At 45.5% G+C, this 256,303-nt stretch overlaps 1 protein-coding gene across 1 annotated transcript; it reads left to right on the forward strand.

Moving 5' to 3' along the window:
• Positions 1-118,254: 118,254 nt before the first annotated feature.
• Positions 118,255-243,239, forward strand: LOC147659527 (CD5 antigen-like). Its single transcript, XM_086951672.1, has 4 exons — positions 118,255-118,309; positions 122,365-122,685; positions 170,278-170,592; positions 242,845-243,239. The coding sequence occupies exons 1-4, from the start codon at positions 118,255-118,257 to the stop codon at positions 243,237-243,239; spliced, it is 1,086 nt and encodes a 361-aa protein (XP_086807798.1).
• The last annotated feature ends 13,064 nt before the right edge of the window (positions 243,240-256,303 follow it).

Consider the following 256,303-nt stretch of genomic DNA (forward strand, 5'->3'; position numbering starts at 1 on the left):
CCCAATACCATTTTTAATACCCACTTAATTGATCACCAGTTCCATCCCAGTGCCATCGCTATTGCCCACTTTATTGATCACAGGTTATATCTCATTGCTAATGCACACTTAATTGATCACCGGTAACATCCCAGTACCATTGCTATTACCCACTTAATTGATCAGAGGTTACATCCCAGTGCCATTGTTATGCCAATTATTAATCACCGGTTACATCCCAGAGCCTTTGCTAATGCCCGCTTTATTGATCACCGGTTACATTGCAGTGCCATTGCTAATGCAACTTTATTGATCACCGGTTACTTCCCAGTGCCAATGCTAATGTCATTTTATTTATCACTGGATACATCCGAGTGCCATTGCTAATGCCCACTTTATTGATCACCAGTTACAACCCAGTTCCATTGCTAATGCCACTTTATCGATAACCGGGTACATCCCAGTGCCATTGCTAAAAAACACTTTATTGATTGCCAGTTAACTTCCTGTGCCATTGCTAATGTCACTTTATTGATCACCGGTTACATCCCAGTGCCATTGCTAATACCCACTTTATTGCTCAACGGTTACTTTCCAGTGCCATTGCTAATGCCCATTTTATTGATAAAACCCACTTTATTGATCACCGGTTACATCCCAGTGCCACTGCTAATGTCAGTTTATCAATCACCGGTTTCATGCCATTTGATTGGCATTGCTAATGCCCACTTTATTGATCACTGGTTACATCCCAGTACCATTGCTAATGCCAATTTATTGATCACTGGTTGCATCCCTGTGCCATTGTGTATACCTACTTTATTGACCATCGGTTACATCCCAATGCCATTGCTAATACCAACTTTATTGATCCCTGGTTACTTTCCAGTGTCATTGCTGATGCCCACTCAATTGATAAACGGTTACATCCTAATGCCATTGCTAATGCCATTTTATTGATCACTGGTTACATCCTAATGCCATTGCTAATGCCCCTTTATTGATCACCAGTTACATCCCAGTGCCATTGCTAATGCCAACTTTATTGATCACCGGTTACATACAAGTGCCATTGCTGATACCCACTATTTATCACCTATTACATTCCATTGACATTGATAATACCCACTTTATTGATCACTGGTTAAATCCCAGTGCTATTGTTAATGCCCTCTTTATTGATCACCGGTTACATTTGAAAGGCATTGCTAATGCCAATTTATCGATAATCAGGTTCATCCCAGTGCCATTGCTAAAACCCACTTCAATGATCACCGGTTAAATTCCAGTGCCATTGCTAATGCCCACTTTATTGAAAACCTGGCACATCCCAGTGCCATTGCTAATGCCATTTTATTGATCACCTGTTACATCCCAGTGCCATTGCTAATGCCAATTTTTTGATCACCGGTTAAATCCCAGAGCGATTTCTAATGCCCAATTTATTGATCACTGGTTACATCTCTTTGCCATTGCTAGTGCCATGTTATTGATCAAAGGTTAAATTCCAGTGCCATTGGTAATGCCACTTTATTGAAAACCTGGCACATCCCAGTGCCATTGTTAATGCCATTTTATTGATCACCAGTTACATCCCAGTGCCATTGCTAATGCCAATTTTTTGATCACCGGTTAAATCCCAGAGCCATTGCTAATGCCCAATTTATTGATCACTGGTTACATCCCTTTGCCATTGCTAGTGCCATGTTATTGATCAAAGGTTACATTCCAGTGCCATTGCTAATGCCACTTTCTCGATAACAGGGTACATCCCAGTGCCATCTCTAATACCCATGGTATTGATCACCGGTTATAACCCAGTTTCATGGCTAATACACAGTTTATTGATCATCGGTTACATCCCAGTGCCATTGCTAATTCCCACTTTATTGATCACTTGTTACATAACATTGCTAATACCCACTTTATTCATCACTAGTTGCGTCCCTGTGCTATTGTGTATACCCACTTTATTGATCACCGGTTACATCCCATTGCCATTTCTAATGCCACTTTATTGATCACTGGTTACATCCCAATGCCATTGCTAATACCCACTTTATTATTATTATTATTATTATTATTATTGGGACATTTGTAGAGCGCTGCGTTACGCACACCGGCGTGTCCACGCGCTGAAAGTGGGAGAGGCAGTTAGCAGGGGACACAGAAACTGAGCGGACAGTTATTTGGTGTAGAGGAGTGTTTTAAGTTTTGCTCGGAACCTTGCCTCCTCCGGTTCCAGGCGCAAGTCCGCTGGCAGTTTATTCCAGTTAGTTGCCGCTTTGCATCTAAAGGACCTACCTCCCATGCGGGCTTTCTTGATTCTCGGGATCCTCAGTAAGCCGCCCCCTGTGGATCTAAGCGCACGTGTTGGTTTGTACACTTCGATCAATTTAGTCAGAGGGTCAGGTGCCCTGCCATTCAAGATGCAATGACAGGTGCAGAGGGCTTTGTATTCCACTCTTCTCCTCACCGGGAGCCAATGTAGCTGCTGGAGGGCCGCCCTAGAAGGCGCCCTTTTAGGCAGTCTGAGAATCAAACGCGCTGCCGCATTCTGCAGCACTTGCAGGCGAGCCATGCTTTTTTCTGGAGCCCCCAAGTACAGCAGGTTCCCATAGTCCGACCTAGCTGTCACCAGAGCATTAACCAGGGTTTGACGGGCTTCAATCGGGAGTAAGTCAAGGACTTTCCTCAACTTCTTCAGAATCCCTAAGCAGACTCCCACCACCCGATTTATCTGGGGGCCAAAAGTAAGACCCGCATCAAACCACACCCCCAGATTGCGTGCCTCTTGGCAGGGGGTTGGGGTTGGTCCAAGGCAGGGTGGCCACCATGCCGACGACCAAGCAGACTGGGCTGGGCTCTCCCCACCACCAGCACCTCTGTCTTGCTGCCGTTCAGCTTCAAACAATTGATGGCCATCCATTCGGCAAGATCTTTCATGCACGAGCGGAAGCCATCGGCAGCAAGACAGGGCGCGTGCGATAGGGAGATCACCAGCTGCGTATCGTCGGCGTAAGAGACCAGTTGGAGGCCATGGCTCTCCACAATCGAGGCAACCGGCGCGACATACATATTAAAGAGGGTTGGGCTCAATGACGAGCCCTGCGGCACGCCTTGGCCCAAAGACACCCCCCTTGAATAGCAGTCTCCTTGCCTGACTCGAAAGCTTCTCCCCTTGAGGAAATCTTGGATCCATCTCAGTGCGGTGCCAGAGATGCCACCTCTGTTCAGACACTGTAGCAAGATGTTATGCGCTACAGTGTCTAACGCCGCGCTGAGGTCCAACAGGATCAAAGCCATAGTTTGGCCTGCATCCACCCCCTCTCTCAGATGTTCCGTGGCCATAAGAAGGGCGGACTCGGTAGAATGTCGTGGCCTAAAGCCAAACTGCGTCGCATGGAGCAGTCCCCTCTCTTCCACATGCTTCATAATTTGGGTGTTGACCACCTTTTCCGCCACTTTGATCACCAGTTCCATCCCAGTGCCATCGCTAATGCCCACTTTATTGATCACCGTTTATATCTCAGTGCCATTGCTAATGCACACTTAATTGATCACCGGTAACATCCCAATACCATTGCTAATACCCACTTTATTGATCACCAGTTCCATCCCAGTGCCATTGATAATGCACACTTAATTTATCACCGGTTACATCCCAGTGCCATTGCTAATGCTGTTTTATTTATCACCGGTTACATCTGAGTGCCATTGCTAATGCCCACTTTATTGATCACCGGTTACATCCCAGTTCCATTGCTAATGCCACTTTATCGATAACCGGTTACATCCCAGTGCCATTGCTAATGCCAGTTTATTGATCACCGGTTGCATTCCATTGCCATTGCTAATGCCACTTTATTTATCACCGGTTACATCCCAGTGCAATTGCTAATGCCACTTTATTGATCACCGGTTACAACCTAGAGCCATTGCTAATGCCACTTTATTGATTACTGGTTACTTTCCAGTGCCATTTCTAATGCCCACTTTATTGATAACCAGTTACATCCCAGTTGCATTGCTTTAGCCAGTTTATTAATCACTGGTTACATTCCAGTGCCATTGCTAATACCCACTTTATTCATCACCGGTTACATCCCAGTGCCATTGCTAATAGCCACTTTATTGATCACTGGCTACATCCCATTGCTATTGCTAATGCCCCTTTATTGATCACCGGTTACATCCCAGGGATATTTCTAATGCCCCATTATTGATCACTGGTTGCATCCCAGTGCCATTGCTAATGCTACTTTTTTGATCAACGTTTACATCCCAGAGCCATTGCTAGTGCCATCTTACTGATCAAAGGTTACATTCCAGTGCCATTGCTAATGCCACTTTATCAAAAACCTGGCACATCCCAGTGCCATTGCTAATGCGAGTTTATTGATCTTCGGTTACATCCCAGTGCCAATGCTAATGCCACTTTATTGATCACAGGTTACACCCAATTGCCATTGCTTATACTCACTTTATTGACCACTGTTTACATCCCAGTCAATTGCTAATACCAACTTTATTGATAACCGGTTACATCCCTTTGACATTGCTAATAACCACTTCATAGATCACTGGTTACATCCCTTTGACATTGCTAATGCTCACTTTATTGATCACTGGTTACATTTGAGTGGCATTGCCAATCAATGCCCACTTTATTGATCACTGGTTACATCCCAGTGCCATTGCTAATGCCAATTTATTGATCACCGGTGGCATCCCTGTGCCACTGCTTATACCAACTTTATTGATAACTGGTTTCATCCCAGTACCATTGCTAATGCCCCTTTATTGATCACCGGTTATATCCCAATGCCATTGCTAATGCCACAATATTGATCACTGGTTACATCCCAATGACATTGCTAATACCCACATTATTGATCACCAGTTACATCCCAGTGCGATTGCTAATGCCACATTATTGATCACCGGTTACATCCCAGTGCCATTGCTAACAACCACTTTATACATCACCGGTTACATCTCAGTGCCATTGCTAATGTCCACTTTATTGATCACCGGTTACATCCTATTGCGATAGACAATGCCACTTTATTGATCACTGGTTACATCCCAGGGCCATTGCTAATGTCCACTTTATTGATCACTGGTTACATCCCAGTGCCATTGCTAATGACACTTTTTTGATCAACGTTTACATCCCAGAGCCATTGCTAATGCCCACTTTATTGATCACCGGTTACATCCCTTTGCCATTGCTAGTGCCACTTTATTGATCAAATGTTACATTCCAGTGCCATTGGTAATGCCGCTTTATCGAAAACCTGGCACATCCCAGTGCCATTGCTAATGCCATTTAATTGATCACCGGTTACATCCCAGAGCCATTGCTAATGCCACTTTTTTGATCACTGGTTACATCCCAGTGCCATTGCTAATGCCACTTTATCGATAACAGGGTACATCACAGTGCCATCTCTAATACCCATTTTATTGATCACCGGTTACATGCCAGTTCCATTGCTAATACCCAGTTTATTGATCATCTGTTACATCCCAGCGCAATTGCTAATGTCATTTTATTGATCATCGGTTACATCCCAGTGCCATTGCTAATTCCCATTTTATTGATCTCTGGTTACATCCCAGTGCAATTACTAATGCCACTTTATTGACCTCTGGTTACATACCATTGCTAATACCCACTTTATTGATCACCGGTTACATTTCAGTGACATTGCTAATGACATCTTTTTTGATCACCGGTTACATCCCAGTGGCATTGCTAATACCAACTTTATTGATCACTGGTTACTTTCCAGTGTCATTGCTGATGCCCACTCATTTGATAAACGGTTACATCCTAATGCCATTGCTAATGCCACTTTATTGATCACTGGTTACATACCAATACCATTTTTAATACCCACTTAATTGATCACCAGTTCCATCCCTGTGCCATCGCTATTGCCCACTTTATTGACCACCGGTTATATCTCAGTGCCATTGCTAATGCACACTTAATTGATCACCGGTAACATCCCAGTACCATTGCTATTACCCACTTAATTGATCAGAGGTTACATCCCAGTGCCATTGTTATGCCACTTATTAATCACCGGTTACATCCCAGAGCCTTTGCTAATGCCCACTTTATTGATCACCGGTTACATTGCAGTGCCATTGCTAATGCAACTTTATTGATCACCGGTTACTTCCCAGTGCCAATGCTAATGTCATTTTATTTATCACTGGATACATCCCAGTGCCATTGCTAATGCACACTTTATTGATCACCAGTTACAACCCAGTTCCATTGCTAATGCCACTTTATCGATAACCGGGTACATCCCAGAGCCATTGCTAAAAAACACTTCATTGATTACCAGTTACATCCCAGTGCCATTGCTAATGTCACTTTATTGATGACCGGTTACATCCCAGTGCCATTGCTAATACCCACTTTATTGCTCAACGGTTACTTTCCAGTGCCCTTGCTAATGCCCATTTTATTGATAACCGGTTACATCCCAGTGCCATTGCTAATGCCAGTTTATTGATCACCGGTTACATCCCAGTGCCATTGCTAATGCCACTTTATTGATCACCGGTTACGTGCCATTGCTAATACCCACTTTATTCATCACCGGTTACATCCCAGTGCAATTGCTAAAGCCCACTTTATTGATCACCGGTTACATCCTATTGCAATTGCCAATGCCACTTTATTGATCACCGGTTACAACCCAGGGACATTGCTAATGCCACTTTATTGATCACCGGTTACATCCCAGTGCCATTGCTAAAAGCCACTTTATTGATCACTCGTTACTTCCCATTGCCATTGCTAATGCCCACTTTATTGATCACTGGTTACATCCCAGTGCCATTGCTAATGCCACTTTTTTGATCAACGTTTACATCCCAGAGCCATTCCTAGTGCCACTTTATTGATCAAAGGTTACATTCCAGTGCCACTGCTATTGCCACTGTATCGAAAACCTGGCACATCCCAGTGCCATTGCTAATGCCAGTTTATTGATCTTCAGCTACATCCCAGTGCCAATGCTAATGCCACTTTATTGATCACTGGTTACACCCAATTGTCATTGCTTATACTCACTTTATTGATCACCGGTTACATCACAGTCAATTGCTAATACTCACTTTATTGATAACCGGTTGCATCCCTTTGACATTGCTAATAACCCCTTCATTGATCACTGGTTACATCCCTTTGACATTGCTAATGGCACTTTATTGATCACCGGTTAAATTTGAGTGGCATTGCTAATGCCCACTCTATTGATCACTGGTTACATTCCAGTGCCATTGATATTGCCAATTTATTGATCACCGGAGGCATCCCTGTGCCATTGCTTATACCCACTTTATTGATAACCGGTTTCATCCAAGTACCAATGCTAATGCCACTTTATTGATCACCAGTTACATCCCAATGCCATTGCTAAAGCCTACTTTATTGATCACCGGTTACATCACAGAGGCATTGCTAATACCCACTAAATTGATAAACGGTTACATCCCAGTGCGATTGCTAATGCCACTTTATTGATCACCGGTTACATCCCAGTGCCATTGCTAATAACCACTTTATACATCACCGGTTATATCCCAGTGCCATTGCTAATGCCCACTTTATTGATTACTGGTTACATCCTATTGCAATAGACAATGCCACTTTATTGATCACCGGTTACATCTCAGGGCCTTTGCTAATGCTCACTTTATTGATGACCGTTTACATCCCAGAGCCATTATTATTATTATTATTATTCCGAGTTTTGTATAGCGCCTGGTTACCAATAGGCATCCCCGCGCTTATCAGAAAATAACACAGCTACAAGAATGCAAGGGTTAAACAGAGAACAAAAAAGTTTTTAAAAGTTTACGAAACCTGAAGAGACTGGCTTCGGAGCGCAGTTGTAAGGGCAGTGAGTTCCACAAGGAGGCCACATTTATTGAAAACCTTCTGCCCCCAGTTCTTGCCTTTTTCACCCTGCCAACCTGAAGGAGATGTTGGTGGTCAGAGCGGAGGGAACGAGAGGCCTTATAGGGCTGGACCATCTCCTCAAGAATAGGTGGACCCACCCCGTGCAGGACTTTGTGGGCGATGCAGAGTGACTTGAATTTCACCCGGTCCTTCACAGGGAGCCAGTGCAGTGCCCTCAACGCCGGGCGGGCAGATTGCCGCCTAGGGAGACCCGTCAAAAGCCTGGCAGCCGCGTTCTGCACTTGCTGCAGTCTGTTCAGGGTAGATTCAGGTGCGCCCAGGAAAAGCGCATTGCTGAAATCCAGCCGCGAGATGATAAGTCCCTGGATGAGAAGCCTTCGAGTGGCCACTGGGAGCAGTTGCAGAATCTTCTGGGCTGAACGGAGCAGGCCAAAAAACACGCCAGCAGTCTTTTTGGCATGGGTTTTAAATGATAGGTCCTGCTCCAGCCATACCCCCAAGCTCTTGATCTCCTGCTTGGGGGGGGGGGGCATCGGTCCCAAACAGTCTGGCCAGCTGCTGGGGGGCAAAGATGGAGAGGAGTTCCCCAGCAGCATCAGTTCCGTTTTGGAGCCATTTAACTTTAGGGCTGAGCTGCACATCCACGTGTAGATCTTTTCAAGACACGTGTGCAGCCGGTCGGGATGGTACGCCGACTGGGAGAGGCCTACCACCAGCTGAGTATCATCAGCGTAACTGATGATTTTGATACCCAGCGGCCGTACCACATTCTCCAGGGGGGCCATGTAAACGTTGAATAGGGTAGGGCTCAATGAAGAGCCCTGTGGCACACCACACTGGAGAGGGGTAGAAGATGATTTTTCCTGGCCTTCCCACACCTCAAATGTGCGACCTTCCAGGAAGGAGGCGAACCATTTGAGGGCCAAACCCGTGACCCCCACCCCTGACAGCCGTTGGAGAAGCACCTGATGGTCCACGGTGTCAAAAGCAGCGCTGAGGTCCAGGAGGATCACTGCCACTGATCCCCCCGAATCCAGCATGCTCCTCGCATTCTCCACGACCGCCAGCAGGGCGGTGTCGGTCCCCTGACCGGGCCGAAAACCCGTTTGGGAGTCGCCCAGGAGGGAATTGGCTTCCAAGAAGTTGGAGAGGCGGCTATTCACCAACTTCTCAGCCACCTTACTGATACCCGGCAGCAAAGAGATAGGCCGAAAGTTGGCGAGATCGGCGGGATCGAGGTTAGGCTTTTTCAAAAGAGCCTTAACCACCGCCCCTTTCCAACTGGGGGGGACCACCCCATGGGCGAGAGACAGGTTTATCAAGTCTGTAGCAGGGCCAACGATAGTAGATGACACCTGTTTAAGATATTTAATAGGTGCTGGGTCTTTCGGGGAGCCACTCTTCATAGATCTCAGCACCGACAGGACTTCCTCCTTAGTAACTGGACCAAGGGAAGCCAACTCCGCCAATGGTGACTCAGGTTGGGAGCTGGGATTGTCCTCCAAAGAGGAGATCTCACCTAGCCGGGGAAGGGAAGCCAGTATGTTGTCGATTTTACTTTTAAAATACGAGGCCAGTTCTGTGCATTTTTTGCGAGGGTCCTCGTGGAAAATCTGAGGGTCGGGGGCATTGAGTAGCTCCTTAATGACCCTAAATGACTCTTTGGAAGAGTTGGCCGCAGAGCCAATGCGCTCTTCGAAGAATCCTGATTTTGCCACCCGAATAGCGGATTTGTACCTGCTTAGGGCCGCACGATATTCTTTACGATTCGCCTCACTCCAGTCTCTCCTCCAGGACCGCTCTAGCCTCTTACATCCTTTCCTCAGAGTTCTTAATTCTGATGAATACCAAGGTGCCGAGCCCACTCTCTTCCCCCTCGTAAGTTGTTTCTTTTTGGGTAGGAGAGTGTCTAGAGAATCCACGAGCCAGGTGTGGAAGTTCGCGTCAGCGACTATCGGGTTTGCTCCCTGAGAGGGCTGCGTGGCCTCCAAGTGTGCCGCCCAGGTGTCAACTGGGAGCCTCGACCAGGCTCTCTCCAGGGTGTGAACCCGTGGGACCTCCGCAGCTCGGCTGTTGAATTGCCATAACGCGGACACCAAATAATGGTCTGTCCAAGGTAGGGCAAGAGCCGGAGATGGAGTAAGATGGTCCAGGTTAGAAAATAAGGGATCAAGCAGGTGGCCCTTCTCGTGGGTCGCGCCCGAATTGGCCAAATTGAGTCCAAAAGATCTGAGATCGTCGAGCAGATCGACTCCTGTGGCATTGGCTGGGTCCTCAAGATGGATATTAAAATCGCCGAGAACAACAAAGTTGGCAGTAGAAGAGGCAAGAAGTGCAGTAATTTCCAAGAGAGAGTTAGGGAAACTACCCAAAGGTCCGGGAGGGCGATAGATCAACAAGCCCACCAGAGACACTGTAGGTGACAACCGAAGGGAGAACTGTAAGCTCTCACAATCAGCCACCCCTCCATTCTGGATCTTACAGGCGAGCGTGTCTCTATAGAGAACTGCAGTTCCTCCTCCCCTCCCTTTAGGTCTATCAAGGTGGAGTATATGAAAGCCTGGGGGGAGTGCTCTGACCATGTCAGGGCCAGAGCTGGGGGAGAGCCAGGTCTCCGTGAGAAATAACACATCGAGCTCGTGGTCTAGGATAAGTGAATTGATTTCAATGGCATGGCTCGGCAAGGACCGGCAGTTTAGTAAAGCCATGGAGAGAACGGATTTCACAGCCACTGAATTGTGGCCGGAGGAACACGCTCTGCACGGTAATAATGGGATAATCCCCATCTGTGCAAAGCTACAATTAGTAGGGTGGGGCGGACGCAAGGCGATAAGGGCGTCTCTTCCGTATTGTAACCTGGAGGTGACAGGCGTCACTGTGTGAGGCATGGTGTCAGGCCCTGGGCCCGCCTGGGCGCAGACGGGCAGGACTCTGGCACGACTCCGGCGAAGGTCCGGCGCGTCCACTGGTCGCGTCCGCTGCGCGGAGCCGTAAGTGCCTGTTTTTATAGTCCTTGTCTATGGCCTCCCCAACCCAGCCCAAACCAAGATGGCCGCCAAAACCGGCGCCCAGCCCTCTGCATCAACACTCAGCCGAGGGTGGGACCGGAGCTGCAGGGAGGGGGGAAAAAAGAGTTTTTAAGCGCTGCTGAGCGCTGGGGGGTCTCTACACACTGCAGCAGGCTAGAAAATACCATTAGCAAGCACAGGTGAAAAAACGAGTAAAATCACGAAAATTAGTTTAAAATTGAAAGAAAAGCAGGAGACCTCCCGGCTTCCGCCTCAGGAGGGGAAAGGTGTGTGCAAAGTCTGATATTACCGCTTTCCAAGTCTCAGATGCCTTTTATAGTCCTTGTCTATGGCCTCCCCAACCCAGCCCAAACCAAGATGGCCGCCAAAACCGGCGCCCAGCCCTCGGCATCAACACTCAGCCGAGGGTGGGACCGGAGCTGCAGGGAGGGGGAAAAAATAGTTTTTAAGCGCTGCTGAGCGCTGGGGGGTCTCTACACACTGCAGCAGGCTAGAAAATACAATTAGCAAGCACAGGTGAAAAAACGAGTAAAATCACGAAAATTAGTTTAAAATTGAAAGAAAAGCAGGAGACCTCCCGGCTTCCGCCTCAGGAGGGGAAAGGTGTGTGCAAAGTCTGATATTACTAAAGCCCACTTAATTGATCACCTGTTAAATCTCAGTGCCATTGCTAATGACACTTTATTGATTACCAGTTATATCCCAGTGCCATTGCTAATGCCACTTTATTTATCACAGGTTACATCCCACTGTCATTGCTAAAACCCACTTTATTGATCACCGGTTACATCCCAGTGCCACTGCTAATGTCAGTTTATCAATCACCGGTTTCATGCCAATGCCATATCTAAAGCCAGTTTATTGATCACCGGTTACATCCCAGTGCCATTGCTAATACCACTTTATAGATCAACTGTTACATCCCTGTGCCACATCGAATGCCACTTTATTGATCACTTGTTAAATCCCAGCGCAATTGCTAATACCCTCTTTATTGATCAGCGGTTACATCCCAGTCAATTACTAATACCCACTTTATTGTTAACCGGTTACATCCCTTTGACATTGCTAATACCCACTTTATTGACCACTGGTTGCATCCCAGTGCCATTGCTTATTCAAATTTATTGATCACCAGTTGTGTTGTAAATTGGCAGAAATGGGTTAGCGTTAGCAGAAGCCATCTTGCATTTAGAAGTTATCTTATCTGCTGTTTAGAAGCCATTTTGTCTTCCTAGCAGCCATCTTGCTGCCATGTGCTCACTATGTGCTTTGTCCTACCTTCCTTTTAGCTGCGCCTGAAGTCTGCCTAGTAACAGGATATATTTAGCCTCCTCCACTTTCACGCATGCTCAGAAATGCCTGGTAGAGTCTGCAGCTGTTACTGATTAGTTTTACATAGAAATGTGTTCACTACGTTCTGAAACTGTTAGCTCCTCCCACTTAGTCAAACAAAAGGAACTTATACGTCCATATTAGGTATTCTTTGTGTGCTCACAGGAGCCAGGACTGCCCCTTTCATGTATGCTTACTGTGTAAGTCTGAAATGTATTTAAGGCGCCAGCCTTATGAATTCCTCAGACTGCCTCATTCATTTGCCATGGCTTTTGGGCGACGCAGCCTCACCTCATATGAGTGTAATAAACTGTCCTTTGATATTTCAGAGTTCTGTGTCAGTCTCTTACTGCTTTTAAAGGACTCCATGAGAATCAGGTTTTTGAATACCACAGTTGCATCCCTGTGCCATTGCTTATACCCACTTATAGATAACCAGTTTTATCCCAGTGCCATTTATTGTGCCATCGCTGTGTTGCCTTGACTGACTTCATATTTTGTGTCCTTTTTGCACACTTGGCATTACTTTGCCTGCTTGCTCCGTCCGCCGGCCATTTTGTTGTTGTTGTTATTATTGTGGTCGCCCTGCACGAGTCTCCACCCGCTCCCGCCTTCCCAGCTGACCCGCCCTCGCCCCTCCCCTTCTACCATCCACATATGACAGATGCATTTGCACGCAGCGGTTACGCGCAGCGGTCGCGCCGAAGGTGCGCCAAAGGTAAGCCCGTCTACGCCCGTCCGCGCCTGGACCGCGCCCAGTGCCAGACCCCCTGGTGCACGCAATGCCCATCCCTCCCGCATTACATACGACGCCACCACCCTCATAGTCCTAAACCCCGGCCGTCTCCCCAACTGCGCCCAAGCCGCTCCTGGACTCACCCATGGACCCTTCTCCTGCAACTCCTGCAAGTTTGACGGCACCAAGAACAACTCCTCATCCACGAACACCAAACAGAGATCTGACACCAACCACCTAAAATGCATCCTGCTCAACACCCGCTCTATCCACAGACACGCCATTGACCTCTGGAACCTGCTAGACACCATCAATCCGGACGTCGCCTTCCTAACAGAAACATGGATGAACGCCTCATCAGCCCCAGACATCACCATTGCCATCCCGGAAGGATACAAAATCATTTGTAAGGACCGCACCGACCAAACAGGAGGAGGCATCGCTATCGTCCATAAGAACTCCATCCGCATCTCTACCAGCTCTGACGTCAACCTTACCAGCGCCGAACACCTTCACTTCCAGATCCACACCGATCCCAAGACCACACTCAGAGGCACCCTCCTCTACCGACCTCCAGGATCCCGGGCACAATTCAGCGACAACATCACTGACTTTATCACCCCACACGCCCTCCCCTCTAAAGAATACATTCTTCTGGGAGACCTCAACTTTCACCTGGAAAAGAGCAATGACAGCACCGCCACCACCCTTCTGGACAATCTCGCCAACCTCGGACTCAAACAACTTGTCACTACCTCCACCCACATCGCAGGTCACACACTCGACCCTATCTTCTCCTCCAGCAAACATGTCTCCTTCAGTCACACCACAAATCTACATTGGACGGACCACAGCTGCGTTCACTTCACCTACAATAAGACCACAACTCACAACCATCCTCAACCTACTCTACGAAGAAACTGGAACAAAATCACCACCGTCCAGATCTCCTCATCGCTGCTTCAAAACCCCATTGTCCACTCCTCAAACCCCGGCCAAGCAGCTACTAACTTCACCCAATGGCTGTCCAACAGCGCCGACCTCCTAGCACCGTTGAAAAAACGTCAAATGAAACTAGGCAGCAAAAACGCCTCCTGGTTCAACGATGATCTTAAGAAATCGAAGAAACTCTGTCGCTCCCTCGAGAAGGCCTGGAAAAAAGACCCTAACAACAGTACCAAGGACGCCTTCAAAAACGCCACCCGCATACACCACCAACTGATCCGGACTGCAAAGAAAGCTGCATTCAAAGACCGACTAGACAACAACGCCCACAACAGCAAGGAATTATTCAACATCGTCAAAGAGTTTACCAACCCCTCAGCCAACTCTAACGACATCACCCCCTCTCAAGCCCTCTGCGACTCTCTAGCTTCGTTCTTCCACAACAAAATCGCAGACATCCACAACAGCTTCGACAACCAAGCCGGAGACCAACCCACTCTACCTTCTGCCGCACCTGCACCCCTCTTGAACATCCTTAACCACTGGAACCCAATCTCCACTGAGGACACCATCCACCTGATGAACTCCATCCACTCAGGATCCCCCACTGACCCATGCCCTCACCACATCTTCAACAAGGCAGATTCCATCATAGCACCACACCTCCGAGACGTCATCAACTGCTCCCTCAACTCCGCCACCTTCCCGGAAAGCTGGAAACACGCAGAACTCAGCGCCCTTCTGAAAAAACCCACAGCTGACCCCACCGAACTCAAAAACTACCGCCCCATCTCGCTCCTTCCATTCCCGGCCAAAGTCATCGAGAAAGCTGTCAACAACCAGCTCTCCGCCTTCCTCGAAACCAACAAATCCCTCGACTCCTCACAGTCCGGCTTCCGGGCCAAACACAGCACGGAGACCGCCCTCATCGCAGCAACAGACGACATTCGAACTCTACTGGACAACGGAGAAACAGTGGCCCTCATTCTACTCGACCTCTCCGCCGCCTTCGACACTGTCTGTCACAGCACCCTCATACAACCCCTCAGCAACATCGGAATCCAAGGAAAAGCTCTGGAATGGATCACCTCGTTCCTCACCGGAAGAACCCAGAGAGTCCGCCTCCCACCATTCAAGTCAGAGGCCTCTGAAGTCATCTGCGGCGTACCACAAGGATCCTCACTCAGCCCCACCCTTTTCAACGTATACATGAGCCCCCTCGCGGCCATCGCACGCCAACACAACCTCAACATCATCTCCTACGCTGATGACACCCAACTGATCCTCTTACTCACCAAAGACCCTAACACCGCCAAAACCAACCTACATGAAGGAATGAAAGAAGTAGCCGAGTGGATGAATCATAGCCGTCTGAAACTGAACTCAGACAAAACAGAAGTCCTTATCTTAGGATCCTCCCCCTCCGCCTGGGACGAATCTTGGTGGCCTGAAGCCCTTGGAAAAGCACCCATCCCGACGGACCACGCACGGAACCTGGGCGTCATCCTAGACTCCTCACTCTCGATGACCAGACAAGTCAACGCCGTTTCATCATCTTGCTTCAACATTCTTCGCATGCTCAAAAAAACATTTTGCTGGATCCCCACTGAAACCAGAAAAACAGTCACCCATGCACTGGTTACAAGCCGCCTGGACTACGGAAACACCCTATATGCCGGTACCACCGCAAAACTCCAGAAAAAACTCCAACGCATCCAGAATGCATCAGCCAGACTCATACTAGACATCTCGCGTAAAGACCACATCTCCAGCCACCTGAAAAAACTCCACTGGCTCCCCGTCAATAAGAGGATTACTTTCTGCCTCCTAACCCACGCACACAAAGCACTTTACGAACTTGGACCCGAATGCCTCAACACACGACTTTCCTTCTACACCCCCCCCGCCAGCTACGATCCTCCAACCAAGCCCTTGCTACCGTACCTCGCATCAATAAAACCACCATGGGAGGTAGATCCTTCTCCTACCTGGCAGCTAAAACCTGGAACTCACTCCCCACTCACCTTCGTCTCACTCAGAACCACCAAGCATTCAGAAAGCAACTTAAAACTTGGATATTCGACAAGTAATTCCCCACCCTTCCTCAAGCGCCTTGAGACCCTCTGGGTATGTAGTGCGCTATATAAATCAACTTGACTTGACTTGACTTGATTCCAGTGCCATTGATATTGCCAATTTATTGATCACCAGTGGCATCCCTGTGCCATTGCTTATACCCACTTTATTGATAACCGGTTTAATCCCAGTACCATTGCTAATGCCACTTTATTGATCACCAGTTACATCCCAATGCCATTGCTTAAGCCTACTTTATTGATCCCCGGTTACATCACAGAGGCATTGGTAATACCCACTAAATTGATAAACGGTTACATCCCGATGCCATTGCTAATGCCACATTATTGATCACTGGTTACATCCAATTGACATTGCTAATGCCACATTATTGATCACTGGTTACATCCCAATGACATTGCTAATACCCACATTATTGATCACCAGTTACATCCCAGTGCGATTGCTAATGTCACTTTATTGATCACCGGTTACATCCCAGTGCTATTGCTAATAACCACATTATACATCACCGGTTACATCCCAGTGCCATTGCTAATGCCCACTTTATTGATCACTGGTTACATCCTATTGCAATAGACAATGCCACTTTATTGATCACCGGTTACATCCCAGGGCCTTTGCTAATGCCCACTTTATTGATAACCGGTTACATCCCAGAGCCATTGCTAAAGCCCACTTAATTGATCACCTGTTAAATCTCAGTGCCATTGCTAATGACACTTTATTGATTACCAGTTATATCCCAGTGCCATTGCTAATGCCACTTTATTTATCACAGGTTACATCCCACTACCATTGCTAAAACCCACTTTATTGATCACCGGTTACATCCCAGTGCCACTGCTAATGTCAGTTTATCAATCACTGGTTTCATGCCAATGCCATATCTAAAGCCAGTTTATTGATCACCGGTTACATCCCAGTGCCATTGCTAATACCACTTTATAGATCAACTGTTACATCCCTGTGCCACATCTAATGCCACTTTATTGATCACTTGTTAAATCCCAGTGCCATTGCTGATACCCTCTTTATTGATCAGCGGTTACATCCCAGTCAATTACTAATACCCACTTTATTGTTAACCGGTTACATCCCTTTGACATTGCTAATACCCACTTTATTGACCACTGGTTGCATCCCAGTGCCATTGCTAATGCGCACTTTATTGATCACTGGTTACATTTGAGTGGCATTGCTAATGCCCACTTTATTGATCAGTGGTTACATCCCAGTGCCATTGCTAATGCCAATTTATTGATCACCGGTTGCATCCCTGTGCCATTGCTTATACCCACTTTATTAAAAACCAGTTTTATCCCAGTGCCTTTTCCAAGGCCACTTTATTGACCACTGGTTACTTCCCAATGCCATTGCTGATACCCACTTTATTGATCACCAGTTACTTTCCAGGGCCATTGCAAACGCTCAGTTTGAGTGATCACCAGTTACATCCTAGTGCCATTGCTAATACCCAATTTATTGAACACCGGTTACACCCCAGTGCCATCGCTAATGCCCACTTAATTGATCAAGGTAATATCTCAGTGCCATTGCTAATACACACTTAATTGATCACCGGTTACATCCCATTTCGATTGCTAATACCCACTTTATTGATCACCGGTTACATCTCAGTGCCATTGCTTAAGCCAATTTATTGGTCACCGGTTACATGCCAGTGCCATTGGTAAAGCCACAATATTGATCATCGGTTACATCCCAGTGCCATTGCTAATACCCACTTTATTCATCACCGGTTAAAACCCAGTGCCATTGCTAATGCACACTTTATTAATCACAGGTTACATCCCAGGGCCATTGCTAATACCCACATTATTGATCACCGGGTACATTCCAGTGCCATTGCTAATGCCCACTTTATGTATCACAGGTTACATCCCAGTGCCATTGCTAATGCCCACTTTATTGATCACCGGTTACATCCCAGTGCCATTGTTAATGCGACTTTTTTGATCACCAGTTATATCTCAGAGCCAAAGCTAATGCCCACTTTATTGATCACCGGTTACATCCCATTGCCGTTGCTAGTGCCCACTTCATTGATCACTGGTTACATCCCAGTGCCATTGCTAATGCCACTTTTTGATCAACGTTTACATCCCAGAGCCATTTCTAGTGCCACTTTATTGATCAAAGGTTACATCCCAGTGCCAATGCTAATACCCACTTTATTGATCTCCGGTTACACCCCAGTGCCATCGCTAATGCCCACTTCATTGATCACAGTAATATCTCAGTGCCATTGCTAATACACACTTAATTGATCACCGGTTACATCCCATTTTTATTGCTAATACCCACTTTATTGATCACCAGTTACATCCCAGTGCCATTGCTAATAGCCACTTTATTGATCACTTGTTACTTCCCATTGCCATTGCTAATGCCCCTTTATTGATCACCGGTTACATCCCAGGAATATTGCTAATGCCCACTTTATTGATCACTGGTTACATCCCAGTGCCATTGCTAATGCCACTTTTTTGATCAACGTTTACATCCCAGAGCCATTGCTAGTGCCACTTTATTGATCAAAGGTTACATTCCAGTGGCATTGCTAATGCCACTTTATTGAAAACCTGGCACATCCCAGTGCCATTGCTAATGGCAGTTTATTGATCTTCGGTTACATCTCAGTGCCAATGCTAATGCCACTTTATCGATCACTAGTTACCCCCAATTACCATTGCTTATACTCACTTTATTGATCACCGGTTACATCCCAGTCAATTGCTGATACCAACTTTATTGATAACCGGTTACATCCCCTATGACATTGCTAATAACCACTTCATTGATCAATGGTTACATCCCTTTGACATTGCTAATGGCACTTTATTGATCACCCATTAAATTTTAGTGACATTGCTAATGCCCACTTTATTGATCACTGGTTACATTCCAGTGCCATCGATATTGCCAATTTATTGATCACCGGTGGCATCCCTGTGCCATTGCTTATACCCACTTGATTGATAACCGGTTTCATACCAGTACCATTGCTAATGCCACTTTATTGATCACCAGTTACATTCCAATGCCATTGCTAAAGCCTACTTTATTGATCCCCGGTTACATCACAGAGGCATTGCTAATTCCCACTAAATTGATAAACGGTTACATCCCAATGCCATTGCTAATGCCACACTATTTATCACTGGTTACATCCCAATGACATTGCTAATACCCACATTATTGATCACCAGTTACATCCCAGTGCGATTGCTAATGTCACTTTATTGATCACCGGTTACATCCCAGTGCCATTGCTAATTACCACTTTATACATCAGCGGTTACATCCCAGTGCCATTGCTAATGCCCACTTTATTGATCACTGGTTACATCCTATTGCAATAGACAATGCCACTTTATTGATCAACGGTTACATCCCAGGGCCTTTGCTAATGCCCACTTTATTGATAACCGGTTACATCCCAGAGCCATTGCTAAAGCCCACTTAATTGATCACCTGTTAAATCTCAGTGCCATTGCTAATGACACTTTATTGATTACCAGTTATATCCCAGTGCCATTGCTAATGCCACTTTATTTATCACAGGTTACATCCCACTGCCATTGCTAAAACCCACTTTATTGATCACCGGTTACATCCCAGTGCCACTGCTAATGTCAGTTTATCAATCACTGGTTTCATGCCAATGCCATATCTAAAGCCAGTTTATTCATCACCGGTTACATCCCAGTGCCATTGCTAATACCACTTTATAGATCAACTGTTACTTCCCTGTGCCACATCTAATGCCACTTTATTGATCACTTGTTAAATCCCAGCGCCATTGCTAATACCCTCTTTATTGATCAGCGGTTACATCCCAGTCAATTACTAATACCCACTTTATTGTTAACCGGTTACATCCCTTTGACATTGCTAATACCCACTTTATTGACCACTGGTTGCATCCCAGTGCCATTGCTAATGCTCACCTTATTGATCACTGGTTACATTTGAGTGGCATTGTTAATGCCCACTTTATTGATCAGTGGTTACATCCCAGTGCCATTGATAATGCCAATTTATTGTCACCGGTTGCATCCCTGTGCCATTGCTTATACCCACTTTATTGATAACCGGTTTTATCCCAGTGCCATTTCCAATGCCACTTTATTGATCACTGGTTACATCCCAATGCCATTGCTGATACCCACTTTATTGATCACCAGTTACTTTCCAGTGCCATTGCAAACGCTCAGTTCAAGTGATCACCAGTTACACCCCAGTGCCATCCCTAATGCCCACTTCATTGATCACGGTAATATCTCAGTGCCATTGCTAATACACACTTAATTGATCACCGGTTACATCCCATTTCGATTGCTAATACCCACTTTATTGATCACCGGTTACATCTCAGTGCCATTGCTTAAGCCAATTTATTGGTCACCGGTTACATCCCAGTGCCATTGGTAAAGCCACTATATTGATCATCGGTTACATCCCAGTGCCTTTGCTAATACCCACTTTATTCATCGCCGGTTACAACCCAGTGCCATTGCTAATGCCCACTTTATTGATCACAGGTTACATTCCAGTGCCATTGCTAATACCCACATTATTGATCACCGGGTACATTCCAGTGCCATTGCTAATGCCCACTTTATTGATCACAGGTTACATACCAGTGCCATTGCTAATACCCACATTATTGATCACTGGGTACATTCCAGTGCTATTGCTAATGCCACTTTATTGATCACTGGTTACATCCCAGTGCCATTGCTAATGCCCACTTTATTCATCACTGGTTACATCCCAGTGCCATTGCTAATGCCACTTTATTGATCACCGGTTACATCCCATTGCCATTGTTAATGCGACTTTTTTGATCACCGGTTATATCTCAGAGCCAAAGCTAATGCCCACTTTATTGATCACCGGTTACATCCCATTGCCGGTGCTAGTGCCCCTTTATTGATCCAAGGTTACATCCCAGTGCCATTGCTAATTCCACTTTATTTTTCACCAGTTACATCCCAGTGCCATTGGTACTGACACTTTATTGATCACCGGTTACATCCCAGTGCCATTGCTAATGCCCAATTTATTCATCACCGGTTACATGCCTATGCAATAGCCATGCCACTTTATTGATCACCAGTTACATCCCAGGGCCATTGCTAATGCCCAATTTTTTGATCACCGGTTACATCCCAGAGCCATTGCTAATGCCCACTTTATTGAACCTCTTAAATCCCAGTGCCATTGTTAATGCCACTTTATTGATTACCGGTTACATCCCAGTGCCATTGCTAATGCCACTTTATTGATCACTGGTTACATCCCAGTGCCATTGCTAATACCCACATCATTGATCACCGGTTACATCCCAGTGCCATTGCTAATTCCCACTTTATTGATCACCGGTTACATCCCAGTGCCATTGCTAATGCCACTTTTTTGATCTCCGGTTACATCCCCTTGCCATTGCTAATGCCACTTTATTGATCAAAGGTTACGTCCCACTACCATTGCTAATTCCCACTTTATTGTTCACCAGTTACATCCCAGTGCCATTGGTACTGCCACTTTATTGATCACCAGTTACATCCCAGTGCCATTGCTAATACCCACTTTATTCATCACCGGTTACATCCCAGTGCTATTGCTGATGCCCACTTTATTCATCACTGGTTACGTACCAGTGCCATTGCTAATGCCACTTTATTGATCACCGGTTACATCCCAGTGCCATTGCTAATACCCATTCTATTGATCACCCATTACATCCCATGACATTACAAAACCCACTTTATTGATCACCTGTTACATCCCACTGCCACTGCTAATGCCATTTTATCGATCACCAGTTTCATGCCAATGCCATATCTAAATCCAGTTTATTGATCACCGGTTACATCCTAGTACCATTGCTAATGCCACTTTATAGATCAACTGTTACATCCCTGTGCCATTTCTAATGGCACTTTATTGATCACTTGTTAAATCCCAGTGCCATTGCTAATGCCACTTTATTGATCAGAGGTTACATCCCAATGCCATTGCTAATGCCGCTATTGTCATCAACGGTTACATCCCAGCGCCATTGCTAATACCCTCTTTTTTGATCACCGGTTACATCCCGGTCAATTGCTAATACCCACTTTATTTATAACTGGTTACATCCTTTTGACATTGCTAACACCCACTTTATTGACCACTTGTTACATCACAGTGCCATTGATAATGCTCACTTTATTGATCACTGGTTACATCACAGTGGCATTGCTAATATCCACTTTATTGATCACCGGTTACTTTCCAGTGTCATTGTTGATGCCCACTCAATTGATAAATGGTTACATCCCAATACCATAGCTAATGCCACTTTATTGATTACTGGTTAAATCCCAATGCCATTGCTGATACCCACTTCATTGATCACAAGTTACTTTCTTGTGCCATTGCTAATGCCCACTTTATTGATCACTGGTTACATCCCAGTTCCATTGCGAATGCCACTTTATCGATAACCGGGTACATCCCAGTGCCATTGCTAAAACCCACTTCATTGATTAGCAGTTACATCTGAGTGCCATTGCTAATGTCCAATTTATTGATCACCGGTTACATCAAAGTTCCATTGCTAATGCCACTTTATCGATAACCGGGTACATCCCAGTGCCATTGCTAAAACCCACTTCATTGATTACCAGTAACATCCCAGGTGCCATTGCTAATACCCACTTTATTGCTCAAAGGTTACTTTCCAGTACCATTGCTAATGCCCATTGTATTGATAACCGGTTACATCCCAGTGCCACTGCTAATGTCAGTTTATCAATCACTGGTTTCATGCCAATGCCATATCTAAAGCCAGTTTATTGATCACCGGTTACATCCCAGTGCCATTGCTAATACCACTTTATAGATCAACTGTTACATCCCTGTGCCACATCTAATGCCACTTTATTGATCACTTGTTAAATCCCAGCGCCATTGCTGATACCCTCTTTATTGATCAGCGGTTACATCCCAGTCAATTACTAATACCCACTTTATTGTTAACCGGTTACATCCCTTTGACATTGCTAATACCCACTTTATTGACCACTGGTTGCATCCCAGTGCCATTGCTAATGCGCACTTTATTGATCACTGGTTACATTTGAGTGGCATTGCTAATGCCCACTTTATTGATCATTGGTTACATCCCAGTGCCTTTGCTAATGCCAATTTATTGATCACCGGTTGCATCCCTGTGCCATTGCTTATACCCACTTTATTAAAAACCAGTTTTATCCCAGTGCCTTTTCCAATGCCACTTTATTGATCACTGGTTACTTCCCAATGCCATTGCTGATACCCACTTTATTGATCACCAGTTACTTTCCAGTGCCATTGCAAACGCTCAGTTTAAGTGATCACCAGTTACATCCTAGTGCCATTGCTAATACCCAATTTATTGATCACCGGTTACACCCCAGTGCCATCGCTAATGCCCACTTAATTGATCACGGTAATATCTCAGTGCCATTGCTAATACACACTTAATTGATCACCGGTTACATCCCATTGCCGGTGATAGTGCCCCTTTATTGATCAAAGGTTACATCCCAGTGCCATTGCTAATTCCACTTTATTTTTCACCAGTTACATCCCAGTGCCATTGGTACTGACACTTTATTGATCACCGGTTACATCCCAGTGCCATTGCTAATGCCCAATTTATTCATCACCGGTTACATGCCTATGCAATAGCCATGCCACTTTATTGATCACCAGTTACATCCCAGGGCCATTGCTAATGCCCAATTTTTTGATCACCGGTTACATCCCAGAGCCATTGCTAATGCCCACTTTATTGAACCTCTTAAATCCCAGTGCCATTGTTAATGCCACTTTATTGATTACCGGTTACATCCCAGTGCCATTGCTAATGCCACTTTATTGAACACTGGTTACATCCCAGTGCCATTGCTAATACCCACATCATTGATCACCGGTTACATCCCAGTGCCATTGCTAATGCCACTTTTTTGATCTCCGGTTACATCCCCTTGCCATTGCTAATGCCACTTTATTGATCAAAGGTTACGTCCCACTACCATTGCTAATTCCACTTTATTGTTCACCAGTTACATCCCAGTGCCATTGGTACTGCCACTTTATTGATCACCAGTTACATCCCAGTGCCATTGCTAATACCCACTTTATTCATCACCGGTTACATCCCAGTGCTATTGCTGATGCCCAGTTTATTGATTACTGGTTACGTACCAGTGCCATTGCTAATGCCACTTTATTGATCACCGGTTACATCCTAGTGCCATTGCTAATACCCATTCTATTGATCACCCATGGATCACTGAAATAATATCGAGGGACAAAATATCGACTTGCCAAAATATCGTGGACAAAATATCGACAGTCAAAATATCGAGTTTGTATCTACAAACAGGTAAGTACAAAAATATCGAGTACAAAATATCGTTAACAATAATATAGATGTAAAAAATATCGACTTTATTAAAAACAGTGTTAAATTAAATTAATATTAAATTTTAATTACTAAAATATACTTAAAAATACTTAAATTAAATTATAATAATTAAATAATAAATGAAAATAATAAAAATAATTTTTTACAATCTTATTTGTTGACCCTGAACCCTAAAATATACCCCTTTACCCAAAAACCCAAAACTGACCCTGAACCCTAAAAATACCCCTTTAGCCAAAAACTAAAAACTGACCCTGAACCCTAAAAATGCCCCTTTACCCAAAAACTGAAAACTGACCCTGAACCCTAAAAATGCCCCTTTACCCAAAAACTAAAAACTGACACTGAACCCTAAAAATGCCCCTTTACCCAAAAACTGAAAACTGACCCTGAACCCTAAAAATGCCCCTTTACCCAAAAACTGAAAACTGACCCTGAACCCTAAAAATGTCCCTTTACCCAAAAACTGAAAACTGACCCTGAACCCTAAAAATGCCCCTTTACCCAAAAACTGAAAACTGACCCTGAACCCTAAAAATGTCCCTTTACCCAAAAACTGAAAACTGACCCTGAACCCTAAAAATGCCCCTTTACCCAAAAACTGAAAACTGACCCTGAACCCTAAAAATGCCCCTTTACCCAAAAACTGAAAACTGACCCTGAACCCAAAAAATGTCCCTTTACCCAAAAACTGAAAACTGACCCTGAACCCTAAAAATGCCCCTTTACCCAAAAACTGAAAACTGACCCTGAACCCTAAAAATACTCCTTTACCCAAAATGTATCAATATGATTTAATTACCAAATAATTATTAATTAACAATAATAATAAAGTAAATATATTAGCACATTAGCTGTAATTATTTTAATAATTAATATTATTTTTTCCAAATTAATTACTTAACAATAACAAAAAATAATATATATTAAAATGTAGTCTAATTAATGTAATTAACTAATTATAATTAATTAATTACCAATTAATTACTAATACAAAATATGTACAAAATTATATAAATTAATTAACTAATTATTATTAATTAATTATCAATTAATTATTCATTATAAATATTTACAAACATATATTAATTAATTAATTATTATTAAATTACTTCCCACCCTATTCCCCTATAAACCCACAACCCGCTACAGAATTACATTACGCAATTATTAAAAAAACAAAATTCATTTAATAAAATATTTTATAAGATTAATACACACTTTTCACACATATTATTACATTAAAATACACTATAAAATATTATATATTCTTAAAAATTCGATATTTTTGCTATCTATATTTTACACAGTCGATATTACTTCACTTACCTGAAAAACGATATTTTTGTAGTCGATATTATGTCCAGTCGATATTTTGTCCAGTCTATATTTAAAACTCGATATTATGTTCAGTCGATATTTTGGAGTCGATATTTTGTCTGTGCACCATCACCCATTACATCCCATGACATTACAAAACCCACTTTATTGATCACCTGTTACATCCCACTGCCACTGCTAATGCCATTTTATCGATCACCAGTTTCATGCCAATGCCATATCTAAATCCAGTTTATTGATCACCGGTTACATCCTAGTACCATTGCTAATGCCACTTTATAGATCAACTGTTACATCCCTGTGCCATTTCTAATGGCACTTTATTGATCACTTGTTAAATCCCAGTGCCATTGCTAATGCCACTTTATTGATCAGAGGTTACATCTCAATGCCATTGCTAATGCCGCTATTGTCATCAACGGTTACATCCCAGCGCCATTGCTAATACCCTCTTTATTGATCACCGGTTACATCCCGGTCAATTGCTAATACCCACTTTATTTATAACTGGTTACATCCTTTTGACATTGCTAACACCCACTTTATTGACCACTTGTTACATCACAGTGCCATTGATAATGCTCACTTTATTGATCACTGGTTACATCACAGTGGCATTGCTAATATCCACTTTATTGATCACCGGTTACTTTCCAGTGTCATTGTTGATGCCCACTCAATTGATAAATGGTTACATCCCGATACCATAGCTAATGCCACTTTATTGATTACTGGTTAAATCCCAATGCCATTGCTGATACCCACTTCATTGATCACCAGTTACTTTCTTGTGCCATTGCTAATGCCCACTTTATTGATCACTGGTTACATCCCAGTTCCATTGCGAATGCCACTTTATCGATAACCGGGTACATCCCAGTGCCATTGCTAAAACCCGCTTCATTGATTTGCAGTTACATCCGAGTGCCATTGCTAATGTCCAATTTATTGATCACCGGTTACATCAAAGTTCCATTGCTAATGCCACTTTATCGATAACCGGGTACATCCCAGTGCCATTGCTAAAACCCACTTTATTGCTCAAAGGTTACTTTCCAGTACCATTGCTAATGCCCATTGTATTGATAACCGGTTACATCCCAGTGCCACTGCTAATGTCAGTTTATCAATCACTGGTTTCATGCCAATGCCATATCTAAAGCCAGTTTATTGATCACCGGTTACATCCCAGTGCCATTGCTAATACCACTTTATAGATCAACTGTTACATCCCTGTGCCACATCTAATGCCACTTTATTGATCACTTGTTAAATCCCAGCGCCATTGCTGATACCCTCTTTATTGACCAGCGGTTACATCCCAGTCAATTACTAATACCCACTTTATTGTTAACCGGTTACATCCCTTTGACATTGCTAATACCCACTTTATTGACCACTGGTTGCATCCCAGTGCCATTGCTAATGCGCACTTTATTGATCACTGGTTACATTTGAGTGGCATTGCTAATGCCCACTTTATTGATCATTGGTTACATCCCAGTGCCATTGCTAATGCCAATTTATTGATCACCGGTTGCATCCCTGTGCCATTGCTTATACCCACTTTATTAAAAACCAGTTTTATCCCAGTGCCTTTTCCAATGCCACTTTATTGATCACTGGTTACTTCCCAATGCCATTGCTGATACCCACTTTATTGATCACCAGTTACTTTCCAGTGCCATTGCAAACGCTCAGTTTAAGTGATCACTAGTTACATCCTAGTTCCATTGCTAATACCCAATTTATTGATCACCGGTTACACCCCAGTGCCATCGCTAATGCCCACTTAATTGATCACGGTAATATCTCAGTGCCATTGCTAATACACACTTAATTGATCACCGGTTACATCCCATTTCGATTGCTAATACCCACTTTATTGATCACCGGTTACATCTCAGTGCCATTGCTTAAGCCAATTTATTGGTCACCGGTTACATCCCAGTGCCATTGGTAAAGCCACTATATTGATCATCGGTTACATCCCAGTGCCATTGCTAATACCCACTTTATTCATCACCGGTTAAAACCCAGTGCCATTGCTAATGCACACTTTATTCATCACCGGTTACAACCCAGTGCCATTGCTAATACCCACATTATTGATCACCGGGTACATTCCAGTGTCATTGCTAATGCCCACTTTATGTATCACAGGTTACATCCCAGTGCCACTTCTAATACCCACATTATTGATCACCGGGTACATTCCAGTGCTATTGCTAATGCCACTTTATTGATCACTGGTTACATCCCAGTGCCATTGCTGATGCCCACTTTATTCATCACTGGTTACATCCCAGTGCCATTGCTAATGCCCACTTCATTGATCACCGGTTACATCCCAGTGCCATTGTTAATGCGACTTTTTTGATCACCAGTTATATCTCAGAGCCAAAGCTAATGCCCACTTTATTGATCACCGGTTACATCCCATTGCCGTTGCTAGTGCCCACTTCATTGATCACTGGTTACATCCCAGTGCCATTGCTAATGCCACTTTTTTGATTAACGTTTACATCCCAGAGCCATTTCTAGTGCCACTTTATTGATCAAAGGTTACATCCCAGTGCCAATGCTAATACCCACTTTATTGATCACCGGTTACACCCCAGTGCCATCGCTAATGCCCACTTCATTGATCACGGTAATATCTCAGTGCCATTGTTAATACACACTTAAATGATCACCGGTTACATCCCATTTTTATTGCTAATACCCACTTTATTGATCATCGGTTACATCCCAGTGCCATTGCTAAAAGCCACTTTATTGATCACTCCTTACTTCCCATTGCCATTGCTAATGCCCCTTTATTGATTACCGGTTACATCCCAGGGATATTGCTAATGCCACTTTTTTGATCAACGTTTACATCCCAGAGCCATTGCTAGTGCCACTTTATTGATCAAAGGTTACATTCCAGTGGCATTGCTAATGCCACTTTATTGAAAACCTGGCACATCCCAGTGCCATTGCTAATGGCAGTTTATTGATCTTCGGTTACATCTCAGTGCCAATGCTAATGCCACTTTATCGATCACTAGTTACCCCCAATTACCATGCTTATACTCACTTTATTGATCACCGGTTACATCCCAGTCAATTGCTGATACCAACTTTATTGATAACCGGTTACATCCCCTTTGACATTGCTAATAACCACTTCATTGATCAATGGTTACATCCCTTTGACATTGCTAATGGCACTTTATTGATCACCCGTTAAATTTTAGTGACATTGCTAATGCCCACTTTATTGATCACTGGTTACATTCCAGTGCCATCGATATTGCCAATTTATTGATCACCGGTGGCATCCCTGTGCCATTGCTTATACCCACTTGATTGATAACCGGTTTCATCCCAGTACCATTGCTAATGCCACTTTATTGATCACCAGTTACATTCCAATGCCATTGCTAAAGCCTACTTTATTGATCCCCCGTTACATCACAGAGGCATTGCTAATACCCACTAAATTGATAAACGGTTACATCCCAATGCCATTGCTAATGCCACGCTATTGATCACTGGTTACATCCCAATGACATTGCTAATACCCAGATTATTGATCACCAGTTACATCCCAGTGCGATTGCTAATGTCACTTTATTGATCACCGGTTACATCCCAGTGCCATTGCTAATTACCACTTTATACATCAGCGGTTACATCCCAGTGCCATTGCTAATGCCCACTTTATTGATCACTGGTTACATCCTATTGCAATAGACAATGCCACTTTATTGATCACCGGTTACATCCCAGGGCCTTTGCTAATGCCCACTTTATTGATAACCGGTTACATCCCAGAGCCATTGCTAAAGCCCACTTAATTGATCACCTGTTAAATCTCAGTGCCATTGCTAATGACACTTTATTGATTACCAGTTATATCCCAGTGCCATTGCTAATGCCACTTTATTTATCACAGGTTACATCCCACTGCCATTGCTAAAACCCACTTTATTGATCACCGGTTACATCCCAGTGCCACTGCTAATGTCAGTTTATCAATCACCGGTTTCATGCCAATGCCATATCTAAAGCCAGTTTATTGATCACCGGTTACATCCCAGTGCCATTGCTAATACCACTTTATAGATCAACTGTTACATCCCTGTGCCACATCTAATGCCACTTTATTGATCACTTGTTAAATCCCAGCGCCATTGCTAATACCCTCTTTATTGATCAGCGGTTACATCCCAGTCAATTACTAATACCCACTTTATTGTTAACCGGTTACATCCCTTTGACATTGCTAATACCCACTTTATTGACCACTGGTTGCATCCCAGTGCCATTGCTAATGCTCACCTTATTGATCACTGGTTACATTTGAGTGGCATTGCTAATGCTCACTTTATTGATCAGTGGTTACATCCCAGTGCCATTGATAATGCCAATTTATTGTCACCGGTTGCATCCCTGTGCCATTGCTTATACCCACTTTAGTGATAACCGGTTTTATCCCAGTGCCATTTCCAATGCCACTTTATTGATCACTGGTTACATCCCAATGCCATTGCTGATACCCACTTTATTGATCACCAGTTACTTTCCAGTGCCGTTGCAAACGCTCAGTTTAAGTGATCACCAGTTACATCCTAGTGCCATTGCTAATACCCAATTTATTGATCAACGGTTACACCCCAGTGCCATCCCTAATGCCCACTTCATTGATCACGGTAATATCTCAGTGCCATTGCTAATACACACTTAATTGATCACCGGTTACATCCCATTTCGATTGCTAATACCCACTTTATTGATCACCGGTTACATCTCAGTGCCATTGGTAAAGCCACTATATTGATCATCGGTTACATCCCAGTGCCATTGCTAATACCCACTTTATTCATCACCGGTTACAACCCAGTGCCATTGCTAATGCCCACTTTATTGATCACAGGTTACATTCCAGTGCCATTGCTAATACCCACATTATTGATCACCGGGTACATTTCAGTGCCATTGCTAATGCCCACTTTATTGATCACAGGTTACATCCCAGTGCCATTGCTAATACCCACATTATTGATCACTGGGTACATTCCAGTGCTATTGCTAATGCCACTTTATTGATCACTGGTTACATCCCAGTGCCATTGCTAATGCCCACTTTATTCATCACTGGTTACATCCCAGTGCCATTGCTAATGCCACTTTATTGATCACCGGTTACATCCCATTGCCATTGTTAATGCGACTTTTTTGATCACCGGTTATATCTCAGAGCCAAAGCTAATGCCCACTTTATTGATCACCGGTTACATCCCATTGCCGGTGCTAGTGCCCCTTTATTGATCAAAGGTTACATCCCAGTGCCATTGCTAATTCCACTTTATTTTTCACCAGTTACATCCCAGTGCCATTGGTAATGACACTTTATTGATCAATGGTTACATCCCAGTGCCATTGCTAATTCCCAATTTATTCATCACCGGTTACATGCCTATGCAATAGCCATGCCAATTTATTGATCACCAGTTACATCCCAGGGCCATTGCTAATGCCCAATTTTTTGATCACCGGTTACATCCCAGAGCCATTGCTAATGCCCACTTTATTGAACCTGTTAAATCCCAGTGCCATTGCTAATGCCGCTTTATTGATTACCGGTTACATCCCAGTGCCATTGCTAATGCCACATTATTGATCACTGGTTACATCCCAGTGCCATTGCTAATACCCACATCATTGATCACCGGTTACATCCCAGTGCCATTGCTAATTCCCACTTTATTGATCACCGGTTACATCCCAGTGCCATTGCTAATGCCACTTTTTTGATCTCCGGTTACATCCCCTTGCCATTGCTAATGCCACTTTATTGATCAAAGGTTACGTTCCACTACCATTGCTAATTCCACTTTATTGTTCACCAGTTACATCCCAGTGCCATTGGTACTGCCACTTTATTGATCACCAGTTACATCCCAGTGCCATTGCTAATACCCACTTTATTCATCACCGGTTACATCCCAGTGCTATTGCTGATGCCCACTTTATTGATTACCGGTTACGTACCAGTGCCATTGCTAATGCCACTTTATTGATCACCGGTTACATCCCAGTGCCATTGCTAATACCCATTCTAATGATCACCCATTACATCCCATGACATTACAAAACCCACTTTATTGATCACCTGTTACATCCCACTGCCACTGCTAATGCCATTTTATCGATCACCAGTTTCATGCCAATGCCATATCTAAATCCAGTTTATTGATCACCGGTTACATCCTAGTACCATTGCTAATGCCACTTTATAGATCAACTGTTACATCCCTGTGCCATTTCTAATGGCACTTTATTGATCACTTGTTAAATCCCAGTGCCATTGCTAATGCCACTTTATTGATCAGAGGTTACATCCCAATGCCATTGCTAATGCCGCTATTGTCATCACCGGTTATATCCCAGCACCATTGCTAATACCCTCTTTATTGATCACCGGTTACATCCCGGTCAATTGCTAATACCCACTTTATTTATAACTGGGTACATCCTTTTGACATTGCTAACACCCACTTTATTGACCACTTGTTACATCACAGTGCCATTGATAATGCTCACTTTATTGATCACTGGTTACATCACAGTGGCATTGCTAATATCCACTTTATTGATCACCGGTTACTTTCCAGTGTCATTGCTGATGCCCACTCAATTGATAAATGGTTACATCCCAATACCATAGCTAATGCCACTTTATTGATTACTGGTTAACTCCCAATGCCATTGCTGATACCCACTTCATTGATCACCAGTTACTTTCTTGTGCCATTGCTAATGCCCACTTTATTGATCACTGGTTACATCCCAGTTCCATTGCGAATGCCACTTTATCGATAACCGGGTACATCCCAGTGCCATTGCTAAAACCCACTTCATTGATTAGCAGTTACATCCGAGTGCCATTGCTAATGTCCAATTTATTGATCACTGGTTACATCAAAGTTCCATTGCTAATGCCACTTTATCGATAACCGGGTACATCCCAGTGCCATTGCTAAAACCCACTTCATTGATTACCAGTTACATCCCAGGTGCCATTGCGAATACCCACTTTTTGCTCAAAGGTTACTTTCCAGTACCATTGCTAATGCCCATTGTATTGATAACCGGTTACATCCCAGTGCCACTGCTAATGTCAGTTTATCAATCACCGGTTTTATGCCAATGCCATTGCTAATACCACTTTATAGATCAACTGTTACATCCCTGTGCCAAATCTAATGCCACTTTATTGATCACTTGTTAAATCCCAGCACCATTGCTAATACCCTCTTTATTGATCAGCGGTTACATCCCAGTCAATTACTAATACCCACTTTATTGTTAACCGGTTACATCCCTTTGACATTGCTAATACCCACTTTATTGACACCTGGTTGCATCCCAGTGCCATTGCTAATGGTCACTTTATTGATCACCGGTTACATTTGAGTGGCATTGCTAATGCCCACTTTATTGATCAGTGGTGCATTCCTGTGCCATTGCTTATACCCACTTTATTGATAACCGGTTTTATCTCAGTGCCATTTCCAATGCCACTTTATTGATCACTGGTTACATCCCAATGCCATTGTTGATACCCACTTTATTGATCACCAGTTACTTTCCAGTGCCATTGCAAACGCTCAGTTTAAGTGATCACCAGTTACATCCTAGTGCCATTGCTAATACCCAATTTATTGATCACCGGTTACACCCCAGTGCCATCCCTAATGCCCACTTCATTGATCACGGTAATATCTCAGTGCCATTGCTAATACACACTTAATTGATCACCGGTTACATCCCATTTCGATTGCTAATACCCACTTTATTGATCACCGGTTACATCTCAGTGCCATTGCTTAAGCCAATTTATTGGTCACCGGTTACATCCCAGTGCCATTGGTAAAGCCACTATATTGATCATCGGTTACATCCCAGTGCCATTGCTAATACCCACTTTATTTATCACCGGTTACAACCCAGTGCCATTGCTAATGCCCACTTTATTGATCACAGGTTACATCTCAGTGCCATTGCTAATACCCACATTATTGATCACCGGGTACATTCCAGTGCCATTGCTAATGCCCACTTTATTGATCACAGGCTACATCCCAGTGCCATTGCTAATGCCCACATTATTGATCACCGGGTACATTCCAGTGCTATTGCTAATGCCACTTTATTGATCACTGGTTACATCCCAGTGCCATTGCTAATGCTCACTTTATTCATCACTGGTTACATCCCAGTGCCATTGCTAATGCCACTTTATTGATCACCGGTTGCATCCCAGTGCCATTGTTAATGCGACTTTTTTGATCACCGATTATATCTCAGAGCCAAAGCTAATGCCCACTTTATTGATCACGGGTTACATCCCATTGCCGGTGCTAGTGCCCCTTTATTGATCAAAGGTTACATCCCAGGGCCATTGCTAATTCCACTTTATTGTTCACCAGTTACACCAGTGCCATTGGTACTGACACTTTATTTATCACCGGTTACATCCCAGTGCCATTGCTAATGCCCAATTTATTCATCACCGGTTACATGCCTATTCAATAGCCATGCCACTTTATTGATCACCGGTTACATCCCAGGGCCATTGCTAATGCCCACTTTTTTGATCACCGGTTACATCCCAGAGCCATTGCTAATGCCCACTTTATTGATCACCTGTTAAATCCCAGTGCCATTGCTAATGCCAGTTTATTGATTACCGGTTACATCCCAGTGCCATTGCTAATGCCACTTTATTGATCACGGGTTACATCCCAGTGCCATTGCTAATACCCACATCATTGATCACCGGTTACATCCCAGTGCCATTGCTAATCCCCACTTTATTGATCACCGGTTACATCCCAGTGCTATTGCTAATGCCACTTTTTTGATCTCCGGTAATATCTCAGAGCCAATGCTAATGCCCACTTTATTGATAACCGGTTACATCCCATTGCCATTGCTAATGCCACTTCATTGATCAAAGGTTACGTCCCAGTACCATTGCTAATTCCACTTTATTGTTCACCAGTTACATCCCAGTGCCATTGGTACTGCCATTTTATTGATCACCGGTTACATCCCAGTGCCATTGCTAATACCCACTTTATTCATTACCGGTTACATCCCAGTGCCATTCCTGATGCCCACTTTATTGATTACCGGTTACATTCCATTGCAATAGCCAATGCCACTTTTTTGATCACCGGTTACATCCCTGAGCCATTGTTAATGCCATTTTATTTATTACTGGTTACATCCCAGTGCCATTGCTTATGCCACTGTATTGATTATTGGTTACTTTCCAGTGCCATTGCTAATGCCCACTCTATTGATAACCAGTTACATCCAAGTTGCATTGTTTTTGCCAGTTTATTGATCACCGGTTACATTCCAGTGCCATTGCTAATACCCACATTATTGATCACAGGTTACATTCCAGTGCCATTGCTAATACCCACTTTATTGATCACCAGTTAAATCCCAGTGCCAATGCTAATAGCCACTTTATTGATCACTGGCTACATCCAATTTCCATTGCTAATGCCCCTTTATTGATCACCAGTTACATCCCAGGGACATTGCTAATGTCCACTTTATTGATCACTGGTTACATCCCAGTGCCATTGCTAAGGCCACTTTTTTGATCAACGTTTACATCCCAGAGCCATTGCTAATGCCGACTTTATTGATCAAAGGCTACATTCCAGTGCCATTGCTAATTCCACTTTATTGTTCACCAGTTACACCAGTGCCATTGGTACTGACACTTTATTTATCACCGGTTACATCCCAGTGCCATTGCTAATGCCCAATTTATTCATCACCGGTTACATGCCTATTCAATAGCCATGCCACTTTATTGATCACTGGTTACATCCCTTTGCCATTGCTAATGCCACTTTATCAATAACAGGGTACATCCCAGTGCCATCTCTAATACCCATTTTATTGATCACCAGTTACATCCAAGTTCCATTTCTAATGTCATTTTATTGATCATCAGTTGCATCCCAGTGCCATTGCTAATTCCCACTTTATTGATGACTGGTTACATTTCAGTGACATTGCTAATGTCCACTTTTTTGATCACTGGTTTCATCCCAGTGCCATTGCTAATGCCAATTTATTGATCACTAGTTGCATCCCTGTGCCATTGTGTTTACCTACTTTATTGATCACCGGTTACATCCACATGCCATTGCTAATGCCCACTTTATTGATCACCAGTTACATCACAGTGGCATTGCTAATACCGACTGTATTGATCACTGGTTACATCCCAGTGTCATTGCTAATGCCCACTTAACTGATAAACAGTCACATCCTAAATGCATTGCTAATGCCACTTTATTGATCACTGGTTACATCCCAATACCATTGCTAATACCCACTTTATTGATCACCAGTTACATCACAGTGGCATTGCTAATACCAACTGTATTGATCACTGGTTACTTTCCAGTGTCATTGCTAATGCCCACTCAATTGATAAACAGTTACATCCTAATTGCATTGCTAATGCCACTTTATTGATCACCAGTTCCATCCCAGTGCCATCGCTAATGCCCACTTTATTGATCACAGGTTATATCTCAGTGCCATTGCTAATGCACACTTAATTGATTACCGGATACATCCCAGCACCATTGCTAATACCCACTTTATTGATCACCGATTACATTCCAGTGCCATTGCTAATGCAACATTATTGATCATCGGTTACATCCCAGTGCCATTGCTAATCACATTTTATTGATCACCAGTTACATCCCAGTTCCATTGCTAATGCCACTTTATCCATAACCGAGTAAATCCCAGTGCCATTGCTAAAACTCACTTTATTGCTCAACGGTTACTTTCCAGTGCCATTGCAAATGCCCATTTTATTATTAACCAGTTACATCCCAGTGCCATTGCTAATGCCAGTTTATTGACCACCGGTTACATCCCAGTGCCATTGCTAATGCCACTTTATTGATCACCGGTTACATCCCAGTGCCATTGCTAATACCCACTTCATTCATCACCGGTTACATCCCATTGCAATTGCCAATGCCACTTTATTTATCACCGGTTACAACCCAGGGCCATTGCTAATCTCATTTTATTGATCACCGGTTACATCCGAGTGCCATTGCTAATGCCCACTTTGTTGATCACCGGTTACATCCCAGTTCCATTGCTAATGCTACTTTATCGATAACCGGGTACATCCCAGTGCCATTGCTAAAACCCACTTTATTGATTACCAGTTAAAATTCAGTGCCATTGCTAATGCCACTTTATTGATCAGTGGTTACATCCCAGTGCCCTTGCTAATACCCACTTTATTGCTCAATGGTTACTTTCCCGTGCCATTGCTAATGCCCATTTTATTGATAACCGGTTACATCCCAGTGCCATTGCTAATGCCACTTTATTGATCACCAGTTACATCTCAGTGCCATTGCTAATACCCACTTTATTAATCACCGGTTACATCCCAGTGCAATTGCTAAAGCCCACTTTATTGATCACCGGTTACATCCCATTGGAATTTCCAATGCCACTTTATTGATCACCGGTTACAACCCAGGGCCATTGCTAATGCCACTTTATTGATCACCGAATACATCCCAGTTGCATTGCTTATGCCAGTTTATTGATCACCGGTTACATCCCAGTGCCATTGCTAATGCCATTTTATTTATTACTGGTTACATCCCAGTGCCATTGCTAATGCCACTTTATTGATTATTGGTTACTTTCCAGTGCCATTGCTAATGCCCACTCTATTGATAACCAGTTACATCCCAGTTGCATTGCTTTTGCCAGTTTATTGATTACCGGTTACATTCCAGTGCCATTGCTAATACCCATTTTATTGATCACAGGTTACATTCCAGTGCCATTGCTAATACCCACTTTATTGATCACCGGTTACATCCCAGTGCCATTGCTAATAGCCACTTTATTGATCACTGGTTACATCCAATTGCCATTGCTAATGCTCCTTTATTGATCACTAGTTACATCCCAGGGACATTGCTAATGTCCACATTATTGATCACTGGTTACATCCCAGTGCTATTGCTAAGGCCACTTTTTTGATCAATGTTTACATCCCAGAGCCACTGCTAATGCCCACTTTATTGATCACTGGTTACATCCCTTTGCCATTGCTAGTGCCATGTTATTGATCAAAGGTTACATCCCAGTGCCATTGCTAATGCCACTTTATCGATAACAGGGTGCATCCCAGTGCCATCTCTAATACTCATTTTATTGATCACCGGTTACATCCCAGTTCCATTTCTAATGTCATTTTATTGATCATCAGTTGCATCCCAGTGCCATTGCTAAAGCCCACTTAATTGATCACCTGTTAAATCTCAATGCCATTGCTAATGACACTTTATTGATTACCAGTTATATCCCAGTGCCATTGCTAATGCCACTTTATTTATCACAGGTTACATCCCACTGTCATTGCTAAAACCCACTTTATTGATCACCGGTTACATCCCAGTGCCACTGCTAATGTCAGTTTATCAATCACCGGTTCCATGCCAATGCCATATCTAAAGCCAGTTTATTGATCACCGGTTACATCCCAGTGCCATTGCTAATACCACTTTATAGATCAACTGTTACATCCCTGTGCCACATCGAATGCCACTTTATTGATCACTTGTTAAATCCCAGCGCCATTGCTAATACCCTCTTTATTGATCAGCGGTTACATCCCAGTCAATTACTAATACCCACTTTATTGTTAACCGGTTACATCCCTTTGACATTGTTAATACCCACTTTATTGACCACTGGTTGCATCCCAGTGCCATTGCTAATGCCAATTTATTGATCACCGGTTGTGTTGTAAATTGGCAGAAATGGGTTAGCGTTAGCAGAAGCCATCTTGCATTTAGAAGTTATCTTATCTGCTGTTTAGAAGCCATTTTGTCTTCGTAGCAGCCATCTTGCTGCCATGTGCTCACTATGTGCTTTGTCCTACCTTCCTTTTAGCTGCGCCTGAAGTCTGCCTAGTAACAGGATATATTTAGCCTCCTCCAGTTTCACGCATGCTCAGAAATGCCTGGTAGAGTCTGCAGCTGTTACTGATTAGTGTTACATAGGAATGTGTTCACTACGTTCTGAAACTGTTAGCTCCTCCCACTTGGTCGAACAAAAGGAACTTATATGTCCATATTAGGTATTCTTTGTGTGCTCACAGGAGCCAGGACTGCCCCTTTCATGTATGCTTACTGTGTAAGTCTGAAATGTATTTAAGGCGCCAGCCTTCTGAATTCCTCAGACTGTCTCATTCATTTGCCATGGCTTTTGGGCGACGCAGCCTCACCTCATATGAGTGAAATAAACTGTCCTTTGATATTTCAGAGTTCTGTGTCAGTCTCTTACTGCTTTTAAAGGACTCCAAGAGAATCAGGTTTTTGAATACCACAAATGGCGAGCCAGCCAGGAGTCATCAGAGAGGTGGCTATCTGAAGGAGTGATCACCTTGTCAGGAGACAGAAAACTACTGAGCAGCATGGGACTGGTTTCCTCAAAGAAGGTATGCTGTGCACGGCGCTTCTGGTGATTCCTTGTGTCTGCAGCTCCGTGTGTTTCTGTCCTTCCTGATTTTTGATCCTCCCCATGATGTCACCCCTGACTGAGAACACTTTTGGCGTGAGTAATAAAATGTAACATAAAAAGATAGACTGTTAGATCATTTAGAACTTGGCAGTTAGAATTTGGACAGCTTATGTTTGGTAAAAGTATTTTTGTGGCGCCTGTTCTAGGTTTTGGATGCCTTTGTATGGTAAGGTAGTCTTAGGAACGCTTACTGTGGCATATTTGCATTTGAGATAGACTTGTCTACTTTGGATTTTGTTTGACCTTTGATGAATATGATATGAATATGATTTGATATGATTTGATATGATTTGATATGATATGTATGTGTTGCAACTCATATAGGCAGGTTACGCGAGGATATTTCCTCCACTTTTGATAGTAGTGTATATTTTGCACTATTTTTGGCATGCCTGTTGTTGTCTTTGGTTAAGCTCACATGTTAAAATGTGTTGCTTTTGTGAAAGGTACCATAATGTGATGTGAAGTAAATGAGCCAGCTTCCCTTAGAAGGGATACCTACATAGGTTTAGGTGTGAAAACATATTTCTTCCTTGGTGATTTTGTATCCCCAGGGAATTAAAATATGGACATAATACACATAAGGATCCTTTGTTCTGTGCACTTTTATGAATGGGGAATGCAGAGCGATTTTTGGTGCTCTGCCAGTCAAAACTTGTGAATTGAAACACCATTGCCAAACGTTCCTTGTAAATATGACGTACAACTAGCATTTACAATTGGTTTGGTTTAAGTTCCGTTTGTGGGTAGTCTTTTGTTTCAGTCCTATGTGTTGATCTGTGGGTTCAATGTGTGTTTAAATGTGGTTTTTTTTCCTGTTAGTGTAACTTCTGTTTGTGAATAGCGTTGTCGCGAATTTATGAAACACATGCCTTAAGCGCTGTATTGTGTGTCCTGCATGTTTGAAATATTTCTGTTTCTGTGTGAAAGGAGCTCAATGCGTGATTGTGGATTTTTTGATGTTTTCAGTCTGTTAGGAAAAATGTTGGATTAATTGATATTAGGTGGAAATTAAATAAGAATGCAGTACTTTGCCATGTTAGCTGCTAAAATCGCTATATGTTGTTTTTTTAATTTATAGACTAAGCAAAGGCACACATGTGCAAAATGTTAAATGCTTAAATTAGATAAAGTTAAAATTTACATTCACTAGGAACATGAAAGGCCTTAAAATTAAATTGTGTGTTCTGTAGGACAACGAATTTGTAGCATTTTTTTTACTTACATGCATTGTCGTACATGTAAAATGCAAACACTTCAGCTAAAGTGAATTTTTGCTACGTTTAAATGCATCTTGTGGCACACGTTTTTCTGGGAATGTCTGTTTTCAGTAAGACTGAAAGTTCTGGGTTTCAGCTTTGTGCAGGCCCTTTCCTGCCTTGAGAACGGCAGCTGTTGTTTTTGAAAGGCCATAAATGACATTGGAATGTTTATTCAGCCAGAGCCTAGCCGTTAGTTCATCACGGTCTGCATTTGGCATTTTAGAATAAGTGCTTTACAGGGTTACAACAGTAAGGTTTATTATTTTGTATCACAGGAAGACATTTCAATTGTGGTTTTCCTCTCTTTTTAAACACAGTAAAAAGAAAAAGGGGTATATTTCTGGTTTTGTTGCTCAATGTCCTTTTAAAATTCGGGCGCGAAAATCTGTCTTGTTTTCAGTGAGGCTTTTGCGCATAGGCTCATACATGACTGCATCTAAACTGATAGGCAAAAGATGCAGTTTGGTTTTTAAATGTGGATTTAGCCATTCAGATTGGGTTTAGAAAAAAAATTAAAATAAATTATTAATCATGAAAAAATTATTTGAAAAAAAATATGTGTTTTTTAAAATCGTTTTTAGATATTCATAAAGCTTAATACTCATACTATGACCTCCTAAAATTAAAATTTGATTTAACTAATGTGTGACTGCATAATTAGGACATTTGCATGTTGGGTTTTCACTTGGCGCAGGCGTAACAGCTCATTTTTCTAAGGCATTACATGCCTATGCCTCATGTTCGCTCTTTGCAACATGTAAAACACATTCTGAGGATGATTAGTATGTAATACAATTGTAGGATTTTCATTTTCAAGTGCCCCAAAGTCAAAAGTCGAAATTGAGTAAAAATGGACTTTTTAACAGCATTCGTGTCATTTACCATAGCTTTGCAGTGTTTCTGGCTTTCAGAAAATGCATATTTGTGTATATTACAAACTTGTGGGTTGTTATTAGTCGAGGTTGTTCTTCATAGCTCAGTGAACAACTGCGCTCGGTGCAGAGGTTTATGTTTAATATCAGAGTTGAAGGTTCTACCTTTTGGCAGGGCCCATTTTGTCTTTCATCTTTGTAGGATTGATAAATGAGTACCATTGCATAGGGTGGTAGCAAACATTTAATATAATGCTGGTATGCTATGTTATTATGTTTTGCAAATTGTTCACAGTAAATGTTTTATAATATAGGACTAAATGAATTTTATCCTTAAAAGAAGTCATTTATATAACATGTATTTTTCAACAGGGTTGATTTTTGTAGCTTAGAATGAGTGGGGAAGGGTTTCTGGCTTTGTCAGTTTGAGTGAGGGAATAGGAAGAAGGGTCTGAAGGAACGCACGGTTCGCCTGGCAGAGTTTGACCTTAAGGTCAGGGAGATGGGGGTTTAGGAGTAAGTGAAAACAGATGGAGCAATGACTGCTTGGTATAAGCTTCTCTGCCTCACAGAAAATAAAGCTTGCACATTAGATGGCTTGCGTGAGGCTTTTGCGTCCACATCTGCAGCTCATTACATTAGGGCTCTGTCTCCGAGAAGTGCATTCCTGACTAGCCTTGGAGAAAGGAAAGAGGAGGAGGGCCTAAAGGCCCCCCAGGCCCTCGAGGGCAAAGGGTCTCGAAGGGTCTCAAGGATGGACTGGTGCACGGGACGCAGTGCATGCCTGTGAAAGTACTTTGTTTTTGGACAGTCAATATTAAAGTGGGTTAGCATGTTTTAAAAGAAGGATGGTTGGTTAACAGTTGAGATTTACTCTGTTATGCGCTGTGTTAGCAGTATGTTGAAAAGAGATGGGTTTTTATTATGACCTTTTTGACAAGAAATGTTTGTGTGTTTTTTTTTCATGATTTTACATTTTTTCCCTTATGAATGGTTCTTGCTGATCCTATGTATCACAAGCGACACTGTAAGTTTTATTTGCCAGTTTGATAACCAGCAACTGGTGATCACCTGTCAAAAGCAGGGTGTGAGTAAGCGTAATTTTGGTGTAATTTTAATTTTTATTTTGATCCTGACAAATTAAGCAGGCTTGGATTTTGGGTTTTGGGTTGCATGAATGCAGGCGTTACTGCTTGATTACATGTATTGTGCTTTGTTTATGCTTTTTGTGCTTACTATACTGCATGTATATTTGATGGCTTGATGATGTTGTTTTGTTTCATGTAGCTGCTTTTTGATATTATTACAAGTTTGCCTGTGTTGTGAAGAGACATGTATGACGGTATGTGTCGCTCTACACCGCGTGGTTAATATTTTCGTTGATACTAAATTTCACAGACATAATGTTATATGAAATACATCACCTCACCAGTGAATGTTAAAATTTGACCCTAATAGTATTGAAGTAAAATAAAAGAGATATACAAGAAGCCACAATACTGCCCTTCTCCCTTAAGGAACAGGCAGGCCTAGATTTATATACATATCTTTGATTGGACCTAAGGATGAAATTATAGATTTGTGGCTCTTGTTAAATGGTGACCTACATTTTTCATTTTTTTTCTTTTGAAGAAGGAACTGGACCATTAGCTGAGATTACCGTATATTGTGTAGCGCTTCTCCCCAGATGTTGCATTGTGCCCAGACTGCAGAGATGTAATAGGAACAACCACATTATGCATAATTCCCTTTTGTATGACCTGACCAGACTGTTTCTTTCTCTTAAGACTTTTTTTAGGCCTATATTTTTGATGCTTTCCAGTCTGACTGTCAGCTTAGTGATAGACTGGTTAACTGATTTAATAGTAGAGTAAGAAAAGTTTTCCATCTCAATGGGAGACACAATGATCATTCTTGAATGTGAAAAAAGTAATGCCCATTCTAATTAGGTTCCCAGTTCTTTTTTCTGCTGTTTTAATATTTGATAGACCACATGTGTTTTAATAATGGAAACATTAGGAGTTTCTACTCTTGTTTTTTCTGTTCTCACATTTTGATAAATAAGCCTTTGTCTGAAATGACCCTGATCATCTGTTTTATGTGATTTCACTTTTGAGGTGTTCTAGATGAGGGATTTAGGAACACTTAGATTTACTCACTGAGGAAAATGTTTAGCCCATTAGATGATGCCACTATGTGTAAGGACATCCATTCAGATAGAATTGAATGATAGTGTATTTTAGGTCATGATGGTCCCATGGCGTATGATTACTCTCTTGAACATTGCAGGCCAACTGTTTGCAGTCCCCTTGTTAAATATTGAATTGTTTTTTTGTGCTAAATTGAAGGAAATTAACAATTGTGTCACATTTCCTACATCACTAGGCTCTGCAAAGGGAGAGTGGACACCCTGCAGAACGAATCACCAACACGAATTCTAACTCCTATCCTTGACAGCCATAGATGAAAGCAGGAAGTTTTGGTTTATAGTCCCAGCACCCAGTAAGGAATCAGAACGCCATCAATGGTATTTCCAAGTTCTTTGTTTGCTCTATTGGCCAGCGTTCCACGACAGAAGAAAAGGAGTCTCTTTGGTTTTGCAACAGAATGAAAAGTTTCAGAAAAGGGCAAAAAGCTACCTGTTATGTACTGGCAACCTCTGACAGTGTACAGCCCCTTGAGCCCTTTTGCCCAAGTTTTGCCTAAGCCTTGGCCTGAGCCTTGGTCTGAGTTGGCCACGCCGTTCCCTTTTTCCCTTTATTCCAATGGAAGTGCAGTGCAATGGAGAATTCGAGATTGGCAAGAGGGACTACATTCTGGTGCCCATGAAAGAGCAGCTTGAGCGTCCTCTGACACTGAATAAGGAGTGTTGGAGTCTGAAAGTGCTGCTGATCTTGCTAAGTTGTTTCTCAATAGTGTTTGGATCTGCACGAGATGCTTTGTGCCCTTGATCAATGAAGAGCACATCATTTGTAGTGTCTGCCGTAGTGTCTGCCCCAGATGAGAGACACTGTTGCACTGCCTTGAGACATTGAGACTTTCGACTGAACTATGAGTGTTAGCCAAAAGGGGCACTCCAACGGATGCTGAGACACATTTCCATGGAAGGCCTGAAATGAAGAGGCCCATGCGGTGATGGAAGAAGAGATTCGATGAACGATAAAAGTCTGCCAGAGAGACTTGTGATTGAACTCTGGGTATAAGTTGTGATTATACAAGCGATTCCTATATAGTTAATTACTGGGTGTTGTGGAATTAATTTTTATTGTCTTGCCTGCAGTATTTTAGAGTAGTATTCTGTTTAGTACAGGTAGAATAGAAGTTCATTCTCTGTGGAAGAGTATCCCTATCCAACTTGAGAGCATTGAAGGATTGCATTGCCACTGTTTCACATGAGTATATAGTGTTTTCTGAAAGATTTTAGGATTTGCTATTGCTTAGGGTTGTGAAAATGCTAATTTTCTCTGTATTAGTGGTCATTACTTTCTCCTACTGTTTGTATGTATGCTTATGACATAATGTCCCATTCTTTAGTATTCCTAGTCATACCCTTGCTGAAATGATTAGAATGGAAAATGCTTATCTAGCAATGAATTAGGAAATTAATGAAATTGTATGAAAATTAATGAGCACCTGTTTTCCATGTTCCTACTTGATCATACGAATGTCTTCAGCAAACGCTAAAATGGGCGACTGTTGTAAATTGGCAGAAATGGTTTAGCGTTAGCAGAAGCCATCTTGCATTTAGAAGTTATCTTATCTGCTGTCTAGAAGCCATTTTGTCTTCCTAGCAGCCATCTTGCTGCCATGTGCTCACTATGTGCTTTGTCCTACCTTCCTTTTAGCTGCGCCTGAAGTCTGCCTAGTAACAGGATATATTTAGCCTCCTCCACTTTCACGCATGCTCAGAAATGCCTGGTAGAGTCTGCAGCAGTTACTGATTAGTTTTACATGAGAATGTGTTCACTACGTTCTGAAACTGTTAGCTCCTCCAACTTGGTCGAACAAAAGGAACTTATATGTCCATATTAGGTATTCTTTGTGTGCTCACAGGAGCCAGGACTACCCCTTTCATGTATGCTTAGTGTGCAAGTCTGAAATGTATTTAAGGGGCCAGCCTTCTGAATTCCTCAGACTGCCTCATTCATTTGCCATGGCTTTTGGGCGACGCAGCCTCACCTCATATGAGTGTAATAAACTGTCCTTTGATATTTCAGAGTTCTGTGTCAGTCTCTTACTGCTTTTAAAGGACTTCAAGAGAATCAGGTTTTTGAATACCACAGTTGCATCCCTGTGCCATTGCTTATACCCACTTTATTGATAACCGGTTTTATCCCAGTGCCATTTCCAATTCCACTTTATTGATCACTGGTTACATTCCAGTGCCATTGATATTGCCAATTTATTGATCACCGGTGGCATCCCTGTGCCATTGCTTATACCCGCTTTATTGATAACCGGTTTCATCCCAGTACCATTGCTAATGCCACTTTATTGATCACCAGTTACATCCCAATGCCATTGCTTAAGCCTACTTTATTGATCCCCGGTTACGTCACAGAGGCATTGCTAATACCCACTAAATTGATAAACGGTTACATCCCAATGCCATTGCTAATGCCACATTATTGATCACTGGTTACATCCCAATGACATTGCTAATGCCACATTATTGATCACTGGTTACATCCCAATGACATTGCTAATACCCACATTATTGATCACCAGTTACATCCCAGTGCGATTGCTAATGTCACTTTATTGATCACCGGTTACATCTCAGTGCTATTGCCAATAACCACTTTATACATCACCGGTTACATCCCAGTGCCATTGCTAATTCCCACCTTATTGATCACTGGTTACATCCTATTGCAATAGACAATGCCACTTTATTGATCACCGGTTACATCCCAGGGCCTTTGCTAATGCCCACTTTATTGATAACCGGTTACATCCTAGAGCCATTGCTAAAGCCCACTTAATTGATCAGTGGTTACATCCCAGTGCCATTGCTAATGCCAATTTATTGATCACCGGTTGCATCCCTGTGCCATTGCTTATACCACTTTATTACAAACCAGTTTTATACCAGTGCCATTTCCAATACCACTTTATTGATCACTGGTTACTTCCCAATGCCATTGCTGATACCCACTTTATTGATCACCAGTTACTTTCCAGTGCCATTGCAAATGCTCAGTTTAAGTGATCACCAGTTACATCCTAGTGCCATTGCTAATACCCAATGTATTGATCACCCGTTACACCCCAATGCCATCGCTAATGCCCACTTCATTGATCACGGTAATATCTCAGTGCCATTGCTAATACACACTTAATTGATCACCGGTTACATCCCATTTCGATTGCTAATTCCCACTTTATTGATCACCGGTTACATCTCAGTGCCATTGCTTAAGCCAATTTATTGGTCACTGGTTACATCCCAGTGCCATTGGTAAAGCCACTATATTGATCATCGGTTACATCCCAGTGCCATTGCTAATACCGACTTTATTCATCACCGGTTACAACCCAGTGCCATTGCTAATACCCACATTATTGATCACCGGGTACATTCCAGTGCCATTGCTAATGCCCACTTTATGTATCACAGGTTACATCCCAGTGCCATTGCTAATACCCACATTATTGATCAACGGGTACATTCCAGTGCTATTGCTAATGCCACTTTATTGATCACTGGTTACATCCCAGTGCCATTGCTGATGCCCACTTTATTCATCACTGGTTACATCCCAGTGCCATTGCTAATGGCCACTTTATCGATCACCGGTTACATCCCAGTGCCATTGTTAATGCGACTTTTTTTTATCACCGGTTATATCTCAGAGCCAAAGCTAATGCCCACTTTATTGATCACCGGTTACATCCCATTGCCGTTGCTAGTGCCCACTTCATTGAGCACTGGTTACATCCCAGTGCCATTGCTAATGCCACTTTTTTGATCAACGTTTACATCCCAGAGCCATTTCAAGTGCCACTTTAATGATCAAAGGTTACATCCCAGTGCCAATGCTAATACCCACTTTATTGATCACCGGTTACACCCCAGTGCCATCGCTAATGCCCACTTCATTGATCACGGTAATATCTCAGTGCCATTGCTAATACACACTTAATTGATCACCGGTTACATCCCATTTTTATTGCTAATACCCACTTTATTGATCACCGGTTACATCCCAGTGCCATTGCTAATAGCCACTTTATTGATCACTCGTTACCTCCCATTGCCATTGCTAATGCCCCTTTATTAATCACCGGTTACATCCGAGGGATATTGCTAATGCCCACTTTATTGATCACTGGTTACATCCCAGTGCCATTGCTAATGCCACTTTTTTGATCAACGTTTACATCCCAGAGCCATTGCTAGTGCCACTTTATTGATCAAAGGTTACATTCCAGTGGCATTGCTAATGCCACTTTATTGAAAACCTGGCACATCCCAGTGCCATTGCTAATGGCAGTTTATTGATCTTCGGTTACATCTCAGTGCCAATGCTAATGCCACTTTATCGATCACTGGTTACCCCCAATTACCATTGCTTATACTCACTTTATTGATCACCGGTTACATCCCAGTCAATTGCTGATACCAACTTTATTGATAACCGGTTACATCCCCTTTGACATTGCTAATAACCACTTCATTGATCACTGGTTACATCCCTTTGACATTGCTAATGGCACTTTATTGATCACCCGTTAAATTTGAGTGACATTGCTAATGCCCACTTTATTGATCACTGGTTACATTCCAGTGCCATCGATATTGCCAATTTATTGATCACCGGTGGCATCCCTGTGCCATTGCTTATACCCACTTGATTGATAACCGGTTTCATCCCAGTACCATTGCTAATGCCACTTTATTGATCACCAGTTACATTCCAATGCCATTGCTAAAGCCTACTTTATTGATCCCTGGTTACATCACAGAGGCATTGCTAATACCCACTAAATTGATAAACGGTTACATCCCAATGCCATTGCTAATGCCACATTATTGATCACTGGTTACATCCCAATGACATTGCTAATACCCACATTATTGATCACCAGTTACATCCCAGTGCGATTGCTAATGTCACTTTATTGATCACCGGTTACATCCCAGTGCCATTGCTAATTACCACTTTATACATCAGCGGTTACATCCCAGGGGCATTGTTAATGCCCACTTTATTGATCACTGGTTACATCCTATTGCAATAGACAATGCCACTTTATTGATCACCGGTTACATCCCAGGGCCTTTGCTAATGCCCACTTTATTGATAACCGGTTACATCCCAGAGCCATTGCTAAAGCCCACTTAATTGATCACCTGTTAAATCTCAGTGCCATTGCTAATGACACTTTATTGATTACCAGTTATATCCCAGTGCCATTGCTAATGCCACTTTATTTATCAAAGGTTACATCCCACTGCCATTGCTAAAACCCACTTTATTGATCACCGGTTACATCCCAGTGCCACTGCTAATGTCAGTTTATCAATCACCGGTTTCATGCCAATGCCATATCTAAAGCCAGTTTATTGATCACCGGTTACATCCCAGTGCCATTGCTAATACCACTTTATAGATCAACTGGTACATCCCTGTGCCACATCTAATGCCACTTTATTGATCACTTGTTAAATCCCAGCGCCATTGCTAATACCCTCTTTATTGATCAGTGGTTACATCCCAGTCAATTACTAATACCCACTTTATTGTTAACCGGTTACATCCCTTTGACATTGCTAATACCCGCTTTATTGACCACTGGTTGCATCCCAGTTCCATTGCTAATGCTCACTTTATTGATCACTGGTTACATTTGAGTGGCATTGCTAATGCCCACTTTATTGATCAGTGGTTACATCCCAGTGCCATTGATAATGCCAATTTATTGATCACCGGTTGCATCCCTGTGCCATTGCTTATACCCACTTTATTGATAACCGGTTTTATCCCAGTGCCATTTCCAATGCCACTTTATTGATCACTGGTTACATCCCAATGCCATTGCTGATACCCACTTTATTGATCACCAGTTACTTTCCAGTGCCATTGCAAACGCTCAGTTTAAGTGATCACCAGTTACATCCTAGTGCCATTGCTAATACCCAATTTATTGATCACCGGTTACACCCCAGTGCCATCCCTAATGCCCACTTCATTGATCACGGTAATATCTCAGTGCCATTGCTAATACACACTTAATTGATCACCGGTTACATCCCATTTCGATTGCTAATACCCACTTTATTGATCACCGGGTACATTCCAGTGCTATTGCTAATGCCACTTTATTGATCACTGGTTACATCCCAGTGCCATTGCTAATGCCACTTTATTGATCACCGGTTACACCCCAGTGCCATTGTTAATGCGACTTTTTTGATCACCGGTTACATCCCAGGGCCATTGTTAATGCCCAATTTTTTGATCACCGGTTACATCCCAGAGCCATTGCTAATGCGCACTTTACTGAACCTGTTAAATCCCAGTGCCATTGCTAATGCCACTTTATTGATTACCGGTTACATCCCAGTGCCATTGCTAATGCCACTTTATTGATCACTGGTTACATCCAAGTGCCATTGCTAATACCCACATCATTGATCACCGGTTACATCCCAGTGCCATTGCTAATTCCCACTTTATTGATCACCGGTTACATCCCAGTGCCATTGCTAATGCCACTTTTTTGGTCTCCGGTAATATCTCAGAGCCAATGCTAATGCCCACTTTATTGATAACCGGTTACATCCCATTGCCGGTGCTAGTGCCCCTTTATTGATCAAAGGTTACATCCCAGTGCCATTGCTAATTCCACTTTATTTTTCACCAGTTACATCCCAGTGCCATTGGTACTGACACTTTATTGATCACCGGTTACATCCCAGTGCCATTGCTAATACCCACTTTATTCATCACCGGTTACATCCCAGTGCTATTGCTGATGCCCACTTTATTGATTACCGGTTACATACCAGTGCCATTGCTAATGCCACTTTATTGATCACCGGTTACATCCCAGGGCCATTGCTAATACCCATTCTATTGATCACCCATTACATCCCATGACATTGCAAAACCCACTTTATTGATCACCTGTTACATCCCACTGCCACTGCTAATGCCATTTTATCGATCACCAGTTTCATGCCAATGCCATATCTAAATCCAGTTTATTGATCACCGGTTACATCCTAGTACCATTGCTAATGCCACTTTATAGATCAACTGTTACATCCCTGTGCCATTTCTAATGCCACTTTATTGATCACTTGTTAAATCCCAGAGCCATTGCTAATGCCACTTTATTGTTCAGAGGTTACATCCCAGTACCATTGCTAATGCCGCTATTGTCATCACCGGTTACATCCCAGCGCCATTGCTAATACCCTCTTTATTGATCACTGGTTACATTCCAGTGCCATTGCTAATACCCACTTTATCGATTATTGGTTATTTCCAGTGCCATTGCTAATGCCCACTTTATTGATAACCAGTTACATCCCAGTTGCATTGCTTTTGCCAGTTTATTGATCACCGGTTACATTCCAATGCCATTGCTAATACCCACTTTATTGATCACTGGTTACATTCCAGTGCCATTGCTAATACCCACTTTATTGATCACTGGTTACATCCCAGTGCCATTGCTAATAGCCACTTTATTGATCACTGGTTACATCCAATTGCCATTGCTAATGCCCCTTTATTGATCACCAGTTACTTCCCAGGGACATTGCTAATGTCCACTTTATTGATCACTGGTTACATCCCAGTGCCATTGGTAATTCCACTTTTTTGATCACCGGTTACATCCCAGAGCCATCGCTAATGCCCACTTTATTGATCACCGGTTGCATCCCTTTGCCATTGCTAGTGCCACTTTATTGATCAAAGGTTACATCCCAGTGCCATTGCTAATGCCATTTTATTGATTACTGGTTACATCCCAGTGCCATTGCAAATGCCACTTTTTTGATCACCAGTTACATCCCAGAGCCATCGCTAATGCCCACTTTATTGATCACTGGTTAGATCCATTTGCCATTGCTAGTGCCATATTATTGATCAAAGGTTACATTCAAGTGCCATTGCTAATGCCACTTTATCTATAACAGGGTACATCCCAGTGCCATTTCTAATGCCCATTTTATTGATCACCGGTTACATCCCAGTTCCATTGTTAATTTCCAGTTTATTGATCATCGGTTACATCCAAGTGCCATTGCTAATGTCATTTTATTGATCGTCGGTTATATCCAAGTGCCATTGCTAATTCCCACTTTATTAATCACTGTTACATCCCAGGGCCATTGATAATGCCAGTTCATTGATCTCCAGTTACATCCCAGTGCAATTGCTAATGCCACTTTATTGATCACTGGTTATAAACCATTGCTAATGCCCACTTTTTTGATCACTGGTTACATCCAGGTGCCATTGCTAATGCCAATTTATTGATCACTAGTTGAATCCCTGTGCCATTGTGTATACCCACTTTATTGATCACCGGTTACATCCCAATTCCATTGCTAATGCCCACTTTATTGATCACCGGTTATATCTCAGTGCCATTGCTAATGCACACTTAATTGATCACCGGTTACATCCCAGCACCATTGCTAATACCCACGTTATTGATCACCGATTACATTCCAGTGCCATTGCTAATGCAACATTATTGATCACCGGTTACATCCCAGTGCCATTGCTAACGCCATTTTATTGATCACCGGTTACATCCCAGTTCCATTGCTAATGCCACTTTATCCTTAACCGGGTACATCCCAGTGCCATTGCTAAAACCCACTTTATTGATTACCAGTTACATCCCAGTGCCATTGCTAATGCCTATTTTATTGATCACCGGTTACATCCCATTGATATTGTCAAATGCCACTTTATTGATCACCGGTTACAACCCAGGGCCATTGCTAATGCCACTTTATTGATCACCGGTTACATCCCAGTTGCATTGCTTATGCCAGTTCATTGATCACCAGTTACATCCCAGTTGGCATTGCTAATGCCATTTTACTTATTACTGGTTACATCCCAGTGCCATTGCTAATGCCACTTTATTGATTATTGGTTATTTCCAGTGCCATTGCTAATGCCCTCTTTATTGATAACCAGTTACATCCCAGTTGCATTGCTTTTGCCAGTTTATTGATCACCGGTTACATTCCAGTGCCATTGCTAATATCCACATTATTGATCACAGGTTACATTCCAGTGCCACTGCTAATACCCACTTTATTGATCACTGGTTACATCCCAGGGCCATTGCTAATAGCCACTTTATTGATCACTGGTTACATCCAATTGCCATTGCTAATGCCCCTTTATTGATCACCAGTTACATCCCAGGGACATTGCTAATGTCCACTTTATTGATCACTGGTTACATCCCAGTGCCATTGCTAATTCCACTTTTTTGATCAACGTTTACATCCCAGAGCCATTGCTAATGCTCACTTTATTGATCACTGGTTGCATCCCTTTGCCATTGCTAGTGCCACTTTATTGATCAAAGGTTACATCCCAGTGCCATTGCTAATGCCACTTTTTGATCACCGGTTACATCCCAGAGCCATCGCTAATGTCCACTTTATTGATCACTGGTTAGATCCCTTTGCCATTGCTAGTGCCATGTTATTGATCAAAGGTTACATTCCAGTGCCATTGCTAATGCCACTTTATCTATAACAGGGTACATCCCAGTGCCATCTCTAATACCCATTGTATTGATCACCGGTTACATCCCAGTTCCATTGCTAATTTCCAGTTTATTGATCATCGGTTACATCCAAGTGCCATTGCTAATGTCATTTTATTGATCATCGGTTACATCCAAGTGCCATTGCTAATGTCATTTTATTGATCATCGGTTACATCCCAGTGCAATTGCTAATGCCACTTCATTGATCACTGGTTACAACCCATTGCTAATACCCACTTTATTGATAACTGGTTACATTTCAGTGACATTGCTAATGCCCACTTTTTTGATCACTGGTTTCATCCCAGTGCCATTGCTAATGCCAACTAATTGATCTCTAGTTGCATCCCTTTGCCATTGTGTATACCCACTTTATTGATCACCGGTTACATCCCAATGCCATTGCTAATGCCCACTTAATTGATCACCGGTTACATCACAGTGGAATTGCTAATACCAACTTTATTGATCACTGGTTACTTTCCAGTGTCATTGCTGATGCCCACTCAATTGATAAACGGTTACATCCTAATGACATTGCTAATTTCACTTTATTGATCACTGGTTACATCCCAATACCATTGCTAATACCCACTTTATTGTTCACCAGTTCCATCCCAGTGCCATCGCTAATGCCCACTTTATTTATCCCCGGTTATATCTCAGAGCCATTGCTAATGCACACTTAATTGATCACTGGTTACATTCCAGCACCATTGCTAATACCCACTTTATTGATCACCAATTACGTTCCAGGGTCATTGCTAAAGCAACTTTATTGATCACCGGTTACATCCCAGTGCCATTGCTAAAGCCATTTTATTGATCACCGGTTACATCCCTGTTCCATTACTAATGCCACTTTATCGATAGCCAGGTACATCCCAGTGCCATTGCTAAAACCCACTTTATTGATTACCAGTTACATCCCGGTGCCATTGCTAATGCCACTTTATTGATCACTGGTTACATCAATCAATCAGGAGTTTGTTAAAGCGCGACTACTCACCCGTAAGGGTCTCAAGGCGCTAGGGGTGGGGGGGGTGCAGGTTCCATTCCATCAAGGAGGGGGTCTGTCGAAGAGCCAGATTTTGAGGTTTCTTGCGAAGATGGGGAGCGTTGTTGTCTGTCTGAGGTGGAGCGTAAGGACGTTCCATGCTTTGGCCGCAAGGAAGGAGAAGGAGCAGCCTCCCGATCTGGTCTTTCTGGTGCTGGGGACCATGGCTTAGGAAAGCTGGGCTGATCGAAGGGTCCTTTGGGGTGCGTGGAATTTGAGTAGGCTGTTCAGGTATGCTGGTCCGGTGCCGTGGAGGGCCTTGTGTGCGTGGGTGAGCATCTTAAAGGCGATTCTCGCCTCGACGGGGAGCCAGTGGAGTGTGCGCAGGTGCTGGGAGATGTGGCAGTGTTTTGGCAGGTTGAGGACCAGTCTTGCGGCGGCGTTCTGGAAGTTCTGTAGATTGCGGATGAGGTTTTTGTTTATTCCGGCGTAGAGTGCGTTGCCATAGTCGAGTCTGCTGGTGACCAGGGCGTGAGTGACTGTCTTTCGGTGTTCGAGGGGGATCCATTTGAAGGTCTTACGAAGGAGGCGGAGGGTGTGGAAGCAGGAAGATGAGACAGAGTTGATCTGGCGGTCCATTTTGAGCTCGGAGTCCAGGATGATTCCCAGGTTGCGTGCGTGGTCTGTGGGGGTTGGCGGGTTTCCGAGGGCGGTGGGCCACCAGGTGTCGCTCCAGGCGTCGGGGTGTGGGCCCATGATGAGTACTTCTGTTTTGTTGGTGTTTAGTTGTAGGCAGCTGTTTTTCATCCATTTGGCGACGGCTTCCATGCCTTCTCGAACGTTGTGTCCGGCGATGTTGGGCTCGTTGGATAGGAAGAGGATGAGCTGGGTGTCATCTGCGTATGACACAATGTTGAGTCCGTAGATTCTGACGATGGGGGCAAGTGGAGCCATGTAATCGGTGAAGAGCATCGGGCGGAGGGAGGAGCCCTGGGGGACTCCGCAGGTGGTAGGTGTGGGGTCCGAGAGGAAAGGGGGGAGACATCCCAGTGCCATTGCTAATACCCACTTTATTGCTCAATTGTTACTTTCCAGTGCCATTGCTAATGCCCATTTTATTGATAACCGGTTACATCCCAGTGCCATTGCTAATGCCAGTTTATTGATCACAGGTTACATCCCAGTGCCATTGCTAATACCGCTTTATTGATCACCGGTTACATCCCAGTGCCATTGCTAATACCCACTTTATTCATCACCGGGTACATCCCATTGCAATTGCCAATGCCACTTTATTGATCACTGGGTACAACCCAGGGCCATTGCTAATGCCACTTTATTGATCGCCTGTTACATCGCAGTTGCATTGCTTATGCCAGTTTATTGATCACCGGTTACATCCAAGTACCATTGCTAATGCCATTTTATTTATTACTGGTTACATCCCAGTACCATTGCTAATGCAACTTTATTGATTATTGGTTACTTTCCAGTGCCATTGCTAATGCCCACTTCATTAATAACCGGTTAGATCCCAGTTGCATTGCTTTTGCCAGTTTATTGATCACCGGTTACATTCCAGTGCCATTGCTAATACCCACATTATTGATCACAGGTCACATTCCAGTGCCATTGCTAATACCCACTTTATTGATCACCGGTTACATTCCAGTCCCATTGCTAATAGCTACTTTATTGATCACTGGTTACATCCAATTGCCATTGCTAATGCCCCTTTATTGATCACCAGTTACATTCCAGGGACATTGCTAATGTCCACTTTATTGATCAGCGGTTACATCCCAGTGCCATTGTTAATGCTGCTTTATTGATCACCGGTTACATCCCAGTGCCATTGCTAAAGCCCACATTATTGATCACCGGGTATATTCCAGTGCTATTGCTAATGCCACTTTATTGATCACTGGTTACATCCCAGTGCCGTTGCTAATGCCATTTTCTTGATCACCGGTTACATCCCCGTTCTATTGCTAATGCCACTTTATTGATAACCGGGTACATCCCAGTGCCATTCCTAAAACCCACTTTATTGATTACCAGTTACATCCCAGTGCCATTGCTAATGCCACTTTATTGTGAAGCGGTTACATCCCAGTGCCATTGCTAATACCCACTTTATTGCTCAACGGTTACTTTCCAGTGCCATTGCTAATGCCCATTTGATTGATAAGCGGTTACATCCCAGTGCCATTGCTAATGCCACTTTACTGATCATCGGTTACATCCCAGTACCATTGCTAATACCCACTTTATTCATCACCGGTTACATCCCAAAGCAATTGCTAAAGCCCACTTTACTGATCACCGGTTACATCCCTTTGCAATTGCCAATGCCACTTTATTGATCACCGGGTACAACCCAGGGCCATTGCTAATGCCACTTTATTGATCGCCTGTTACATCACAGTTGCATTGCTTATGCCAGTTTATTGATCACCGGTTACATCCAAGTGCCATTGCTAATGCCATTTTATTTATTACTGGTTACATCCCAGTACCATTGCTAATGCCACTTTATTGATTATTGGTTACTTTCCAGTGCCATTGCTAATGCCCACTTCATTAATAACCGGTTAGATCCCAGTTGCATTGCTTTTGCCAATTTATTGATCACCGGTTACATTCCAGTGCCATTGCTAATATCCACATTATTGATCACAGGTCACATTCCAGTGCCATTGCTAATACCCACTTTATTGATCACCGGTTACATTCCAGTCCCATTGCTAATAGCCACTTTATTGATCACTGGTTACATCCAATTGCCATTGCTAATGCCCCTTTATTGATCAACAGTTACATCCCAGGGACATTGCTAATGGCCACTTTATTGATCACTGGTTACATCCCAGTGCCTTTGCTAATGCCACTTTTTTGATCAACGTTTACATCCCATTGCAATTGCCAATGCCACTTTATTGATCACCGGTTACAACCCAGGGCCATTGCTAGTTCCACTTTATTGATCAAAGGTTACATTCCAGTGCCATTGCTAATGCCACTTTATCGAAAACCTGGCACATCCCAGTGCCATTGCTAATGCCAGTTTATTGATCACGTGTTACATCCCAGTGCCATTGCTAATGACACTTTATTGATCACCGGTTACATCCCAGTGCCATTGCTAATACCCACTTTATTCATCACCGGTTGCATCCCAGTTCAATTGCTAAAGCCCACTTTATTGATCACCGGTTACATCCCATTGCAATTGCCAATGCCACTTTATTGATCACAGGTTACAACCCAGGGCCATTGCTAATGCCACTTAATTGATCACCGGTTACATCCCAGTTGCATTAGTTATGACAGTTTATTGATTACTGGTTACATCCCAGTACCATTGCTAATGCCACTTTATTGATTACTGGTTACTTTCCAGTGCCATTTTTAATGCCCACTTTATTGATAACCAGTCACATCCCAGTTGCATTGCTTTTTCCAGGTTATTGATCATCGGTTACATTCCAGTGCCATTGCTAATACCCACATTATTGATCACCAGTTACATTCCAGTGCCACTGCTAATACCCACTTTATTGATCACCGGTTACATCCCAGTGCCATTGCTAATAGCCACTTTATTGATCACTCATTACATCCCTGTGCCACATCTAATGCCACTTTATTAATCACTCGTTACATCCCATTGCCATTGCTAATGCCCCTTTATTGATCACCGGTTACATCCCAGGGATATTGCTAATGCCCACTTTATTGATCACTGGTTACATCCCAGTGCCATTGCTGATGCCACATTTTTGATCAATGTTTAGATCCCAGAGCCATTGCTGGTGCCACTTTATTGATCACAGGTTACATTCCAGTGCCATTGCTAATGCCACTTTATCGAAAACCTGGCACATCCTAGTGCCATTGCTGATGCCAGTTTATTGATCTTCGGTTACATCCCAGTGCCAATGCTAATGCCACTTAATTGATCACTGGTTACACCCAATTGCCATTGCTTATACTCACTTTATTGGTCACCGGTTACATCCCAGTGCCATTGCTAATGCCACTTTATTGATCACCAGTAACATCCCAGTGCCATTGCTATTACCCACTTAATTGATCAGAGGTTACATCCCAGTGCCATTGCTAATAGACACTTTATTGATCACCGGTTACATCCCAGGGCCATTTCAAATGCATACTTTATTGATCAACAGTTACATCCTAGTGCCATTGTTATGCCACTTATTGATCACCGGTTAAATCCCAGAGCCTTTGCTAATGCCCACTTTATTGATCACAGGTTAAATCCCATTGCCATTGCTAGTGCCACTTTATTGATCAAAGGTTACATCCCAGTGCCATTGCTAGTGCCACTTTATTGATCAAAGGTTACATCCCGAACCTTTGCTAATGCCCACTTTATTGATCACTGGTTACATCCCAGTGCCATTGCTAGTGCCATGTTATTGATCAGAGGTTACATTCCAGTGCCATTGCTAATGCCACTTTATCGATAACAGGGTACATCCCAGTGTCATCTCTAATACCCATTTTATTGATCATCGGTTACATCCCAGTGCCATTGCTAATGTCATTTTATTGATCATCAGTTGCATCCCAGTGCCATTGCTAATTCCCACTCTATTGATCACGGTTACATCCCAGTGCCATTGCTAATTCCACTTTATTTTTCACCAGTTACATCCCAGTGCCATTGGTACTGACACTTTATTGATCACTGGTTACATCCCAGGGCCATTGCTAATGCCCAATTTTTTGATCACCGGTTACATCCCAGAGCCATTGCTAATGCGCACTTTACTGAACCTGTTAAATCCAAGTGCCATTGCTAATACCCACATCATTGATCACCGGTTACATCCCAGTGCCATTGCTAATTCCAACTTTATTGATCACCGGTTACATCCCAGTGCCATTGCTAATGCCACTTTTTTGATCTCCGGTAATATCTCAGAGCCAATGCTAATGCCCACTTTATTGATAACCGGTTACATCCCATTGCCATTGCTAATGCCACTTTATTGATCAAAGGTTACGTCCCAGTACCATTGCTAATTCCACTTTATTGTTCACCAGTTACATCCCAGTGCCATTGCTAATACCCACTTTATTCATCACCGGTTACATCCCAGTGCTATTGCTGATGCCCACTTTATTGATTACCGGTTACATACCAGTGCCATTGCTAATGCCACTTTATTGATCACCGGTTACATCCCAGGGCCATTGCTAATACCCATTCTATTGATCACCCATTACATCCCATGACATTGCAAAACCCACTTTATTGATCACCTGTTACATCCCACTGCCACTGCTAATGCCATTTTATCGATCACCAGTTTCATGCCAATGCCATATCTAAATATAGTTTATTGATCACCGGTTACATCCTAGTACCATTGCTAATGCCACTTTATAGATCAACTGTTACATCCCTGTGCCATTTCTAATGCCACTTTATTGATCACTTGTTAAATCCCAGAGCCATTGCTAATGCCACTTTATTGATCAGAGGTTACATCCCAGTACCATTGCTAATGCCGCTATTGTCATCACCGGTTACATCCCAGCGCCATTGCTAATACCCTCTTTATTGATCACTGGTTACATTCCAGTGCCATTGCTAATACCCACTTTATCGATTATTGGTTATTTCCAGTGCCATTGCTAATGCCCACTTTATTGATAACCAGTTACATCCCAGTTGCATTGCTTTTGCCAGTTTATTGAGCACCGGTTACATTCCAATGCCATTGCCAATACCCACTTTATTGATCACTGGTTACATTCCAGTGCCATTGCTAATACCCACTTTATTGATCACTGGTTACATCCCAGTGCCATTGCTAATAGCCACTTTATTGATCACTGGTTACATCCAATTGCCATTGCTAATGCCCCTTTATTGATCACCAGTTACTTCTCAGGGACATTGCTGATGTCCACTTTATTGATCACTGGTTACATCCCAGTGCCATTGGTAATTCCATTTTTTTGATCACCGGTTACATCCCAGAGCCATCGCTAATGCCCACTTTATTGATCACCGGTTGCATCCCTTTGCCATTGCTAGTGCCACTTTATTGATCAAAGGTTACATCCCAGTGCCATTGCTAATGCCATTTTATTGATTACTGGTTACATCCCAGTGCCATTGCAAATGCCACTTTTTTGATCACCAGTTACATCCCAGAGCCATCGCTAATGCCCACTTTATTGATCACTGGTTAGATCCCTTTGCCATTGCTAGTGCCATGTTATTGATCAAAGGTTACATTCAAGTGCCATTGCTAATGCCACTTTATCTTTAACAGGGTACATCCCAGTGCCATTTCTAATGCCCATTTTATTGATCACCGGTTACATCCCAGTTCCATTGTTAATTTCCAGTTTATTGATCATCGGTTACATCCAAGTGCCATTGCTAATGTCATTTTATTGATCATCGGTTATATCCAAGTGCCATTGCTAATTCCCACTTTATTAATCACTGTTACATCCCAGTGCCATTGATAATGCCAGTTCATTGATCTCCAGTTACATCCCAGTGCAATTGCTAATGCCACTTTATTGATCACTGGTTATAAACCATTGCTAATGCCCACTTTTTTGATCACTGGTTACATCCAGATGCCATTGCTAATGCCAATTTATTGATCACTAGTTGAATCCCTGTGCCATTGTGTATACCCACTTTATTGATCACCGGTTACATCCCAATTCCATTGCTAATGCCCACTTTATTGATCACCGGTTATATCTCAGTGTCATTGCTAATGCACACTTAATTGATCACCGGTTACATCCCAGCACCATTGCTAATACCCACGTTATTGATCACCGATTACATTCCAGTGCCATTGCTAATGCAACATTATTGATCACCGGTTACATCCCAGTGCCATTGCTAATGCCATTTTATTGATCACCGGTTACATCCCAGTTCCATTGCTAATGCCACTTTATCCTTAACCGGGTACATCCCAGTGCCATTGCTAAAACCCACTTTATTGATTACCAGTTACATCCCAGTGCCATTGCTAATGCCTATTTTATTGATCACCGGTTACATCCCATTGATATTGTCAAATGCCACTTTATTGATCACCGGTTACAACCCAGGGCCATTGCTAATGCCACTTTATTGATCACCGGTTACATCCCAGTTGCATTGCTTATGCCAGTTCATTGATCACCAGTTACATACCAGTTGGCATTGCTAATGCCATTTTACTTATTACTGGTTACATCCCAGTGCCATTGCTAATGCCACTTTATTGATTATTGGTTATTTCCAGTGCCATTGCTAATGCCCTCTTTATTGATAACCAGTTACATCCCAGTTGCATTGCTTTTGCCAGTTTATTGATCACCGGTTACATTCCAGTGCCATTGCTAATATCCACATTATTGATCACAGGTTACATTCCAGTGCCACTGCTAATACCCACTTTATTGATCACTGGTTACATCCCAGGGCCATTGCTAATAGCCACTTTATTGATCACTGGTTACATCCAATTGCCATTGCTAATGCCCCTTTATTGATCACCAGTTACATCCCAGGGACATTGCTAATGTCCACTTTATTGATCACTGGTTACATCCCAGTGCCATTGCTAATTCCACTTTTTTGATCAACGTTTACATCCCAGAGCCATTGCTAATGCTCACTTTATTGATCACTGGTTGCATCCCTTTGCCATTGCTAGTGCCACTTTATTGATCAAAGGTTACATCCCAGTGCCATTGCTAATGCCACTTTTTGATCACCGGTTACATCCCAGAGCCATCGCTAATGTCCACTTTATTGATCACTGGTTAGATCCCTTTGCCATTGCTAGTGCCATGTTATTGATCAAACGTTACATTCCAGTGCCATTGCTAATGCCACTTTATCTATAACAGGGTACATCCCAGTGCCATCTCTAATACCCATTGTATTGATCACCGGTTACATCCCAGTTCCATTGCTAATTTCCAGTTTATTGATCATCGGTTACATCCAAGTGCCATTGCTAATGTCATTTTATTGATCATCGGTTACATCCCAGTGCAATTGCTAATGCCACTTCATTGATCACTGGTTACAACCCATTGCTAATACCCACTTTATTGATAACTGGTTACATTTCAGTGACATTGCTAATGCCCACTTTTTTGATCACTGGTTTCATCCCAGTGCCATTGCTAATGCCAACTAATTGATCTCTAGTTGCATCCCTTTGCCATTGTGTATACCCACTTTATTGATCACCGGTTACATCCCAATGCCATTGCTAATGCCCACTTAATTGATCACCGGTTACATCACAGTGGAATTGCTAATACCAACTTTATTGATCACTGGTTACTTTCCAGTGTCATTGCTGATGCCCACTCAATTGATAAACGGTTACATCCTAATGACATTGCTAATTTCACTTTATTGATCACTGGTCACATCCCAATACCATTGCTAATACCCACTTTATTGTTCACCAGTTCCATCCCAGTGCCATCGCTAATGCCCACTTTATTTATCCCCGGTTATATCTCAGAGCCATTGCTAATGCACACTTAATTGATCACTGGTTACATTCCAGCACCATTGCTAATACCCACTTTATTGATCACCGATTACGTTCCAGGGTCATTGCTAAAGCAACTTTATTGATCACCGGTTACATCCCAGTGCCATTGCTAAAGCCATTTTATTGATCACCGGTTACATCCCTGTTCCATTACTAATGCCACTTTATCGATAACCAGGTACATCCCAGTGCCATTGCTAAAACCCACTTTATTGATTACCAGTTACATCCCAGTGCCATTGCTAATGCCACTTTATTGATCACTGGTTACATCAATCAATCAGGAGTTTGTTAAAGCGCGACTACTCACCCGTAAGGGTCTCAAGGCACTAGGGGTGGGGGGGGTGCAGGTTCCATTCCATCAAGGAGGGGGTCTGTCGAAGAGCCAGGTTTTGAGGTTTCTTGCGAAGATGGGGAGCGTTGTTGTCTGTCTGAGGTGGAGCGGAAGGACGTTCCATGCTTTGGCCGCAAGGAAGGAGAAGGAGTGGCCTCCCGATCTGGTCTTTCTGGTGCTGGGGACCATGGCTTAGGAAAGCTGGGCTGATCGAAGGGTCCTTTGGGGTGCGTGGAATTTGAGTAGGCTGTTCAGGTATGCTGGTCCGGTGCCGTGGAGGGCCTTGTGTGCGTGGGTGAGCATCTTAAAGGCGATTCTCGCCTCGACGGGGAGCCAGTGGAGTGTGCGCAGGTGCTGGGAGATGTGGCAGTGTTTTGGCAGGTTGAGGACTAGTCTTGCGGCGGCGTTCTGGAAGTTCTGTAGATTGCGGATGAGGTTTTTGTTTATTGCGGCGTAGAGTGCGTTGCCATAGTCGAGTCTGCTGGTGACCAGGGCGTGAGTGACTGTCTTTCGGTGTTCGAGGGGGATCCATTTGAAGGTCTTACGAAGGAGGCGGAGGGTGTGGAAGCAGGAAGATGAGACAGAGTTGATCTGGCGGTCCATTTTGAGCTCGGAGTCCAGGATGATTCCCAGGTTGCGTGCGTGGTCTGTGGGGGTTGGCGGGTTTCCGAGGGCGGTGGGCCACCAGGTGTCGCTCCAGGCGTCGGGGTGTGGGCCCATGATGAGTACTTCTGTTTTGTTGGTGTTTAGTTGTAGGCAGCTGTTTTTCATCCATTTGGCGACGGCTTCCATGCCTTCTCGAACGTTGTGTCTGGCGATGTTGGGCTCGTTGGATAGGAAGAGGATGAGCTGGGTGTCGTCTGCGTATGACACAATGTTGAGTCCGTAGATTCTGACGATTGGGGCAAGTGGAGCCATGTAATCGGTGAAGAGCATCGGGCGGAGGGAGGAGCCCTGGGGGACTCCGCAGGTGGTAGGTGTGGGGTCCGAGAGGAAAGGGGGGAGACATCCCAGTGCCATTGCTAATACCCACTTTATTGCTCAATTGTTACTTTCCAGTGCCATTGCTAATGCCCATTTTATTGATAACCGGTTACATCCCAGTGCCATTGCTAATGCCAGTTTATTGATCAAAGGTTACGTCCCAGTACCATTGCTAATTCCACTTTATTGTTCACCAGTTACATCCCAGTGCCATTGCTAATACCCACTTTATTCATCACCGGTTACATCCCAGTGCTATTGCTGATGCCCACTTTATTGATTACCGGTTACATACCAGTGCCATTGCTAATGCCACTTTATTGATCACCGGTTACATCCCAGGGCCATTGCTAATACCCATTCTATTGATCACCCATTACATCCCATGACATTGCAAAACCCACTTTATTGATCACCTGTTACATCCCACTGCCACTGCTAATGCCATTTTATCGATCACCAGTTTCATGCCAATGCCATATCTAAATATAGTTTATTGATCACCGGTTACATCCTAGTACCATTGCTAATGCCACTTTATAGATCAACTGTTACATCCCTGTGCCATTTCTAATGCCACTTTATTGATCACTTGTTAAATCCCAGAGCCATTGCTAATGCCACTTTATTGATCAGAGGTTACATCCCAGTACCATTGCTAATGCCGCTATTGTCATCACCGGTTACATCCCAGCGCCATTGCTAATACCCTCTTTATTGATCACTGGTTACATTCCAGTGCCATTGCTAATACCCACTTTATCGATTATTGGTTATTTCCAGTGCCATTGCTAATGCCCACTTTATTGATAACCAGTTACATCCCAGTTGCATTGCTTTTGCCAGTTTATTGATCACCGGTTACATTCCAATGCCATTGCCAATACCCACTTTATTGATCACTGGTTACATTCCAGTGCCATTGCTAATACCCACTTTATTGATCACTGGTTACATCCCAGTGCCATTGCTAATAGCCACTTTATTGATCACTGGTTACATCCAATTGCCATTGCTAATGCCCCTTTATTGATCACCAGTTACTTCTCAGGGACATTGCTGATGTCCACTTTATTGATCACTGGTTACATCCCAGTGCCATTGGTAATTCCATTTTTTTGATCACCGGTTACATCCCAGAGCCATCGCTAATGCCCACTTTATTGATCACCGGTTGCATCCCTTTGCCATTGCTAGTGCCACTTTATTGATCAAAGGTTACATCCCAGTGCCATTGCTAATGCCATTTTATTGATTACTGGTTACATCCCAGTGCCATTGCAAATGCCACTTTTTTGATCACCAGTTACATCCCAGAGCCATCGCTAATGCCCACTTTATTGATCACTGGTTAGATCCCTTTGTCATTGCTAGTGCCATGTTATTGATCAAAGGTTACATTCAAGTGCCATTGCTAATGCCACTTTATCTTTAACAGGGTACATCCCAGTGCCATTTCTAATGCCCATTTTATTGATCACCGGTTACATCCCAGTTCCATTGTTAATTTCCAGTTTATTGATCATCGGTTACATCCAAGTGCCATTGCTAATGTCATTTTATTGATCATCGGTTATATCCAAGTGCCATTGCTAATTCCCACTTTATTAATCACTGTTACATCCCAGTGCCATTGATAATGCCAGTTCATTGATCTCCAGTTACATCCCAGTGCAATTGCTAATGCCACTTTATTGATCACTGGTTATAAACCATTGCTAATGCCCACTTTTTTGATCACTGGTTACATCCAGATGCCATTGCTAATGCCAATTTATTGATCACTAGTTGAATCCCTGTGCCATTGTGTATACCCACTTTATTGATCACCGGTTACATCCCAATTCCATTGCTAATGCCCACTTTATTGATCACCGGTTATATCTCAGTGTCATTGCTAATGCACACTTAATTGATCACCGGTTACATCCCAGCACCATTGCTAATACCCACGTTATTGATCACCGATTACATTCCAGTGCCATTGCTAATGCAACATTATTGATCACCGGTTACATCCCAGTGCCATTGCTAATGCCATTTTATTGATCACCGGTTACATCCCAGTTCCATTGCTAATGCCACTTTATCCTTAACCGGGTACATCCCAGTGCCATTGCTAAAACCCACTTTATTGATTACCAGTTACATCCCAGTGCCATTGCTAATGCCTATTTTATTGATCACCGGTTACATCCCATTGATATTGTCAAATGCCACTTTATTGATCACCGGTTACAACCCAGGGCCATTGCTAATGCCACTTTATTGATCACCGGTTACATCCCAGTTGCATTGCTTATGCCAGTTCATTGATCACCAGTTACATCCCAGTTGGCATTGCTAATGCCATTTTACTTATTACTGGTTACATCCCAGTGCCATTGCTAATGCCACTTTATTGATTATTGGTTATTTCCAGTGCCATTGCTAATGCCCTCTTTATTGATAACCAGTTACATCCCAGTTGCATTGCTTTTGCCAGTTTATTGATCACCGGTTACATTCCAGTGCCATTGCTAATATCCACATTATTGATCACAGGTTACATTCCAGTGCCACTGCTAATACCCACTTTATTGATCACTGGTTACATCCCAGGGCCATTGCTAATAGCCACTTTATTGATCACTGGTTACATCCAATTGCCATTGCTAATGCCCCTTTATTGATCACCAGTTACATCCCAGGGACATTGCTAATGTCCACTTTATTGATCACTGGTTACATCCCAGTGCCATTGCTAATTCCACTTTTTTGATCAACGTTTACATCCCAGAGCCATTGCTAATGCTCACTTTATTGATCACTGGTTGCATCCCTTTGCCATTGCTGGTGCCACTTTATTGATCAAAGGTTACATCCCAGTGCCATTGCTAATGCCACTTTTTGATCACCGGTTACATCCCAGAGCCATCGCTAATGTCCACTTTATTGATCACTGGTTAGATCCCTTTGCCATTGCTAGTGCCATGTTATTGATCAAACGTTACATTCCAGTGCCATTGCTAATGCCACTTTATCTATAACAGGGTACATCCCAGTGCCATCTCTAATACCCATTGTATTGATCACCGGTTACATCCCAGTTCCATTGCTAATTTCCAGTTTATTGATCATCGGTTACATCCAAGTGCCATTGCTAATGTCATTTTATTGATCATCGGTTACATCCAAGTGCCATTGCTAATGTCATTTTATTGATCATCGGTTACATCCCAGTGCAATTGCTAATGCCACTTCATTGATCACTGGTTACAACCCATTGCTAATACCCACTTTATTGATAACTGGTTACATTTCAGTGACATTGCTAATGCCCACATTTTTGATCACTGGTTTCATCCCAGTGCCATTGCTAATGCCAACTAATTGATCTCTAGTTGCATCCCTTTGCCATTGTGTATACCCACTTTATTGATCACCGGTTACATCCCAATGCCATTGCTAATGCCCACTTAATTGATCACCGGTTACATCACAGTGGAATTGCTAATACCAACTTTATTGATCACTGGTTACTTTCCAGTGTCATTGCTGATGCCCACTCAATTGATAAACGGTTACATCCTAATGACATTGCTAATTTCACTTTATTGATCACTGGTCACATCCCAATACCATTGCTAATACCCACTTTATTGTTCACCAGTTCCATCCCAGTGCCATCGCTAATGCCCACTTTATTTATCCCCGGTTATATCTCAGAGCCATTGCTAATGCACACTTAATTGATCACTGGTTACATTCCAGCACCATTGCTAATACCCACTTTATTGATCACCGATTACGTTCCAGGGTCATTGCTAAAGCAACTTTATTGATCACCGGTTACATCCCAGTGCCATTGCTAAAGCCATTTTATTGATCACCGGTTACATCCCTGTTCCATTACTAATGCCACTTTATCGATAACCAGGTACATCCCAGTGCCATTGCTAAAACCCACTTTATTGATTACCAGTTACATCCCAGTGCCATTGCTAATGCCACTTTATTGATCACTGGTTACATCAATCAATCAGGAGTTTGTTAAAGCGCGACTACTCACCCGTAAGGGTCTCAAGGCACTAGGGGTGGGGGGGGTGCAGGTTCCATTCCATCAAGGAGGGGGTCTGTCGAAGAGCCAGGTTTTGAGGTTTCTTGCGAAGATGGGGAGCGTTGTTGTCTGTCTGAGGTGGAGCGGAAGGACGTTCCATGCTTTGGCCGCAAGGAAGGAGAAGGAGCGGCCTCCCGATCTGGTCTTTCTGGTGCTGCGGACCATGGCTTAGGAAAGCTGGGCTGATCGAAGGGTCCTTTGGGGTGCGTGGAATTTGAGTAGGCTGTTCAGGTATGCTGGTCCGGTGCCGTGGAGGGCCTTGTGTGCGTGGGTGAGCATCTTAAAGGCGATTCTCGCCTCGACGGGGAGCCAGTGGAGTGTGCGCAGGTGCTGGGAGATGTGGCAGTGTTTTGGCAGGTTGAGGACCAGTCTTGCGGCGGCGTTCTGGAAGTTCTGTAGATTGCGGATGAGGTTTTTGTTTATTCCGGCGTAGAGTGCGTTGCCATAGTCGAGTCTGCTGGTGACCAGGGCGTGAGTGACTGTCTTTCGGTGTTCGAGGGGGATCCATTTGAAGGTCTTACGAAGGAGGCGGAGGGTGTGGAAGTAGGAAGATGAGACAGAGTTGATCTGGCGGTCCATTTTGAGCTCGGAGTCCAGGATGATTCCCAGGTTGCGTGCGTGGTCTGTGGGGGTTGGCGGGTTTCCGAGGGCGGTGGGCCACCAGGTGTCGCTCCAGGCGTCGGGGTGTGGGCCCATGATGAGTACTTCTGTTTTGTTGGTGTTTAGTTGTAGGCAGCTGTTTTTCATCCATTTGGCGACGGCTTCCATGCCTTCTCGAACGTTGTGTCTGGCGATGTTGGGCTCGTTGGATAGGAAGAGGATGAGCTGGGTGTCGTCTGCGTATGACACAATGTTGAGTCCGTAGATTCTGACGATGGGGGCAAGTGGAGCCATGTAATCGGTGAAGAGCATCGGGCGGAGGGAGGAGCCCTGGGGGACTCCGCAGGTGGTAGGTGTGGGGTCCGAGAGGAAAGGGGGGAGACATCCCAGTGCCATTGCTAATACCCACTTTATTGCTCAATTGTTACTTTCCAGTGCCATTGCTAATGCCCATTTTATTGATAACCGGTTACATCCCAGTGCCATTGCTAATGCCAGTTTATTGATCACAGGTTACATCCCAGTGCCATTGCTAATACCGCTTTAATGATCACCGGTTACATCCCAGTGCCATTGCTAATACCCACTTTATTCATCACCGGGTACATCCCATTGCAATTGCCAATGCCACTTTATTGATCACTGGGTACAACCCAGGGCCATTGCTAATGCCACTTTATTGATCGCCTGTTACATCACAGTTGCATTGCTTATGCCAGTTTATTGATCACCGGTTACATCCAAGTACCATTGCTAATGCCATTTTATTTATTACTGGTTACATCCCAGTACCATTGCTAATGCAACTTTATTGATTATTGGTTACTTTCCAGTGCCATTGCTAATGCCCACTTCATTAATAACCGGTTAGATCCCAGTTGCATTGCTTTTGCCAGTTTATTGATCACCGGTTACATTCCAGTTCCATTGCTAATACCCACATTATTGATCACAGGTCACATTCCAGTGCCATTGCTAATACCCACTTTATTGATCACCGGTTACATTCCAGTCCCATTGCTAATAGCCACTTTATTGATCACTGGTTACATCCAATTGCCATTGCTAATGCCCCTTTATTGATCACCAGTTACATCCCAGGGACATTGCTAATGTCCACTTTATTGATCACTGGTTACATCCCAGTGCCATTGTTAATGCTGCTTTATTGATCACCGGTTACATCCCAGTGCCATTGCTAAAGCCCACATTATTGATCACCGGGTATATTCCAGTGCTATTGCTAATGCCACTTTATTGATCACTGGTTACATCCCAGTGCCGTTGCTAATGCCATTTTCTTGATCACCGGTTACATCCCCGTTCTATTGCTAATGCCACTTTATCGATAACCGGGTACATCCCAGTGCCATTCCTAAAACCCACTTTATTGATTACCAGTTACATCCCAGTGCCATTGCTAATGCCACTTTATTGTGAAGCGGTTACATCCCAGTGCCATTGCTAATACCCACTTTATTGCTCAACGGTTACTTTCCAGTGCCATTGCTAATGCCCATTTGATTGATAAGCGGTTACATCCCAGTGCCATTGCTAATGCCACTTTACTGATCATCGGTTACATCCCAGTACCATTGCTAATACCCACTTTATTCATCACCGGTTACATCCCAAAGCAATTGCTAAAGCCCACTTTACTGATCACCGGTTACATCCCTTTGCAATTGCCAATGCCACTTTATTGATCACCGGGTACAACCCAGGGCCATTGCTAATGCCACTTTATTGATCGCCTGTTACATCACAGTTGCATTGCTTATGCCAGTTTATTGATCACCGGTTACATCCAAGTGCCATTGCTAATGCCATTTTATTTATTACTGGTTACATCCCAGTACCATTGCTAATGCCACTTTATTGATTATTGGTTACTTTCCAGTGCCATTGCTAATGCCCACTTCATTAATAACCGGTTAGATCCCAGTTGCATTGCTTTTGCCAATTTATTGATCACCGGTTACATTCCAGTGCCATTGCTAATACCCACATTATTGATCACAGGTCACATTCCAGTGCCATTGCTAATACCCACTTTATTGATCACCGGTTATATTCCAGTCCCATTGCTAATAGCCACTTTATTGATCACTGGTTACATCCAATTGCCATTGCTAATGCCCCTTTATTGATCAACAGTTACATCCCAGGGACATTGCTAATGGCCACTTTATTGATCACTGGTTACATCCCAGTGCCTTTGCTAATGCCACTTTTTTGATCAACGTTTACATCCCATTGCAATTGCCAATGCCACTTTATTGATCACCGGTTACAACCCAGGGCCATTGCTAGTTCCACTTTATTGATCAAAGGTTACATTCCAGTGCCATTGCTAATGCCACTTTATCGAAAACCTGGCACATCTCAGTGCCATTGCTAATGCCAGTTTATTGATCACGTGTTACATCCCAGTGCCATTGCTAATGACACTTTATTGATCACCGGTTACATCCCAGTGCCATTGCTAATACCCACTTTATTCATCACCGGTTGCATCCCAGTTCAATTGCTAAAGCCCACTTTATTGATCACCGGTTACATCCCATTGCAATTGCCAATGCCACTTTATTGATCACCGGTTACAACCCAGGGCCATTGCTAATGCCACTTAATTGATCACCGGTTACATCCCAGTTGCATTACTTATGACAGTTTATTGATTACTGGTTACATCCCAGTACCATTGCTAATGCCACTTTATTGATTACTGGTTACTTTCCAGTGCCATTTTTAATGCCCACTTTATTGATAACCAGTCACATCCCAGTTGCATTACTTTTTCCAGGTTATTGATCACCGGTTACATTCCAGTGCCATTGCTAATACCCACATTATTGATCACCAGTTACATTCCAGTGCCATTGCTAATACCCACTTTATTGATCACCGGTTACATCCCAGTGCTATTGCTAATAGCCACTTTATTGATCACTCATTACATCCCTGTGCCACATCTAATGCCACTTTATTAATCACTCGTTACATCCCATTGCCATTGCTAATGCCCCTTTATTGATCACTGGTTACATCCCAGGGATATTGCTAATGCCCACTTTATTGATCACTGGTTAGATCCCAGTGCCATTGCTGATGCCACATTTTTTATCAACGTTTACATCCCAGAGCCATTGCTGGTGCCACTTTATTGATCACAGGTTACATTCCAGTGTCATTGCTAATGCCACTTTATCAAAAACCTGGCACACCCTAGTGCCATTGCTGATGCCAGTTTATTGATCTTCGGTTACATCCCAGTGCCAATGCTAATGCCACTTAATTGATCACTGGTTACACCCAATTGCCATTGCTTATACTCACTTTATTGGTCACCGGTTACATCCCAGTGCCATTGCTAATGCCACTTTATTGATCACCAGTAACATCCCAGTGCCATTGCTATTACCCACTTAATTGATCAGAGGTTACATCCCAGTGCCATTGCTAATAGACACTTTATTGATCACCGGTTACATCCCAGGGCCATTTCAAATGCATACTTTATTGATCAACAGTTACATCCTAGTGCCATTGTTATGCCACTTATTGATCACTGGTTAAATCCCAGAGCCTTTGCTAATGCCCACTTTATTGATCACAGGTTAAATCCCATTGCCATTGCTAGTGCCACTTTATTGATCAAAGGTTACATCCCAGTGCCATTGCTAGTGCCACTTTATTGATCAAAGGTTACATCCCCGAACCTTTGCTAATGCCCACTTTATTGATCACTGGTTACATCCCAGTGCCATTGCTAGTGCCATGTTATTGATCAAAGGTTACATTCCAGTGCCATTGCTAATGCCACTTTATCGATAACAGGGTACATCCCAGTGTCATCTCTAATACCCATTTTATTGATCATCGGTTACATCCCAGTGCCATTGCTAATTCCCACTCTATTGATCACGGTTACATCCCAGTGCCATTGCTAATGCCACTATATTGATCACTGGTTACAAACCATTGCTAATACCCACTTTATTGATAACTGGTTACATTTCAGTGACATTGCTAATGCCCACTTTTTTGATAACTGGTTTCATCCCAGTGCCATTGCTAATGCCAATTTATTGATCACTAGTTGCATCCCTGTGCCATTGTGTTTACCTACTTTATTGATCACCGGTTACATCCCAATGCCATTGCTAATGCCCACTTTATTGATCACCGGTTACATCACAGTGGCATTGCTAATACCAACTTTATTGATCACTGGTTACATCCCAATACCATTGCTAATACCCACTTTATTGATCACTAGTTCCATCTCAGTGCCATCGCTAGTGCCCACTTTTTTGATCACCGGTTATATCTCAGTACCATTGCTAATGCACACTTAATTGATCTCCAGTTACATCCCAGCACCATTGCAATTCCAGTGCCATTGGTAATGCCACTTTATTGAAAACCTGGCTCATCCCAGTGCCATTGCTAATGCCATTTTATTGATCACTGGTTACATCCCAGTGCCATTGCTAATGCCACTTTATTGATCACCGGTAACATCCCAGTGCCATTGCTATTACCCACTTAATTGATCAGAGGTTACATCCCAGTGCCATTGCTAATAGACACTTTATTGATCACCGGTTACATCCCAGAGCCTTTGCTAATGCCCACTTTATTGATCACAGGTTAAATCCCATTGCCATTGCTAGTGCCACTTTATTGATCAAAGGTTACATCCCAGTGCCATTGCTAATGCCCACTTTATTGATCACTGTTTACATCCCTTTGCCATTGCTAGTGCCATGTTATTGATCAAAGGTTACATTCCAGTGCCATTGCTAATGTCACTTTATCGATAACAGGGTACATCCCAGTGCAATCTCTAATTCCCATTTTATTGATCACCGGTTACATCCCAGTTCCATTGCTAATGTCATTTTATGGATCATCGGTAACATCCCAGTGCCATTGTTAATTCCCACCTTATTGAACATGGTTACATCCCAGTGCCATTGCTAATGCCTGTTCCTTGATCTCCGGTTACATCCCAGTGCAATTGCTGATGCCACTTTATTGATCACTGGTTACAAACCATTGCTAATACCCAATTTATTGATGACTGGTTACATTTCAGTGACATTGCTAATGCCCAGTTTTTTGATCACTGGTTTCATCCCAGTGCCATTGCTAATGCCAATTTATTGATCACAAGTTGCATCCTTGTGCCTTTGTGTTTACTCACTTTATTGATCACTTTCCAGTGTCATTGCTGATGTCCACTCAATTGATAAACGGTTACATCCTAATGCCATTGCTAATGCCACTTTATTGATCACTGGTCACATCCCAATACCATTGCTAATACTCACTTTATTGATCATCAGTTCCATCCCAGTGCCATCGCTAATGCCTACTTTATTGATCACCGGTTATATCTCAGTGCCATTGCTAATGCACACTTAATTGATCACTGGTTACATCCCAGTACCATTGCTAATATACACTTTATTGATCACTGATTACATTCCAGTGTCATTGCTAATGCAACTTTATTGATCACCAATTACATCCCAGTGCCATTGCTAATGCCATTTTATTGATCAGCAGTTACATCCGAGTGCCATTGCTAATGCCCACTTTATTGATCACTGGTTACATTCCAGTTCCATTGCTAATGCCACTTTATCGATAACCGGGTGCATCCCAGTGCCATTGCTAAAACCAACTTTATTGATTACCAGTTACATCCCAGTGCCATTGCTAATGCCACTTTATTGATCACCAGTTACATCCCAGTGTCATTGCTAAACCCCACTTTATTGCTCAACGGCTACTTTCCAGTGCCATTGCTAATGCCCATTTTATTGATCACGGGTTAAATCCCAGTGCCATTGCTAATACCCACTTTATTGCTCAACGGTTACTTTCCAGTGCCATTTCTAATGCCCACTTTATTGATAACCAGTTACATCCCAGTCGCATTGCTTTTTGCAAGTTTATTGATCGCCGGTTACATTCCAGCGCCATTGCTAATACCCACATTATTGATCACCAGTTACATTCCAGTTCCATTGCTAATACCCACTTTGTTGATCACCGGTTACATCCCAGTGCCATTGCTAATAGCCACTTTATTGATCACTCGTTACATCCCATTGCCATTGCTAATGCCCCTTTATTGATCACCGGTTACATCCCAGGGATATAGCTAATGCCCACTTTATTGATCACTGGTTACATTCCAGTGCCATTGCTTATGCCACTTTTTTGATCAACGTTTACATCCCAGAGCCATTGCTGGTGCCACTTTATTGATCAAAGAATACATTCCAGTGCCATTGCTAATGCCACTTTATCAAACACCTGGCATTCCCAGTGCCATTGCTAATGCCAGTTTATTGATCTTCGGTTACATCCCAGTGCCAATGCTAATGCCACTTTATTGATCACTGGTTACATCCCAGTGCCAATGCTAATGCCACTTTATTGATCACTGGTTACACCCAATTGCCATTGCTTATACTCACTTCATTGATAACCGGTTACATCCCAGTCAATGCTAATACCCAATTTATTGATAACCGGTTACATCCCTTTGACATTGCTAATAACCACTTCATTGATCACTGGTTACATCCCTTTGACATTGCTAATGCCCACTTTATTGATAACCGGTTTCATCCCAGTACCATTGCTAATTCCACTTTATTGATCACCGGTTACATCACAATGCCATTGCTAAAGCCTACTTTCTTGATCATCGGTTACATCAGACTGGCATTGCTAATACCCACTCAATTGATAAATGGTTACATCCCAATGCCATTGCTAATGCCACATTATTGATCACTGGTTACATCCCAATGACATTGCTGGTACCCAGTTTATTGATCACGGGTTGCTTTCCAGTGCCATTGCAAATGCCCAATTTAAGTGATCACTGGTTACATCCCAATACCATTGCTAATACCCACTTTATTGATCATCAGTTCCATCCCAGTGCCATCGCTAATGCCTACTTTATTGATCACCGGTTATATCTCAGTGCCATTGCTAATACACACATAATTGATAGCCGGTAACATCCCAGTACCATTACTAATACCCACTCTATTGATCACCGGTTACATTCCAGTGCCATTGCTTAAGACAATTTATTGATCACCGGTTACATCCCGGACCATTGCTAATGCCCACTTTATAGATAACCGGTTACATCCCAGTGCCATTGCTAATGACACTTTATTGATTACCGGTTATATCCCAGTGCCATTGCTAGTGCCACTTTATTTATCACATGTTACATCCCACTGCCATTGCTAAAACCCACTTTATTGATCACCGGTTACATCCCAGTGCCACTGCTAATGCCAATTTATTGATCACCGGTTGCATCTCTGTGCCATTGCTTATACCCACTTTATTGATAACCGGTTTTATCCCAGTGCCATTTCTAATGCCACTTTATTGATCACCGGTTACGTCCCAATGCCATTGCTAATGCCACTTTATTGATCACTGGTTACATCCCAATGCCATTGCTGATACCCACTTTATTGATCAACAGTTACATCCCAGTGCCATTGCTAATACCCGCTTTATTGATCACCGGTTACATCCCAGTGCCATCGCTAATGCCCACTTCATTGATCACGGTAATATCTCAGTGCCATTGCTAATACACACTTAATTGATCACCGGTCACATCCCATTACCATTGCTAATACCCAATTTATCGATCACTGGTTATATCTCAGAGCCATTGCTAGTGCCCCTTTATTGATCAAAGGTTACATCCCAGTGCCATTACTAATTCCACTTTATTGTTCACCAGTTACATCCCAGTGCCATTAGTACTGCCACTTTATTGATCACCGGTTATATCCCAGTGCCATTGCTAATACCCACTTTAATCATCACTGGTTACATCCCAGTGCCATTGCTTATGCCCACTTTATTCATCACCGGTTACATGCCTATGCAATAGCCAATGCCACTTTATTGATCACCGGGTACATTCCAGGGCCATTGCTAATGCCCACTTTTTTGATCACCGGTTACATCCCAGTGCCATTGCTAATGCCAATTTATTGATCACCGGTTGCATCCCTGTGCCATTGCTTATGCCCACTGTGAGAAGTTGGCCCGATATGCAACGTTCGCTATTCTAGCGACCGCTATGTATCGTTCCAACGACCCTTACGGTGTTTGGTTGTAAGTCAACCTATAGACCAGCTATCCTAGTAGCGTGGATACGAGCAGTCTAAGGCTAAAGACTCGAGAGGGCGCGTTAAGCCAGCTGTTTACCACACATGTACCCCTTGAACACCCAGTGAAAGGACACCACACAAGTGTTATGAAAATAAACAGGATATTTATTAAGAATCACAACAGCCCTGTACTCTTTATGAGGACAGGGTACTAAGCACAACCCAAATCTCTTGGGAAAATACTTCAAGTGCACAATTAAAACAAGTGTCCGAGGACACGGAAAGTTTAAGGTCTCGGGCGGACCCGATAAGGCAAGTCAGAAGCGAGGGACTCGGGACCCTAGAGTAAAGAGGCTATGCAGGCACCGAAATGCCGAGTTACCTAGCCACGAGGGCTGCGGCTGCACAAGTCTTACAGGCGTCGGGGTCTTCGCTGACGAGCCAGGAGCCGGAAGAAAAGGAGTTGCTGGCCGGCGACCAGTGATGAATAGTTCGTAGAGATCCAAGCCTGGATCAGAGATTGATGATACCTAAAAGCAGAGGGGACCAAGTTCGTACTACTAGCCAGTAGTCAGAGGGTACCAGGAAGGCACCGGTTGGCCGTCACCTCGACCAGGTGAGTGGGCGACGCTAGGCTCGGCAGTCTCACGGACCAGGAGGCGTTGTCGGCGACCACGGTGGAGGTGCGAGCTGTCCCACGAAGGATGATGCTGTCGGCGTCGCTGGGCCCAGGATGGGGCAACAAGCCTTGGCAAATCTCAGGGCCACGTGGTGGGCCTAAGATGGCGTCTTGAGTGGACCAGGAGGGTCCGGGGTGCTTCTCGAAAAGATGGAAGCAAGGGCCGGTCTGGAGCAACCAGACCAGCAGTGTTGATTTCCGGATGTCGTCACAGAAGGGCACAAGCCAGCGGCTAGTGACCAGACAACGTGCTGAGCAGCGAGCAGAAGGGCCCCACGCAGATCGTGGAGATGCTGGGAGACTGCACTTCGATGCTGGAGCGGCTCAGGGTCGGGGCTTCTCGGACCCCAGAGCACTCACCAGAGAGTTACCTCGATGGTCGTGCTGGTTAAGAAAGCGTGCAGGTTTTGATGATGGCCGGTCCCTCGAGGTCTCGTCGCACCCACAGAGCACAGCTAAGCTGATGACGTGGGTAGAGGTCAGAGGTGCCAGGGAAGCCGGTTCTCGTCGAGCTGGGCCGTCGGATTCCTTGAGGAAGGACTTACATTAAACCGCAGGGTTCTTAGGTGGTGCCCGCTGATGCAGGGTGACTACTCCTTAGTCACAAGGGAGAAATCTTGAGAAGAGTCTTGAATGTCCTTTCGTAGAAAGTAGTTCTTGAATCAAAGATGATCTAATTTGGAAGGGTCCCCGCTCCGGCCTTTATTCTAAAGAAAGGGGTGGGTACATGACTAGGTCCTGCCCTAGGGGTGGGACCAGGAAGGGGGGTAGTTACACCCCTCTCCCCTGCCGGACTTTCCCCAGGCCAGGGCTGTCGCCCCTGGAACTGGTTCTAACCGGCAGATGCGTAGTGAGCACCGGGGTGCCACTCCGCAGTCACCTTCTCGCAAAAGCCCTACCTACCCAGAATACACAAACCCTGTCTGGGACGGTGCGAACACCACCCTTGACAGGAAACCTCTTTGTCCAAGCTCTCCTCGCTGGAAGGACTCCCAGCAGCAGGAGGTCAGACTCGTGTCTGTGGTGGCAGCATCCATTTTGTGGAGCTGAGGCTTTAGTTAACTTTAACCGGGGTTCACAGTTACGTACATGTCGTGTCCCTCTAGAAGGGCGGAATGCTAACCTCGTCGCCAGAGTTGGTGAGAGGGCAGCATCCCGATTCGTATGACACCTTACTCGACATGTCTTGATAACGCGACACCGAAGTTACCGATGTGGTACGCGTTATCATGGAACAGCCATTGGGTCTTGATTCCGCAAGCTGCAACCGGGCTCGGCTCGGGCCAGAGCTTAGTTCACACGAGCCCATGCACTCTGCCTTCAGGATTGTCAAGGCCTGCCATAGGAGTGACTGATAGGAACTCGAGTGTCCATTGTATGGTTAGATATAGTGCTACTATATCTAAAGCAAAGTGTGTGTACACGACTTCGCCCCAGCTGTCACGCAGCCAGTTGTGTCAAATTTAGGAGGCCAGCCAGGGGTGGCATAATACATGCTGCAGCCCCTGGCGGCCCTGGGTACACCTATGCCCTGAGTTACAGGGTCTGATAAGGTGGCCCAGTACCAATTGGTAAATGCACCTAGGGTACATGTCGTAATTTTAGAAAGAGAACAGCCAGGCTGTGGGTCTGATTAGCAGGCCCACAGCCAGAGAAAGTCGTTAACCAGTGAAACAAAAGCGAAAAATCTGGGTGATCATGGGATTGCAGACCCTACTCTCCTACATGACCCCCCCCAAACGTCGGAACAATAAGCTAACCTTGACCAGGTGAGTCTTCTTGTTCTAAGTGGAAATATCTGGAGAGCCCATCGGCATTGCCATGATCAGTACCAGGTCTATGTTCCACTGTAAAGTCCATCCCCTGTAGGGAAATGGACCACCTAAGCAGTTTGGGGTTTTCACCCTTCATCTGATTTAGCCACAAGAGGGGCTTATGGTCGGTCTGAATCTTGAAGTGAGTGCCAAACAAGTATGGCCTCAGCTTCTTCAGGGCCCAAACCACAGCAAAGGCCTCCCTCTCAATAGCTGACCAATTCTTCTCTCTAGGGGTCAGCCTTCTGCTTATAAAAGCAATGGGCTGGTCTTGACCATCAAAATTCAGTTGAGAAAGAACAGCTCCCACACCCAACTCAGAAGCATCTGTTTGGACAATGAATGGTTTGGAGTAGTCCGGACTCTTGAGGATAGGCGCCGTGCACATGGCCTGCTTTAGGTCATCGAATGCTTTTTGACAGCTCGCTGTCCACTGAACCTTTTTTGGCATTTTCTTACTTGTCAGTTCATTTAATGGTGTCACAATTGAACCATAGTTCCTGACAAACTTCCTATAGTAACCAGTCAGGCCCAAGAAAGCTCGAACCTGAGTCTGGGTGGTTGGAGGAGCCCAGTCCCTGATTGACTGTATCTTGCTCTCCAGTGGCTGAACCTGGCCTCCACCTACAAGGTGGCCCAGGTATACAACCTGTGTCTGCCCTATCTGGCACTTGGTGGCCTTGATAGTGAGGCCTGCCGCTTGCAGAGCCTCTAACGCTTTCCGCAGGTGGACCAGGTGATCCTCCCAGGTGGAGCTAAAGACAGCAATATCGTCTAGATACGCCGCACAGAAGTCATCCAGCCCGGTAAGGACTTGATTCACCAACCGTTGGAAGGTGGCAGGTGCATTTTTCAGACCAAAGGGCATCACCACAAACTGATAATGCCCACCAGGGGTTGAAAATGCGGTTTTAGGCTTGGCGTCCTCAGCTAACCTGATTTGCCAATACCCAGCTGTCAGGTCAAACGTACTTAAGTAGTTGGCCGAAGCCAATCTATCGATAAGCTCGTCTGCCCTTGGTATTGGGTGGGCGTCAGTCTTAGTGACTGCATTGAGACCCCTGTAGTCTACGCAAAACCTCATCTCTCTCTTACCACCCTGGGTGTGAGGTTTCAGCACTAGAACTACGGGACTAGCCCACGGGCTATCCGAGGGTTCAATGACTCCCAGCTCCAACATTTTCTGCACTTCACTCTTGATGCAGTCTCTAACGTGATCAGGCTGCCGGTAGATTTTACTCTTAACTGGCAAGCTGTCACCAGTGTCAACCTCATGGGTGCACCAATCGGTCTGACTGGGTGTTAGAGAAAACATATGTCTGAACGACTGAAGAACCTGTTTACAGTCGTTCTGTTGATGTTCGGAGAGGCTGCCACAAAAGACAACACCATCTACCGATCCATCGTCAGGATTCTGAGTGAGCAGGTCGGGGAGAGGGTCACTCTCCTCTTCCTGTCCCTCATCTAGGGCCATGAGCAAACTCATGTCCTTCCTGTCGACATATGCTTTTAGCCTGTTGACATGAAGCACCCTGTGGGGGCTCCGGGGAGTTCCCAGGTCGACCAGGTAGGTGACCTCTCCCTTTTTCTCCAGGATGGTGTGGGGCCCGGACCATTTGTCCTTGAGTGCTGCTGGGGCCACTGGCTCCAACACCCACACCTTCTGTCCGGGCTGGTAAACAGTCAAGACAGCCTTTTGGTCATGCCAAGCTTTTTGGAGTTCTTGACTGGCCTTAAGGTTTTCAGATGCCTTCTCCATGTATTCAGCCATCCGCGAGCGGAGGCCAAGCACATAGTCCACTATGTTGGCTGCAGGCTTTTTGAGAGGTCTCTCCCATCCTTCCTTCACCAAACACAGGGGTCCCCTTACAGGATGTCCGTACAAAAGTTCAAAAGGGCTGTAGCCAACCCCCTTCTGTGGGACTTCTCTGTAGGCGAACAAGAGGCAGGGGATCAGGACGTCCCATCTACGCCGAAGCTTTTCTGGTAGTCCATGAATCATCCCTTTTAGGGTCCTGTTGAATCTCTCAACAAGCCCATTGCATTGTGGGTGATAGGGTGTAGTGAACTTGTAGTTGACACCACATTCCTTCCACATAGCAGTTAAATAGCTCGACATAAAGTTTGCACCTCTGTCGGAGACGACCTCCTTAGGGAAGCCCACTCTGGAGAATACTCCAACTAGGGCTCTTGCCACAACAGGTGCTGTAGTGGTCCTAAGGGGAATAGCTTCAGGATACCTGGTGGCATGATCCACTACCACCAGTATAAACTTGTGCCCTGATGCTGTAGGTGGTTCCATGGGACCGACGATGTCGATGCCCACCCGTTCAAAGGGCACCCCCACCACAGGCATTGGTATAAGGGGGGCCTTTGTCGTGCCACCTGACTTACCACTGGCTTGGCAAGTGACACAGGAGCGGCAAAACTCCTTGGTATCTTCGTTCATATGAGGCCAGTGAAAGTGCGAGACGAGCCTGTCCCACGTTTTCGTCTGGCCTAAGTGACCTGCTAAGGGAATCTCGTGGGCCAAGGTAAGTAGGAAACCACGCTGAGACAAGGGTACAACCAGCCTCCTGGTCATGCCAGGCTTGGGGTCTCTTGACTCAGTGTACAGGAGTCCATCTTCCCAGTATACCTTGTGGGTACCTGTGGCGTTCCCAGCAGCCTCAGCAGCAGCCTGCTGTCTGAGGGGTTCAAGAGAAGGGCAGTTTAACTGGTCCTTCCCCAGGTCTTCCCTTGAGGGTCCCCCTGAACCCAAGAATTCAACTTGATCAAGTTCGAACTCCCTAGGCTCAGTTTCCCTCAATTCCTGTAGGTCAGCCTCCTCTGAGACTTGATCCTCGACCTGGGGCAAGGGGGAAGGCGCAGCCTTAACCCTACTGCTCTTTTTCTTGGGAGGTGTCTGGTCCGTTGTTCCAGGATCCAGCACCTGTTCAGTGGGGCATTTCCTGACCTGTGACCTGGTCACAGCGAACACATGTGCTGGCAAACCTAACATTTCCATGTGAGTCCGGTGCTCCACTTCTGACCATTGTGATGACTCCAAATCATTGCCCAACAAACAATCCACTGGGAGGTCTGGACTAACTACAACCTTCTTTTGGCCAGTTACCCCTCCCCAGGAGAAAGCTACAATTGCCATACTGTGATTGGTAGTGACATTGCTTGCATTGGTCACCAGGAATTCTGTACCTGGCATGATCTGTCCAGGGTCCACAAAGTTAGGCGTCACCATGGTGACGCTGGCACAAGTGTCCCTATAGGCCTGAGCCATCTTTCCATTTATGAAAGGCGTCTGGCGGTATTTGCCCAAAGTATTGGGACTTACGTCGGGGGACACGTCCACGTCCCCTGTACTGACAAGGACAGCCTGAGTGAGTGTGCCAACTAAGTTGTCACGCCCCTCAGAACCCAGGGTTAACCCTACTAAACCCTTGGGAGGCGCACTACCACTGCTGACTGTACTAGGGGGCACAGGTGCCTTAGGGGCTGCAGTGGCAGGAGTCTGCCCTCCTCCTTTCTTGGTGCACTCACTAAACCAGTGAGATTTACTTTTACAGTACTGGCACCATCTTTTGGATTGGCCTTCTTTCTTCTTTTGGGGAGCCTGACCCCCACCCTCTTTGGGTTGTTGGGGACCTGTCGAAGACTTCTGGTCATTTTGTTCCCCTTTAGAATCTTTACCCTTCTGGTCTGCTTTCTTCTGACCACCTTGATTCTGGCCCTGGTTCTGTTTAACTCTCGTACGAACCCCTCTGTCTGCCTTCTTTCCCAATTCTTGGGGAGAGGTCAGATCCGAGTCGACAAGATGCTGATGCAACAACTGGTTCTGACAATTGTTTAAAATTTGTTCTCTCATCATCAAATTATACAATCCTTTGTAATCAGTAACCTTACTGCCCAGCAACCAGCCCTCAAAAGCCTTAGTGGCACAATCGACAAAGTCAGACCAATCTTGAGACTGCGTTTTCTGGGTATCCCTGAACAGCACCCTGTACTGCTCAGTGGTTAGGCCGAACCCTTCAACGAGTGTATTTTTCAAGACTTGGTAATCGTTAGCGTCCTCCACCCTTGTGGTGAGGAGCTTGTCTCTTCCTTTTCCTTCAAAGGAGAGCCACAAGATAGCTGCCCACTGACTTTGGGGAACACCCTGCACAGTGCAGGCCCTCTCCAAAGCAGTTATCCATTTGTGGATGTCGTCCCCTTGTTTAAAGGGGGGCACTATCTTACCAAGGTGTTTCGTATCGAAACTCTTTTCCCTATTGCTAGGTACATTGCTGCCACCAGTGGGGACTACCCCACTTAACTGTTGCTCTCTCGCAAAGGCAAGCCTCTCTTTGGCCAGGGCAAGTTCTTCCCTTTCGATCCTCAGATTAGCTGCCCTTTCCTTAGCTTCGTACACTCTCCGCTGAGGGGACGTCATCCCTCTTTGCGAAGAGTTGCGAGAGCCATTGGTTTGAAGGGATCTGCCAGAGTCTCTTGACAGAGATCGGGCTCGTCCATTCCCAATGTTAAGCGGACCTGACAGTAGCGCTGGGGGCGCCCCAGTACCACTATCATGTTTGCTTAAGTTGGACCTGCTTAGTCTAACGACTTCAACCTGTCCCTTATCTGCCTCATACCCAGAGGGATCCTCATCCTCATCGTCCTCCGCATCTTCGTTCTCAGTTGCGAGGTGGATGAGGTCAGGATCGTCTCTGGTTCCCTCAAGGGGAGGCATGTCTCCTTCTGGATTAGAATGGCTAAGAAGCTTCTCAGCCTTTCTGGCATCATAAGTCTCTAGGAGACCAATCAGAAAGGAAGTGGTGGGGTTAGCCCCTTGCTTAATCTTCCTAGAGGTACATACTTGTCGTAACTCATGGAAGTTAAGCGCAGTATATCTTGAGGAGATGACCTGTGGAGGGTCGACTGACACAAGGGGAGACTCAGAGTTTCCTCCTTTGTCCGACATACTGCTTCTAGTGTGGTGTAAGTGATGCACCTACCTACACTACGTGTTTACCTACTGTTCCCTTGCTAAGAGTTGCAGCCAAGGTGTGCTAAGCCTTGAGGAGCTACAACAGCTGGTTCAGTAGAACTCAGAGTATTCTAAGCTTTAGTTATATGTACTAACAGTACTTGTGTGATCTTTCAACAAGATATTCTTAGGATACGTGTGGTAAAACAACAGCAAGCTCAAATCCCAACCGCTGCTCACCAATGTGAGAAGTTGGCCCGATATGCAACGTTCGCTATTCTAGCGACCGCTATGTATCGTTCCAACGACCCTTACGGTGTTTGGTTGTAAGTCAACCTATAGACCAGCTATCCTAGTAGCGTGGATACGAGCAGTCTAAGGCTAAAGACTCGAGAGGGCGCGTTAAGCCAGCTGTTTACCACACATGTACCCCTTGAACACCCAGTGAAAGGACACCACACAAGTGTTATGAAAATAAACAGGATATTTATTAAGAATCACAACAGCCCTGTACTCTTTATGAGGACAGGGTACTAAGCACAACCCAAATCTCTTGGGAAAATACTTCAAGTGCACAATTAAAACAAGTGTCCGAGGACACGGAAAGTTTAAGGTCTCGGGCGGACCCGATAAGGCAAGTCGGAAGCGAGGGACTCGGGACCCTAGAGTAAAGAGGCTATGCAGGCACCGAAATGCCGAGTTACCTAGCCACGAGGGCTGCGGCTGCACAAGTCTTACAGGCGTCGGGGTCTTCGCTGACGAGCCAGGAGCCGGAAGAAAAGGAGTTGCTGGCCGGCGACCAGTGATGAATAGTTCGTAGAGATCCAAGCCTGGATCAGAGATTGATGATACCTAAAAGCAGAGGGGACCAAGTTCGTACTACTAGCCAGTAGTCAGAGGGTACCAGGAAGGCACCGGTTGGCCGTCACCTCGACCAGATGAGTGGGCGACGCTAGGCTCGGCAGTCTCACGGACCAGGAGGCGTTGTCGGCGACCACGGTGGAGGTGCGAGCTGTCCCACGAAGGATGATGCTGTCGGCGTCGCTGGGCCCAGGATGGGGCAACAAGCCTTGGCAAATCTCAGGGCCACGTGGTGGGCCTAAGATGGCGTCTTGAGTGGACCAGGAGGGTCCGGGGTGCTTCTCGAAAAGATGGAAGCAAGGGCCGGTCTGGAGCAACCAGACCAGCAGTGTTGATTTCCGGATGTCGTCACAGAAGGGCACAAGCCAGCGGCTAGTGACCAGACAACGTGCTGAGCAGCGAGCAGAAGGGCCCCACGCAGATCGTGGAGATGCTGGGAGACTGCACTTCGATGCTGGAGCGGCTCAGGGTCGGGGCTTCTCGGACCCCAGAGCACTCACCAGAGAGTTACCTCGATGGTCGTGCTGGTTAAGAAAGCGTGCAGGTTTTGATGATGGCCGGTCCCTCGAGGTCTCGTCGCACCCACAGAGCACAGCTAAGCTGATGACGTGGGTAGAGGTCAGAGGTGCCAGGGAAGCCGGTTCTCGTCGAGCTGGGCCGTCGGATTCCTTGAGGAAGGACTTACAGCAAACCGCAGGGTTCTTAGGTGGTGCCCGCTGATGCAGGGTGACTACTCCTTAGTCACAAGGGAGAAATCTTGAGAAGAGTCTTGAATGTCCTTTCGTAGAAAGTAGTTCTTGAATCAAAGATGATCTAATTTGGAAGGGTCCCCGCTCCGGCCTTTATTCTAAAGAAAGGGGTGGGTACATGACTAGGTCCTGCCCTAGGGGTGGGACCAGGAAGGGGGGTAGTTACACCCCTCTCCCCTGCCGGACTTTCCCCAGGCCAGGGCTGTCGCCCCTGGAACTGGTTCTAACCGGCAGATGCGTAGTGAGCACCGGGGTGCCACTCCGCAGTCACCTTCTCGCAAAAGCCCTACCTACCCAGAATACACAAACCCTGTCTGGGACGGTGCGAACACCGCCCTCGACAGGAAACCCCTTTGTCCAAGCTCTCCTCGCTGGAAGGACTCCCAGCAGCAGGAGGTCAGACTCGTGTCTGTGGTGGCAGCATCCATTTTGTGGAGCTGAGGCTTTAGTTAACTTTAACCGGGGTTCACAGTTACGTACATGTCGTGTCCCTCTAGAAAGGCGGAATGCTAACCTCGTCGCCAGAGTTGGTGAGAGGGCAGCATCCCGATTCGTATGACACCTTACTCGACATGTCTTGATAACGCGACACCGAAGTTACCGATGTGGTACGCGTTATCATGGAACAGCCATTGGGTCTTGATTCCGCAAGCTGCAACCGGGCTCGGCTCGGGCCAGAGCTTAGTTCACACGAGCCCATGCACTCTGCCTTCAGGATTGTCAAGGCCTGCCATAGGAGTGACTGATAGGAACTCGAGTGTCCATTGTATGGTTAGATATAGTGCTACTATATCTAAAGCAAAGTGTGTGTACACGACTTCGCCCCAGCTGTCACGCAGCCAGTTGTGTCAAATTTAGGAGGCCAGCCAGGGGTGGCATAATACATGCTGCAGCCCCTGGCGGCCCTGGGTACACCTATGCCCTGAGTTACAGGGTCTGATAAGGTGGCCCAGTACCAATTGGTAAATGCACCTAGGGTACATGTCGTAATTTTAGAAAGAGAACAGCCAGGCTGTGGGTCTGATTAGCAGGCCCACAGCCAGAGAAAGTCGTAAACCAGTGAAACAAAAGCGAAAAATCTGGGTGATCATGGGATTGCAGACCCTACTCTCCTACACCCACTTTATTGATAACCGGTTTTATCCCAGTGCCATTTCTAATGCCACTTTATTGATCACCGGTTACACCCCAATGCCATTGCTAATGCCACTTTATTGATCACTGGTTACATCCCAATGCCATTGCTGATACCCACTTTATTGATCACCAGCTACTTTCCAGTGCCATTGCAAACGCTCAGTTTAAGTGATCAACAGTTACATCCCAGTGCCATTGCTAACACCCACTTTATTGATCACCTGTTACATCCCAGTGCCATCGCTAATGCCCACTTCTTGATGACGGTTATATCTCAGTGCCATTGCTAATACACACTTAATTGATCACCGGTTACATCCCATTACCATTGCTAATACCCAATTTATTGATCACCGGTTACATCTCAGTGCCACTGCTTAAGCCAATTTATTGATCACCGGTTACATCCCAGTGCCATTGCTAAAGCCACTATATTGATCATTGGTTACATTCCAGTGCCATTGTTAATGCCCACTTTATTGATCACCGGTTACAACCCAGTGCCATTGCTAATGCCCACTTTATTGATCACTGGTTACATCCCAGTGCCATTGCTAATACCCACATTATTGATCACCGGTTACATCCCAGTGCCATTGCTAAAGCCACTATATTGATCATCGGTTACATCCCAGTGCCATTGTTAATGCCCACTTTATTCATCACCGGTTACAACCCAGTCCCATTGCTAATGCCCACTTTATTGATCACCGGTTACATCCGAGTGCCATTGCTAATACCCACATTATTGATCACCAGTTACATCCCAGTGCCATTGCCAATGCCACTTTATTGATCACTGGTGACATCCCAGTGCGATTGCTAATACCCACTTTATTCATCACTGGTTACATCCCAGTGCCATTGTTAATGCCACTTTTTTGATCATCGGTTACATCCCAGTGCCATTGCTAATGCCACTTTACTGATCACCAGTTACATACCAATGCCCATGCAAATACCCACTTTATGAATCACCGGTTATATCCCAGTGCTACTGCTAATGCCAGTTCATTGATTGTGTTGCATTCTTAGTCATTTCTTCTTCCTCCTGGAGACATTGAAGAAATATATTATATTCGCATTGTCATTTTTATTAATTTGTCTGAAATTATTAATATAGTTCTATGATGAGATATGGCATTGAGTATGCAATGAATGTTATTTAATATTCAAGGCAGTGGGAGGTGACTGTGTGAAGAAAATCGTTGGAACTGTATTCCAAGCAATAAATTAAAAAAATGTAAAATAAATAACGGATGACATTAGGGTACCGAAGGGGTGTCCCTGTGAGTTCTGCTTACTTCAGAATAAAGTGTCCTTTTTTTCAAATTTAAGTTTGTCTGGAGTCTGTGTTTCTCCCCTGACCTGCTATTGGTGCAGCAGGTGCAGTGGCACCGGGGCCCAGAAGCCCTGGATACTGCTCAATTTCACAGTTCAGACAGTGTTCAGGGGCCCCATTTCCTTCCTTGCTCCTGGGCATAGGACACACCTGCTTGAGGCTCTAGTCTAACTTCCATTGGTGCAGCAGATGCAGTGGCACCGGGGCCCTGAAGCCCTGGTTTCTGCTCTGTTTCAGAGTTCAAGCAGTGTTCATGGGCCCCATTTCCTTCCTTGCTCCTGGGCCCAGGACACACTGGCTTGAGGCTCTAGTCTAACTTCCATTGGTGCAGCAGGTGCAGTGGCACTGGGGCCCTGAAGCCCTGGTTTCTGCTCTGTTTCAGAGTTCAAGCAGTGTTCATGGGCCCCATTTCCTTCCTTGCTCCTGGGCCCAGGACACACTGGCTTGAGGCTCTAGTCTAACTTCCATTGGTGCAGCAGATGCAGTGGCACCGGGGCCCTGAAGCCCTGGTTTCTGCTCTGTTTCAGAGTTCAAGCAGTGTTCATGGGCCCCATTTCCTTCCTTTCTCCAGGGCCCAGGGCACACTGGCTTGAGGTTCTAGTCTAACTTCCATTGGTGCAGCGGGTGCAGTGGCACCAGAGCCCAGAAGCCCTGGTTTCTGCTCTACTTCAGAGTTCAAGCAGTGTTCATGGGCCCCATTTCCTTCCTTGCTCCTGGGCCCTGGACACACTCTCTTGAGGCTCTAGTCTAACTTCCATTGGTGCAGCAAGTGCAGTGGCACCGGGGCCCAGAAGCCCTGGTTACTGCTCTATTTTACAGTTCAAACTGTGTTCAGGGTCACATTTCCTTCCTTTCTCCTGGGCCCAGGACACACTCTCTACGTCACTGCTGCTGGGCACGAGGCTCCGATGGTGAATATTCCAGAGGAGCCCTCGAGTTAACTAGGGTTGCGACAACCTCTGACTTCGGCTCCCACTTTCATCGTTTATTCTCAGCGAGATGTTCGTGTTGAAATCAGGTCACTCTCGTATTCGGAAAGATTGAAAGACACATTTGTTTAACTTGCTTTTAGATAAAGCTGTTTGTTTTTATTGATTAGAATTGCCCTTTTCAGCAGCTTGACATTATTTGTGATTTCAAAATATCATGAAAAAGAAACAATTTATCACACACCCATGTTTATCCTTAGTGTGATTACTGCAGATAAACATGTCTTTCGTACCCAAGGCAGATAAAAGGATATATGTTCTCTTTAAAGGTGGCGGTGAAGGTGTAGAGGTGCTTCTTTGTGTTGGCGTTGTAGAAAGACACCAGACCCTCCTCGTAGTCCACAAAGATGCCCACATTAGAAAGCAAGCCAGAAAAGCTGTGCTCTCTTTCAGTTTCATCGATAACTTCATTCACAGACCACCTCTGGGTGAGGAGCCAGAAGCCGTCCTTGGGGGTATAAATGGCCTGCACCCTTGTGCTCACTGATGCTCTGGCCACCCCCAGCTTCCAGTTACCTGCCCCTCATACGCAGACGGGACCATCACTGCCGTGTGGATGGTCACCACCCAGTACCACCTCCCAGAGGTGACCCTGGTGGACCCTCGGACACAGCGGTCCCGGCCGCGGTTGCGGAGGTCCCTCCCGTCGCTGCTGATGAGGAAGGTCGCGCTTGCATCCTTCGGATCCACCGACAGGGGCGCTGCAGAGACAGAGAACATCATCAGGCCACTCACAAAACTTGTCAACACTTCCAATAATGCGCAGAATTTGCAGGCAGAGAAAAATATATTAAAAACGAAGGGGCTGAGTTTCAAGCCTCCTGCACCATCGATGCGTCACTTTTAATATGGGAAAAAGAAACACCAGCAGCGCAAGAGGCTTGTAAATAAGGCTCTAAAAGCACCTGACAATGACTAGTCCCTCACATTAACTGATGTCTTCAACATCTGAAGTGTGAGAGAGGGACAAACCTCTTCAGATGAGCGCAGAGCACTGCTGCAGCAGGTGCAGTGACAGTGGACCAGACCAGCGATGCCGCACCTGCACTAGTGATTTTTAAATGTTTATATTTATAATAATATGCATATTATTGTGTATATTAGTATGTGTATTTGTTATGTTTATATTTTTTGCATCCCTCCAATTTGATTTGCCACCAACTGCCCATGAGTGGGGCCCGGTCCAGCTGGTAGCTCTCCTATCCAAACGCCAGTTCCGTATGAGTTAGATGCATGTTAAACTTCAGGACAAACCTACAAACAGGACTGTGCTAACATCAGAGACAAGTTGCACTAAGGTGTATGTGCAGCAGATTAGTGTGGTAATGTGCGGGCAGTTGTACCTCAAGTCTCATGTTACTGTCATTCGAGGGGATCGTGTGTTTAGTGGCTAGGAACCCGCCTCGAGCCGCTGCACACACAGTCTCACCTGATCTCATATTCTGAGATGGTGCCCATCCGCCGTTCTTTCTTCAGTGCACAGAAATGCCAAAATAACTAGTTAGGAGGTAAGAAGCACTTTTTAAAGTTGCCATGGATTTAGACTGGTCTCTCTAGACATGGAGTTTGTAATATAGCTCTTCCATGTAACAAGTTTCACTTGTGACATATGTTTGTTCAAACTGTACCTGGCAGGGAGGGGACTAAAGATTCATATTTAAGGATGCGAAACAACTTATAGATGTACCTCTGAAGGCTGTTGGGTCAAAAACACGACTCTCTGCAAAGATAAAAGAGAAACATAACAAAATATTATTTTTTACATTGTTCCTTGGTTACATGCTGGTAATATAAACATTAATCAGCTGTGTTCTTATAGTCTCCTGCACCACCGACCTTCCAGGGAGGCTTCCAGGGAGGCTTCCAGGGAGGCATTACCGTATTTACCTTCCTTTTCCCCGCGAGATCGAAACGGAAAAATACACTTCCAGTGGTTTAATGAGACCATAGGGCCCCCCTGCAAGGTTCTGTGAGGGGCCACACATACAAAAACTCAGTCATTCGTCTGTGCCTCATCGAACAAAGGAAGCATTACTACATTTAACGTGTTTCCCTCCCGCGTCTACCTCTCATAATTTCAACAATGAAAAGCGAGCACGCTACCAAGTTATTTATTGCTTCCTTAGAGATGTCCTTCATACTTAGGGGCTTATTTATGACAGGCAGACGCCACCTTTTTCTGGCGCTCCTGTGACGCAGGCCTCTCAATCACATCTATGAGGCGATGCAAAGATTCTGCATGGTTTACGTGGCCTCATAGATATGGAGTGAGACTAAGCAGTGCCGGACGCTCCCTTGCCTTACTCTGACCCAAGGAGGCCTTCCATGGCCGTTACAGTGGGTTTCCCCACGCAGCACCCATGGACTTTGACGCTGCTCCAGATTCACTTAATCACGTAAACCTGGGGCAGCGCCAACATCTTACTCCTCCCCAGAGCAGGCGTAACAAGGAGAAATATGTTCATTTCTCATTGTTGTTTCCTTTTTCCATGTGAAAGAGAAAAACACCTCTTGGGATTCTTTCTTGTGCAGGGAGTTGCCCCTCCTACACCAAGACAATCCTGCCTGCAGCCGAGGAACCCTCGCACCACACTGCAAGCACGCCTACTTAGGCACTGTGGAGCAAATTGTGCGCCAGCACAGAGGGAAAGGCCACAAATGCACTGTATTTAATAAATATGGTGCATTCCTGCCCTTTCACATTGGTGTCGGGCAGTGCAGCAAGCAGATGTGCACCACTGCCCTGCGCCAATTCCTCATAAATGAGGCCCTCAGTGGGGAAAAAAATCCTTTAGGTGTTATTAAAAGTCCCCTTGCCCACCAACCTGGTTGGTTGCATGCTTCATTATTGGAATCCCACCGAGGCACCTAGCGTATCGAGGGTGCTTCAACGCCTGATCACAGTGGAGCGTTTTTCTTTTGGGCTGGGGAGGTTGGTTATCTCACAGCAGGAAAGGGGGAATTTAAATTTCCTTTGGGTTACCCAGCGATGTGATATATTTTTTATAGTGGCAACCTTTGAAAAGTGCTGAAAGCAGTGGTGGATGTGTTCCGAGAAACTCTGACTCCTCAATGAGGGTCTACATGTTTTAGCAATAAAGTCTTCCAACACGCTCATCTGAAGAGGTCTGTCCATCTCTCACACTTCAGATGTTGAAGTCGTCAGTTAATGTGAGGGACCAGTCATTGTCAGGTGCAACATGCAAGCACAGTGCATCACATGAACATCACTTTAATGACTTTCCAGTGGCAAATGACCCCTTAGATATGGTGTGTGGCGACGCAGCACAAGTCCCTGCGTTGCCTTACACTGTAAGGGGGAGGCGTGCCATTGACTGTTTATGGTCTCGCAAATGAGATAAATGACATCATTCATAATATCACTGATTACACCAATAATGGCTTCATCCAATTGCTCTATAAATGAGTATAGCATTAGAGCTGTAAAATTAAGTGCAGAATAGCTCAGAATAATATGAAGCATCTTTGCTGCTGTCATGTATTTAACCCCAAAAGATGAAGCAAGGTAGTGTTAAGTGCAGCATTGACCGGTACCATACACTTCATGGGTATCCGAGTTCATGGCGCCTACGAACCACAGATGAAACAGCAACCTATCTTGCACGCAATGTTCAATCTGTATACAGCTGCCCTGGGAAAACCAAGCTCATCAGATACTAAAACTCTGTTAGGTAACTAATGCCTTCCAAACAGACAGTTTTTACCTGCATCAAATTCAGACAGATACTGAACCTACAATGAGAACTGAAGAGGATATAAATAGAGAAGTGGATACTCTTAGCATTGTTTACTCTATGGAGAGAGTTTTTCTGTAGCACACTGTTGCAGAGAGTGAATGAAGCTAATATTGTCCGAAGGTCATCAGACTCCAACCGTTGGACAACCCCTGCCATTCTATACTGGTCTGTGCTGTTACTGATTCCAGGCCCGGTGGAACTAATCATGCTGGTAAGATACTCTCAGGATTGGGTGTTAGGCCAGCTATTAGGTGTACTATATATTTACCCACTTCTTATAAAGACTTGTGTAATGATTTTTTGTAAGGGAAACAGAACTTGGCTACTACTGCAAAAATGTGATGCTGTAAGATTGATTTGGAGCAAATTGCAGAAATTCCTTACAGTCAAGTACGTGTACTTTTTTAATCAGATGCAAAATATTCCAGACAGTATCAAGATGAAATCTGGCAAAAACAATGTTGAGTTTTAAATAGCGCTACTAAGTATCAAAGGGTATCAGAGCGCTTTACAGCTCATACACTCAGTTTACACAATATCAGGACAGCTGCTTTGAGTTCAATCATGTGCTTGGTGTAGCACAGAGGGAGAGGAGTAGCTTGGGTGAGGTATGAAGAGAGTATGGGATAAAGAGCCGGTCCACATTGGGCGATTAATGACCCCCTTAGTTGAGGTGCCTGTTGAGTACAGAGCCTTTAGCTGTCTCTGAAAGCTCAAGGAGAGGTGTGTCCAGATGTTTGTTGGTATGGAGTTCCAGATTTTAGGGGCATTGCTTGGATTTATGGCCTTATTAAGCCCTCAGTCTTCACCCCTTCCTGATTCTTTTCTGTACTAAATAAGTGGGAGCCATTTGATTAATTAGATCAGATCAGAAAGGTTAAGTTACATCTTAAAAGGAATTTTGACCCAGTCAGGGTTCTGGAGGCTTTCAATAGGAACTAGTGTTCCATTATAAGTTCAGACTAACACAATACCAGGTCATTCCTTTTAGGCTCCTGCAGTATTTGAGTGTTTTATTGATGACATATTAGGAGGTTTTCTGATGTGTTTCGCATTGTCTATTTAGATGATATTTTGATTAGACCCGGGTGGAATATCAGTTATGCCAGATTCATCAGAGTAATCCCAGCATTCCCGCATTACTCTTTGAAGCTGAATTACTGATAAAGATGCGATTATTCCCACTCACATAATTCAGAGTAAGTTGTAAGAAGCAATCCTTCCTCAAGAGCACGCCTGGCTGCTCAAGTTCCTGCTACCATTCTTTTGCATTCAGTTATATTTTCTTAGCTCAAAATACATTCTCTTTTACCTTTTGAATGTGAGAGTGCATTTTGGTTAAGAAACTAGAATCAACTGCTGGGAGTAAGTTGGTGAAAAATCCTCACACAAGTTATTATTTAGTATGGGTGAATGGCTGCTCGCTATTCACGAATCACAGTTAGTGCTTTGTCTTAGCAGAAAATGAATTCTCGCATATAGGTTGGAGGTGAAAGGGCATTTTAGTGCAAAGAAAATAGCGCTAAATACAATAGGGCAGATTTATAAGCCCCTTGCGTCATTTAGGTGCCGCAATCGCGTCACTTTTTGTGACGCAGCAGTAGCGTAAAAATGCGGCCCAATTACAACGTGGCGCATCTAGGGAGATGCGTCACGTTGCAAAGCCTTGCGTCACATTATTCCTGCATCAGGTATAATGTATGCAGGGTGGGCGATCCAACGCAAAAGAGCCTCGTAGAAGTGACGCAGTGAATTTTACAAGATTTCACTGCATGACTTCTAGGATGCCACGGCGTAAAATTCTTACACCTGCTTGAAGCAGGGGTAAGGAGTGACGCAGCACAATGCAGATAGGCCTCCCCCTGAATTGCTGAAGTTGCCTTGCGCTTGCGACACGATTCCAGCAATGCGTGACTTTCTCGTCAACAGACCACAGATATCTAGGTCCACCTCAATGACGCCTCTCCCAACATCGCCTTCATGACAGAAACCTGGACCAACCGCTGTCTGGACCAGACTTCGCAATCGCCATCCCTGATGGTTAAAAAATCCCCTGCAAGGACCTCGCCTAATGACCAGAATGTGGCATCGCTATCATCCACAAGAACACCCATCGAATTTTACAAATTCAAACAACCCAAAAACAACCATGGAACACCTCCACTTCCAGATCCAGAGCAACCCCAACACCACTCTCATCTGCACCTTCTTCTACAGGCCCCCAGCCATCAACCACCCTCACCGACACCATCGTAGATCTCATCGCACCACAGGCTCTCAAATTTACCGATTACATCCTACTTGGAGACCTTAACTTCCACCTGGACAACCCCAGCGACCAGAACCCCACTTCCCTTTTGGAGAACCTTGCTAATACAGGACTCAAGCAGCTAGTTACCGCATGACCCACAGAGACAGTCACATGCTCAACCCCATCTTCTCCGTCAGCAGGAACATCACCTACAGCCACACCACTGAAATCCCCTGAACTGACCACCACTGCGTGCATCTCGCCTTCACCACACCCACCATACACCGCTGGCCTCCTTGCCCCCATCTCAACTAGAACAAGGTTATGAAGAGCTTCTCGTCGACTTACTCAGCACAACCACTCTGCCAAAACAATAGACGCTAACACTGCAGTGCTCAACCTTCACCGATGGATCTCAGGCTGCACCTACATGCTAGTATTCCTCAAGAAGACACCAGGCAAGTAACACTCCAAGAATGCCAGCTGGTTCACTCCCAAACTTCACTAGTCCAGGTGCACCTGCAGACTACTGGAGAAGAGATGGAAGACCAATAAAACCCCTACCTAAACCTCTGCATCAAACTTGGTGCCTTCCTCCACAACAAGATCAGGCAGATCTATGACAGCTTCGATACCCAAGACCCGGCCCCTACACCCGCCACCACTGCACGTAACCACGCTGACTCCAACAGATCATGCTCAACTGGACTCCACTCACCACAGACAACTCATTTAAGACCATAAAGAGCATCAATTCAGTAGCCCCATCGGATCTTTACCCAAACCACATCTTCCACCGAGCAGCCGCCTCCATCACACCAACCTTTGCTGCACCATCAACTGCTCCACCAAAACTTCCAGCTTCCCCTATGACTGGAAATGTGCCGAGATAAACTCCCTGTGAAGAAGCCATCTGCTGACCCGACAGACCCCAAGAACTTAAGACCCAAATTCCTGCTCCACTTCCCAGCCAAGGTCATTGAGAATGCCATCAACCTCCAACTCTCTGAGTTCAGGGAAGAGAACCATGTCCTGGACACCTCCCAAACCCAGCTTCCAAAGCAACCACAGCACTGGGACAGCACTCCTCACTGCTACCGATTACATCTGCTCCCTCGTCGACTGGGGTTACACCGCAACCCTCATCCTACACAACCTCTCAGCCATCTTCAAGACGTCACTCAACATACCCTAATCATTAGAATCCATGATGCCGACATCCATGACAAGGCACTGGACTGGATCCAACCGTACCTCACAGGCCGAACACAGCAAGTCAGACAACTCTTGTTGCTCTCTGATCCTATAAAAATCATCTGTATAGTGCCGAAGGGTTCTTCACTGAGCCCAACTCTCTTCATCATCTACATGCCCCTCCTCTCAGCCATGGTCACAAACCATGGTCTCAAAATGTTCTCCTACTCCAACAACACACAGCTGATCCTCTCCCACACCAAAGAACTCACAGCTGCCAGAATCAACTTTCAGAACCTTATGAAGGCCGTTGCTACCTGGATGAAAGACTGCTGCCTCAAGCTTAACTAGGACAGCACCGAAGTACTCATCTTGGACCAACCCCATCAGCCTGGGATGACTTCTGATGGACAGATGCACTGGTAACCCCTTCTAACCTTACGGACCACGCGTGACAGCTCAGCATCATCCTTGACTCCCCACTCTCAATTAACTGACAAATCAACGAAGTATCCTCACCCTGCTCCCACACACTGGAGTTCTGGACTTTTTGGTTCCGTCCAGAGGTGTCAGGGATAACACCCGAAGACCCCGGAGTTCTACCTGTCTCGGTGCACAAAGAAACAGAAACATGGGCTTCTCGATGGTGGCGTCAAAGACCAAAGGTTTATTACTGCAGGGACACAGAAGTCACAGAAACTACACACGGGCAGAATCTAGGAGCCTGTTCAATTTGTACAAAGAAGGTTGCTCCTTATATACTAAAATTTGGGCTTGAGGCAAATTCTTTACATGTTAGTACATTCCCAAACCTTTGTGTCCTAAACAATAAATATTTGGCGTTGCACAGGAATCGTCAACAATATCTGATGTCAAAACATTACGAACGAGGGGTTCCCACTGTTCCATCATAATCCCATGTCAACTTTTCATTCAAGACCCGGACCGCCTCATCGTAAATTTCGTTACCTCCCCCTAATAAAGGCCCAGAAGGAAAGGAGCAGAGCCAGGTGCAGAAGATAGAAAAGCAGGATAAGAGATGTTTGTGGGTCGTAAATGGGCAAGGCTACCAGCTTCTGCCGCCTAATCATGATCAGGCCAACGAACACGAGAACCAGTATAGCAGAACTGGCCTCGGGCAGAGGAGGCAGCTTTTGTTGAGTCATGCAGCCATGGCGTGTTCTGTTCTAAGGTGCACGTGTCACTAGCAAGGTGAATCTCCGGCTAAAGCTTACGTGTCCTCAGGTGAAAGGGGTCACTGCGTGTCCATTGTCTACGTGAGGGCAAGAAACACAAAATGGCTTCCGTGATCTAAGATGGATGCCATGGGTAGATCAGAAATGTGTTCATAACAGGAGTGCTCTTGCTTGTAGCATAGCGAAAAACACCAGGATATGCTAAATGGATCATTTGCGGTTCACTGATACCAAAATTATGTATTTACGACAATGTTGAAAACACGGGTTCAAATCGTCACGGAACCTCAGACCCTCCTTCTGCCCTAAAGTAGGCAATTACTCTATGTCCGAGTCTATCTCTAATCTCATCAGGTCAGTGACATGCTGCTGCATCATCATTCTTTCTCGCGCCTTTTCTCCAAACGCAGGTGGTTTTCTGCAACATGTTGCAGCACAGAGACTACACAAAGCGGGACCACACTGGATAATCAGGCAGCATGAGAATAGAAATACTAGGATGACACCGATGACCATCAGAACCTTCCATCCCCACGCTGATATCAGAGTCCAAAACCACTCCATGAAGGACCAGTTTTCCTTGTCTACGTGTATAGAGTCGGAAATCTTGTGTAGCTTAGAGATCGCCTCATAGACAGTTGGAGCGTTATTGGGAATAAAAACACAGCAGCTCGATTGGATCATTCTGCATACCCCACCTCGATCTGCAAGTATTACGTCTAGAACCATACGGTTCTGCAACGTCATGAGTCGATCCGCCTGAAGCTCAGCTGTTAGGTTACTAAGGGCACCAGCAGTTTCTGTAATAGTAGATTCAACTACCCGTGTTAGCTGACGTAGATTTCTACTATTGGCCATAGGCCCCCAGAACGGAAGGAAACCTTTGAAGAAGTCTCCAGCTTCCTGACCAGCGGTATCTTCCTTGCTGAAAACACCTCTTGCTACTCTGATCTTGTGGTAGTCTGAAGAAGCAGTGTACGTTGGAGGTAACAGTCGAGCAATATAGCATGAACCTGAAAAGTCAGCAGGCAGCCATGTATATGCTCTGTCTTGACAGATGAAGTAGGTACCCCTAGCGGTAAGGAAGTCAGGGGAAGAGTTAGACGGAAACACGTAAGTCTCAACGCACTCACTCCTCCCTAGCTGAGCTCTCGGATTTCTCCCATTTCCTTGCAAACAGACCTGACCTCGGTGAGGCACGACCCAGACTGGAGTGGAGCTTTTACGTTTGCTTTCTCCCAAACTAAGGCGATACTCTGTAGAATTCCAACTCAAATATACCCGTAATTCATCTCTAGGGTAAGATGGAGTATTATTGACGTCCTTAATCATGTCAATAATTCCCTGGACCAAAGCTTTGTTGGCAGAGTTGTACTTAGTGGAACGTGGTGGACGCGGAGGATAGGTCTCAAGGGCATAGGCAAAAATGGTCTGAAAGGCTTGAAATGATCCATTATAGCTAAAAGGCAAGACTAGATAGGGAATGACTTTATCCATAGTGTGGGGTATCAAGCCGCACACCCAGCAGTCTGTAGTGTTAACTACCAGTTGGTGTTGATGCAAAAGCTGTACAAAAGTGTTATTAATCAATTCTGAGCGTCGAGCTTGCTCATGGTCAGGAAACGAGTGAAAAGAATGCATAGAAGAAACAGTAGAAGTAGCAGGATCAAGGGGAGGTACTGTAGTTACTGGCATAAAAATCAAATGCACACCAAAAACGATTCCACCCACCAACGTTATTAAAACAATTAAAAACGTAACTGCACATTGCATTAGAAAGCATTTGCTGTGAAGAATTCTGTACAGTCTATTTCTGCGAACAAAAATTACATTTTCTCGTTGCAGCTCAGGAAGCTCCATCTTCTACAATCCGCTCGCGACCACTGATGATGTGTACGTAGATGAAAATGCCTCTATCAGCTCTGGGAGTTCCCAGAACTAACAGAAAGATCGACCTTGTGTCTGACCCCCGCAGATTCAACTAGGCACACAGCCACGACCCTACGCCTACCCAGACGGCAAGGCAATTTTAAAACAATAAAAGAATAGCAAACTTCCTGGCTGGAGGCAATGTACGGTATTCAAATTCAAAATGTGAAAAATAGGCAGTTTCCTGCTTTATTTGTCCATATTGCGAGATCGTAAATTGTATCTTAGTTTTGCAGGAGCTGTTTGATCTGGAAACAGTGTATTTTCAGCAGGGGTTGCAATATTCAGGTTCGCAGGTGGCAAATGTTCTTTTGTTGTAGATGGCAAATGTTCAGAGTTCAAAAGAGCAGTTTCAGGAGGAGAGCCAGAATTCGATGTATCAGTGATTAGTTCTGCATCGCTGAAAGGAAGAAACCTGGGTATTTGTTCTGCTTCAGAGGCACAGATTCCCTTCTTCACCCAGTTATCGTAAGGAAGTGGCAGAGGCACACGTTTGACGTGTGTTGTATGTATCCAATTCTTCCGTCCGGCCACACGAATAGCAGTTCTCGTCGTCAATAACACCTGGAAGGGGCCAACGAATCTGGGCTGAAGATTTTTCGTTCTTGCAAGATTTCTGATGACGACTTGATCCCCAGGTTTCAGCTGATGACCTGGACTCTCCGGTGGCTTTGGCAATGCATTGAAAACCTGTTGGTGAATAAGACTCAATTTAGCAGTCAAGTCGAAAAGGTAATCAATTAACATTGGATATTCCAGCTGTCTAAATTCTTTTGGCCTAGGTACCCCCCAAACATTGGCGGGACGACCGAATACAATCTCATAAGGACTAAGCCCTACTCGAGAATGCACAGTCGCTCTTGTGGATAACAGAGCCAAAGGCAGTGCATCTGGCCAGGGCAAACCCGTGGATGCTTGTATCTTAGCAAGTTTTAGTTTGAGGGTGCCATTGTAACCCTCAACTAAACCAGCAGACTGGGGATGGTTCGCACTGTGGAACTTTTGCTTGATCCCTAGACCGGCACACACACTCTGCATAACTTTCCCTACGAACTCACTTCCGTTATCTGACCATACAATCCGTGGCATACCATACCTAGGGAAGTATTCTTTGAGAAGAATTTTGGCAGTGGACAAAGCAGTATTGTCCTTCAGTGGATATGCTTCGATCCATCTGGAGAAAGCACAAACTACCACTAGGACGTATTTTAGATTGTTGCAACGATCCATGTGAATGAAGTCTAACTGGATCACTTCAAAGGGGCAAGAAGGAGGAGCGAAGTGACCTGCAGGTGTGGGGATTCCCTTGCCAGGGTTATGCATCAGGCATACCATGCAATTTCTCACCACTCTCTCTGCACATTTACTAATCCCATCATTCTTCCAAACTGGAGCCAACATCTTACAAATTCCTTTAGAACTAATATGCGCTGCTCCATGTGCCATCGTTACTACTGCAAGCACATATGCATCAGGCAACATCCAACGCTGTTGTTCCGACAAATCAATCCAACACCCACTCGAGTCCAATTTACCCGTACTCTCTTTCCATGCAAGCTTTTCCTCGCCAGTCGCCTCCTTCTGAATTTCTTTCACGCTTTCCACTGTGTCCTCACACATTCCAGACTCAGAAATCCATCTTGCAGACGTAGCAACATACATTCTACTCATCATATTTCTAGCTGTCTGTTTAGCAGTCTCATCAGCAAAAGCATTCCCACGACCAACATCATCCGTGATTGCTTTATGAGCGCTGCACTTCACAATCGCAACTTCAGTCGGCAAGGTTAGAGATTCCAACAAGTCATTAACTAGCTGACCATGTTGAATCTTAGTCCCATGGGACGTAATGAAACCTCTTTTTTTCCACAAACGGCCAAAACTATGGGCCACGCCGAACGCGTACTGACTATCTGTGAATACATTCACTCTCTTTCCCTTAGCTAAAACACACGCTCTCGTTAGCGCAATTAATTCCGCAGCTTGGGCAGAATTCTGACTCACTCTTGCAGTCTCCACAATCGTACTCAAAGTCGTTACTGCATAGGCAGCAGTCACATCACCATTCTCCAATTTAAAGCAAGACCCATCAACATACAACGTGCCATCTGGATCTGACAACGGAGTGTCTTTTAAATCAATTTGTCCTTTTGTCTCTTCCTCGGTTCTGAAACAGCAATCATGAGGTTCAGAATCACTCGACTCCTGATTAGTCGGCAACAATGTTGCTGGATTCAATACATTGCATCTTTTGATCTGAATATGACTCGCTAGCAGTGTCAGCTCGTAGCCAGATAATCTAGCACTGGTAAGGTGTTGCGTCTTGGTTCGATTCATGAGTGTGTCTACAGCATGAGGAACCATGACCACTAGCATGTTGTTCATCACCAAACCAGCAGATTGTCGAATGGAAGCCGCAGCTGCCGCTGTAGCTCCCAAGTAACTAGGCAATGCTCTAGCTACCGGATCTAATGTTGATGAAAAATACGCACAGGGGCGTTGTTTATCACCAAATCTCTGAGTCAGAACACTCAAGGCGCAACCTTCTCTCTCGTGAACATAGAGCGTGAATGGTTTACTGTAATCGGGTGTACCCAATACAGGAGCTGAACATAGTGCATTTCGTAGCTCAGAAAAACTCTCCTGACATTCAGCAGACCATGGCACCGGACTCGGAACATTTTTCCCAGTCAAAGCTACCAACGGTTTTGCTAAAAGAGAAAAATTTGGGATCCATTGCCTACAGTAAGAGGTAATACCTAAAAAGGCACGTACTTCTCTCTGTGTGCGGGGAACATTCATCTGCGTAATTGCTTTTATTCTCTCTGGGGTCAACTTCCTTCCCTCCTTTGACAAGAGATGACCTAGGTAGGTCACTTCTTGGCAACAGTATTGCATTTTCGAAGGTGACACCTTGTGATTCAAATTAGACAAATGATGCAATAACGAAATTGTAGCTGCTTTGCAAGTTTCCTTGTCATCGGCAGCCACTAGAAGATCATCTACATACTGCACTAAAGCAGAACCAGGAGGAAGTACAAAGGAATCTAACTGACTTTTTAATGCCTGACTGTAAATGGACGGACTTTCGCAATACCCTTTTGGAGCACGCTTAAACCTGAAGCTTCGACCTCCTAAAGTGAAGCCGAAAATATCTCTGCTTTTTTCGGCTATCGGAATGCTGAAAAAGGCATTCTTCAAGTCGATAACTGAAAACCATGTAGCTGTAGCAGGAATCAACGTTAACAATGCAGTTATGTCTGGAACCACAGGAAACTGTGGAATCACAATCTTGTTAACCTCCCTAAGATCTATTACAAACCTATAGACTGGAGGTTTTGAAGAATCAGTACGTTTCAGAATTGGCAATACAGGACTGTTACAGACATTTCCTCTAGTTTCTTCTACTACACCTTTCCCGATTAAATCTTGAACAATTAATAGAAGTGCTTGTTCACCTTCACTAGAGATTTTGTATTGTGGGATTCGTGGAAATTTGACATTCGCTTTCAAAGTAACTACATATAGTGGAATTTCTAAGAGACCTACATCGTTAGGACCAGTCGCCCAAAGAGTATCAGGGAGAGAACGCAGCTCTGGTGGGAGCGCATCCATCGACAAGTACATTGGAGATGTGATTCTTTTACCCAACGTAAGCTGTACTCCTTCCGGAGAACAGTACAATGTCGCATATAGTCGTTTTAACAAGTCTAAACCAAGCAGATTTTCATTACAACCTGTCGTCAAAATCAAAGGTGCTTTCAATTGACGTGGTCCAACAGAAATAGACAAAGGACCAGATACGGGGTTGTAAGCAGGGGTGCCTGAAAAACCTACAGAAACATTTGTTAAGCCAGACAAAGGTGCGCCAGGGAGTTTCTCATGTATGATAGAACTTTTTGCCGCACCAGTATCCAACAGAAACGGTTCGACTACACCTGATGTTGCTACTGCGACATAAGGCCCACTCTGATCTACTGGAACTGATACTACTCCCTCTCTTTGTCTTTGGCTGTCCTAGTACTCACTTTGTTGAAATCCTTCACCAGTTTCACAATAGTCTTCAACATGATACTGCTGAGATCTATTTTGTTGAGCAGACTGTCCATTTCGCTGATCGAAATGATTAGAAGGGCGATCATTCGTTTGTGGAGGCATAGCACCTCGTCCTCGACCCCTAGAATTTTGGACAAAACCACCACGACCTCTCTGAGCTGCTGCAGCGTTATTCTGCGCTAAGACAGGACACTCATTTTTATAATGACCTTCTTTCTTACAATACACACATTGATTCCATTGGTATTGCGGTCTCTGAGAACCATAATCTGTCCTTTGATATGACCCTTGTTGCATATTAGCCTGATTCGTGCGAGGCGGATATGCTTGCTGTAAAAGAACTTTAGTTTTTAAATCTTTCGTCTTCTTCTCTGACTTTTCCTTCTCCTCTTTATCCCTATTTTCATAGTACTGAGCAGTCGCAAGAATTTGCGCAGTCGTAGAGACAGCCCACGCACTTTCGGAATCTTTCAATTTATTACTAAGGTCTGGCAACAAATTGTGTACGAATTTATCAACAAATAGTCTCTGTCCTCCTTCTGTGCTCATATCCTGACCACTGTGATCCACGAAAGTCTCTTCGAACCTTGTGAAAAAGTCAGAAACACTTTCATCTTTCTTTTGTCTGCATGCGGACAACTTGTCCCAGTTAACGCGCAATGCTGGCATCAGAGTCTTCATTAAGTCAATTATTCTACCGGGCAAATTAGCAATTAGAGGTTCGGGTTTGGAACCACCTGTTTGCTGACCATCTGCCGCAATTATAGCTGCCCAATCACCACCTAGAGCAACTGGATGATTCTCTTTACGAATTTTAGCCCAAATTGGTTGTGGAACTACATTCCCAAATAACATGTCAATGTCCGCTAAATTCATCACACAAGCCTCAACTGTCTGTGCTAACTCCTTATAATATCCGGCTAGATTTTTACGCGGATCTGGCAAGGCCTGTTTTACTGCTAATACTTCAGCTCGCTTCCATGGAATGTGTATCCACACTCTCTGGAATTGCGCTGGAGCGGCTGCAATACCAAGATTTACATTAGCTTGCACAGCTTCACGCCAAATTGGAGGAACCTCCCTCATTGGATATTGGCGATTCTGCTTCGTACTATGTTTCTCCAGCTCCCTCGGTGAACAAAGTGATGGATCATTCCTATAACTTAAAATCAGTTCCATCGCTTCTTCTATATTTTGACCAACTTTCGTACCAGCAGCAAACTCTTTCTGAACACTAATTAATTCTTCTAAATTTGATTCAGAGTCATCTACTTCTAATTCGTCACGTAAAAGGGAACACATTTTGTCGAACACATATCTTTGTGTCGGTTCCTTCCACTGCATAAATGTATCTAATACATCTCTAGTACTATATCTCCTACTCTTCGAAATCCATCTAAGAGCCGTGGAATCTAATATTCCCCGTTCTTCAGTACTGGGAAGCTGACTACGTCTCTGCACAGAGTCAGAAGTGGGAGTCTTAATTAGAGTTTTATAGAAGGGAGATAGAATATTAGAGACAGAATCAGTGATTCTCCGACGAACAGAAAGTGGAGTCATAATACTAGCAGAAGCGGAGAACACAGTAGCAGTTGGAACAGATAAAACAGAAACAGTAGGAGTATCAGGGAAAGTAGCTTGTGAAACAGCAGGTGTAAGCGATACAGGTAAAGGTAAAGAAGCCGGCAACCCTGGAAGAGGGGGTGCCGAAGGAACATTAACATTGACCACAGGAGCTTGATTCTGGGGAGCAGGAGCAGGAATACCAGGCTGTCTAGCAACCGGTAAAGGTGGAACCGTAGCACCTTGTGCATACGGTGGGGGTGACCGTAACAAGTAAGACAACAGAGGATCGTTTTCGGGGTCCTCTACTATCTTAGCTGTACTTGATGGCAAGGCAGGATAGCACTTGTCTATCGTTAAATTACGCTCTCTGTTGGCCACCTCCATTGCTGTCTCGGACTCGTTGAGTTGCAGCTGCTTAGCAGACTGTTCTAAAGTCAACTCTTGCTCTTTCTGTTTTTTCTTCAACTTTTTAATTTCTCTCTATTTAGATTCTTTTCGCCAATAACGAAGAGAATCAAACATTGCCGGCCGGGCTTTTTTCTTGAACAATTTCGTTTCTAAATTATCGATAACTTGGGGTTCAAAGCTACCATGCAGTGGCCAACTAAGGACACCGTCTTTCTCTGTATATCGGACCCATACCTCATTATAAGATATAGGACCCACTCCAAACTTACAATACAGATCATAAAGAGGAGTTCCGATCGGAGGAACCAGACATGAGTCCTCCAACCGGGAATCACTGTTGCAACCAAAACACGACAACATACAATTTTTCCGACTTACCATTTTATAACCCGGAACACAGAACAGACAAAAACACGAACAAAGGTGCGCACTCGAACCAAGAATTTAGGCCTACCAAAGCGAACAAATGTATCGATACCCAAACTAAACCAAATGATTATCGTAACTAGTACAACCAGTGATAATCTTACAAAACGAAACCAAACCAAGAACTAGAAGGATTTTATCCTAACAGGAACAACCCTTACGAGATAGCCAACTAGCAACCACTTAATACTTAACTGAGGCACTGAAGACGTCACCAAGGAGAAACCCGTCACGTCTCGCCGTACTAAGGACTGCACCTCGGGTCCAAGACAGGGCGACGGTCAAGGCAACGGACCACTGCAGCCGTCCTGAACGGGAACCCTCGTGGAAGAGAACGTCGGGCCACTTTTGCGATATGCCGGGATCGATGAAGTGGGGCGCCTCCCTCAGGAATCTTCACACGAAGCTTCTCGAACTCTTCAGGCTTTTGGACCGGTACCGAATGAAGTCGCCCCACGTTGGGCGCCAATTGGAGTTCTGGACTTTTTGGTTCCGTCCAGAGGTGTCCGGGATAACACCCGAAGACCCCGGAGTTCTACCTGTCTCAGTGCACAAATAAACAGAAACACGGGCTTCTCGATGGTGGCGTCAAAGACCAAAGGTTTATTACTGCAGGGACACAGAAGTCACAGAAACTACACACGGGCAGAATCTTGGAGCCTGTTCAATTTGTACAAAGAGGGTTGCTCCTTATATACTAAAATTTGGGCTTGAGGCAAATTCTTTACATGTTAGTACATTCCCAAACCTTTGTGTCCTAAACAATAAATATTTGGCGTTGCACAGGAATCGTCAACAATATCTGATGTCAAAACATTACGAACGAGGGGTTCCCACTGTTCCATCATAATCCCATGTCAACTTTTCATTCAAGACCCGGACCGCCTCATCGTAAATTTCGTTACCTCCCCCTAATAAAGGCCCAGAAGGAAAGGAGCAGAGCCAGGTGCAGAAGATAGAAAAGCAGGATAAGAGATGTTTGTGGGTCGTAAATGGGCAAGGCTACCAGCTTCGGCCGCTTAATCATGATCAGGCCAACGAACACGAGAACCAGTATAGCAGGACTGGCCTCGGGCAGAGGAGGCAGCTTTTGTTGAGTCATGCAGCCATGGCGTGTTCTGTTCTAAGGTGCACGTGTCACTAGCAAGGTGAATCTCCGGCTAAAGCTTACGTGTCCTCAGGTGATAGGGGTCACTGCGTGTCCATTGTCTACGTGAGGGCAAGAAACACAAAATGGCTTCCGTGATCTAAGATGGATGCCATGGGTAGATCAGAAATGTGTTCATAACAGGAGTGCTCTTGCTTGTAGCATAGCGAAAAACACCAGGATATGCTAAATGGATCATTTGCGGTTCACTGATACCAAAATTATGTATTTACGACAATGTTGAAAACACGGGTTCAAATCGTCACGGAACCTCAACACCCTTACTGCCTCAAAAGACATTCAGATGGATATCCACAGAATCCAGAAAGACAGTCACACGCACACTCATGACCAGCAGATTCAACTATGTCAGCACACTCTACACAGGTGTTACACAGAAACAGCTTAGGAAACTACAGAACATTCAAAATGCCGCAGCCAGACTGGTCCTCGGCATCCCCTGCTGCAGTTATATCACACAACTCCTCCAACAACTCCACTGGCTCCCAGTCAACAAGAGAATCACCATTAAGCTCCCCACATGCCAGACAGATCTGCTCCACCCAAGTCATCCTGGCCTCCATCCCTCAAATCCACAAAACTAGAACCAGAGGAAAATCCTTTTCCTGCCTCACCACCAAGACCTGGAATACCCTGCCCCTCCCCCTTGTAATCTGCGTTGTTCACACAATTCAATAAGGACTTAAAGCCTGGTTCCTCAAATGAACCTCCATACCCAGTTGAACCAGCAGCACTCATGGCCCCCTCAGCACCTTGAAACCCTCACGGATGAGTAGGCATGCTATACAAACCCCTGATTGATTGATTGAATCACACCAGAGGGTGTTCAGACACTGTGCTTCAGGTAACAGTCGAAGAGCCAGGTCTTGGGTCCCTTTGTGAAGTGGGTCAGTAAGAGGGCAGAGGTGAAAGGGGAGAGCATTTCAGGCTTTGGTGGCATGGTGACAGAAGGCACATCCTCAGGAATGGCAGTGGCAAATGCATGTTATCTGTTCATGGGCGAGTTGTACGGAGCAGAGATTCCTGGTTTGTTGGTGGAAGTGCATTAGGTGGTTCATGTAGGCTGGTCCTTGGTCGTGGAGGGATTTGTGGGCGTTGGTCTGAAGCTTTAAATGGCATATCTTCTGGACAGGGAGCTAATAGAGATCTTCTGTGCAAGACTAATAAATTGAGTTAATTGATATTCAAAATTCTGATCATGAACCTTTGAGAAAGGCTAAAGCAGCTTATCTGTTTTATGCTGATTATAAGAGAATGCATGCACCTCTGTATGTAGTGGGTGAAAAGATGTGGTCACTTACAAAGAAATCTTCTTAATTGCAACCAGAGTTTGTCATTCCATGTGTGGAAGAACAGATGTGAATCTAATTACAGTAAGACTCCAATTGCCAGAGTCAGTGATTTTCTACTCAGATGGTCATGTATTGTTGTTAAGACCTTCTGCTACAAAAACACAATTTGGTTTGTAAATAATACCAGTTCAGTTGATTCCAGAGTATAAATATGAGGTACCTAGGATCTTTGGTGAAAGAATTGCAAGAGTAATGCAGCAATATTTGATTAATTTGAAGATTTGAGGAATATTTGATGATCATGTATTTATTTATTTATTTGCAGGTTTCTAACGCTCTAGAATCGACTCCCGAAGGAGTATCTCTGTGCAATAGACCACTGGGGAACCCGTCCTGGCTTTCCCTGTGAGATGGTCCCTACTGGGTATCTCCAAGGTGAAACCAGGCATCCCCGGCATATGTGGGGGGCCGTTGTGGAGATGAGGCAAGCTTAATGCCCAGAGTTGCCGAGTGTGTTCCCTGGTTAGAGTAGGCACCGAGGTGAGAATTATCGAGTCCGCTGACTCTGGTCCACGACCCTGCCGCGTCGGGAATTGAAACCTGGTCCCAGGTCGTCCTCTGCTCTCGTGTCTGCCGCCTCTAACCAGTGAGCCACACCACTCCATAAGACCTAGTTCCCAATATTCATGCTCCCTGTTCATTGCAAGTCCTTTATGCAAGACATTCTTAAAACCAGGCGCCCAGTCACAGAGATGGCAGCCTTTGGGGGTGGAGGGGTACAGTCAGAAGCAATGTTTTAGGTATTGCTTATTCCTTGGTGTGCTTCAGGCCTGAAGCAGTACTAAAACTTTACTTTGCAGTAAAGGAAGGGCTGGTGGTCCTCACAGAGTGCTGGTACTGTATGGACTGACAGTGCACACACATGGCTACATTTTGCATGGCAGTGTGGTGGCAATGAACGACCAGTCCAAATAGGCCACACACTAATGCATGTTCTATAAAACAAGGAGCACCTTGATTATTGAGTATATTTTCCCTTGTGATTAACTCCATCCACTGATATGTAATTGTATTACAATGTTGCTGCTGCCACAATCTTATCTTATTACAAGGATCTAGGATTTCTCCTGCCAAAAACACATTTTCTTCAAATTGTTTTAATCTACATTGGGAATCCAGAAAATTATCCTGAAAGGCGTGCTGTTGTTGGAGACACACTGAATAGTGTTTTTTAGGACATTCAGTTGAATTCAGAGTCTGGCACCATATGTTTCAATAAGGTTATCCTGTGATTTATTAGGAAGGAAGGAGTCTTAGAGTGGACTACATAGCAAATGTTCATATGACTATCCTGCACATGGTATTACAGTTGTAGTGCACGCATAATTGCTAATAGTAGAAAATGACAGAATGATAACAGTATTGGTATTGTGCAGTTCTAGAGTAGGCAAGTGAAAAGTATAACTCGTCTTTCGCAGAAGAGCATGTTGTGACAGAGGAGTGACCCTTCTCACAATAGCGGTACAAAAGGGGGTGGTGATGGAAGGAGCATCTGAATCAATCAAACACTCACACCCAGTCAAAAGTTCTGGGTTTAATCCATCACCGTTCTTTAGCCTACTCTGCCACCCCAGTTCGGATATGGCTATATGCAAATCAGTCTGACCCTGTGCCTCATGGGAACAGTACAGCCCGAACTGCCAAGCCATGTCTTCCCTGGTCCGGAAACAAGCTTCGAGGAACGGTTTCTGGCATTCCAGCCCTCTTCAGCCCGGCTTGCTTGAATCCAGTGGCAAAGGAGCAAGGGACTCACGTCTGAGCATACCCTACCACACTTATGGCGGCCAAAAGCAGTACAAAAGGGGGTGGTGATGGACGGAGCATCTCAATCAATCAAACACTCACAACCAGTCAAAAGATCTGGGTTTAATCCATCACCGTTCTTTAGCCCACTCTGCCACCCCAGTTCAGACATGGCTATATGCAAATCAGTCTGACCCTGTGCCTCATGGGAACAGTCCAGCCCGAACTGCCAAGCCATGCCTTCCCTGGACCGGAAACAAGCTTCCGAGGACCGGTTTCTGGCATTTCAGCCTTTAACAGCCCGGCTTGCTTGAATCCAGTGGCAAAGTGAGCAAGGGACTCATGTCTGAGCATACCCTGCCACACTTATGGCGGCCACAAGCGGTACAAAAGGGGGTGGTAATGAACGGAGCATCTGAACCAATCAAACACTCACACCCAGTCAAAAGATCTGGGTTTAATCCATCACCGTTCTTTAGACCACTCTGCCACCCCAGTTCAGACACGGCTATTTGCAAATCAGTCTGACCCTGTGAAGACGGCTGGAATGCCAGAAACCGGTCCTCGGAAGCTTGTTTCCGGTCCAGGGAAGACATGGCTTGGCAGTTCGGGCTGGACTGTTCCCATGAGGCACAGGGTCAGACTGATTTGCATATAGCCATGTCCGAACTGGGGTGGCAGAGTGGGCTAAAGAACGGTGATGGATTAAACCCAGATCTTTTGACTGGGTGTGAGTGTTTGATTGATTCAGATGCTCCGATGTGAGTGTTTGATTTGTTCAGATGCTCCATCCATTACCACCCCCTTTTGTACCTTCTCACAATGGGGCATATTTACAAGGGCTTTATCTCCGCTTTTTTGGCTTAAAAAGGCAAAAAGCGGAGATAAAACTATCACCCTATTTACAAGAGGGAGCTAACATGCATAAACGCATGTTAGCACCCTTTTTCCCAATGCCTCCCTTTGCATCTCTAATGAGGTACCCCGGATGGACAACCTTGCAAATATCACTGATGTTCACATTGCAATATTTACACGGCTGCCCCAGCATTTTAGCACATGTTAGTTTTTGAAGAAAACAGCTGTTTTCTCCAAAAACTAACGTCTGCTAAAATGCAGACTTACCTATTCCCAACATTGGGGTGGATTATGCGGATACCACCCTGTGGGTCGTATCAGCAAGGTTATCGCCGTTTAGCAGGGAATATCGCTGGAAAACCAGCGATGGTCTCTGCAAAAGGGCGATAACTTCGCTATCTCTGGAAATGTTACGCCCTGTAGAAATGCGTTGTTAATAAAGAGCTACCAGGGTGATAAATTCCTGAGATAGCCTGCGATAATGTAATTATCGCTAAGCACGGCCAGCGATAATTATCGCTGGCCGTTGAAAATATGCCCCAATGTCTTTCTGCTCAGAGGAGGGTGCAGCAGCTGAGCTGCATTGCTGGAAAAAGGATGAGTGCTTGAGAGAGTGATAGCAATAGGCTTCATCTCCTCACTGGACACTTTCTTGATCGGATCCTTTGGGGTCATCTTCTATTTTTTGCCAGCAGCATAAGCAGAAGCACTTAGCAGAGAGTTCTCTGGACTCCTGTGGCAGCAAATTAACATACTTCAAGGCATCTCAGTACTCTATTATGCACCTGTGGATAATAGACAATGGATGAGGGTGAGACTGGGCAATTCTTGTCAGAGCAAAACAGGCCATCAGCACCATCATCATTGTGATAACAGTGTTATATCAATAGACTAATTCAAAATAAGAACCTCTTCAGGACATATTTGGCTCCGGTGAGAGCTAGAGAAAGGCTGGCAAAAGTTCATTACCCCCAGGTCCCTCCTGTCCTCGTCCCATTCCGTAACTAAGTGGAGATGACCATGTCTGCGACAGAAAAAAAGAACAGGAGCATGCTGGGATACCCAACCCACTCCCTGCCACTTGGAGTACATAAGCTGTACCAGATCAGCATGCAGCCTTCCGACAGAATGGGACGCGTTTGGACTTATCTGATGGATTCTTCGCTTAACATCTCATCGGGGCTGCTGAGCTGTCCTCGCCGTCTCCTTTCCATGTTCTCCTGGCCTGCCCGCCTTGCCAGGAGCTCCGTTGATTGCTGCCCTGCCCTTTGCGACTGGGGCACCATTCCTCTTGGTCTCTTCCAGGCTGCAGTACGTGTCTCCCTGTGGCTTGGTCGGTCTGGTGGCCGTGCTGCTACGGCCATTTGTCAGGTCCTGGGGCTCTGCTGAGTGATGCTCCTGGGCCCCCTACCTGGCTTTTGGTGTCTTGCCGGCCTCCTCTTCTTCCTGGCGCCCCTGATGCTCAGTTTGGTCGATCCAGGGGCTGGCCTTGCTGTGGCCTTGGAGGAAATTTCAGGCGGACTTCTTCACCCAGCGCTGGTTTCCTGGTGCACACCTGGGCTGGCTGATGGGTGGGGCAGTGGGCTTGTGGTGTGCACTTCCTGCCCCCTGGGTGAGTACCGCATAGTGGTTCCCTTTTTTCTCCATTGTGGTTGACTGCGGCCTTATGGTTTCTGTCTCTTGCTCTGCAGGTTACATTTTCGTCTCCTGTTGCTTCCATGGTTACTTCGACTGTCTTGGCCTCCGGCCATACCTCCCTGTGTCCCCCTGCTCTTGTCTGCTTTCGATAGTTGGCAAGGTTGGACCTGGTTCTTTCCTGAATGGGAGTTTGCCTGGATGTTCCTGGTTTGGTGGGCCTTTGTGCTTTCAATGAGGTTTTCTTGCGGCCCTGGCTGTTGTGTCTTCCCCCTTCCCTCTTTGGGGGTTTGGGTTGATGCCTGGATGGCCTTCTTGTCATTGCCGCACTGTGCACCTGGACCTCTAAGGGATGCTGGGGTTTGGTTCCAGGGCCTCCTTCTTGCGCTCTGTCATGGTGCTGGGTTTGGCTGGTCACCCTGTGGCCTTGCCAAGTGGGTTCCTTGCTTTCTTTCCGGTGCTGTTGGGTCCCGTCGTTTTCTGGTCTCTCCAGGTGCTGATGGATTCCTGTTGGGCTTCTCTTTGCTGCCTCCTGTTCCTGTGTGCTGGCCCTCTGTGCGTTTCTGCTTGCGTGTGCCGTGGGTCCATTTGCTGTCTTGGTCCAGGGCCCTTGGTGTCTCTGGACTGGTTCTCTGCCTCTGCTGCCCCCTGCTCCCGGGTTCCTGTCGGTCCTTAGGCATCTTCGACTGCCTGCACCATTGACTCCCCTGCCTTCGCTGTCCTGTCTTGGGCCGTGGTTTCCCCTGGGTCACTTACCTATTTTTGGGGGTTTTGCCGGGGGAGGGAGGGGTACTTCAGGGCTTCCTCCATGAGTTGTGTGTTCCCTGGCCTTCTGGCTTTTCGCTTGCTCAGCGCTGGTTGCTGTTTGGCGTCTGAGCTGGGGTTCTGGTGTTGGCCTGTCCCATTGGTGCATGCCGCCTGGCAGTTTTTTGCTTGTTGTGCTCTCCTGCTGTGCTGGCCTGTGGCCCTGGCTTCTGTTGTGCCTGCTTCTCGCCCTGTGGTTTGGCCGGGTCAGCCCTGTTTCCTCCCTGGGGTGGTGGCTGCTTGCTGGGCCGTGGCTCGCTTTGGGGGGTCTCTCCCAGGGTTTGTTAGCTTCTTCTTGTGGCCTCTTTGCTCTAACTTCTGGGCCCCCAGCCATCCTGCCCTGCGGGCTTCTGTTATCCCTGGTCGGCCCTGGTTGGTGCCTGGATTGGGGTGCGCCTGGCTTTGCCTTTTACTGTGGCCTGTTCTGGTCGTCCCTTGGTGCTTGCCAGGCATTTTGCCCTTTTTCGGGTCCTGGTGCCTTGCAGTTCTTAACCTTCCTTCGGCTGCCTGCGGCTCTTCTGCCCATTAGTTTCTGCTCTTCAGTGGGTTTGGGCCTGGTCTGTGCCTGTCTGGGTGTGCCTGTCTGGTTGCCTGCCCACCTGCGGTTTTTACTGTTGGGCGCTTCTTGCATCTTTCCGGGTGCTTTTTCTTGCCCTGTGCTCGGGGTGTCTGTCTTTCGTGGGATCGCTGGTTACTCCCCCTTGTTTTCCGTGGGTGGGGGGGCTGTTGTGCCCGCCCTCTGTCCTGGTAGGCCTTGGCGGGCTGTTGGCTCTGGTGCGGTGCTGGCTGTGGCCCTGGTGGGTTCTGTCTGGAGTTGGGTTTGCTTCTCGCCTGCTGCCGGGTTGCTGGGGTTTGGTTTCTGGTTGTGGTTTCCTTCCCCCCTCTTGTGCTTCCCTTGATGGCTTGTTGAAGTTTGGGCTTGCCTTCTCGCCTGCCACTCCATTTGCATGGGATTGCTGGGATTTGTTGGTCTTCCTTGGCCTCTACATTGGGTGGCCCTTTGTTCTTCTGGGGTCCAGCTCCTGTGCCTGCCCTGTTTGCTGTGCCCTTTCCCTGCTTGGGGATGTTGGGTGTCAGCCTCCCAGGGTGTGTGGGCCAGTTTGTAGGTTCCCACTCCTCTTGCTTCCATTTGGGTTGCGGGTGGCTTTGCCTCAGGTCCGGGGCTCTGGCCTGTGCTTCTGTGTGGGCTGTTATCGGCCTGTGGTGTCTGTGTCCCTTGCTCTTTTGTTGGCTCTGGGGTGTTCCTTCGCCCCTTGTTGGGGTCTGGGTCTGGTCCCGGTCCCTTGTCGGGTGGTGCGCCTTTGGCTTCTCCAGGCTCCTCTCCTTTGGTTTATGGTGCCTGGGTTATTCCGGTGTGTTATTGGGCCTGGGCTCTGACCCTGTTGGGTTTGCCCTTGCAGTCCCTGTGTTTGGTATCCCATTCGCCTGTGCGTGTGAGTCGCTGGTGCGCCTCTCGGCTTGGAGGTGTCGGGCTTTATGCTGTGGAGCCCTTGTTTGCTTGGGTCCTCTTTTGGTCCCTGCTTGGGTCCTTTCCGGGCCACTCATTGTCTTGGGCTTTGGCGCGGTCCTGGGCTGGTCTTCCGTCCTTTCCTGTGCTGCTCCTTAGTGGCTGGCTGTGGTGCTGGGTCGGTTGTGTGGGCTGCTGGGCTCCATCCCTCTGCTGCTCTGCTCTCTGGGTGACCTGGCTGTGGTTGGCTGCTGTGCTCTTCGTGGTTCTCCTTCCGGGTCCTGGTGGTGCCGTGTTGGGTGCCTCCTGGTTGGCTGGCCTGCCGGTTTCTCCGGCTGGCTTCATGGGCATTTGTGGGTCCTGCAGGGTTGGGCTGGTGGCATCCTTTTTAGTCTTTCCTGTTTTGCTCTTCTTCTGCTCCTTTTGGGAGTCGACTTCAGTGGTTCCTTGGTGCCCTCCTTTATCCTCCTGACGGGTGGTCGGCTCATGTTTGGAGGTGTTTCCTCCTTTCCGGTTCTGGGGCTTGGTTTCCCTGGTTCCGTGTTCGGCCTCTGTTGTTGGCTTTCTTGGTTGTACCTTGTTTTTTTTACCGGATATGCTTCGGGTTGCACTTCTTTGTTCTCTCTGGCCTCCGTTGAGCCGGTTGCTGGGCTTCGTGTCTCCTGCTTTGGGGATGTGCCTCGGGCCTGGCCGCTTGGCCGTTGCTTGTGCTGCAGGTTCTTCTCCCGGTGGGGCGGCCTTTTTGTTCCTGCGGCTCTTCAGTGACTCAGCTGGGGTTGGCCGTTGGTCAGTCCTGCCCTGTGGCCTAGTCCTTCGGTGGGTTTCTGGCCTCCGGGTTCCCTGTTGCTGCTGTCGTTGGCTGGAGGGGCCTTGCTTCGGTTCCCTGCCCCTTTTCTTTCTGGTTGTTCCTCTGGGTCGCTGTCTGTTTTCTTGTCTGGTTCTGAACTCTTTGGTCTTTGCGACTCTGTTGATGGCTTCCCCTGGTATGTTGGGGTGGTCCTGTGGTTGGTTCTGTCTTTCCTTGCTCTCTTGCTTTGGTGTGCCTCTTCGGTTTAGTCTTCCTTCCCCTCACTTTTGGTCCTTTTTGGTTTCCTGTGCCTGTGGTTCTCCTTCTTCCCTGATTTTGGGGGGGGGAGGGGGGGTTTCACTCTCTGGCTTGCCTCTGCTGTGTTCCTTCCTAGGCCTTCGGCTCTGCCACCCTGTTTAGCCTGTTCTCCTCTGCTCATGGCCGTTGGGCTGGGTTGGCCTGTTTGGTCCCTGGTTCGGTGGCTGCGGGTCTGTGGGATTCACCCTTGGGAATTTCTCCCCAGTCGGTTGCCCTGTCTGGCTCCGTTTCTCCGTTGGGGTGCATCCGCTTCTCCTGGACTTCTTTCAGGGGCCACGGGGCTTTGTTTTAGCCCTTCTGGTTGTCCACCTGGGACTTGTCTCTGCGTGTGGGGCCCCCTTCTGGCTTGCCTGGCGCGGTTCTTGTGTTTTTCTGGTTGTCCCCTGCTGGTTTTGTGGTCTCTGCTCTGTCCGCTTGGTTCGGAGAGTGATTGGTTGTGCGCTCCTACCTGCGTTTTTCCCCTTTCTTGTGGGCTCCTTTCGCTCTTGTTGGGGTGCCGTTTCTTGGTCTGGTGCCCATGATGGGGTTCCAGAAGGCCGAGTTCTCAGTTCTGGTATTCTCTACCTAGTTACCGAATGGGACGAGGACAGGAGGGACCTGGGGGTAATGTCCTATTACTTACCAGTAATCTTAATTACTCCTGGTCCCGTTGTCATCGTCCCATTCCTTAACCCCCTCCCTACCTCCCTGGTGGCCGGCGTTCCGGCTGATGGCTTGGTATTTGCAGGCTGCATGCTGGGCTGGTACCGCTTATGCACTCCCAGTGGGAGGGAGTGGGTTGGGTATCCCAGCATGCTCCTGTTCTTTTTTTTCTGTCGCAGAGATGGTCATCTCCACTTAGTTACGGAATAGGACGAGGACAACGGGACCAGGAGTAATGAAGATTACCGGTAAGTAATAGGACATTCAATGAATTGAACATGTACTATAAACTACTACAATCATCCGCAGGACAAAAAAAAAAAAAAAAGAAAAATAAGGGAATAAAAAGTGAACGGCTCCACCTGGGCCATAATAATTATTATTCCTAGCAAAAAGCTTTCAAAAGTAGCAAAAATTATTAATATTCAGGCAAACACTCCACAAAATGATTGTCACTCACATGGCAACCAAAGAAGGCATGGAGAACTAAGACAACATGGCTACCGATGACACACACACACACACACACACACACCAAACATACTCACACACACACACACACATACATTGTCTCCACAAAATAGTGCCCGCGCAAGTTGTAAGCAAAGAAAGAGGCATGAGTAACTAAGCAAACATGGCTCCCTACTCCGGTCATGTGTCAAACATTACAAGTAGTAACCTTACACTAGTATATCTATCTCATCCCCTTGGTTTCATGGGGTGGAGAGATTTAGGTTGATACTTTGGAGTGCATTCACACTTGGAAACTGTGAATATCCCTAAGCAGTAAATTCACTGGAACGTGTAAGAGTCATTTTGCACATGCAGATTTACTCATATGTAAATGTACCTTTGTGAATGGGCTCCTCAGTAATCACATATTATTCTACCTGAATTTGACAATTTCCCATGATAGAAACTGAAGGCCTGACAAACGTAGGCTGAGAACTCCATTATGGGAAATTACCAAAATAAAGATAACCGATTTTCATGGAAATCTGAAGATTTCAGTAAGAATAAAATAAACCTGGAACTCAGTTGAAGCCTGTATCCAGTATATACAAAGCCATTTCTAATTTAATAAAATTTATAAGCATAATTATTTTTTTAAATGGTAAAAGGGAGAGAGGTGTATAGAAAATCAGGGTTGCTGGTCCTTATTTCTCCCACAATCAAGGATAGGACATTTGTAGGCAATCAAGGTATGTACAAAATTAGATGACCACCGAGAATAAATGCGAAATACACAAAAGTTGAGGGAGAGAAACGGTGGTTGGGAAAGATGGGTACAAATAAATGCAGGGGGAGAAGACAGGTAAAGGGGCACCACAACATCGCGAGGTCAGGGATGGAACGAACACGGAGAAATATATAAATGTAACACAAAGAGTAAGGTTGTGAATATGAAAAGAGTGATGGAGGAAGGAGTGTGTCCTGTTGTTAAAAGGAAACTTAACACTCTAGAGGAAGTTAAGAGAATTGATTGAAATGCAAGAAAACAGGAAGAATGAGAGAAGTTCTGGACACATTTCTAAACAAAGAGGAAAGTGTGGGAGAGGTTGCAAAACTGGAAAATAAGTTAAGAAACATACCATAATAAAGAATTGATGTTATCATCCTGGCAATGACATCCATGGTGAAACATTTGTGGAAGCCAATTCAATAGAAACAGGTTTATAGAACCAGTTTTTGCAATTTTTTTTCAATAAATACACAAGATGCTGCATTCATTTTGAAAAATAAAGGGACATGTAACATTTCATAACCATGGGATTTATTTACAAGCCCCTTGTGCCACCGCTTTTGTCACTTTTTCCATTGTTAAAGTAAAAAGTAAGCCCCCATATTTTGTAACCATCTTATGTAATTACAGCCAATATTTTGCACCAATTTTTTCAAAGTTTTCTTAGGGGCTGCCATTTTTATAGAAAGCAAGGCCTAACACTCCTGGGAGGTTACAGCTTGCCTGGCACAAACTGAAAGTATTGGGGACATTCATTCCTTTGTAAGAATGTGCATCACACAACACAACTCTCTAGAGATGGGGACGGGGAGCGTAAAGAGGTCAGTACCCTAGCTTCCAAAAACAGGTATGTAATACACAGAGGGGTAGTTGTTCCTAAGAAGACAGAAATGCAGGTGGGAGAATACGGTAAGGATGCTAGAGGGTAGAAAAGAAGGGGGCTTCCTTATTAGGAGGTGCTGCCCTCACACACCCGTCAGGGTGTCATGCTTCATTATTGGGCGTTTTTGCTCCTTGTGGGGTCAGCGCTGCAATACCCCATGGGGACCATGGGGCCTCATTTATGAGGCTGTGCGTCACTTTTACGCCGCCGGTGCGTCACTTTTTGTGACACACCAGTGGCGTAAAAAAATGCGCCTTGTTGCGCCATATTTACAAAGTGATGCATATAGGTAGATGCGTCACTTTGTAAACCCCTGCGCCACATTATACCTGCACCAGGTGTAATGTATGCAGGGGGGGCGTATTGACGCAAGAAAGGGTCGTAGAAGTGACGCAGAGAAATCTATGAGATTTCACTGCGTCACTTTTAGGACGCCGTTGCGTCAAAATCTTGCACCTGCCTCACAGCAGGCGTAAGACTGACGCAGGCCCTTTCACATGGGGCTTGCCCCATGTGAAAGGACGCATTGCTGGAGTTTCGTCACTTTTGTGACACACTCCAGCAGTGCGTCACTTTTGCGCTTACAGATATCTCAGAAATACTGACGTATCTGTAACTCCTTGCGACATGATGCGTCATACATTAAATATGACGCATCAGGAATGTCGCAAGGAGTGCGCACTGAGAAGTGACGCATCGCTGCTTTCACGCAGCGATGCGCCATTTCTCATAAATGAGGCCCCCTGAGAGGGCTCTTTGGCACGGACCCTTTAAAGTAAAAAATGAAACTGTGGATTAAAGATACCACAGTGGTACCCGAAAGGAGAAATTTATTCCTGGGTCCCTCTGGTAAGGTTAAAAACAAAAGCCAAACTGTACTTCCAAGCAATGAGGAAACACAGTTTATTCATGAGTGCGAGTGATATGAGTCGGGTCGACATGTTTCACGCCCTATTAGTCCAGGAAGGATTTCTAGCATTTCATCATGACCCAGTGATAGTTTAATAAAAAAGTAATGTCTGTCCTTACCCAGATTCAGGAATGGGAAAGTCAGGGTGTAGGTATCTACGGATTACCAACCTGTACACTCGTCAAAGTACGAGTGGTAAATTAGGAGCAAAGAAAAAACATTGCTGGTCAGTCACCTAAATATATATAGATTTATATATATCTCCAACCTGTAATAGAGGGGAGAAAAAATGAGGTAAGAACAGAGCCACCGGAAATAATGTGCTGTGGCTAAAAAGTATGGGCATGTGACGTAATACACCAAGTCTATGCACTATGTCTGTGTGTTATTCCCCTCAGTGCTTGCTTTTGTAATTATTACAACACTCACAATACAGATATGAATTTGGATTGTATTAAATATTCTGATCTCTTCATCCATGACATTCACATTCTATCTCTTAGTATTGTGAACAGTAAACATTTGCGCCATCGGATTGTCACTTTTTGTGACGTTCCGAGGCGCAGAAACCTGTGTGATATTTATCAGGCAGCTCTAAGACACTTTTTTTGGCTTAATGCTGCAATGGGTGTTGCTGGGGGCGTTCCCAGCAACACCCATGGCCTTTTGTCACTGCCCTAGATTTACGAGAAATCGTAAATCTGAGGCAGTGTCAAAAGCTGACACCTCCCCAGGGGAGGCGTAAGGGAGGCGCAACAGGAAGAAATATCTTGATTCCTCCTCGTTTTTCCTTTTTCTATGTGGCTGCATTCTGCAGCACACACAGAAAAAGGAAAAACCTCTTGAGATAATTTCTGTACAGGAAGGTTTCCCTTCCGGTACAAAAATAATCATCCCCACAGCGCAGGCACCCTTGCACCATGGTGCAAAGGTGCCTGCGTTGGCGCACGGCAGCCCATTGTGCGCCAGCGCAGGGGAAAAGGACAGGAATGCGCCGTATCTTATTGATACAGCACATTCCAGCCCTTTTCTTTTGCCGTAGTGAAGCGCAGCAGGAAGGCCTGCGGCGCTTCCCTATGGCAATAACTCATAAATGAGGCCCTTTTTCCAGACCCTTCTCATTCTCGCCCTTTCTCTCTGCCTCTCATGGCCTCTCCCCTTCTCTCTAAATCTCTCTCTCCCTTTCTCTCTCTTCTTCTACCCTCTCTATTGTTCATGTTTGCTCTTGTTCGCCCTCCGTTTTTTTCTTTCCCTCTTTCTCTCTCTTCTTTGCTCCATTTGTCTCTTGCTCTCTCTCACTTTCTCTTTCTCTCTCTATCTCTCTTCTCTCTCTCTAACACTTTTTTATTTCACCCTCTCCCTTCTCTCATGCTCTCTCTGCTTCTCTTTCTGTTCTCTCCCTGTTTCACACTTCTGTTTTTTCTCTCTTGATCTGTCATTAATTATCTTCCTATTTCTCCCACTCTCTTTCTCTCTCTCCCTTCACATTTTTTATCTTTCACTCTCTATTTCCTTCTCTTGTTCTCTATCTCATCTCTTTCTGTCTCTTTGTCTTTGTCTCGCCCTCCATTTCTCTTGTTCTCACTCCCTCTCTTCTGTTCTTGATTCCCTTTATTCCTCCCTCTCTTGGTTCCTGTTCGCCTCTTTCTCTTTCTTACTCCATATCCATCTCTCTATCTTACCTGTTCTCTCTCCGTCTCTATCTTTTTCTCACCCCAGCTTCTCTTATCCTCTCTCTTTCTCTCTTTCTTTGTTCTCTCCTCACTTTCTCTCATTCTTTCTCTTTCTTTCTTGGTCTCACCCTCTTTTTTCCCCTGCTTACTCTTGTTCTCTCTTTCTCCCTCTCTCTACCTCTTGCTGTATCTTTATCTTTCTCTGTCTCTTCCATTGTCTCTCTCTCACCCTCCTCGCTGCCTCCCTGTGATTGGGTGAGATTGATTTGAGGGCACTATGCTGGGAGTTGCACTTAATATATACATTTATGGTTTGAAATACAGTAAATGTTTCATTTGTCTCTGTTTCTTTGCAGCTGATACAGATGTTGTTCGCCTCTCTAATGCTGCGGATCCTTGTGCTGGGGTTGTGCTGGTGTCTATATATGGCTCAGAAGGAACAATTTGTGACTCGTCTTGGGATATGAAAGATGCCGCTGTGGTCTGCAGACAGCTGGGGTGCGGAGCGGCAATCTCAGCGCCTGGAGGGTCTGTCTTTGGAACCCTCCGAAACATCTTTCCTATAATATCCAGTGTGGGCTGCAGAGGAGATGAGTCCAGTGTGTTAAAGTGTTCCTACAGCTCCAGCCCACCAGCATCTTGTGATAAAAGAAGGGATGCGTCTGTACAGTGCACAGGTAAGAATCTTGTCAGATCCCACAGAGTAATTCTGACAAATCAGACATTGAGTCAAAATGTGGGTGAAAACCTATTGGAGTAAATTGTACACTTTTGGTTTGTGACATTTGTGTTTCTTGGGTTTGTTCTACACAAACTCCTCATTCTCTCCCACTTCCCGAATTCTACACAGCAGGAAAGGTATTCAGTTGGCAATAAAGATCTGTCTCTCCCGGTTATTATCCTTCCATTTTGTGCCCTCTTGAAACATGTTTTTTTTCCTTCTGAAAACAGGTTTGTAACATCTTTGCCAATAGTGGGCATACACTGTAGATTCAAAAAGTGAAGTTTATATTCAAAGATTAGCATTTTTGACCCCAGACTCAGATTCTGCAAAAATTGGCCATCTCTATGGGGTTGATGAAGGAGTTATATCAACCCTAAGGGATCTAGGTCTGAATGTTGAAATAATTCCACCTCCTTTTCCTCTTCCTCCCTTTGTATCCAGTCATATCTGTATGATATATAGTCCTTTATTAATGCTTGATCATCTTTTCGAAATGCTACCTCTCTTAAAGTAATTATTCTGGATTTTAACTTAGTTATTTCATATAACACTGAAATCTGAAGGGGCGTGGCTTGTGAGCCTATGGGGAAGGCTGCGTGAGCATTGAGCTCCGTGCCCTTGCCCCGCATTTCTCTTGTTTTGAGTGCCTCCTGGGTCCCCAGACTCATCCAGGAACTGTGTGAAGCCGAGCGGAAGGAGGAGGCACTGAGACCTGCTGTACCGGGAGCGGAACGTACAGAGTTTCCCGTGATTCGGAGCGATGATGGTGGTGGCCGAGCGGGTCAAGATGGTGCCGGTGGCGGTCATTGTCTCCGACCGGGCCTAGTGTTGGACGACCCTGCCCGGTGGCGGAGCGCTGGCCCCTTGGTGCTTGGGGTGCCTGCAGTGGCGGAGCCACGGGGGGCTGGAGCCCTGAGCGGAGAAGCTGAGGCGGCCTGTCCTGCAAAGCGGGAGCTGATTGTGGCGGCCTTCGTCGATAATTTACTCCGCAGCGAGCCACGACCCGCCGAACGAGCATCTGGCTGCATTGCCTGACCCTGGCTGGGAGTCGAAGGAGGCGAGAACTGTGCGCTGGCGGAGGCCCCTCCGGGCTGGCTGCGAGTGGGGCCCCATGCCACCGGAAGAAACGGCCGGGGCCCCTCGACGCGATGTTGGAGCCTGGGCGCCAACATTTGTTGGTGCCCTGGTTTGTCGGGGACCCCGGGGAAGTGCCACCACCACCCGGGGGGTGTACCCCATGCCTTGATTAGTGACACCACCTACAGACCCAGAAGATCGGTGGGGGACTCTCCGCCAGCGGCCCCCTGCCCCCCCTCGCGCAGTGCCTGGGTGAGACTGCAGGATTGTGGAAGACAGCGGACATTGCCAGGCGGGCGGTGCATTGGAGGCGCACTATGGCGGGACGTCTCTGGGCTCCGGCAGGCCGGTGGCCGGTCACTGCAGTGTGATTGGGAACGGTGCTGGGGGCACAACAGACCTGTTCTCCCACCCCTCAGGCCACCTAAGCTGAATGTGGACACTGAAGGCGGTGGAAGCACGGCGCCATCAACTGGTAGGCCCTCTCCCCTCGAGGGTTGTGTCCTGGGAATTGCGCGGCGTTACTCCTGACCCCCCGCCTCCGGCACAGGACCTGGGTGCTTAACAGCTGTACTAAAGACATTTGGAAGAGTGCGACGACGTGGACGGTACAGAGTGCGCCTGACCTTGTGGATGGGTCTTTCCCTCTCCCTTTCTCCCCTCCTTGCCCTCTTGCTTGGGGTACAGGGGTGCATAGGAGAGGCTTTACCTGCACCACTCGAATAGGGACCTCTCATTGGGGCGCGGGCATGCCGCGAGGTCAGGAATGCCTACATAGGGAGGCTGCGAACCTGCACATACTCTTGCCTGGCCAGATTGATTGAACTGGGACCTCTCCTAAATGGTGCCGCCGTGGGGAGTGGAATGCACTAAGTTCATTGGGAGGAGTGAAGAGCGCATCGCTGTGGGCCTGGAGGGGGTGCAGGAGACACTGTGGAGTACAGTTGCCCAGACGCAACGGCAGCAATTATGGGTAAGCCTCGAGGTAAGAAGGAAGAAGACCCCCAGTCTTCAGGGGCGGAGTCTTCGCTCCAGGAGAATAGTAGCGAACCGGACTCCTCCAGGGAACCCAGAATACAGCTCCAATTGGATAGGATTTTGATGGTCATAAACGACACCCGGGCGGCTGTCCAGAAAGACATCGCGCAGGTCACAACGGGACTGTTTTTTTTTGCTGCACGCAAACCATTCGAAACTGGAGGACCGAGTAAAGCAAACCGAGATTACGATTCAAAAGTTGGAACCTGCACAGACTGCACTGTCCACCTCTATGACGGGGGTCCTGAATCGCCTTGTGGAACTCGAGCGTAGGGCTGAAGACGCGGAAGGCAGGAACAGGCACAACAACATTTGCGTAGTAGGTCTGCCAGAGAAAATTGAGGGATCGGATATGGTGAGCTATCTGGAACATTGGCTACAAACAGTTGTGGCCCCGGAGGGGCTATCAACTTTCTACACCTTAAAGCGGGCGCACCGAGTGCCGGAGAAACCGCCCCTGCAGGGTCGCCCTCCGTGGCCCAGTGGTGGTGCACTTTCTGCACTTTCGGGATCGTAACCTGCTCCTCCGGAAAGCCCGCAGTGACGGCCCGTACCAAGTAGACAACAACAGTGTTACCATATTCCCGGACTATTCATTTGACACGCAACGTCGCAGCATGTCCTTTCAAGCATTCGAAGAAGAAATTGCGAGCGGGAGGAATTCAATATTCTTTATTCTTCCCAGCCGGATTGCGCATTAAAGTGGATGGAAAAGCACACATTCATGATTCACCTGAAGATGCTTGGGATTGGCTGGAAGTGTATAGAGCAGGAAAAGATGGCCGAGAAGTGGTCACTCTTGGGACGGCAGATGGGTTGCTGGATGAGTAACCTTTGTTATATTGGCTGGGCTGGACCTCTGGCCTGGGCTGGGGGCTGTGTTACTGGGCCTGGGTGGGGAGCAGTGGGGGTGTACTATTTATGATGAGAACCGGCGACAGGATGTTATTCTTGGTAGCGCTTCCTAACCTTTGAGAATTGCCTGACTGGGGTGCTGATGGGGCGGGGGATCGGGGGTGCGAGCGCATGGCCTAACTCCAGACTGCGGATGATTGATGTGGGGACTCTGGAGGGACCTGGGAGGCGGGGTAGCGGAAGGGGTATTGGGGCGAGCACTGAATATATCTTAAGCTCTTCTGCAAGTCGCTTGTTAGGCTCTATCCCACCCCCACCAGGTGGAATTTTCATTGTGCCTTAAGTTGCATAGGGCATACCTTGGGGGCATTTTGGATGGGATTCACTATGTTAGTGCCTGTTCTTGGGGGGGTGGGTCCTGTGTTGGGTGGGATGAGGTAGTTGGGGGTTGGGTTTGGAGTTTCTAAGGGGACTTGTCTGCCATTGATAGTATTTTACAGACTATTGTTATTGAGTGTTGAGTGTATATCTGAAGTGTTACTCACCCAGCGGCCAGGGAGGAAGGGCTGCCAAGGGTGGCTGGTTTACCTGTGTTACTAGTTTGCAACCTGATGTTAAGTGCATAACCTGGAATATTCGAGGATTACACTCCATGCAGCGTAGACATAGGATACACTCGTATTTGGTATGCAGAGGTGCGCGGATAGCATTATTACAGGAGACACACCTGACCCGTTCGGAGGGGCTCACCCTGCTGCGCAGATGGCGCGGACAACTATTCTTTACCACGTACTCTGCATTTGCGCGAGGGTCTTAATTTGAGTTAGGGCAGGGGTCCCTTTTCAGATGCTGAACCAACTGATGGATCCGGAGGGTCGCTATGTTGCGATCCGTGGCCGCCTTTATGAGCGTGAGGTGACCCTGTGCAGTGTTTACGCTCCCAATATAGATTAGGCGTTATTTTTAGGGACTCTATCCTCTGCTCTTGCAAGCTATTTCACGACTCCGAAGTTGCTGGGGGGCGACTTTAATTCAGTGATTGATGTGTCCCTAGATAGGTCTCATCCTCCTCTACCCACGGCCCTGATTAATAAGTTGGCAAGAACACAAGCTCAATGGCAGGATAATTAGGGGCTTCTAGACGTTTGGAGAGTACAGCACCCGGACGATAGAGATTACTCATATTATTCCTCAATACATGACCTACACATCAGACTAGACGCCATCTTGTGTAGTTCTACCCTGGCACCACTAGTGACCTTCTTTGTTCGACGAACCTTCGTCGTCAACGGCACCTTCGTCGTCGACGAGTCGACGACTCCTTCGTCGACACCTTCGTCGCCGGCACCTTCGTCGTCGGCGTCTTCAGTTTCTCTGTCGACGGTGAGGACCCCGCCGTCGACGGTAGCTTCGTAGACGAACCCCCTGTCGACGGTGTCTTCGACGCCGTCAAACCTGATTTCGGTGTTTTCGTCGACGGAACTTCCGCCGTCGACGTCTTCGTCGTCGAGGACTTTGAACTCCTCTCAGAAGACTGGGATGAAGGTGTTTTGAAGGCTGTGGCAGTCTTCTCACCTGTATAAGGCGTAGTTGGTCCTTCCCTCTCCTTTACACTTTTGTGAGGAGATTAGCTGGGACCTTGGCTCTCAGACTCACTGGGGGTCTTTTTTGAGGCCTTTGAAGATCTTTCCAAAGAAGGAGAAGGGGAACCCCTACCCCTCTTCACTGACCTTCTCGTAGAAGTCATCGATGCTGCATCCTCACTGTCACTTGAGACAGTCTCCTTCCTGGATTTAAGCTTTTGAAGCCATGTCAAGAGTCTACCCTCACGGTCCCGGAGGGTTTTGGTTGAAAGGGTGCGACAGATCTTACAGTCAGCAGCATGGTGGTCAGGATAGAGGCAATATATGCAGTCCTTATGCTTATCCTACACAAAAAGCCTTTTCTTGCCACAGGAGGAACAAGGCTTGAAAAGGGCTTTTTTCTTCTCAATCTCCGACATCCTGGAAGGCAGCTACAATCCTGAAGTGAATCTGAAAGATTCTGAAGAAAATCCTGAAGTAAATCATTTTGAAGAGTAGAAGTTGAGCAGAGCTCAAAGGAGACTCCCTAAGCACAACGTGCGGTAGAAAATCTGAGGCTCTGAGGTTCCTTCAGGAAGGTTCTAAGTGGCGAGGCACTTCTGATTGGCTGATGCCAAAGTTTGGTCTCTTTTATACAAAGAGGGTGATATGCTACAAAAGGGAATGAGGCCTAGGCCTTTTTTCCATTGTCTTTTGTACCTACAGCTATGGTATTTTTGTTACTGAGACTCCCATTCCGACGACGGGGAATGATACAAAGCATGGGAATCTATGAAAGTTCCAATACTGGGGTAAACAAGGGAAACACGAGTCTAACAGAGGGCAGAAGGGCACAAAAAATGAGTCTAACAGGGGGCAGAATGAATCCCGCCCTCCGTGTTTGTCCACGAAGATGCCACCTTTTTGTGCCATACCGCTACTCAATTGGAGTACTTTCTACTGTCTAATCAGTAAGTGCTCCCTGATTGGCTAAATGTATAGGGGCAGATTTACAATAACTGGTGCATCCCAGTTATTGTGCGCCGCAGCTCCGCCACCCATGGTGCGCCGCATTTACAATGCGGTACAAAAGGGGCTGTGTTTTTTGCAATTTTCACCTCGAGTGGGCTGGGTATGCTCAGACGTGAGTCCCAGGCTCTCCACATCACTGGAGTCAAGCTATCCAGGCTGAAGAAGGCTGATAGCCAGAAACCAGTCCTTGGATGCTTGTTTCCAGTCTGGGAAAGACATGGCTTGGTAGTTCGGGCTGGACTGTTCCCATGAAGCACAGGGTCAAGGCTGATTTGCATATAGCCATTGTCTGACCTAGGGTGGTGTGGAGTGAAAAAAACGATGGATTTAGGCCCAGATCTTTGTACTGGGGTGAATGTAAGACATTGTTCTGCATTCTGTCCATCAACTGTGTTTTTTGCAATTTTCACCCCGAGTGGGCTGGGTAGGCTCAGACGTAAGTCCCAGGCTCTCCACATCACTGGAGTCAAGCTATCCAGGCTGACGAAGTCTGATAGCCAGAAACCGGTCCTTGGATGCTTGATTCCGGTCTGGGAAAGACATGGCTTGGTAGTTCAGGCTGGACTGTTCCCATGAGGCACAGGGTCAAGGCTGATTTGCATATAGCCATTGTCTGACCTAGGGTGGTGTGGAGTGCAAAAAAACTATGGATTTAGGCCCATATCTTTGTACTGGGGTGAATGTAAGACATTGTTCTGCATTCTGTCCATCAACTGTGTTTTTTGCATTTACAATGCTGCGCACCATGTGGCAAAAACGGCACAGATGCGTCACGCATCAGTGCCGTAAAAGTAGCGCATTGCTAGAGCTGCGTCGCAATCGCGATGCAGCTCCAGCAATGGTCTGGGGGCCCTATCTCCCCAATGCTGCGTCAAGCCTTGTGTCTGCTTCAAGCAGGCGCAGGGTTTTGACGCAGCATTGGCCTAAAAGTGACTGAGTGAAATCTTGTAGATTTCACTCAGCCACTTTTAGGAGGCAGTCCTGCGCAGGAACGCCCTCCCCTGCGCTGGAACGCCTCCTGATGGTGCAGGGCTTTACAACGTGATGCATCTCTCAGATGCGTCACGTTGTTAATACCCAGCACCATGGCGCATCTTTTGTGCTGCTGCTGCGTCACAAAAGTGACGCAAGTGCGGTGCAAAAGAGGCGCAAGCGGCTTGTAAATCTGCCCCATAGTGCTTTCACTACACTGTAGCTGCGTAAAGGGCCAGAAGATGTGTCTCCAGTGACCATGTGTGCCTGTGCCTGTGTTACAGGCACACGGTCACTGGAGACACATCTTGTATGTATGTATGTATGTGTGTTCTTATATAGCTCTCAACTTACCCTTGGGCATCTCAGCGCTTGCATTGGGAACCCGTCCTGGCTTTTCCCTGTGAGATACCCGTACTGGGCATCCCCAAGGTGAAAGCCAGGCATCCCGCCGCGGGGGGCCGTAGTGGAGATTAATCAAGCTATTGCCCAGAGTTGCAGAGTGTGAACCCATGATTCGAGTAGGCACCGAAGTGAGAATTGTCGAATCCGTGGACACTTGGGCTCAGACCCTGCCGCGTCGGGAATTGAACCCTGGTCCTGGGTCTGACCTCTGCTTCAGGGTATGCCTCCTCTAACCAGTGAGCCACACTTCTCCACTAGCCACATCTTCTGGCCCTTTACGCAGCTGCAGTGTAGTAAAAGCACTAGACATTTACCCAATGAGGGAGCACTTACTGGATTAGCCAGTATAAAGTACTCCAGGGCAAATCGCAAAAAAAAATTCGTGAATTCGATGATTTTTTGGGCGATTTTGCAGGGAAATCCGCGAATTCGCGGAACGCAAATTCGCAAATTTCACCCATGCTTAATGGAGGCTGCGACCCGAGATGCTGGAGGACCAGGTTTTTGGACGGAGTTGAGAGTTGGGGTGGAACACTACTTTGTGGAGAATGCAAGCACGGCTGCGACGACTGCCCTTGATTGGGACGCTTTCAAGGTAGTGGTCTGAGGGTTATGCATCGCCAAAAGGGTGGGAGTTAGGAAACTGCTGCTGCGGGAGGTGGACGAGAATGAACGGGCACTGCAGGAGGCTGAAAGTTCCCATTCGGAAGGCTCGGGGTCACGTGAGAGGGTCCCGGCCAAGAAGGAAACTGTGGCTGCGGGGGTGGAGCATCTACGATGCTTTGATCACAAGGCCTACTTGGCTCGTGCCCATGCAGAACGGGACAAGGTGGGTACGCTCCTGGCCTGGCTGACGGACCCTGCCCCGAGATGCATGCTCATTTTGGCGCTATCCTCAGAGACGTGGAATTTGGAATTTGAGCAACGTCGTATAAATGACCGCTTCCGGTCCTTCTTTTTTTTTTTTCATTTCAAAATTTTTTATTGGAAATTTCAGGTTTTAGTAGCATACAAATCAGAAGTAGCAATGTACATATAAACATTACATGACATTACATAATATGCAAAGAGGATATAGCGTGAGTATTCGCATAGAGAGGCTATAGGTCCCTCGATGTTCATGGTGCTGGAGGCGGCCTCTATGGTATTGTGGCAATCAGCCATGAAGCCTTTCTAGGCCGGGCACCTGAGATGATAGAATACAGTAGGGAATGGAAGGAAGTGAAGTAGGTAGAAGGAATAAGAGCAGAGAAGGGAGAGAGAGCAAAGAATAGGTGTAAGAGGTAAGAGGAAAAATATACGATAAGAGATGCGAGAAGTAAGGTGGAACACCACGATGCGGCATAGTAGTACAGGGAATGGGTAATCACGGAGGTTTATGGGTTTTGAAATATATATCCAGCGAGTTCCAAAGTTTCCTATTTGAAGAGCGTCCTGGTGTGTTTTGCAGAGAGATGTTGTCAGCCCCTCGAAGGTTAATCACCCAGTTTAGCCAACAGGCAAAGCTTGCCTTTTTTGTGTTTTTCCAATTGTTTAGAATGACTTTCACGGCCGCCGTGAGGAGGAGGTCAAGGAGGGCCCTGTCGGTTTCTGGGATTTGGGTCTCCTTTGTAAAGCCAAAAACAAGATAGGGGAGTACTTTGGCAGGTGATATGTTAAATACTTTGCAGATGAAGTCAAATACCCTATCCCAAAACACAATCACAATACGACTCTGTGGCTAGGCTTAACTATAAGACGGCGGTTAAGGCCTATCACCGGGACATTCGCCTTGGAAAAAAAGCCTACCTTGCAGGGAGGATAGAAGCCGCCTCCAACTCCTGTAAGGAGATTTTCACCATAGTGAGAGAATTCTTGGCGCCGCGGTCCAATACATCTGAAGAGATGCCCTCTGAATCTTGGGCGTCTGATCTCGCTAACTTCTTCACCAACAAGATCAAACTTATACAAGACTCCTTTCCACCGGTGGTGCCCGCAGGGTTGTCCATCCCAGAGGATGACTTGCACCCTCTGACCCCGCCTGGTCCGATGTTGGCTGTGTTTCCACCTATCTCAGCCCCTGCTTCCTTAGTGCTGATGGGCAATCTCAAATCTGGGTCACCTTTAGACCCGTGCCCAGCCAAATTTTTGGCAAAAATCGCAGAAGTGATAAACCCACTGGCAAACCCTCTCCTGAACCTCTCGCTGAGTCAGGCAGTGGTTCCGCAGGCCTGGAAGCAGGCAATGGTCATCCCTTTACTTAAGAAGCCTGGTCTTGACCCTAGGGCCCCAGTCAACTATAGGCCTATCTCTCTGTTGCCGGCTCTCACAAAAATTTTGGAGAAGCATGTTCAGACGGTGCTCTCCAATTTTTTGGAAACACACGAGATTCTGCATGCCACCCAATCCGGCTTCCGCCCAAACCTCAGCACAGAGACCGCGCTCCTAGAGGTTTCAGAAACAATTAAAGGGGTTCTGGACACTGGGGGCAAAGCCATGCTGGTGATGTTGGACTTGTCGGCGGCTTTTGACACCGTCCCCCATGACGGCCTTCTCGCAAGACTCTATGAGATTGGCCTACGGGGGACGGTGCTCAGCTGGTTTTCCTCCTTTCTAGCCGGCCGCCGGCTAACGGTCTGGGCCTCCCCAGATTCCGCCGTGATGCCGCCTCTGGGAGTCGGGGTCCCACAGGGCTCTATATTGAGCCCGACCATTTTTAACATCTTCATGACCCCTTTGGCGGCGCTGGCGGAGTCGTTCGGGGCCCAGATCGTATCCTATGCCGACGACACCCAGCTCCTCTTCTCTTGTAAGAGAAGAGGAGACTTCGATGGGGAGAGTATCCGGGATTGCCTTGGGGCTGTTTTTAAATGGTTCCAACTGAACAGCCTCAAGTGCAATTCCGATAAGTCCGAGGTACTCTTCTTCGGGTGTGCGACGGAGCCAGACTGGCAAGCTTGGTGGCCCTTTGACATGTTTCCTCCCTCTTGTTCATCCCATACTGCTAAGAACTTGGGGGTCAAGATGGAAAAGGGTCTCACACTGAAATCCCAGATCCTCGGTATGACGGGCACCTGCTTCGGCCTCCTTAAGATGCTGCGGAGGTTTTTACCTCTTTTGTCTGAGGACCATAGGAAGCTGACTGTGCAGGCTCGGATAGGCTCTAGGTTAGATTATTCCAACATTCTGTACCTGGGCCTGCCAGAGTACCTGCTACAGCGGCTTCAAGTCGTGCAGAATGCTGCCGCGAGGGCCATTTTTGGTTTGAACACACGAGCCAGTGCCGCGGGCTTGCTGCAGACGTTACACTGGCTTCCCATCCGCAAACAGATTGCTTTTAAGGCATTAACTTTGGCCTATAAAGCTCTCCATTAGGTGGGAGCAAAGTACCTCCAGAAGAGACTTGCCTTTTATCATCCGGCTCGCTCTCTGAGGTCTGAATCTCTGTTCCTGGCGGTCGTACCGCGAGTGAATGGAGCTCGCACTGGAGGCCGCTCCTTTGGGCTGCTGGCGCCATAGTTGTGGAATTCATTGCCGCTCACACTCCGTGGAGCCACCAACCTACTTGCATTTAGGAAAGGCCTCAAAACCTGGCTATTTACCCAGTAGGTTGTCCTGCTGTTTCTTCTGTTTTCTTTCGCAGTATCCATCTCCCTGTTTTTTAATGTGTTGTGTTATTTTGCGGTAGGTCTCCTTTTCAAAAGCGCCGGGACACTCTTTTTGAGTAGCCGTGCGCTATACAAAAATAAACATAACATAACATAACATAACATAACAAACGTTGCGACGCAGTCGCATTGGAGGATGAGGTGGTCCAGGTCTCCTTCAGCCCTCTTGCAGTTCCAGCAAAATGCGTCAGGGCTGAGTTTGTGCGCGTATAGGCGTGACGGTGTCCAGAAGACTTTATGCATGAGCCAGAATTTGGTTTGTGATAATGTAGGGCTAATTTTATGGCTCGTGCAAGATTTCCACGCCGCAGACCACTCCAGCTCTGAGATGGAGAAGGAGGCGAATGACAACCAGAACTGTGTTGTTTTGGCATTTAGGATGGATGATTGTGGGCTCAAGAGTTTGTACAGCCTCGAGACCTGGTGGCCGATTTTATTTAAGGAGGAGAGGAGTGATGGAAGAGCCGGTTGTTTGGTTGTCAATCCCGCTTTTGTAAGAGCAGTTTTGATGTTAAGGAATATGTAAAAGTCAGAAATATCTATCCCAAAGAGCGATTGAATTTTTGTAAAGGGCAGAGGATAGCCATTGTCATAGAGTTGGTGGGGGAAAATAATTCCTTTCTCAATCCAGGTTGGGTTGAATAATGGTTTACTTTTTTAAGTGATTGAGGGATTTTTCCAAATCACTTCCCACCTAGATTTCCTTATCGATGATTCTTGCAGTTTATCTATTCTTAGTGGAGCTATTTTGGTGTTAGTGAATATGGGTTTAGAGCACGGGAGTTGATTTGCATTCATTGATAAGATCGAAATGGGAGGAATGCCATCCAGGAGCGCTTTTTCGATGTCCAGCCACACCGGTGTATAATCCACTGGGGGGGGAACAGCCAATAGGATCCCTGCTTTGCTAGAAAGGCTATTTGATATCTCTTAAAATCTGGGAGATTGACTCCACCGATGGGTTTATCTAATCTCAATTTTTGCAGGCTGATACGTGCTTTTTTCCCTTTCCAAATGAAATTGTTAATCATTATGCCCAACCTATTATGAAAGTCTTGGGATAGCATCAAGGGGAGCATGGTAATTAGGTAATTTACTAGTGGTGCAATCATCATCTTGATGGTCTCTAGTCTGCCCCACCAAGTGATGAATCGGGGCGACCATCCGTCTAGTTGAGTTTTTATTTTCTCTAGAGTAATTTTTTCATTGTGTTGGAGAGTCTCTAAGATGGAACTGCCAAACTCTATACCAAGGTATTTATTGTGATTGGTTTGCCAGACTAATCCTGATGATCCTAAAGATTCCTTATTAGTGAATACATTGAGGGGTTTTACCTCAGATTTATCGCGATTCAGTTTATAGCCTGACTGGTTAGCGTAGGATTCTATTGAGTTCATAAGTGAGGCTATAGAGGATTCTGGATTCTCAGTGACTATCAGGATATCGTCTGCGTAAGCCGCAATTTTAATACTTTTATCTCCGAAGCTGATGCCACTGATATCTGCATTCTGTTGTATGTCGCGGAGGAGAGGTTCCAGTGCTAGAAGGAATAGAGCGGGAGATAAGGGACAACCCTGTCTGGTTCCTTGTTCGAGACGGAAAGGTTCCGACAGCGAACTGTTAATGGCAATTCTAGCTCAAGGGGAGGCATACAGTGACATGACCATGTTGATAAAAGTGTCACCCATGTTGAATATGTGCATGCATTGACGGAGGAAGGGCCACGACACCCTATCAAACGCCTTCTCCGCGTCCAGGGTGATTGCTACCGCGGGGGCATTCGATATTTTCAACTTCTCCAAAACATGGCATAGGAGTCTCGTATTGTCGTTCGAAAGGCGGTGTTTCAGGAACCCCACCTGTGAGTTATTTATTAAGGAAGGTAGAACGGCGTTAAGTCTGCTTGCTAAGGCTTTCGCGTAGATCTTGCAATCCAAGTTTGAGGGATATCGGCCTATAATTCTTAGGGGGTAAAGGGTCCTTCCCCTCCTTAGGTATCACTAATATTGTTGCTTCACTCATTGTGGGGGTGGTTCTTTTTGATGCCGAAAAGGATTGGAACAATTTGAGGAGACGTGGGTTAAGTTGTTCCTCAAAGGTCTTATAAAAATTGGCCGTGAAGCCATCAGGCCCCGGAGCTTTATTGTTTTTTAATGTTTTAACGGCGTTCGAGATTTCTGATATGGTCAATGGTGCCCCAAGTTTTGCTTTGTCAGGGTCGGATAAGCGTGGTAGTTGGATAGAGTTTAGATAATTGTTACATTCTTCCATGTTGAATTGGTTGTTATTCTTGTAAAGATCCTCCTAAAAGGACTGGAATGTGCGGAGAATGTCCTTCTGTTTGGTTTTGGTGGTATTGGACTGGTCCCTAATAGATGCTATATGGAATTGCTTCCTTTTGTGTTTAAGATAGGAAGCGAGGAGCGTCCCTGCTTTGTTACCGGCACATAGCCTTAAGGCCTTGAATTTATTAATCCACACTCCTGCCCTTTTACTAAGGGTGGCGTTATATTTATATTTCAAATTGGTCAAACGGTCGATGGTAGCTTTATTATTCAGACAAAAGGAGTGTTGCAATTCTAGCTGCTTGATTGATTTCTCTAAAGCGTCTAGTTCGGAATTTAATTCTTTATTCATTCGAGCCCTGATACCTATCAACCTACCCCTTAATGTGGCCTTAAACGCATCCCATACTAAGGCGGGATCTGTTTCCGGCTGTGAGTTTATCTGGAAGTATTCTTCTATGCAATGTTCTATGCTTTTCTTATTCTCTGGCACTGATAATATCTCATAGTTGAAGCGCCACCGTCTGGGAGGGATAAGTGAATGTGAGCCTGCCAATTTCATATGGATAGCAGCATGATCTGACACCAATATGGGGGCTATGTCCGTTTCATCGATGAGGTGTGTATGTGAGTCAGATATCAATAAATAATCTATTCTTGAATAAGAGTTGTGGGGAGGGGAGTAGAAAGTATAGTCACTGCCATCCGGGTGTTGGAGGCGCCATGAGTCATGGAGGTGGAACTTGGAACAAATTCTCTTCAGTGCTTTATGTGCGCGTGGGGGGTGGTATGTACTCTTGGATTGCCTGTCTAGCAAGGGATCTAGTGGTATATTAAGATCTCCTCCAACCACTAGGAGTTCATCTTGTGGAATATTTTCAAGTTCTTTCGATACATATTCCCAAAATTCAGGCAGGTCAGTATTAGGGCCATAGATATTTGCAATATAAATATGGTCCTCGTCTCTTTGCAGATGTGCAATACTCAGTCTACCTTCGGAGTCTGTTGAGTGAGATATCAGGGCCAAGTTGGATTTTTTAGCAATCAGGGTGATCACCCCTCTTTTCTTTTGGGTTGATGGGGAGCAAAGTGTCTGCGAGATCCAGTTTTGTTTAAGGTTGTCAGCATCAGTCTGGTATAATTTGGTTTCTTGCATGAGAATTATGTCTCCTTTAGTCTTGGCCAAGTAATCCAGATTTTTTTTGCGCTTAACCGGGTGATTAAGCCCCTTAACGTTTAGTGAAACAATATGTAGAGAGGTTGCTAGTTTCTTATCTGAAGCCATGGGTATAGATTCAGTGTAACGTGGTCATGTGGCTTAACGTGCATCTCTGCACACACAGATACATTGCATTTACTAATACTGTAGTTGTCATCGATGGGCGCCGAGGAATGACCTGGAGTATGTGGCACCCATCGTGGTGGTGGATAGTAATTAGTTAGTAAGAGGTATCTATGAAGGCCTGATAGGAAAAAAGAAATAAGGAAAGAAAGAAGAGTGAAGAATAGGTCAGATATAGTACATAGCTGGGATGAACCTGAAACACCCGTTTTTACAACCCTACTGTCCCCCCCTCTGAGTGAGTCAGCCCCTCCTTGACCCCCCATCTCCCCTCGGAGGCTCCCCCCCTGTCTCCCCTGCCCTCCCTTCCTCCCCAAAACTCGAACTGAAGAGCTGCGACGGTAGTGCTGTCGATGCTCACACAGGGACATATATGATTACATTCTGATAACATTGTGTGAAAGAAAAAAAAAAAACATTCTGGTAATGTTTCGTTTAACATTAAAAGGTGAAGCAACCTTTATGTAACGTCCCTATATCAATATCTTAGAGCAGTAGACTTTGCCCAATTATAGGCGGCGTAATAACTAAATCCAAGAAAATTAAGTAAGAAACAATGAGCTTCCTAATTAAAGAAGCCCTCACATTTGCGTACGGCAAATATAACTGATGTAAGCAGTTTCAGTCTTGCGGAGGTACCTTAGTTATCTAGGAAACTTGTAGAGTCTAGAGATTTTATATGCAGAACAATATAGCGTAAGACTGTGTGCAGCAACATAAAATAAGATGCTTGCCTAAGGAAGGTGAAAAAAAGTACACATTAAATTAAGCTCATAGTAATTTAACCGCACATCACATTTAGTAGTGGGAAGCACGAGCCAGCTGAGCACTGCAAGTATAACAGAATAGAGCTGGGACCCACTCGCAAAAGGAGCAGTGCAATAGACTCCTAACAGATTACCTGGGAATAACGTAAGTGAGTTCTAGGGTTAATCCAGACCATAATTAAAGCTTTCAATCACTGAGGCTAAGTCCCGCCTCTGAAAGTTAGTGAGATACTTCGGTCAGGATGTTGAAGCTGGAGTAGTAGATCGCCTGTGTATACATATACATAACATAGTTCACTAGTTAGGCATGCCTATGCCCATTGAGAGGTCTCGAATGATGGCGGCTAGGGATAGACCTAACTGCCTTTTTCTTGTGCATCTGTTTTCCTTTTATTAGATTGAACCCCAGACGTGTCCATTTCTTGTTGTGGTTTGACACTGAGGTAGCGTGATAAATCATGCGGACTAGTAAAGAGATGAGAACGACCATGGTCTGAGATCTTGAATTTCGCCGGGCCTGCAAAAGAGAACTGAATATCTTTCGCCCTTGTATTTCTCGAAGGGAAAGGAAACCTTTTCGTATTTCCACCGTTTCTCTGGAGTAATCCTGGGTAAATGTGATTTTGTTGCCTTCCCAAATGATGTTGTGGTTTTTTTCTGGCGTACTTTAGGATGTCTTCCGTGTGTTGGAACCTGAGTGATTTGCATATGAGAGGTCGTGGGCCTCTCGCTGAACGGTGCAGGAAGGTCGGCACTCTATGGGCTCTGTCCAGCTCCAATCCATGTTGGAACTGTATTCCTGTGACAGATGGGATCCACGCTTCTAGAACTGATATACAGGAGTCTGCGTCTTTTTCTGCGTTTTCCGGGATCCCGAAGATTCGCACGTTCCCCTTCTGTTGCGATCTTCCAATTCTGAGACTTGGCGTCTGAGATCGTTGGTGGCTGTTTGGAGGTGCTGCGTGATTTTAGCGCCATATGTGGACTTGTCCTCGATCTCGCTAATTCTCTGCTTTGCTTCGTCTTGGCGGAGAGATAAGGAGTTCATGTCAGCTCTGATCGCGGTTAGTTTAAGTTGCATCGCGTCGGTATTACTTTTCGTCGACTTGGCAAGGTCATGAACGTCCGCCAATTTCTTCATGTCTAGGGTACTAGCAACGTCACCCCTGTTCTTAATAGGTGAGTCTGAGGTGGAAGTTTCTGGCCGCACCTTCTTAGGGTTTTTGGATTCTCTGTCCGCCATTGTCCGTGCTCAGCCGGTTCACTTAGTCAGAAGATAGATCCTGAGCAGGGATGACTGGCTGCAGAAGTAGGTTAGGTGGCTGTTCGGTGGAAGTTTGTATTCTCTTCCAGGTCTTTGTAGGCCTTTGTGAGTCTTTTATGTGAGTCTTTTTGAGAGCCTTTTATGGGTCTTGTCCGGGCTTATGCCGGTCTTTTCCAGGTATTGTGCAGGTCAGGTCTTGTGTGGATTGGCTTTATCGTGTATCAGCAATCGCATCTGGCTCATTGCCTATTGACTGCCATCTACTTGGTTGCCAGTGCTGGCTAGATGCTGGTAGGGTGTGATTAACAGGGATAAACAGGTGCTGGCCGTAACACAAGACGGAGAAGTAATACAGATAGCCCTCATATCATTTACTTGCTGGTGCTGGCTGCTACCTGTTGGTACAGGCTGGGTGTGTGTGTTTCAGGGACCCTACAGACTTATATCGCTACTGGAATAGATCTGGCATAGATCTGCCTTTGCTAAGGGGAGGCTTCCATGAACCCTGTGTCTTTACTGCGATGTGAAGACATTTTCGCGCCAATTGCAGGGGTTAATTTCTGTAAGAGACACCATCTTGATAACAGGCATCGTTTTGGGAAAACAAAGGCTTAACTGGGTACTCAGGATGGCAGAAGTTGAACTGTTAGGCAGGTCTGTGGGGTTGAGTGACCTGTGGTTGGTAATAGCGCTATGGTAGATAATAGGGCGTAGGTTGTAGCATATAAGCAATCGCGTTTCAATTACTGGGCAATCCGGACGCCATTTTGGGGTCAGGCAGGTTAGGTTTGGTGTAAATCGGGTGCTCTTGTGGCCCCCTTACTAGCAGACGTTGGGGTAAGCGTCGCTGCCTTCCTCCTTATAGCGCGCTCACCTTAGGATTGAGAGAGCTCATTTGTGGAGGGCTGGAGGTCCCGCTCGTCTCGTGCTTGACTCCGGACGTGTTCCGCGGACCCAAGATGGCGGCCCGTGTCTCGCGTCTCCCGGCATAGACCCGAGCATCGGTCTAGGGCGTCTATAGGTGGTCGGCAGTTGTAACAGCGGTCACATCATGTGCAGGAGACGTTGCGGTGGGTGAGATCACCTTTTTTCTTCGTTTTCGGTTTCGGCATCACACAGTTTTTGCCCCGTAATTATGTCCCTGTGTAGCGCGAAGACAGACTAGGCGGCCATACACTCTGCCGTCCAAGCCACGCTTCCGGTCCTTCTATGCGGAGCTCTACACGAGTCAGTTACAGACTAGTGAAGACAATATGCGAGCATTTTTAGAGGACTTGGCCCTACCCACTCTCGAGGAGGATGAGGCGGAGGCGCTACGCCAGGACATTACACTAGCTGAGGTTCGCTGCGCCATCAAGCAGTTGGCGCATAATAAAACGCTGGGTAGCGACGGATTACCTATCGAGTTTTATTTAACTTATATTGACCTCTTGAATATTGCTAAGGCGTTTGAGAGCCTGGAATGGCCCTATATTTTTTCAGTTATGGCACGAATTGGACTTGGTGCTGGATATGTCCATTGGGCTGAAATATTATATTCATCGGCGACAGCCAGAATCCGTGTTGGTAGGGCTGTCTCTTCCTCCTACCCAGTAGGAAGGGGCACCAAGCAGGGCTGCCCCTCGTCCCCGTTGCGCTTTGCCCTAGCGATTGAACCACTGGCGGCGTGCGCCCGGAGGGGAGAAGCGTACAACGGCTTACAACTCGGAGGTCAATCACATTACATCTCGCTTTACGCGGATGATCTTCTCATGTTCTTAGCAGACGCAGGAGATGCATTGGCTGGGGCGCGCAAACTGCTGACCCGGTTTGGGAGCCTCTCAGGACAATGAGTTAACTGGACTAAAACTTGCGTTTTCCCGATATCAGGCACGTGCGCTCCGCCACAGTTGCCACCTGAATTGAAGTGGGAGCCGAGATGCCTTCCTTATCTGGGCACACAAATATACCATTATTACAAAGATCTTCTGGAGGGAAATATCGAGACGGCAATGAGGGGCCTGAGGAGTAGCATGACATTTTGGGAGACACTGCCAATGTTGGTGGCAGGCCGAGTTGCGCTCTTAAAGATGGTGGCACTGCCTCGACTGCTATACCTCTTCCGGACCCTGCCTATAAGGGTACCAACTGCATTTTTCCAACGATTGCGATCTGCAATGGGCAGTTTCATTTGGGGCGCAGGTCGTTGTAGGGTAGCCCTAGCTACACTGATGAGACCGAGAATTGAAGGCAGTCTAGCGCTCCTGACCTCGAGTTGTACTATCTGGCTGCGCAATTCCAGGTTCTGACGCAGGCGTGGCACTGGAGTTCCGCGGGCCGGAGAGGAGAGCGGTCCTGGAAATACAGAGACATGTTCTCTCCTTTATAATTCTACAGCAACCACTGAGGATTGTGGATCTATTGTTATCCGAGTGCACCCTGAGGTACTGTTGGAAGCGTTTTCATACTAGAATTGGGGTACAATGCCCATACGCTCCCGAAATACCACTAGGTATGTGTATGGCCTTCCCTCATGGGGGTGACTGGTCTGGGCTAGTGGAGTGGGAAGAACTGGGACTGCAGATGGTAGGTGACTTGTATGCGGATGGTGCTCTTCTACCATATGAAACGTTGCAGGAAACCTTTGGTCTTCCACTTGGCCACTATTTGCTGCATGCAGCGTTGATAACATCCATACAAAAGCACTGGGGCGCTGGCCTCTCGGAACCGCCTCTGAGTGAGGCTTGTCAATATGTTGCGATGGCGGCGGGCACATATAAGGCTGTGACCTGCCTTTACAAACGGATGCTTGGAGAAGATGCTAACCCGCTGCAAAAACTGCGGGAGCACTGGATTGCGGACCTCGGCAAGGATATCCCTGATGCAACCTGGTTACAGATACTCAAAAGAGCATGGAAGGGCACTAGAAACGCTAGATTCCAACTCATCCAATGTTTTATACTGCATAGGGCATACCTCACACCAGCTAAAATTAATCAATACTTTCGGGTGGACACAGCGCACTGCCCCCGTTGTCAATTGCAGGGAGCGGATCTATGCCACAGGTTGTGGGACTGCCCTCGTGTGGGAACGTATTAGGAGGAGGTAACCTCATCCCTTGGTAGAGTATCCGCGAGGCTGGAGGACATGGATAAGGGCGCGTGCCTGCTGCACTGGTTCCCTCACACTAGCAGAAATAAAATTACTAGCAAATTTATGGACTTGGGCCTAATCCTGGCTAAAAGGGAAATTACGTCACACTGGAAGGCAGCGAATGGCCCCAGTTATGCTAATGGAAGGCAGAGTTTTTTAAGTGGGCGGGCAGCGAGAGCTCTGTTTGCCTACAGCAAGCACATAAGTCCCATAACGATAGGGCGCTGGAGGCGGCGCGGGCGTAGGAAGCACTGGTGTTAGAATTTAGGTTGCTCGATACAGATGTGGAATCAGAATCAGACGTGTCGATAGAGGAGGAGCAGAAGCAGGGGCAGGAATAGGCGGATTCTTATGACTTTAAGGGGCTTAGTGGGAGTTTGGATCCTCGACTTCAGGGCAAGCACCGTGGTTCTTGATGTGAAGGGCGAGAAACTAGTACACGGAATATACACCAGAGCAGTACACTATTCACACACTTTACTTAGCTCCTGGTTTTGGCAGCAGGGGAGGGGTTGTGGGAGTTGTTATGGACGGTGGGGGGGGCACGCATGGAGCACTGTTATATGCCTTGACCTAGGGCTTGGGAATGGAGTCACATTTATTGAGAGAACTGAACATGGTGAAGAGGGCTTCAGAACATGACCCAAGAAAGTTGATTTATTATACGTGTACTGTACTGTTCTCTCTCAAGATGTGTTATTGGATATTGAATGCTTGTGATGGCCCAACTTGATGTCTTGTTTGTGTGTTAAAACAATAAAAAGATTTTTTATTTTTTAAACAAAAAAAACACTGAAATCTGGATTATCAACTCTACATCAGACCTTTGCAAAGGTCTTACACTGGAGAACTACTCAATGGGAAATATTCTCAAGGAGTCATGGCCGAGTTAACGGCACTTTATCGCAGCCAAAGTTGTGATACATTTATCACCCCATTCTCAAGTTGGTGTTAACAGCCCATAGCACAAGTTTACCCGCGATAGCAGCCGCAAAAAACATCACCACAGACGACCCCGGCAACTATCGCTAATGAGATGCAGACTAGGCATTCCCGTGCAAAAAGCCGCAACAACACTGTGAGAAGTTGGCCTGATACTTTACGTTAAAAACTATTTATACCGCGCACTTTCACCAACGGTTTCATGGCGCTCAATATGTAATGCTCACTAATTCTAGTGATCAACTTGTACCAGTCCAAACAACCCTTATGGTGATTGGTTGTAAGTCAACCTTATAGACCAGCTATCCTAATGGTAGCATGGACAAAGCAGTCTTAGGCGAAACTCTTTTGGCATGTGAGATCAGAGGGCTAAGCACATGACAAGACTCTTAGGAAAAATACGCTAAGTTGCACGAGTTACAAAGTTGCCCTAGGGGCGCAAAAAAACCATATACTAAACAAGTGGTATAAGTAAGTCGATAGAAGGAATGGAGCTGTCCAGAGGCTGTAGGATCGCTGGGACTACACTATCCTAACTTTAGGTAAGTAATAGGAGGCCCACGGAACGCGTGTGCAGAGTGTGAACTCACACGCGAGATGCGTAACAACGTCTATGGACAGTACAGTTCAAGAAAAAGGTGAGTACGGACAATCCTGACTAGATAGGACTAAAATGACTGTGAAACTGGACACTAGGAGAGTCAATCTACCCTTGAGCACCGAAATGCTCTTGTTACCTCACCCACGGGCTGCAGGTGCAAAGTCGTGTCTGGTTTCTGCGTTGAATTCTATGGAGCCTGAAAGAAAAGATGCTGCAGGCGACCAGGAGGAAGATGTCCGGTGTGATCCAAGGGTGGATCAGGAATGCTAAAGACCTGAAAGCAGAGGGGACGATGGTCAAAGTCAATAGCCAGTGACTGGAGTGGAACCAGGAAGGAACCAGATGCTGTCGTCGCGATCAGGTGAAGAGTGGACGCTTGACTCTGCAGCCACGTGGACCAGGAGGTGTCTTTGATGACCAGGATGGAGGCACGAGCTGTCCCACGCAGGCTCTCGCTGTCGGCGGTTTCGGTTCCAGATTCGGCCTTGGCAAAGGCAACCCACGCGGTGAGTGGAAAAGACGTCTGATGCAGACCAGGAGGGTCCGTGGTACTTCTCCTTTGCAGGGAAGCAAGGGCCAGTCTGGAGCAACCAGACCAGCGGTGTTGATGTCATGGATCGTCGTCTAGGAGGCCACTAGCCAGCTGGCAAGTGAACACACAATGGGTCGAGAAGGAAACAGACAGAAGGGCCCCACGCAGATCTCGTGGATGCTGGAGGGCTGGTCTTCGGTGCAGGAGCTGCTCGGGGCTGGGGCTTCTCAATCCCCAAAGCACTTCATCGAGGTTACCTCAGAAGTCGTGCTGGAAGCGAAGTGCAGTTTCTCCAAGATGGCCGGTCCCACGTGTCTCGTCGCACCCACGGATCTCAGCTGTGCTGCAGATGTGAGTTGAGGTCGTAGAGGTCTGGGAATCCGGGTCTCGTCGGGCTCTGAAGTCTGGATCCTTGAGGGAAGACGACAAAGTGAAGCCGCAGGACGCTTGATGGTGCCTGCTTGTGCAGGGTGGACACTCCTTGCCCACAAGGGAGATTTCTTCAGTCTTCTGTGTAGAAAGTCAAAGTCAAGAGTTTCTTCTTGTAGAGTTCCAGTTCAGGATTAATCTAATCTGGAATGGGACCACCTCCTACCTTTATCCTGCTAAAGGGCTGTACTGTCACTAGGTCCCTCCTATGGGTGGGACCAGGAAGGGGGGTGGTTACACCCCCTATCCTTTGTCCGGTGTCGCGCCAGAGCTGGGGCTGGAGTGCCCCAGCAACTGGTTTGAAACGGTGTATGCACAGGGACACCTTGTGTTCCCCAGGCATGTCTCATTCCTTTCAGCCCTGTCCTACCTAATACACAAAATCCTGTCTGGGGTGGTGTTAGCACCTCCCAAGGCAGGAAACCCTTTGTCCAAGCCTCCCTCGCTGGAAGGACTCTCAGCAGCAGGAGGTCAGACTTAGGTCTGTGGTGGCAGCATCCATTTTGTGATGCTGAGGCTCAAGTTAACTTTAACCGGGGTTCACAGTTACATACATGTAGAACTGGCGAGGGGGTAGTATTCCAATTCATATGACACCTTACTCGACATGTTTTGATAATGCTATGCCAAAGTTAGCAATAACCACGAGGTTATAATGCACTTAAGAGTATATGGTATAGCGTTATCATGGAAACAGCTAAAGGCCTTGGTTCCGAAAGCTGTAGACAGGCTCAGCTCATGCCAGAGCACTATCTCACATAATTCCAAGCACTCTGCCTCCAGGATTGTTAAGGCCTGCCATAGGAGTGACTTATAGGAGTATATGTGTCCAGTCTAGGTTTAAATATAGGTATACTATATCTAAAGCAAAGGGTGATTACACCACCTGCTGATTGATCAGGCAGTTGTGTCAGATTTGTATGGCCAGCCAGGGGTGGCATAATACATGCTGCAGCCCCTGGTAGGCCTTGGGTTCACTTTTGCCCTGGGTACCTATGGTACACTGTACAAGGACTTACAAGAGTGACCCAATACCAATTGGTAAATGCACCTAAAGTACATGGATGTCAATTTAGAGAGAGAACAGCTAGGCTGTGGGTCTGATTAGCAGGCCCACAGCCAGGGAAAGTCGTAAACCAGTGAAGCAAAAAGCAAAAATCTGGGGTGACCATAGGATTGCAGACCCTACTCTTCTACAAACACCACTCCACAACATTCTCAATGACCAACCAAATCAGCGATACGACCACAAAACGTGTGATAAGGCGCGTTAGCATCAGGAACCTAACACCTGCTCTGGTGCAAAGTCGGACTAGAGCCTGCACGAGAAAAGGGAGCCCAGCCCACAGCCACACCTGAAGAACAACAGACGCCATGGAGCCACTGAACATGCGGGCCGGACACCCAAGAGGGCAACAACACCCACCGCCACCACACCCAGGACCCCCCCCGGACACCCATCACCCCCCCAGGACCAACACTGAGGCAGCGCAGACAAACACTGCGACCCCAGAAAATGCACCAACCTCACAGGCCCAACACCAGAGTATTACATTGTCCAGTACAGGTTCAAAGGGACAACCCACCTCTGCATCCTTTTCACATTGGCCACCAGCTGATGGTACCAACACAGCAGACGACCAAAATCCCAAGTCAGACAAAGCTGCCTGCCTTGATGCATCGGTTGGCCTCTGGTTCCCTTCAACCAATAACCGCCCGTGTCGGCGGAGGCACACAGCCAGGCCAATCCAAGTCTCTCACAACGGTCCTGGATGCCACCATCAGCTTGGTACCCCTGTACCAATACTTCCACCACACTGCGCAGGAACATCCAGGGACCAAGCAAGGCGTGTACACCACAGCTGGATTCCCGCACTGTTCAGGGGGCAATCGACTGCACACATGTCCCACTTGTGCCCTTTGGCAACACTGCTCACAATAAGCACAACAGAAAGCGCACATATCCCACCAATGTGCAGACACTCGTGGACCACCGGAGAATTTCCGCCAACTTCGCTGCCAACCACCCAGGCAGTGTGCATGATGCATACACCTCTGACAGTCCATCATAAACAGGTGCTACCAGGATGACACCCACAGAAATGAACTGCTCGTTGGCCAGATGCCAAATGCACACACCACACACCTCAACTCTACAATCATTCAACTCACAACACATGAAATGCACATGTTACAAGCTCACATACAACATGCACACCCATCAGCCACGACAGCACAACTCACTGTGAGAAAGGGGCCTAGCCATGTACATTAGCCATCAACGGCATGGCACCTCAGCCACAGAATAGCAGAATGTGAGAAGAGGTGGGGACCAGACATGTGCGAAGAAGGCAAGTGGCTGATGAATGAGAATGTACACAATGCCAAGTGTGGCATGGATGTGAGGGCCAGACTGTGGTATGCAGACCACACACACATATCCATGTCGACACACATCAATGGTGTTTGGAGTGTTGTGGACAGTGGACGCAACCATGTCACCCCAGCCAGTGGGGAAGATCGAGGGAATGTAACTTATTATGGTGCCCCCTGTAAGCATGAGCGGAGTTGACAGGCCCGGAGTATGCCAGCCTCGCGTAGGCGTGTGAATAAAAGGCACATAACTCTGAGCATGGTCCTCTTCCAGAATGGCCAACATCTCTGCCAGGGTGGAGCCTCTCATCCCACCAGAGGCTGATGCCGTCGCCTTGAGCGGGGTTGCCTGTGATCCTGTGCGCCTGCAGCACCCGGGGACCAGTCTTACCCACCCCTGCGCACCCCGGCCACAATGCCAACCTGCCAACACCGGTGTGTGTTGAAGAGGTCCCACCACGTGGCGGTGCACGCTCTAAGCCCAATGCCCGCAATCCTGGCAACCTGCTACAACCATCGCGGCCTCTGCGAGCAAGGCTTGCAGTACTCCTTTCTCGTTTACGTACTCTACCAGCTTACACTGCGGACTAGTAGGTCACACATTTGGAACTGAGTCTTGATTGATTAGACCATGGCAGAGGCCAATGTTTATGGCTGCCTCGAAATCACTATACTCCTTTTGATGTTGTGCCACCAAGCCTGTGCATAGCATCACAACCACACGTGCATGTGGGCCCACGCGGACTACTGCCCGCGGCCTACTCTGCGCTCGAGTAGGTCACAGAAATGGAACTGAACATTGATTATTCAAAGGCAGAGTACATATCATTGCATGCAAGGAGAGGCGTAAGAGGATGATGCATTGCAGTCAGGAGGGAAAAAGGATCATCGTTATGGAGGTGATCGAATACTACCGACAACTGCCCTGGTGTCACTAACTCCGTGCTTCGTGGGCCTATGAGGAGTGGCTGTGGGCCACTGCTGACCACTTCCTCTGGCCTACACTGCGGTCAAGTAAGTCACAGAGTCCTTATTTAGCAATGGCAGAGTTCATATCAGTGTACCGGCATCCTCGCAGACTGTATCACCTCTCAGCCCCTGTGCCACTAACTCTGTTCCCAGAAATTCATGGACACCCTCTGGTCGAACATTTGTGGCATCTGAGTCTATGGACTAGGGGGTAGTTTACATCCTCATGCAGCGGACACAAAATTGGTGGTGGTAACAAGGCTGTTGATTTCCACTCCCCCATTTGCTGTTTCCGGATGAGATCAGACCTCTGCATCATGCCCTGGATGATATCTTCCACTGTCCCCTGCAACCCTCTGCCACATTCCACTTGGACCTCAACAAGGACCCGTCCAGTCCACGTGGCCCCACCTCAGTGGACCGCAAGTCACCGTCCCGTGGCAGGGGCCTCTGCTGGCCGCTGTGCATCCGGGGCCACCAACTCTGTGCTAGTCAGGTCCAGGACCCCTTCTTCTGAGATATTGGATGGCCTCCAAGGCGATGGTCTTGGGGTCATCAACGCCATGTGTCTGTGACCCTGTGCTGTCCGCTACCTCCAGCCACAAATGCGGCCCACCAGGGCTCACAAATCAAATCAAGTCCTGACTGGCCCAGACGTGGCATCACCGCAAGAGGTACATGCCACCATCGCCAGGACCACCTCCAACAGCCATTTGCCAGAGTTGAAACAGTAGTACTAGCAGACTGAAGGAGTTGCTCACACCTGTGGTGAATGCCATCATCTGCCTGATCCCCTGCTCACCACCCCAGATGCGACTGACTCAGTGCACTGCAACCCATGGACCGTTGTTGATTGCGTTTTGTGCTGTGGAGAGTTTGAGCTGCAATGTCACCTCAGGCAATGTGGGAGACCTGGGAAGATGATGCAGGTCTAACACACCCCACTGCATCAGCATCAGGGATCTCCCAAATGGACACAATACTAGTCATTTTCATCACATGTGCGCACTCCGCTCTAGTGCCCCAAACTCAGTGGACTGCAACTCACGGACACTTCTGTGTGCATGTTGGGTGCCCTCTGTACTTGCTCCAGCTCCCTCCATGTTGCTCAGCAGTTGTCTCTGTAATGCTGGTGTTTTCAGTTTCCATTTTAATGGTGTTCACTGTTCAAGTTGTTGCAAGGACCAAGCACTCCATGAGGGCTGGACTCACACAACACACATCCACCACAGGCGTCACTGTACATGTGGCCCTGCCAATAAAGGAGCTGGGCGCACGTGCCCGTAGCAAGTTCAACATAATATCTGTGTGTGTCCCTGTGGTCTTGCTGTATGTATGAGGGCCCTGGGCCTTTGACATTCCATTATGCCATGTACAGCGGGTGCAGACATGTCACCGCAGCCATTGGGTTAGACCTTGGACAAGTAGCTTTTTCGTCACCTACTCAATTGATAAGGGAAGTGGCCTGGGCCATCGTACACAGAGCCAACGTGGGTGTGTGACTGCTATTTGCGTGCCCCTGGAGGTGGTTCTGTACTTGGAATGTGCATCTGCATGTATCTCTATGGCAGCGTGGGTCTCCTTTTTGGGGTGTTGCAATTCTGACACCCGGCATTGGGCTGCCATGTGTGGGCTGGTGCAGTATTGTGAGCCAGCCGTGCTTGCGGGTGCTTCCTGCTGTGTGGTCTGTTGCAGGGTCTGTGTTCTCTTCTAAGTGTCTTGGCTGTCCTGGTCCTGGTGGTGAGTTGCGTGGGACGTCCATGGGCTGTTGTAGGCCATCTGTGTCGTAAGTGTGGTAGTCCTCTCCGGTATCACTGATGTGTGGTCTTCTGTGCTCTGCTGGGAGTGTTGTGTGTGGGGGAGATGCATGGTGACATTGTGTTGACATGTATGTTGGCGTTTTGTTCTTGTTTACATGCAGACTGTAGGACAATGTACAATGTGAGTGAGAGGTGCAGTATTTGGATGCGGTACTGTGTAAATTTGGACTTCATGATGGATGTGAGGTTGTACATGTACATTTCCATTTCACAGTTTCTAGATCTGTTAGATGTAGTGGACTTGTTTATGCGCGTGTGCAGAGCCTGTTGTGTTCTCTGTTCTGCAGTGTCGGGTTTGGGCATTGTACCACATTGTCGTCAATGTGGGTGTGCTGTTCCCTCTATGTGTGTGTGCTGGAGTGTGCTACGAGGATCAGGGACATAATCCAGGGTCATTGTGGGTGTGCAGTGTGCTACACATCGTTGTGCATGTGTGCCATTGTGCACATCTCCCCCCGTCCCCCCAGTCCCTGGTCGTTTCTCACCATGTTGATGTTGTGTCAAGTCTCATCGAGCTGTGTCCGTACTCCCAACTCCATCTCCACACTGTTGACTGTGGCCACCATTTCCTCCAGCTCCTCATGTGGCACAGGACTCCCACCTCTTGTCACCGTTGCTGCCTTCCTGTTGGCAGCGGGTTTGTGCCTGGCTTAGTTTCTCACTTAATGCCAGCGCCTCTTGGCTTTGTCGACACTCCGACTGCATTCCCAGTGGTCCTCTTGTGGGTCAGTTGCTGGTAGTGTTCTGTCTCCTCCGTGAGGCGGATCTGCACCTCGTCTTCCTCTCCCTCTTCTCCTTGGCCAACACTGTTGTTTTTTGCTGGTGGTCTGTGGGGGTTGTGGGGTTCGAGCTGGCCTCTGCGCTCGGTCAAGGTGCATACATGTTGTTACGCACTTTTGTTTGTTTCTGTTGTTTTTATAGTGCATTGTCCCACCAGACGCGTGGGATTTGCAGGACTGTCGCTGGTTTTTGTTGCTTTTTGTACCACGATTGGCCTCATCGCAGGATTTTTTGCATTCGCGTTTTGCATTTTTGCGGCATGGCGTTGGTTTTAGCGTGGTCAGTTGACGCATTATCTGGGGACTATCACCTGGGGACGCCATGTTGAGAATGCTTCGTTATCACAGCCTAATTTTCCTGCGATGGACTCCGATGTTGGGAGTTGCGTTTAGTTACTTTTGCAATGGTTATCACACGTTCTTAAGAATATGCCCCAATTGACAAGAAAGGAGGCGGTCTTGCTTTTATAATTAAAAACCTTGAATAATGTGTATGTATTTCCAGCTGCAGCTCCACACTGCAAGTAAGAAACAAAGGGGATTCATATTTTGGGTTGGCAGTCACCCAACTCGAGCAATATTAAAACTAACTTCTCAGGGTAAAATCCAAAGCAAGTAAACTAACCTGATCTCAACCCCATTGTAGCTATGGCACCGAGCGGACAGGTTCAAGTTAGAGCAAGGTATAAGTATGTATGCAGTATCAAAAGAGTAATGAAGTCAAAACAACAAAGAATAAAAAGTCCAAACTGAATGTGAACAATAGAGTAGATTTTAGTAAAAAAGAATGTATTCATAATTTCGAAAATTTAATAATGCGAACAATAGATATACCTTGTTGAAGTTTTAAGTGAAAATAGCTACAAAAAGCACTAAGTCTATGGCCAAAGTAGACCACAAGCTACGCACTTTTGGGCAAAGCAAGCTGGATACAGAGGACGTATACAACATAAGGGTTAAGACTTATATATTCGGATTTAGAGCCTATGTTAGAGTTTGATATCCCATCTGCTTAATAACAAGTACTATAGGATATAATGCAGTATAAATTCGGCACGTGAAATATCAGTCAAAGTGGGAGGAATCTGTTTCTTTAGGCCAGCGAGATCGCACCTTTTCTGGATTGACTCTGATGGTTGGTGACAGTCCTCCAGCAGCTTGGAGTCAGAATTGTTTCTAAACATCCAAATTTTGCCGGCGTAACTCCCTTTTCTTCAACTCTTTACTAAAGGGTTCCATGCGTCACAGGAGGGTCTTAGGGCGTTTAGGGAATTTCATAAAGGTGATAAACTAGGTCCAGTGCTGACCAAGTTGAGAATGGCCACCTGCTGATCCAGTTGAGAATGGCTAACTGGACAGTCAGGAAAATGTAGTCCTTCAGCTTGTTGTGTTCCTATAGGATATATGCTATTAGAAACAGGATTAGCGGTAGTCCTCCATCGATGCTTTCGAATACGGGGGGGGGGGCATATTTACAAGCCCCTTGCGCCTCTTTTATGCCGCCGTTGTGTCACTTTTGTGATGCAGCGGAGGCGCAAAACCAGCGCCATGCTAAGGGGTATTTACAACGTGACGCATCCTAAAAGTAGCTGAGTGAAATCCACAAGATTTCACTGAGTCACTTTTGAGCCCATGCTGCGTCAAAGCCCTGCGCCTGCTTGAAGCAGGCGTAAGGATTGACGCAGCATCGTAAAGATAGGGCACACCAGAGCCTTGCTGGAGCTGCATCGCAACTCCAGCAATGCGCCGCCTTTACGGCATAGATGCATCATGCATCTGTCCATTTTTGCCCTTGGTGCGCCACATTGTAAATGCGATGCATCCATGGTGGCAGAGCCATGACGCACAATAACTGGCTCATCTCTGCTGATGTTCAGGGATGCGCCAGTTATTGTAAATCTGCCCTGGAGGGTATGACTTTTCGTAAAACTCCAAGTACCGTCTGAAAGGTGCTTAGAAGTCCCTAACCGATGGTCTTAAATAGTTGGACAATGCCAGTCGTATCAGAAATGTTAAAGATACGATTTACCATTTCTACGAATTGGAAAGGGCAGTTTGTATGGATAAGTGCCTGTATCTCAATCTGAAGACCTTGCGATCTCGAGATCAAAAGTCTCGAGCGGAGATTATGGGCATAGAGTTCTGTAAAAGCATGACTTTCATTCTGCCTAGAGTATACACCGTCTTAAAGAAACATTCAGTGAAGGCCATATTAGCGCCTCCCTGAATGTATGTGTCGGTAGAAACAATACTTGCACACAACAAGTAACCCTGGAACTCAAGGTTACCAGATATAAGCTGCCCAGGAGCATTCTGCAGCAGCCTTGACTGTTCAGCATCAAGTAAATCCCATTTGAAAGTAACCCAAATGCTGGAGTAATCACGGCAGCTGAGGCACCCCTCAGATGACAGGACAAGTTCGCCATGGAACCATTACAAATCTCATGCAGTAGAATGTCCTGACATATGAGCAATCCACTTAAAGCGCTCTCACAGTTTGTACCACTGAGAAACACTTCTCGATCCCCACTCCGGCATCGAAATCTGTATGGTAATTCCCAAGATTCTTTAATGTATTCCTTACCCATTTGTTCATATTTGCCTGCCTGCTTTTGTTCAAGTATTGAAACTGAAAAATAATGATCAGTAGAGTTAATGTGCCATGGATTAGTCATTCTTTGTGGGGTGATTCTGCCACTGTGAACGGTGATGTATCCAGTTTTTTGATATGCAGCATTGTATATTTAGCTCCTCTTCGCACCATTTCAATCTGTTTATCTGTTAGATTATGTTTAGAAAACAGAGACATACTGTTGATGAAATGCCAAGGCACATAGTATGCACGCAAATATTGCAGCATCCAGCTGAATTACGTAATAGAACGCATCTGAGATTGCCTGTGTTGTAATATGGCCAAATCTTGTTCTAGTATGTCTATCGCAGAAGATACAATGTTGCCAAAGGAATATATCCTGGAGGTCAATGTTGTTAACCCATTGTCTACCAGTGCTAGAGAGTTCTCTAAATTAATACGGTCTATTTCCCATTTTATCTCTGCGGCCTCTTGTTTGGATATTTTCCATATTTTCCAAATTTCATTTTAGGCAGGATAAATGCCAGCATATATGAAATGTTTTTGCCGTGGTTTCCTGGGACCTAGTAAAAAGTACCTAAGATCCATGTCTTGTGCGAGTAAGGCAATTAAGGCACAATTTCCCAACACTGCATGACGTCACTACCCCTGGATGTTGTCTCTGTACATAACATGGATCTGCACTATGGATACTAAACCCTTCGGTTCTACCCATGAATCGTTCCTGACAACCATTGTCGTCTGTGGGCCAAATCAACCATTTCTTCCAATCAGGGTCTGATCTGTTGTATTGCGTGATGTCATCCAATGTAACCCCTTCTTGTGATCTTTCATTACCCTCTGTCAGTGATGGTGATGGCAGCCAAGATGTGTTCAAGTCTTTGTTCTTGGCCAGTCCAAGGTAAGACATCTGTTGCACTGTCTCGTTCAAAAACATGATCTGTTGAGGGATAAGGCACGCTCTAAATAAAAGTTCTGTTCCCTGATCTTGCCATTCTCTAGTACCCCAGACTGATTTTAAGTCTATGGTGTCTTTCCATAAGTCGTAACCTTGTTCAGACAACTGGGCAATAAAGGATGCAGAATAAATCAATTCGGTGTTTGTTAACATATTTTTCTGTGCTGATGTTGGTGCAACCATCTAATAATATGAGTCTGGGTCAGACATATTAAACCCTGAAAAATAAGGACATTTCTGTAAAAATGTTTTGATCTGCCTTTTGGCGGCGTTGGAGAATGTCCTCACTGATGGTATGTGAACACATTTCTAGGATTAGCAGATTTATGCACAAATTATCAAAACAATGCTGATAGCAATACATTGATTCATAATCTGTTGATCTCTCCAATGTTTCGCTATTAAAAAATGCCGCAGATTTTTCTAAATCAGACCACATGTTATTTACAGTTTCAGAATCCCAATCATCGGAAAATGTACTTGTGGTAATGATATCATTCAATGATATTTTTAATAAATGTAGATTTTTTTTATTTCTGTCGGTCCAAATATATCGAAATCAACCTTTTCCCAAACTATACCATCCAGTACAGGAACTGCTGTGATGTTCACTGATGACAAGTCTCTTTGTTCTCGATGAGATGATTGATGTGGTTTTCAAATTATATTTACCTTTTGGGCTACAGAGCTTTGCCAAATGTATTGGCCATTAATATTACTAATTAATTAAAACTAACTAATTACTAATTACTAATCCTAACTAGAAAGAAAGAAAAGTACCCAAGTAATTATCCATAGTTCTACCCACAGTGATACCAGGTATGTTCCTTTAAGAAACTTCAGAAAGTCCTTAACTTGCTGCTTGCGTGGTTTTTGGGCAGGGGTCGTTTCAGATTCACTTGGATCCAAAGAAAACGTATCAAAGTTTAGGAAGTGGCCAGAAGTAGTTCAATCAATTGTTTGAATTGCATTAGGATTTGCTGAAATTGTTCTTTGCTCTTGTCGAGGCATGTTGACGTAAACGTCTGTATTCCGTCGAATAGCAACTTGTGCGTTATTTTGAGTTTCATTTTGAAGTCGAACTTCAGGTTCAAGAGGAATGAGTTCTATAGCATTCTTGCATAGTCCATCATTCCGTATGGGTGACTCTTCGAACGTGATGAGTATTTCACTTTGAACTGCTTGGATTGTAGAGAGAGGAGGGCGCCTGCTACTTTGGAGACCATGTGGCCTACTGCTTAGTATCGGCCACGTAGTGTGGTTTGATTAGGTCAATTAAGACAAATCTTTTCTCTTTTTTACCGGCAAGAGACAGTAGAAGATCAGTTCTTATTCCTTCAATAGCTAAGATTGGCATGTGATTGAGAGCCCGCTGGACTCCATAAAGATGTTTTACCCAACTTTCGCCCGTGCCTATTACTCTAGCTGTTAAAGATAGCTCTAAGTCTTGTTTTTTTCTCTCTGCTGCCGATTTTCCCTCAGGATGGTACGGAGATGAGTACCGCAATGCTACACCCAAACTTCCCATTGTATCCTTGTAAGCCAGAGAGCTAAATGAAGGGACTGGTCAGAATGTAATGTGCCAATTGCGTATGTCCCTATGAAGACTCGCAAATCTTTTATAACAGTTTGAGCATCTGCCGAGCAATAGGGCCACCCCAATAGGAACCTCGAGCAGGAATTCACTGCGACCACAATATTTCTTTTAGCCCTATCCATTTTTAAGGTGCCGCAGTGGTCTAGGTAAACACACACTTGTGGTTTGTCAACTATAAACAACAGTGTTACGGTAGAACCTTTCATCTGCTGACAGATGTCGCATTTCAAGACGTAGTCTTTAGTCTGCTTTGTTAAACCAGGCCACCAATAGTGTTGTTTCAACAATGAAACTGTCGCTGTAACTCCTGCATGTGCAGAACTTATCCCTTCATGTGCTGCTAGTTTTAAACCTAACCTATGATCTATATTTGGAATTATTCTATCCCGCACTCCAGGAATCTGAGGAAATGGAATGGTATTGGCATCTAACTTGTAGGAGTAATTGAGTTCGAATCTTTTTGGTACTGCAGCGCTCTTTTTGCATGAAGCAATAACAGCCACCATAATCTCACAATCTATTCTACTTTTAGAACGACTGATTGCAGTTACGGAAGCCGTACGTACAGTCCCTTTTGCAGCTTCATCAGCCAAACGATTCCCTTCAATGTGAACGCCATCATGTTCATGACTCAACGTATCATGCAAGTCCTTGGTAGTTCGGATTTCAACTCCACTAACTGCTCTCATAGCATTTTTATACTTAATTGTGTCACCTTTTGCGTCTTTGAACACATTGAACCCAGTAATGCAAGTATTTATTATATGACTGTACACCGTAAAAGGAATCACATACAATTAGTTTGGGGAATTCTCGATCCGTATTTACAAGTGACAGTATCAGTGCTTTGAACTCTGCTAACTGTGCCATGCAGTCTCCCAGAAATTGCCTTTTAATGCAACTCAGATGGAAATTTCCATCCTGCATGCAACCCTTAACAATAGCAAATGCTATGCTGTATTGTTGCTTACTCACTATGGCTGGTTGAGCAGATCAGTTAGTGTAAATAATATATTCATACTGATCCAGAGGCATTATTTCATTAGGTAGAGGATATTCTTGTTTATATTGCAGGAATGCTTGTGTTTTTAAATGTGGGTCCTACCTGTATTCTACATTTGTTGCAGTGAGAGAATTAGCCCCTTGCATCCCTCTCGGGGGTAATGCTTTAGCGTTTGGAACGCTTGCCTTTTGTTGCAACCTCTATGGCTAGAACCGGAGTCACTACAAATATTTGTTTCCCCTGAACCAGTGCTCTTTCTCTCACTATAGCAGTCTGTACTGCTGTTATAATCTTTTCAGTGGATGCAAAGCGCATATCGGCATCTGTGCCCAAATGTGATTTGTACGCAATTGGTACAGTTTCACCTTCATTATATGTTAGATAGGTGTACCCTGATTGACCTGCAATTATACAGATCCCCAGGTTGGATACGTTTACGTGTGTCTGTAAGTGTTTTGAAGCTATCATATCAACTTGTAAGGCAGGAATTGTATCTGTGTGTCCCTGTGTCCAGTTTATTGCTGAGAAATCAGGTTTTATTAAGTCGTAGAAAGGTTTTATTCTTTCTGCATAATCCAAAATGTATGTCCTACCAAAATTTAGGATTCCCAGTATTAATTGTAAATTATTTAATGATTTAGAGGTTGGAGCAGCGCGCATTAAAAAAAAATTGGCTTCCAGGCTTTTTCCACTACTTGAAAAATCATATCCTAAAAACAGGACACTGAGGTGGATTATTTTTGATTTTTTTAAATTAAATTTGAAGCCCTCAAATGCAGATCTCAAAACTATGGTATTCACACAGTTCAAGTGTTCATCTAGGTCATCGTCTGACAATGCCTCTTCATCCAATTTTTGCAGTAGCTTGGTTACTCTAGCTGAAAACAACCCCGTGCTGTTCCTATACCCTTGGGGGAGTCACTGAAGTTGCAGCTGGAACCCTAGCGCTGAGAACGCTGATAAGTACCTGCTTTCAGTCACTATATATTGGCAGAAAAATCCATTTGAGATATCAAGTGTTGTTTTGTATTTTATCCGCACAATGTTATTCATTAATGCGGACCTGTGTGCATTTTGGACTGTGAATGTCTTATTGCAAGTGTTTAAATGTCTGTAATCTAAAACTAGATTATATGTATTGTCAGATTTCATGACAGAAATCAAAGGATTCGTGATTACTGCAAAATGGTAGAACTGTACAATCCCTTTACGTTGGTAGTACTTCTAACCATATATCTCTGCTGCTGTCTGATGGTTATTACAGCACATCTATTTTACATGAGAATAACAACTGTTCAATAAATTCTGATTGAAATGCCCAGACTGTTTACTCTATGTGTTTCTAAGACAAACTCAGTGAGAATGAGTGACTGAGCAAAATGTAGTATATTGTTTCCATGTTCCTGGGGGATCAGGGATGTCATGTTCTGAGGTTGCCAGAAACTATTATCTCCCTGATAGGAGATTCTAGTGGCACTGTGAGCTAGCTTATGCAAAACAGGTTAACATATGCGGTGGGGGTGCTCAAACCCAGTCTGCCACCAAACCCACAGTTTATGTTTTCCGAACACGCAGACCCTGTATAGGATATATAGGAACTACACGACATGGTGCCACCAACTTTGGTTGGGTACTTATTTAACAGTAGAATCTGAGTAGTTCACTCATGCTATTCTCAGAGACCATTACTCACAAACACCAGAGACGTCTGGAGTGGTGGGCACAAACTCCGCCACAGCTGAGTAGGCGAAACATCCTATTTATTAGCTGTTGGTTGATCAAGCTTGAAGGACACTGTGGGGCATATTAGCAACAAATAGCGATATTTATTTTTTTATCACCGCCTATCTCCGGATATTATTGCAGAGATAACTTGCTATTAGCAACGTTTATCTCCAATGCGATAAAATATCCGGCGATAGTGGCTCAATGCGTGAATATCGCTGGAAATCCAGCGATATTCAGGCATTCAGGCATTAACGCCAATGAGGACTTAACCTGATTATCCACCTCCCATTGGATAAACATCGCTAAGTCCTGGCGAGGACAGCGCATGAGCAGGCTCTCGCGCATGCGCAGTCTCCGGCGCATGCACAGTTTCCAAAATCAAGCCGTGATGGGGACGTTGGCTGCCTAATAAGGTAAGTTTTTTTGAAGATGTATTTTAGCCTTTAAACATACTTTAACAAGGCGGGCGGGAAGCGCAAGGCGGAAGGTGCATATTCACGCACATTCCGTGGGCGGAACAGAAATGTCCACCCACCCCTAACCCCATCCATGCTCATGACGAACTGAGCTTGTCATGAAGCACGGCGCTCCGGTGCTCATGACAAGCTCAGCTCGTCATGAGCCGTGGAACGCTCACACGCTGGGCTAATTCCCCCGCTCTGCTGAGCGTTCCACAAGAACGGGTGCAGCTGTGACGAGCTCAGCTCATCATGAGCACAGGAGCGCCTTGGCTCATGACGAGCTGAGCTCGTCACGAGCATGGGGGCGCTGTGCGCGCCCCCCAGCACAGTGGGGGAATTACCCCCCGCAGCGAAGGGGTTAATAAAGAGACTAGAGGGATGTGTTTAGAATAATAAATACATATATTTTATATATACCTGGTGTGGTTTTCCTTTCATTTGGTCATTCACAAGATTATAGACTGGTAAAACAAGCTGCTTTACATTTCTTCAAGACTTAGCCTGAAGGCTGCTCTCCACAGCTACCACTAGGATAGCTTTCTATTAAGGTTGTCTTTAACCTACCATCCATAAGGGTCGTTTGGACTGGTGCAAGGTCTCGCTAGAATAGTGGACAGCATAAGCCAGGCCAACTTCTCACATTGGTGTGCAGCGTGTGGGATTCCAACTTGCCATTGTTTTACCAGATAATCTCAAGTGATTGATCATTTGAAAACCACTAAAGGTACCAGAGGTACATATAATACAAGCTTAAATACAGTAAGTTCTACTGAACTTAGAGTTGTGTGTCAGGGGCTTAGCACACCCTTTTTACAACTCAAGAGAGTTAAGTAGATAACAACTTGAGTAGGTAGATGCATACACCACACCTTACTAGTAATGTCTTGAGTGCCAGGTCCTATTGTGTGGTTGCAAGATGTCAATACTTTACAGACATCCAAGTATGACTCATTCCCATTCTCGGAGTTAAGGGCTCTGTGTACTCTGAGGAAAATGAAGACAGACAAAGGTGCCACCACCCAATGCCTCGGAGAGGAATTACAGTTAGATGACCTGAGCAAGGCTTCAGAGCCTGAAAGAGTCGGCAGTGGGGTGGGAGCAGCAGATGAGGAAATCCAAGTGGTCCAATCCTACAGGAACCAGACTCTAACGCTGACCAGGAAGGTGACAATGACCTTGACCTGGATAGAGCAGCTCCTACTGGAGATGTTTATGTTTATGTTTTGGCAATTTTTAAAGCGTGCAAATACCCAGGGGTGTCTGCGCTGGAGATGGAGATGGAGGCCCAGTGGATCCCTTCTTTGTCCCCCAGTAATAGTTGAATGTATACCATGAAGGCCTAGATCTCCCTCTAGTGTATCTATAGGGACTTCTGTCTCTTCTAATTGGAGGGACACCTCCCAGTAGAAGAGAAGAATCTGGTGAGACTGCAAGAGGCTCAACTGAGGATAAGGAGACAGCAAGTAGCCTTAGAAAGGGAGTCCCTAGAGCTTCAAAAAGCTCAAAAATAGATGGAACTAGAGTACCATGATGGCAGCAACTTCCCTAGTGGTATAGAAAGATCTTATGACCACAGGAATTTAAACAAGATTGTCCCTCCCTACCAGAGTGGGTATGACATCCACAATTGGATAACTGCACTGGAAAGGGCCTAGAAAGTTCAGAAGGTCCCCCAGGAGCAGTAGGCAGCTATCTTGTGGCTCTCCTTTGTAGACAAAGGTAGTGATAAGCTCCTCACTGTAAGAGAATAGGATGCTGATTATTATACAGTCCTGAAGAGTGCTATGATTGAAGGGTTTGGCCTAACCACTGAGCAATATAGCCAAAAAGGCTCAGACTCAGGACTGGGTTGACTTTGATTGTGCTATTAAAGCTCTGGAGGGCTGATTACTGGGCAGTAAAGTGTGTTATTATACAGGATTATACAGTTTGACTATGAGGGAGCAGATCCTTAATACCTGTCAGAATCAGCTGTTGCGTCAGCACCTGGTAGACTCTGACCTCCCTCCAAAAATTGGGAAAGAAATCAGACAAATGGGTCAGAACCAGGGTGAAGCAGACGGTACAGAACCAAGGTGGTGACCAGAAGAAGCAAGATCCTAATAAGGGTAGGGAGAAGGGTAAAGACTAGTAGTCTTCACAAGGTCGCAGAAAATCTTCTAATGGTAGGGATTCCCAATCTTCCAAGAAGAAACGCCAAAAGAAACCGGGGTGTAATGTCTGTAAGCAGAACACCCACTGGACTAGTGATTGTACTAGGTCCAAAGATTCAACTCCAGCCACCATTGCCCCTAAGGCAACTGTTCCCCCTAGTTCAGCTCCAAGTGGTTGTACTCAGCAGAAGGGTGTAATGGGGTTAACCCTGGGATCTGAGATGGACTCTGGTCTAGTCAGAGTTCCAACTCAGGCTCTGTTAGTCTGTGATGGAGGCGTGGATATGTCCTCCTTTGTGAGTCCCAGTAACTTGGGCAAAACAGACAGCAGCCTTTGATAAAAAGAAAAGAGGCTATGGCCTACAGGGGCAAGTGTTACAATGGTGACACAAGACCTTGTGGACCCTGGACAGATCTTGCTTGGTAAACTCTACCAAGTGACCAGTGCTAGCAATGTCAGGACCAACCATGCCCTGGCAGTTGTTCTCCAGGGGAGGGGTAACTTGCCTCAAAAAGGTTGTGGTAAGTGCAGACCTCCCTGCTGAATGATTGCTTGGCAATGATCTAGAGACTTCAGCCTAGTCTGAAGTGGAGTTAAGTACCCACGCAGAAATGTTAGGAATCTCTATACATGTGTTTGCTGTGACTAGGACACAGGCCAAAATGTATAAAACTGAACAGGCCCCTGGATTCTGGAATAATGGACCAGGGGGAATATTAGCAAGGGTGTGCGATAAATATCGCAAATCACACTTAGCGCATATGTTTTTATCGCTGTCTATCGATGGATCTCATCGCGGAGATAGCGCAACATTATCAACGTTTTTCTCCAATGCAATAAAAGATCCAGCGATAGTAAAACAGCGATAAAACTTTTATTGCTAACGTAAACCTTGCTAATAGGCAGGGGAAGATTCAGCCTAGAATCCACCTCCCGTAGAGAATAATGGCTATGTCCGGATTTTAGCAGGTGTAAAAACAGCTGCGATAAGCCCGGTTAGCGCAACTTTTTACATCGCTAACCGGGCCTCATTACTAATAGGCATTAGGTCTGTTAGCGGCTGTTTCCGTGGTCTTTTAGTCGGATACGCCTACTTTGCATGTCATTAGCGATAAATATCACTGACAGGCAAAGTGGCACCCAAAAAAGTCGTTTTTGCCAGTTGCTAACAGTTGTTAGCGACAGCTTTCTGATAGGGCGATAATAATATCGCCGCTTTAATGGCAAAAAGTACTGCTAAAGCAGCAATATTGCCCTTGCAAATAGGCCTCCAGGTGACTTCCAAAAAAAGGAGCAGTAGGGTAAAGGCAGTGCCTTCCCCTCTGACTCAGAGTGAGGATCAGTCTCTGGACAGAGAAGATTGTGCTCCTGAAGAAAGAACTGGCCCAGAGTAGCTTGAGCCTCATCAGGTTGAGTTCTTGTGGACAGGGGGCCCTTCCAGGGCAGATCTGAATCAAGAGCAGCTTTGCTGCCCTTCTCTTGAACCCCTTAGACAGCAGGGTACTGCTAAGGCTGCTGGGAATGCTATTGGCACCCATAAGATATATTGGGATGATGGACTCCTGTATTCAGAGTAGAGACCTCAAGCCTGGTGCAGCCAGGAGGTTGGTTATACCTTTGAAATTCAAGGGCTTCCTATTGACACTAGCCCATGGTATTCCCTTAGCAGGACACCTGGGCCAAAACAAGACTTGGGAAAGAATTGTCCCTCACTTTCATTGGCCCCATACGTCTGAAAACACAAAGGAGGTTTGTCATTTCTGTGTCACCTGTCAAGCGAGTGGTAAAGCATGTAGAACCACAATACCACTACCTGCGGTGGGGGTTCCCTTTGAGAGATTGGGGATTGACCTTGTTGGACCAATGGATCCTCAGACAGCATCTGGGCACAGGTTTATCCTAGTGGTGGTGGACCATGCCACTAGGTACCCAGAGGCATTTCCCCTTAGGACCACTATAGCACCTGTGGTGGAAAAAGACCACTTAGGAGTGTTCTTAAGAGTGGGTTTCCCCTAGGAGGTAGTTTCTGACAGAGGTGCAAATTTTATGTCTAGCTACTTGACTGCAATGTGGATGGAGTGTAGAGTGAATTACAAACTCACCACACCCTATCACCCACAATGCAATGGTTTAATTGAAAGGTTCAACAAAACCTTAAAGGGTATGATCAAGGGTCTCCCAGAAAAGCTTAGGCGGAGATGGGACATCCTGCTACCCTGCCTTTCATTTTTATACAGGGAGGTTCCTGAGAAGGGGGTTGGCTACAGCCCTTTTGAACATCTTTTGGGCATCCTGTAAGAGGTCCTTTGTGTCCGGTGAAGGAGGGATGGGCATTACCTTTCAAACCCTCTAAACAGGACATAGTGGACTATGTACTTGGTCTCCGCTCCAGGATGGCTGAATATATGCAAAAGGCAACTAAAAACATTGAGGCTAGCCAGGAATTACAGAAAGCCTGGCATGACCAAAAGGCTGTGCTGACTGTTTACCAGCCAGGGCAGAAAGAGTGGGTGTTCGAGCCTGTGGCCCCAGCAGCTCTCCAGGACAAGTGTAGTGACCCCACACTATTGTTGAACAGAAGGGAGAGGTTACCTATTTGGTGGACCTTGGAACTCCCAGGAGCCCCCATAAGGTGCTTCATGTCAACAGAATGAAACCTTATGTTGACAGGGCAGACATGGGCTGATGAGGGACAGGAGGAAGAGAGGGATCCCCTCCCTGAACTGCTCTCACAGAACCCTGATGATGGGCCAGTTGATGGTGTAGCCCTGGCAGGCAGTCTCACTGCTCAGCAACAAGCTTATTGTAAGCAGGTACTCAATCAGTATAGGAACATGTTTTCTCTGACTCCTGTTTTCTCCTAAGTGGACACTGGGGACAGTCTGCCTGTTACAAATAAGATTTACAGGCAACTTGATCATGGCAGGGACTGTATCAGGACAGAAGTCTAGAAAACGTTGGATTTGGGAGTTATTGAACCCTCAAATAGCCCTTGGGCTAGTCCAGTGGTCTTGGTACCAAAACCTCATCCGCAGGGTGGTAAGAGAGATGAGGGTTTGTATTGACTACAGGGGTCTCAATGCAGTCACTAGGACTGATGCCCATCCAATCCCAAGAGCAGATGAGCTTATAAATATGTTGGCCTCAGACAAATTTCTGAGCACATTTGATCTTACAGCTGCCTACTGGCTAGTCATACTACCTGATGATGCAAACGCCAAGACAGCATTTCCTAACCCTAGTGGGAACTATCAATTTGTGGTAATGCCCTTTAGTTTGAAAAATGCACCTGCCACTTTTCAAAGGTTGGTGAACAAAGACCTAACAGGCCTGGAAGACTATAGTGCAGCATATCTAGATGATATTGCTGTCTTTAGCTCCACCTGGGAGGATCACCTGGTCCACCTGAGAAATGTTTTAGAGGCCCTGCAGAAGGCAGGGTTAACTATCAAGACTAATAAGTGCCAGATAGGGCAGAGTCAGGTTGTGTACCTGGGCCACCTTGTAGGTGGAGGCCAGGTTCAACCACTGCGGAGCAAAATCCAGACCATCATGGACTGGATTGCTCCAACTACCAAGGCTCAGATCAGAGCTATCTTGGGCCTGACTGGGTACTACAGAAGATTTGTCAAGGGGTATGGATCCATTGTGACACCCTTGAATGACTTAACTTCTAAAAGAATGCCAAAGAAAGTTCAGTGGGCAGTTAGCTGTCAAAAGAAATTTGGTGACCTGAAGCAGGCCACGTGTTCTAACTACTCCAAATAATTCATTGTCCAAACAGATGCATCTGAGTTGGGGGTAGGGGCTGTGCTGTCACAATTGAATGATGAAGGTCAGGACCAGCCAGTAGCTTTCATTAGCAGAAGGCTGACCCCTAGAGAGAAACGTTGGTCAACTATTGAGAGGGAGGCCTTTGCTGTGGTTTGGGCTCTGAAGAAGCTGAGGCCATACTTGTTTGGCACTCACTTCACTGTTCAGACTAACCATACGCCCCTCTTATGGCTAAAACAGATGAAGGGTGAAATCCCCAAACTTTTGTGGTGGTCCATTTCCCTACAGGGGATGGACTATACAGTGGAACATAGACCTCAGATTACCCATGCCAATGCAGATGGACTCTCCAGATATTTCCACTTAGAACAAGAAGACTCAACTGGTCAAGGTTAGTTTAATGTCTCTGCGTTTAGGGGGTTATGTTGGAGAGTAGGATCTGCTTACTATGGTTGCCCCCAGTTTTTTCTGGTGTTTCAATGTTTTTCGACTTTAGTATGGCTGTGGCCCTGCTAATCAGGACCCCAGCCTAGCTGCTTCCTCTCTTAAATGATTGCATGTACATTAGGTACACTCCAGTTTGGTTACTGGGGTACACTTGTGAGTCCCTAGTATATGGTCCCTTAGGTACCAAGAAATAGGAACCCAATAGGCCTACCAGGGGCGACAGCATGTATTATGCCACCCCTGTGAAGTCTTCCAAAATGACACCACAGTTCTGCAACTGCAGCCTGGGTAAGGTGATGCATGCACCCCTTACTAAGATATGGGTTACTTATATCTACCTTTAACTCCTTCGCTGCTAATGACGAGCGCAGCTCGTCATGAGGCACACTGGAGCTGTGCTTATGACGAGCTCAGCTCGTCATGAACAATGGGATTCAAAGCCTCCCAGCACAGGAGGGGAAACGTCTTAGCAGCCAAAGTGTTAAATCATCAACAGGCCTTATCAATCCTGAAGGCAGAGTGCTTGGTTTTGTGTGTGAGGGTGCTCATGCATGATCAGGACCCCTTTGCAGCTTTCGTAATCTATTCTCTGAGGCTGTTCTGTGATGCAGCCAGACCATACACTGCTAAGTGCATTATAACTTTGCGGTAAATGCTAACTTTGGAATGGCTGCATCGAAACATGTCGTGTTTGGTGTCAAACACTTTGAAATCCTACCCCCCTGCCAGTCCTGGCAGAGGGGGTAGAATTCCGCCCTTCTTGAGGGAGAAACATGTACTAACTGGTCTGACCAGTAATAGTTTAAACTAAGTATGGGCGAAATTAGCGAATTTGTGGTACGCGAATTAGTGCGAAAGCGAATTCGCGGTCCGCATAATCCGCAAATTTGTGGATTTTTTTTGTGTGTTCGCAGGGGTTTTTTTCAGCGCGCCGGCGGTGAAGTTATCCATGCTGAGAAACAGCAAAACCACAGAAGACCTGACCACCTACAAGAACGCAATGACAGACTACCTCCAACGCATAAGATTCAAAAAGGAGACCTTCATCAGGAACAAAATCCTCACCTACTCCAGCACACAGTGAAGCCACAGATGTCGCTCTCTCCCAAGACCTCTGCAACAAGCTTGACTTCTACTTCCACCTGAAAAATCTAATCCCTCTATGAGCACTTCAGTGAGCAGACTCCAGAAACCACCCTTTCCTCCAGTGACGACATCTGGCACACCATCACCACATGGAGCCTGGTCATCACTGAAGATACCACCGCCACCATGAAGAGCACCCACTCAGAAGCCCCCACAGACCCTTGGCCTCCACACATCTTCCATAGAGCCGCCGCCGACATTGACCCGCAGTTACGATGCACCATCCATGCCACCTTCAAATCAAACACCTTCCCAGGTGACTGGAAACATGTAGAAGTCAAGCCCGTCCTCAAGAAACCCTCGGAAGACCCGATGGACCTGGAGAACTACTGACCCATCTTTCTCCTTCCCCTCGCGGCCAAAGTTACCAAGAAGATCAACTTCTGGCTGACAAACTTCATTGAAGATAACTCCATCCTTGACCCCTCCCAATCCAGTTTCCGCAGCAACCACAGTATCAATTCTGCCCTTCTCACCGCCAATGACAACATCCGTACACTCCTCGAACAAGGCCACACCGCAGCCCTCACCCTACTTGACCTCTCCGCAGCTTTTAACACAGTCTCGCACCGCATCCTTGCAGTCAGGCTCCACGATATCCGGATCCAGAGAACCACCCTCGACTGGCTCTGCTCCTTCTTCACAGACAGAACCTAAAGGATTAGAATGCTGCCTTTCCTCTCCGAACCCACTGAGATCAACTGCAGAGTACCACAACGATCATCGCTCAGTCCCACGCTCTTCAACATCTACATGGCCCCTCTCACCCCCATCGTCAGACAGCATGGACTCAGCATTGTATCCTACGCCGATGACACCGAACTCATCCGCTCCCTCACAAAGGACCCCAAAACCACCAGTTTCAGCTTCCAAGAAGGAATGAAGGACGTTGCAGCTTGGATGGGCAGCAGCTGTCTGACACCCAACTCTGAGAAGACAGAAGTCCTAGTACTTGGACCCTACCCCGCTGCATGAGACAACTCCTGGTGTCGCTCTGCACGCGGCACCCCCTAGACCCACTGACCACGCTCGAAACATCGGCATCATACTAGACTCTTCCCTCCACATGACCTGGCAGATCAACACCATCTCCTCCACCTACTTTAACACTCTCTGCATCCTCTGTAATACTTTTAAGTGGATCCCCCTTGTTGCTGGAAAGACTGTTACCCACACACTCATAACTAGCAGGTTTGACTACAGAAACGCCCTCTAAGCTGGAATCAACAAATCCCTGCTATGCAATCTCCAGAGCATCCAGAACACCGTAGCCAGACTCAACCCCAGAATCCCACAACATGTGCACATCACTAAACACCTGCAAGACCTCCACTGGCTCTCCGTCAAGAAGAGAGTAACCTTCAAGCTACTCACCCATGACTACAAATCCCTCCACAACAATGGACCCAACTACCTAAATCAAAAGTCTCCTTCTAAACACCCACAAGGAACCTCTCCTCCACCGACTTCGCCCCGGCAGTAACTCACCTCATTCGCAGAATCAAAGCAGGTGGAAGAGCCTTTTTCTACATCACAGCCAAAGCCTGGAACAAGCTTCCAGACGGCATTAGACAATCCCCTACTCTGCACACCTTCAGGAAGAGCCTCAAGACCTGGCTCTTCGGCCGATCCAGAGCTGCAGCCCCCAATGCCTTGAGACCCTCCTGGGTGAGTAATGCGCTTCAAACCTCCCGATCAGGATCGATTGATATTCACACACCCACTAACAGACCAACTCAGACAATCTCACCCCCAACAACATATCCTTTGAGACAGTCATGCGCTCACTCACATATTCCCTCTCAAAGGTTACAACTTACAGCTAGGATTTCTTTTTTTTTAAACCTTAGAAAATCACTTAAACAATCAAAGGTTACAGGACATTATAGTTAGGAAATCACATTAAAAAAACATAGAAATTCACTAAAAAAAGCAAAGAATATTAGGACATTAAAGTTAGGTTCAGACTTCACTTGTACAAAACCATTTCAATTCAGCAGTTATAGCTAACTGAGTAACTTTAACTTATGCCCCCACAGTGCACTGTTTATGACCTCACACATTAACTCACTCACATCACTGATGGTTTCTAAATTAACATCACTGATAACATCATAGATAATACCATCCACAGAACCACTCAAACACCCACTCATACCCACATATAACATCTCACATACTCACTCAAACATTCAGAAAACTAGTCACAGACAAGCAAGTTCTTACACAACCACTCACTCCTTTATATAGCCACTCACACAGACAATCACTCACACATAGAGTCACTGAAACACTTACTCAGACACCAATACACCCACTCATCTACCCATTTAGCCACTCAAACATACACATATACACCCATACAGCCACACATACCTACTCACATCACTCAAAACCATTCACACACCCATACAACCACAGAGACGCCCACTCATGCACCCATACAACCACTCACACAAACACTCATGCACCCACAGAGCTAGTCATTCACTCACTCATAGAGCCACTCAGACACCCACTCACACACCCACTCAGCAACTCAGACACTCACTCAATACTTAGATATAGTATCACTCATTAGTAGTATAGCTAGTGTACTAATCTAACTTTTGTAATAGGTAGTGTATGTGATTAACACTCATAATCTCTTTAAAAAATGTACACTTAATGATTTTATCAGTGATGAATTTTGAGATGTCATCAGAGCTGTTATGAATTTTTTTTAATCTGTTTCCTAGCTAATATTTATAATTAATACATTTAATTTTATTGGTGACCACATTTAAGAAATAGTACTTGCATTCAGGACACTCACATTGTTACCACACATTAAACACATTGTTTCCATGCTTGCAGCAGAGTATATTTACCCAAATTTATACCTCGTTTACACAAGGTAGTATAATGGCATATTCTTAAGTATTACTTGAAATTTTCACTTCAGAAAATTCCCCAGATCATTTCTAAAGGATTCTGGGATCCTCAGAGGCTAGCCACCATCACCTCTCCAAGACTCCTGAATAGCATTACAATTTGAAAAATCCCTTTATTCTTACTTTACCTTCCCATGCACCTACAGTACTCTTAGTGATAAAAGACCCCACACATATGTATGCTTTAGAACTTGTAAATAAATAAATCAGAATTGTGTCTTATAGAAATGTGTTGCATCCACACAGCAATATCCTTGAGGCAGGAGTTAAAGCTGAGTTGTGTGTCTTGTGTATTTTATTGCTGATTGAGGGTGAATCATCACAGTGAGAGTCTTCTGTTGATGATAAGTTTTATCTGCACATAACAGGTATCAATGACTGAGAAACTCACATTCTCCAAGGATTGAGTAAATATTGAAATTTAAGATAGAGGCAGGACAGCAAACACTTACACTTGGATAACACCAACTTGACTCCACATTCAAAGTCCCTCAGAAAGGTTTATTCTCATGGCCATATGGACATATTTTAGAACCTCACAGTTGAGATGCCTTAGTAGTGTGAGGGTGTCCAACAGACCAACTACCCCTGTACTTGTCTGAAGGGTTGTATTACTGTGGCCACCATTGTAAAAAGCTGATGAGTGGAGCTGTGTCCAAAGAGGCGCCCAATGTATCGATCATGGACTCCACTCCCATGCCTTGGATCCCATTGGCCTATTACATCCATGTGGGGAAGGAGTAGTGGGAGATTCTGTCAACACATCTGCTGAGAGACTGGAAAAAGAGCGTTCACATGCTTGACAGATGTATTCCCACAGCACGTCATTTGTCACTGAATAATAACTTATTTTGATAAAAAAGATGTTATATTTTCTTAGTTCCTTTTGTTTGCATTCCTTTCCAATGCCTTTTTAATCTCTTCCCAGGTCCTGATCAGGTCCGGTTGGTGAACGGCCCCTCTCTCTCTGCTGGAAGAGTGGAGGTCAGGCACAATGGGGTGTGGGGTAAAGTCTGTGATGACGCCTGGGATCAGAAGGACGCGTCTGTGGTCTGCAAACAGCTTGGATATGGAGCGGTACAAAGCTATCAGTATAATTCATCATTCGGGATCAGCCCTTTGCCAGTTCTGATGAGTAATGTCCAATGCCAAGGAGATGAGTCTGCCCTGTGGAAATGTGCACAGCGAGGCTGGAATGTTAATACCTGTCCAACGGGGAGGAATGCTGGAGTAACCTGTGCAGGTAAGAAGTGCAAGTTGAGAGTAAAAACAAGCTTCAACGCATAATGAAGACATAATTCACTTCTGTCAAAATACAAAAGTGACCTCTGGTGGCAAGCACTTCATCAGGTGGGGCTGGATGAACCATTAAGACCCTTCATGAAATATTTTCAAGCAGATAATTATACACTTTGGAGCCAAGTGGGAACTTGCAACCCCCCTTCCTGCCTGTGTGCGTAATGCTTGCTCCTGCTTTCTGTATCTTCCCAATGCTCATGACTCCTTCAGGAAGGAGGGTTTCACAAGTCAATCCCTGCCCTCTGTTGAGCCACCTTCAAGCAGACATTTTGATTTTTCTTGACAGTCTAGTTTGCACCATTCACTGAGGCATTTTTTTAAAAATTATAAGCACTTAGCAATGATCCTAAGACTTAGCGACAATGTCTACTATCCTGTGCTCTAGTCTTCCCCATCACAGTCCCCTTCCCTACATCCTTCCCTCTATCCTTCCCTCTGTCCTTCCCTCTATCCTCCCTCCCTCCCACTCTCCCTCATTCCCATCCTCCATCCTTTCCTCTGTCCTTCCCTCCATCCTTACCTGTATCCATCCCTCCCGCCCTCACTCATTCCCTTCCTCCTTCCCAGCATCCTTCCCTCCCTCTGCCCTTCCATCCTTCCCTCCATCCATCCCTCCTGCCCTCCCTCATTCCCTCCATCTTCCCTCCCTCCATCCCTCCCACCCTCTCTCATTCCATCCATCCTTCCTCCCATCCGTCCCTCCTTCCATCCCGCCTTCCCTCTGACCCTCTTTTCTTCTCTCCATCCTTACCAGTGTCCAGCCCTCCCGCCCTCCTTCATTCTCTTCCACCTTCCTTCCAAGGTGCCCGCCATCCTTCTCTCCACCCTTCCCTCCCTCCATTGATCTGCTTTATCTCTCTCTATCCCTCTCTTTATCCTTACCTCTGACCCTCCCATCCCTGTCATTTCCTCCCTCCTTTCCACCGTCCTTCCATTCCTCCCTCTGTCCTTCCCACCTTTCCTCTGTTTTCCCCTCCATCCTTCCCACTGCCCTTCCCTCCCTCCATCCCCCGTCCCTCCGCACTTCCCTCCCTCTAACCTTCCTTCTTTGCCACCCACCCTCCACCCCTCCTTCCATCCTACCCTCTACCCTTCTTCCCCTCCATCCAGCCTTCCCTCCACTCTATCCTCCCTCTGCACTTTCTTCCTACCCTCTCTTTGTCCTTCCCTCCATCCTTTCCTCTGCACTTCCCTCAATCCACACTTCCCTCCTTCCTACCCTTCATCCCTTCCTACATCCTTCCCTCTGCCTTCCCTCCATCCTCCCTCCATCCATCCCTCTCTCCATCCTCCCTCTGCCCTCTCAGCGCTTGGACGCCTCCGGGCAACAATTCGCGCTATACAAATCCACATCCTATCCTATCCTATCCTCTCCTCCTTCCTACCCTCCATTACTCCTTCTTTCCCTCCTTCCTTCCCTCCCTCTATCCCGCCTTCCCTTTGCATTCCTCTCCCTTTGTACTTCCCTCCTTCCCACCCTCCATCCCTTCTTCCTTAGCTATGGTGTTCCCTGCCTCCATCCCTCTCTCCATCCTCCCTCTGCCCTCTCCTCCTTCCTACCCTCCATCACTCCTTCTTTCCCTCCTTCCTTCCCTCACTCTATCCCACCTTCCCTCTGCATTCCCCTCCCTCCGTACTTCCCTCCCTCCTTCCTTCCCTCTCACCCTTCATCCCTCCTTCCTTCCCTCCTTCCTTCCCTCCATCTCACTTTCTTTTTCTTTGGCATCTCTACAAGCATGGCATTTGCAGGTTGTCGATAGAGGGAAGAGGGAATATACAGGGAAGATGGGGAGTATTTCCGTTAAAAGAAAATAAATACTCAGAGAAGTGTAGAGATTGTTGGCATCTTGCAAAGGAAAGGGGCGGAGCCATCTCATTGTTTAAACTGGGATGAAGAAGAAGGACCAAGGGGGAGTTAAAAAAACATAAAACTATGGAAGGATTGTGATCAATATTTGTGTTCCACAAAAATGTTGTATTAAATTAGTCTTGCTTCAAAGCTCTTGGGGACATTGTCTACATTACTAAGTTAGCATGAGCTTCGCTACCATGCTGCTGCTTTTGCGCACGTTACTATATGACTTTATTTTTTCAAGACTCTGTTTATGTCTTTCACATGAGAACCGTCTGCTTTTTACGTTCTCTTCTGTGCTCCAGGAATTGTCTGAACACGTTGTACAAGGTTGATAAACAATTCCCCTTGTTATTCTGTTCTGGTTAGTCCCTAGCACCTAGACATAACATGCTAAACACAGCTGAAATGCTGGAGACTCATGCTTTGATATTACGGGGATGCATTTTGTTTAAACACAACTTGGAGAGATATGTTCCATGGAGAAGAGCTAGGCTGTTCCTATGATGTAAACCTTCCATCCAGGCTTTCAGGTATGGGGTCTGCTGTCAAAGCCCAGAGATCTTCATTTATATAAATAAACGTCTTTTAGCCAAGTGGAGGGTGGTTAGACCTTAAATTCCTTATTCCACTGTCTTTATAAAATGACTTCTCCCTATGTGTTCTACGGAATTGTAACAATGCTAACCATTCTTAGTTTATGCAATTTGCTGCTGGTAGTGGCTCGTAAACTGTATTGTAGAGCACTATAGTTAGAATAAACATTTTCAACTATTACAGTGACTCTGCCTATTCTCACGGTAGACAAGTAGGAGTGTGTGAGAGAAAGAGTATGTCTTGCTACAACGATTCCTGAGAGAGTCATGTTCTGGGTTGTCTAAACATTTGTAGCTTTGTGATTTTTGGAGGAGAACGAATGAGCCACTATAGCTAGTCGGTTTTGGGTTTTTGGGTACTAAGGTGAAAAATTGGTACACCCCTATACACTGAAGTCCTGTTTTCCTGTGCATAGTTTTGTGTAGGTGCGGAATCCCTACAACAGTCTCTCCTTGATATTATTCTGCTATGTGACTATTTAATCCTGACACTTCTGCACTTTTGCACAATCTAATGGTATTGGAGCTCTCGCTCCGTCCTCCGTCTTGGCATTGTGTGAACACAAGCCAAAGATATTTTAGCACTTTAGGTGCTCAATGGTTGCATTCTACAACAAAACATTTATTTTGCCCCCGATCCTGCTTCAGTTAAGGTTTTTTATACCCCTTCATTGTTGCTTCCTCCGGCTCCCGCCTGTCGTTGCCTGCCCATCAGTCCAACCCCTCCTGCTTCCAGGCTTGACACATCTCCCACTACCTCCCTCGTCGCTTCTGCTTTTTTTTCCCCCACGATCCATCATGCTGCTAACACCAGCTGATAGTACTGGAGTGCCTTAGGTGCTCACCAGCTACATTACACAATGACACATTAATTGCCTTACGCAGGGGGAAGCGTTAGAGATTTGCTCAGAATCACAAATTGTTCAGCCGACCTCAAAATTCAAACCTGGTTCACCTGTTGGCAGCTCTGGCAAATTACACCACACACTCACTTCACTTCAAAGAACTTTTTCTATTTTTCACTAACACTTCCATATTGCGTTTAGCAAGACCCCATCAACACCAAACAGGCAATGGCAAATCCAATGTATCTTGCCGATGTCCAAGCAATTGGCCTTTTCAATGTGAATGTTTAGCCATGTTGTCTAGCAGCACATCCACTGTTTGTTTAGCATGCTTAGCAGGCTTAGCATTGCTGAAAGTCACTGAAAAGGTTCAATGATGAGGCAAGCACAATCCACGTCATAGCACTTTTTGTTATAGGGGGGGGTATATAATAAACTCAACCCGGAGGCGTAGAGACTTGGCGTTGGTTCAAAATGATATGGTTCTGGGATTTCAGTGACTTCAGCTTCCTACCCCACCTCCTTCCCCTGCTCCTGGCCGGCCATTCCTAGTGTTGGGTGACTGGGGTTTGGGGTCCTCAAAGCGCTAGTAGATTACCAGGTAAAGATAGGGTCCAAGGGAAGTTTATAGACCTGCGTGGATAAGTCCCCAATTCAAATATGACAACAACAAGAGATCTGCGGTTTTAAAAGAAAAAAGGAGGAATGTATAGACAGACGTTTCAGCCGTACACACCTCAAAGGAGTACAATCAAAACATGAGTCTCAATTAAGAGGACGGATTCCCATCACCCACCGAAGTGGCATGTTTCATCATTTGGAATCTCTTGGCTGCAAGCAACTGCAACTAAGGAGCTACAACTCTTTGCTGATGTAAAGGAGTAGCTCACTGATGTTGTTTCCGGAACTAGATCCCCTGGGATTGATGAAGCATAAGGCAGTGTGATGAAGATGTAATTCAGTGTGAAAAGTGAATTAAAATTGACTATCGGGAGAGAATAAGTTTATTAGGTATCCCGTGGTGTCAATGGTTAAAAAGCAATGAGGGCGCGATGTAAATATATGTGCGAGCGCGCTAATAAAGTGGTCTACATGTTTCAGACAATATAGATCTAACTATGATAATGACTTTTTGCAGGACCTAGGTGTAACTACTGCACTAATAAGTATGTGAAAAATGTATTTAAACTGAAGGGAACGATACAACCATATACATGTATACATCCATATGTTGGCATGTGTGTTGCACTCCTGTTGAGAAAGAGAGAAATTCATATGTACATGCTAGAAATAAGTCTATATCTATATATACAGGACACATTATATTGCAATGTGAACATGCTAAAGTCCTCAAGAATGGACAAATACGAACTCTATATTAAAAAGCCTTACCCGTATCAAATCAGGAGGGAAACCTACCACTCCTGGCAACAGCTCAGGGCATGAGGCAACGCTCTGTAAATAAATAAAGAAAGAAGAAAGAAAAAACTAAGCCCACAGGAATTGGGGACAATAGTAACAAGTGGTAGGCCCGCAGTGCATAACCACTATAAATGTTTTCATTTTTAGGTCTTGCTAGACCTATTGTCACCGAGTTCCTTGTGAAGCGACCTAGATCTGGCCACGAGCGCCGATTACACCTCGTGACCGCGCATGCCCCGCCCCCCCAGCCGTGCACATCTTTTGCTCCACATTCCACATTCACAGGGCAGCCTCTCACAATCACGCACGCACACACACATGTTGACACACACACACAGCCCCCACCCTGCCCCCCACCCACTCACCTGGCTCTTTCTGCGTGTCCCTCTCCCTCTGCAGCTGGTCAGTGTAGGCAGCAGGAAGCCTCGGAGATCGGCGTGTCTCCTCCGGCGATCCGATGTGCACGCTCACGGCGACGTGCGCTCCCACTGCTTTCGTGCCCGGCTTGTGGTAAACCTGCTCGTGTTCGTGCGTGCACTGCTCCGCCCCGGCTGCAGAGCTGCGCGAGCGAGCACGTGGTTTTATTTAAGTTCAAGCTGCGTGCGGTCCCCTCACACACACCTCCGCCTCTCCTCAAAACGAAACAAGCTGGGGGACAAGCAGGATACTGGTAGGCAGAAAGGAAGTGCAAACAGGAGCTAAAGTGAGAAGCGGCTCAAACAGTGAGAATCCACAAGCAACCCGTTCTCCAAGTCCAAACAAGCCGGGAGACAGAATCCCACCCCAGCTAGAGTCTTGGAAAAAAAATGCGGACAGGAGCGGAAATTGGGTTTATACGTGGAACGTAGAAATGGTCTTGCCAGAAGTACCAGACCGCTCCCCACCGCAAAGCCAAGAAGGGTATGTATCTCTGCTTTGGTGCTAATGGGCGCAGGACGGGTCCGGCCAGCGCAGCGGGATTTGTCATGTTGCTTTATAGCACATGGGGTAAGGCAGCAAGCAGGCCCTCTTCCTCCTGGGGCTTTGAGTTATGGGACTACGAGTCAAAGCAGCCACAAAATCAGCGAGGCGTCCACTCATTCTTCGCTTTTGTCCTTTTCTTTAGCGGTTAACTGAAATACTGCAGCTGTCTGTCCTAGTTGGGGAAGTAATTATTATTTTCCTACGAATTTGCAAAACCTTTTGTCTATTTCTAAGGATATGAAAATCGTCACCTCTGCTTCCACTCTTAGTAAGCTGTGTTCGATATATTGCACCCTTGCCCACACTAAGAAAAAGTGCTGCATTGAGGGGTTGCTAAGAGACTCGAGATGGTTTACTGCTGGACTTGTTTTTGTTGTTCTCGTAATGGCATAACATAAAGACATGAATCAATTGTTCACATGTCCGCTCGGGCTGTATTTGAGCAGGAATGAAGCTGAGAAGAACCTGCTGTTCGATAAATGGAAACACATCTTCATTTTGGGAGGCCTTTGGTGCATACATTATTATACACTGTGAAATGATAGGCAACCCACTGCAGTTTGTAATGTCAGATTTGTGCGCACGCTGCATGTGAAGGTCTGCTTTTACCTTCACTAATAGGACAGGCTTTTTAATAAAACCTCAGTCTTCATTGTTTTATGTCCATTAGGCTCAGACTTCCTTCCACCCAATGGGAGCATTGTTTGACTCTTACACCAATAAAATATAAAATGGAATTAAATTAGAGAATTCAAATACTTTACTCCAGAAAACGGTAACTATTAGAGATGTGCCTTGCATTAGGCTCGAAAACAATCAAGACTTGCTTCTTCGGATTGCTAGTGGTGAGAGCATTTGAGCTCTTCAGAGGTATGTTTGAATTAGCTAGCCATGGGTAAATGAGAATCCTCAGGATATTAAAACAGGATGACAGGGGTCATGATACAAATTCTGTTTGTTTGGCGCAGGAGCTAGTTTTTAGGTCGAGCCTAGCGGTTTATGGCAAGTGCATGGAATGCATTCAAACGCGAAGCTGGCATCGGACTTGAAAGCAGTAGACTGCTTTCGCCAGCGCTTGCTGTGCCTCACTTCCAGCTGCCCCTCTTACAGCAATTAACTTTCATTATCGCTCACACCCCATATGCTCGTACCCTTCCTTTGATGTCCGCTTTTCTTGTTGTTTGGATGTCTTGTATGCTTTTAATGTTAACATTTAGGGAACTATTTTGTTTTTCTTTCAGCAGTCCTTGAGTGTATGTGTTTTCCAGCTCCCGCCATTGTGTCTTAGTGTGCTGTTTCCCTCTCAACACTCACTGACCCTGAGGTTCCGTGACGATTTGAACCCGTGTTTTCAATATTGTCGGAAATACATAATATTGGTATCAGCGAACCGCAAATGATCCATTTAGCATATCTTGGTGTTTTCGCTACGCTACGAGCAAGAGTACTCCTTTTATAAACACATTTCTGATCTACCCACGGCATCCATCTTAGATCATGGCCGCCATTTTGTGTTTCTTGCCCTCACATACGCAATAACCTCTGATCACTTCATTTCGATTAAGGACACGTAGCCTTAGCCGGAGATTCACCTCTTTTCATGACACGTGCACCTTAAACCAGATCACGCTGTAGCTGCATGACTCGACAAAGACTGCCTCCTCTGCCCGAGGCCAGTCCTGCCAAACTGGTCTTCGTGTCCATTGTCCTGATCACGATTGGGCGGCCGAAGCCGGTAGCCTTGCCCATTTACAACCTACAAACATCCCTTATCCTGCTTTTCTATCTTCTGCACCTGGCTCTGCTCCTTTCCTTCTGGGCCTTTATTAGGGGGAGGTAACGAAATTTACGATGAGGCGGTCCGGGTCTTGAATGAAAAGTTGACATGAGATTATGATGGAAAAGTGGGAACCCCTCGTTCGTAATGTTTTGACATCAGATATTGTCGACGATCCCTGTGTACACCAAATATTTATTGTTTAGGACACAAAGGTTTGGGAATGCACTAACATGTGAAGAATTCGCCTGAAGGCCAAAATTTAGTATATAAGGAGAAACCCTCTTTGTACAATTTGAACAGGCTCCTAGTTACTGCCCATGCGTAGTTTCTGTGACTTCTGTGTCCCTGCAGTAATAAACCTTTGGTCTTTGACGCCACCATCGAGAAGCCCGTGTTTCTGTTCATTTGTGCACCAAGGCAGGTGGAACTCCGGGGTCTTTGGGTGTTGTTCCCTGACACCTCTGGACGGAACCAAAAAGTCCAGAACTCCAATTGGCGCCCAACGTGGGGCGAATTCATTCGGTACCGGTCCAAAAGCCTGAAGAGTTCGAGAAGCTTCGTGTGAAGATTCCTGAGGGAGGCGCCCCACTTCATCGATCCCGGCATATCGCAAAAGTGGCCCGACATTCTCTTCCACGAGGGTTCCCGTTCAGGACGGCTGCAGTGGGCCGTTGCCTTGACCGTCGCCCTGTCTTGGACCCGAGGTGCAGTCCTTAGTACAGCGAAACGTGACGGGTTTCTCCGTGGTGACGTCTTCAGTGCCTCAGTTAAGTATTTAGTGATAGCTAGCTAGTTACTTTGTGAGGGTTGTTAAAATCCTTGATCGGTTCTTGGTTTGGTTTGGTTTCGTAAGATTATCACTGGTTGTTCTGGTTACGATAATCTATTTGGTTTAGTTTGGGTATCGATACATCAGTTCGTTTTGGTAGGCCTAAGTTCTTGGTTCAGGTGCACATATCTGTTTTGTGTTCTGTTTGTTTTGTATTCCGGACTGAAAATGGTAAGTCGGAAAAACTGTATGTTGTCATGTTTTCGTTGCAACAGTGACTCACGATTGGAGGACTCATGTCTGGTTCCTCCGATTGGGACTCCCCTATATGACTTGTTTTGTAAATATGGTGTGGGTCCTATGTCTTATAATGAGGTGTGGGTCCGATATACTGAGAAAGATGGTGTCCTTAGTTGGCCACTACATAGGTAGTTTTGAACCCGAAATTCTTGATAATTTAGAAGCGAAATTGTTTAGGAAGAAAGCCCGGCCGGCAATGTTTGATTCTTTCCGTTACTGGCGAAAGGAATCTAAACAGAGAGAAATGAAAAGGTTAAAGAAAGAACAAAAAGAACAAGAAGAGTTGACTCTGGAGCAAGCGGCTAAGCAGCTGCAAGTTAACGAGTCAGAGAAAGCCATAGAGGTGGCCATTAGAGAGCACAATTTAGCGATTGACAAGTGCTATCCTGCCTTGCCATCGAAAACAGCTAAGATACTGGAAGATTCTGAGAACGATCCTCTGCTATCTTATTTGTTACGGTCACCTCCACCGTATGCACAAGGTGCTACGGCTCCACCTCTACCAAATGTACAATTGCCGGTTGCTGGACAACCTGGTGTTCCTGCTCCTGCCCCTCAGAATCAAGCTCCCATACCTCCTGTGGTCAATGTGAATGTTCCTATGGCTCCTCCTCCTCCTGGATTGCCGACTTCTATACCTGTATCTGTCTCGCTTACACCTACTGTTCCACAAACTATCTTTCTCGATACTTCTACTGTTCCGCTATCTGTTCCTACCTCTAGTGCGTTCTCTGCGTCTGCGAGTGTGTTGACTCCACTTTCTGTTCGTCGGAGAATCACTGATTCTGTATCTAACATTCTGTCTCCTTTCTATAAAACTTTAATCAAGACTCCTACTTCTGACTCTGTTCAAAGACGTAGTCAGCTTCCAAGTACTGAGGAACGGGGAATTTTAGATTCCACGGCTCTCAGATGGATTTCGAAGAGTAGGAGATATAGTACGAGAGATGTGCTAGAAACGTTTATGCAGTGGAAAGAACCAACGCAACGGTACGTCTTTGACGAGATGTGCTCGTTGTTGCGTGAGGAGATAGAAGAAGATGATGTTGAATCTAATCTAGAAGATTTAATTAAGGTTCAGAAAGAGTTTGCTGCTGGAATGATAGTGGGTGATAATATAGAAGAAGCGATGGAACTGATTTTAAGTTATAGGAATGATCCATCACTTCGTTCACCAAGAGATTTAGAGAAAAGCAAGACGAAGCTAAGTCGCCAATATCCAATGAGGGAGGTTCCTCCAATTTGGCGCGAAGCTGTGCAAGCTGATCATAATAATGATATTGTGGCCGCTCCAGCCCAATTCCAAAGGGTGTGGATACACATTCCGTGGAAACGAGCTGAAGTGCTAGCAGTGAAGCAGGCCTTGCCAGATCCACGTAAGAATCCTGCTGGATACTATAAGGAATTAACACAGACAGTTGAGGCTTGTATAATGAACTTAGCAGATATCGATATGTTATTTGGCAATGTAGTTCCGCAACCAGTGTGGGCTAAAATTCGTAGAGAGGATCATCAAGTTGCCTTAGGTGGTGACTGGGCAGCTATCACTGCGGCGGATGGTCAGCAAGTAGGTGGTGCAAAACCTGAACCCCTAATTGCTAACCTTCCAGGTAGAATAATTGATCTAATGAAGACTCTGATGCCCGCATTGCGTGTTAATTGGGACAAGTTATCTGCATGCAGGCAAAAGAAAGACAAAAGTGTCTCCGACTTTTTCACGAGGTTCGAAGAGACTTTTGTAGACCATAGTGGTCAGGATATGAGCACAGAAGGAGGACAGAGATTGTTTGTCGATAAATTTGTGCATAATTTGTTACCTGAATTATGCAATAAATTAAAAGATTCAGAGAGTGCGTGGGCTGTTTCCACAACTGCGCAAATCCTTGCAACTGCACAGTACTACGAAAATAGAGATAAAGAGGAAAAGGAGAAATCAGACAAGAAAACGAAGGATTTAAAGACTAAAGTTCTTTTGCAACAGGCGTATCCGCCTCGCATGAATCAGAATAATACGCAACAGGGTTCGTATCAAAGGACAGATTATAGTGCGACGAGGCCTCAATATCAGTGGAACCAATGTGCGTACTGTAAGAAAGAGGGTCACTATAAAAATGAATGTCCGATCTTAGCGCAAAATAATGCAGCAGCAGCTCAGAGAGGTCGTGGTGGTTTTGTGCAGAATTCTAGAGGTCGAGGACGAGGTGCTATGCCTCCACAAACGAATGATCGTCCTTCCAATCACTTTGATCAACGAAATGGACAGTCTGCCCAGCAAAATAGATCTCAACAATATCTTGTTGAAGACTATTGTGAAGTGGATGAGGGATTTCAGCAAAATGGGTACTAGGACAGCCATGGACAGAGAGAGGGAGTAGTATCAGTTCCAGTGGATCAGAGTGGGCCTTATGTCGCAGTAGCAACATCAGGTGTAGTCGAACCGTTTCTGTTGGATACTGGTGCCGCAAAAAGTTCTATCATTCATGCGAAACTCCCTGGCGCACCTTTGTCCGGCTCAACAAATGTTTCTGTAGGTTTTTCAGGCGCCCCTGTTTACAACCCGATATCTGGTCCTTTGTCTATTTCTGTTGGACCGTGTCAATTGAAAGCACCTCTGATTTTGACGACAGGTTGTAATGAAAATCTGCTTGGTTTAGATTTGTTAAAACGACTATATGCGACATTGTACTGTTCTCCGGAAGGAGTACAGCTTACATTGGGTAAAAATATCACCTCTCCGATGTACTTGTCAATGGATGCCCTCCCGCCAGAGCTGCATTCACTCCCTGATTCTCTTTGGGCGACTGGTCCTAATGATGTAGGCCTTTTAGAAATACCACCATATGTAGTCACTTTGGAAGCAAATGTAAAATTTCCAAGAATTCCTCAATATAAAATATCTAGTGAAGGTGAGCGTGCACTTTTATTGATTGTGCAAGATTTGATTAAAAAAGGTGTGGTTGAAGAAACGAGAGGAAATGTCTGTAACAGTCCTGTACTACCGATTTTGAAACGAACTGATCCTACAAAGCCTCCAGTGTATAGGTTTGTCATCGACCTTAGAGAAGTTAATAAGATTGTGGTTCCGCAGTTCCCTGTGGTCCCAGACATTACTGCCTTGTTAACACTAATCCCTGCTACAGCCACTTGGTTCTCAGTCATCGACTTGAAAAATGCCTTTTTCAGCATTCCGATAGCCGAGGAAAGCAGAGATATTTTCGGTTTCTGTCTAGGAGGTCGAAGTTTCAGATTTAAACGCGCTCCACAAGGCTATTGTGAGAGCCCATCTATTTACAGTCAAGCATTAAAAAGCCAGTTAGATTCCTTTGTCCTTCCTCCAGGTTCTGCTCTAGTACAGTATGTAGACGATCTTCTAGTGGCTGCTGATGATAAGGAAACTTGCAAAGCAGCTACGATTTCGTTATTGCATCATTTGTCTAATTTGAATCACAAGGTATCACCTTCCAAAATGCAATACTGTTGCCAAGAAGTGACCTACCTAGGTCATCTCTTGTCAAAGGAGGGAAGGAAGTTGACCCCAGAAAGAATAAAAGCAATTACGCAGATGAGTGTTCCACGCACACAGAGAGAAGTACGTGCCTTTCTAGGTATTACCTCTTACTGTAGGCAGTGGATCCCAAATTTTTCTCTTTTAGCAAAACCGTTGGTAGCTTTGACTGGGAAAAATGTTCCGAGTCCAGTGCCATGGTCTGATGAATGTCAAGAAAGTTTTACTGAATTACGAAAAGCATTGTGTTCAGCTCCTGTATTGGGTACACCTGATTACAGCAAGCCATTCACGCTCTATGTTCACGAGAGAGAAGGTTGCGCGTTGAGTGTTCTGACACAGAAGTTTGGTGACAAACAACGCCCTTGTGCGTATTTTTCATCAACATTAGATCCGGTAGCTAGAGCGTTGCCTAGTTGTTTGAGAGCTACAGCGGCAGCTGCGGCTTCCATTCGACAATCTGCTGGTTTGGTGATGAACAACATGTTAGTGGTCATGGTTCCTCATGCGGTGGATACACTCATGAACCGAACTAAGACACAACACCTTACCAGTGCGAGACTATCTGGTTACGAGCTGACGTTACTAGCGAGTCATATTCAAATCAAAAGATGTAATGTATTGAATCCAGCAACGCTGTTGCCGACTGACCAAGAGTCGAGTGATTCCGAACCACATGATTGTTGTTTTAAAACGGAGGAAGAGACAAAAGGGCGCATTGACTTAAAGGATACTCCGTTATCCGATCCAGATGGCACGCTGTATGTGGACGGGTCATGTTTTAAGTTGGAGAATGGTGATGTGACTGCTGCTTACGCGGTAACGACTTTGAAGACGATTGTGGAGACTGCAAGAGTGAGTCAGAATTCTGCCCAAGCTGCAGAATTAATAGCTCTAACAAGAGCGTGTGTTTTAGCTAAGGGAAAGAGAGTGAATGTCTTTACAGATAGTCAGTACGCATTTGGCGTGGCCCATAGTTTTGGCCGTTTGTGGAGAGAAAGAGGTTTCATTACGTCCCATGGGACTAAGATTCAACATGGTCAGCTAGTTAACGACTTGTTGGAATCTCTAACCTTGCCGACTGAAGTTGCGATTGTAAAGTGCAGTGCTCATACAGCAATCACGGATGATGTTGGTCGCGGGAATGCTTTTGCTGATGAAATTGCTAAACAGACAGCTAGAGACACGATGAGCAGAATGTATGTTGCTACGTCTGCAAGATGGATTGCTGACTCTGGAATGTGTGAGGATACTATGGAAAGTCTGAAAGAGATTCAGAAAGAAGCAACTGAAGAGGAAAAACGTGTATGGAGAGAAAGTACGGGCAAGTTGGATTCGAATGGGTGTTGGATTGATTTGACAGAACAGCAACGTTGGATGTTGCCTGACGCGTATGTGCTTGCAGTGGTGACAATGGCGCATGGAGTAGCGCATATAAGTTCTAAAGGAATCTGTAAGATGTTGGCTCCAGTCTGGAAGAATGATGGGATCAGTAAGTGTGCAGAGAGAGTGGTGAAAAATTGTATGGTATGCCTGATGCATAATCCTGGCAAGGGAACTCCAACTCCAGCTGGTCACTTCGCTCCTCCTTCCTGCCCCTTTGAAGTGATTCAGTTAGACTTCATTCATATGGACCGCTGTAATAATTTAAAATATGTCCTGGTGGTAGTCTGTGCTTTTTCCAGGTGGATTGAAGCATATCCACTAAAAGACAACACTGCCCTATCAACTGCCAAAATTCTTCTCAAAGAATATTTCCCTAGATATGGAATGCCACGGATTGTATGGTCAGATAACGGAAGTGAGTTTATAGGGAAAGTTATGCAGAGTGTGTGTGCCGGCTTAGGCATCAGACAGAAGTTCCACAGTGCGAATCATCCCCAGTCTGCTGGTTTAGTGGAGGGTTATAATGGCACCCTCAAGCTGAAACTAGCTAAAATACAAGCATCCACAGGTTTGGCCTGGCCAGACGCACTTCCTTTGGCTTTGTTATCAACGAGAGCAACTGTACATTCTAGAGTGGGGCTTAGCCCCTACGAAATCGTTTTTGGCCGCCCGGCAAACATTTGGGGTGTGCCAAGGCCTAAGGAGTTTTGTTCTCTAGAATATCCTATGTTGATTGACTACCTTTACGACTTGACTGCTAAATTGAGTCTTATTCACCAACAGGTTTTCGATGCTTTACCAAAGCCTCCGGAGAGTCCAGGGCATCAGCTGAAACCAGGAGACCTTGTGGTCATCAGGAATTTCGCGAGGACGAAGAACCTTCAGCCGAGATACGTCGGCCCCTTCCAGATCCTACTTGTAACGAGAACAGCAGTTCGTGTGGCTGGCCGCAAGCATTGGGTGCACGCCTCCCACGTAAAGCGTGTACCCTTGCCACTTCCTTACGACGACTGGGTGAAGAAGGGAATTGGTTCCTCCGAATTTGAAAGTACGCCAAAATTCATCCCTTTCAGCGATGCCGAATTGATCACTGACACTCCAAGCTCTGACTCTCCTTCAGAAAAGACTCCTTTGAACTCTGAACATTTGTCCCCTGCATCAAGAACTCTGTCATCTGCGAACTTGAACACTGCAACAGTCACCAGTGAAACGCTATTTGCCGATCAGACAGTACCTGCGAAGCAAAGATATAATTTACGAAACCGTAAAATGGACAAATAAAGCAGGCAACTGCCCATTGTGATATTTTGAAATTTTGAACTTTTGCCTTCAGCCAGGAAGTTTGCTATTGTTTTATTATTTTTTGAAATTGCCTTGCCGTCTGGGTAGCCGTAGGGTCGTGGCTGTGTGCCTAGTTGAATTTGCAGGGGTCTGACACAAGGTCGATCCTTCTGTTGGTTCTGGGAACTCCCAGGGCTGATAGAGGCATTTTCCTCTACGTACACATCATCAGTGGTCGCGAGCGGATTGTAGAAGATGGAGCTTCCTGCGCTGCAACGAGAACATGTGATTTATGTTCGCAGAAACAGACTTTGCAGAATCCTTCACAGCAAATGCTTTTTGATGCAATGTGCCATTACATTTTTGATTGTCTTGATAACGTTGGTGGGTGGAATCGTTTTCAGTATAAATTTGATTTTTGTGCCAGTTACTACAGTACCTCCCCTTGATCCTGATACTTCTACTGTTTCTTCTATACACTCTTTTCATTCGTTTCCCGAACATGAGCAAGCCCGACGCTCAGAGTTCATTAACAACACTTTTGTACAGCTCTTGCACCAACACCAACTGGTAGTTAACACTACAGACTGCTGGGTGTGTGGCTTGATACCCCACACTATGGATAAAGGTATTCCCTATCTGGTTTTGCCTTTCAGCTACAATGGATCATTTCAGGCCCTTCAAACCATCTTTGCTTATGCCCTTGAAACCTATCCTCCACGTCCACCACGTTCCACTAAATATAACTCTGCCAACAAAGCTTTAGTCCAGGGAATTATTGACATGGTCAAGGACGTCAATAATACTCCATCATACCCTAGAGACGAATTACGAGTGTATTTAAGTTGGAATACTTCAGAGTATCGCCTTAGTTTAGGGGAAAGCAAGCGTAAAAGCTCAACTCCAATCTGGGTCGTACCTCACCGAGGTCAGGTCTGTTTGCAAGGGAATGGGAGAAATCCGAGAGCTCAGCTAGGGAGGAGTGAGTGCGTAGAGACTTATGTGTTTCCGGCTAACTTTTCCCCTGCCTTTCTTACTGCTAGGGGTACCTACTTCATCTGTCGAGATAGAGCTTATACGTGGTTACCTGCCGACTTTTCAGGATCATGCTATATTGCTCGATTGTTGCCTCCGACATACACTGCTTCATCTGATTACCACAGAACCAGAGTAGCAAGAGGTGTCTTCAGCAAAGAAGATACTGCGGGTCAGGAAGCTGGAGACTTCTTCAAAGGCTTCCTTCCGTTCTGGGGGCCTATGGCCAATAGTAGAAACATACGTCAGCTAACACGGGTAGTTGAATCTACTATTACCGAAACTGCTGGTGCCCTTAGCAATTTGACAGCTGAGCTTCAGGCGGATAGACTCATGACGTTGCAGAACCGTATGGTTCTAGACGTTATCCTTGCAGATCGAGGTGGGGTATGTAGAATGATCCAATCGAGCTGCTGTGTCTTTATTCCTAATAATGCTCCAACAGTCTATGAGGCGATCTCTAAACTACACAAGATTTCCGACTCTATTCACGTAGGCAAGGGAAACTGGTCCTTCATGGAGTGGTTTTGGACTCTGATCTCAGCGTGGGGATGGAAAATTCTAATGGTCATTGGTGTCATCTTAGTATTCCTATTTTCATGCTGCCTGATTATCCAGTGTGGTCCTGCTCTGTGTAGTCTTTGTGCTGCAACCTGTCTTAGGAAACCACCTGCGTTTGGAGAAAAGGCACGAGAAAGGATGATGATACAACAGCATGTCACTGACCTGATGAGCATAGAATTAGACTCTGACATAGACTGAGTAATTGCCTATGTAAGGGCAAAAGGAGGGTCTGAGGTTCCGTGACGATTTGAACCCGTGTTTTCAATATTGTCGGAAATACATAATATTGGTATCAGCGAACCGCAAATGATCCATTTAGCATATCTTGGTGTTTTCGCTACGCTACGAGCAAGAGTACTCCTTTTATAAACACATTTCTGATCTACCCACGGCATCGATCTTAGATCATGGCCGCCATTTTGTGTTTCTTGCCCTCACATACGCAATAACCTCTGATCACTTCATTTTGATTAAGGACACGTAGCCTTAGCCGGAGATTCACCTCTTTTCATGACACGTGCACCTTAAACCAGATCACGCTGTAGCTGCATGACTCGACAAAGACTGCCTCCTCTGCCCGAGGCCAGTCCTGCCAAACTGGTCTTCGTGTCCATTGTCCTGATCACGATTGGGCGGCCGAAGCCGGTAGCCTTGCCCATTTACAACCTACAAACATCCCTTATCCTGCTTTTCTATCTTCTGCACCTGGCTCTGCTCCTTTCCTTCTGGGCCTTTATTAGGGGGAGGTAACGAAATTTACGATGAGGCGGTCCGGGTCTTGAATGAAAAGTTGACATGAGATTATGATGGAAAAGTGGGAACCCCTCGTTCGTAATGTTTTGACATCAGATATTGTCGACGATCCCTGTGTACACCAAATATTTATTGTTTAGGACACAAAGGTTTGGGAATGCACTAACATGTGAAGAATTCGCCTGAAGGCCAAAATTTAGTATATAAGGAGAAACCCTCTTTGTACAATTTGAACAGGCTCCTAGTTACTGCCCATGCGTAGTTTCTGTGACTTCTGTGTCCCTGCAGTAATAAACCTTTGGTCTTTGACGCCACCATCGAGAAGCCCGTGTTTCTGTTCATTTGTGCACCAAGGCAGGTGGAACTCCGGGGTCTTTGGGTGTTGTTCCCTGACACCTCTGGACGGAACCAAAAAGTCCAGAACTCCAACCCCTGCGCTCTTGGTGCCTCTCCTGTGTGCTCCTTGTCCCACTCACTTCACCCACGACTTTACTTTCATTTTATATTCCCTCCTCCCTTCAAACCCATTCCCCTTTTCTGTCCTACCCTCACAATCATATGTTTTTCCCCACTTTTTTATTTGGAAGGTCCAACAGCTGCCATTTGGCTCCTCTACATCAATAACACTATTGCTCGCTTTGCCGAAGTAAGTGACGTCTGCCATCTAAGACCAATCAGTTAAAATAAAATGGTAAATGGCGCCCGTGTCATGCCGTGATTAGCAACAGCAGCTGCATCATCTCACCTTTGCTTTTTTTTATTGCCGATGCAATGAAGCGTCGCTGTAAAGCATTTTGCTGATGCTTAACAGCATCTGCAACAATCATTAGCAAAGCCAGTGGATGCAAAAGGCAAGCCCTATTGGTCTTACCAATGCTTTTTTATTGTTGGTTGCCAAAAGGCTGTTTTTGCATAGCAGTATTTTCTTTCAGATAACCGCACGCCCCCACATTTTGATAACCGCACTGCCCCCAATGCTTGCTGTTACAACCTACGCTCATTTGTACTGAAGTCAAGAACAAAGTGAACCTACAGAAGAGAGCTCTCTCAAAGTTTGCATTAGCAGCTATGGGACTCTTTTCAAAAGAGCTTATGTGAGATGGTCACAAGTGCCAGAATTGACCAGTGCATAGCTCTAACAGGCGGGTCCTTCCCTGCTTAGTCTTGCTGCTTCATTTTTGGCCAGGATCTTCTTTACTGACTTCACACTACATCCAGGTCAGGGCTGGCAGAGCCCTCTGTGACGTTTGACTCTTCATGCTGAAATTAACCTGGCCAGCAGGCAGAGGTGCCCCTGACCAGAGATCCTACTCTGTGGGTACTCTACCGCCCTCACTCTACCGCTCTCATTCTACAACTCTACCGCCCCCTCACTCTACCGCCCTCACTCTACCACTCTACTGCCCTCACTCTACAACTCTATTGCCCTCACTCTACCGCCCTCATTCTACCACCCTCACTCTACGGCCCTCACTCTACCACTCTACTGCCCTCACTCTACCACCCTCACTCTACGGCCCTCACTCTACCACTCTACCACCCTCACTCTACCGCTCTGCCACCCTCACTCTACCGCCCTCACTCTACCGCCCTCACTCTACCGCCCTCACTCTACTGCCCTCACTCTACCGACCTCACTCTACCGCCCTCATGCCCTCACTCTACCGCCCTCACTCTACCACTCTACCGCCCTCACTCTACCACCCTCTCTACTGCCCTCACTCACTCTATCGCCCTCACTCACTCTACCGCCCTCCCTTACGCTATCGCCCTCACTCACTCACTCACTCTATCTATCTATATATCTATCTATCGCCCCCTCACTCTATCTATCTATCGCCCTCCCTCACTCCATCTATCTATCGCCCTCCCTCACGCTATCTTTCTATCGCCCTCCCTCACTCTATCTAGCGCCCTCACTCACTCTATCTAGCGCCCTCACTCTATCTATCACCCTCCCTCGATCTATCGCCCTTCCTCTATCTTTCTAACGCCCTCACTCTATCGCCCTCCCTTTCTTCCACCCACCTCCTTATCTAACTCCCTGTTCTATTTTCTTCTCCCATGCTGATCTGCTGTTTTCTTCCACCCGCCTTTTTCTCTAACTCCCTGTTTTCTTCTCCTGTTCTGATCTGCTGCTCTCTTCCACCGCCTCCTTCTCTAATTCCCTGTTCTCTTCTTTTCTCCCGTACTGATCTGCTGCTCTCTTCCACAGCCTCCTTCTCTAGCTCCCTGTTCTCTTCTCTTCTCCTGTGCCGATCTGCTGTTCTCTTCCACCCGCCTCCTCCTTTAACTCACTGTACTCTTCTCCTATGCTGATCTGCTGCTCTCTTCCACCCCCACCTACTTCTTTAACTCCCTGTTCTTTTCTCCCGTGCTGATCTGCTGTTCTCTTCCACCCACCTCTTTCTCTAACTCCCTGTTCTCTTCTCCTGTGCCGATCTGCTGTTCTCTTCCACCCGCCTCCTTCTTTAACTCCCTGTTCTCTTCTCCTGTGCCGATCTGCTGTTCTCTTCCACCCGCCTCCTTCTTTAACTCCCTGTTCTCTTCTCCTGTGCTGATCTGCTGCTCTCTTCCTCCCGCCTCCTTCTTTAACTCACTGTACTTTTCTCCCGTGCTGATCTGCTGCTCTTTTCCACCCGCCTCCTTCTTTAACTCCCTGTTCTTTTCTCCCCTGCTGATCTGCTGTTCTCTACGCCCGCTTCCTTCTTTAACTCACTGTACTCTTCTCCTATGCTGATCTGCTGCTCTCTTCCACCCCACCTCCTTCTTTAACTCCCTGTTCTTTTCTCCTGTGCTGATCTGCTGTTCTCTTCCCCCCGCTTCCTTCTTTAACTCACTGTACTCTTCTCCTATGCTGATCTGCTGCTCTCTTCCACCCCACCTCCTTCTTTAACTCCCTGTTCTCTTCTCCTGTGCTGATCTGCTGCTCTCTTCCACCTGCCTCCTTCTTTAACTCCCTGTTCTGTTCTCTCATGCTGATCTGCTGCTCTCTTCCACCCCGCCCCCTTCTCCAACTCCCTGTTCTCTTCTCCCGTGCTGATCTGCTGTTCCCTTCCACCACCTCCTTCTTTAACTCCCTGTTTTCTTCTCCTGTGCTGATCTGCTGCTCTCTTCCACCCGCCTCCTTCTTTAACTCCCTGTTCTCTTCTGCTGTGCTGATCTGCTGCTCTCTTCCACATACATCCTTCTCTAACCGCGAGCACACATACATACAACCACGCACACACACACATACAACCACACACACAACCACACACACAATCTCACAGACAACCACACACACAATCACACCCAACCCCACACAAAATCACACCCAACCCCACACAACTACACATACAACCACAACCACACACACAACTCCAACCCCACACACAACCCCACACACAAACACACACATAAACACACACAAACACACTCACAACCACACACACCCACACACAACCACAACCAGACACACACAACCACACACACACAACCACACACACAACCACACACACAGCCACACATGCAACCACACACACACACACAACCATACACACACAACCACAACCACATACAACCACACCACACACACACACACACACACACAATCACACACACACACAACCACACAAACACAACCACACAACCACACACACATACACAACCACACACATCTATCGCCCTCTATCTATCTATCTGTCTGTCACCCTCACTCTATCTATCGGTCGCCCTCACTCTATCTATCTATCTATCTATCTATCTATCTATCTATCTATCTATCTATCTATCTATCTATCTATCTATCTATCTATCTATCTATCTATCTATCTATCTATCTATCTATCTATCTATCTATCTATCGATCTATCTATCTATCTATCTATTGCCCTCACTCTATCTATCTATTGCCCTCACTCTATCTATCGCCCTCACTCTCTATCTATCTATCGCCCTCACTCTATTGCCCTCACTCTATCTATCTATCTATCGCCCTCACTCTATCTATCGCCCTCACTCTATCTATCACCCTCACTCTATCTATCGCCCTCACTCTATCTATCGCCCTCACTCTATCTATCTTTTGCCCTCCCTCTATCTATCTATCCCCCTCACTCTATCTATCTATCACCCTCACTCTATCTATCACCCTCACTCTATCTAGCTATCGCCCTCACTCTATCTGTCTATCGCACTCACTATCTATCTCCATCATTCTATCTATCGATCGCCCTCACTATGTCTATCAATCGCCGTCACTCTATTTATTTATCTATCTATCACCCTCACTCTATTTATCTATCTATCGCCCTCACTCTATCTATCTATCTATCGCCCTCCCTCTAGTTATCTATCCCCCTCACTCTATCTATCTATTGCACCACCACAGCATCACTCAGGGACACCACAGCATCACTCAGGGGCACCACAACATCACTATGCGCTACCACAGCATCACTGAACGCCACAGCATTACTCGTCGCCACCACAACATCACTCCGTGCCACTACAGCATCAATCTGTGCAAATATTCAACAACTGGTTCAAATATGTTCTCTCAATGTTTCAAGCTTTATTACAAATGTCACAAAAAGATGCTAATATTTCACTTCTGTTCTTGGATTTCGTCACAATAAAATACACTGAACATAATCTTCACAAAAGTTATTTACAAAAGTTTAAGCTATTGCCATTATAAATTACAATAACTTTTATTTAAGTATTAATTATTTAAAAAAAATTAAAAGCCATTGTTATTTGTAATATCAATACATCTAAGTCACGTAAATACAAAACATGGTGCATTACAAATTCTATAGGTGTCACATTTGCAAAAGTTAAAAGTATTGGCATTGTAAATGGCAAAGCTATTCATTTCGCTATTTTTAAAACCAACACATAAATACAAAATTTGTCATTCACAAGACCAATAGCTCAAACTTTCCTAATGCGAGACCTATTGCATTGCAAATGCTTGTTATACTCATGTGGGTTCATCAGGGTTTACCAATAGCGCCATCATAAGTGTATTACAAACAGTATTAAGAGTGGAAAGCAGACAGTTGTGCACTGCATTTGACCTTTAAAATAGCATAGAAATCAGGCAATTCAGAGATGTACCAAAACTTCAATGGTGTAAAAGCAAGCCCTGCAAATAGTGGAGAGTAAACTGTGAAGACTACGAACGCCTCTAGTGTAAAGGTGCGTCCATCTCAAACCTCCATCACGCAAGGCAAAGCAGAACAAAGTGTCACCAAGACAAAAACACGACGGTGCAACAGCTGTTGCCCTTACCTACTCCGTCGTTACCCTGGGCCGGATCCTGAGAGTTGCAGGCGGTAACCTCCGGCCGGGGCGAGGGCTTAAATACAGCTCTCAGATAGCAGTAACTGCCCGCACCTGTAAACGATACATAACCACGTGACTAGAGTCGCGGGTAAATGACGCTTGACGTGCCCGTCTTTTAGAACTACACCTAGAGTGAGGAAAGTTGGGAAATGTAGTTTGCGCTGAACATGCGATGTTTAAGCTCTGTCACCAGCTGAAGAACCGCAATATATATACCATTGCGAATGTCATATATGCTGAGAGTATGGTATTAAAAACTTTTTTAACAGCTATAAAAAAAACACCTTCACAGCCCTGTGTCAAGCGTTGCAATCAAATAAACGTTGACAGTTAAGAAAACGCTGGAAAGTATCATTTCAGTTCGGCATGTAATCTGCCATCAGTAAAAAAGCTACAATGGATGTTTATTTGTAGCGTAGAGCTAAAAATTGAAAATGAACGTAGTAACCATATGGTGTTGCTGCGCGAACCAATAAAGCAGCAACAATTATATGAGTACACTCAAAAGTTATAAAAAAAGAATGGTGCATACTTAATTAGAGCATCAATACATAACCCCGTGCAGATGTAAAAATCCTCATAAAATGGAAATTTAGAAAGCATAATGATATTGTATAAAGACAGACCCTCCAGGATTTAGCAGTATGGATTAGCAAATTCAGAGGCACAGAAATGGAAATTTAGCGGCACAAATATGGAAATTTAGCGGCATTTTTGCGGCACTTTATTTTACTTCCTACCGGTGATTCCTTTGGAGTGAACGGTGGTGCAAGATGCTCTGACGAGCTAAAGGAAACAGCCATATCCCGAAGACCTGCCTGGAGGACATCGCCCTGACCAGCAATGAGCCACTTTGAGCAAAGAGCACCTTCCAGCCAATATAGCTGGGACCAAACGGGCATCTGTGCATCCACAAGGTTGAACTTGTGAAGGGGACATTAAAGGACTGTGCCACAGTGAGCCTACTTTACCCTTTCTGTGTCCCAAACCGCACAGATTGAAAGGAGACTTTGCACAATACTGTTCCATTGGTGAAGGCTGATACTTCAGTATGAACAAGCACCATAAGGTGCACAGTCCCTAACATATCACATTCTGAGGGTGCAAAGGTACATTTTGATCCTTTAACCATAATATACACTTTCCCTAGTGGCTACCTGCCTTCTCTGCATTACCCTCTGGGGAGTAAACAACTCTATACTGAATATGACTACCTAAATAACCTACACACAGGACTGAATTACATATTAGGTCTTTATTAAATATGTTATTGCTTATCACAAATCAGTGGCACTCAATGTTCCCACCACAAAAAGAGGAGAGAATGCAGTGGTGAACGCGGTTTAAAACCAGTGACCTGCAAGGTGCATAAAACTGAAGAGTAGGAGAACTAATCAGTCCACAAAGCTCTTTTATCTGATGTGCATGTGTTTCTGAGAAGAATACCCGGCTCACATTCTGTTGTCAACCATAAGAGATGGTATAAGGAAGGGAAGTCGAGCCACTGTATGGGAAAGCGGAAGAGTGAGGATAAAGTATGAGTAAGAGGAAAGGGGAGAACAAAGCACAGCTGAGGAAGATTCAGGCCAGTACAGAGAGAAGGGTAGGAGTCAGGGCAATATGTAGTGAAGAGGCAAATTAAACACAGTACAAAGGGAAGAGGAAGACCGAGGCAATGTATAGAAAGTGAAGGCATTCTATAGGAAACGGGAAGTTGTGGGCAATGCACAAAGAAGAGGAAAGCAATGGCAAAGTATAGGTAAGAGGAAAAGTGAGAACAATGCATGGCAAAGGGAAACATATGAGACAATACAAAAAGCAAGGACAGTGCATGAGGAAGAAAAAGGATAAGAGGAAAAGGAAAAGTGAGAACAATGTATACGAAAAAAGAAAACTGATGATAGTGCATAAGGAAAGAAAGAGGAAATATACGGTCAATACAAAGGAAAGAGAAAGAACTACCGCAATGTAGATGTTTTGGAAATGATAAGGTGCCCTTCATGGCTCCAGGGAGGGTGACCCTTTCTGCAAATTCTATGTGCAGAGTTTCTGTTGCTTATTGCCTCAGCATACATGACAACTCTATGTGTGTGATGAGGCCTTCCTGTGGCATCTAAACATATACTATTGAGTATTCTGGCCCTACTGCTCCTTCCTTACTACTTTATATTCTCTAATTCAGCGATTTAAAATTACTCTGCTGGTTCCAAAAATGGGCCATGTAGTAAGTGCTTCAGCCTGCAACAGCACTCTCAAATACATTTCCCCCTTTTTATTTACCGATCAAACCTGGTCCACTAAAAAAAAAAATGCACTTTTGTAAAACTTTTACAAAAGTGCTGATTTCGTTACCACTTTTGTAAAAATCGCGTCATTTTTACAAAAGTGCAGATTTCACGGCAAACTGCGAAATTGCGAAATCGTGAAAAGTGTGTAAAGTGTCCTATTAATATGCAACACAAAACACAAACAGCTGTAAGTGTGGTGCTCTAGGGACATGAAGTCGACAATGCATCAGAACAAGTGATTACTAACTTAAAAGAGCCACTAGTATTACTGGGGCTCAGTGACCTTCCATCACCCTGATCTGCATTGAAGCTCCACAGCTAGGTAGTGTCGTCAGTGGAGGGCTATCGTATGTACCCCACCATACTGACCCTCCAGCTCATACAATTATGCTGTATTGAATAACAACCCCTACCCTAGTAGTAAAATGAGAGGAAGACAGCTCCATCCACTCACTAGGGGTCTGGGCATTGTTATTGAGATACACAGATTCACATGGGTTTAGAGAACTAGATTGAGGTCCAGGGGATTTTGTTGTTAATCCCATCCACATCAGTGCGTAACTTAACCACTCAACGTTGCTCTTTCCTAAACAGGAATGTGATGACGTCAGTGATCTGTCTTGGTATGTGTTGGTGTTCAAGAATGGTCCAAATCATGTCTATGATTTTGTTCAAGAAAAAGGCTAGTTAGTCGAGTAGCTAGTTTTCTACACCGAATGGTGCTCTTGTGCTCCATTATCCTCTGTTTAATTTTACGTGTTGTCATACCAACGTATTTCTTAGAGCAGAGGGATGTTATTAAATAAATAAACTCTCGCTGTTACAATTGGTGTGATTAGTTTGCCTCCATGTTCTCTGAGTTCGATGTCCACCTCGGTGGTGTGCCTCGTCTGCGGACAAACAGTGCATGTGCCACATGGATAATGTCCCTGGACTGCTGGCATATTCCACAGTGTGTTGGGTCCTGGTGCCAGGGCATCTCTCGGTCGAGTATGGAAAAGACAGTCATGAAGGTTCTTACTCCTTTTGAAAGAAAAGAGAGGTAGAGGTATCTTATTCTGCCCTGCATTAAGAATGCGCCAATGTCTCCGCACAATATTTTAAATCTGATTTAATTGATTATTGTTTGAAGCTCTCTTTTAGGATTGTCGTATCAGACTCTTAGGATATTTTCTAGCACGGAAATTACAAGAAAGCACTGAAGCATGTGTCCTGAAATCCTCAGTGATGGAAAAATTCCTACGAAGCCAGAGGACCTGGCCAAATGGTAGCCCTTTCCGTAGGGATTTCGGATGGAAACTATCGAATGTTAACAACGAATTAATGGCCATGGGCTTCGTATAGAGTTCACTTTCAAGACCCCTTAATGATGGAAAAATGCGTAAGTCAAGAAACAGCAAACTCATCTTTCTCACGTCTATTGTTAAATTCAAGTAGTTATTCTGTGCGTTGAGCCAGGCATTGAAGGAATTTAGTGTAACCATATCCCCTATCCATATGACGAGTATGTTGTCTATGTAGCGCTTCCACTCGATGATATGGTCACAAAAGGGATTCTCCTCCACAAGCACACAGTTTTGTTCAAATAAATGAACATAGAGGTTCGCCAGGCTGGGGGCAAAAACCCTGCCCATCGATGTACTCTTTGTTTGGAGCTACATCTGATCTTCAAATCAGAAATAAAAAATGCAGTCAGTCCGAGCCTGGCACATTCTATGATGAAAGGAACTGGTGTACTAGTGGTCCCTGATCTTTGATCGAGGAGTGCTCTGACCGCATCTTGAGTTTCTACCTGGGGGATACAAGTATAGAGGGATTCCACGTCAAAGCTGACGAGGAAAACTGTCTCGACATTAAAATCAATCCCTGGAAGTAGTTGTGAGACATCCTTAGTGTCTTGAAGATAGGTGGGCATTCTCGTAAGAGGAAAGAGGTTCCAACAACTAGCCTATTCCCGAAATAATGGGTCAGCCAGGTGGGGGACACTGAGGCTTATGCACCTTGGGTAGCACATAAAAATAAGGCATCACAAGGGGAGAAGTTACTAGAAATTTAGCCTCAATGGTCGACACCCATCCCTCAATTCTGGCCTTCCTCAACTAACTCACAGATTTATTTTATAAGTCGAGCAGTCGGGTCTGAGGACAGCAAGCAATAGGACCTGATGTCCGTCTGTTGCTAACGACATTCATCCAGATAATCCGAGATATCCAATATAACAATAGCACAGCCCTTGTCAGCGGGCTTGATGGTGATTAAAGGATCTCTGGAAAGGGAATCAAGTGCTTTTTTTTCCTAACACCTGAAGGTTCTGATAATGGTTCTTAGATCATGTTCTCAAATTGGAGACATCATAAATAACGGCTTTCTCAAAAGTTAGAACCTGACCTTGTACTGGATGGCTGGGGAGGTCTTAAACCACTATCTGTAACCTCACACGGAGGCTGGGTGTCATCATCTGTCAATCCTACAAGAGAGCTTCAAACAGACATTGGTGCATTCGTAATGCAGGGCATAATAAGATACCTCTACCTCTCTTTTTTTTTATAAGGAGTAAGAACCTACGTGACTGTCTTGTCCATACTCGACCGAGAGATGCCCTGGCACCAGGACCCAACACACTGTGGAATATGCCAGCAGTCCAGGGACATTATCCATGTGGCACATGCACTGTTTGTCCACAGACGAGGCACACCACCGAGGTGGACATCGAACTCAGAGACCATGGAAGCAAACTAATTGTAATATCTTAGTTAAATGTTTTACATGCTTTACACTCCTCCATCTGTAGAACACTATAATGTTGATGTCATTTAGAATGTTGGTGCATGAAGCTGACAGTTGGAGAAGGGCTGACAGCCTTGCTGGCTGCTCCTGGTGGGGCTGATTACATCTATACTTCAATGCTGTAACCTATCTCAATAAATCCTCTTGAAATATCACAATCAGCGTGGACTAAGTTACTACACATTTTATGGCGACGATTTTAACCTAAGAACCTGCATCTGCTAGCTCTGAGGACCGCTGTGGACATCCTGAGTTCCTACTCACAACCTCTGCAAGTTTTGAAATTTCATCTACTCCAACTCTTCTTCTGGCACATCAACCCCACCAGTGACCGCCCACCGGTCGCCCTCAACGCTAAGTGCCAGTTCAAGTTCCAGTTTCTTCTGTGAGGGTAAGCCTGCCAGTATGCGTCCTGCGTGATCTGTTTGCCTGTTACATGCCTACACACTTTGCCTGCTGTTCCTACAGTGTGTGTAAAAGACTTTCTCAGCGACGCAGGCAGCATCTCAAGTTTCACTTGATTTAGTTTGTGTGTCCTCACAGCGTTCCCTATTTACATGAAACAAGGAGTTGCACTTCCTTTTACAGTTCAAGCCACTGCCTGCTTTGGTTGTTCCTACAGTGTCTATTTCATATGCTGCACAAACCAGTTCCTGCTTTGTCTTCAGAGCTTCAGCCTGTGCTTGTTTTGTTTCCTCAGTCAACGTTTTTAGCACTGAATGAGGTTTGCAACATCAATCTACTGACTTTACATTTACCAGCTCGAGGCATTTCATTTATAAACCCTGCGAACTTCAAAAGCTTTTCGCACTAACATTGTGAGCAAACTCTCACTGTTATTTGATCTACGTTGCCAACTCTGCCCTGCTTGAGTCTTCAAAGTCAAGACCTCTATGTGTCAGGGACAGAGCATGATCCTGCGCAGTATTTTGTGGTCCTGTGCGTGTTTGATGTCACTTTCTAACATTTATTAAGAGCCTGTTTCAATCGGTGAGCAGTTTTGTTTTTTTATTAATTATTTTGAGCAAAGATGCTTTCACTTAGCGGTTTATTCCCTGCCATTCAAAAATCACTCGAGCATCACGCGCACATTCTCAAAGAGCACACTCACCGTTTCCATGACGTGTTCATCAGAGCTGCCGTCATTTCTATATGTTCAGTGAACATCGACGTGCCCAGAGCCATCCGGCTTGGCGTGAGCGTGCGTTCCTCCATTTGGGCATTTTGAAAAAAAAACAACACAGCTCATTGAAATGTCGTCTTTCAAGCTGAGAAATGAAGAAACTCTCTCTCTTTAGGTTTTGGCTCCTATCGTCCACTGTCAAGAATGAGTACTTTTCTGTGTTCTGTTAATTTTCCTTGCCCCACATGGTTTTTATACGAACCACTCTGGATTATTTGCACAACATTACATCTGATACCCAGGATCAGCTACATTATCGAAGCATTTGCGAGCTAAGTAATCATCAGTGATTTGTTTTTCTTTTGGAAGTGTCATTTCTTTTGATTTTCTTGCAGTCATCATTTTCGATTTTCATTGCTATGCTGCCATCTAAAAGTGAATGTCATTTATTTCTGCTGCATGTTTGTTTTATTCATCGTTTTAATTGCAGGCAAATCTGTTTTTAAGTGAGGTTGATTTTCAGTATGTCACTGTTTAGTATTTCTTTCTATTTTAATGAGCGCAATGTCTTTTGACCTTTTCGAGGTGTTTGTTGATTTTCTCCCTTTCTCTTGTGCTTATACTTTGACCTCCAGCGTACCTTCACACTGTGCACATTGTTTTTTATTCTACCCTACATAGGGTGTTGTGAGGTCTTTGTTCTCAACATGATGTACACAATTGTTTTTACCTTCTCACTTCGTTTTTATGGGTATGAGTCCCATATTTCTGTAGTGGGTGTCAGTCCCATCTACCTCGTGTTATGGGTCCAAGTCCCATGTTTCTGTAGTGGGTGTCAGTCCCATCTACCTCGTTGTTATGGGTCCAAGTCCCATGTTTCTGTAGTGGGTGTCAGTCCCATCTACCTCGTGTTATGGGTCCAAGTCCCATGTTTCTGTAGTGGGTGTCCGTCCCATCTACCTCGTTGTTATGGGTCCAAGTCCCATGTTTCTGTAGTGGGTGTCAGTCCCATCTACCTCGTGTTATGGGTCCAAGTCCCATGTTTCTGTAGTGGGTGTCAGTCCCATCTACCTCGTGTTATGGGTCCAAGTCCCATGTTTCTGTAGTGGGTGTCAGTCCCATCTACCTCGTTGTTATGGGTCCAAGTCCCATGTTTCTGTAGTGGGTGTCAGTCCCATCTACCTCGTGTTATGGGTCCAAGTCCCATGTTTCTGTAGTGGGTGTCCGTCCCATCTACCTCGTTGTTATGGGTCCAAGTCCCATGTTTCTGTAGTGGGTGTCAGTCCCATCTACCTCGTTGTTATGGGTACAAGTCCCATGTTTCTGTAGTGGGTGTCAGTCCCATCTACCTCGTTGTTATGGGTCCAAGTCCCATGTTTCTGTAGTGGGTGTCAGTCCCATCTACCTCGTGTTATGGGTCCAAGTCCCATTTTTCTGTAGTGGGTGTCAGTCCCATCTACCTCGTGTTATGGGTCCAAGTCCCATGTTTCTGTAGTGGGTGTCAGTCCCATCTACCTCGTTGTTATGGGTCCAAGTCCCATGTTTCTGTAGTGGGTGTCAGTCCCATCTACCTCGTTGTTATGGGTACAAGTCCCATGTTTCTGTAGTGGGTGTCAGTCCCATCTACCTCGTGTTATGGGTCCAAGTCCCATGTTTCTGTAGTGGGTGTCAGTCCCATCTACCTCGTGTTATGGGTCCAAGTCCCATGTTTCTGTAGTGGGTGTCAGTCCCATCTACCTCGTGTTATGGGTCCTAGTCCCATGTTTCTGTAGTGGGTGTCAGTCCCATCTACCTCGTGTTATGGGTCCAAGTCCCATGTTTCTGTAGTGGGTGTCAGTCCCATCTACCTCGTTGTTATGGGTACAAGTCCCATGTTTCTGTAGTGGGTGTCAGTCCCATCTACCTCGTGTTATGGGTCCAAGTCCGATGTTTCTGTAGTTGGTGTCAGTCCCATCTACCTCGTGTTATGGGTCCAAGTCCCATGTTTCTGTAGTGGGTGTCAGTCCCATCTACCTCGTGTTATGGGTCCAAGTCCCATGTTTCTGTAGTGGGTGTCAGTCCCATCTACCTCGTTGTTATGGGTCCAAGTCTCATGTTTCTGTAGTGGGTGTCAGTCCCATCTACCTCGTTGTTATGGGTACAACTCCCATGTTTCTGTAGTGGGTGTCAGTCCCATCTACCTCGTTGTTATGGGTCCAAGTCCCATGTTTCTGTAGTGGGTGGCAGTCCCATCTACCTCGTTGTTATGGGTCCAAGTCCCATGTTTCTGTAGTGGGTGTCAGTCCCATCTACCTCGTGTTATGGGTCCAAGTCCCATGTTTCTGTAGTGGGTGTCAGTCCCATCTACCTCGTGTTATGGGTCCAAGTCCCATGTTTCTGTAGTGGGTGTCAGTCCCATCTACCTCGTGTTATGGGTCCAAGTCCCATGTTTCTGTAGTGGGTGTCAGTCCCATCTACCTCGTGTTTTGGGTCCAAGTCCCATGTTTTTGTAGTGGGTGTCAGTCCCATCTACCTCGTTGTTATGGGTCCAAGTCTCATGTTTCTGTAGTGGGTGTCAGTCCCATCTACCTCGTTGTTATGGTTACAAGTCCCATGTTTCTGTAGTGGGTGTCAGTCCCATCTACCTCGTGTTATGGGTCCAAGTCCCATGTTTTTGTTTTAGTGGGTGTTAGTCCCATGCATTTCATGGTTCCTCTGGTCGAGGTGCGTCCTCACACGGACCTGACATTAGACATGTCATTTTTTGGGGTGATTTTTTCCACTCACTACAGTGCACGTTACTTAAGGTGTCTAGTTGGGTTGTATGTTTTATTTCGACTGTGCACAATAGTTTTATTCTCTCTTGTTGATACCTCTGCACAATCATATTGTGTTTTTTTTTTTTTTTTGCAGTGGTCCATTTAAGACTGGGCGTTTCTCTATTTCTCTAACTTTCAGTACACTGTAGCCCAGTACTTTTTATCTTTATTCATTACTCAAATGTTTAAAAATGTATGGAGAAGGAGTTTTACATTGTATTTCTCTTTCTCTGTCATCTTCTTTTCTCCTGATGTGGATTGCTCACTCGCATGCTTTCCTGGCCAGTTAGTGTGCAGAGAGTAATCATTGATGGTTTCTTTCTTATTTCTTTTTCTTCGCTTTGTTTCTTTCTCATAATTATCAGAAAAGAGGATATGTCTATCTGTTTCTTTCTGTTATCCTTTGTTGCTTTCTTTGTCTCTTCTTTTGCTTTGTTTCTTTCTAGCACTCTTCTCCCTTCTAGCTAATACACCTGAATGCATTTTTGTCATCTCTTTTGTTTTCATTTGGAAGAGAAGAGGATATGTAATATCTTAGGTAAATGTTTTACATGCTTTACACTCCTCCATCTGTAGAACACTATAATGTTGATGTCATTTAGAATGTTGGTGCATGAAGCTGACAGTTGGAGAAAGGCTGACAGCCTTGCTGGCTGCTCCTGGTGGGGCTGATTACATCTATGCTTCAATGCTGTAACCTATCTCAATAAATCCTCTTGAAATATCACAATCAGGGTGGACTAAGTTACTACACTAATCACACCAATTGTAACAGCGAGAGCTTATTTATTTAATAACATGCCCCTGCTCTAAGAAATACGTTGGTATGACAACACATAAAATTAAACAGTGGAAAATGGAGCACAAGAGCACCATTTGGTGTAGAAAACAAGCTACTCGACTAACTAGCCTTTTTCTTGAACAAAATCATAGACATGATTTGGACCATTCTTGAACACCAACACATACCTAGACAGATCACTGACGTCACCACATTCCTGTTTAGGAAAGAGCAACGTTGGGTGGTTAAGTTACGCACTGATGTGGATGGGATTAACAACGAACCCCCCTGGACCTCAATCTAGTTCTGTAAACCCATGTGAATCTGTGTATCTCAATGACAATGCCCAGACCCCTAGTGAGTGGATGGAGCTGTCTTCCTCTCATTTTACTACTAGGGTAGGGGGTTTTATTCAATACAGCATAGTTGTATGAGCTGGAGGGTCAGTATGGTGGGGTACATACAATAGCCCTCCACTGACAACACTACCTAGCTGTGGAGCTTTAATACAGACCAGGGCGATGAAAGGTCACTGAGCCCCAGTAATCCTAGTGGCTCTTTTTAAATTAGTATTCGCTTGTTCTGATGCATTGTTGAATTCATGTCCCTAGAGCACCACACTTACAGCTGTTTGTGTTGCATATTAATAGGACACTTTATACAATAACATTATGCTTTCTAAATTTCCGTTTTATGAGGATGTTTACATCTGCACGGGTTATGCATAGATGCTGTAGTTAAGTATACACTGTTCTTTCATAACTTTTGAGTGCACTCATATAATTGCTGCTGCTTTATTGGTTCGAGCAGCAACACCATGTGGTTACGTTATTTTCAATTTTTAGCTCTACGCTACAAATAAACATCAATTGTAGCTTTTTTACTGATGGCAGATTACATGCTGAACTGAAATGACCCTTTCCAGCGTTTTCTTAACTTTTGAGCAGTCACTCTGTGATCGTATCACCGTTTATTTGATTGCGACACTTGACACAGGGCTGTGAAGGTGTATTTCTTATAGCTGTTGAAAAAGTTTTTAACCCTTTCGATGCTCATGACTAGCTCAGCTCGTCATGATGCACAGTTGAGCTGTGCTGATGACGAGCTGAGCTCGTCATGACACCAGCAAAATGGCAATTTCCAGCACAGGGGGGGGGAAACGCCTAGCAGCCAAGGTGTTAATACCATATGCTCAGCATATATGACATTCGCAATGGTATATATATTGCGGTTCTTCAGCTGGTGACAGAGCCTTTAAACACCACATGCTCAGCGCAAACTACATTTCCCAACTTTCCTCACTCTAGGTGTAGTTCTAAAAGACGGACACGTCAAGCGTCATTTACCCGCAACGCTAGTCATGTGGTTATGTATCGTTTACAGGTGCGGGCAGATACTGCTATCTGAGAGCTGTATTTTAGCCCTCGCCCAGGCCGGAGGTTACCGCCTACAACTCTCAGGATCCGGTCCAGGGTAACAACGGAGTAGGTAAGGGCAACATCTGTTGCACCATCGTGTTTTTGTCTTGGTGACACTTTGTTCTGCTTTGCCTTGCGTGATGGAGGTTTGAGATGGACGCACCTTTACACTAGAGGCGTTCGTAGTCTTCACAGTTTACTCTCCACTATTTGCAGGGCTTGCTTTTACACCATTGAAGTTTTGGTACATCTCTGAATTGCTTGATTTCTATGCTATTTTGAAGGCGAAATGCAGTGCAAAACTATCTGCTTTCCACTCTTAATACTGTTTGTAATACACTTATGATGGTGCTATTGTTAAACCCTGATAAACCCGCATGATTATAAAAATGAAAACATTTATAGTGGTTGTGCACTGCGGGCCTACCACCTGTTACTAATGTCCCCAATTCCTGTGGGCTTTGTTTTTTCTTTCTCTCTTCTTTCTTTATTTATTCATAGAGCGTTGCCTCATGCCCTGAGCTGTTGCCAGTAGCAGTAGGTCTCCCTCCCGATTTGATACGGGTAAGGCGTTTTAATATAGAGTTCCTATTTCTCCATTCTTGAGGACTTTAGCATGTTCACATTGCAATATATTGTGTCCTGTATCTATAGATATAGACTTATTTCTATCATGTACATATGAATTTCTTTCTTTCTCAAAAGGAGTGCAACACCTATGCCAACATGTTGATGTATACATGTATATGTTTGTATCGTTCCCTTCAGTTTAAATACATTTTTCACATACTTAATAGTGCAGTAGTTACACCTAGGTCCTGAAGAAAGCTATGATCATAGTTAGATCTGTATTGGATGCAACATGTAGACCACTTTATTAGCGTGCATGCACATATATTCAGATCGCGCCCTCACTCTTTTTTAACCATTGACACCACGGAATACCTAATAAACGTATTCTCTCCTGGTAGTCAATTTCATTTCACTTTTCACACAGCATTACATCTTCTCCACATGGCCTTATGCGTCATCGGACCCAGGGGATCCAGTTCGAGATTACATAAAAAACATCCGTAAGCTCCTCCTTTACACTAGCAACGAGTGGTAGCTCCTTGGTTGCAGTTGCTTGCAGCCAAGAGGAGATCTCAAATGATGAAGCATGCCACTTCGGTGGGTGATGGGAATCCGTCCTCCTAATTAAGAATCCTTTTTTGATTGTACTCCTTTGAGGTGTGTACGGCTGAAACGTCTGTCTATATATTCCTCCTTTTTATTTTTCCTCTTAACAGCCGTGGATCTCTTGTTGTTGTCGTCCTCATTTCACTGCCTGTGCCCTGCCGCTTTCCAGCATCTCTCTGCCTCCCTTACTGGCTGCTGGGATGCTGCACTTCCTGTTTCAATGGGCAGCTCACAATTTTTTAATAGGTAATCGCAAAGAACAATTTCCTGCCAGGTTCTGTAAAGCCGTTGTGCAATTTCCTAAGTTTGACTGGCTAAAAATCGCAATTAGGAAATTGCAGAGCAGATTTTTTATATATCTGGTCCTACTTTTTAGAGATGCTGATGCTGAGCATCGGCAGGACCCGGCCCACTTGAAACCCTGATCAGTTGTATATTTAGGTGTGTATGTTCTGGAATAGGGTCTGCCTGCAGCCATGCAGCGTCTTTCATCCTTTCAGTAGCTTAGCTGGAGAATGGCAGCATCTTTCATCCTAACAGCGGTTTGGCTGAGAGCTCCATGCAGCATCTTCCATCCTTCCAGTGGCTTGGCTGCAGAATGGCAGCATCTTTCATCCTTCCAGCGGCTTGGCTGGAGAATGGCAGCATCTTTCATCCTACCAGCGGTTTGGCTGAGAGCTCCATGCAGCATCTTTCATCCTTCCAGTGGCTTGGCTGCAGAATGGCAGCATCGTTCATCCTTCCAGTGGCTTGGCTGGAGAATGGCAGCATCTTTCATCCTTCCAGTGGCTTGGCTGGAGAATGGCAGCATCTTTCATCCTTGCAGCTTGGCTGGAGAATGGCAGCATCTTTCATCCTTCCAGTGGCTTGGCTGGAGAATGGCAGCATCTTTCATCCTTGCAGCGGCTTGGCTGGAGAATGGCAGCATCTTTTATCCTTCCTGCGGATTGGCTGTAGAAAGCAGCATCTTGCATCCTTCCAGCGGATTGGCTCGATGAGTGTGAGGCTCCCCTTTTCCAGGCCAGAGTCTATATTCTGCGTTCTTTGCAGTTTTTAACGAGGCAGGCGGTTGCTCCAGAGTTGGTTGAATTCCTAAATGAAGACACATAACCTTGAGTTTTATCTGAGATGGGACCCAGTGTTTTATAGTATCTATATTACCTGTACAGGATCTGCGCTTTCCAGATAAGATAAACTGTGGGTTTGGTGGCACCTTGGCTCTGAGCACCCCCACCGAGAATGTTAGCCTGTTTGCATTAGATAGTTCACAGTGCCACTAGACTCTCCTCTTATTGGGGAGAAGTTAGAGTTAGTTTTTGGCAACCTCAGAAGATGACAACCCTGATCCCTCAGAATTATGAAAACAATATACTACTTTTCGCTCAGTCACTCGTGCTCACTTATTCGGTCTCAGAGAGTTACACAGAAGAAACAGTCAGGCGTGCTGGAATAAGAATTTATTTCACTGTTGTTCTTCTAGTGTAAAATTGATGTGCTGAAACAACCGTTAGACAGTAGCAGATATAGGGGCCATATGTAGGTAGCCCAATGACGGTCAGTAATGGCCAAAATTATCGAATTTCGGCCATTACCGACTGGTATTGGGCTTTTGAGATGTAGGTGGCAGGATTGACGGATTCGGTACTTTACTGATTCGGTTTTTAATGATTTGGTAAATACCGAATTCTTAAAATACAGAACCAGTAAATTACGTAATCCATAATGTAGGGAGCACTCAAGTGAGTGCATTTCTGAGTTAAGGATTCGTTATTTACCACCAACTACAAGTTGGCAGTAAATATCGAAAACCTTTGAAAAAGCAAATTTGTGCTTTTTCACAAGTGCCATGTGGCAAAAATACATGCCACAGGAATAAATGAATGAATGAAAGGTTTTGTAGAGCATGATAGCTACTCCGAGGGGTGTCTCTGCGCTATTCTAAAGGCACTGATAAGCATGGCTCAAATCCACCCGAGTGACTTACCGCACTCACCTATAGTAATTTTGTAAGAAGTCAGCCGGACAGTGGAGAGGAATAAACAGAATATCTTTATTGGCCACAAACTCTCATATGAGAGGGCCCTGTCCGACCATCACCCCAAAGAGTGCGTCTAGAGGACTGACTCTCTTCATCACAGCAGTACATTATAATGCAACACAGTTCATTAGGGTACGCCCCTTCTGGAAAATTACTGAAACCCAGACAGTGGAACAATGTCCTCATACAGTAGGCATCTGCACCTGCAAGGGATACATCGCTATCTTTACTCAAGGCCGCGGAGCTAGGCTTCAGCGTCTCTGGGGCATGGGAGGATTACTGATAAAGAGACTTGTTAGTTTCGGCCACAATAAGCTGAGAAACGAAAACTGCTGTCTTAGTGAAATTCTCTATTCCTACGGGAGGGGCAGATGAGCGAGTGCGACTCGCAGGCACAGAGGGATACACAAAATGGAGGCACACAGGCTAAGCTAAAGAACTAATATCGTCACACTTATAATTGAATAATCATGTAACAAGCGAGAGTAATACAAACACATGTATATATACGCACTTCATCAGTTAGTCACATGATGCTAACTCGCATATGAAAACAGGGGATGGGTGGAGCATCGAAAAGTGAATTCTATCAGACCCTCCTTTTAGCATCATTGGCTAACTGTCGCCATATTTATTTGCCAAAAGGTAGCGCCGGCATCCAGTCTAAGGGCAGGGTACCATATTTATTCAAAAACATCATCTGCAATAAACATCATCCAATTGGCATCAGGAAAGTCAGTAATAATAGAGGCAGTATACTGACCTGGCACCTTCTTTCGTTGTTGCAAATTCATAGCACACATGGAGCAATAGGGGGGAAGGCAGTATACACAAAGGCAACATGTCAGTATTACGCTCACCACACCAGCTAAACCTATTAGTATTTTCCAACCCCAAGAGGAGAAAGCCACCCTTGCAAGGACCATGTCCCATTATCCTGATGGAGTTCAGTCGCTAATCTATGGAGTTTCTGTACTGCCAAGTTAACAGTCGGAGCTGAGTCTGGAATATACACGCAACAAGACGTCCCGATGACGCGACAGGCCCCGCCCCTATCTGCCAGGATGACGTCAAGCACCATCCTGTTCTGAATCATGAATAATCTCATAGCCTGAATCTCAACGGACATGTTAGTCGCAATGTCAGCTTCCGTAAGAACTACCTTTTCCATCACCCTGGACAGTCGTCGAATGGCCCTACTATTAAATATCGGACCCCAGAAAGGCAGGAGTCCCTTGGAGAAATCAGTCCATTGCTGTAGAGAGGTGTCCATCTGGTCAACGTCATCTACCTGAAGGTCCCTCCTTTTACGCTGCTCTTGTGGACTGGGAAACCTACGATGAGTCTTGTGATAATCAGAGGGTGCCACATATACAGGAGGAATCATATAGGCTAAGTAACACACCCCACCCCAACCTTCAGGCAACCATAAGTATCCGTTATCTCTGCATACAAAATAGATGCTGGGGGGAGTAACCAAAGAGGGGCTGAGAGGCAAACGTATCAATGCCGTCACGTTACAGGAACTATTACCAACCTTAATGGGGCCCCTACCCTCTATACAAAAGAATGGTGGTGGACCCACTACAGCCAGAGGTATCAGAGACTTAACACTATCCTTCCCCTTTGGTGGGTGTCTATAAGACAAGGAGGAGTTCAGTTGTAGAAAGCTTTCTCTTACTTTGTCAGTGTCATTTGGAATTAAAAACCGGCCCACCTTTTTCTCACACGTCTCTATAAATGTCTGATCAAAACGTCCGTCAGTATATATCCGTCCAAGGGATGAGGGAGGCAGAGGACGTACTCTCATTGTCATTGTCGATCCCCTATTCTGCAGTCGAGGGGTCAGAAAGTCTGGCTTCTGAAAGTATTTGACGAGACCTATGAGAGTATACCACCCCACACAACTATTCACAGGTGTCAAAGGAAGCGCTAGAAATCTATCCTTCTTGTAGGCAGCAGAAGGTAGGAGCCCACAGACCCAACAGTCCGTGATATTGGTAGTGGCATGAGCATGGTGCAAGGTCTTTATAAAAACATTTTCTTTATAACCTCGTCTAAGCATTCGTTCACCATAATCCACAGTAACCATGTTATGTTCAGGAACAGCAGTAGGTGTTGGTGCAAACACATGAACGGGATAGGCTTTATCCAGAAAAAACAATATACCAAGAGTCACTAAAAAGGCAATAAGTACTATAATAAGGAGCACTATTTTTCCTTTCCGAGAAAGGGCCAACCAAGGGGAATCAGGCAAGGGTCTTGGAGGAGCCGCGAAGGGCTGCTCCTCATCAGGGATGGGGCGACCAAAAGGGTAAGTTTTAAAAGTTCAAAAAAATATATCAAAAACGGAAAAAAAACACTTCTAAGAAAAAAACAGTTCCAGACCATCCACCGAAACCGGCCAGAGGGGTTCTTCAACCCTAAAAAGGGATCTTCTCCCTGTGTCCTTCAAAGCCTCACAGGCAGGCTTTTACCGCCCATACCTTAATCCAACGTCGCTTGACGTACAGCAATTAAAACAGAGGAGCACTTAATCTGGGCCCCCCCCAGCACTCTATAGTCTCATAGAACACAATCTTCGGCTAAACACCAGGGCTCTTACAAGTCCATCCCTACCACTAAATCTTCTTCAGAATGTCCACTAAGCCCTTCTTCCAGTGTTTAGTCCAGTACACTGTCACTTTTTCCGGGGCCGCAGATTATAGCGAGTGCTCCCTGGCACTTCGGGGTCAGCAAACAAAACAGGTGTATCTATGGCAGGCACTGAACTCTCTGACACCTCTTCACTAGTAGCAACGGGAGTAACGGAGCTCTTTTGAGCACTTTGTTCTGCACGTGACTTTGATTTTTCTTTGTCACTTTTCTCCTCTCCCCTCAGTGAAGCATCCGAAAAGGGAACATATCTGGGTATTTGCTCATGCTCCTCATCAGCAATGCCTTCTCTCACCCATTGGTCATAGGGCAACGGCAATGGAATCTTTTTTACATGCGATGCGTGTGTCCACGCCTTCCGACCTTCCACTCGAAGTGCTGTACGTGTGGTGAGGAGCACCTGTCGAGGCTCCGACCACCTTGGCTCCAGGCAGTATTTCCGTTGATATCTTCTTACGACCACCCAGTCCCCTGGGTGGATGGAGTGTCCTGGCCCCTCCGGCAACGGCTTCAGGGTGTCTGCTACCTGCTGATGAATCGAACGAAGATCTTTAGTCAAAGCATACAAGTAGTCTATCAACAGAGGGTACTGTATTTCAGAGAAGCACTTAGGCCTGGGTACACCCCCACACATTGGCCGGACGGCCAAATATTACTTCGTGTGGAGAGACCCTCATTTTGGAGTTAACAGTTGCTCTCGTAGAAAGCAAGGCTAAGGGAAGGGCATCTGGCCAACGGAGTCCAGTACTCTCCTGTATTTTGGCCATCTTTAGTTTTAACGTTCCGTTAAAGCATTCCACCAGTCCCGCAGCCTGAGGATGTTGGGCCGCGTGGAACTTTTGAGAAATCTGTAAGCCTTTACACATTTGCTTCATTAAGTCTGCATTGAAGGACATACCGTTATCACTCCAGATCACCCTGAGCAAACCGTAGCGAGAAAAGTACTCCTTGATCAACATCTTTGCAGTAGAGATGGCTGTGCAATCTTTAGTTGGAAATGCCTCCACCCATCTGCTGAAAGCGCATACAACCACAAGGACGTATTTAAGATTGTTGACCCTTTCCATTTCAATATAATCCATCTGAATCACCTCAAAAGGGAAAGAGGGAAGTGCAAAATTTCCCACTGGTACAGGGGTACCTTTTCCTGGATTGTGCCTCAAACACACCATGCACTGTCGGACCAAGTGAGTCGCCACTTTAGAGATATTCTTATTGCTCCACACTGGGTCCAATAGCTTGCATATACCTTTGGCACTAATATGTGCAGGCCCATGAGCCATCGTCACCACTGGAAGAACATATGCATTCGGAAGTAACCATCGTCTCTTTTCGGTCACATCTGTCCAACATTCATCTGCATCCAATCGCCCCCCACCATCCTTCCACGTCCTCAATTCATCCTCAGTCGCCTTTCCCTGTATATTTTTCACACTTTGTACAGTATCTGCAAACATGTTAACATCAGGTACCCATCTAGCTGGGCCTGCCACAAACATCCGTGGTAATTTTGTCCGAGCTGTCTCTTTTGCCGTTTCATCTGCAAATGCATTGCCTCGTCCCACATCATCCACTATTGTCTTGTGTGCGCTACACTTTATCACAGCCAATCTTTTGGGTAACGTCAATGCTGCTAACAGTCGTAATATCAGCGGACCATGCTGTGTGCGTTGTCCATGTGAAGTCAGAAATCCCCGTTCTGCCCACAGTCGCCCATAGTTATGAGCCACGCCAAAGGCGTATTGGCTGTCAGTATAAATATTCACGTCCAGTCCCTCACTCAATTCACATGCTCTCAGTAAGGCTATAATTTCGGCAGCTTGGGCCGAATTGTAAGGTATTCTAGAAGTTTCCACTACCGTCTGTAATGTCGTTATTGCATATGCGGCTGTCGATGTACCATCTGCAAGTTTGAAACAGGACCCATCCACATACAACTCCCCATCCGGTTCGTCTAAGGGCTTGTCCGTCAGATCCACCCTCCCCTTTGTCTCCTCTTCTGTCCTAAACAGACAGTCATGTATGTCATCGTCCTTTGTATCTGTGGGAATAGGTAACAATGTGGCAGGATTCAGTGTAGCACACCTTTTTATTGTCACATGAGGTGCAAAGAGGGTCATCTCATAACCGGTAAGACGAGCACTCGTTAAATGCTGCGTCTGTGTTCTGTTTAGTAAAATGTCCACAGCATGCGGTACCATTACTGTGAGGTCTGAACCCAATACAAGCCCTGCTGATTGTCTTATAGAGACCGCAGCAGCCGCCGTGGCTCTCAGACAACTCGGCAGCGCTCTTGCCACATTGTCGAGCATCGCAGAAAAGTAAGCGCAGGGTCTCTGTTTCCCTCCGAAACATTGAGTTAAGACAGACAACGCGCAACCTTCTGCCTCGTGCACATAAAGAACAAAACGCTTCTGGTAATCAGGTGTTCCCAAGACGGGTGCAGAACATAAAGCATTTTTTAATAACTCAAACGCTTCCTGACATGCAGGGGTCCAGGGTAGGGGTTCGCGCACTTTTTTGGTAGTCAGATACAATAGGGGTTTTGTTAGTAATGCATAATTAGGTATCCACTGGCGACAATACGATGTTATGCCCAAGAATGCGCGCACCTCTCGCTGCGTGTTAGGTACCTTCATGTTAGTGATTGCTTTTATGCGCTCTGGCGTCAATCTCCTCCCCTCTTTCGAAAGGAGGTGTCCTAGGTAAGTAACCTCAGTTCGGCAATATTGGAACTTTGGAAGGGACACCTTATGCCCCCTTTGTGCCAAGTGATGCAGTAATTTAATTGTAGCATCCCGACAACCCTTCTCGTCGTCCGATGCAATCAGGATATCATCCACATATTGCAACATAACGTTGCCAGGTGGAAGTTCCAGTTCATCCAATTGTGCCTTAAGTGCTTGACTATATATGCTCGGACTTTCTGTGTAACCTTGGGGAATTCTCTTAAACCTGAAGCTTCGACCAGCCAATGAGAATCCGAAGAGAAAACGGCTATCCTCATGTACTGGGATATTGAAGAAAGCATTCTTCAAATCCAGAACAGAAAAATATTTAGCAGATGGGGGGATCATCGTCAATATCGTAGTGATGTCCGAGACCACTGGGTATTGTGGCTCCACTACTCTATTCACATGGCGTAAATCAATCACAAACCTGTAGACATCAGGAGTATTATCTGCAGCCTCAGGCGACCGTCTTTTAAGGATCGGCAATATGGGGCTGTTACATATGTTCGAATCCGTCTCTTCCACTACACCTGACCGAATCAAATCTTGTATTATTTGCAACAGGGCTTTCTCTCCCTCCCTAGGAATTCTGTACTGTGGTACCCTGGGTAGTTTCGCTCCCACCTTTACCCTTATTGTTACTGGGGCGATATCCATTTTACCCACATCTGTATCATTGACAGCCCACAAACTGTCGGGTATCCCTTCAAATTCAGGTGGTAGTGGGTCATCTTTAGAAAAACATTGCAGTGGGCGAGCAACAGTCGGGCCTAACGTGATGTACACGCCATCCGGAGAACAATAAATGGTGGCGTGCAACCTTTTCAACAAGTCTAAGCCCAATAAATTTTCTCCACAATTTGATGTCAATAAAAACGGTGAATCAACAGTGAAAGGACCAATTGTTAATGTAAGGGGTTTGGAAATGGGGCTAATCACCGGGGTACCTGAAAAACCCACAGAGATATTTTGCTTGCCAGACAGAGCCGCCCCTGGGACCCGAGAATGAGCCACTGAACTTTTCGTTGCACCCGTATCCACTAGAAATTTCTGCTGAGACCCCAATAAGTCTGCCTCGACATAGGGTCCCCTCTGATCAACTTCCACAGGCACTGGTCCCTCGCTCTGCCCTACGCTGTCCTAGTTATGGGAGAACCCAGTCAGATCGTCCACGGAGTAATCATCATTATAATACTGACCACCGCCCCTTTGCAACTGCTGCCTGTCCGTCCCATTGTCGAAGTAATTACCTCCGGGCCTCCCGCCTCCATCAGACCGCATATTTTGTCTCCCGGAATCACCACTACCTCTTCCTCGACCTCGTCCTGAACCGGCATTCGACTGAAACAGAGGGCAATCTCTCCACCAGTGCCCCTCTTGCTTACACTTTGCACACTGATTCGGACCTAATCTTTCCCTACTCCCGCCTCTTCCATAGCCGCCACCACCACGTCCTGGTGCCACACCTCTTCCTCGACCCCTCGACACTTGCTGTAACAAAACCCTAGTCTTCAAATCCTTAGCCTTCTTTTCCTGCTTATCCTTACTCTCATTTTCTCTATTTTCATAATACTGTGCCATGCTAAGAATACCAGAGGGAGAGGATGTCGTCCACGTGCTCTCCGAGGCTTGCAATCTTGCTGAAATTTCAGGCAACAAGTTCATGACAAACCTATTAACAAAAAGTCGCAACCCTCCATCCTGTGACACATCTTGCCCACTAAAATCCATGAACGTCTCTTCAAACCTCGTAAAGAAGTCCGAGACTGCCTCGTCCTTTTTCTGTTTACAAGCCGTCAACTTGTCCCAGTCTACCTTCTTCGGGGCATTGAGAGCGTGCATGTATTTTATTATGCGCCCCGGCAACGCCAAAATCTAAGCTTTCGGCTTTTCTCCTGGCTTACGTTCCTTATCCCAGTCCTGTAACTCCTGCCACGTACCACCTAATTCTTCCGAATGATCTGTGCCCTTCACCTGGCGCCAGACATCGACCGGGACCAGAAGCCCGAAAAACAGTTCAACATCAGCTAAAGTCATTACAGTGGAAGACGCAGCTTCCGTCAATTCTTTATAGTATGCAGTCGGGTTCTTTCTAGAGTCTGGCAACTGTGCCTTTAAAGCTATTACCTCACTTCTCTTCCATGGTGTATACACCCATTGCTCCTGGAAATGTGCATCTACCCTATTCCTGGTGACAGCCTTCGTGACTGGGTCTACCATCTCGGGTATCTCGGGATGAAAAATAGGGTGCACTTCACGCATTGGATGTATACCTGGAAAATGGGGCGCACCTGCAGAGGGCAATTCATTTCTATACTGCAACAAGGCACGTAAACTGCGCATCACCTCCTTCACCCCAGTATTCGTTCTGTAGGCTCCGTTCTGTATATCTCGTAAAGTCGCCGGAGCCACACCTCCATACCCCTGCTCCCATAGCGATATTAGTACATTTGACATGTGCCACAAAGCGTGCTGTTGCATCAAAGGCTCAAAATCTTTCATTGTGGACCAAATGTCTTCAAACGAATAAATGTTATTCCTAGCCCACTGGCATGCCTGATTGGCCACTATAATTTTCTCATCCAAACCAACCGTAAAACGCGTAAGCAACTTCCGTACTTGTGAGAGCAGTCCGCTACCTGCGCCTCGACTCGGCGTTGACATCTCCTGACTAGGGGTAGTGCTAGCTGAAACAGTAGGGAGTGCTAAAGAGAATTGGGAGGGGGCAGGTGAAGTGGTCTGGAGCAAAGAAACGAGGGGCGTCGAGAGCGGGGAAGCAGAAATCGCTGCGCCATGTTGGGGTGGGGCACTTGCCGATGGACCCGGAATCTCACTTGTAGAGGCTGGAGCTGGCAGAGAGGGGTACAATGACTGCGGAGCATAAGGAGGAGGGGGTCGAGTACTCAAAATATCTTCCATTTCATCCTGTTCATCCTCTCGTACTACATAACTTTTATTTTCTTTCAACCTGCAAAGCCTATCTGCGCGCTCTAAACGTTGCTCATTCTCATTCTTGGTATGTTCTCTCGCTTTCTGCGCCATTGTCTGCGTAGACTGTTTAAAGGCCACTTTCTCTTCTCTCAACTTACGTTTCCTGGCTTCCTTTTGCCACACCCTTAAAGAATCAAACATGCTTTAACGGCTACGCCTGGCAAACAACTTGTCCTGAAAATAGTCCAATTTAGCTTCGTCAAAAGAACCTGTCAAAGGCCACTGCAAATCCACATTATCAGCGGTGTACCGGTGCCATAAAGTGCCAAACAAAATCGGGGGCAATCCATGCTTGATATACATATCAAAGCTTGGAGAGCCCTCAGGGGGTGCAGGTTGGCTCTCAGCCAGCCTGGTATCTGAGGGTCGACAACAGCATCCAAAACATCGTAACTTACTGAAACACGGCATCTCTACACTTCTCCACAAACTTCGTTACCTTGAATCACTAGCTCGAGCTCATTCGTACATACATATAATTATACGTTAAGAAATCGCACACACATATAAAAATTCCTCCAAACACGTGTTACCAAATGGGACAAGGCCCGTCGACCAAGTCCTGGGGAACCTGGACCCTACCGCAGACCGAACAGTACACTAACTGTTCTGAGGATGGAGAATACATCCGCTCCCCGTGCGGCACTACGGATCACTGCGCGCTTTACCACAGAAGACCCAGGACTCACCTCCACTGAACCACCACACTAGGAGTTCAGGGTGAGTTCCGGAGTCCACCCGTAGTGAGCCACGCCTTCACCACAGTACCACCCGGTCGGATGACTATAAACAATATATCCAAATATTCTCCCAACCTCGTCAAGTCTGTCAGAGCGCCTGCTCGCACTCTGAGTTCCCCGGAGCACACTAGCCCCAGGAGCACACCGGCTCCTCAAATCACCGGAGACACCCTAGTCTCCCGAAACACTCCAGTTCCTTAAACAATCACAGGTGGACCACTCACCTTCTGTAGGCGGTACCGACCTCTACCGTTCTCCACCTCCGGCTGCCAGGACCAACACGGTCAGCTTCGAGTTCCGCCTTCTGGACCCCGGCGTAAGATCCGAACCGGGACCTCTCCCGATCAGCAGGATGGGGCAGCGCTGCGAGAACCAAGCTCGGCATCAGATGGGTACCCGGGCCCACCGTGCCGACCAGCGGGTCCCCGGTCTTCTGCTACCCACCTACGGGTGAGAAAGATCTTTATCGCGGGGTCCCTATTCGGGCGCCATCTGATAAGCGTGGCTCAAATCCACCAGAGTGACTTACCGCACTCACCTATAGTAATTTTGTAAGAAGTCAGCCGGACAGTGGAGAAGAATAAACAGAATATCTTTATTGGCCACAAACTCTCATATGAGAGGGCCCTGTCCGACCATCACCCCAAAGAGTGCGTCGAGAGGACTGACTCTCTTCATCACAGCAGTACATTATAATGCAACACAGTTCATTAGGGTACGCCCCTTCTGGAAAATTACTGAAACCCAGACAGTGGAACAATGTCCTCATACAGTAGGCATCTGCACCTGCAAGGGATACATCGCTATCTTTACTCAAGGCTGCGGAGCTAGGCTTCAGCGTCTCTGGGGCATGGGAGGATTACTGATAAAGAGACTTGTTAGTTTCGGCCACAGTAAGCTGAGAAACGAAAACTGCTGTCTTAGTGAAATTCTCTATTCCTACGGGAGGGGCAGATGAGCGAGTGCGACTCGCAGGCACAGAGGGATACACAAAATGGAGGCACACAGGCTAAGCTAAAGAACTAATATCGTCACACTTATAATTGAATAATCATGTAACAAGCGAGAGTAATACAAACACATGTATATATACGCACTTCATCAGTTAGTCACATGATGCTAACTCGCATATGAAAACAGGGGATGGGTGGAGCATCGAAAAGTGAATTCTATCAGACCCTCCTTTTAGCATCATTGGCTAACTGTCGCCATATTTATTTGCCAAAAGGTAGCGCCGGCATCCAGTCTAAGGGCAGGGTACCATATTTATTCAAAAACATCATCTGCAATAAACATCATCCAATTGGCATCAGGAAAGTCAGTAATAATAGAGGCAGTATATTGACCTGGCACCTTCTTTCGTTGTTGCAAATTCGTAGCACACATGGAGCAACAGGGGGGAAGGCAGTATACACAAAGGCAACATGTCAGTATTACGCTCACCACACCAGCTAAACCTATTAGTATTTTCCAACCCCAAGAGGAGAAAGCGCCCCAGAGCCACCCTTGCAAGGACCATGTCCCATTATCCTGATGGAGTTCAGTCGCTAATCTATGGAGTTTCTGTACTGCCAAGTTAACAGTCGGAGCTGAGTCTGGAATATACACGCAACAAGACGTCCCGATGACGCGACAGGCCCCGCCCCTATCTGCCAGGATGACGTCAAGCACCATCCTGTTCTGAATCGTGAATAATCTCATAGCCTGAATCTCAACGGACATGTTAGTCGCAATGTCAGCTTCCGTAAGAACTACCTTTTCCATCACCCTGGACAGTCGTCGAATGGCCCTACTATTAAATATCGGACCCCAGAAAGGCAGGAGTCCCTTGGAGAAATCAGTCCATTGCTGTAGAGAGGTGTCCGTCTGGTCCACGTCATCTACCTGAAGGTCCCTCCTTTTACGCTGCTCTTGTGGACTGGGAAACCTACGATGAGTCTTGTGATAATCAGAGGGTGCCACATATACAGGAGGAATCATATAGGCTAAGTAACACACCCCACCCCAACCTTCAGGCAACCATAAGTATCCGTTATCTCCGCACACAAAATAGATGCTGGGGGGAGTAACCAAAGAGGGGCTGAGAGGCAAACGTATCAATGCCGTCACGTTACAGGAACTATTACCAACCTTAATGGGGCCCCTACCCTCTATACAAAAGAATGGTGGCAGACCCACTACAGCCAGAGGTATCAGAGACTTAACACTATCCTTCCCCTTTGGTGGGTGTCTATAAGACAAGGAGGAGTTCAGTTGTAGAAAGCTTTCTCTTACTTTGTCAGTGTCATTTGGAATTAAAAACCGGCCCACCTTTTTCTCACACGTCTCTATAAATGTCTGATCAAAACGTCCGTCAGTATATATCCGTCCAAGGGATGAGGGAGGCAGAGGACGTACTCACATTGTCATTGTCGATCCCCTATTCTGCAGTCGAGGGGTCAGAAAGTCTGGCTGCTGAAAGTATTTGACGAGACCTATGAGAGTATACCACCCCACACAACTATTCACAGGTGTCAAAGGAAGCGCTAGAAATCTATCCTTCTTGTAGGCAGCAGAAGGTAGGAGCCCACAGACCCAACAGTCCGTGATATTTGTAGTGGCATGAGCATGGTGCAAGGTCTTTATAAAAACATTTTCTTTATAACCTCGTCTAAGCATTCGTTCACCATAATCCACAGTAACCATGTTATGTTCAGGAACAGCAGTAGGTGTTGGTGCAAACACATGAACGGGATAGGCTTTATCCAGAAAAAACAATATACCAAGAGTCACTAAAAAGGCAATAAGTACTATAATAAGGAGCACTATTTTTCCTTTCCGGGAAAGGGCCAACCAAGGGGAATCAGGCAAGGGTCTTGGAGGAGCCGCGAAGGGCTGCTCCTCATCAGGGATGGGGCGACCAAAAGGGTACATTTTAAAAGTTCAAAAAAATATATCAAAAACTGAAAAAAAACACTTCTAAGAAAAAAACAGTTCCAGGCCATCCACCGAAACCGGCCAGAGGGGTTCTTCAACCCTAAAAAGGGATCTTCTCTCTGTGTCCTTCAAAGCCTCACAGGCAGGCTTTTACCGTCCATACCTTAATCCAACGTCGCTTGACGTACAGCAATTAAAACAGAGGAGCACTTAATCTGGGTCCCCCCCAGCACTCTATAGTCTCATAGAACACAATCTTTGGCTAAACACCAGGGCTCTTACAAGTCCATCCCTACCACTAAATCTTCTTCAGAATGTCCACTAAGCCCTTCTTCCAGTGTTTAGTCCAGTACACTGTCACTTTTTCCGGGGCCGCAGATTATAGCGAGTGCTCCCTGGCACTTCGGGGTCAGCAAACAAAACAGGTGTATCTATGGCAGGCACTGAACTCTCTGACACCTCTTCACTAGTAGCAACGGGAGTAACGGAGCTCTTTTGAGCACTTTGTTCTGCACGTGACTTTGATTTTTCTTTGTCACTTTTCTCCTCTCCCCTCAGTGAAGCATCCGAAAAGGGAACATATCTGGGTATTTGCTCATGCTCCTCATCAGCAATGCCTTCTCTCACCCATTGGTCATAGGGCAACGGCAATGGAACCTTTTTTTACATGCGAAGCGTGTGTCCACGCCTTCCGACCTTCCACTCGAAGTGCTGTACGTGTGGTGAGCACCTGTCGAGGCTCCGACCACCTTGGCTCCAGGCAGTATTTCCGTTGATATCTTCTTACGACCACCCAGTCCCCTGGGTGGATGGAGTGTCCAGGCCCCTCCGGCAACGGCTTCAGGGTGTCTGCTACCTGCTGATGAATAGAACGAAGATCTTTAGTCAAAGCATACAAGTAGTCTATCAACAGAGGGTACTGTATTTCAGAGAAGCACTTAGGCCTTGGGTACTCCCCACACATTGGCCGGACGGCCAAATATTACTTCGTGTGGAGAGACCCTCATTTTGGAGTTAACAGTTACTCTCGTAGAAAGCAAGGCTAAGGGAAGGGCATCTGGCCAACGGAGTCCAGTACTCTCCTGTATTTTGGCCATCTTTAGTTTTAACGTTCCGTTAAAGCGTTCCACCAGTCCTGCAGCCTGAGGATGTTGGGCCGCGTGGAACTTTTGAGAAATCTGTAAGCCTTTACATATTTGCTTCATTAAGTCTGCATTGAAGGACGTACCGTTATCACTCCAGATCACCCTGGGCAATCCGTAGCGAGAAAAGTACCCCTTGATCAACATCTTTGCAGTAGAGATGGCTGTGCAATCTTTAGTTGGAAATGCCTCCACCCATCTGCTGAAAGCGCATACAACCACAAGGACGTATTTAAGATTGCTGACCCTTTCCATTTCAATATAATCCATCTGAATCACCTCAAAAGGGAAAGAGGGAGGTGCAAAATTTCCCACTGGTACAGGGGTACCTTTTCCTGGATTGTGCCTCAAACACACCATGCACTGTCGGACCAAGTGAGTCGCCACTTTAGAGATATTCTTATTGCTCCACACTGGGTCCAATAGCTTGCATATACCTTTGGCACTAATATGTGCAGGCCCATGAGCCATCGTCACCACTGGAAGAACATATGCATTCGGAAGTAACCATCGTCTCTTATCGGTCACATCTGTCCAACATTCATCTGCATCCAATCGCCCCCCACCATCCTTCCACGTCCTCAATTTATCCTCAGTCGCCTTTCCCTGTATATTTTTCACACTTTGTACAGTATCTGCAAACATGTTAACATCAGGTACCCATCTAGCTGGGCCTGCCACAAACATCCGTGGTAATTTTGTCCGAGCTGTCTCTTTTGCCGTTTCATCTGCAAAAGCATTGCCTCATCCCACATCATCCACTATTGTCTTGTGTGCGCTACACTTTATCACAGCCAATCTTTTGGGTAACGTCAATGCTGCTAACAGTCGTAATATCAGCGGACCATGCTGTGTGCGTTGTCCATGTGAAGTCAGAAATCCCCGTTCTTCCCACAGTCGCCCATAGTTATGAGCCACGCCAAAGGCGTATTGGCTGTCAGTATAAATATTCACATCCAGTCCCTCACTCAATTCACATGCTCTCAGTAAGGCTATAATTTCGGCAGCTTGGGCCGAATTGTAAGGTATTCTAGAAGTTTCCACTACCGTCTGTAATGTCGTTATTGCATATGCTGCTGTCGATGTACCATCTGCAAGTTTGAAACAGGACCCATCCACATACAACTCCCCATCCGGTTCGTCTAAGGGCTTGTCCGTCAGATCCACCCTCCCCTTTGTCTCCTCTTCTGTCCTAAACAGACAGTCATGTATGTCATCGTCCTTTGTATCTGTGGGAATAGGTAACAATGTGGCAGGATTCAGTGTAGCACACCTTTTTATTGTCACATGAGGTGCAAAGAGGGTCATCTCATAACCGGTAAGACGAGCACTCGTTAAATGCTGCGTCTGTGTTCTGTTTAGTAAAATGTCCACAGCATGCGGTACCATTACTGTGAGGTCTGAACCCAATACAAGCCCTGCTGATTGTCTTATAGAGACCGCAGCAGCCGCCGTGGCTCTCAGACAACTCGGCAGCGCTCTTGCCACATTGTCGAGCATCGCAGAAAAGTAAGCGCAGGGTCTCTGTTTCCCTCCGAAACATTGAGTTAAGACAGACAACGCGCAACCTTCTGCCTCGTGCACATAAAGAACAAAACGCTTCTGGTAATCAGGTGTTCCCAAGACGGGTGCAGAACATAAAGCATTTTTTAATAACTCAAACGCTTCCTGACATGCAGGGGTCCAGGGTAGGGGTTCGCGCACTTTTTTGGTAGTCAGATACAATAGGGGTTTTGTTAGTAATGCATAATTAGGTATCCACTGGCGACAATACGATGTTATGCCCAAGAATGCGCGCACCTCTCGCTGCGTGTTAGGTACCTTCATGTTAGTTATTGCTTTTATGCGCTCTGGCGTCAATCTCCTCCCCTCTTTCGAAAGGAGGTGTCCTAGGTAAGTAACCTCAGTTCGACAATATTGGAACTTTGGAAGGGACACCTTATGCCCCCTTTGTGCCAAGTGATGCAGTAATTTAATTGTAGCATCCCGACAACCCTTCTCGTCGACCGATGCAATCAGGATATCATCCACATATTGCAACATAACGTTGCCAGGTGGAAGTTCCAGTTCATCCAATTGTGCCTTAAGTGCTTGACTATATATGCTCGGACTTTCTGTGTAACCTTGGGGAATTCTCTTAAACCTGAAGCTTCGACCAGCCAATGAGAATCCGAAGAGAAAACGGCTATCCTCATGTACTGGGATACTGAAGAAAGCATTCTTCAAATCCAGAACAGAAAAATATTTAGCAGATGGGGGGATCATCGTCAATATCGTAGTGATGTCCGAGACCACTGGGTATTGTGGCTCCACTACTCTATTCACATGGCGTAAATCAATCACAAACCTATAGACATCAGGAGTATTATCTGCAGCCTCAGGCGACCATCTTTTAAGGATCGGCAATATGGGGCTGTTACATATGTTCGAATCCGTCTCTTCCACTACACCTGACTGAATCAAATCTTGTATTATTTGCAACAGGGCTTTCTCTCCCTCCCTAGGAATTCTGTACTGTGGTACCCTGTGTAGTTTCGCTCCCACCTTTACCCTTATTGTTACCGGGGCGATATCCATTTTACCCACATCTGTATCATTGACAGCCCACAAACTGTCGGGTATCCCTTCAAATTCAGGTGGTAGTGGGTCATCTTTAGAAAAACATTGCAGTGGGCAAGCAACAGTCGGGCCTAACGTGATGTACACGCCATCCGGAGAACAATAAATGGTGGCGTGCAACCTTTTCAACAAGTCTAAGCCCAATAAATTTTCTCCACAATTTGATGTCAATAAAAACGGTGAATCAACAGTGAAAGTACCAATTGTTAATGTAAGGGGTTTGGAAATGGGGCTAATCACCGGGGTACCTGAAAAACCCACAGAGATATTTTGCTTGCCAGACAGAGCCGCCCCTGGGACCCGAGAATGAGCCACTGAACTTTTCGTTGCACCCGTATCCACTAGAAATTTCTGCTGAGACCCCAATAAGTCTGCCTCGACATAGGGTCCCCTCTGATCAACTTCCACAGGCACTGGTCCCTCGCTCTGCCCTACGCTGTCCTAGTTATGGGAGAACCCAGTCAGATCGTCCACGGAGTAATCATCATTATAATACTGACCACCGCCCCTTTGCAACTGCTGCCTGTCCATCCCATTGTCGAAGTAATTACCTCCGAGCCTCCCGCCTCCATCAGACCGCATATTTTGTCTCCCGGAATCACCACTACCTCTTCCTCGACCTCGTCCTGAACCGGCATTCGACTGAAACAGAGGGCAATCTCTCCACCAGTGCCCCTCTTGCTTACACTTTGCACACTGATTCGGACCTAATATTTCCCTACTCCCGCCTCTTCCATAGCCGCCACCACCACGTCCTGGTGCCGCACCTCTTCCTCGACCCCTCGACACTTGCTGTAACAAAACCCTAGTCTTCAAATCCTTAGCCTTCTTTTCCTGCTTATCCTTACTCTCATTTTCTCTATTTTCATAATACTGTGCCATGCTAAGAATACCAGAGGGAGAGGATGTCGTCCACGTGCTCTCCGAGGCTTGCAATCTTGCTGAAATTTCAGGCAACAAGTTCATGACAAACCTATTAACAAAAAGTCGCAACCCTCCATCCTGTGACACATCTTGCCCACTAAAATCCATGAACGTCTCTTCAAACCTCGTAAAGAAGTCCGAGACTGCCTCGTCCTTTTTCTGTTTACAAGCCGTCAACTTGTCCCAGTCTACCTTCTTCGGGGCAATGAGAGCGTGCATGTATTTTATTATGCGCCCCGGCAACGCCAAAATCTCAGCTTTCGGCTTTTCTCCTGGCTTACGTTCCTTATCCCAGTCCTGTAACTCCTGCCACGTACCACCTAATTCTTCCTAATGATCTGTGCCCTTCACCTGGCGCCAGACATCGACCGGGACCAGAAGCCCGAAAAACAGTTCAACATCAGCTAAAGTCATTACAGTGGAAGACGCAGCTTCCGTCAATTCTTTATAGTATGCAGTCGGGTTCTTTCTAGAGTCTGGCAACTGTGCCTTTAAAGCTAATACCTCACTTCTCTTCCATGGTGTATACACCCATTGCTCCTGGAAATGTGCATCTACCCTATTCCTGGTGACAGCCTTCGTGACTGGGTCTACCATCTCGGGTATCTCGGGATGAAAAATAGGGTGCACTTCACGCATTGGATGTATACCTGGAAAATGGGGCGCACCTGCAGAGGGCAATTCATTTCTATACTGCAACAAGGCACGTAAACTGCGCATCACCTCCTTCACCCCAGTATTCGTTCTGTAGGCTCCGTTCTGTATATCTCGTAAAGTCGCCGGAGCCACACCTCCATACCCCTGCTCCCATAGCGATATTAGTACATTTGACATGTGCCACAAAGCGTGCTGTTGCATCAAAGGCTCAAAATCTTTCATTGTGGACCAAATGTCTTCAAACGAATAAATGTTATTCCTAGCCCACTGGCATGCATGATTGGCCACTATAATTTTCTCATCCAAACCAACCGTAAAACGCGTAAGCAACTTCCGTACTTGTGAGAGCAGTCCGCTACCTGCGCCTCGACTCGGCGTTGACATCTCCTGACTAGGGGTAGTGCTAGCTGAAACAGTAGGGAGTGCTAAAGAGAATTGGGAGGGGGCAGGTGAAGTGGTCTGGAGCAAAGAAACGAGGGGCGTCGAGAGCGGGGAAGCAGAAATCGCTGCGCCATGTTGGGGTGGGGCACTTGCCGATGGACCCGGAATCTCACTTGTAGAGGCTGGAGCTGGCAGAGAGGGGTACAATGACTGCGGTGCATAAGGAGGAGGGGGTCGAGTACTCAAAATATCTTCCATTTCATCCTGTTCATCCTCTCGTACTACATAACTTTTATTTTCTTTCAACCTGCAAAGCCTATCTGCGCGCTCTAAACGTTGCTCATTCTCATTCTTGGTATGTTCTCTCGCTTTCTGCGCCATTGTCTGCGTAGACTGTTTAAAGGCCACTTTCTCTTCTCTCAACTTACGTTTCCTGGCTTCCTTTTGCCACACCCTTAAAGAATCAAACATGCTTTAACGGCTACGCCTGGCAAACAACTTGTCCTGCAAATAGTCCAATTTAGCTTCGTCAAAAGAACCAGTCAAAGGCCACTGCAAATCCACATTATCAGCGGTGTACCGGTGCCATAAAGTGCCAAACAAAATCGGGGGCAATCCATGCTTGATATACATATCAAAGCTTGGAGAGCCCTCAGGGGGTGCAGGTTGGCTCTCAGCCAGCCTGGTATCTGAGGGTCGACAACAGCATCCAAAACATCGTAACTTACTGAAACACGGCATCTCTACACTTCTCCACAAACTTCGTTACCTTGAATCACTAGCTCGAGCTCATTCGTACATACATATAATTATACGTTAAGAAATCGCACACACATATAAAAATTCCTCCAAACACGTGTTACCAAATGGGACAAGGCCCGTCGACCAAGTCCTGGGGAACCTGGACCCTACCGCAGACCGAACAGTACACTAACTGTTCTGAGGATGGAGAATACATCCGCTCCCCGTGCGGCACTACGGATCACTGCGCGCTTTACCACAGAAGACCCAGGACTCACCTCCACTGAACCACCACACTAGGAGTTCAGGGTGAGTTCCGGAGTCCACCCGTAGTGAGCCACGCCTTCACCACAGTACCACCCGGTCGGATGACTATAAACAATATATCCAAATATTCTCCCAACCTCGTCAAGTCTGTCAGAGCGCCTGCTCGCACTCTGAGTTCCCCGGAGCACACTAGCCCCAGGAGCACACCGGCTCCTCAAATCACCGGAGACACCCTAGTCTCCCGAAACACCCCAGTTCCTTAAACAATCACAGGTGGACCACTCACCTTCCGTAGGCGGTACCGACCTCTACCGTTCTCCACCTCCGGCTGCCAGGACCAACACGGTCAGCTTCGAGTTCCGCCTTCTGGACCCCGGCGTAAGATCCGAACCGGGACCTCTCCCGATCAGCAGGGTGGGGCAGCGCTGCGAGAACCAAGCTCGGCATCAGATGGGTACCCGGGCCCACCGTGCTGACCAGCGGGTCCCCGGTCTTCTGCTACCCACCTACGGGTGAGAAAGATCTTTATCGCGGGGTCCCTATTCGGGCGCCATCTGATAAGCGTGGCTCAAATCCACCCGAGTGACTTACCGCACTCACCTATAGTAATTTTGTAAGAAGTCAGCCGGACAGTGGAGAAGAATAAACAGAATATCTTTATTGGCCACAAACTCTCATATGAGAGGGCCCTGTCCGACCATCACCTCAAAGAGTGCGTCGAGAGGACTGACTCTCTTCATCACAGCAGTACATTATAATGCAACACAGTTCATTAGGGTACGCCCCTTCTGGAAAATTACTGAAACCCAGACAGTGGAACAATGTCCTCATACAGTAGGCATCTGCACCTGCAAGGGATACATCGCTATCTTTACTCAAGGCCGCGGAGCTAGGCTTCAGCGTCTCTGGGGCATGGGAGGATTACTGATAAAGAGACTTGTTAGTTTCGGCCACAGTAAGCTGAGAAACGAAAACTGCTGTCTTAGTGAAATTCTCTATTCCTACGGGAGGGGCAGATGAGTGAGTGCGACTCGCAGGCACAGAGGGATACACAAAATGGAGGCACACAGGCTAAGCTAAAGAACTAATATCGTCACACTTATAATTGAATAATCATGTAACAAGCGAGAGTAATACAAACACATGTATATATACGCACTTCATCAGTTAGTCACATGATGCTAACTCGCATATGAAAACGGGGGATGGGTGGAGCATCGAAAAGTGAATTCTATCAGACCCTCCTTTTAGCATCATTGGCTAACTGTCGCCATATTTATTTGCCAAAAGGTAGCGCCGGCATCCAGTCTAAGGGTAGGGTACCATATTTATTCAAAAACATCATCTGCAATAAACATCATCCAATTGGCATCAGGAAAGTCAGTAATAATAGAGGCAGTATATTGACCTGGCACCTTCTTTCGTTGTTGCAAATTCGTAGCACACATGGAGCAACAGGGGGGAAGGCAGTATACACAAAGGCAACATGTCAGTATTACGCTCACCACACCAGCTAAACCTATTAGTATTTTCCAACCCCAAGAGGAGAAAGCGCCCCAGAGCCACCCTTGCAAGGACCATGTCCCATTATCCTGATGGAGTTCAGTCGCTAATCTATGGAGTTTCTGTACTGCCAAGTTAACAGTCGGAGCTGAGTCTGGAATATACATGCAACAAGACGTCCCGATGACGCGACAGGCCCTGCCCCTATCTGCCAGGATGACGTCAAGCACCATCCTGTTCTGAATCGTGATCAATCTCATAGCCTGAATCTCAACGGACATGTTAGTCGCAATGTCAGCTTCCGTAAGAACTACCTTTTCCATCACCCTGGACAGTCATCGAATGGCCCTACTATTAAATATCGGACCCCAGAAAGGCAGGAGTCCCTTGGAGAAATCAGTCCATTGCTGTAGAGAGGTGTCCGTCTGGTCAACGTCATCTACCTGAAGGTCCCTCCTTTTACGCTGCTCTTGTGGACTGGGAAACCTACGATGAGTCTTGTGATAATCAGAGGGTGCCACATATACAGGAGGAATCATATAGGCTAAGTAACACACCCCACCCCAACCTTCAGGCAACCATAAGTATCTGTTATCTCCGCACACAAAATAAATGCTGGGGGGAGTAACCAAAGAGGGGCTGAGAGGCAAACGTATCAATGCCGTCACGTTACAGGAACTATTACCAACCTTAATGGGGCCCCTACCCTCTATACAAAAGAATGGTGGCGGACCCACTACAGCCAGAGGTATCAGAGACTTAACACTATCCTTCCCCTTTGGTGGGTGTCTATAAGACAAGGAGGAGTTCAGTTGTAGAAAGCTTTCTCTTACTTTGTCAGTGTCATTTGGAATTAAAAACTGGCCCACCTTTTTCTCACACGTCTCTATAAATGTCTGATCAAAACGTCCGTCAGTATATATCCGTCCATGGGATGAGAAAACTGCTGTCTTAGTGAAATTCTCTATTCCTACGGGAGGGGCAGATGAGCGAGTGCGACTCGCAGGCACAGAGGGATACACAAAATGGAGGCACACAGGCTAAGCTAAAGAACTAATATCGTCACACTTATAATTGAATAATCATGTAACAAGCGAGAGTAATACAAACACATGTATATATACGCACTTCATCAGTTAGTCACATGATGCTAACTCGCATATGAAAACAGGGGATGGGTGGAGCATCGAAAAGTGAATTCTATCAGCACATAAATCCACTCACCAATTCCAGATGAAATCGAAGTGAATACTGTTCTTTTCAGTATCTCTTTGAGTGATGACTCGTTGTCAGTGTGGCAAAACTGGATAAGAAGGGGTTTCCACTCCCCGATCACCAGAGCCGAGAAGGAACACCCCCTGAACTAGTATGACTGAACCAGGGGATTTGTGCTGGGGGGGCATCCCAAGACCCAAGCCTTCCGGAGGCCCTTCAGTGAAGGGATTAACACACACGTCAAGCGTGTAGCGAGGGACTCTAATGCATTCCACGCATGTCGTGCTTGTAGTGAGGGCATCTAATGCATTTAACGCACGTCGAGCTTGTAGTGAGGGCCTCTAATGCATTCCATGCACATCGAGCTTGTAATGAGGGCCTCTAATGCAGTCCAAGCACGTTGAGCTTGTAGTGCAGGCCTCTAATGCTTTCCACGCACATCAAGCTTGTTGTGAGGGCTTCTAATGCAGTCCACACATGTCGAGCTTGTAGCTAGGGCTTCTAATGCATTCCACGCACGTCGAGCTTGTAATGATGGCCTCTAATGCCTTCCACACACGTCAAGTTCATAGTGAGGGTCTCTAATGTATTTCATGCACTTTTAGCTCATAGCGAAGACCTCTAAAGCATTCCACACACAATGAGCTCATAGCGAGGGCCTCCAATGCATTCCACACATGTCGAGCTTGTACCGACGGCTTCTAATGCATTCCACACATGTCAAGCTCGTATTGAGGGCCTCTAATGCTTCCACGCACATCGAGCTTGTAATGAGGGCTTCTAATGCATTCCAAGCACTTTGAGCTTGTAGTGCGGACCTCTAATGCATTTCACGCACGTCAAGCTTGCAGTGAGGGCCCCTAATGCATTTCACGCATGTCGAGCACATAGCGAGGGCCTCTAATGCATTCCGTACACGTCGACCTCGTACCAAGGGCCTCAAATGCATTCCAGACACGTCAAGCTCGTAGTGAGGGCCTCTAATGCATTCCACGTACGTCGAGCTCGTAGTGAGGGCCTCTAATGCATTCCACGTATGTCGAGCTCGTAGCGAGGACCTCTAATGCATTTCACGCACGTCGAGCTTGTAGTGAGGGTGTCAGAACGTGCTCTTAAACAAACACAGGAGCAGAATGTCGCAAGTTCCCAATTCCTTTCTAGAACAACCCTGCCACTGCTCCTCTTCCTTATTTTTCTCTCAGCTATGACTTTTTTCTTCTGCATGGTATGCAGTAATTAAATGTAAGAATACCTTTTTTAGTCCCTTTTATATTGCTATTCTAATATTATTTATTCTATTTCTTTCTACTCTAGGTTTCTCACCTTTTCTGTCACAGCTGACAATTTTAATGGGATTCTAGTTGTGGGTAAGTTTTATCTTCACCTGGTGCTTGAAGACGACTTTACTTGTTATTATTTAACCTTCTCTTTATTCAAATAAAAATACTCTTGCAGTGTTCTGCCCTGCCTCAAATAGATTGAGTGAAGTCTTTTGCTCAAGCTTCCTGAAATAATATTACTTGCCTAGTATCTCCCACATTTAACCTTCGAGTTATTTTTTCACTGCGGAGGAAAACAGGCATTAACGTTAGCTTGAAAATAAAATAAATACAAACTTGTGCTGACTCTTTATCTCTCCGAGCAGCTGCTTCCGTCAAGCGCTCACTTGAGAAATGGATGCAAATCTTCTTTCAAAAACTATGCAGTCTCTATGCCTCCCGCTTTAGGGAAAAAAAAATACAGTTGAACAAAATACCGGAACAGTCTTACTTTACTCCTTCGGAAGTTCCGTAACATTAACCATTAATTCCTATGACGATCACGACAATGAATGGTCCTTAATTCCTTCTCTCATGGCGCGTCGAACTCAGGCTTCTTTTCCTCCTAAAAGCTCAGGCGAAGTGCGCAACACCTCTGGTGTGTCACCTCCTTCCCTGTGATTGAGCCCCAACACTAGCGTGCTAACCTGACCATTAATCTCAGAATCTTTTGCCGCCATCTTGGTGTTGGGTCATGGTATGACTTTTGCTGCTGCACATTTCTTTTTATTATTCCTGCCAACCTGAGTAAAGACTACACTTACTGTCAGCCCTCTTTTGCCAATAGATCTTGTGGTCCTGACAGAGGGCCTCTAATGCACTCCACGCGCTTGTAGCTTGTAGTGAGGGCCTCTAATGCGTTCCACGCACGTCGAGCTCGTAGCGGGGGCCTCAAATGCATTGCACATACGTCTAGCTCATAATGAGGGTCTCTAATGAATTCCACACACATCAACATCGTAGTGAGGGCCTCTAATGCATTCCATACCCGTTAAGATTCTAGTGAGGGCTTTTAATGCATTCCACACACGTGTAGCTAGTTGTGAGGGCTTCTAATGCATTCCATGCCCATCAAGCTCGTAGCGATGGCCTCTAATGCATTTGACGCATGTCAAGCTTGTAGTGAGGGCCTCTAATACATTTCACGCACTTCAAGCTTATAGTGAGGGCTTCGAATGCATTCCACACATGTCCAGCTCATAGTGAGGGCCTCTAATGCATTCCACTCACGTTGAGCTCATAGCTATAGCCTCTAATGCATTTCACGCACGTCGAGCTTGTAGTGAGGGCCTCTAATGCAAGCCACGTACGTTCAGCTTGTAGCGAGGGCCTCTAATGCATTCCACACACATCGAGCTTGTAATGAGGGCCTCTAATGCATTCCACACACGTCAAGCTCGTAGTGAGGGCATGTAATACATTCCACACATGTCGAGCTCGTAGTGAGGGCCTCTAATGCATTTCACACATGTCAAGCTCGTAGTGAGGGCATCTAATGCATTCCACACATGTCAAGCTCGTAGTGAGGGCATCTAATGCATTCCACACATGTCAAGCTCGTAGCGAGGGCCTCTAATGCATTCTACATATGTCTAGCTCATAGTGAGAGTCTCTAATGAAGTCAACATACATTGAGCTTGTGGTGAGTGCCTCTAATCCATTCCACACACGTCGAGCTTGTAGTGAGGGCCTCTAATACATTCCACAGCCGTCGAGCTTGTAGTGAGGGCCTCTATTGTATATCTTCTGTTCTGTCTGTGATATGTAGTTTCCAGAGTGACAAAGTTACTCCCAGCATCAACACATGATGTATTATTACAGTGACTCTCTTGCCCTTCCTGGCCAGCAGGCCTTGGCTGGATTCCTTGGGTGCACCTGGTGGGGGAGCCATCAGCTGAACAGACGGGCAAAGGAGGGACCTTCACATATACTTACTCTTAGCCATTGTTACTCATAAGTGCATGACTAATAGGATCCTCCTGCCACTTCATGTTTTGTATTTAAACATGCACTCTGTAGATTGATGTCTGTAAAATCCTACTCACCCTGAGTGAATCTAGTGCTTTTATCAATTTATAGTTTGTTTTCTGGAACATTTCAATTGTATATTTATTTATATCCAGGAGTGTGCAAACATATGTATTATATACTCTATTAAGTGTCATTTTTGCAAACTATGCTAATGACATGAAATACAGTTCAGTTGCGTTGAGGTTCACATCAAAATTGCACGTGAGGTGTGTCCTTGAGTACAAAAGTCAAACAAAATACCTGGTGAATGCACTTTCTAGACATTCTCTAAAGTACTGTGGAGACCACAGCTAGAATGCCCATTGCTACCTAGGCACAAATCCAGGCCTGAATTCACTAACATTTCATGCAGTGCAACATAATACAATGCAACACTGCAAGACAACGTCCAGCGCTGCCTAGAGTGATAGAGAGCGGTACAAAAGGGGGTGGTGATGGTCGGAGCATCTGAATCAATCAAACACTCACACCCAGTCAAAAGATCTGGGTTTAATCCATCACCGTTCTTTAGCCCACTCTGCCACCCCAGTTCAGACATGGCTATATGCAAATCAGTCTGACCCTGTGCCTCATGGGAACAGTCCTGCCCAAAATGCCAAGCCATGTCTTCCCTGGACCGGAAACAAGCTTCTGAGGACCGGTTTCTGGCATTCCAGCCGTCTTCAGCCCAGCTTGCTCGAATCCAGTGGCAAAGTGAGCAAGGGACTCACGTCTGAGCATACCCTGACACACTTATGGCGGCCAAAAGAAGTACAAAAGTGGGTGGTGATGGACGGAGCATCTGAATCAATCAAACACTCACACCCAGTCAAAAGATCTGGGTTTAATCCATCACCGTTCTTTAGCCCACTCTGCCACCCCAGTTCAGACATTGCTATATGCAAATCAGTCTGACCCTGTGCCTCATGGGAACAGTCCAGCCCGAACTGCCAAGCCATGTCTTCCCTGGACCGGAAAAAAGCTTCCGAGTGATAGAGAGGACACTCTCAACTAAGATATGGTGTACTTCTGTTTGCTCATTGTGCCGACGTTACAGGCAGGGAGAAATCTTGCACCAAACAAAATCCTGAGAGACATACTCCTCTTTCTATGTCTGCTTCAGAATGCAAGAGGAAGTAATGTGGAAGAATTGAATATGTTTCTCCTCGTTACACCTCTCTTGGGAGGGTGTACCATCTTTCAAGGTTTGCTGCTTCACTAAATACATAAAATAAATACAAAACTCCTCCCTGATGCAGTGTAAAACCAGTAGCGGCTGGGTCAAGCAGGGATGGGGGTCACATGGGCAGGGGGGTCAATCGATGCTGAGTCCATTGACAGATCGGGATGGCACCCAGCCAGGGGCTTATGGGGTGGCCATGTTCTCCATGCAATGCAGCCTGCATGGAGAAGGGCAGAGTTTGCATGACTCAAAGAGCAGAGCAGCCCCACCCTCCCACACGCCTTCAATGGGCAAAACAAACATAAAATGGTAATAACTAAAAGTTATTACCATTTTATGTTTTGGCTTTCTCGCACTAGGAGAAAGCAGAGGGGCGACGCTTCTTCACCCTTGTGGAGGAGCCGTCCCTGCGTAAAACTTTGCCGTGCAAGACAGTGCTTTGTATACTTTTTTCACAGGAAATTCAAGGCAATGCATCTCAAAGTGTCCACTGAAATGAAGAGTGGAAATGGAGAGTGTAGAGCAACACCCATGACAACCACAAATGAATAGTTATGGACAGAATGTGAAGTAGAGTTACAACAGACTCATAACACATATGTATTGTGAGCATTAACAAATGAGATCTAAAGGTACTAATGAGTAACTGAAGTGAATGGCACCGCAGAAAAGATCTGTTGTTGTGCAACGTGTATGGTACCAGAAGGATCTCAGTACTATTCAGTGCATTGGGGGCATGTCAAGATAGCAGACGAGTGAGTTACAAGATTCTCCCCCCATATATCATCATGGAGCTATTTTCTCTCCCCCTGCCATATGCTGCTCCTCTTTTTGCTGCTGGGACAGGGAATGATGCAGTCATCAGAAAAGGAAGAGCAGACCACAAAAGAGCGGTGAGGCCTGCAGCTGCAGCTGCAGCAGCGGGCACTATTGATAAGTGGGTCGGGGAAAGATGCAACAGCAGACCCTTTGCTATGGGTGCACAGACGGCTTATGTGGATGGCACTCCAGAGGTATCAGTCCTCCTGTTGGAAGGTGGAGTATTGTGTAATACTCTCACCGACCCCAAAGATGGTCCTTGGATTGACATTAATAAATCATCAGCTCAGTCCAGGTAGTGTGACATAGAACAGTTAGGATTTACTGGAGGAACAAGTGTTCAGCATTTCAGAGTATCAATATGGACCATAAGCACTAAGGATGGTAGAGTGGGTGCAAGGATGGTGGAGTGGGGTCTTAGAATGGTGGAGTAGGCCCTAAGGATGGTGGAGTGGTTCTAAGGATGGTGGAGTGGTTCTAGGGATGGTGGAGTTGGTGTAAGGATGGTGGAGTAGGCCCTAAGGATGGTCGACTAATCCCTAAGGATGGTAGAGTGGTTCTAAGGATTGTGGAGTGGCCCTAAGGATGGTGGATCTGTTGAGTCATTGACATGACTCAACAGAAATCAGATAAAAAAATGTAAAATAAATAGTATTTTTTATCTTAATTTATATTTTTAAAAATTGGATGGCATACATGTAAGAGTTATGGATTTTAGAAGCAATATAAAATCAGTGCAAAATAATACAGTGAAACTTTATCATTGCGGTCAATGGGAAAAGTCACCAGAGAAAATTGGTCGCTTGCAGGTCGAGCTGCTTGGAACCCTTACTGGGTAAAGCCACAACAGTTGGTTCAGCTTTTCCTGGCTAGTCCCTGCAGGTAATCCACACCTGAGTTGATCATATCTGGGGTTGTAGGTCTCCTTTTCTAGCCAGAAAGCATTATTTTTACCACTTTTAAAAATGGCAGAACTCGTCCTCATGGTAAAGCCAGACAGCCCACCCTAGAGATGTGGGTAACCTTCCCGGGGTATACACCTGAAGGATACCTAACGTTCAAAACTGCTCAGGTGCAAATGTGCCTGGGGCAGTAGGAGAGCTGTTTACTCCTCTGGGAGAAAGCCTGGATGCGCATCAGAGGCTGTGAAGAGTTTTGAAGCTCACCGCCTTGATGTGCCACTTCACGAGCCCACCAGGGAGGGAGGATATGTGACCTCATTCCTGCCCAGGCCTATGCTCCATACTCCTGGGAGTTATCAGACTGCCTGGAAGGAGGTCAGTATCCTGTCTTGAAGAAGCAAGCCATCCAGAGCACAGAGAAACTGGCCAACCAGTTGGACAATCTCTAAGCTAACTACCTGGGTGTACGCTGAATCGCCCTTCGCACAATATTAATGTCAGGGGTCATAAGGCACGTTGTTTGAAACCAAACAAACCATTTTTAGGCAGGATCATGATGAAGCTACCAGCCCCAGATCCGCCGGGGTGCAAGTCCATGTTATGCTCTGGACTGCCTATCATCCCTTATAGTGTGTGTTAATGGTAATTGCCACTATCGGAACATATATAATTGCACTTACAAGCCCAAAACTTTAAAATAATGCACCCCACCTTCTGGGCTCCCGGGCATTCCTTAGGGGTGACTGACATTCATTAAAAGCAGTGCATTGACTTTGCCACACATGGTGAGGGCAAAGTCAAAATGGAATAGTTTACACTGTTCCTGCGGTCTCCAGTTGCAGGCCGGCGGTAGGTAGTTTACTTGGGTCACTCCGGTTGGCACAAACAGTAATGGAAGCTCTAGGGACCCCTTTACCACCCATGCCATGGGTGCTATGGGTATGATATACTAGGAACTTTTAACAGGGGTAAAGTCTTTGCCAATTGGGATTGTCAATTCACACAAACTGGTTTTAGGGCAGGAACACTTACCCTGGGGCCTGGACAGCAGGCTCCAGTGCATTTTAAAAGTCATACACAATAGCAATGGGGCAAAAAGTGGGGGGATGACCATCCAAAAAGGGCCCTTTCCTACAACTCCTCAGCCTACTACACTGGACAAGAGGACAGCGAGGCTGCCTACTGAGACCTGAGACAGGAGAGGTGCAATCGGATCCATATCAGGGCCGGTGGGTGACCAGGACCCTGCAGTGTACTGCCTCTGTTGGCCATCAATCAATCAATCAATCAATCAATCAGTCCAATTGTGGAGTGCACTACTCACCCGCGAGAGTGTCAAGGTGTTGGGGGGGCGGGGGTGCTACTACTGCTTGAACAGCCAAGTCTTCAGAAGTCTCCTGAAGTTCAGCAGGTCCTGGGTCTGTCGTAGGCAGAGGGGGAGATGTTCCACGTCTTGGCAGCGAGGTGGGAGAAAGATCTGTCGCCGGTGGTCGTTCATCGGATGCCAGGGACGGTGGCGAGGTCGGTGGAGCACAGCTGGCGGTATGGGGTGTAGAAGGTGAGTAGTTTGTTGAGGTATTCTGGTCCGGCGTTGTGGAGTGCTTAGTGAGCGTGGGTGAGAAGCTTGAAGGTGATCCTCTTGTTGACGGGGAGCCAGTACAGGCCTTTCAGGTGGGCTGTGATGTGGCTGTGGCCATGGGCTCACCACTCCCCACTGGCTCCCTATGGGGAGCAGAACACCCCCTCCTCCTATTGATCCCTGAATTGACCAAGCTCCTCTTTGCTCGCATAAAGCCTTTGTGGAGAATGTGACTGCAGCAATATACTGCAACATGCATACTGGGCCTCAAACTGGAACCACATCAAAAAGTTGAATTTATGGGGAATCTTAGAGCTGTTAGTTATACTTGCCTCGACTGAATCATTGTGAGCACTGACCATGGCTGCCCCCTCCATATTTGGAGGACAGATTTGAGAACCATCAAGTGATGGCCTCGTTTGGTTTCTGAGCAATCATGGACAAGCCTAAGGGTCCAGAAGAGGCGGGCACATGGGGACAGTGATCCGGTTGTGATAGAGGTGAATGACACCCCCATAACTACTGATGCAGTTGCCTTGAAGAACACATTGCAAATTTGAGGCTATCCTGCAAGCCTTATTGGATGTTAAGTCTACGTTGGACCAAAAAATAGATGCAGTGGCCCTGGAACTAGGGTTATTGAGAGTGGATCACAGAAAATTGTTGGAACATCATGTGGCAATCAATGGATCTGCAATAGCAACCATGAGACCTTCAGTGCAAGTCATGCAGACACAAATTCAGGTGCTGAAAGTGGATAAAGCAGGCGATCGGATGGTTGCTCTTGTAGGAATAATGCACGCATGTTAGGGTACCGGAGAGAGTAGAGGGCCCGGCACAGATTTTTACCTGGAAAAAGGGTCCCACAACAGTGCTAGCCAGTAATCAATCCAGGTTCTTCTTCATAGAGCAAGCATACAGGGTCTCTAGATAATCACCACTATCTGGGACAACCTAGGGCCACTCCCAGACCAGGGGTTAAGCGGCTATTTAAGTACCGGAATAGAAACCATATCCTCCAGGTCTCTCACAGCACGGGCTCCTGGACCGTTGAGAAGTGTAAAGTGCACATACCTTGCGATTTAATGACTGAGGCAGCCGCGGTCTGTGCCTGGAGGGATTTCAATGGACGATGATGAGGGAAAATTAATTATTTTTTTAATTTTCCCTGGTTGTTGCCCATTAAAATCCCCCTACAGGGCCCCACCGCTCTTATCTGCATGGGCTGTGGCTGGACTGAGGTCCATAAAGAGACAGAAATTGTTACTGGAGGTCACAAAACAATGACAACAATTGAACTTACGCTATTCATTGGCGCTCTTGGCCAAGCTTGCATACTGGATGGTAGTATGACTAGATACTTCACCACCCCAACTGGACTTGGCTTGAGTCCAAAGGGGAGCATTGACCAAATGGCCATCTGGACTCCGATGCTGGACGACAAACCCAGAAAGGCAGTCATACAGCACATGGGCTAGGAAAGGGTTATTTGTTTGGAAGGGGCGCACTGCTTAGTAAATGAACATAATTGATTCAGTTGATTTACTGTTGGTTGTGAGGTGCAAATTGGGGGCTGAGGGGAAAACCCTATACCCCTCCAAGAAGTATCAACCTGGGTTAATACTGCAAATAGAAAAAACTGGAATACCCCCTCACACCCTTTGACTGTTTACAAATACCAAGAGTGTGCAGGGGTATTCCAGTTTTTTCTATGGGCAGTCATACAGCATTTAGGAGAATGTGGAATAAATCTACCTCAGAGCAAACCACTAGAGAACAGCAAAAGAAGAAGAGGAAACAAATTGACAGTACAGCCCTGAATTGAGGCCACAGAGTGACAAAGCGGCTTCCCCTTCAGCAGTAGCCAAGAATTCCATGGCAGCCTTAAGAGGTGGCCCAATCTTACTTCTATGGCAGCTGAACAGATCATATGACTTCAGGATACTGTTTGTTTTTGTTTACTGTTCCTCTTTTCTTTGTCAACCACAGAGTCGTGCCTGGTTAAATCGGGTGTGCTCTGTACTATTGATGATAGCAAGGTACTCCAAATATCATAATCCTCTGTTTCATGTTGGAGGGGGACATTGCATTGATATTGAAGAGAGTGAAGACACAGGGAGGCATAAACAGGAAATTGCAAAGTTTATCCCATGCTTACTATATTACGAGGCAAGTTCTGTGGCCCCCATCAGGGATTGGGAGCTGGGGTGTTTTTGTTTTCTTGTCAGGGTTGACCACTATGTCCCCTTTCATGATCAGATAGAAACGTGGGGGGAGGAGGGGGCAGGGAGATGGCTAATTGTTAATGTTAATGTTAATGTAAGATTATATTTATAGCGTGCCAATCACCAAAGGTCTCTGGGCGCTTGCAGCGAGGACCATAAGCCGGGAGTCCCTTGGTCCCTAGGGTATTCAGCGCTAACAGATGGATTTAACTGAATGCCTCAGTAAACAAGATGGTTTTGAGTTTCTTCCTAAACGGGAGTAGCGAAAAGCCCACCCCCCTCAACCCCACCTGCAGTGTAGTTCTTTTAAAACACGGGCAGGCCAGCAGGCTAGCCTCAGATGACCTGAGGTAGCTTCCAGGCACATAAAGTTCAGGCGGTCTTTGATATATTTGGGCACTACTCAATGCTGTGCCTTATGTGCAATGTACAGGCCCTTGAATATGACCCTCTGCATGATGGGGAGCAGGTGTAGCTGTTTCAGCAGAGGGGTAGCATGTCGCCTCTTGGTAATTTAAAAATCAGCCTTGCCACATCCTTTAAAACCACCTGTAGTTTCCCCAGGAGTTTGTCGGGAAGCCCTGCGTATACTGCATTGCCGTAATCCAGACGTTACAGTATTAATGCTGTCATGACGGTACGCCTGGTAGAGAATGACGGAAGGAGGGGACAAGGGAACCCCGGTGTGTACTTTATATAGAAAACAACGGTTCCAGTGGAGTAATAAATTAACACTCATTGATAACTACAATGCATAATAGCAAAATCAACTGAGGGTTATGAGGAATGTTAAAGAGAGAGCGATTATGACACCAAGGTTTGTATGACAAATACATCTGTATAATTCCAAAGAAATAACAAAAAATAACATTTATAATGTGCACAATAAACTTTTAACAGTGCGAAGAGTCCCAAGTGTATTGTAGGAACCAAAAACAACAGTTGAGTGACATTCGGTGAAAATATATACAGGGTTTCAAAGAAATGTTCTCAAGGAAAGCGACCGTTTTTGAAATGAGGTCATACAGAATAATACAGCGACTATATACAATCATAAGTGCTGTCTGAATGGTTCGCTTCCATTAATCGTCGTCGGCGTTTCGACCTGACTTGGAATGTGGAGTCTCGTCAGGACCTAAGGTGTATGGGACATCTAGGGAAATGAAAGCAATACAGGATGTAAGGACTGGACCATGTTATTATGAAGGCAGACTAATGAGAAGGCCAAAAAGGGTGAGTACCTGAATTACACAATGCTTATTCACATGTGGGGTGAGGCGTGCCAACCTCGTGTGTGAAAGGAGAGTAAAAGACTACTCATAGTGAACCCAGTAGGGCAGTATTGCACTACCTCCGAAGATCGGAGTCACCATAGGACAGCATATGGTTACTATTGGTCTTTCTCATGTAACCTCCGTCTGCACATGGCTGCTCTGCGTACATTTTTGCTCTGTGTAAATACTTTTATATCTAGTAAGACTCAGTGTTCCTATGTGATTATTGTACCAGTCGTGCTGCTTTCTGTAATATATTTTATGAACAGAACGTTATAACTTGTTGGCGTCTGTTTGTATGTATACATCCTGTTCGACATCATTATCTGATACACTGTACGCCTTTTCATTCTTCTCCCCACTGTTGAGCGCTACCTTAGGTCCTCACGTGGCCATCTCATTTTACATACACCTTTTCACATTATCATGCTTTGTCACTACATCCGTGCCTTCTGCTCTCCTCCCACACTACTGTGAGATCGAGTTTGCAGCATTCTTTATTTTTTCCTGTGCACGTACTCGGGGTTGTACGGTACTTCCCTCATGTACGCAGACTGGAGCTCTAATCCCTATCCAGCAGTCGGATCCCGTCAGACTCTTAAACACGATCGTTGCTTGTGCCCTAGGTAAGACCCGCCACCACCTGCGGTCCACCCTGCCCCCCCTATCCACCGCTTGCCTTCCTGCCGGGTTTACATTCCCTGTTTTTTCTCAGGCATCAACCCTGGCACTTTAAAAGATTACCACCCCACCGTGGGCTCCACACCGCTACTGGCATTTTCCAGTGGACCTCCAATCATCCACACATCTGCTTATTGACCACCACCAGTGGTAAGTAGCAAACTCGATCAGTCACACGATTGTTCTTTTTAATATTGATGCCTCCAATTCACTGTATCCTCTCTCTTCTCCCCCGGATTCACACTGAAATTACACAGAACCCGGCTGGGTTCACTATGAGTAGTCTTTTACTCTCCTTTCACACACGAGGTTGGCGCGCCTCACCCCACATGTGAATAAACATTGTGTAATTCAGGTACTCATCCTTTTTGGCCTTCTCATTAGTCTGCCTTCATAATAACATGGTCCAGTCCTTACATCCTGTATTGCTTTCATTTCCCTAGATGTCCCATACACCTTATCCAAAGTAGAAAGCCAAAAAAGTCCAGCCAACATGTGTTTCATCTTTGGGGTGTAAAGCCTAGACTTCTTCAGGGCTTGAAATGGCAGAAACAGGACTCATAACATATGAGTGTATTTCGTAAAGCACATCACAAGTGATGCACACTGTGAAACCGTGTGACCCAGAGGAGTCGCATCACAGCTTCAGGGTGCTAAGTGATTGATCTCCCACTAGGGTGGAAGATCTCATTCGGAAGAAAGTGGTAACTAAACATGAAGTGACTCCAGGGGTGTGGGGAAAGTAATTGGTGAATGGACGGCAAGGCCAAGTTTAAAAACAGGACGTGGTATCACATACTGAGTGTTGAAGTTGTAAGTCAAAACAGAGGATATGGTGGCCTGGTGCAGGGATTTACAACGTAAAGCTTCTCCCTAGATGCGTTACATTGTAAATAAGTTGCAACGGCGGCGTAACTGTTTCGCAAGGGGCTTGTAAATTTGCCCCTTCGTGTACTTAAAGCAGACTCACACAAAAGCAAAATATGTCACTTAATTAATATTAACCTAAATGGCGACCATGTTTAAGAGCCTGCACATGCAGTAAAGTGCTAATAAACAGCTGGTTCCGGCCCCAAGTTCCATAAAAAGTAAGACATTTCAGGGATACCCAGTCCCATCTAAGGTGGGGCAACTTTTACTGATCTGGCATTCCCAGGGATAGAGTACAAAGAAGGCCCCATATAAACTCTGCGTTGGGAGTGTAGATGTGAGCACTGAATACATGCTGAGAGGGTTAAAGGAAGTACTGTGGCCATGTCAGCATTGGGGGCGCCCCCTGCTCTGGTGGAGCTGCTGGCTGCCCAGTTCTCCCTACCAGGCAGGCACGCAGCTCTAGATAAGGTGGGTGGTTCACCTCTTGTGATGGCAGAGGGGGGTCTCCACCATCTCAGCAGGGCTCTTATACCCCATCACTCTACCCACCCTCTGAACCCTCATAAATCTGTCATTTCTGAGTTTGAGGGCACCAGATACACTCAATTTCACATTCTGAGCTGGATTTTAATTATTCACCTAGAACTACTGGCAGGTCTGATGAGGGATAGAGGGGGGTGCTTTCCTTAAACATGTTTGTAGGGAGGTGATCAATCTGGGGGTTCATCATGAAGAGTTCCCCCAAAAGGACACATATTTTGTGCTTTCTATGGCTCTGTCAAGTTTTGGTCACCAGGTCAGTCAACTGAGTCATCATAAACTATCCCAAATGTTAATATACTCTTCCTGAAGTCAGCTGGGTAGCCTGAAAGAGTTCAGAGTTGATTATGAGCCCTAGCTTTCAAGTGTGATCAGGTAGCACACATGCCACAGTAGACACAAAGACATAACAATGGGGGCACATGGATATTCCAAAGAATTGATGACATTTGTTCTCACACATTAGATTCTTTCCAATCAATCTAACCTGTTCTTTCTGGTCCTTTGTTCACAGTGGGAGCTGATACTGTCCGGTTGGTGAATTCTGGTGACGCCTGCAGTGGGAGGGTGGAGATCAAACACGAGAATCGCTGGGGGACGGTGTGTGATTGTGAGTGGGACGATCAGGATGCTGAGGTGGTCTGTAGACAAATGAACTGTGGATCAGCATCCAGAGCAGAAACAAGAAATGAACTATATCTAAATGGTGTCTTTCCCGTTTGGATGAGTGACGTCAGGTGCACAGGAGCAGAAAAGTCTCTCTTCGATTGTCCACGCGCTGCCTGGGGAGTCAACAGCTGCACGAGGAAGTGGGATGGTGGAGTGCAGTGCAGTGGTAAGAGAAGCCACCAGCAATACTTCCACTCCTTCAAAATTCACAAACTAATTAAAGGAGTAGAGTTGAATTAATCAAAAGATGCACAAGTCATAACAACAGCACATTAATACCGAAAATCGTAGAAAAATGAATGAAGCAAGAAAATATTCATCTTACTTGATGCAAAAAAGTAATTTGGCAAATTGAATTGGATTTATTAGGAGCTGGAGATTATAGCGATGTCCTTCAGAGATTGCAAAGTCTTTGAAGGCAACAAAAGCAGAAGGAGAACTAGAGCAACAACCCTATATGTAGATAACTTACATCCAGCATCAGACCCCGTCACTTCTGTCCCTTCAGTATGCGCAGGTTATAAGGGAAAGACGTGTCCATCTCAAGGCGCCAGCAAGATTTGGAACAGATTCGTTTTTTTCTTTTCAAACTTAGATTGTTTTTTTATTCTATATTTTGGAAAGCAACAGCAGGCTCGAGGCATGTTTTTGCTACAATAACTCAACCTATATCATGAGAAAGGATATATAAAGATGATGCTGAAGACATCATGGGCATTGCAGTGTTCATTTCCCACAGAACCCAAAGAGTTTTACTTAATGATGTAGACCCCGAGAAGCACCAAAACTTTAAACCTCCCCAGAGCAGGCATGATGAAGAGAAATATTTTTTGCATTCTGCAGCTCATATCGAAAGATGAAAACGCCTCTCAGAATGGTTTTTGTGCAGGGAGGTGCTCGGAGGCATATTCCTCTTTCTATGTGTCCTGCATTCTGCAACACACATAAAAAGAGGGGGAGCACCCACGTAATGCCCAAGGAATGCCAACTCAGAGCTGAGTAATACAAAGCAGCGATATGTGCTGTGTTTCACTACTTCCTGATTTTTGAAGTCACTCAGAGCCACAGACAGTGGCTTTGCATTGCTTTAAAAAAACTGACTTTCACATGTGCAAAGACGAGATGATGGATGGAGTGCTGAAGCTTTTCAGACACTCAACCCCAGACACAGATCTGCGTTGAAGCCCTTTCTCACTTTGACGTGATAGATTTACCACAACAGATTTACTCTTTGCTCGAAACATATCGGGGATCATAATAGATGGACCTACTAGCTCTTGCACGACAGCCTCCGCCCTTCCCTCTAAAGGGGCAGAGCCCATCATCACAGAGGTCCCCATTTCATTAGTCAAAATTACGTGGCATTCGTCAACAACAGAATCGATCCTGTCAAGAACACAATTCATGGCTGCATGTTTTGGTACATGTTTTGGTGCCCCCTTCAATTTCTTTCATTTACTCAGTTTTGATGGCTTCGCCGACTCATTCACTCCCCCTCCTCCTTCCATTGTTTTCCATTGTTTTCCATTGGTTTCCGCTTACCCATGCCTTAACCAACTTTCTAAAAGACTTAATACAAAAAGACTTCAATTTCGCTAGAACTGTGTTGAAAGATTGGTAATAACAGAGTTTCGCTGGGTATGAAGAGAAATTACGCCTGTAATATTTCTTTCACCTGGATTTAGAGCGTGATCTAAATAGACAAGACCACTTCCCTCCCCAGTCAGTTCCAAGAAATGGTAGTAAACTCCTTCAAAACCCCAGGATTCCCCTGCAGTCTAACCCAAATGTTGTAGTAAATGTATGGAAATGCAGGTGTTGTGGCCCGGCCCGTCCTATTGCATCCTCGGAGGCCACATACGGTCCGCCCTTTGCCCGGGATTAGCCCGCGGGGGGTGAGCACTTTTTAAAGCGCCTCTAGGCGCGCAGGTGACGGTGGCGGCTTTGCCGCAGTGAAGCCTGGTTGTTGAGGTCCTCCACACGGCACCGCGAGCTGCGGCAGCGGGAGGACAGCTGCGGTGGGATGGCAAGCTGCGGGCTATCAGGGACCAGAGGTCTGCAAGTCGGTCCCAAGAGGTGCCCCCAAACAACTTGAGCTCCACCCCGCTCCACCGGGGTGAGCACTTTTTAAAGCGCCTCCAGGCGCGCAGGTGACGGTGGCGGCTTTGCCGCAGTGAAGCCTGGTGTAGAAGTCCTACACACGGCAGCCGCGAGCTGCGGTGGCGGGAGGACAGATGCTGGGGGAAGACAAGCTGCGGGCTATCAGGGACCAGAAGTCTGCAAGTAGGTCCCAAGAGGTGCCCCCAAACGATTTGAGCTATATATATATATATTCGTAAATAAAGTTCAAGTAAAGTGCGCTCTCAGTAAAGTACGTCGAGTAGCCAGCTCAATTATCCAAGGGTGTTTATTCCAAAGAACTACATGTTTCGGCTTATGATGAAGCCTTTATCACATTAAATGGAAGTGCTCAAACATCATACTAATAAAGCATTAGGCTAGTCACGTCAACACAGTGTAGGAAGGCATAGACAAAGAAATAGGACTATATTAGATACCTAAAATCGCATTTACAGTGGTGGCCATCGTATCATGTCAGATGTAATGTTATTCACAACCACAATGCAGAGGACAATGCCTAATACGAGAACGGCTTGTATGAAATATAGGTCATAAAAAACAAGATAAAATTGTAAATCTATACCGCAAATTTTCATGCACTTTTTCCATGCGCTGCTTGTGGAACAGTATATGTGCGTCAATGCGGATCTTGATTACACTGGTTCAGACCAATAGATCTGACAGAACATTTTATGTCAGCAGAGGTCATACCCATCTGTTCATAGAGGTGAAAAATTATCACATATACTGCACTGTTGTCGTGATAATGTCAATTGTCCGAAATTCACATGTAGCATATCGCCCCAAGTGGGCATTCAGAAATGTAAATAGTATTATGATTGTATCTGATATCTTGTAGATGCTAGTAGGATATCTGACTCACAGCCGTTTTCATATGTATATATATATATATTAACTGAAAAAAACAAGTTATTTGGACTCACTATAACTTGCACGCCTGCAATGCACTGCTGATGACGTCACATATTACATCACTCATGACATGGTCAGTGACATCACTCACTCATCAACTAACTATAACGTGGGAATTTCAATGGTTTTATGTCAGTAAAATTTCCAGCTAACTATAACTGGTGTCAAACCTATGGTTTTTTCAGTGAATTTAATAGGTATTTCAAATGCTAATTCCTAACTATAACTGGTGTGAAACCTATGGTTTTTTCTGTGAATTTCAGAGGTTTTGTACATGCTAATTCCTAACTATATATAGGGCCTCAAATCTAGGTTTTTTTCAGTGAATTTCAAAAGTGTTTTAATTGCAAATTTCTATAGCTATATAACTGGTGTGAAACCTATGTTTTTTTCTGTGAATTTGATAGATTTTGTAAATGCTAATTCCTAACTATATATAGGGCCTCAAACCTATGTTTTTTCAGTGAATTTCAAAGGTTTTTTAATTGCAAATTTTTATAGCTATGAAATATATTATCTTTTATAATGAATCCTATATTGTATATTTATGTAATACTATTTTTTTATGTATATTGTTCATGGTTTTTTTTTTTTTTTTTGCCCTGGAGCGCTCCCGGTACGCGTACCGGTGTGCACACCGGTAAGCGCAGTCTTGGGGCGCGCGCCGGTAAGCGCAGTCTTGGGGCGCGCGCCGGTGCCCGTACCTGTGAGCGTCCTGTTAGCGCTATTGCCGCAAACGAAAACATCATTGTGACGTATCGCGTAGCAGCGTCTGTGTGATACGCACGGCGTAAGCGCACCCGGAATCACCCGAGCGCATATGATCGCACTACGTAAGCGCCCCGGGGCGCGTAGCGTAAGCGCGTCGGGTCATGTGACCTGAAAATAACACTTTTCATTGGTTCAGAACAGTTTTTTTTCCAAATGATGAAAGCCCCCACCTTTTTTCCTCCTTCTCACTTTGTACTTTGACTGAGGAAGACCTGTTTTCAGACCTATTTGTAGTGAGAAATGGCTACAGTAGCAGCAGCAGCAGGAGCATCTCAACCACCACCACCACCACCACCACAAGGACCACCACAACACCACAGTGGTGGTGAAGAAGAAGAGGAGGAGGAGGAGGAGAGGCAGTTCCTGCCTGAAGATAATACCCCCTATAAACCAAAGGAGCACATTTTCTGGGAGTTTTTTTAAATCCCAAGGGGTCTAAAGAAAGTTAATGCTCCAAAAGTTACATGTCTGATCTGTGGCATTGTACTTTCCAGGGGGAACCCTGCAAAAAAGTATTCTTTTGGCAACAATACTATGATTCGCCATATGCAACGCAGGCACCCCAACAACTATGCTGCGGCAGAGGTCAGAGAACTGACAAGGAACCCTCCCCAATCTTCTCGCAGCACCTCCAAAAGTACACAACCCACTCCATCGGGTCCAGAGACAAGGGAGATGGTCCCAAATATCCAACCCCAGTTTGGAGATTTTGAAATTGTTTGTAAATTTTGCGGGACTACAATTTGCTATGGAGAGCAAAGTATCAATCTGATCAACCGTGCAGGAGACAACCACAACTGCAAAAAGAAACCTTAATTTTTTCCTGATTTTTTGTGCTCCAGTTGAGCCGTTTACAATTCCCTGTTTTTTGTTTGTCCCCATAAAAATTACAAAAAAATATAAAAGTGTTCATAAAAGCCAAAAAAAGTAAAAAATGTTCCAAAAAACAATAAAAAAAATATAAAACAACAAAAATAATTAAAAAACAGTTCTTTTTAGAACTACCTCCAATTTATAAAAAAAGGCTACATTTTTTATAAAATCTGTCATTCTTTTTTCCCCATGGTACGCTCCCCCGTACGCTCCGAAAATCGATTATGGCCCCCACATCAAACCTAGGGGGTCAGGGGGGTCTACCCTGCCCCCTTTTGGTCATTTCCCCCTTTGTTTTTGCCACCTCTTGTGTCTCGATCCTACCGAGACACAAGATGACGGCTGCTCCGGACTGTTTGGAATGTTGACAGACACCCGAGAGCCAATCAGCTTTCCGCTCGCGAACTCACGTAGCGTGCAGTAGCGCCCCAGTGCGCGTACCAGGGCGCGCTTATAGATATTAATATTTTTTTTAACCTAACTTACTCAAAATCCACTGGAGCACATATCTTGAGACATAGCAAAGGCACATCGGGCTACCAGTCCCTACAATTTTGCCAAGTTTGGTGGAAATCCATTCAGCCGTTCGGGCTAAAAGTGAGTCCAACGGCCCAATGGAAATTAACACGGGGAAAACACGTTTTGGGGCCCCCTTTTATCTCGGCCCCCGCTTGACGAATCACCCCCTAACTTTCAGTGAAGGAGCTGAGCGCAGCGAGGCAAATTTAGGGAAAATTACAGGCAGATCCCTCAATTGGCGCCAAAGTTATTTCCAATAGAATGTTACGGATTTCCTATGAAAAACGATCCTAACTATAACTACCTACTGGCGATCGCCAGTAGGTAATATATATATATATATATTCACTGAAAAAAACATAGGTTTCACACACGTTATAGTTAGGCATTAGCATTTAAAAAACCTTGCAAATTCATTGAAAAAACCCTAGTTTTCACACGTTATAGTTAGCTGAACATTTCTCTCATACAAAACCTTTGAAAATCCTCCGTTATAGTTAGAACAGCTAACTACAACTTGCGTGCCCGTCATGCACTATGGTTTTTTCAGTGAATTTCTAAGGTTTTTTATATACTAATTCTTAACTATAATGTGTGTCAAACCTATGGTTTTTTCAGTGAATTTCTAAGGTTTTTTAAATGCTAATTCCTAACTATAACGTGTGTCAAACCGATGTTTTTTTCAGTGAATTTCAAAGGTTTTTAACATTTCTAATTTCTAACTATAACATGTGTGAAACCTATGGTTTTTTTCAGTGACTTTGCAAGGTTTTTCAAATGCTAATTCTTAACTAAAATGTGTGTGAAACCTATGGTTTTTCAGTGAATTTCTAAGGTTTTTTAAATGCTCATTCCTAACTATAATGTGTGTGAAATCTATGTTTTTTTTCAGTGATTTTACAAAAAAATTTAAATGCTAATTCCTAACTATAACATGTGTGAAACCTATGTTTTTTTCAGTGAATTTCCAAGGTTTTTAAAATGCTAATTTCTGTATCAATTTTTATATTTTTTATATATTTATTTTTCAACAAACTGCCTTTGTATATTGTAATACATTGACTGTATATTGTAATATGCAACAGATTTATTTGGATAAAGTTGAACAGTATAGTCTACATCTTCAATCAACATATAAACACTCAAATTTGTTATTTAACGTTTTTTTGTGTTTTTTTCCAACGTGCGCGCAACGTGAGGGCACCTCGCGATTTAAAAAAAAAAAAAAAGATTTTTTGCCCTTCGGGGTCCTTCAGGGACACCCTGAGAAGGCCTAGGGGGTCAGGCAGTCTCTACCCTGCCATCTTTTCACATTCTCCTCTTTTGTTTTTGAGTCACTTCTGCCTCGAAGGTGCATGCAACGTGCGCACACCTCACAGTTTTTTGTTTTTTTTAAAAAGGTTTTTTTGCCCTTCGGGGTCCTTCAGGGACCCCCTGAGAAGGCCTAGAGTGTCAGAGAGTCTCTACCTTGCCCCCTTTTCTCATTCTCCACTTCTGTTTTTGAGTCACTTCTGCCTCGATGATGCGTGCAACGTGCGCGCACCTCGCAATTAATATTATTTTTTTAAAATGTTTTTTTTTGCCCTTCAGGGTCCTTCAGGGACCCCATGAGAACCCACCCACTTCCCTCACTATCTCTTTCACTTTCCTGGGAGAAGGATCTTTGGTGATTTCTGAGATGGCAGAGCAACAGCAGCCACAGGATACATCATCTGACTCAGATGTGGACTTTGTTGAAGAACAGCCACGTGTTAAGAAGAGCAAGGAGTCCTTTATCTGGAAGTTTTTCACCTTTCCAGAGGGGCAGAAGGAATTTAATGCCCCGAAGGTCACCTGTTAAATCTGTGGAAGTGTGCTCTCAAGAGGGAATCCAAAGAAACATTATTCCTTCAGCATACATACGATGATTAGACACGTGAAGAATGTATACCCGAATAACTTTGCTAAGGCTTCAACTAGAGCCCTTGCAGTGAATGCTCCAGCTGCTGACCCCAGCACCTCTACTGCAGGACTATCTCCTTCCTCTTTTAGTTTGGATATCCACCAACTTTTGGCTAACGTTCATTTCCGTTGCAACTTTTGCAATGAAATTCTGTGTTATGGTGAGCAGAGTCTCAACCTGATTGAGTTGAAGATTAGGCAGCACACATGCTCCCGCACTTAATTTTTTTCATTTATTATTGTTGTTCCTGTTGAACAGTTTTTTGTTACCTGTTTACTTTTTTGTTTCAAAAAAATCAAAAAAATATATAAAATTGTTAAAAAACTACAAAAAAATACAAAACAAAAGAGACCAAAAAAACAGTTATTTTCAGAACTAACTTCACTTTTCCAAGAAGAGCTATATCTCTTATATACTGTCATACTTTTTGAATGAATGTGTAGTGTATAAATGAATGACTGAAATGACTGAGTGAAGGGGAGGAAGGGACTGATGGAATGAGTGAAGAAAGGGTAGTATGGGGAGTGAGGAGAGGGGAGTCAAAGAGTGACTGAAACAAGGGGACTAAGGGTAAGGGAGTGAGGTAAGGGGAGTGAAAGGGTAAGGGAAGGGCAGTAAGGAAAGGAAAGTGAGGGAGGAGGAGTGAGAAAAGGGGAGCAGCAGACAGAGACAGGGAAGGGGAGTAAGAGACGGAGAGGGAGAAGAAGAGCAGGGTAAAGGGAGTGAAGGTAAGAGAAGTAGAGTGACGTTGAGGGAAGGGGTATGAGGATAGGAAAAGGGGGGTAAGGGAAAGTGAGAGATGGGGAGTGAGGGAGAGAGAAGTGGAGTGAGGGGATGGAGGGAGTTAGAAAAGGGAAGTGAGAGAAGGGGAGTAAGGAATGGCTTGGGGAAGGAGAGCGAGGGGAGTGAGGAAAAGGGAGCGGGAAAGTGAAAAGGTGGGAAATACAGACAGGAGGAAGTGGAGTGGGGGAAGGGGAGTGACAGTGAGTGAAGGGCAGTGACAATTAGGGAAGGGGTATGAGAGTGAGGGAAGGGGAAGGCGGGAGAAGGAAGAAAATTAAGAGAGAGGGAAAGTGAGTGAGAGAGAGAGGAGGAGTGAACGAAGATTAAGGGTAAAGGAGAGAGAGGGAGAGAGTGAGAGAAGGGAGAGCAAGGAACTGAGGAGGAGTGAGGCAGTTAGAGTGAGTGAGACAGAAGCAGACAGAACGAGTAACATGGATAAAAAAAGTGAGTGAGGGAGTGAACGAAGGGGAGTAAGTTAGATGGAGGGAGGGAGTGACAAAAGAGGAGTAAAGGAAGCAGAGTGAGGGAAGGGGAGTGAGAGAAGCAGAGTGAGCGGGAGTGAGGAAAAGGGAGCGGGATGAAGTGCAGAAGGGGAAAGGAAGTGACAGTGAGTGAAGGGCAATGAAAGTTAGGGAAGGAGTATGAGGGTGAGGGAAGATGAATGAGGAAGAAGGAAGAAAATTAAGAGAGACGGAAAGTGAGTGAAGAAGAGAGGAGGAGTGATAGAAATAGAGAGGAAATGAGTTTAAGGGTAAGGGAGAGAGAGGGACAGAATGAGAGAGAGGGAGAGCAAGGAACTGAGAAGGACTGAGGCAGTTAGAGTGAGTGAGACAGAGGGATACAGGGAGAGAAAAATGGATGAAAAAAAAGTAAGGGAAGGAATAAACGAAGGGGAGTAAGTGAGATGGAGTGAGGGAATGAGGAAAGAGGAGTGAAGGAAGGGGAGTGAGGGAATGTGAGTGAGGGAAAAGTACTGAGGGTAAGGTATAGGCAGTAACAGTGAGAGAAAAGGTATGAGGGTGAGGAAAGGGGAATGAGAGAAGAAGGAAGGAGATTAAGAGCGAGGAAAGGGGACTAAGGGATAAAGTAGGAGTGAAGGAAAAAGAAAGAGAAAGACAGGAAGGGTGAGGGAGAGAGAGAGAGAGAGGGAGAGAGAAAGAGAGGGAGAGCGAGTGACTGAGAAGGAGTGAGGTGGTTAGACTGAGTGAGACAGAGGAAGAGCGGGAGAGAGAAATGGAGTGAAGGGGAGTGGGGGACTAAACGAATGAGAGTTAGCAAAAGTGAATGAGGAAAGGGAAGTAAGGGAAGAGGACTGACGGATGGAGTGAGGGAAAGAGAGTGAGGGTGAGTGAGGGAATGGGAGAAGGTGAAAGGGAATGGGAGTGATGCACAAAGAGGAGAATATGAAGTAGGAGAAGAGGAGTGAGATTGAGTGTAGGGCAGTAACAGTGAGGGAAAAAGAAGCATATTAAGATAGAAGAAAAAGTAGTGAGTGAGAGAGAAACATTTATGGAAAGAGAGAGGAAAGAAAAGGAAGATTGGTGGAGAGAGAAGGAGACAGTGAGAGAGAGAAGGAGAGGGAGAATGAGGGACTGTGAGAGAGGGAGGCAGTTATAGAGACTGAGACAGAGGAAGAGACTTAGAGACGGATGGAGGAAAGGGGAGTGAGGAAGGGAATAACGGAAGGGGAATGAGCAAAAGGAAGTGAGGGAATAAGAGAAGGGAAGTGACTGAAAGTGAGTGAGGGATGGTGTGAAGGAAAGAGAGTGAAGGGGGAGAGAGAAAAGAGTGAGGGATAGATCAAAAGAAGGGGAGTGATGGAGGAAGAAAGAAAAGAGAAGTGAGGGTCACATAGAGGAAAGAGGGAGCAGGAGAAGGTAAGTGAGGGTGAGGGAAGGGTACTGATGGTGAGAGAAGGAGTGTAACAGTGAATCAAGGAGAGTAAAGAGAGTGAGCAAAGGAGAGTAACATGAGCAAATAAAGTGGAGTAAGAGACAAACTGAAGAAAGGGAAAAAGGGAAAGGGAAGTAATAGAGTGATGAGAAAGTATTTTTTGTTTGACATACTCACCTTATAAGTAATAAAAAGTTATTAATATATTTTTAATAAATATAATATCTGTGGAAGAGAAGAAAAAATTGAGTTATAATATATATTTCACAATACAAAATAATTTGTACAATATGTTATGTATTTTATTTTGCTGTTCTCAGAATATATTGAATTTCACTGAAAACAGTGAGTTCAATAGTACTCATCATATAACAGCGGGCAAAAAAAAAGACAATCAATAAGGTTGTCTTTAAAAAACCCATTCAACATTTTCATTATGAATGTAACAATTAGAAAAAAACATATCTTAAATGTCTTTTTCAAACAGCAATTTTTTACGTAAGGAAGGGATATTACCAACAATCACAAAGTAACAAAACATTATTACTCCTTTTTTATACACTCTAAATAAAGTAATGTACAAACATATGCTAACAACATTTACCCGAAATAGCCATTTTTTGTTTCAAATACCATTCCTCATGGCCAAATAGTATGTGTGAAATCCTTATTTTGGAAGATACTTAATAGTACTCTTAAGCGTCCGTTTCCCAACCTTCTGAATCAAAAGTACCAACATCTTTTGTACCATCTAACAATGGTTATACCTCCACTCAATGCTATTTATCATGTACATAGAACCTTAAACAACTAGCATGCTATCCGAACCTTAACATCATCTGGTATGCCGATCACACTCTGTTCATCCTTTATCTTACCATGGAGCTGTATACCATTAAAAGAAACCTCTATAAGGGAATAAAAAAATGTTACCAACATCTCCAACAAATACAACAAATCTAAAAAACCTCTGCCTCACTGATGATCAACATCGCCTGTGATAGCCACATCACCCACTATCTGATACACTTACACTACCTCTACGTCAACTACAAGAATTTTTTTAACCTCATCACCCTCACTCACAAAGTACTTTTCAACACCAGACTACAATTTCTTAACAACAGTAATTTTCCAAGGCAAATTATTTTCCCTAAAATTTGGGTTGTAAAAACACTAAGTAAGAATTTGGTAAGTCATAAGGCAAGCGTTGTTTAAAAATCAATTGAGTATCATTACAATGAATCCAGCCTTTTGTACATTTTAAATAAGCTGTGTAATGTCCTGATGTTGTAGAAGGACCATCATGGAAAATTATTGCTACAGTTACAATAGTTCTTCCTGATATTGATAGTTGAGAAGCCACAACAGTGTTTTATTAAAGTTTTCAGTTTTCTTCCATCAGGTCTGTATCGTTGCAGCATTAAAATTTCATACTGTCCATATCTTTGTATAAATAATGTAGATAACATTTGTGAGTTACATTGGGTACAGACCATGTTTTGATTCGCTACTCTAACTAGATTATTAAAAGACACTGATTTGCAGTCTGGTAAAGTCAAATATATAAATCTTTCAGTGTCTATTTCGGTACTACTTGAAATCGAACAATTGTCACAGTCATGTTGCCATTTATAAGCAAGGCCAAAAAGATTTTCAATATCTATACCTTCATCTTGCCATACAACAAGCATATACATTAGAGATTCCTGACATTCTTGCTGAATATTCTGTGAAAATTGATTTAAACCAGAACATATGTCTAAAACATTTCGAGTATCAGAAACACTTTCTATTTTAGTTTCATCACTACTACATTTCTCAAACACAGATTTCAACAAACAACAAAATCTTTTGTCCCGATTTTCAATAATTTGTTGTAGTAAAGTTTCAAGAAAAAAAACAACATTAACCACTATATTAGCATAACAGTTGACACCAGAACTGTTTTAAAACTGAAAACCAACATCCTCTTCAATAGAATCCTTTTTCTTTTTGCTTACTATCACTGGTTCATCTAGTTTTTTTCTTTTCTCTGCAACCTCGCTACAATTTTTCTCATATCTTCTTTTTCGACTTACCACACGCTTTTCAAGTACTGGATATTGAGGTAAATTGGGAGCATGTTCTCTTCTTAACCTATTACACTCTTTTACACTATTTACATCTGCACAAATCTTTGTGTCATCAAAATCAATCAGGTATAATCCCTATAAAGTTCTGACTCGAGATAAAGCAACATATGCCATACCGTCTTTAAACACAGTACTTCCAATATTCACCAAAGCACAATCTACACTTAAACCTTGAGATTTATGAATAGTCACCGCATATGCCAAACAAATAGGAGACTGTTTTCGGCGGACATATAAATCTTTTACTAGCAAAAATCGAGCTGAACAACAACTTAATTATTGTACTTCTTCAATTTCATCAAATTTGATTTTCAAAAATTCAATGTTATCTCTATTTGGGTAATTCACAAAATCATCAACATTACCCATTGCTCCATTTACTAAACCTCTTTCCACATGTAAATTATGTAGTAAAATTATACAACAATTTATACATGCATATAGATTCTTTCTAATCCAGCAGTTTTAAATATTGATTTGTCTAAAGAATCGAATTTTGACTTCAACTTTTCTGACAAAATAATTGTAGCTCCTTCATGCTATTTTCTACCAATAGCTTCCAGTTTTATATTTTCTTGATTTTCTGACTTTAGCATTTTTTCATTGAATATTGAACATTCTTGCAGAGTTGGCATCAAGCATATCACTGATTTCTTTTCTGCAAATTTAGTAAGTAATCATGCCTGTAAAGCTTTTTTGCCGTCTTCACTCACTTTTCCAATTCTTATATCTTCAAGAATACTTTTATAATCAGCGTCCTTTGCCTGTCACATATTTTAATGAGTTCTGAATATTCGAAATACGACCAAATATTAACTTTTCCAATGCTTCCCAGGCACTTTCTGGTGTCTTCATGTGTAACTGTTTTAAATACTGGCTGTCTTTCACAGGAGTTAGTTGTAGTAGATCTCCAAAAAATATGACGTGTTTGCCTCCAAATAACACATCATACTCTGTTTTAAGGATGTGTTGCATTCTTAAATGCACAAAGGCAAGCATTCAATTTGATATCATGCTTACCTCATCAATAATGAGAAGTTTCATGTTTTTCAAGACTCTAGAAACTTCACAACAAGCTTCTCCAGATAGCTTGTGGTATTCTAATTTATTATCATGCTCTACTAGCAGCATCAATAAACAATGTGAAGTAATCCCATTAATGTTATGTGCTGCCAACCCAGTTGGAGAAGTAACAACACAAGAGAGTGACAACTCAGTTCTTTTCTGTAGATAAGTTGCAATTCCTTTAATTAGAAAAGTTTTTCCAGTTCCTGCTTCTCCACTCACGTACAGTTGGACAGGTTTAATTGACGTAAATGAGCACTCTTTTTTCT

The sequence above is a fragment of the Lissotriton vulgaris genome, unplaced genomic scaffold (genome assembly GCF_964263255.1).
Source record: "Lissotriton vulgaris unplaced genomic scaffold, aLisVul1.2 SCAFFOLD_2055, whole genome shotgun sequence".
Taxonomy (NCBI): Eukaryota; Metazoa; Chordata; class Amphibia; order Caudata; family Salamandridae; genus Lissotriton; species Lissotriton vulgaris.

Excerpts from the sequence above, each read along its gene's own strand:
- LOC147659527 (XM_086951672.1), top strand. The coding sequence starts at position 118,255 with ATGGGAAATTACCAAAATAAAGATAACCGATTTTCATGGAAATCTGAA. Across the intron at positions 118,310-122,364 it reads ATGGAAATCTGAAGATTTCA|CTGATACAGATGTTGTTCGC; the intron begins GTAAGAATAAAA and ends GTTTCTTTGCAG. Across the intron at positions 122,686-170,277 it reads TGCGTCTGTACAGTGCACAG|GTCCTGATCAGGTCCGGTTG; the intron begins GTAAGAATCTTG and ends ATCTCTTCCCAG.